The sequence below is a fragment of the Alosa sapidissima genome, chromosome 20, assembly GCF_018492685.1.
Source record: "Alosa sapidissima isolate fAloSap1 chromosome 20, fAloSap1.pri, whole genome shotgun sequence".
In the NCBI taxonomy this organism is placed as follows: domain Eukaryota; kingdom Metazoa; phylum Chordata; class Actinopteri; order Clupeiformes; family Clupeidae; genus Alosa; species Alosa sapidissima.
This window is the reverse complement of record NC_055976.1, coordinates 21,036,591-21,324,108: the sequence shown is the minus strand read 5'-3', so window position 1 is coordinate 21,324,108 and position 287,518 is coordinate 21,036,591. Positions and strand designations below refer to the sequence as shown.

Here is a 287,518-nt window from a genome sequence, read left to right as displayed (position 1 = left end):
TGAACGCTGCAAAAAAATCCCGCATTCAAACCCGTGTTGTGTGCCTTCTGGTTTCTCCACCTACTGGTTTCCTTGCGCGCACTCGCGTTGCTCACCACAGCTGCAGGAGTTGTCAAACATCCACAAACAAGTTGTTGTAGACGGATTTGAAGTCGCATTTCAGATCTACGCCATGAGCACTACACGACAGCCACTCGGACGAAAGTGTAAAATAAATATATTTTTCACACAAACAAATGTAGGCTACTTATAAGCTACCTATCAAACTCTATCTCGCTGAGCTACTCCCACGTCCAGATGTTCCAATCAGTTATTAATTAATCACGTGAGCAACACCATGGCAACGTGGCTGTGTCTGAAACCGCATACTTCGCTCAGTACACTACTAATGTGCACTGAGCGCTTACATCTGTAGTGCCCACTTTTCGATGGTTAGTATTGCCCCAATATCTGCACTATATCCTTAAACTAAGTATTTGAAGTGTGCAAGTGGTTTGAGACACAACCATTTTGTGTTACATTAGGTGACAAATGGTTACTTTACCCTTATCTCATAACTCTGCCCTAGCAACTACTAGGCCTATGGCTTTCAAAAGTTTAATGCTCCCAGACACAGGCATTTGAAAATTAAGAATGTCTCTTGACTTGAAAATATATTATATAATATTATATAATATATAATATTTTTGTAAACTCAATTAATTCGATCCTTGAAGACATCTCGGGCTAAAATGTAAACAATGCCTTCTGTTACCATTGCATTTCTCAGAATTGACTACAGTAAAATAACGTCAGCACCAAAGACATCTTTCATTTTAGTTGATCAATATTAAGGAATGCAACCCCCAATACATAACAATCAACCACAAAAGATACAATAGTAGCCTACTAACGCTGCGCACTGATGACAGCCCAAGGTAACAGCTGTTTTAGATCTAGGGCAACCACTTGTTGGTTAAAAAAATAAATAACTGGTTATGCTTGGTCCTTAATCGCATTGCGATTAACGCGTTAATGTTGACAGCCCTAAAAATAACCTAACGAGAAGAAATATGCGATAAAGTCGTAGCTAGACGTTACTAGCTTCCGTAGCTGGTAAATCGTGCTTGAAGAAATTACACACTGTAGCTTTGAATATTTCATGGCGCTATATGCGCTGGCATTTCACTGTTTGCTCACATCCAAATAAGCCCCGCAGTGTGGTGGCATGCTGCCATCTAGTGGCCTGAAATATATAATGTAGCCCATTATATTTATTAGAAAAGAAGCGGCTCAAATAATCATGTACTTACTAATTATTCTTCTAATCCATTTGATATATTGTGTTTTTCTTTTTAAACTTCGTTCCTTTATAAATTGTAGTGTATCATTAAGGTACGTTTTTGAATGCAATTTTTCTAACATTCAACATTAGTTTACCATAAAGCTTGGTGACCATACACCCATGAGAAATTGGCAGTTTTAGGGGCTGACATTTTTCATAAGATTGCTTGAGCCAATTTCTGTTATTCTTGCTGAATATATCTTGCACCAAAATGTAGTTTATTATCAAAGTGAAATGGTTGGTGGTCAGCAGCGTTAACTTGAGCACATTTTCTAAGTATTGTTTTGATGTGTTGAATATTCTCCGCTGCTCCGGACCGTATTACAACCTCGATCGTGCATTAATTTCTGTTAACAGACCACCATGTCGTATCCCTTACATATTTCTCCGGATAGCGTGACGGTTCTTACATAGCTTATATTTTGTCGGATGCCGCGACACCGGTTGTCTGTGTTCCCCACGTTTTCTTAGTCGTTTGTGGACATCTAGACTACCCAATTCCCTTTAAGGAAGTGACTTACCGACACTGTATCCTTTCACAGACGTGGTGACATGCCCTAGAAAACATAAAAATAATAATGAACACAAAAAACTGTTAGGCAGCAACAAATAAAAAAACAAACCTAGTAATTCTTTCACATAAACATATGGGTATTTGTGGGCGTTTAGGAGATTTTGGGAGGTAACCAGGAGCTGGCTCAAGGGATATAAAAGTATTTTCTCTGTTTAGTTGTAAAATGAAGACACAGTTTTTATAGCCATACATGCGTGTTCACTTCTGGGTCCTTGGCTATCTATTTGGTAACGATAACAGGCTATTTGACGTCTTTAGAACACTAAACATATCGGTGGTGTCAAATGTTGAGTTACTCCAGTCTAGATTTTTTTACGTTAATCACGCCTATGATGTATTGCTATTGTCTATCCAAAGTAAAATGTCTGTTTAGTTAACTGATGGTTAAATAACCAAAAATCCGATTGTTTGCACGCACCTCCATCAGACACACTAGTCCAGTCATCTTAAGCCAAAATAAGGTTCAACGTTGAACAAATTTCAACAGAAGAAAACTTAACTGATTTTGTATCCTCAATATTTCCTGAGTAAGGGGAAAAAAGCCCCGAAGAATCCCAATAGGAGAACGTTTAGAAAAAGACTTAAATAGACCCTATTCATGTGCCTATACAGTATTTTTCTCATGCAAATAGGGGGAAAAAAATAACCTTCACATATAACCATTAAAATTACTGAGTTGATTACTAACATCAATACAAACAAAAAATGTATTATACGTTTTTTGAAACTGTTTCATGGGCAAACAGGGCATAATGTAATTATGTAGCCTAGAGCTAATTTGCATAAATACCACAACGAACTAGTCCAGGCAAAGTAAGGTCTGACCCAAAACTAATAGTATAAGTATATAAACTCTTTTTATCACACAGACAGCTAGCGATTGGTTAGGTGATTTTGCAGTAAGTGACATAAAATGTTTTAGCTTACAAAAAACGCGCAAGCTTGGCATCGCTTAGAGCACCTTTTAAGAGACTAAAAGTAGTCTAGGCCTACTCACCTACAAATAGCAGAGAAAGAATAATAAACAAATCCATTATCCGTCAGCGATCCTTCATCTACATTCTAAGCGGATAATCCTAAAGTAAGCCTACACCACGTCGATCAGTAGAAATCCTCGGGGGCAATATTTAAAATGGATGGAAATAAGATAAATCGCACGCTCGTTTCTATAATTGGTTTGACTGAAATCAGAAGGAAGGAACATCGTCTTCTTCTATTCCCTCTTACAGCAGTTTACAGGCAAAGTGTATTACCGCCATCTACTGGACTGAGATGCAATCAAATAGATTAGGCCGGGAGCCAGGTCCACTCCTCAGGATGTTTTTGCTACCTTTTTTCCCACTATTATAGACCTCTGAAGTTCGCCTACAAAAAAGCAGCCATCTCTGACATCCGGTATCTGGCGATTTTTCCTATGGGAAAATAACATGGGGATTTTGAATTATCGCATCTTTTAAACTCTCGCAGGGATGAAAAAGTCTAAAATGCAGACGTTTTCCTGAACACACCTTTGTCCTCTACCTTCAAGTGGATACTGTGATCTCCGTTACGTGAAGGCGGCACACTTAGATTTTTGCTACCCCAGAGCTAACTTGCAATGCAACTTGCCATAGGTAGTTAGCTTCAATTAACAACCGGATCTCCTTATATGGGCAAAGATGGCTGTTTTTGTTCTTTTTTGTAGGCGAACTTCAAGTCAAGTCAACTTTATTTCTATAGCACATTTAAAAACAACTGAGTTGAACCAAAGTGCTTACAAACAAACATAAAACAATGACAATGGTACAACAACAATAATAACATAACATGGGGGGAAAATAAATACATAATTGAAATAATAAACAAATTGGTCAAAAATAAAATAAAGAATAAAGAGTGTGTGTGTGTGGGGGGGGGAGGGTAGCCTATTAAGGTAGATTAAAAGCTTGGAAGAAAATGAAAGTCTTTAAGTTAGACTTAAAGCAGTCAATGGTTGGAGAGGACTTAAAGGAACACGCCACCCAAAATCAGTAGTAATATCAGAGAGGGTTAGAGCGGAGAGGATCTTTGGTAATATGTTCTTACCTAAACGTTCACGAGTTGAGTCGTAACTCTCCCGTGTCGGTATGTGCACTCAAACGCTCTGGCGCGGGCGCGAATGTGTTAGCATGTTGCTATGCTAGCGGGCTCTGCCGTGGCCGTAGAGAGAGTAAGATGGCATTAATCAAACACATCCACGTTTTCCCTACTTAAATACAGTTGCACAAGTAGTTGATTAAAAATGTTAGGGCACACAACATGAAACGTGACGATTTTCCAAGCGAATAAACAGGAGAACTACAATGTCTGGCGCATTACTTGGGAGTACTTCGACCTAGGTAGTATTATTAATTAACACCTAATTGTAGATCCTATCCACCACAGAGTTTAGAATCCATGCTTGATCGACCCCTCAGCCTCCCCCTCCCCTCTGAGCGAGAGAGGCACACACACTAGAGATGCGCTGATGGGCTATTATTTCAACCATAACTGCATAGCAAAACTTAATCCATCCATCAGCAAAGTTTTTTGACCAATTTTCAAAACCGCACCCGCCCGCCATCTGCTGTGTTTATAATGTATATGGGATGTTTTTAATGTAGCCTATATGGGATGCGGCGCTGCTGACGTGAGGCTAGAAAGCTCTTGCCTGTTCTTTCTAGAAAGACTGATCCAATGCAGCAAATATATTAAAAGGCTAAAGTCCTACATTGGCTATGTTGTAGCCTATATCCCCAGAATATCAGCAGCAAACTCCGTCTCTGTCTCGCAAAACAGTCTCCAAATAAAACGCACATCGGCCTGTTGCCTAGCCTATTCTGTGTGCCAATAGCCTATCGTCCAAAATGCTTGATTGCATTGCATTCTCCACATTTTTAGCTAAATTGTCATGTACCACATCAGCGTTTTTGAATCACTGAACAAAAACGCTGATGTGGTACATGACAATTTAGCTAAAAATTTGGAGAATGCAATGCAATGTTTTTGTATGTTGCAATCAAAAGAGGGGGCAGAGAAAATACACACCGCTGAGTATTATATTTTTTGAGTCACTTATTTGTTCTAAAAAGCCTTTCAAATGCTTCAATGACGTCATTCATTACACTGTAAAAAATGACACTACATCTTGTGTTCTTACTAGAGTAACATTAGTAATGTGCCGAACTTGCAACAATGGGGTCTAAAACTTGAGATACACGAGTAAGCTTCACAACTCAGACCTGAGTAAACTGGACTCACGCAGTGCACACACGCACAGTTAGCAGAGGGAGCATTCTGGATTCCACAGCCAACGGTCGGCAGTGTTACGGTGTGGCTGACTTTTGGGATGGGAGTGTAACTCAGCTTCACCAGTGACTTGCTCTGTCCGGTAAGTTTACAGTATGTATTAATGTGTCAAATGTTTACAGTATAGGTTGAACTAACAGCATTTGTGCAAAACTGTACATTCGGTTTCATTAACAGCTGGGGTAATGTTAAGTTAAACTTGCTAAGTGGCCGATATATGCGCTAGCTGCTAACAGTTTGCAGCTAACTGATAGCAGCTATGCGAGTTAACACCAAAGATCTTTGTTAACACTGCCTCAGACCATGCAGAGCAGAAAACAGATATTCTAGGTATTCAAGCCCTTTGATATTTTTTATGTTATCGAAGTTATGAGGAAGTGGTGGCGCCTGGGGTCTAGAACTAGGCTGTATAAATTTGCCAATAGCAGTTGTCTTCATGAGCTCTCTTAATGAAGTTTAGTTCTAACGTTAGCCATTTCTCATGAGAAACGCTTGCTAGCATGCTAAGTTGATTCAAAACGTGTAAAGATTAAACTGTGTATGGTTTACGTCGATATTCCTACTGTATTGATAAAACAATTAGGATAATTGGACTCATAACCTTACTGACTGAGAAAGCCATGGTCTTTTATCTAAAATCTTTCGTTGTGATTTAGCAAGAGGACTTAGGTTGCAGTGTGTGGAATTTGAACGAATGTGCCATTATTGAGGTGCAAAATGGCATCCATATAATTCCAACGTATGATTGACATTTTAAATTCTATTGTGATAAATGTACTAGGCCTGAAGCAATAGAGAAAATTAAGTTGCCAAATTATAGTATTTTTAGCTTAACAGTAATAATTAGGTCTCTGGAGAAATAATTTAAATTAACATTTAATGTGATAAACTTAATCAGCTGTTAAACATGGCCAATAGATGCATATTGATAATAATTTTGCCCTCTTTTTCTTTTTGCAGTTGGAAAACTGAAAATGCAGAGCAATGAACTGGACATGTAAGTTGTGCTTGTTTGGATGTGAAGTCAGAGGGTGGTGACTACTGAAACATGGAGGTTACACCAGAATACGACCGAAAAAAACTGCAGAGGGTGGTGAAAACTGGCCAACGCATCACCGGTTCCTCACTCCCCTCCATCAAGGCCATCCAGGGCAAGTGATGCTTGCGTAAGGCGCGCAGTACCATCAGAGACTGTTCTCACCCCAACCACAGACTGTTCACCCCACTCCCCTCCGGGAGGCGTTACAGGTCTCTCTGCACCCAAACCAGCAGGTTCAGAGGAAACTTCTTCCCTGCGGCTGTCACCCTACTGAACTCTAGCTCTGCATCCCGGTGACAACCAACCAACTAAGCCCCCGCCCAATGCCTCCTTGCCTGTGCCTGTTGAGGTGTCCACCATGACCATGGAAACCTTGACGGGGGACACCCAACCCCCGCGGACAATTGCACTACCCTATTCCACCCATAGTGTTCTATTTATTTACAAATGTACATACTGTAATTACACTTATACATGGCATTTTCTACTGCTCTTCATACTATTCATCCTGCACATACACGTATTCTTACTACTGTTATAATGTTACTGTTTCTGCACTACAGTACTGTTACCACACTGCACATAGCTGTATACTGTACATATATGTCTATATGGTTCATACCGAATATCCATATTTATTCTGCTAATACACTGCACATATTTATACCTAATTTATATTACTCTAAACCACCTTCTGTAAACCAACTGTATACTACTGTTTACACCGCATATTTCTTATACTGTCTATGCACCACCTGTCTTTGTATATCAGATTGCATTTTTCTGCTTTTTTTGCACTTCTAGTTAGATGCAAACTGCATTTCATTGTCTTTGTACTTGCACTCTGCAAAATGACAATAAAGTTATCTAATCTAATTAAAAATTCACAGACGACATATGTTCACATTCATGGCACAAATCAAACGGGACCAGAAAATAATAATTTTCTCACATTCACTTGCATTGACGATTTTTCAATCTAGAGGTCCAGCGGAAAGGGCGGGACTTACCAGCTCTATTGATCTAAAGCTAAATCATGATCATGGTAGGTGCATTTAATTTGTCGTCACCAGAGCACCACCCACATACATCTCATTAACAATGCAGCTCATTTGCATGTTGTGAACTTGAAAATGAAAATCGAGAAATGGAAAATAAATTGCAAGCAGGTGTCAGTTTTCATTTTATTTATTATTTTGGCATACATTGTGCGCATTGTCAGGAAAAGTCAAAGTGAAGTTTGCATTTCCATTTTCCAACTAACATTTTCATTTTTAGCAGTAATATACCAGGATGGTAATGAAAATGAAATGACAAATAGACGTTTTCAATTTATTTTTATTATTGTCACAAATGTATCGTGTTTATCAGGAAAATTAAAAGCCAAATGTATATATTTCATTTTATTTTTAAATTTGGCAGGATAATTGCACTGACACTTTGAAAATTAAATGGCAAAACGAGTTTTTCATTTTAATTTCACTGTTTTCATTTTAATTTTATTAATGGCAGGAAAAAACCCCATACCTGTCAACACTCCCATTTTTCCCGGGTTCTCCCGTATTTCAAGGTCATCTCCCAGCACCCTCCCGTTTTGTTATTTCTCATTTTTTCTATTAGTCTGACATCTCCCAGGTTGCCAGATTGTGTGAAATACACCCGACACATACACGATCACTTAGTTTCAATTTCAACTGTTTTGTCATAGGCTAAAACCTGGCAACCCAAAACCCAAATAAGGAAGCGGGTGCCGACTGCGCAGCCTAAATCTCATAGTAAGCAAGCGGGCTAGTTGATTGGCCTACTTCAGAACTAGCTGTTGTGAAATTGTTGGGAATTTAATTGATTAACACATCACTCTCAACAACTCTTATTGAGTGTTGTTGATGTACTGAACTTGTGCCCTCGGAACCAAATCAGACAGCAAGCAGCTTTGGAGTTTTGGAAACAGGCTGGTGGATACATAACTGGCATGCGTAAGGTAATGGTAAGGTAAAAGCAACGACCGAAATGCAGTGTTGAAACACGTGTATGAAACGTATTAAATATGCAAACACTGATCGGGTATAAACACTGACCCCCCCCCCCCGAAAAAAAATCTCCCGTTTTTGGAAAGCTAAATGTTGACAGGTATGGACATGGGGCAACTTTTTGAGCAATGTTGCTGGGCAACCACACACCCAGTTCCATTTATTCTGATTGGATGATCATCATGATTTGCCTACTGATGATTAAAGTTCTCCAGAAAAGAAATTGCTGCCCAATATCAATGGGAGCATAGCAGAAGAACCACAATAATGAGGAACATTGCCCAATATCAATGGGAACATGGCAGAACCACAATAATGAGGAACATTGCCACATTGCTCAAAAAGCTGCCCCACGTATCATCAGCTTTAGACTTGCATCCACAGATGCACATTTCAATACTTTGAAGAAAATAAAATGTCACAATTCAGTAGCCTATTTAATGAAGTTCCACATCTACTTCATTCCTCAATATGCACCTCTTGGCAGTCCTTATCTGCCGGCTTCTTTATCTGCCAAAACCTGTCAAACAGGCAAAGGGGTTTAAGTGTAATACAATGATTTAACTAAACAATGAAATAAGCAAAGCATATGATTCAATTACTTACCATCTGAGTTGTTTAACTTGACTGAGGAATTCCGGAAGTTTCTCATCTTTTGTCTCTGGTAATGAAAGGCTTAACACACCAGATACCAAGGAGATACTACCCATAAGAATATAGGGTGCTGTTTTATGATAAGTCCCTTAAAAATGAAATAAAGTATTTAATCAGTTTACCAAGACACATAAAATAAATAAATGATTAAATGTTAAGAATATAATGATGATTACTGATTATAAGTAAAACATTATAAATTAGAAAATAGAAAGTATGATATGTCAGTGAATACTGTATTCCAAGTCATTCACTGATAGTTCATATTTACCTACCAATATAAGCTATATATGGAGAGACTATGCTGCCAATCCGGGCAGCCATTGAGGTGACGCCCAGCCCCATGTTCCTCACTACAGTGGGGAACAGCTCCATGGTGTAGAAGTAAACAAATGCATAGGCCCCGGTCACAACCAGTTTTCCCGTCATCGCCAGAGTGACCGTCAAGGCACTGAGCTCTGAAGCAGAGAAGAAAATGGAGTTTAAAGTGAGAGAGTCAAGTGACTGCTCAGAGCAGTCGATTGTGAATTACGCTACAGCCACAATGTCAGTGTATTTATACTCAATGCTATTCATGGTTGATGTCTTAAAGTAGACATGATTAAGGCCATACAGCTCTCAAATAGGGCATCTGATATGACACACAGAGATAGGATACACATTATACTGTCAAAGCCATGGGTCCAGGCTGATGAAGACTTAACAAACCTTCCGGAACAAATGTGATGAGCAACAACACAGTCCCACCAACAAGAAGAGTGAATGGCAGGGTGAAACGACGTGGAGCGTAGCGCGTGGTGAACCACACGAAGATGTAGCCAGCAAACTCAGTGCTGGCAGCAAAAAGGCAGTTGATATATGGATCTCCATCCAAATTGGAGGTGTTAAAGGACAGTCCATAATAACTCATGGTTAGTGTGATCCTGTAGAATACAGAGATGATCATTAATCTAATCAATATCAACTGAACTGCCTATTTCAGTGGTTGTTATATGACTGTCATACAGTATGATATATGTATGTATATGTATGCATGTATATAAATTTACAAGGAAACCAAATTGCTTGAAATGTTATTTCACCAAATGATGACGTTCATAATTGTGATGTTCCTTAAATTTTCTGTTCTTAGCAGGTCCAACCATGTGTACTTGTTCTGACCGCCTGTGTCATTCTCGGTTGTCTGGGGGAGGGGGGGGTGATGTGCAGTCCATGATAAAGTATCATGAATAGTCATTTCAAGTATCATTTATTGTAGTATACACAAAAGACAATCTCCACAATCCTCCCCTCCTACCTTCTCATCTTGAAGAATTGGACTTATAATGTGACTGGACAGTTTGAAATCACCTTTGCGTCAGCATTGGGCTCCAGCTGGAAGATGTCCGCAGGAGGAGTGATGCCGTTCTTCTTGGCAGCAGCTCGAATGATGGCCTCAGCCTCCTGAAACCGACCCTGAGTGATCAGCCAGCGAGGAGACTCCGGTATAAACCTGAGGTGAGCCACAACATAGTTGGGGATCAAGCATTAAAAAGAGCAGAGGAATGATTTCAATGCTTTTGATTTATTGTAAAGATTTTGATTTTATATTCATCTTGTGTGCCAGCCAGGCAGTTACAGCGCTACACTCTGGGCGCAAGAACATGGGGGCTTATGAACATGCCCCCAGAGTGCTGTAGCTCACGAACATGCCCCCAGAGTGCTGTAGCTCACGAACATGCCCCCAGAGTGTAGTGCTGTAGCTCATGAACATGCCCCCAGAGTGCTGTAGCTCACAAACATGCCCCCAGAGTGTAGTGCTGTAGCTCACGAACATGCCCCCAGAGTTTAGCGCTGTAGCTCACGAACATGCCCCCAGAGTGAAGCGCTGTAGCTCACAAACATGCACCCAGAGTGCTGTAGCTCATGAACATGCCCCCAGAGTGTAGCGCTGTAGCTCACAAAATGCCCCTAGAGTTGGAGCTGTAGCTGCCTGGCTACTTTAGCTGCTGGCTGCAGCAACTCGAGCTAGGTAAAACCGATTGGGTCATTCCACGTCAATTCAACCAGGGCCCACGCACTTAGGTCTCAAAAAATTCTGAAGAAATTACCAGGTGTGCCTATGTTACCCAGGAGACACACTGTAAAATTACTTTTATGTAAGATCAATACTTTCCAAGATACAGCCAGTTTTACAGGGGGGAGGGGGGTGTCGATTTTGTTTGGCCTCTTTTTTTTTGTCAAAGTTCACAAGCCCATAGCGCAAGAACTAAACCATGTAGGAGGCTCAAATTTTGCATGCTGGTACATAAATAGGAATAGTATGTAGCAAAATTGTCACGTTTGGTCTGGATGATCCTGCATGGTCATAGCTGTCCCTCAAATTTGATCAAAATTGTATTGTAGTTTTTGGCTGGGCTCTGGGCCTTCAGAAGACATATTTGTACTCAACATAGGCTCTTGATTTATTTTCCTTACTGAGATAAGTAGAAACACTCTCACAAAAAACAATGAACAGAAAATAAATTCCTTCAGGGTCTGAACAGTAGACCTCACAAGTCTGAAAAATCATTTTGATTCTCATTCTCAGAGCACCCAAACACCTTGTGGGAATATCCACAGTTTTTTTTTATATTTTTTTCTTTATTCTTCACAATCCCTTCTTTTTAAAAACACCAATTTGACTTGTCTTATGCAAATCTTTCTTTTTTACTTTCCACCCTGAACATGGGCAAAATGCACCATTGAGATCAATATGTTTTGTATAGAGTTACCACAGGTTACTCACCACAGGTGGCACTGTGGTAACTCTATATAAAACATATTGATCTCAATGGTGCATTTTGCCCATGTTCAGGGTGGAAAGTAAAAAAGAAAGCATTGATCTTACATAAAAGTAATTTTACAGTGTGTCTCCTGGGTAACATAGGTACACCTGGTAATTTCTTCAGAATTTTTTGAGACCTAAGTGCATGGGCCCTGGTTGAATTGACGTGGAATGACCCGATTGTTTTCATTTTTTTCGTACCGACAGTACTCGGTGACCCTGAGAAATGGAGATCTATGAAAAAAAAACTTTATCTAAACTACTTCCACACACGCTTTGTGTGTATTTGTCCGCGTGTGTGTGTGTGTGTGTGTGTGTGTGAACTTACCACCAGAGAGGAATGTAAAGAAATCCCACCATAGACAACACTAATAGCAGTGTCCTCCAGCTTCGGATGAAGTAAGCGAAGAGTGGCAGAATGGCATAGCCAGCAGCAAAACATGAACAGACTCCCAGAATCCCAAAGCTCATGCGAGCTGACTTACTGAGGAGCTCTGCGCCTAATGGTGAGGAAAAATAACTTATATTTTAAATCTGAGAAGAATTCAATTAAGCTCCATAAAGGAATGATAACATATCCCCATCAGATGTCTTTATAAAAGTCATACACAGGCATTCTCAGAGGAACCTAATATGAAAACATCAGGTGTCATTCAACTCACCAAGCACAAAGGCTGCACAGTAATTGGAGACGTATGCCATCCCAGTCACAAAGTAAAGCACACAGAACATTTCGTAGCTGTTGGAGGTAGACTGCAGCAAACTAGAGAGAGTCTGCAATACCATAGTGACAAGGAAGGTGTGCTTCCGACCATACCTGAGGAGGAAGTAGAATCTTAAGGATAAAAACACTACAGGCTCTACAAAACTTGATGCTTTAAGCCAGAGCTTTTGCCAAGACCCACATTTATTGGACAGGTCATAGATTCATAATTTTGCATCAATTGAAAGACAGGGTATAATGTTAAACACTAATGAGTATGCTATTCATTATTGTAGTATAATTCATGACCATGTAAGTTTACGTTTATCATATTTTAATTTATACCTGTCTGAAATGATTCCGGAACAAAAGGATCCTGCCAGCACTCCGAAGAAGAACACAGTTAAGGTAAAAGGAGCTTTCCAAGCATCATCACACACCAGATTCCACTTTGGAAAATTGGAATAGATGGGTTTTTAAAGACAAATATACGGTAGTTTAAGACAAAACCCCTTGTCCTGGATTAAATGATCAAATAGCACATCCATTTCTTATTTCTTCTTATTTCTGCCTTGTTACTCAGATCATTACAACTGATCAAAATGACCCAGATATAGTCTACACAAGTCATATAAACTTACACACTGCAAAAAATTAATTCTAACCAAGTGTTATTGATCTTATATTAAGATTAAAAATATATTTTTGGTATTGTTTTTAGTATGAAAAGCCTTGCGCCCTCTCAAAAGATCATTTTGACTTAATTTAAGAAGACTTTAACTTATTTTAAGGAGTCTTATCAAGACAAATTTGCTCAACGCACTGGCAGACAAATTTGCTTGTTTTTAGGACAAATTTGCTTAATGCACTAGCAGACAAATTTGCTTGTTTTCAAAATGAGATGTCTTAAAATAAGTAAAACATTTTTTTTTTAATTAAGTCAAATGATTTCACAAGAAAGCGCTAGGTAAGTCTCTTTATACTGAAAACAATACCAACTAGTTTTTTTTATCTTGATATAAGATGCTCATGGCGTAGATCTGAAATGCGACTTCAAATCCATCTACAACAACTTGTTTGTGGATGTTTGACAACTCCTGCAGCTGTGGTGAGCAACGCAAGTGCGCGCAAGGAAACCAGTAGGTGGAGAAACCAGAAGGCACACAACACGGGTTTGAATGCGGGATTTTGTTGCAGCGTTCACGGATGAGGCAGACTCCACACTGTCTTCTTCGCTTTTGCTGCTGTGTATTGACATGTCACACTATGCTCAAGCATACAAACACACTGATGCAGATTTGTATACTGATACGGGTAGGCTATTGGTGAGCACAGCTCAGGGGTAAAGGATATACATCAGGAATACCACAAGAGAATGTTACACTTTTAATTCAATTAATAGGTGCCTCTGGAGCCCAAGATAACCTGGGCGTGATGATCTTGCCATTACATGAACTTGTAACAGCATTGACTCACTCACTCACTCCAATTCAATTAAGTTCAAGAAAGTTTTATTGGCATGAATGTTTCAGTAACATTATTGCCAAAGCTCAATAACAAGTATACATAGGACAAACATGCCTAACAAAATTGGGAAATTAAGTGAGACTTTGAAATAAAGTAAGACAACTATTAAAAATAATAACAATCTCTCTCTCTCTCTCTCTCTCTCTCTCTCCCTCCCTCTCCCTCCCTCTCTACTAGAGGAAGAATTTTATGTGAGACATCAGTATGTATGCCCTGGTCAGTCTGTCACCTTCTCAAAAGCCAAATATTATGATGATTTGTTTTTTCAACCGAGTGGGTCGGACTCTGCGATGCAGGTGGCAAACCGGACTCATGTAAGATATTTGCCTAAGCCTTTCAAGTCAAGTCAATGCTTTAATAACACTTGGTTAGATTTTGTTAGATAAGCAGTTTTTGCAGTGCAAAAGCTATGCATTCCTTAATTAAACTAATCTACAGTGAGTAATAAGCTGCCTGTTATGCTGATGTTTTATCCAGAAGGCAATGTAAAGCTCACCTCAGTCACAATGGTGGACATGTATCTCTCCTTGCTGAACACCCAGCCATCCAGACAGTGCTCTGTGCTTTGGTTAGACCCGGCATCCAAAGCCCCCTGTTCCGCATAGCGTCTGCAGCGACTCAGGGTGACCTCTCCTTTCACCTCCTCGGTCGGGAGGGACAGATTGTAGCCCGGTCCTCCATAGCTGCTACTGTTCAGGAATGGAAGCCTGCAGTGGTGAGGAGGAATATCAGCCAGGAAAACCATGGCCATTCCCACGTATCCATTGGGGATAGCACTGAGACTGAGAAGGACATAAATAAGTCTTTGAAAAGGTCCCCATTCGCCAAGAAATGCAACGATTTCTTCATAGTCCCTCATCATGTAATTTCAACAGATAAAAAAGAACAACAAAAAACTACTTGGACAAATGTCAACATACTAGACTGATGTCTTTGACATCAAGGAACACAATTTGCTTGACACTTGCATGTCATACATCAGCCACTGTAACATAGGAAAGTACACAGCTAGCATATATTAATAGCCACTCTATAAATACAGAGCACATGGTCCTAGTGGTGTTAAAGGGCTATGGCTGTTTTTCTCACTCTGTTACTAAAAGTTACAAAACCACACAAAAAATCCAATTACACAAGCTGTTTCCCTTTAAACCTAACAAAAACACAATGTTATGCATTTAAACAGTAAAAAAATGAAGTAAAAAAAGGCCTTCTTGTGGTGACAATTGCATCATCTGTTACATAAAGAAAGTCCACGGATGTTTTGGTCAAGAATGAAGGCCTACTAGGCTAAATGTCAAAATAAAAGTTCTTTCAGAAAATCATCGTTTGTCACTTGGCTAAATAAATTATTTCATTGTGTGAAGTTCAAAGCGGGGTGAAGAAGATTCCATTCTTCTTTCCGCTTGTCATAAACAGGACACTGTTGTCAACTTAGCAACTTTGCTGCTAGATTTAACAACCTGTCAACCCTTATTTTCCACCCAAAACCTTGACAGACTTTGACAGAAAATACAATAAACAAATTTGTTATTAGGTTGATGATAACATCATCATCACACCATCTAGCAACTTTTAGAAACAAATCAACCTGCCAATACCGACTTGCCCTGAAAATTGGTGAACTAGGTCTGTGAATGTGCAAGGTAAAATGTCATCCGATAATCGATAATTTTGATGATGAAGTTTAGAGGACTTTTAGAGGCAAGATCACAACACATGATTGACACAATGTCTTCACAACACACCACATGTTTGGCTTAATGTATTCACATGTCTACGTTTTGCCGCGGAAGGGGTGGGATATGTGTAGACAACTGCCATATTGCCATTGCAAACTAACTGCATGCATTTCTATGAAGGATTTTTTGAGTGCTGTGTCTCCTCATTAGAAAGTCTCTGACTGGCCCTGGTAACAACTCCACCTTGGTTGTTTTGCTCCCCTATGGTGATCATGGAAACCAAAGAGATAGCTAAATCTGGAGAAGTGTATCAGAATGTAGAGCAATTTGAAAGTATAGGTAGCCTACTGTAATACAACACAGGTTTATATGCATCTAAAGATTCAGAGGCTAAAACAGATATTGCAGCTTATATCCCTGATTACAAAATCTCTATTAAAAAGAGAACATCAGATCATACGTCTATTTGCAGCTGAAATGACAGCCATTATTATTGCATTACAGTGGATAGAAGAAGCTAGGCCCCCTAAAGCATGTATTTGTTCTGATTCTATGTCAGCTCTCACATCCATTCAAAATGGATCATCATCATGCTGACAGGATGTGAATGAAATTAACAATATCATATTTGTTTTAAATAGCAGCTTACGCGTTATACACAAACATCCATCTGGAAAATGTGAGCTTTGTGGAGTGAGAAAGGATGTAGAACATGTTCTTTTAAGGTGCTTAAGATTGGCCAGACAAAGAGAAAAACTGGAGAGTGAAGTGAGTGCAGTCAAGAAAGCCTTTTGTTTAGACACCTTAGTGAGCCTAGATCAGAAAACATCAAGGCTGCCCCGTAGAGAGGTCTAGATAGAGATAGATAGACAGATAGATACTTTATTGATCCCCAAGGGGAAATTCAAGAAACGGGACAGCCTTGTGGTCAGAAGGCAGCCTGGACCTATGTTGGAGTCAGTGTCAGGCTTGGGTGGAAACAGTGCTGAGGGTGGGTGTCTGCATGTTGCCCAGGGCCTAGGAGAGGTCTACAGGGCAGCCTTGTGGTCAGACTCCTGTCTAGGCCTCTCACAAGGCCTCCGGCCCATGCTGAAGTGGTGGGCAGGCTCTTGGTGAGAAGACTGGCTCCTGTGTGAGCATCTGCCGTAGGCCTCACAAAGCCTCAGGGGTCAAGCCAGGGGTCCGACGGCAGCCCAGGCCTCTCGCAGGGCATCCGGCCTATGCAGGAGTGGTGGACAGCCTCGGTGCGGCCTGGTGCGTGTGTGAGCGTCTGCCATCTGCGTCTGCTGTAGGCCTCGAGAAGCCTCAGAGGTCAAGCCAGGGGTCAGGTGGCCTATGCTTCGGATCGGGAGGCGACAAGGGCGCGGGAAGGGGGGTGCTGAGGGTGCTGCAGCACCCCCTGCTGGCAGGAGATAGATTTTTAAAAAATATTATATATATATTTAAATAATTACTAATTCGCTGTCTGACATTATTTATATTTTTGTATGTGAAATGATGAGTCAAATAGCAAAAAAGGGTTATGGATAGGTTCGAATATAGGCTACTAAAAATTAACAGTTATAGAGATCAACGTGAACGGGAGTCAGTTACTGTAAGAACCGTAGCGTTGTTTCAGCTATGTGATAGCGATCAAGTGTGTAGACCTACGGTTGATATAGGCCTACATATTCTATGCGATTTACACGTTCAAAAAAAGCATGGATAAGCTGAAAGAAACTTTAATTGTGTTTTACAGTTTTGCAAAATTAATAAATGTATAGCTAGTGAAATCATTTCACTATCCTAGTCGCTAAGATAGAAATTATTAGGACACATACTTGCTGTGGAGACGACACACCTTAGGCCAGGGGTCGGCAACCTTTTTTGCCTGGAGAGCCACTTTTACCAAATGTATTATTTTTTTAATTTCAGAAGAGCCACATAAAGACAGTTACAAGAAAAAGTTTGGATATTTAACGTACAGTACTTTCATTCAACAGAGTTTAATGATTTTTAAATACATTTTCTACTAGTTGTGCAAGTAACTTGAAATGTAAAGTGGAATGACAGACGTAGGCTTCCCATGTAGGCTAAACACCACCCCCTATTTTTCCAGTGTCCTTGGGTATGCAAAGTAACATCATAGCTAACAACACAAGACTCAATTTTCGTTGACATGTCATTGGCGAAATTGAACATTAGGCCTACCAGAGATTAGATTTGGTGATGGCCTTGGAGTCTGGCTGGCTCATATTCAGTGAGATGAAGTTTCATGCAAGAATTGAGGCTGTCACCATTTAAGGGCAACTCCACGCAAAACTGTCATATCCATAACGCCAACTAAATACCATGGCATTATGTTGGCGTTATGGATGTGACAGTTTTGCGTGGAATTGCCCTTAAACGTGAGCGCAGGTTTGTCTTTATATTTTTCATATTTGAGAAAGATTTCTCACAAGCAAGTGGAACCGAACAGGGTTAACACAGCAATACTAACTCGTTGCAGTGTGCGATATATAACGGGCAGCATTTCGCGTTTTCAGAATCAGTCTTCGGATGGAAACTTTCCCATTTCAGCCTTGTGTTTGCGCTCGCAAGCTGTGGTCGCTGACGTTTCCTTTTTGACATTTTCCTTATCTAGCCTACAGCAAGCGCACACATCAACAATAACAACTAGAAAAGCATTTCCTGAAGGAAATACAGTGCATGAAAATGCAAAAAATATGATGTAAAATATCATACAGAGTAAAAACAAACTATATTGGTTGCTAGGTAGATGAGGTTTAATATAGTTGGAATGATTGAACGGTTAAATAGGTGGATAATTTAAATGGTTAAATTATTTAGGTAGATAATTGACGATAACTGACAGTTGGAATGGCTCTAATGTTTGCTAGTAGTTATGCTAATATGTTATCAAAGATAATAATGTTAACCAAGTTACTTAACTTAGTTAACTTAGCTAATGTTTTCATATTTAGTAGTTATGCTAAATAGCATGTTAGCAATGCTAACATGCTAACTATGTTAACCATGTGACTTAGCTAACCTAGCTAATCATTTTTAGTAGGTATGCTAACTAGCATGCTAACATGTTACGTATGCTAACCATGTGACTTAGCTAACTTAGCTAATCATTTTTAGTAGGTATGCTAACTATTCTAACTAGCATGCTAACTATGTTAACCATGTTACTTAGCTAACTTAGTTAATAATTTTTAGCAGTTATGCTAACTATGCTAACTAGCATGTTGACATGCTAACTATGCTAACCATGTTACTTAGCTAACTTAGCTAATCATTTTTAGTAGTTTTGCTAAAAATGCTAGCTAGCATGCTAACTATGCTAACCATGTTACTTAGCTAATCATTTTTAGCAGTTTTGCTAAAAATGCTAACTAGCATGCTCACATGCTAGCATGCTAACTATGCTAACCATGTTACTTAGCTAACTTAGCTAACTAGCTACAGTGGGTAGGAGTCATAGTTGATGACAAGTAACAGTTACAATGGCTGAACAGTTAAAAAGTTCAGTAGTTTAAAGAGGTATAACGCAGTCCTGGTTACTGGGCCACAACCACACTCAGAACACGGAAGCAACGTGGATTTTACGTGCCTACGTCTACGTGAAATACATTGTGATTGGCCCATAATTGAGCAGAAACGTAAACACGCCGCACCTGCATGTGGAGAAAGGTAGGGAAAGTCAACTTTGTCGCCCGCCAAATAAAATAATAGTTCGAGGTTTTTTTTCGATTAAAATATGCTCATATTGATTAATACCCTTTATTCATGAGTTCAAAGCCTAGATAGGCCAATTTTTGTGTAATTTCAACCCAATTGAAAGCGAAATTAGCCTGCAAGTAAGTTTAAGTAGGCTACCAACAACACTAGTGGTAGCCTATCCTAATTAGCTTAATACATTATTGTTCACTTTCCTGCATTTGAACTGCACATATTCTTCCAAAACTGCAGTGTTGACAGTTGGTTTTATAGTTTTTGTATTGTAATATTTGAATATTTACACACTGTTACACTGTAATTGTGCTTCATCCAGCTAAAACACAATCTGTGGAGCCTGGCCCTGAAGAAGAGGAGCACGAACTGTCTCAAAGTACAAAAGAGGGTTAGTATATACAGTTAGAACAAAATTATTCATACCCCTGGCAAATATTGATTTAATGTTGATTTTTCTCTTGACCAATATAGTTTGTTGACTGAAACGGACACTGCCACATGCCAAAAGGTTGTAAGACAATGTGATGGAATTAAAAAAAAAAGCGTTTGTATCTTTTAACATTTGATTGTGATTTCATCCTGGCACATGGTTTTATTAAGCACACAGAAGGTTGCAATATAGCTTATTATAGCTTAAATCACACCTACACACTGCTAGCATTCCAAAAATATATATTTTAGGCCACCTTCATACATCTATCCTTCTACAATACCCTAAAAAGTACCCGCGCTCAAAATAATGCGTCACTCTGAACCGTGATTTCATCCTGGCACATGGTTTTATTAAGCACACAGAAGGGTGGAATATAGCTTATTATAGCTTAAATCACACCTACATACTGCAAGCATTCCAAAAATATATAATTTAGGCCATCTTCATACATCTATCCTTCTACAATACCCTAAAAAGTACCCACGCTCAAAATAATGTGTCACTCTGAACTGTGATTTCATCCTGGCACATGGTTATATTAAGCACACAGAAGGGTGGAATATAGGTTATTATAGCTTAAATCACACCTACACACTGCAAGCATTCCAAAAATATATAATTTAGGCCACCTTCATACATCTATCCTTCTACAATACCCTAAAAAGTACCCGCGCTCAAAATAATGCGTCACTCTGAACCGTGATTTCATCCTGGCACATGGTTTTATTAAGCACACAGAATGGTGGTGGTGCTGATGGTGCTGCTGGTGATGCTGATGGTGCTACTGCTGCTGATGGTGCTTCTCCTGCTGCTCCTGCCATTGCTGCTGCTGCTGGTGGTGGCCTTACTGATCTTGGTAAAACATTTGTTGTGAAAACAGTCTCACATTGAATCCTGATTTTAATTTTGCTCCAGATTTCCCTCATTCATCACTGCCTGATCTCGATCTGTCTACCTTTTTATCAGGTAGGTTTATTGAAATATCTCCAAAATGTTATCTAGTTATTATGACAGATTTATGATATTTGAAATCCAGGTATATACACATGTGTAATGTACTGTATTTGTTTGTGTTTCTATCCCAAAGTATGGCAGAGAATATAGAAGGTAATCAATACATCAATAAATTATTCAGTTGAATTTGAGTACAGTACAGGACAGGACAGTACAGGAGGTATAATGCAATGCACATTGTCTATAGAAAGATTAGCATTTTTATATTTATATATATATATATATATATATATATATATATATATATATATATATATATTACTATTTTAATTGTTTGATCTGGGTGATTTAATAGGTTAGCTTGTCTGCTAAGAAGGATTGTGCTGTAATCAGTCAGTGATCGGTTGCAACAAATAAATGGTGACTTTCTTAAATGGAGATAGCCACGTTGCCCATTTTATAGTTACATATTTATGTGCTCTTGCATTTGGTGTAGGAGACATTGAGAGAGTGGAGCTACAGGAGGAGGTATTTTCTTATTTTCTGTGTCTCATAATGCTATATCATATTGTCAGCACACATATCATTTCACCTTAACAAAATTAATCTGTTTTGGGTGTTTTGGTGATGGTGTGTATGTGTGTATGCATTCAAGACAAGACCAAAATTCAGGCCTAGGAATATAAGAGAGAAAGAGAGGCGGTTCCATATGGCAAAATGGAAGAGCATAGAGACAAAGGTAGTATTTCACAAACTAAAAAAAAAAATATTTGAAGGAATTACCAGTGCATGAAAATGCAAAAAAATATCAATATCATATAGTTAAAACTGATAATGCAGTGCTATACAGTTGGTTGATAGCATAGTTGTATTGGTTGCTATGGAGGTTGCTAGGTAGTAATTGAACTGGACATGGATGCTGATGGAAGTTGATATATAGGTAGTTTAATTGATGTTGGCAGACAAATAGTTTTCATGGATAAGCTATGTAAAGTGACTGCATTGGTGGTTGCTAGGGTAATCATGTTGGTAATATTGGCAATCATGTTGCTAAGGTGGTTGCTAGGTTGACATTATGGCTTTATAACTGTCTCAAACAGATTTCACAATGGATTAGGGAGAGTGAGGAGAGGTTTGGGCATTCACCCCTGAATGCCACCTGGGTGAATTTCCCCCCTAAAAGTAATGTGCCTGTGTGGAGGATTGCAGGTATTTAACAGGACATGTACATGTGCAAAAGTCTTAGGCCACCTCTACATAAGATGCCTCTGCCAGGCTATAGGGCATGCCTTTAATTGACCAGGATGGGTGCTGTTTTCTCATTACAAGATTTGTAGTAATAGTAGCACTATTCGGCACTGTTGATACATTTTAATGTAGAGCATGACAAATAAATAAACAAAATGTACATCATAGCATTGCCAAAACGCATAAGGCAGCCCAAAACCTTTGCACAGTATTTTTTGTCTTGTACTATAACATGGTATACTGTCAACATAGAATTGTCAAAAGCTGTTTGTTCACAATTCTGTGAACAATGTAGTACAATTCTGGAAATGTTGGGGTATTGTGCAAAATGTAAATAAAAGCAAAATTATACATTTTCAAAACACAGAAACCATTGATTATAATTACATTAACCACCAACATGATTGTGTATTGACAACAGTGTTTTTCTATGCCCCTAATTTGAAGTAGGCCTATCAGACATTGTGACTCCTCTCAATGAAGTTCTTAGTTATTAGCTGAGTATAATAAAAAAGTGTTAGATTTTTACAAAATGGTCAGAATAGCTTATAAAACCTTTAAATGTATAACTTTCATAACACAATTGAATGCTATTATATTTTTATTAAACTGGTCAGTGAGATGTTTTACTTTTCTGTTTACTAAAACACTCTAATGTTGATTAATCAGGACCTGATTACCTAGAAAAATTCTGGAGTGTGGAGAGGAAGACAGAGTTGATTCTGACTTTCAGAAAAGAAAAGGAGCTCCACAGAAATGGTTAGTCCACTTAACTTGACTCGACTGGCAAGATTCCTAACATTTGTACCAATATCATACAAAATTGTTATTCCCTCTGCATATCCACATTCGTTTGTAAGGGAATGACAAACGTTTTTCGACAGGATCCCCAGCAAGTTCATCCAGGACTTTTATTAGTCCAGATGTCGAAATTAACTACCTCAGGCTGATTGTTGGGCAACTTGTAAAGGAACATGGTAATACAGTACACAAAAAAAAACGCTGTGATTCCGATATTTCCAGATAGGTTTCAGGCCTGAAAAACAATTAAGAGACACAGGCCAACAGTTGACACAGTGGACATTATAATTCTCAAAATTCCTTTCACAGTGAATAGTTTGAAATCATTAATAACTGTCTGTTTGCAGTTCGGTCAAAAGGTGTTCAAGGTTGTCAGTACCAGCCTGAGCTGCAGCCTCCTTGGTGGCCCGAAGGTGTGCCATTTACATCACCAAACTGTGGTAAGCATAGGCCCCCTCAACCCCCTCCCCTTCCAATAGATCAGTTTTCTCAGAAATCTAACAGCTTACACAGACTTCATACAGACATGTTAAAACACTACTGTGCATCCACTATTTTGTGGGTGTTTCTATAGTTATACTACTGCTTGGTTAAATTTCCCATTGTGATTCCCATGTGTTCTTTAGAATGTGCATTACATTCAGTATGATCATAGTTATGACATGTATATTGTGTTTTACCTTTTTCAATCTGATCTGTAGGGCCAGACAGAAAACAACTGACAGCAACAGTAATGAGAGGGATTGTTATGGCATACAATGCCTTTTACAACTTGTCTCTAAGTGTTTTCTTCTGTGCTGAGTTGTAGAGAAGGCAAACAGAACTTATTATTTTCCTGTTTTCTTGTCTGCTGTGTTACAGTACAGTGGTGTATTGTTGTCATACCATCAGAGGGAGGTCTGTGGGGTTAATTTAATATTTTCTCTTCACAATGTAACCCCAATATGCACACCTGCACATCTGCAGAGAAACACCACTGAAGAAGAGGACGACTCTGAGGAGGCTTTCATTGTGTAATCATTAAAAAGACATTCCCTTGAAGCATTTTGTTCAGTTATTTTTTTTATTATTGCAACCAACTTTATTGGGAAGAATATGCCTACTGGTCCACAGCCATTGGTATCAGTTGAGGTAAGAAATTGTAGCAAATCCGTTTTTGTTTAGCAGGGGAAGAAGCATTAGTGCCTACAGCATGGGCATCTTTCACATTTGGCTGAATTTTTGGACCAATTGGTTAAGCACCTCAACACATCCATATAGTGCTTTTATCTAATATATGCAAGTGTTTTCACATGATATAAACATGATTTGCTTGACATCACCCTGCTGGTCAGTTTTGACCTATGCAACAACCCTGCAAAGTACCATCCAGACAGCTATTTGGCTGCATTTTCAGACAGTTTTGGATGCACACAAGTTCATGAGCCAAACCGAGCACCTCAAAACATCTATATTGTAGTTTTATCTGATATATGCAAGTGTTTTTGATATGAAATAAACATGATTTGCATGACATCACCCTGCTGGTCAGTTTTGATACGCGACAACCCTGCAAAGTCAGACAGCAACTGTTCTTCTGGTCTAATCTGACAGGACGGATCTTGTGTTCCTATGACCAGACAGCAGAACAATGCATCATTCTCATCCATGACCTCATCCCCATGACTGGACTATTGCAACAGCATTTTCTGGTCTTAAAAGCGCTATGAAAATTAAATTCACCACACAAACCATTGAAACATACACAGTGCCGGCCCGAGCCTTTTGGGGGCCCTAAGCAGAATTTGATTTGGGGCCCCCCTCCCACAACGCAGTCACCTGTGCTTGGCGATAATTGACAACTTCACACTATAATGTCATATTATAAATTAATACAGTGAGGTTATGTATTAATACAGTGACTGATTATGAACTACTGTCCCCCTGGACACAGATGCATAAGGACTTGGTAGGCTCATTCAGTAATCCATCCTTGCTGACATGCCAAAAATGTTTTGGGGCTCCGCTCTAAAATATTGCATAAGTGCATATTTGATCGAGCAGAATGAGTTTATTTTGCTATCATTACTTACACTCATCAACAAGCAATTCCACATGTAACAATTCATTTCTATTGGCAAATGAGGCATAATCAAAAGTAACGCTTAACATGGTGATCTACTGCAGCCTAAATATTAGGGTAGCACCGCTACATCACTTGCCACTATCTTAATCAAATGTAAGTTTATTTCCATCACAGAAGTCTCCCCACCCAACATGGTATATTTTCTCAAACACTACCATCTCTCTCCAAAGATCTTAGAGCAGAGCGCACGTACTGTTCCATCTTTGCCTATGAAGCTGGAACGTTACCGATGCCCAGAGTCGCGCTAGTCAGTGGGTTGGGACTGGGAGCCTGGGCTTAGCCTGCTGTTGCTATCAGACTTACCACTATGTCACATATTATATAACAGTAATAAACTATCAACACTTTCAGGTGCGAAATCAGAAACAATCCCTCTGTGGTAAATTTGTCTTCAGCTCCGTTTTCATGTAGCTACTGTAGTGCTAATGTCCACTTCAGTCAGCTAGCTAGCTTTAATTTACAACATAAGCCCACCTATGGCTAGGGTACATGCTTGATTGAACATCCAAAACAATCCCAATATCCTTGACATCTGAAATACACCTAGATAAATATATATTAATGGGAGACATTTCTCTGTTGATGGCAGGGATTTAGCTCTGGTGATGGCTTATATTAGATCATGACAGCTAGCTAGCTACCTCAAGCACAAAACATACTGTAAATAATCATGCAAACATACCTGTATCTTGCTCGTTTTCTCCTCCTCTGTCATTTTCTTCTTTCTGTTTTCGGCACAGGGGGCCAGGGGGCCCCAAGCAGCCGCTTAGTTCGCTTATGCCTCGGGCCGGCCCTGAACATACATATTTGGATGTGTGTTGTGCTGAAATTAACCCAATTTCACTGATCTTACGTGCTGTGGGAATTTTGACCCACAAGACATCTTCAGAAACTGACGTTTAGAGAGCATATTTTTGACATGCATTGATAAACAAAAGTTCATTAATCATACCCAAACCATAAAAACATCCATATTTTGATTGGTTATGATACAAAGAGGTGTGCTGTACTGAAATATACCGAATTTCACTGATCTTAACTTCTGTGGGAATTTTGATCCACAACACATCTTCAGAAACTGACGTTTAGAGAGCATATTTTTGACATGAATTGATAAACAAAAGTTCATTAATCATACCCAAACCATGAGAACATCCATATTTTGATTGGTTATGATACAAAGAGGTGTGCTGTACTGAAATATACCCAATTTCACTGATCTTAACTTCTGTGGGAATTTTGATCCACAAGACATCTTCAGAAACTGATGTTTAGAGAGCATTTTTGACATGAATTGATAAACAAAAGTTCATTAATCATACCCAAACCATGAAAACATCCATATTTTGATTGGTTATGATACAAAGAGGTGTGCTGTACTGAAATATACTCAATTTCACTGATCTTAACTTCTGTGGGAATTTTGATCCACAAGACATCTTCAGAAACTGACGTTTAGAGAGCATATTTTTGACATGAATTGATAAACAAAAGTTCATTAATCATACCCAAACCATGAAAACATCCATATTTTGATTGGTTATGATACAAAGAGGTGTGCTGTACTGAAATATACCAAATTTCACTGATCTTAACTTCTGTGGGAATTTTGATCCACAAGACATCTTCAGAAACTGACGTTTAGAGAGCATATTTTTGACATGAATTGATAAACAAAAGTTCATTAATCATACCCAAACCATGAAAACATCCATATTTTGATTGATTATGATACAAAGAGGTGTGCTGTACTGAAATATACCCAATTTTACTGATCTTACCTGCCTTGGCAAGTTTGATGTACTGGACATAGTCAAAAACTACAATTCAGACACCCATATGGCCAGATAGGCCTAAGTAAGTGTCACACTCATTATTTCATGAAATGTTGGCATGTGGCACATATTCTGATACAGGGTATGATAACAAACTTGTTTGTCAAATTTGAGACCTCCAGCTGCTTGTGTGTTGACAGGAGGCGGAGCCAAAGATTGGAAAATCTAGATTTCTAGGGGGCGCTATGGAGTCTGTGAATATGTGAGGTGTGATTTTACTTCGCTCATATATTTTATGTCATACATAGATGTCACATGCCAAATTTTGTCTGTCTATTAGGTATGCAAGTTAGAAATGCTAACCCTAGGTTTAGGTGGTTATAATTTGCATAGGTCAGACTGGCCTTGATAGGATTACACCAGTTAATTCAAGACAGTGCCAGCATGTGGCACATATTTTTATATAGGGGTTGATAACAAACTTGTTTGTCAAATTTGACGCCTCCAGCTGCTTGTATGTTGACAGGAGGCGGAGCCAAAGATTGAAAAATCTAGATTTCTAGGGGGCGCTATAGAGTCTGTGAATATGTGATGTGTGATTTTACTACACACTCATATTTTGTGTCATGTACAGATGTCACTTGGCATATTTAATCAGTCTAGGGGGTATATAAGTTACAAATGCTAACCCTAGGTTTAGATGTCCTTGATTTGCAAAGGTTAGACAGGCCTTCATAAGGTTACATCAGCTATTATCAACTAATACCAACATGTGGCCCTTATATTGATAAGGGTGTAAAAACAAAATAGTTTGTGAGATTTGAGACCCCTTGCTTCTTCTGTGTTGCCAGGAGTCTGTGAATATGTGAGGGTTGATTCCATTTCACACACATATTTTGTGTCATCCAATGATGTTACAAGCCAACTTTAATCAGTCCACAATATTATAGTTAGAAATGTGTAATCTTATGCCACCTACAAATCCCATAAACATAACCAACACCCAACATGATCAAAGTGCATTGAGTCACTGTCTGAAATAAAGACATTGAAATTGTATTCATTGAGAAATGTTTTTTACTTTATTATGATGTTTAATAATACTTTATTGCACGGTTCAATCTCTGCACTGTTTACTTTTGCACTACCACCATGATGCTGCTGCTGCTGCTGCTGCTGGTGGTGCTGCTGCTGGTGCTGATGGTGGTGCTGCTGCTGGTGGTGCTGCTGCTGGTGCTGCTGCTGCTGCTGCTGATGGTGGTGCTGCTGGTGGTGGTGCTGTAACCCAGCGTCCTTACCTCACAGGGTGTGTGTGTGTGTGTGTGTGTGTGTGGTGTGAGAGGCACTGTAACCCAGCGTCCTTAACTCACAGGGTGTGTGTGTGTGTGTGTGTGGTGTGAGAGGCACTGTAACCCAGTGTCCTCACCTCACAGGGTGTGTGTGTGTGTGTGTGTGTGTGTGTGTGTGGTGTGAGAGTCACTGTAACCCAGCGTCCTTACCTCACAGGGTGTGTGTGTGTGTGTGTGTGTGGTGTGAGAGGCACTGTAACCCAGCGTCCTTACCTCACAGGGTGTGTGTGTGTGTGTGTGTGGTGTGAGGCACTGTAACCCAGCGTCCTTACCTCACAGGGTGTGTGTGTGTGTGTGGTGTGAGAGGCACTGTAGAGCCTATGTTGAGTACAAATATGTCTTCTGAAGGCTTAAACAGAGCCCAGCCAAAAACTCCAATAAAATTTGTATCAACTTTGAGGGACAGCTATGACCATGCATGATTATCCAGACCAAACGTGACGATTTTGCTACATACTATTCCGATTTATGTACCAGCATGCAAAATTTGAGCCTCCTACATGGTTTAGTTCTTGCGCTGTGGGCTTGTGAACTTTGACAAAAAAAAGAGGCCGAACAAAATCAACACCCCCTCCCCCTGTAAAACTGGCTGTATCTTGGAAAGTATGGATCTTACATAAGAGTAATTTTACAGTGTGTCTCCTAGGTAACATAGGTACACCTGGTAATTTTTTCAGAATTTTTTGAGACCTAAGTGCGTGGGCCCTGGTTGAATTGACGTGGAATGACCCTCATGTTATTTATAATTTTTCGAGACTTGTGCCATAAGAAGAGCCTCAGGTGGCCTATGAAATTGTCTCTGTTCATATAAGACAGTTGGCTTTTCAGTTTTTTCAGCAATGAATTGCTTTGTTCGGCCAACTGAGAATTTATATCCTGGTGCTGGAGGTAAACATCCAGCTGGTATCCAGCGTTGCAGCCTGTAATAACATTAAAAACAAAAAGGAATTATTTTATGTAGGTTACATAGTTTTAAAAATAGTGTGTAGAATAGTGTGAGTGCTGTGTCATCCAATACCTGAATAATTCCTCCAATGGAGGCGATCTACCAAAAACCAGGTTTTATTAAAAAATTGCGGGTCCCTCCTAATGGCGTAAGTGTGGAGCTGACAGGCATTATCATAAATGACTACCTCCGGACCTACAACACAACAGAAGTGAAATGTGATTTTTTGACGAGAACAGTATTTCTGAACCTATAAAACCAACCAAAGCAAAAACAACAAATGACCTGGTAATGTCACACAAGAAAGGTATGCAGAATCCTTACATTTGGTGAATCTGCTCCGTAAAATGGAGAATGCCACGTTCACCGACTCCACCTGCTCCATGATGGAGAAGCCAAGACATACTCCTGTACAGAAACCACACAGACACAATAGATAGACAAGTCACATGCCAAATGTATGATGTTAATACAACATTGCTTATTACCATGTGTAAAGACAATGCTTTCACAAAGCAGATAGACAATCAGGACAAATGAAAATGAAAAATGAACGTACCATGTTTGCAGAACAGTGTGAATATGCCAGGAATTAGGCTTGGGTGCCTGCTCCCCACCTTCCTGCAGTCTGTCAAACAGCCCTGCTCCCTCTCGCCATCTGCATCAAATAAACCCCGGTCCCGGGCAAGGGGGAGACAAGGGAAAAAATCTCCATCCCTCTCCATAGTTGTGAGAGGAGTGTCCAGGGCTGGCTTCATCAGAGCGCCCCTTGCCTTCTGGTGGAGCGCCCGGAAAATGGGCACAGCTACCTCGGGGAATGCTCCCTCCGCCCCAACCATTTGAAAGAACAAGGGGCACTCCTCAGCTAGGGTCTTTAGAAGTTGTGGGTGCCCCTCCACTCCCGTGTAGCCCATGGCTTCAAGGTCCTGAACCATAGCTTCCACCCGTTCACTAGGGTGGAGGAGAGCGCAGGCAGGGGAGTTCTTGGCCACCTCCTGGACTATGCGGCGACATGGTCCAACACAGGTCATCCCCACCTCCAAGCAGGCCTGGAGCAGAGGCAGCAAGAATGCAGAGTGCCGCTCTGCTAGGCCCTCCATTTCAATAGCCTCTGCAGGCGTCAGGCCGTCATCTACAAATTTGGTGAGCAGCTTGCGGAGGGGTGCACTGCTCACCAGCACCCTTTCAGGATGACTGGTGAATAAAGCAAAGACAAAAATGTTACTCTACATGGAGAAGATAAATTAAAACCCATAAACTAAACATAAAAATATTGTAACACTGATTAACAGGTCATGAAGAGAATGGGTAATGACCAAACTCTTAAAGAATACTCATCTTCCAGAATTTGCCACTCGGGTATCATACTGCCCATCCCTTTTCAGGGCATATTTCTGCTGGTAGCCCAGGGATGTGCCATCCATGACCACAGCTCTGAGAAGACAAAATCTAATTTGTATATTGAGTTGTAAAGACCATGTAAGGTATAACCACTGTGTGTGTGTGTGTGTGTGTGTGTGTGTGTGTGTGTAAGATTTAAGATACGTGTACTTGTCTTTGCAGACAGGGCATTTAAACCCGTCTGCAAAGTCTGCCGTCATCAGATCCATGAAGGACAGGACAGCATCTCGGAACTTCCTGTATGTTATTAGGATGCTCTCGGGAACTGCCCTGTCCAACATGTTGGTGTTGTACACTTCCAAGTAGTTGTACATTGTGGAGCTGGAGATGAAAGAGAGGTGTACCATAAGTGCTTTGAACATTGCTGGTCGGCATGTCCAGATAATGATTGCATGTAATGGATGCAGTTAAGGTATTTAATCTGATTTCTGCACAAAACATTATACAAAATTACCATTGTTTTGCTCTTAATGCGAAAAGATATTTTAAATGTATTTCAATTAATTTTCAATGTAATCATAAACATTTAAGTAATAAATTGTACTAAAGATAATTGCTAGACAAATGCAACTAGTAGAAGGAAGAGAGACAGGAAATGATAGGGCAGCAGTAAACACAGGATAATGATGACAGTTCCTCAGTGAATCTTTTCAAGGTCAACTTCAATGTTGTTCCATATGGAAATTTGGTATGCAGCAATAATACATTGTCGGAAAAAACACAGTACACAACACTGGCAGAGTGTGGCTTACAGTATCTTGGCTACATTTCACACGGTAAACTCTGAGAATTATATTGATGATTCTTTTTGGCATGCAGCAACATAGAATACTGTTACATAGAATACATCAACATACTGATGTGACTGATCCATGATCCCTGATATAGTAAATATAGTCCAAATACCCTGACTTGAAAAACATTCCCATACAAAGAATTCTTACACTGCCATGCTTCTGTCTTCAAATTGTACTATGGCCTAAATTTGGTAGTGAGGCTTCACCTGACTTGATGTTAATCACCATTAGCCCCGAAAAAAAGAACATTCCCATAAAGTTTGCAATGCAAGTTGCAAGCAAGTGACATCTTCGCTGAAAACAAAAATGTTTGAGGCTATGGCCAGCTTAATCTTCTAACCTCAACTCCCTTGAAAATTGTAGGGGTGACATTGAAAATGCTGTAAATAAAGCAAAACCCCAAGAAAACCCACAGGAAAGTGGTATGAATATGGTTCATCTTGGGCTGAAACACTTGTTTACAAGTGCCAGAAGTTAGTTGGGCTACTTACTACACAGGTACGCAGCAGTTCTCAAAAACAATGGTTTAATACTGATTCAGTAATATAAAAGCCTCCATGCATTGGAAATGTGCAAATATGCTTTCCACCTTATATGCAGAGTGTGTGGCTCAGTGGTCTAAGGGGTTAGGCTGGCAATCATAAGATGGCTGGTTCGAGTCGCAGATGATAAATTAAAAGTACTAATTAAAAAGGTATATATTGTGTGTGTGTGTGTGTGTGTGTGTGTGTGTGTGTGTGTGTGTGTGTGTGTGTGTGTGTGTGTGTGTGGAGGTTATGGGGTCAAAGGGGTCCTTCTAAAGTATATAAAGGAAGAAATTCATGATTATACATACACACAGAATAACAATCACACAGCAGTCCTCTGAACACCCTGGAAAACATCTTGGACACAAAAGCGAGGCGGTTAAGTCCTGAAATCTTGTTAATATTAGGATAGTATAAAGATAAAGGGAACTAAGAAGTCAAGCGTTTAGTTCCAACCCTACAGGGAAAAAAATCCTACTACCACCACCAACAACAACACCACCACCGACACCAACACCGAAACACCGACACCAACAACAACAACAACACCAACACCAACACCAACAAACACTACCACAACAACAACATATGGAACTCGAACAGTGGCCATTCTGTATATCCAAGGTTGCTTAGTGAAGGACTAGGCCTGAAGAAAAGGAACGTTTCTTGTAAATACCACAGGAGGCAGGATGACAGAATTGATATTGAAACAAAGAATATCAAGAAAGAAATTGATGAATTAACATACACACAGACAAACGGTCACAAACCCATTCTCTCACACACCCAAAACAGTCCTTTGAGAACTTGGAAACAGCCTGGAAAATATCTTGGACAAAGGGGACAGTAAAAAAGCAACAAGTAGCAGTTAACATGATGTAAGTTGTATTTCAAGGAAGGAAGAACAAAACAAGAGTAAAGTTAAATTAATTGGAAATAATTGGTTGTAATTGGAATTACTTAGAATTATTTAAATTAATAAGAATTATATCATGCATTTCTATTGTGTTACTTGCTTTGTTATTTTACTTAACTGTTAGAGAATTTATCATGCGGGATGTGTGGGATAGACAAGGCTTAATGCAAACATAGTTGTGCCTATTGAGTAATGGCGTAATCATTTATTTTAATCTAAGCACCAGCAAAGCACCTATGAACTTTAAGCGATTCTATCAGTTATATTGTATATCAATACTTCTGAAGTAAGGCGTGATAGATTCAGTACAGCTTCATTTTTTTAACTGAGGAGCAGTTACTGGAGTTGAATGAATTAGATTATAAATGGAATTGCATGCTCACCATTAAAAAGCAGTCTTATTTTTTCTCTGTCATAGTTAGTTATACTATATGAAGGGTGTATAAAATAACACATTAAATTTTGTAAAATTCTAAATAAACAAAGGAGCTTAGTATAAGATTTCTTGTATTCGAATCTTAGAAAATTAGGCTAACAACTACACAATAAAAAATAACCAGTACATTACCATCTTCCTGATTCATAGGCACCTCGGGCACATTTAAATTGTGTAGGACTCGTCTCAGGGCCTTGACATGGATGCAGCTGGTCTCTAAATGAGTATCCAAAGACACATTTCAACAGCTGCTAATAGTACCATACTATCCATATTAATACATTAACAATCATATTATGAATTATAATTAATCCATCTAATTACTACAAATTACACTTAAATGTCAAACAGGATATAAATGAATACCATGAAAGGACTGCTCCAAGTGGTCAGAGAGAGCTTCCACAAGCCTCCCATGGTGGAAGTCGCAGGAGCATTTATAAATATAGGAGCTGCTCCCTTCAAACACAACAGCCTTCCTTTCCACGACCATCAATTTCTCGTTCTAGTTAAGAAAAGCATTAAGCAATCAATTATCACATTTTGCAGATTTGGAGGTGTTGAAAATGTTATAAGATTGCAATGCAAAGGAGCACATCCAAATGAGTCAGTGTAGCCTGGCTAGCGCCACCACTTCTCAATGAGACGTGGTCTGGGAACCAAAGGTTTGAAAACAAAGCCCAGATCCGTTTATTGGGTGCCACGGATGTCTATCAAATGCGTCTGTGCATAGCTCATCATCGTCTTGCTTTCCCCCTTGTTCTGTGATTGGTCCCCTATCTCAGGCGAAAATTTGCTCCATGGTCTCCAGGCTGCCTTAGCAGCGTGAATCAAATCGCGCGCAAGGCAGCATGGGAACACCCAGGCTAGAGTCAGTGTACATTTATTTAACAAAAAGAATATAGGTATTTTATGGAGATATAAAATAGATATTAACTACGCTAAACAACAATATCAGTTGTTGTAAATTGAGTTTAGTTTAGCTTTATTTGCAAGAAAATATTAAGCAAATTCAACTCACTGTAGTTTATCTTTATTTGCAAGAAACTATTAAGCAAATTCAACTAAATCTAAATGGCTGGATGTAGCTAAATTAAATTGAGTGCAAATGGTTACCTAAATAAAATTAAGTAATTCTTGCATGTCACATTCTACTCAAAATATTTGATTGGAGTTTGCTTGGCTTGATTTAGTTGTAAGCAAACTCCAATCAAATATTTTGAGTAAAATGTAATATTATTTTCTTGGTACAAATTAAGGTTAGATTTTAAGGTTCAATTTAATTAAAACTCAAAGGTATGATTATAACTTTGCCTTTATTAATGCACATGCAAATTCCAACAAGGAAAACACAATTCCGCATGAGAGACAGATGAACACAGAAGCGATATGCATGTATGAACATTGGTTGCTCACTGGTCTTGTGTGCCTAAAATATCAAGATTGATAAAAAATATTAAAATATAATAACAATAATCCTGCTCTCAATCAAAACTGCAATGAGGACAATGTATTTATAAATAAGGGAGCAACAGCAGTAGAGAATGAGAGAGGTAGAGTGTGATAGAGAGAAAGAAAGAGAATGAAAGAAAAAGGGAAAGAAATAAATAAAAACAGAGCCCAAAAACACAGATACTTTGGCTTGAATTTAAATGTCACTTGGTTCTTAAGGTAGAAACACTTGGGTGAGAGCTTCTCACCATCCATCTGCATGACCACTTTTTGCACGAATTTGTGCCTGATACAAAGCCAAACACCATACAGCAAGATATTGTGTGTGTGTGTGTGTGTGTGTAAAAGTGTGCCGAGAGAGAGAGAGAGGACGAACGATAGAAAGACAGAGAGAGAGAGCAGGGAAGAGAAAGAAGAGGCCCACTTGCCCATCTAATGATTTGGTTCTTAAGATTACGAACCTTGGGTAGGAGCTTATCACCATCCATCTGAATGACAACTTTTTGCATGAATTTGTAATAGTATTGAAGAGTTCAACATTGATTCAATGTGTATATGACCCCTAGCTTCACCAAAGTCCTTTTAGGCAAGTCCCTCCACTCGGCAGCCATAATGCAACGCTTTTTTGCCACTCATCGGGCATCCTATTTGGCAGAAATGCACGTGCGCAAGGCTTCACGACACCAACCTTACTCCAGCGCCGAGTTCACAACACATGATTGGCACGATGTCTGCACAACACATCATATGATTGGCTCAATGTATTCACATGTCAACGTTTTGCCGAGGAAGGGGTGGGATGTGTGTATACAACGGCATTACAAACTAACCCCATGCATTTCTATGGAGGATTTTTTGAGTGCTGTGTCTCCTCATTAGAAAGTCTCTGGCTTCACTGCACAGCCTTGTGCAACAGACCAGGTTCCTCCAAAATGATGCCTCCATCCACAACGATGCCGATGTCCTCATGTTCCAAGGGGTGGTTTTCTCTTGACACCTCCTTGCCATGGATATCCTGTACAAAATTTAAAAAGCTGCTTTAGGTTGACGCTTGAGAAAAGGTACGAGCTGGGAGCTGGCTTAAAGGTTTTTGGCTTAAAAATTGGCATAAAAATAAATGTGACCATTGATGAGTTAACACCCTTTATTGGAATTTCATCATGCACTTTATTAGTGTTACTTACCATGTACATGTATGAGAGAATCATCATCTTCACCAAAATAAAGGCACAGGGTCTTGATGGCTGCCTCCCTCCTCAGATGTACAGTCTCTGTCTGTTCAGATACAGGGATATTAATTATTTTGTGAAAATACAATCAATACTCTAAATAATAATAACCTCTATTTCTAAAGCACTTTTAATACGGAAGATTCAGTTCAGAGTGCTTTACAACAGATAACAGGCATTTGGCAAGCATTTCTTTGGTTGAAACACACCCCATAATCACGTCCCAACTAAGCAGCGTCAGACTTAAATTCTGACAGGAATTGAGTATGACGACATCAGGCTAATAAGTGAGTGTACCAGTTGGGGAAGGAACAATGTAAGCAAAGGGAAAATGAGTGAGTGGGTGAATGTATGACGACTCATGTAGTCGTATCAATCCTGAGGAGTCCAGTTATAGTTCAGGCATGAAAACGGGTCAGGGATGAAAAAGGTGAGAAGGGCGCGCGAAGTGGGAAATGGCCGTTTCATAGCAAAACAGGCGCGAGTGACATTGTTGCCAATAGTGCATAGCTTCCATGGAGTATGGAGTATGAAGTTGCCTAAAACCAGAGATTTATAAAGAAAACAAACTACAAAATGACTAATTTTTACAAAAAAACTTATTATTTCTTCTTTTTGGCTTGGGCCCACTTGTGCTGTTTGGCAACATGCTTCAGCCTGGCCCTCCTCTCCTCCTCAGTGATCTACATGAGTTTTCTTTCTTTCTTTGTGCCTGAAGTTATCAGACATTTCTGAATATTTAGAATAAGTCTGAATATTTGTTGGACCAAACCAGGTAATAAATAAACTTGGGTAGGGTAGACTAGGCTTTAATTTGTAAAATTGGTTTGAAATGTTTTAACCTGCAGCTAGGCTACTTACAGATTGTGGCATTGTGCTAGTGTGTCAGGCCACTGAGCGTTTCGCCATTACCATGTCAAACACTGTGTTTGTCTCTGAACTCGACAAAGCGCACCAGCCCAGTTTAGGAGCATTTAATTAAACTAATTAGTTATTCACATTAGCCTTTGCTGTACTGATAAAGTATGCCTATTTGCTTCACCTTTTGTCGATCTACATGGCTCAAACTGCACATATTCTTCATCAAATGAACTCGTTATGTCTATATTTCTGTCCAATATCGCTAACTTTAACAACAGCCTATGCTACGTTGCTACACCAATCTCAACGTCTTTTTCTGACAGAAGTTGAACGTTTCAACTAGCCCACCTGTGACATCAATAAGCATCTCTCCTCGCCGGGCTCACATTCCAGCTGACATTTCAGACGCATCTGTAGTCACACAGACAGGGAGGCTATTCCAGCGCAAGCGTTCTGTTTGCGTTGCATCCGCGGCAAAATTTAGCTTCCACTGTTGCTGCATTCACATAGTCGTTGCTGGATCAGACAAGTTTTTAATTGGGCTCTTGTCTTACAACGCATCAAGATGCGTTCGCGTCTGCGCGTGATTTGTAAACTCAGTTGTAACCCCATACCCCCCGACCCCACCACAATATTTTCTCATCGGATCTGCGCGAACCACGTAAGTCCCCTATTTTGTATTCAAAACGGCGAATTTCGCCGAAAGGTGAGGAGTTTTCATGCCTAATAGTTAAATTATAATGCCTCTATCTGTCGCTATGTTGTAATAAGGCACATAAGAGCAGTGTGTGAGTAGGGTGACTAAGTAATGGCAGTAGCAGAAACAGATCCAATGTGATCATTGTATGTAATATGTAAGAGAAGTAAACAATAATAGTAATACAAACTTACACCTTGCAAAATCCTCAAATGTTTGGCCATTTTATGTCCTTTAAACCTTCTTCTGGAACTTACGGCCTTCTTCTTCTGGAAAACGGCGGTCACTGGACATCCAAGGTTACGCATCTTTGACCTGTAGCTTGCCTGAATACCGAAGCATCACAGGCATTTCCTGATCCAGTCATCAAGCAAGGACATTTCTCAATACCTGTAACTAAAGAGGATAGAAACACATTTATAATATAAATTAGGGCTGTCAATCGATTAAAAAAAATTAATCTAATTAATTACATACTCTGTGATTAATTAATCGGATATATAATTTTTGCTGTGAAAGTATTTTAAATATTTAAATTAAAATGAATCATTGAATAATCAGCATTAGTGACATTAAAGTTCAAAGACTCTTTTGTTATGCTTTTTATTGTGCTTCGGGAAGAAGTTTTTTTTCACATACAAGGCATTTCAGGCCACAGATATAACCTAGGGGACACAATGAAAATAAATTAACACTCCCCTCAATGTCAACACTTATTTCTTTGCATTGATGTGCGACTATAGAGTTGAACTCCAGTGATATGCTAATTCCTTGCTGCAGACATTGCAGAGGACTTTATTTTCAACACATTATTTTTTTATCAACACCATCAGGCCGTTTTTTAAAAGTAAATGTTCCAATCAATGATTCAGGCAGCACGTTTTCTTCTCTCTCCTTCATTTTACATTCTAATTTTTGCTGACTAGAACAGCTCGGGGTCAAAGGTCATACGGAATCGATTAATCTGCACTAATTTTTTTAATCAGTTATTTTAATTAATTAATCGAAATTAATCAGTTATTTTGACAGCCCTAATATAAAGTATACATTTATGAGATATACTTATTTAATACATACACAAATGGTACTAGTTAATCAAACGATTTTGACACTTAATTTAATTGCCATTTGATTATCTTACAATCTACCAACAATAGCTACACAGCCCTGCTTGATGGTCTGACTGTCCCCTTGGAGGGAACACATTTCGAATTTCAACACCATGGAACAAATAAAATGTTCAACCAAGACCTGCTTAACAGGTGCGTCAGCCTGTCCAGATCTTGCACTGCTGTTGAGTTTGAGAAATGCCACCACCACCACCACCACCACCACACATTCAGCGCTGGCAATGACACTATTGAGAAAATAGTGGTACTCCATTACTGACAGAATAAATCAACACGTGTCTAAACCTAGCGTAAATGTGGCTTTTGCCCAACAATGTCCGAGTTATGACCTGACCTAATCACTCACGATACATGCGTCCAATTTCTTTCCTTTTTACATGTACCTTGGCCTATATTCTGAGTCTCCAAACAAACGTATTTTTGCAAACTCGCCATTGCTAAAGTTAAGTGTCAGTTGACTCCACAGGGGTCGGTGAAAACGTGTTTGGTCTGCTGCATAACGTGTTCGGTTAGCTAACTAGCTAACGTTAAGGTGAACCATATTTCAGGCAAGATCTATGTTCCAATTCAGTTAGCAGCTAATGTTAATTGTACAAACTTTAATGGGTCCACTGAGTTTCAACAACCTATTGACTAACATTAAGGTCTATATTTATTTTGAAGTTATTCAATCAATTACGTCGAGGAGGTAATAAAAGTAAACTTTAAGATGAACTTGTTAGCCAAGTTAACCTTATATTGGAGTAGGTAAAGTTAACGTTAGCTAGTTTGCTAGACGATTTCTTAAATATTCAAGAAAACAGCTCTATCGTGTCAAATAAAGCAATTAAAAAGACACTCCAAATTTCTAATGGTAAACTGACTGTCAAATGAGGTTTAATAATATACCACTTACCGTTAAAAGTCAAAACCGAAGGTTTCAAGTGCAGATCTCTTCAAGCCAACAGAACCGTTTGCAAAATGGAGGACAATCAAATAAACGCATGCGCAGCACCGCGTCTGAAGCAAAACCCCTTTTTCCCTTGCAGATATTACTTAACTGAAATTAGTTTTTTCTAAAAAACAAACAAATCTGAAGCAAACCATTTTTTTCTTGCAAATATTACTTATCTGAAATGAGTTTTTGCAAAACAAACAAATTGAGTATATAAACAGTTTCATTTAGGGAAAAATTACTACATGTCAAAATCATTTTTTTTCAGTGTGGTGGACACCAAAATTTTGACGATTGGTCCTGTCTCGACTTTTCTGACTCGTTTTGAATCGCCTTTGACTCAGAGTGGCTGACTACAGGCATGCACAAACATGTCCTAAAACAACCCGTAACGTTCGTTTTCAAAACTGTGCAACTCACCGAGTGGTTAGTGGTGTTCGTTGATGTTCCAAAACAAGTAGCTAGCGAAATACAGTTTCTGTCGTGTTTTATTTAGCATTTTGTAAAATCCCACTGATTTCTGTTGGAAGACTCATTGCACGTTGATATTACTGCGCCACTGGAAATGTAAACGGGGGCTGCCCCAGCAGTGGCGCGACTGGGGCACCAACCTTAACGGTGTGTTTCCACACAGCGAAACACCTCGCGATTTTCGGCCAGCGAAATTTCGCCTCGGGGGCGTGACGGCGAAACCGCTAACCTTTTGACTGCAGTGTCTAGCCAGTGGTGGCAAGCGAGCTAATTAGGCTAATCAGCTAATTCAAACGTTTAAGTACTTAATGAAGATATCCAGGGGTCTTTATGACTCGACTAAGACTATGTTGCCTATAAACAACAATTCATGTTCATAGAAACAACAAGGTCAATAAGACATAATATATTTCATACCTGTGTTGCAGCATGTAGCCTAGCTGTCTAGCTAGGTTTACAATGCAATCCAATGTCCTAAAATACTAGCATTTCGCCTGTCAGCTAGCTAAAAAGATCGAGTGCTTAAACTAACATATACAGTGGTCTATTTAGTGGTGTATGTGCTCTGACTAAGTTCGTGTGGCATATAAACCACAATTCGTGTTGATACAAGTGCCAATGTTCGTGTAGAAACATTTTAATCACATACAAATGTTTGTGTTACAGCTCAGGTAGTCTCCGCCATCTTGGTCAGACTTTTTTGTAACTCCCGCCTCCAAACACAAAGACGCGGACCTGATTGGTTCTCGAATGGTCCTCATTTAAATAAAGTTAAACTTTGGCCAACTTTGTTTCGCCTGCCTCGGCGATTCGCTTTCATTTCGCCCAACTAGGGCGAATTTCGTCTCCATTCAACCTCAATGAGAGCGACGCGAAATTTCGTTGTGTGGAAACACACCGTAATATTCACATTATTAGACCCATGGGCGGACTGGCCATCAGGCATCCCGGGCTTTTTCCCGGTGGGCCGACGCACCTTTTGGGCCGATAGAATAGGCTATCTATATATATATATATATATATATATATATAATTTAATTATTTTGGCCAACGATCGGCCCAAAGGAAGGAAAATCAGCTGCCCATTGGTTACATTTCAATATTGACGCTGGACTGATCCAATAACAGCTCACGTCAGGCCCCACCCCTTCCATTTTGGCTCAGAGCCAGGATTCTGTGAGCGCTTCAAACGTTAATCGAGTTGCCTACACGAAATTGCGGCGGGTGCCGGTAGTGACAATTGTGCAAAAATACAATATTGCAAGTAGGCTAGCATATGTCAGCAACATGTTGAAGTTCGTTGAGTTTGAACGAGGATGTAAGCAAGCATACAGAGCAAGGGACAGTGAGCAGGTGGAGTGCGAGCCTAGTTGAGGTGATGGAGGCTGTGATGCATGCCATGCTGACTATGATGACGTATTAATTGCGATAATGTTATGATATGGTAGCCTAATGATAACATAAGGCCGTGCTGTGACTTTATATATATATATAAAAAACAACAAATAGCGCAACTTAAATTTTCTAAATGAATGATTTCCCGGACAGCAAAATATAGTGTCAAATCGACGTTAATTGTTGGTCATATTGATCAGTTTCCGTCACACGCCCAAAATTCAACATGGATGGCATGAGTGGTGGCTGGTCTCTCAAAGTAGAGAAAAAGGTTCTATCATGGTAAAAAAGTGCTAAAAGACTGTAGACTGACGGAAATCTAAGTTACAAAACGTCACATCATGCACAAGCCAACTAAGCTACGGTATATATATATATATATATATATATATAGGCTACTGGAAGATAAAGATAATTAGTCCATGTAGCTGTAGGCTACTGTTCCAAAATGTACCAGCAATGTAGGTACAGGAATAAAATATTTCCAGCAACAGCCCTGTTTGTGTTGTTTCAGTTGTCCGACAGTGATAACTGGTATAAATCACATTAATGTCTTAAGACAATCTGGGTAATTTAACTCTTTATGTCGTGCCACTCTTAACAATGCAGATTCGAACCTCTGAGACACAACCACCACACTGAATAAATGTACAGTTATTTATTACAAGGGAGCAGCAGCAAGCATACATGCAGAGCCGGCAGAAGATGTTAAGTGTACAGGGTCAGGCCCGAGCCCACCCTCTGTTAAAGTCCAGGATATCACCCACACAGTGCCCGCAATACCAGTTTAAGCCACTAGAAGCCTAACTCTGAGCAACAAGAAAAACATCACAGGACTCGCTTAAGATAAAATAGCCCACACACACTCAATCACAGCAAAGGGAATAGCATTACCAACACACAGGCTAGCACTAGTAGAAACACAATATTATTCACAGCACTCCAGAATGTACCATTCAGAATTGCATAGCAATAAGTTTAACACCAATAAAGCCACATAGGAATAAGCACACAATAAATCCCTTCAGTCCAGTTTGTTTCTTAATTGCCACACAGGTAGACAATTGTGCAATAGGCCCAAGCAGTTATAAGGAGGGAGGGCTCACCATGACAGTCCACGCCCCCTCCGCTGTCGCGCATTGCGCTGGCCCCGATCAGAGAAATAACATTGGTCGGCGGCACCCTCCTCGCCGACCAAGAAAACAAATCCCACAATGCACTGGGTGGTGTAGCAGCGCTGTCTCAGTGGAGTCCGCCTCCCTGCAGCCAGTGACGTCAGGGCACGCTCAGACTGCTGTCCAAAACGCGCAGAAGATTCTTGTCGGCAGGCGCGATCTTCCACGCAGCAATCGCCCTCGGGGAGAGAACAATGTTTTAATACTTCGTAAACCTTGAGCTGGCCCATCCACACTAAGACAGAATGATGATTGTTTTACTTTCCTTTACCAGACGTACGATCGCGCATATCAGCTGTCTCCTCTCTTCAGTCAGGCTGCACAGCTCCAGGAAGTCGGCACCCCTCGGGAAAAGGACAGTTCTTAAAACTTAGACAGATGACCGATGGCCCACTCACACAGCAAGACAGCAGATAAGCAAAAGTTACTTTTCTTCATGGATCGCTAGTTTGCGTCCTCTTAATCAACCCGTCAGCGGTCAGTCATCCAGCAGTCCACCTCGCATCAGCTGTTGCTTCGGGGTCGCGTCATCAGGCCAGCCCTGGGTTCCCCACGTTGTCTCTACAACCTCCCCTTTCCCTATAAAAAGGATTTACCTCCCAATTCTCCCAATCGCAAACCCTCACACACCCCAGTCCAATTAGTCCATCCACCAATCACAGTGTTCCACAGGGAATTGATTATTGTGCACAAATAAGCATTTTCAACCAGCATCAGACATTTATACATGGAAAACCCCCAAAACCCAACATTCATGACAATAAACCCCTCCTGACTGTGACATTTACACATAGGCTTCAGTAATGTTTGGTGCTGCTGTCAATTGTAGCCTATTGAATTTTGAAATTATACTTTGAATTCAAGCAGAAACTCTTCCTTAATAATTGCTTGTTAGCCTGCCCTACTTGAATATGGAGAGCCTATGCTCCATGCCTACCTCTGATCAGTCAGAGAGATAACCAATGAGGCCTACATCACTTTCAGTGCTCCATGACAGTTGAAAATATATGCATATTTAAGGGCAATGCAAAGATTTTGTATTTAATTAGGTGTGCCCGACCGATTTGAGGGCCGCTTGGGCCAAATATGCCAGGGCCGATTTTTGGTCCCAGTCCGCCCCTGATTAGGCCTACATAATTCCGCCAAAAGCTTTTCCCAAAAAGGGTGTTTTTTGGCCCCTAAGACCAAACGGGGCCGAGTTGGGGGTGGTCATTATCAACTTGTGATGGCCCAAGGTATAATATAATAGGAAATAATAGTGGAAAAAAACCTAGCAAAAACATCCTGAGGAGTGGACCTGGCTCCCGGCCTAATCCATTTGATTGCATCTTAGTCCAGTAGATGGCGGTAATACACTTTGCCTGTAAACTGCTGTAAGAGGTAACAGAAGAAGACGATGTTCTTTCCTTCTGCTCTCTTCTCCAACCAATTATAGAAACAAGAGTGCGATTTATCTTATTTCCATCCATTTTAAATATTGCCCGCGAGGATTTCTACTGATCGACGTGGTGTAGGCTTGCTTTAGGATTCTCCGCTTAGAATGCAGATGAAGGATCGCTGACGGGAAATGGATTTGTTTATTATTATTTCTCTGCTATTTGTAGGTGAGTAGGTAGGTAGGACTAGCCTAAAGTTTTAGTCTCTTAAAGGTGCTCTAAGTTGCTAAGCTTGCGCGTTTTTTTAGGCTAAAACATTTTATGTCACTTAGGCCTACTGCAAACATCACCTAACCAACCTAGCTGTCTGTGTAGTCCAGTCATTTTATGAAAAAAGGTTGAACAAATTGCAACAGAAGAAAACTTAACTGATGTTGTATCCTCAATATGTCCTGAGTAAGGGGAAAAAGCCCCGAAGAATCCCAATAGGGGAAAGTTTCGAAAAAGACCCAATTATATCCTTCTTGCGCCTATTCAGTAGGCCTATTGCTCTCACTCGAAATGGGGGGAGAAAATTACCTTCACATATCACCATGAAAATGACTGAGTTGATTACTTACATGTATCAAGACAAACAAAAAAATGTATTACAAGTTTTTTTTTACTTGTTTGTTAACATGGGCAAACAGGGCATAATGTAATAATAACTCATTTGCATAAATACCACAACGGAGCTAATACAACAAGCAAAGTTATGTCTGACCTAATTGCAACAGAATTTATTTTTACATTTTTATATTTCAATTGGTGATCTAAACACCATATAAAAGTCCATGGAAATCCAGTTGGTGGAAATATGTTAAAATGAGGGTTATTTTATGCATTATTCTTCCGCAAATAGGCTACTGACAAAACTGTAATTAGAATGTTGTAGAATAAACATTCTATATCTGACCCCATCCAGAGCCTTATGTAAGCGATAACGGCCGCCGAGGTGTCCTGTATAACTGGATAACTGGACACACCTCGAAGGCCGTTATCCCGCTTATCACCCGGTTGCTGTAAAGCAAAGAAAACACGCGGTTTCGTTTAAAAAGAAGCTCAAGTCAGAGAATGTCTAATAAGGGGAGAACTGCCACTCTCGGAAAACTTCCGGTTTCTGAACTGGTTGCAGTTCCTTCGGTGGTTCCACATGAGGGCGCTCGTTCACGAGTGCAGAATGCATGGAGGTCTATGGAGCTGTACCCCTCAAAATCCACTTTTCTCGGGTTATAATTTTTTTTCAAGTAATTTGAATATTGTATTCGAAAGGGGAGGCAAAGAAAATACACTTGGTTGAGTATTATATTTTTAAAAGTCACTTAATTGTTCTAAAAAGCCTTTCAAACGGGTTAATGACATCATTCATTAGCACAATGCTAGCGTGTTATGGGCAACAACGACCCAACCTGTAAGAAATCAAAAGGACATAAGTACTCGTTCATTCAACTTTTGACCTATAACCCATGTTGAAGTTATACAAACTACAATCAAATCTGAGATTTGTCAACGACAATCAGGTGAAAGAGACAAATTTAGCCGTCTAGCTCGATTGACTCCCATTCATTCTGCACTCGTGGCGATCGCCCCCAATGCAACTCTGGTGAAACTGCAACCAAAATTCGGTACAATGGGACTTAATACGGAGTGGCCAGGCCAGAGACAGTTGATAAAGCGAGACGATTCATAAGAGGGTAAATTCTGGCACGTTGTGACGTGGGGTTCGAAGCGGTCACGCCCATTTAGGAGTCTAGCGGGAGGTCCAGTGTCTATGTATTCCTATGGGAGAAATTAACATTTTCACGGAATATGACCAATCCCTTAGCCCTACATTCAGCGATGTTAGTTTTGAACCCTTTCTCTAGAAGACACATGTCTCCGACATTGAAATTGTATTTTCCAACTAAACAAATAAAGACAAAAATAGCTTTGTTCGTGATCGGTCACTGTCTCCTCAAAGCTCTGGTGCACAGCCACCTGTTCTCAGAGGCTCTAGACTCAGAGATGGTTGATAAACTAACCTAACATATTTTTTGCTAGAACTAGTAGACTACCACAAAGTTGCTGAACATATGTTATTTCAGGTTTGTTTGCAACAATATATAAGTTTAACCAAAGTTCTTAGCTGATAGCTAGCTAGCGAACATTCCCATTCACTTTCCGTTTACTGTGCTAACGTTAGCTAGCTAGCTAGCTAGCTCGGTTAACGGGGCAAAATGAAATTATTCATTCCGTGTCCGAAATAGTGTTTCATTGGCTTCACACACAAACAATGACTGTAAAATAGTATACAAAATTATATGTATATGTTATTATTGCTTATTCAGAGAAAAGTTTATGTTTTGACACGCCTATTTAGGAGTCCGGAACTAGTGCCATTTCGTTCCATTGGTGAATCGTCTTATGATTCATCTTAGTTAACTATAGAATAGATAGTAGACGGGCTCTGCTCAAGTTCAGCTTGTTGTACAACTTCCGATAGCATGGACAGTTAGCTTGTTTACAGTTGATTCCATTGTTGCGAAGCCTGCCACCGTAGTCCTACTATGGTTGTTATAGTTACCATTCATAAGCATTGATATGGAACGGTGTCCTGTTATTCAGAATTAATAGCCACCCACCAGCCAATCAGAAAAGAGTATTTCTTCTCTCCGGGTGATAAAGATATCTATATAGTCTTATAAGGCTCTGACCCCATCTAACTTATGGAATTTTAGAATTTTGCATTGTTGAGGAACATTCTTTTATTTTCAAAGAGTTAAAGGAGAATTCCGGTGTGATATTGACCTAAAGTGTATTGAAACATGATACCGAGTGTGAATGTACGTCTCATAGCCCATCTCGGCTTGTCCCCTGCACTCCAAAATCTGGCGCTAGTTAGCCGATGCTACCAACAGCTTTTTCAATAGTGGTGCTTCGGCATCGGGCTAGCCATGCAAATAAATCACTGTTTTACACCCATTTACGAGGCTCAATGTATCTCCACACTTCATTGGTAGACTTCCGAGGGCCCTGACATTTAAAACGAGACATTGAGAACTTTGAAAAAGCACTGGTAGTTTACTTACAAGACGATTTATACAGACAGTATCTTCACGAAGTTTAGCGTTTGCAGCCATCTTGAATTTAGTCACGATAAGTCGAGCAACGAGTAAGAATGAACAGGTATGATAAGGGATCAGATTCCAAAAATAATTCAGTGGAAATGCATGGATTCCAGTTGCTGCTACTGGAAGAAACTGGAATCCATGCATTTACACTGAATTATTTTTGGAACAGTATATCACACTAAGTATCAGTCCATCATTTTTCAAGACTTATAGTAATTGACCTCTTGCCCAGGGGTTGACTGATAGACTGTCTGTCCAATCAGAGGGGCCTGTATGATGCCCCTTTACTTTGCACAATTTTGTCTAAAACAGTAATCAGACAGCACAGTATGTTTATGTACTGTAAGCGAATGCAGGAAAATTGTGAAAGCAAAGTTGAAGATGGACATGATGATGTCCAAATTCGACAGAAGGGTGCAGATGGGATAACTGCAGCTAGCCTCCAAAAAGGTGACTCTGTTGTTGTGACATCTGGCAAAAAGGTGCATGCTATACTAATAAATATAGTTTAAGATCAATAATTAACAATGCATGCCTATGCATGGGTCATGGTTTTGCCAAAGTCATAGAAGAGTCAAAACTATACATATTCTAAAAGCATATGCCCTGTACATGAAATATAGCATCAATCAACATATGTCCCATCTTCCTTCATACCATGCATAACACATCCTCTATTCTGTATAGGCGAATCAAGTGAACAGCTGATACATTTTGGCCTGCACTAAAGAAATTAAACACCATAAACTATATATTTTCTAAAAGCATATACCCTCTAGAGGAGATATAACACAATTTAAGACATTTCCAATCTTCCTCTATGCCATGCACAATACATTGCCCTCTATTCTGTAAAGGTGAATCTAGTGTAAAGTGGATACATTTTGGCCTATACTGTCCAGGGAAAACAGATTAAACACCCTAAACTATATATTTTCTAAAAGCATATACCCTCTAGATGAGATATAATACCAGTTAAGACATGTATTAGCTTCCTCCATGCCTTGGACAATTTGTTTGTCAAATGTTGCAATTGGGGCAGCCGTGGCCTACTGGTTAGGGCTTCGGGCTTGTTACCGAAGGGTTGCCGGTTTGATCCCCGACTCACTAAAAAAATGTGGGCAGGGGAAGTGGTTGAGCACTGCTTTCCCATGCCCACATCCAGGCTGAAGTGCCCTTGAGCAAGGCACCTAACCCCTCACTGCTCCCCGAGCGTCGCTGTAGCAGGCAGCTCACTGCTCCGGGTTAGTGTGTGCTTCACCTCACTGTGTGTACACTGTGTGCTGTGTGTGTTTCACTAATTCATGGATTGGGATAAATGCAGAGACCAAATTTCCCCCACGGAATCAAAAGAGTATATATACTTATACTTACTTATTAGTTTTGGGTCAGACCTTACTTTGCCTGGACTATTAGATCCGTTGTGGTATTTATGCAAATTAGCTAGCTATACATAATTACATTATGCCCTGTTTGCCCATGTTAACAAACAATTTCCAAAAACTTATAATACATTTTTTGTTTGTCTTGATGTTAGTAATCAACTCAGTAATTTTCATGGTGATATGTGAAGGTTAATTTTTTTTCCCTATTTGCGTGAGAAAAATACTGTATGCGCTTGAATAGGGTATATTTAAGTCTTTTTCATAACTTTCTCCTATTGGGATTCTTCGGGGCTTTTTTCCCCTTACTCAGGACATACAAAATGTCCAAAAGAGGATACAAAATCAGTTAAGTTTTCTTCTGTTGAAATTTGTTCAACAGTTACCCCTATTTTGGCTTAAGATGACTGGACTAGTGTCTGATGCGCGTTTAGGAGAGTTTCAATTGCACGGGAGCAGTACCAGCGCAGGAGGGAGGGGGAGGAAGTAGCGAGCTAGCTCTCTGTTTTGTTTGAAAGTCAACAGAAGTGACGTTACCCAGCATCGCTTAGAGTACCTTTAATGTTGGGATATGATCCAAATGGTGATGAATAGGCTAATTAGTCTAAAAATGAGTCAAAATTACTACTATTCTTTCACACAAACTCGCGTCACAGACGTATGTCACCGCCCATTTGGAGGTGCAAACAATCGGATTTTTGGTTATTTAACCATCAGTTAACTACAAAATAGACATTTTACTTTGGATAGACTAGACAATAGCAATACATCATAGGAGTGATTAACGTAAAAAAATGAGTAACTCAACATTTGACACCTCCGATATGTTTAGTGTTCAAAAGACGTCAAATAGCCTGTTATCGTTACCAAATTGATAGCCAAGGAGCCAGAAGTGAACACGTATGTAGGCCTATGGCTATAAAAACCGTGTCTTCATTTTACAACTAAACAGAGAAAATACTTTTATATCCCTTGAGCCAGCTCCTGGTTACCTCCCAAAATCTCTTAAACGCCCACAAATACCCGTATGTTTGTGTGAAAGAATTACTAGGTTTGTTGTTTTTTATTTGTTGCTTATTTGTTATTTGTTTTATTTTTATGTTTTTCTAGGGCATGTCACCACGTCTGTGAAAGGATACAGTGTCGGTGAGTCACTTCCTTAAAGGGAATTGGGTAGCCTAGATGTCCACAAACGACTAAGAAAACGTGGGGAACATAGACAACCGGTGTCGCGTCATCCGACAAAATATAAGCTATATAAGAACCGCTGTCACGCTATCCGGAGAAATATGTAAGGGATACGACATGGTGGTCAGTTAACAGAAATTAATGCACGATCGAGGTTGTAATACGGCCCGAAGTGCAGCGGAGAATATTCAACACATCAAAACAATATTTCGAAAATGTGCTCAAGTTAACGCTGCTGACCACCAACCATTTCACTTTGATAATAAACTACATTTTGGTGCAAGATATATTCAGCAAGAATAACAGAAATTGGCTCAAGCAATCTTATGAAAAATGTCAGCCCCTAAAACTGCCAATTTCTCATGGGTGTATGGTCACCAAGCTTTATGGTAAACTAATGTTGAATGTCAGAAAAATTGCATTCAAAAACGTACCTTAATGATACACTATAATTTATAAAGGAACGAAGTTTAAAAAGAAAAACATTCATAAAATGGATTAGAAGAATAATTGGTAAGTAGCCTACATGATAGCCGCTTCTTTTCTAATAAATATAATGGGCTACATTATATATTTCAGGCCACTAGATGGCAGCATGCCACCACACTGTGGGCCTTATTTGGATGTGAGCAAACAGTGAAATGCCAGCGCATATAGCGCCATGAAATATTCAAAGCTACAGTATGTAATTTCTTCAAGCACGATTTACTAGCTACGGAAACTAGTAACTTCTAGCTACGACTTTATCGCATATTTCTTCTCGTAATTAGGTTATTTTTAGGGCTGTCAACATTAACGTGTTAATCGCAATGCGATTAAGGACCAAGCATAACCAGTTATTTATTTTTTTAACCAACAAGTGGTTGCCCTAGATCTAAAACAGCTGTTACCTTGGGCTGTCATCAGTGTGCAGCGTTAGTAGGCTACTATTGTATCTTTTGTGGTTGATTGTTATGTATTGGGGGTTGCATTCCTTAATATTGATCAACTAAAATGAAAGATGTCTTTGGTGCTGACGTTATTTTACTGTAGTCAATTCTGAGAAATGCAATGGTAACAGAAGGCATTGTTTACATTTTAGCCCGAGATGTCTTCAAGGATCGAATTAATTGAGTTTACAAAAATATTATATATTATATAATATAATATAATATATTTTCAAGTCAAGAGACATTCTTAATTTTCAAATGTCTGTGTCTGGGAGCATTAAACTTTTGAAAACCATAGGCCTAGTAGTTGCTAGGAACTTGTAACAGCATCGACTCACTCACTCACTCCAATTCAATTAAGTTCAAGAAAGTTTTATTGGCATGAATGTTTCAGTAACATTATTGCCAAAGCTCAATAACAAGTATACATAGGACAAACATGCCTAACAAAATTGGGAAATGAAGTGAGACTTTGAAATAAAGTAAGACAACTATTAAAAATAATAACAATCTCTCTCTCTCTCTCCCTCACTCCCTCCCTCCCTCCCTCTCTACTAGAGGAAGAAATTTATGTGAGACATCAGTATGTATGCCCTGGTCAGTCTGTCACCTTCTCAAAAGCCAAATATTATGATGATTTGTTTTTTCAACCGAGTGGGTCGGACTCTGCGATGCAGGTAGCAAACCGGACTCATGTAAGATATTTGCCTAAGCCTTTCAAGTCAAGTTCAAGTTTATTGCCAGTGTGATGGAACATCGCCTGGAATTTGGTTTAGTACTGTGCAGATCAGATACTCAGGGATGATGGGTTTTGAGGGCTCTTGCTGTCTGGGGATATGTATGTACTGTTGGTGAATCGTAAAGTTCTGGCTGTGATTCATTTAAACCTTTTCCCTGAAGGAAGAGGGGTGAATAGGGCATTGGCATGATAAGCCTTTGAGCTAAGCATGGCCAGAGTAGTGCATTATGGTCAATTAATAGATTATTAGAATAGATCAGGGGCCGTATTCACAAAGAATTTTAAGAAGAGCAACTCCTAAAAATAATGGGCGTGTCACTCCTAACTTTAGGACTCCTAATTATTTTCACTAAAAGTAATTCACGAAGCATTTTAGACCTAAAAGTAGCACCTAAGTCTGGGACAGCTTATAAGAAGTCGAGAGGACTCCTAACTCACTAAGACCTATTCACAAACAATCCTAAGCCGCTTTTAGTGGCATTTCACGTCGCAATGTTTTGAAATGAACGCGGTTGCAGGAGCACTCAATTGAGAGGGAATAATTGTGCATTGTAGCCTACCGTAATTAAGGGATGCAATAACGCCGCCAACAACCAAAACTATAATTGCATGTTGCATAGATGTAACGTCTCATTGTAGCCTTAATCAAATTAAATTGTTTCTCCTCTTTGCGAATGTATAGGCCTACGTGTCTGCATGCAGATTAATTATGACCGCCGCTAGCGAAGCGGTCATATAGGGATTGTCAACGTTTTTTTTTTGTTTTTTTTTCATCTACTTTCTGAATTTTTGGTCAACGATCCCCTGGACACCGAACCACCGGGGCACATGAAATTTGGTGGGTATGTAGCCCCACTAGACTTTTATGGAAAGATTTCGTTTCGTCCTCGGGGGCCACCCCCCCCCCCCCCCCCATGCTGGGCCCCCCGAACCGTAAAAAAAGCAGTTTTTCCTAAATAACTACCTGAACCGTGGGGCTGAGGATGAAGAATCTGTTATGGTATGTTGGTCTCAAGTTGGTCTCAAGTTGGTCTCAAGTACCAAATTTTGTGTGTATGATTGACCTGGCATTCTCTGGGGGTATGCCAAGTTTCGCAGAATTTCATCCATGGGGGGGTCTAAAAAAAATTAGGTTATGTGTACATTTTATTGACTGTACACTCATTGGCCTGTAGATGGCTGTGCACACATATACACACGCACACACACACAGTTGCTTTTCGCGGACCTAGGCTAGGACCAGCACGGCCTGGCACCGGTTCGCGGATTGCCAATCACACTGCCGTTGCAAAGCCTCTGAATGCAGCCAGCTGTCCCGTTTACCACGGACTTAAGCTGCCACCTCGTGGCGAAAAGTTGCAATACATTCGCAGCTCTGTGAATAACGGGAGGCACGAGTGCCACTTCTAAATGGGACCCACTGGCTAATTCATTCCGCAAACTGCTGACTCACGAAATGTATTTTAGCAGGTTACAAAACTGATTTCGTGATTCTCTTATGCATTTCGTCCACGTAATAAAATTATCGTTTCACATAATTCATTCCGTAAACTGCTGACTCACGAAATGAAGTGTAGCAGGTCACAAAGCTGATTTCGTGATTCTTTTATGCATTTTGTCCACGTAATGAAATTATCCTGACACATAATTCATTTCGTAAACTGCTGACTCACGAAATGTATTGTAGCAGGTCACAAAACTGATTTCGTGATTCTTTTATGCATTTCGTCCACGTAATGAAATTATCCTGACACATAATTAATACCGTAAACTGCTGACTCACAAAATGAATTGTAGCAGGTCACAAAACTTATTTCGTGATTCTTTTATGCATTTCGTCCACAGAATTAAAGCATATGTCACTGAATGCATTTCGTAAGTTGTTAAGTTACTATTGCGTGGACGGAATGCCTTCTGTAACACAACACAATAATTCTGTGGATGAAATTGAAATAGGATGCACAGAATGATGCGTGTAGGTGCATTCCGTATTTACGTAGACAGAATTACTTTGACCAAACATTTCGTCTACGACAGTGAATACTGCATTCAGCATTATGTCCACGAAAGGAAAAGGCCACCAGTCAATTTCGTCCACGAAATGATGTACTCTCTTCAGTGTTTCGTGGACACAATGCAAACCAATTTGTGCATTCCGTGGACAAAAGGCGTTACGATGTAACATGGTTTCGTAATGAATATATGTATTTCGTCACACGAAAGTCATTCTGTCCACGAAATAAGGCATGTTACATTTGGCGCCCCATACGTTAATCTTATATCAATAAGGACCTAGGTAATGTTACCGTTAGCGTTGGTTGAGTGATGGAGGCCAATTCGATTGATTGCATTTGTAGAAAACTATAAATGCGGTTATACCAAGCAAATTGATAGCAGCACTGTAATTGTATCTTTCGACTGTCATTTGTTGCACGTGCTACAAAAATCATTCTGTGCAATGGAAGATTTACTAACGTTACACCGGTCTGATACAGTTTTGCCTATACATGCGTGAGACTGAGACGCCTGTTTATTTAGTTTTAAGTGCGTGCAGGGTGTAAGAGGGGAATTGATGTGCTTTGATTCCAGCTTGGTAGTTGTAGTCTGTGAAATTAAAAAGCACGTGTGTGTGAAGTATCCAAACAATGACACCTTCATTTCATTATGGCTGCTTTAGCAACACACCTTAAGCTACTGTGTAGTGGGTCCCATTTAGAAGTGGCTACTTCATTCGCGCTTTCCTTGACTCTGACTTTCCTTGACTTTCCTTGAGCTGCGTGAATTTTATTACAACTTTTCGCCACGATATGGCAGTTTAAGTCCGCTTGATACTGTAAGGCGTGAGCCATTGGTTTCCAAAGGAGATTTTATTTGTGTCGCCAGCATAGCCTATTGACAATTTATGTTGTAAATAGGCCTTCCTTATAAGCCTACCTGTAGCTTAGGGAAGCTAACAGCTTTCTATTAGGATCTAGTTTGTTAGTTACAGTTTTGTCATAACTCCCTGATGCATTTTTGCATGTAGGGACCGTTCGTTATTTATAAACGGGGCCACCGGAGGAAAATAGGGGAGGGTCATGTCTTTTTATTATTTGTTGAGGGGAAGGTCACCTAACTTTTTTTTGTCTAGCAGGCAGGGTCACCCATCTTTTGTACTAATGAAAACAGCAAAAAGTCCAAGTGGCTTGTTTGATTGTTGATTTCTGTCGCCATATAACGTTCTCTTTCGTTCCATAGCTCTGTCAACATTGAACAATGAAAATAAGGGAGATTTCCCGGGTTTCTCACGCAAAATACGGAAAATGTCAACATTCGTCTCCATTAACTTTGGAAGGGTTGGAGCAACAAAGTAGCCTACTTTATTCACGCCTAACAGCCTATATCCATTTGGTCAACTTTATCCAGCCCTAAAAAAGTTAAATTTAACTTTGGTTTACTTGTAGTTTACCGTGTAGCCTAACTTTAAACAGTGTGCATGCTTAACATAAAGCACACTTGCGCTTCATTCATCCACACATCCAGCTCCTAACGTTTTGACAAGCATTTCTACAAATTGACCTCGTTCCTGCCCATCTCTAGCTTTGCTGTCTCCATCCTTTCTGTTTTTGTTGTTTGCAAAAAAAATATATAGTATTTATTGGTAACCAGCAACAAGTGCAATTTGTTAATCGCTGTCATTCTCTCTCCTGCCAACAAAAATGTGTTACGTTCCAAATAGCAGTGCGTAATTCTGCTTCATAAAGTTGAACAAATACATTTGGTCATATAAATAGCCAGTTTATGGTCTACAGTGTAGTTGGTAAGTTATGGTAGGCCAACTTGGAGTGAATATACAGCGGGAATTCTTTGTCTAGCTGAGTAGCCTGGCAGGTGCGCACGTAGGCATAGCCTACGGCCGAACACTGCAAGCGCTAAGGAATCGTGCTCTCACGACAACCACGTTGTTAACTTAAAATAGGCCTAGGTTAACATCACTCTGAGTTCGCATTCAAGCAAGCAAAACGATGATTTGAATACATCTGTTTCACTGGAGGGGCTAGGGGTAACAACAGGACAACACAGACACAGGCCAGAATGCAGGACTAATGTTATGAGAGTATTACAGTAATATGGGATATTCTATGGGAAAATATTAAAACGGCAAGACAGCGGGGAAACGTTAAAATGATAAACCCGGAAAAAGTTGGCATGTTAGTTATTCTTCGGTCCCTGTGATTATTTGTGAAATTGTGCAAACGGCCTTTTAAAGCCATTTGAGAAGGAAGGAGTGTAGCAAGCTCACAAATTGACGCTCGTCTAAAAAATTGAGCTTTGGATAATGTTCAGCTTCGGCAGCTTTACAATGACTGAGGAAGCCTAGAGACGAGTCCAGACGAGCAACAAGTTCATGTGTTGAATTTGTTATTACCCAGTGTGCTTTGTTGAATGGTCTCAATGCTTTATTGTTTTATTTCATGTGAATACTTACTAGAGGAGTAACTTTTCAAGTAGGCTAATGCAGTTGCAGGAAGTGTGCATTTAGTTTCCATGCTTATTGTGTTTCCACAACAATGTTAGTGAGTAAATCTACTGAAATGGCCACCATCTTGGTGAAGTGTGATGTGTAAGATCAGAAAGCAGAGGTTGGTTACAGGGCGGCAGCATATGTAGATGTGTTTACATAGCGCGTAAAAGCGTGGGCGGAAGACATCAACAATTGTCCGGGGAGGGTCATGTCAGTTTTGAAAATGCTGCTGGAGGGTCGTTGAAAATTATAGCGCAGGCTGGGGAGGGTCATGCAACTCTTGATCGAAGCACTCAAAATCCCTCCGGTGATCCCGTTTATAAATAACGAACGGTCCCTTAGAATAGCCAGAGCGTGGATATCTTAATCGGAAAATTAAACCATATCGGGTGCCTATGGACTAGGCTGGGTGAACCCAGCCTGATCTGCCCGCTATTTATTTTTTGATTTCTTAAAAGATTGAGCTTGGTCTGGTGAAAGCCAGACTAGCCATGTACCTCAGTTACACAATGCAAGGGAACATGAATCAGCCTATATTTGCACGAACAATAACGGACAACAGCTCTTCAACTTTGGCCCGTTAAAATGTGTATGAACAGTCTAGCGACGCATTTCATCAAGGCCCATTTGGACATGTCAGTTATTTGCACCACTGGTTAGATGTAAAACAGCATTTAGTTTCAGACTACTGTTACTTAATTTGTGCATTAACAATAACGTTTCAGACTACTGTTACTTAATTTGTGCATTGACAATAAAGTATCACATGAACTAAAGATGACTAAAATCTTATGTAGAAGAAGAAACATTCACCAAAAATCCATCCATCCAAAAATGACCTTTGTTTTTGATAGTTCCATGCCGTTTTCAACAGCTGACAGAGATGTTTTTGTTTATAAATAAATAAATAAATAACATTATGCTGATACCTTTTGCTTTTCCCAAATACAATGTAGCCTACAGGTGTAAGTGACCTTTCATCAATCCAGTTGCAATGGATGAACTGTGATGAACTACCCTACTTGTGATTGTTCAGAGATTTTAAAGGTTTTATAACAATGCTACATCTTCTTTGGCTATTCTACAATCTATTCACCTTTTCAGCACCAGTAGGCTACTTTCTGTGCAGCCGCACACACACACTCAGGCATGCCAAACAAGCATACAGAAAAGTTTCAAGAGTGGGGGATGGAGTAAAATATGGAGACAAATTGAAGTGTGATTTCTTTTCGAGGAACGGATGTACAGGACTGAGCGGCGGTCATATTTTGTACCGCTATGCGGTACATCTAGTTTAAAACATGTTGCAAAGACACTGCATCAATCCGTAGTGTATTTTTTTATGCTACTAGGCTATTTGCTTTGTCTTACTCTTTATTCATTTAGGGTATTTATTCATCATCTTCCATCCTTCGCGGTACTTGTGTAGCGCACGCATTCTCACCAGCAAAGACCTGTCACCTGTCACTCGTCGTAGGGGAGGTTTTTGGCATAATTCCCGCATTATAATCATCAGCCAATCAAGGTGGTCACTTCAATCAAGCTTGTGCATGAGTAATGACGTCAACCATAGCAACGAAGACTCACTCTTAGTTTAGGAGTTGCCATTTTTCCTTACTAAGAGTAGGTCTGAAAGGCTTTGTGAATAACTTTTTAGACAAAACTCCTAGCTAAAATATTTTAGTGCGATTTAGGAGTACTCCTAGTGGTAAGATAAAATGCTTTGTGAATACGGCCCCAGGCTATCAGGATCAAGCCAGGGTCTATTTTGAAAGATGGTAAAAATTTTAAGTCTTAGGCCAGGTGTGAAATGCATGGACCAAACAGTCCCCTTTCATACTGCCAAATGTGAGCTAGTTCTTTGAAAGACAACCACAATAAATAAAATAAATTGTACAATGTAACTGAAAAATACCCCCCCCCCCCTCCAGATCTTGCTTCCTTCTTATGAGTTCCGAAACAGAGACGTGTTTATTCCTGAGGTCACTAGACAACATGAGGGCGATTATTTCTGGACACATGCCAGAACTGCTGCTACATTTCTGATGAGGTTGGGAACGACCAAATTATTTCTCAAAGGTGAGATAATGTTAATAGTCATTACTTTCCATTCACTTTTTGCTATCAGTTACCATTCTTGATTTCTTGATGCTTGCCTCCGCCTCCGCTCATCATCTCGGAGTTGGGTGGTTTGGGCTGCATATTGTCCATCTTTTTCCTGAGACATGTTTTGCTCTCTCACAGATTGCGGCAGTGAGAAGGAAGTATATTATGGAAATAAGTTCAGTCTGGAGGTGCCACAGGCAGCGTCCGTATTGAAGTTCACCAGAGAGGGGTCGACTGACCACAAGATCCTGTGGAGTCGGAACAACACAGATAACAGTCTGGGAGCCAGCTGGAATGCCTTCAATATCAAGTACGCCGATGCGGGCCGCTATGCTTTCCTAAAGGAGAACGGGGTCGAGATCTCCAGCACTTCTCTTTATGTTCGAGGTAATAATAATAATAATAATGATGATGATAATAATAATAATAATAACTAGAAATGTAATGCCAGAGGAATTACAATAGTGGATGGAAAGCTGCTGGCTTAATGTTGGTGGGGAGATTCGTGGGAAAAAAACATTGAATCACTTAATGTTTGAGTTCATACAAACCCTCGTACCAAAAAACCTTGTGCGTCAAGGCGTTCTTGAGATATAACACTCTAGGTGTTTTTGACCTTGACCTTTGACCTCCAACATCAATTCACTTCATCTTTGAGTCCATACAAACACTCATACCAAATTTCAGGCATGTATGTCAAGGCATTCTTGAGATATCGCGCTCAGAATATTCATGGACTTGACCTTTGACCTCCAACATCAACTCACTTCATCTTTGAGTCCATACAAACACTTGAACCAAATTTGAAGCATATGCGTCAAGCCGTTCTGGAGATAAAATGCGCAAAGCATGAGATGGCTGTGACTTATTTTGACACACGGGTAACACTTAAACAGAATGTGTAGTTTTAGGGAGCGCCACATTGTATGCATTAGAAGCTGAGACGGTTGAATTCACAAGATAGTGGATTCCATCCACTATAATAAGAAGAAGCCAGGAGATTTCAAGATAGTGGATTCCATCCACTATAATAATAATTACGATAAGTATAGCCGCAAGTGGCAATGAACAGCATATCCAATCCTAAGGCCCAAGAAAATTATCCCATTTCATTATCTGGGCGGGCTTTATACGATGATAGACCGGTGAGCAACGGTGCCTAGTCATTCATGTCACATGAGCGGACTTCGCTTGATTTTGTTTACAACAGAAAGGCTGTTGCTAGAGAAGCTAGATTGTGTACAAGATATTGACAGTGTATAAACAAACAGAAAACAGTAATTAAGGCATTTGTTGAGAATAAGGATGTTTTGGCTGTTCTCTTAACAGGATTCACATAGTTTGTCGTTCTGATTGGTTAGGTCTATCCAATTGTGTGCAGAGGTATTTTTTCCCAATTGTTTTATTTCCTTTTTTTTTTTCATTTGAAACACGCCCTATAATCATGTCCCAGTGTTGCAGTACCAGACTCAAATTCTGAGTAGAATTGAGTCTGGCTAAGTCAGGCTACATAGCTTCTATCTGTGGAACGGCTCTTAAAATTTGTGTGTTGATTTACATTTTGGCACCATGTTAAACAGCTTAGAGCTGCCACACTGCCCCAAAACCGCACTGCAACAGCAACCCAGGTAGAGGATAGAATATTGAATATTTTTTTAAATGAAGGATATTATTACATTCTGTCTAAGTCAACATTAGTTGAAAAACAGTAGACCTAGTTTTGCGTGCTGATGTTGGTTGTGGATTTCTAGCCATTATCAAGGACAACCTCTATAGACAGAGAGTAGCAAAGACGACCTCTATAGACCAAGAGTAGCAAAGACAGAGTAGTCGCAGTGCTTCAGGCACACTCCCAGTGTGAGCACACACCAAAAGTGCACCGCGGCAGCAATGTAACGCAGCTGTTCCACAACTGTGACGGAGGCAGTGTGTTCTGCCAATTGCAAACTAAAGAGGGATTTTTTTTCATCCTCCATTTTTGTTTTTACATTTGTCTTGCTCTCTCCCCCTCCAAGAAAACCTGGAATATTACGATGTGAGTAAGAAGTCCTTCCTGGAAAGCAAGTTCCCAGTTCCTATAAACGAGGCTGTGGTTATTTTTATCGATCCATCGCAGAATGAGTATCTGCTCTTTGTACATGGCACAAAGACCGAGGAAGCATTCCAGATGTTTCAGGATCGGTTGCAGCTACAGCCCTCGCAAAGTGGAGAACTGGAACTCCGTATTATGGACCTGAAATCAAGGGATGTGGGACGATATGAAGTCAAAGACAAGGAAGAAGGCCTCGTCTCTGTCATATGGCTTTCTGAGACTGGTAAGGTGTTATTTTTTGTGTGGTTTTTTTATATTTTTCTGAATGTTTCTGTATTATCAGACTGTCAGGCATGCAGAATGCAGCAGGATGATGTGTGGAAAGTTGAGTGTTTAGACAGATTTATTGAGTGAAGAGTGAAATCATGCACCTGCTGTAAATTCAGCATGGTGAAAATCATGATGTATATTCAGTGGTGTTCCATGAACACATCACATTTTCTCAAAAAAGCAGTCACACCATCAAGGATTCCTCACGCAGTCCCCAACATTCTCACTCACTGCCCCCTGGGGGCCGCTACCTATCACTGCATTCTCTTTCCCTGCATTACATCTCTGGAACTCTATGCACAATAGTGTACATAATCTCTGCAATATATGTCAGAATGAACCAAACAATACTATTTTCACTTTTTCAATAATCAAATACTTTTGTTAGATGTGTAAGTCTGTAGAACTAAGTATGCACTGCAGTGCGTCAAGTATGTACATGTTGAATCTGAAGATTATGTTGCTCGTTGGTTGTACAGTATATATAACTAGTGCAGTGCCTGTTCAAACATGCTAGTCCCGTAGAAAACCTGCTAAGCATTCAATAATGAATACTGAATGTTATAATACATTATAATAAATGTGTAGTGAGCAGAATTTAAGCATGGCTGCATGTGACATTTTTTACAGATCAAAATGACATGGGCACGCTATATGTTTTGCCTATTGAATAACCTGATTAGAGAAGACTAATTATTTTGTGGAATGATGCATCTGAAATTTGCAATAATCAAAAACAATCTCTGGTAGCCTATAAGTGACATCACGCTTTGTCTGCCACACATTGCCTGTAGCTGGCTGTGTGTAGAATTGCAGTCCTTGCAGGGGACCTTGCAGTCACAATTGTTGTTTGTTTTTCATGTAAGTTCTACAACCAAGAAGAGTGAATGCTCAAATTTCAAGTAATCATCATCATTCACATCATACCTTACCATGGCATTGTGTTGGCGTTATGGATGTGACAGTTTTACATGGAATTGTCCATTATTGTTATTAAGTCTAAAGACAGACATTTTTATATATACAGTATATATATATATATATATATATATATATATATATATTATTTATTTATTTATTTATGGTCTGTTATATTTATCTGTTTCTCTCTCTCTCCTCTCTCTACCCTGTACACCTGCTCCCCACCTGCGTTTTCAAGTGGACATGACTGGACCCATTGCCGCTGGTTGTGTGATCAGTATATTGATTGTTTTAATGATCACCTGTTGCTGTGTGTGGAGGTCTCGCAAGAAGAGGGATACAGCCCCTGTTTCTTCACCATCACCAGAGTACCACGCGCCCATCCATGTGCATGTAAGTGGAGCGCCATCTACAGGATTGATCCATCTATCATCTCAGTACATACAGTGGTGTACTTAAGTTTAGGCACCCAAAGTTGACTAAAAAGAGGAATAAAAGAAAAATCATCTTTTGGTTTGATCTTAATGTCTTAATTGAAAAAAATGCCATGAGGAAAAATCCAACCTTTAAGGACACCAATTTTATTTGTGAATGAATAATGTATCGTAAATAAATAAATGTTCTTCATTAAAATACAGGGTGCATAAGTATACAATAGGAACCCCTATGTTAAATTCCCATAGAGGCAGGCAGATTTTTATTTTTAAAGGCCAGTTATTTCATGGATCCAGGATACTATGCATCCTGATAAAGTTCCCTTAACTTTTGGAATTAAAATAGCCCCACATCATCACATACCCTTCACTATACCTAGAGATATCGTGGTTTTATTTCAGTTAGCCTAATAGCTGGTTTGATTTTGCATTGAGCTATTAGGCTAACTGAAATAAAACCATGATATCCCTAGGTATGATTCTACGTCGTTGGCAAAATGATCATGATACCCTTTATTTCAGCCCTCTCTATGGTTTAGTCTTGCGTAGGCCTATATAGGCTACTTTGCTAAATGAGCCTCATGCCCAATAGGCTGTACTGTAAGTGTGATTTATTCCATAATGTATGAAATATACTGTATTTATGTCAATTTATCAATTAACAAAATTCACCAGGTCATAATTTAAGGGTTTATTTAAAAAAAATCTTCTTGGGCAGTGATATGGACGCAGTAAGGTATTACAGTAATACGAGTGATTGAAATCGTTATTTAAACAACCAAAGCGGTCATACTTACAGGTCACACAGGGCGCAGCCATCTTGGATTTAAACAACCAAAGCGGTCATACTTCCAGGTCACACAGGGCGCAGCCATCTTGGATTTAAACAACCAAAGCCAAAGATAATGAATGCGTAGCAAGATGGGTCGTCCTAGCTCATGTCTATGAGGGCAAAGTGGAGTTCAGTCAGAGACTGGCTCTGGTTCAGTTCCCGCCTGCACAGGGGCGTGTCACTGACGTATGACTTACGTTTGAACGCCTCTGTTCCACGCCAGACAAGCCAGAGTACAAAACAAACTTGGTGTACACCTTCATTAATGTTGATTTTCTCCCGACTGGAGGGTCATACTGTCACGACATTCTACTGAAATAGGGAGGAGGGTTTGGAGATAATGATACTGTGTCCGAAATGTGCATCCATTGCTCAGAAAAATAAGGCTTTGACAAATTCTGGGAAATTCTTGGATTCTGCCATAGACCTCAATGTTAAAAAGAGAGCCCGATCACTGCATACAGTAAATGTGCGGGGGCGTGTACTGCTACCCTATTTGCATAAATTTCCAGGGACAGGAAATGGCCTCTCATGAAGTATCTTCGTAATCAACCATCTTTGCCAAAGCGGTCATACTTACAGGTTGCACAGGGCGCAGCCATCTTGGATTTCGTATCGAAACTCTTCCTCTGTCCTTTGAGTTTGACTGAGCGAGAAAGTTCGCCGTCTGAGTAAAGGAGGCGTCTTGGTGCATGTTGTTAGGCAATGTCCTGTCTTTCTCGTCGGAACTACGACACGGATAGATAATAGAACGCAGCATTAGCGTTGAGATGTTGTTCATTGAGTGTTAGAGATAACGATCCAAATAGCGGGGAGAACCAGGATGGATGAAACATGTTTTAATAAAACGTAATTTACAAAGAGATTGTGCCACACTGAAAGCTAATATACTGTAGGCCATCTTTATGTAGAGAAACAATTATTTTTTTCAGATCCTCAGAGACTTTTTTTGCCATGTGGTTCCATGTTGAACTTCCAGTGTGAGAGCACAAATAACACCAAATTTAACACACCTGCTCCCCATTTACACCTGAGACCTTATAACACTAATGAGTGTTACACTCAGACAATGGGACCTGGTGAACTTTTCAAAGTAAACGGTAACACTAAAACAAGGGGCTACATTGAGATTTTTGGTGGAAAAGATCAGGCAGTCTGCTGAGAGACCTGCCCCAATGGGCATCATTGGACCATTAAACCACACAATGATCCAAAACATATAGCCAAACAAGGCAAGAAATGGTTAACTGAGAACAATATCAACATTTTAGAGTGGCAGAGCCAGAGTCCAGACCTCAATCCGTCAAAAAAGTGCGCACAAGGCCAGAGTGATGGCAAATAATTGTTCCAGACTGAAAACCCGGATTTCTATTAAAAAGGTGTTGTCTAGATTCATTGTGGAGACATGGAGAGGCTTGGTAGATCTTATAAGAACCATTTTGAAAATGTATTTGTGAACGCAAATAAAGATGTTTCCATAGATTATTTAAAAAGGGTATGAATAATTTTGGACTTGCCATTTTTCATAAAAATGTTAAAAAAGATGAAAACATTTCTTTTTTAAATTCCATGTTGCTCACACATTGTCTTACAAACTTTTGTCATGTGACATTGTCATTTTCAGTCAGAACAAACATATTCTAGTCACCATCAGTGATCAGTTGTTCTTAAAGTTACTGTTCGCTCTGAATAAAATAGAGTAAAGTCAACAGTGTGCTGTAGAGCGATCTTATTATTGCTATTTAAATATGTTCCTGCAATTGACCTGCTCCTAACCAGGCTGTGTGTGGACCTTGGTTTGATTACATCTATCCATCCGTTTCTGTTGCAGGATCCTGTTGTAATATATTCACCAGGCCACCCCCTTCAACCTCGGCCTACGGTGAGAGGCTAGCCCTACACACACACTATTAAATAACATATCATCCTCTTACTGTCTCCCTCAGTCTTCCCTTTTATCCCTCCTTGTCTCCTTATCACTATTTCACAAGGCCCATCAAGGAGCAACGTGTTCATGTTGTTTTCTGTGGATTTAGTTTAGACTGCTTTATATTATGCTAGAGCCACAATATACTTAACAACTACCTATCATGAACAAAGTAAACTGCTGTTGGAATAATACCAGATTGCAATGGTGAAAACGAGCCCATGTTTTTCTGTGTGTTCCTCCACAGGCACCAGTTGTAGAGGAAGGTTCTGCTGCCCCTGTAGAGAGTGCAGATGGGCAATCGGGGCAGCAGTCTCTCCCTTCATCTCAACCCTTGGACAACAATGTCCCACTTGTAAGTTCAGCCATCAACAAACTCTACATCTTCTATTGTATCATATCATATCGTTAAAGGTGTGAAAGCGACAAGAAAAAAATGTTGTGTAGACGTGGTCTTAAATGTCACCTTCACTCGTCACCTCAGAATTGTATTTTCTCATCTCTAATCTCAGTCTGTCTGCATTTCTGTTTCCTTCATTGCTTCTTTTTTGGGGCCTCATTGTGTTTCTACGTTTTCCTATTATTATTATTATTATATGCAATGGGAGTCTATGGCAGCCCATAGAACTGTATGGTAAAAAGTTGGGAAATTTGGCACACTGATTGGGGACGGTCTCATGATTCATGTCACCAAGTTTCATGTCGGCAACTCAAACCCTCTAGCGCCACCAACAGGCCAAAGTTGGACGTGCGTTCATGCACGTAACTTTTGACCTGTTGGTCTGATTTTCAAAAGTCAGGTATAGACCTCTCCAGAATAAGTCCCGCCTCCTAACTTCCGTATCCATCCAACTTCCTGGCGTCGATTGTCTATGGGAAATAACATGGCGTTTTGAAAGATCGTACCTGTCAAACTCTGTAGGTGACATAGTAGAAAAAGCTGCTGGGCAGATTGGCCTACACACTTCTGCCATCTAGTTTCCACTGGATTTTTTGATTTTCGGTGCCGTTTAAGTAGTATAGTCTATAGTATACTACTTAAACGGCACCGACAATCAAAAAATCCAGTGGAAACTAGATGGCAGAAGTGTGTAGGCCAATCTGCCCACCAGCTTTTTCTACTTCGCTACCTACAGATGTTTTACCGGTATGATATTTCGAAACGCCGTGTTATTTCCCATAGACAATCGACGCCAGGAAGTTGGATGGATACGGAAGTTACGGAGGCGGGACTTATTCTGGAGAGGCCATTTTGGATTTCATCAAAAACACTTAAAATGTATCAGGGGTCACATACTTTCTCTGATTCCCACCAAATTTGACACAGATCATCTTCAGACCAAGCCTCACAAAAGTTATCACTTTTTGTCTTCGGAAGTATTACTGTTCGCCCGTAAAAGCCAATCAAAATTTGCGGCGAAGCCGCCAAACAGGAAGTGAGCTCATATCTCAGCAACCCTTGCATGTATCAAAACCTTTGACCTCTAGGGGGCGCTGTAATTCACAAACATGCCTTTTGGCCTGTAGCTGCTGCTGTGCTTAGAATTACATTTTACTAGTGGTGTCTGGTAATACTGTGAAAGGTCCTTAGGTCAACTGAGGGCAACTTGTCACATCAATATAATTTATTCGGCCGCCGTATTTGATTTGATCAAAAACACCAACAATTTCGCACAGGTCACAAATTTCATCTGATCTTCACCAAAATTGGCACAGACCATCTTCAGACCATGCCTTGTCACTTCATTTATTTCTGTAACAATTGATAGAAGCGTTCGCCCGTCACATCCAATCGAAATTTGTGGCGAAGCCGCCAAACAGGAAGTGAGCTCATATCTCAGCAATCGTTGCATGTATCAAAACCAAACTTGGTACATGGACTCATGACCCCATCAGGTGAATGCCGAAGAAATTTTGTGACCTTTGACCTCTAGGGTCACTGCAATTAGCAAAAATGCATTTTGCCTTGTAACTTTTGACGTGCTAGACGTGAAACTCAGGAATCAAGTTTATGGTCTATGGTCTATGTAGGCCTAGCCCAGGCCATGGCACAAGGCCATGGCCTCTGTTGGATCACCCTCTCTCTCTCAGTTCTCCATAGTCTAAGTCCAAGTCTAAATCCAAATCTAACAAACATTGCAGTGTAGTTACTTTTAAATGCTTTAAACAAAGAAGAAAATGGCGCCAAAACAAGCCCACATGGTTGGCTCTCCACTTGGCATCAGACACACCTACTCACACCCACTTCACACCTATCTGAATAGCATGAGGAGAAATATCTTATATATCAGAAATATCACTTATAGAATATTCCAAACATTCTCACAATCAAATCATTACAATCCTTGTACCGAGACTATCACAATGATACCGAACATGAAAACATTTACATTTCATGACACATGGATACATTATATCAAGGTAACATCCTTTGTCCTGTGTACCTGAACCACTACATTAGCATTTGATTGGGGGAGGGAAGGGTGTCTTTGTTTTAAACCAAGAAGGGCCACATGGCAATTAAATTATTAATAATTTTAATCGTAAAATTATTGCTATCAGGCTGTTGTCATTTCCTTTCGAGGCTGTTGTCACTTCCTTTCGAGGCTGTTGTGTTTTTGTTACTCTGATCTGCTATGAGTAGATTTTTATTTATTTATTAATTCATTTCAAGCAATGCATTTTAAATTGTTTAATTCTATACTTAAAAAAGGTGTTTTCATTATCATCTCTACTACAGTCTTACAATGAAGTTATTGGCAGCGGTCCTGAGCCTCTCTATACATACCCTTCTGCTGCTCCTTCTGGGGTACGTAATATACATTCCTAATGCATGTACATTGGCTCAAGAGCACTGCTTGAGATAAAATGTTATGAAGACTTTTAGCCATTTTATGATTTTTACAGAAACTAGGCAGGAAAAATGTCTTTTTGCTTATACCTTATTATACCTTATAACATACTACCTTTACATATGCCATGTTTGTGAATCTTAATGACCGTACTTGATTGTGTGTCTTGACAAGGACCGCATTGACTGCATAACAGACAGACAAACAGTGATGGCAGCAAAACAGTGATAACACAACAGTAACCGTTGTGTAACCGTAGTTACCGTGATGGCACAATATCAATCCAAAACAGTGATAACACAACAGTAACCGTTGTGTAACCGTAGTAACCGCGATGGCCCAATATCAATCCAAAACGGTGATAGCACAACAGTGACCGTTGTGTAACCGTAGTAACCGTGATGGCACAATATCAATCCATCCCTGTCAGGCCTCAGCTGGAGGAGCGGGAGGAGGAGGGGCCGACCCTGACCCTAGTGCCCCACCAGACCCTGGGATTCAGTACCAGCCCCAGGGGTGGTGTGGAAGTATGGGAGACTTCCTCACCAGTTCTCCTCTGAACATGGACACCAACACCGCCACCAGTACCTACAATTCAGACAAACTCAACTTTTGAAAAAAGCATTCATGAAAAAGTTCAAGAAAAGTTTATATTTTATACTTTACACTTTATTTTACACTTTCTTTTCCAGAACTACTTACAGTGCAGTAGAGATGCATAAGGACATGTAGTAGCCTACAGGCATGTCTAGCATTGGCCAGCGGCTAGCATAACACAATGCTCAGACCATAATAAGTTCTGTCTCATTCCTATGGTAACACAATTGGTTTGCCTTAACTGAAAATTGAATAAGCGCGCGTTTCGCTATGAAAGTTGAACCAAGTTCAAAGCTCAGCTTGTTCAACGCTAGCGTTACGCCAGCATTGCCACCGTTCCGTTGCCGAACCATAGAGAACAACAGGAAACCTGCAGCTTGCCGCTGGCTAATGTAATCCATAGACAGTGTTGGGGAGTAACGGAATACATGTACCGGCTTTACGTATTCAGAATACAAATTATGAGTAACTGTATTCCGTTACAGTTACAATTTAGCTGGTATTTAGAATACAGTTACATTGTTGAAATCAATGGATTAGCCTACATGACGATACTTCTCTATTTCATAAGTTTATTCACTCTCTAAATAAATTAAGGCAACTCCATTTCCCAGAAGCTCCTGAAAGCAATCTATGATGAAATTGTTTCCATGTTTAAATCCAAGCCCCGCCGTCTTGCACTAGCCTCACATTGCACCCATCAAAATGCAGCCAGTGTGCATTATGGACGCGTCATCAGAGACCCTGAAATAACTGTTTGCACAGCAAATTAGGAGTAAAGTAAGTGGAGGTAACTCCTGTTCCTCACTGATCGTGGTTCCTGATGTCTGTTCAAAGGATATTTTCCCAAGTATTAATAGCTCAGGCTACTTCGGCCAATCGGTTACAGTTTGCTAATCAATAAACAAAGCCTAGTTCACATGTTGATTTAGACCTACAATAAAAACCCATCTCTAAAATAGGCACTGCACAAGTTTTTTTATTGTAACTTAAAATAGCTTTATGGCTTATTTTATTTCTAATTAGATCTACATTTACGTTCTAAAATAAATTATGATGCAGCCTGTGAATTATTCTTTTGAGTAGCATATTTTAACGTGCGTTTTTTTATTGTCATTACACAATCACGTTAATTTTGAGCACTGATATACAGTAGCCTATAGTGTTTACATTTGCAGGTCATTTGCGTTCCACCTGTCATATGGGCCCCTCATTTGTACTGGGTTGATTCCACCTAAAATCTCACAGGCACACCTTAATTATAATTTCTGGCTACGCCCTGAAAGTAGCCTATTTTTTTTTATTTGTGTTAATTAGCCTAGTCGCCTGCTGTAATTTTAGTGGTCACCTTGCTTTTTTTATAGTTGAATCAGGTAGCTTAGTTGACTTTAAGTTCTCCTATGTGGGCCTAACACTTCAGCCATTTGGAACAGAAGAACACACCAGAATAGGCCTGTTTAGTAAGCAGGATTTGATGGCCGCATTCCTACACTTATAAAATGCAATTCAATGCGGAAGTAATCCAAGTATTCAGAATACGTTACTGAGATTGAATAATGTAACGGAATACGTTACAAATTACATTTTTGGGCATGTATTCTGTATTCTGTAACGGAATATGTTTTGAAAGTAACCTTCCCAACACTGTCCATAGAGAACAATAGGAAACCTGCCGCTTGCCGCTGGCTAATGTGATCCATAGAGAACAATAGGAAACCTGCCACTGGCTAATGTGATCCCTTGTGAGGCCTTGATGAAGTAATTTCCTACCTCACAAATCATGACACAATCTGCAAAGACTCACGGACATGTCAGGGCCCACGGTTTGTTCTCCTGCTGCTGTAGTCATCAGGTTCTCTTCTACACATCTTCATGAGACTTAACATTGACTTTAAATCCCAAGTTAGGACATTTGATGAGAATACTGGTGAACACCTACAGTATACTACAGTTAGCTAACTTTAACCCTAACCCAATCAGGAACAGATCAAATCAATAGAATGGGGATTTAATTACTAAGTATTAAGTATTTTCATTATTTTTAATTGTAGTGATCTTATTTGTAATTGTACTTTAAAATCTGATTAATATAATAGTTAAAAACTGTTTTCTCAGATTGCTCAACTTACCCCTAATGTCGGGCAGGTTAAACCACAAAAACTCTTTTTGACCCAATATTTTGTTGTCTATTCAGGCTCAAAGATAACATGAGTCAAGCACATAGATAATGCACATTGCACAAGTTACTGTACATGCCTTACTTTTGTTCCAGTGTATACTGTACAGTATTCTCTTTAGCCATAGGACAACTCAGGTAAAAAGAGGCTCAACTTAACCTTTATGTATTTGGGGAAAATGCTTTCAAGGTGGAGCCCTAGAGGCCATTTTATCGGTATAAATAAGTGTCTTCTTATTTTGGGATTTTGAAACAGTCGCACCACTTTCATGCCGTGAAGCCCGTATTTCAGCTGAAGTAGCGTGAGTGTTTTCCTACTGTATGCATCCCAACCAATTTTCCTGGCAGTTGAGTAGAAATCTTTGTTGGTCTGTCTGACTTATAGAGTCAATTTAAAGCAACACCAAAGAGTTTTTTGTACCTTAAAATAATGTTTCCAAAATCGTTTCAATGGTTCATCAACTTGTAACAGGGTGAACGGCACTTCTGCATTCGCTTCGCGGCCCTCTATCGGCTATAACCGCACTATGTAAGTTTGCCAGATCGGGTAGCGGATCTGTAGTTCGATTGAATGAGACATAAGAAACTACAAATTTGACTTGCATCTGATGTCGCAATACATCGTACTTTCATAAATCATGCAACATATACATATTCTACTGTGGACATTGTTATTTGCAAAGCCGGTGCTGGATAAACAAATAGCGTGCATGCGACAGAGGGAAAGTTCTTTGGTGTTGCTTTAATGCCATTAACACATGACTCATAACTCGATACTGACTTGGCTTAGTATGCAAGCTACATCTTCGTGTTTAGGGTTTGTCAACTTGTGTGTGTGTGTATGTTATCAGGCCAAACATTCAAGGGTATGTCAACTTTTGATCATAACTATTTGTGTAATTTCAGTTATCGTTATTATTAAAGGTTTTATGCACAATCAGTCATATGTTTCACAAGCTGGCCAGGTTATGTAAACGTATGAGCTCAACTGTAAATATATCCAGTCAATGCCTTATTTAGCCAACTTTGGCATCCTTCTATTCTTTCAGATGTTTTCTATTTTTCTGACTTATGACTGTTACAGCTTTATACTACTTTTTCTGTGTGTGCAAATATGGATACATGGTTTTAAAAGTTTGATTCTGTGGTTATCTTTGAACTACATTTATGTTTTTTTAAATAAAGATTTTTGTGTTTTAGTAAATGTTAAGTAAAAGATGTGATGCCACACATCTTTGTGACGAGGCATTTGTGAATGGCACAAGAGGGGAGTGGAGCTGTCGAACCTGTGTGTTGTGCCACTTTACTCCAACTGCCAATCATAATACATGTACTATGCTGTACTGCCTTTACTATTAAGAACGGGTTAATTAAAGAGCTTCATTTTAATCCACATACATTTGTACCAGTTACATGTATTACTTGTAATGCACATGTAATGCACATATTAGTTAACCACCATTAATCAATGACAAATAGTTGTTCATTAGACCTGAATTTGATGTATGCACCTTATATGTGGGGCAGCTGTGGCCTTCTGGTTAGCTTTAGACTTGTAACCGGAGGGTTGCCGGTTCGAACCCCGACCAGTAGTGAAGTGACCTTGAGCAAGGCACCTAACCCCTCATTGCTCCCCGAGCGCCGCTGTAGCAGGCAGCTCACTGCGACGTGATTAGTGTGTGCTTCACCTCACTGTGTGTTCACTGTGTGCTAAGTGTGTTTCACTAATTCACGGATTGGGATAAATGCAGAGACCAAATTTCCCTCACGTGATCAAAAGAGTATATATACTTATACTTATACTTATACTTATACTTATACTTACTTATACTTCAGACCAGAGCTGATGCTTCAGCAATAGCCGTCACTGAAAAGCTGTGAGTGTCGTTGAACACAGCTGTTCTCACATTAGCTGACTGCAATAAACATAAACCATTGTTGCCTAATTACTAATTATTCATTACACCTGTGTGTAGTATCTACCTTTTTTTTTAGTGTTTTTCACATATAGTATTTTGCAGTATTTTTAAAATACACACCAATAAAGTATTTTGATACAAAATAGAGCCATTTCCTTCAACCCAATAAAATACAAATGACAAAGTACTATTTAGAATGCATGAAAATGCAATCTACTGTTATCCGATTTCTTCCTAGGCTTCTTCTTATTACAGTGCATGTAAATGCACTGTACTGTTCGTCCTAGGCTTCCTCTTATTCTTCTTCTTCTAACGCATTTAATGCAGCTACAACCGTTTAACGTAGAAACTTCATTCAAACTATGTTACGTACTGTAGGTTTTACTTAGGACAAGAGTGCTATGTATTTTTCAGCTTTGTAACTTTTATACTTTTTAAACTATTAACTAGAAAAGCATTGAAATACAGTGCATGAAAATGCAAAAATATGATGAGTTTATTTGGTTAAATTATTTGCTTGGTAGATACGGTTTAATATAGTTGGAATGACTGAACAGTTAAATAGGTTGATCATTTAAATGGTTAAATTATTTAGGTAGATAGTTGACGATAACTAACAGTTGGAATGGCTCCAATGTTTGCTAGCAGTTATGATAACTATGTTAACAAAGACAATAATGTTAACCAAGTTACTATGCTAACTAGCATGCTAACAATATTAAAATGCTAACTATCCTAACCATGTGACTTAGCTAACCTAGCTAATCATTTTTAATAGTTATGCTAACTATGCTAACTAGCATGTTAACTATGCTAACCATGTTACTTAGCTAACCTAACTAATCATTTTAGCAGTTATGCTAACTAGCATGCTAACTATGCTAACCATGTGACTTAGTTAACCTAGCTAATTATTTTTAGCAGTTATGCTAACTATGTTAACCATGTTACTTGGTTAACCTAGTTAATCATTTTTAGCAGTTATGCTAACTATGCTAACTATCATGCTAACAATGCTAACTATGCTAACCATGTGACTTAGCTAACCTAGCTAATCATTTTTAATAGTTATGCTAACTATGCTAACTAGCATGTTAACTATGCTAACCATGTTACTTAGTTAACCTAGCTAATCATTTTTAGCAGTTATGCTAACTATGCTAACCATGTTACTTAGTTGACCTAGTTAATCATTTTTAGCAGTTATGCTAACTATGCTAACTAACATGCTAACTATGCTAACCATGTGACCTTAGCTAACCTAGCTAATCATTTTTAGCAGTTGTGCTAACTATGCTAACATGCTAACCATGTTACTTAGCTAATCATTTTTAGCAGTTTTGCTAAAATGCTAACAATGTTAGGGATGCTAACTATGCTAACCATGCTAACTAGCTACAGTGGGTAGGAGTCATAGTTGATGACAAGTAACAGTTACAATGGCTGAACAGTTAAAAAGTTAAGTAGTTTAAAGGGTTAAATTGTTTAACCGTGAAATGTTGTAGTGAGGACTTTTATTTTGAAACAGTTTTTGGCAGAGGAAGCAGTTGAACAGGATGTGTAGTCTTAGATTCCAAAAATAATTCAGTGGAAATGCAGGGTTCCAGTTTCTTCCAGTAGCAGCAACTGGAATCCATGCATTTCCACTGAATTATTTTTGGAATCTGATCCCTTATCATACCTGTTCATTCTTACTCGTTGCTCGACTTATCGTGACTAAATTCAAGATGGCTGCAAACGCTAAACTTTATACAGACAAGATACTGTCTGTATAAATCGTCTTGTAAGTAAACTACCAGTGCTTTTTCAAAGTTCTCAATGTCTCGTTTTAAATGTCAGGGCCCTCGGAAGTCTACCAATGAAGTGTGGAGATACATTGAGCCTCGTAAATGGGTGTAAAACAGTGATTTATTTGCATGGCTAGCCCGATGCCGAAGCACCACTATTGAAAAAAACTGTTGGTAGCATCGGCTAGCGCCAGATTTTGGAGTGCAGGGGACAAGCCGAGATGGGCTATGAGACATACGTTCACACTCGGTATCATGTTTCAATACACTTTAGGTCAATATCACACCGGAATTCTCCTTTAAAGCCTGAGACTGGCAGTTGATCCAGGTGGCCGGAACACCTGCCATAGGATTCTAATTGCTAACGGCTCTATTGTGATGTCATTAGCCCATGTTAAGTCTATGGGGAAATTTTGAGTAGTTTTTAATTAATAGTTTAAAAAGTATAAAAGTTACAAAGATGAAAAATACAAAGCCCACATGTCCTAATTAAGACCTACGCGTCAATGTTTGAATGAAGTTTCTACGTTAAACGGTTGAAGCTGCATTAGCTGCGTTAGAAGAAGAACTAGAAAAGCATTTCCTGAAGGAAATACAGTGCATGAAAATGCAAAAACATGATGTAAAATATCACACAGAGTAAAAACAAATAATGCAGATATAGTTGCAATAGTGTTGCTATGGTACATATGTTGGTTGTTATGCCAAATTAAGTGGTTGCTTAGGTAATCCTGTTGGGGCACACTAGTGTGCAGTGAGAGATCATCAGGTGTGCCGCAGAAAATTACCCAAATGTCACTCACTGGTCCAGAAAAGCAACTGTTGCAACAAAGAATTTATAACCACATGCTCTCATTACAGTGCATGAAAATGCACTGTACTGTTCTTCCAAGGCTTCTTATTCTTATTATTTTTCTTCTTCTAACGCACTTAATACAGCTTCAACCGTTTAACGTAGAAACTTCATTCAAACTATGTTACGTAGGTCTTACTTAGGACAGGTGTGCTATGTATTTTTCAGCTTTGTAACTTTTATACTTTTTAAACTATTAATTAAAAACTAATCAAAATTTCCCCATTGACTTAACATTATGATTATGACATCACAATACGGCCGTTAAGCAATTAGAATCCTATGGCAGGTGTTCGGGCCACCTGGACCAACTGCCAGTCTCAGGCTTTAAGCATACAAACTGGCCCTATTAAGACTACACATCCTGTTCAACTGCTTCCTCTGCCAAAAACTGTTTCAAAATAAAAGTCCTCACTACAATATTTCACTGTTAAATAATTTAACCCTTTAAACTACTGAACTTTTTAACTGTTCAGCCATTGTAACTGTTACTCGTCATCAACTATGACTCCTACCCACTGTAGCTAGTTAGCTAAGTTAGCTAAGTAATATGGTTAGCATAGTTAGCATGCTAGCATGCTAGTTAGCATTTTTAGCAAAACTGCTTAAAATGATTAGCTAAGTTAGCTAAGACACATGGTTAGCATAGTTAGCATGCTAGCAAGTTAGCATGCTAGTTAGCATTTTTAGCAAAACTGCTTAAAATGATTAGCTAAGTTAGCTAAGTCACATGGTTAGCATAGTTAGCATGCTAGCATGTTAGCATGCTAGTTAGCATTTTTAACAAAACTGCTTAAAATGATTAGCTAAGTTAGCTAAGTCACATGGTTAGCATAGTTAGCATGCTAGCATGTTAGCATGCTAGTTAGCATTTTTAGCAAAACTGCTTAAAATGATTAGCTAAGTCAGCTAAGTAACATGGTTAGCATAGTTAGCATGTTAGCATGCTAGTTAGCATAGTTAGCTAATTATTTTTAGCAGTTATGCTAAGTTAGCTAAGTCACATGGTTAGCATACTTAGCATTTTAACATTGTTAGCATGCTAGTTAGCATAGAAACTTGGTTAACGTTATTATCTTTGTTAACATAGTTAACATAACTGCTAGTAAAAATTAGAGCCATTCCAAGTGTCAGTTATCGTCAACTATCTACCTAAATAATTTAACCATTTAAACTATCCACTTATTTAACCGTTCAATCATTCCAACTATATTAAACCTTATGTTCCAAGCAAATCATTTAACTATATAAACTATCCACTTATTTAACTGTTCAGTAATTCCAACTATATTAAACCTCATCTACCTAGCAACCAATATAGTTTGTTTTTACTCTGTATGATATTTTACATCATATTTTTGCATTTTCATGCACTGTATTTCCTTCAGGAAATGCTTTTCTAGTTGATTGTATGATTGCACTATTTGTGGTATGCAGGCATTGTACAACGGGGCCCCCATATCCAGTATTCACAGAATCATCACATATCCAGTTCATAACAATTAAATTATAGATATAGTCACCTACAAATGAAACAGAGGGCGCTTGTTTTATTGAGCAGGTCTTGCATAGAAGCCATAAAGGCCGTATCTGTGTATTATTTGAAATTTTAGGCTATGGTATGTTTATTTTTCCTTCACACAGGATGTTAGTGTGCCGTGGGACATTTTAAGTGTCAAAAGTGAAAGGTTGAAAAACACTGGTTTAAATGGTTAAATTATTTGCGAGGTAGATGAGGTTTAATGTAGTTGGAATGCCTCAACAGTTAAATAGGTGGATAGTTTAAATGGTTAAATTATTTGCTAGGTAGACAAAGTTTAAAATAGTTGGAATGACTGGACAGTTAAATAGGTGGATAGATTAAATGGTTAAATTATTTGCTAGGTAGATGAGGTTTAATATAGTTGGAATGACTGAACTAGGTATATGAGGTTTAATATAGTTGGAATGACTGAACGGTTAAATAGGTGGATAGTGTAAAAGGTTAAATTATTTGCTAGGTAGATGAGGTTTAATATAGTTGGACTGACTGAACTAGGTAGATGAGGTTTAATATAGTTGGACTGACTGAACAGTCAAATAGGTGGATAGTTTAAAAGGTTAGCCTGAGAAACTGATAGGGTGCAGGTGGCCTGGCCACCTGGCCTAGGATTCTAATTGCTTAACGGCAGTCTTAATAGAGCCATATTGTATGCTTAAAGCCTGAGACAGAGTATATAGTTTAAAAGTTAAATGTAGATAGTGTAATGGATGTTGATAGACAGAAAGTTGAATGGATGTTGATAGGCAGATTGTTTAATGGATGTTGATGGATAGTTTAATGGGTGGATGAGTGAATGGTTTGAAGAGGATGAATGGATAGAAAGTTGGATGAAATGTGTCTTATATCCTTGTAGAATGGAGAGAGACAGAGTTTGTCTAGTTCAGTAGAAAGCAGTTGATACAGGTGCAATCAGTTGAACTGATTCTTTGATGAGGCCTAGATGAGCAGCTGGAAGATGATACAGGTGCAAATCAAGTTAATTAGTCCATTGTGATGTCATCAGCCCATGTTAAGTCTATGGGGAAATTTTGAGTAGTTTTTAATTAATAGTTTAAAAAGTATAAAAGTTACAAAGATGAAAAATACAAACGCACAAATACGTTTAGGGAAAAAATATTTTTGTCACTAAAATTAATTAATAATCGTGATAAATAATCGTGATCTCAATATTGATCAAAATAATCGTGATTATCATTTTGGCCATAATCGTGCAGCCCTATTGGCAGCTTTTAATTTTCTAAGAAGAGGAATGTAGTAGCCTAATTAAACCACCATGGAGTGTTTGGCCTGCAGCACATTCAGTGGTGTCGACTGAATGGATTCTTCTTATGTGGGACTGGAGAATGCTTTTGATGGCCTTGTCTCATCTTCCCATAACATTTAGATATAATGTACCCTTGTGGTGTTAACCTTGTCCATGCAGTCTCTTTTCATTGTCAGTGATAATCAGATCAATGTTTATAGCATAATTTCCAGAAAGTTCAGCTAAACAGAACATAGTGTCTGTTTCTATCACCTCTAAACAAGTAAGACTTTTATATCCTACATGCTTAAAGGAAACTAAGCATTTGCATGTAACATGAGATCTTCTTGCCATTTTACTCCTGTTTTATGTCACTGCATGATTGGTTGTGATTGTTGTAAAAATCACCAGTTCTTTTCAGTTTTTGTTTTTCTCATTTGGATTGCCTGACTGGGATTCTAATTACAAATCAAGACAGGAGCAGTCAAACTGGAGAAACGCTTGTTTTGGTTTGTGTCAAAGGCTATATGTTTACTAGAGAGAGACCAGGACACAGTTAATACCAAACCTACACATGTGGGCAAAGGTCCACATAATGTGACTCTTATTTTCAGGTTGGGGTGTGTTACACTCTCTGCATCAGTACCTACCATGAATTAAAGTCATGGCAAAACATGAATAGCATGTGACAAACAACGTCCCTGTGAGTGCAGGCTGAATAACAAAGTTGTGCTCTTTAATCACATTTTGGCCATTGCCCAGGATACATAAACAATGCATATACAATGTGTGTTTAAAAGCGGTATCAGCATGACACAAGATATGCTAAAATGACATCAGTATTGAGTACAAGGGCAGGTTTATGTCCCTGTGTCTTGTGAAGTTGGGATGACCCACAGCCGCAGATCTGGCCCTGAAACCAGCAATGGCAACAGATAAGGTTTATGCTCTCACAGCCTGACATTGTTGAACCACATTCTTCAAATGAAGACACACAGGCACCATAGATGTACTTGAATACAGATGTACTTGAATAGCCTAAACTATACAAGATTAGACTGCACTGACATTTACCCTATGCATTACCATAAGCATGTGTACTGTGTCCATCTCCAAAGATGTTTGCATGCTCTGCGTGTTGGGGTTCTATATAGGCCCTTTAACGCAGTAGTCATATATTTGTTTCAATAGGTCAGGACATCACCTGTTACTGTCACCTAGTAGCAGTAAGAACACCTGAGACCGGTGAAGCTCCACCCTCACATACTTCCTGTATATCAGGTCCTAGTGAAACAAAAGCTAAAACAAGTGTGAACAGGTTCCAGTCAAGCGGTCACTATCCCTGGACAGACACAATGAGGGATTTTGATGAAGACACTGCATTTTTAGGAGACTGGGGGCCTTATCAAAAATTAATCTTCATTCTCCTGGGTCTCAGCAGCATCCCCAATGGATACGTGGGAATGGCCATGGTTTTCATGGCTGATATTCCTCCTCACCACTGCAGGCTTCCATTCCTGAACAGCAGCAGCTATGGGGGACCGGGCTACAATCTGTCCCTCCCGACCGAGGAGGTAAGAGGAGAGGTCATCCTGAGTCGCTGCAGACGCTATGCGGAACAGGGGGCTTTGGATGCCGGGTCTAACCAAAGCTCAGAGCGCTGTCTGGATGGCTGGGTGTTCAGCAAGGAGAGATACGTGTCCACCATTGTGACTGAGGTAAGGCAGCATACTATCAGCCCATTAACGTACAGTAATTCCTACTACTATTACAGGTAGCTTAGCTCGTCTTTTTTTTCCCCATTTCAATGGCATGTGGTCTTGTGAGGCAGGAACAAACACACCTTTTGTTCCCACCGGCTTCCCAGGCTTTTGATTATGTTGGGTTGATAAAATATTGGAACAGCTTTTGTAGCAATATATTACCTACAGGCATCAATTTATATTAACTATAGTTGTATTAGTAAGCTTGTTACAGCACATGTGAAGCTCCATGATGCCTCTTTAAATATACATGGGCAATGCATACGTACAACACAAGTGTGTATATTTGACCTGTGCAGATGTAGTGAAAGCAATGTTATACAGTTTTTAAATAATTTCTTAGGGTTTATTTGTTGGTAGCTAGGTTGTATAACATCCTCATTTTGATATGGTCACGTGAAAGACAGTATCTGAAAACCATGCCTGGCATCCTCGGCTGGTTTGTCCCTGAAGATGTGAAGTTCGTACCTTCGAGCAACGACTATTTGCTCTGTCTGACTGATGATTAGACGGCAACAGAGAAAAATCTAGAGAGAGAAAGAGAGACTGCATCAGTGGGACATCTCAACTCTCAGTGGTGTTTATTAATTTCCCCTACAGTAAATGCAACAGTGGCATCTCTGCCCGAATTAGGAACAAAGTTTAGAGAGCTAGTTTTCAATCAGTGCCTCCACAGTGTTGCTGATTCACTCTGAATGTTGTTTAATGGCCAGAGTCTGGGTTGTTGAATAGACAGAGAAAGCCTCCATAGTTCTTCTTTATGTAATACTTACTATTCTCATCACACTTTCCACAGTGGGATCTGGTGTGTGATGATGAATGGAAAACTCCTTTTACAGTCACCTTGTTCTTCTTTGGGGTGCTGATGGGGTCGTTTCTGTCAGGAATTATATCAGACAGGTAAAAAATGTTATATTATTATTATTAAATAATAATAATAATAATAATAATAATAATAATACTATTGACGTATCACATTTTTTGATATTTAAAATGTGTTCTAGGTATGGAAGAAAATGTATCTTCTTTGCCACAATGGCAGTCCAAACTGTCTTTAGCTTAATCCAGGCAGCTTCCAACAGCTGGGAGATGTTCTGTGTGTTCTACTTCATTGTCGGCCTGGGACAAATAGCAAATTATTGTGCAGCTTTCGTTCTAGGTGAGTTTGACTGTTTTAGCTCTTTGTGTTCTCCAGTGACCAGCTCTCTGTGTTCTCCAGCTCTCTGTGTTCTCCAGTGGCCCGCTCTCTGTGTTCTAAAGGCCAGCGCTCTGTGTTCTCCAGCTCTCTGTGTTCTAAAGGCCAGCACTCTGTGTTCTCCAGTGGCCCACTCTCTGTGTTCTCCAGTGGCCAGCTCTCTGTGTTCTCCTGTGGCCCGCTCTCTGTGTTCTACAGTGGCCTTCTCTGTGTTCTACAGTTGCCTTCTCTGTGTTCTCCAGTGGCCCGCTGTCTGTGTTCTAAAGGCCAGCTCTCTGTGTTCTACAGTGGCCCGCTCTCTGTGTTCTAAAGGCCAGCTCTCTGCATTGGCCCGCTCTCTGTGTTCTCCAGTGACCAGCTCTCCATGTCCACTCCCAGGCCCCTATAGTCCCTGCCCCAGTTCCATTCCATCACCACCTTCAGTCCTGGCTCCAGTCCCAGCTCCCCCGTGCTCTCTAGTGCGACCTGTCTAGTCCCCGTGCTCTCTAGCGTCATCCTGTCCAGAGTCCCCGTGCTCTCTAGTGTCAGAGTCCCCGTGCTCTCTAGCGTCATCCTGTCCAGAGTCACCGTGCTCTCTAGTGTCATCCTGTCCAGTCCCCGTGCTCTCTAGTGCGACCTACCAGAGTTGCCGTGCTTTCTAATGTCGTTCTGTCAGGAGTCACCGCTTTCACTTGAAGGTTTGGAGTCAAGCGTCATCCTGTCCTGATCCCAGTCCAGAATCCTGTTCAGACCTCAATCCCACTTGATCCTTGCCCACCTGTATCTAATTGCCTTAATCTGCTCCTGTTTTAAAACCAAAGGTGTTGTCAGCCGATTTTGCTGGGGCTTCAGCCCCGAATATTTTGAGTGTAGCTCAATGCCGAATGTATTTTACACTTTGAAGTTAACTGACAAATATGAAACTATTATTCCGATCGTGGATTGAAACCTTGAGATGAGATGGACCTATTTATTATCAGACATACAAGCAGGACAAGGGTGTCCTCTCACTTTCCTTCATGCAGCAGATCTAACTTGAACATTACCTTACCATAAAACATAATTTGGAACGGCTACATAGAGCGAGAGAGAGAGAGAGAGAGACAGTTTCAGGGTTGGGCATGTCATTTCAGGATCATTTCTTTCTGAAAGGAACCTTCCTTAGCAAAAATTACAAACCAGCTGGTTTCACTTGTGTCAATTTACTGGCCTCGTAGTATTTTCTTATTTTAGCAAGGTACCATTAGGCAGATTAGTTCTGTACTTGATGTTCTTTCTTATTATTTTGTTCATCAGGATGTGAGCTTCTGAATAAGTCATGCCGTGTCAGCTTTGCCACTCTGGGTGTCAGCTTATCGTACGCTTTCGGCTATCTGTGCCTCCCTGTCTTTGCCTACTTCATCCGGGACTGGAGAATGCTTAGGGTGGCCTTGTCTGCTCCAGGATTCCTGTACATACCTATGTGGTGGTGAGTGAGGAGGTCCCTGGCTCAAACAACTGACTAAAAACACTTCAGTAATAACACAAATTAATCACCTGGCTGCTCTTTCTGTATATGGTCTGTGATAACAGGCACTGCAAACATCCTGGTTGTTAAGTTTTTCTCTCTCTGTCTCTCTCTCAGGTTTATCCCAGAGTCCCCTCTCTGGCTACTGTCTCAGGGTCGAGTGGAGGAGGCTGAGGCCATCATTAGAGCTGCTGCCAAGAAGAACGGCATCACTCCTCCTGACGTCATCTTCAAGAGAGACGACACTGCACAGCTGATGGTGACCAAATATTTGACTCTCATTTAACTGACAAGAATTACAGGATAACATGGAGGAGGGACTTAAAGACTCTTAAAAATGAATTACGCAAAGACAGGTATTAACTATATATATATATATATCCTGATATTTGCCCTCAGGAAAAGGATGATGGAGATGATCAGAAAAAATATACATGGCTGGATCTCATAAGAACAACAAATATAAGAAATATCACAATCCTGAATGTAATAATTTGGTAAGTAAAATGTTGCTGCTTGCTTGAGTGTGGCATTTGCTGTTATTGTATGTAGGCTACAGTATGTAGAACAGATCATCTTACCAAATGTTCACCTGGTGAGATTTGTGGTCATTCTCTTTAAGTTGTATTGTTTGGGCTCAGAAAGGGGCATCAGCACATCTTTTCATCAGCACGAAGACAGTTAGAGTTACATATTGTATATCACCATGGAGACACAAAGAGAGTTAGAGTTACATGTATATGTAGACCCATCATTCAATTCCGTGTCTGTGTTTCATTTAGTTCTGTTCATGTGTCTGTTCAATAGGTCAATAATATCTCTGACTTACTACGGACTGTCATTAAACACCCCTAATATGGATGGAGATCCTTACCTGAACTGTGTCTTTGCTGCTGGCACTGAGTTTGCCGGGTACACTATGATGTATTTTGTGGGGCGTTATGTTTCACGACGCTTGACGCTGTCATCCTGCATATTTTTCTGTGGGATCATGCTGCTCCTCATCAAGATTGTTCCAGCAGGTTAGTCGTGTGTGTGTGTGTGTCATCTTACTATCAAGCCAAGTCAGGTCAATTTTCCCGCGAGGGAACTTCATGTGTGGATAGACACAAGTATACACATGCATTTCACACTGACACAGTGCGCAAACACACTACTCACACACACAGACCACCTGTCGCTCACTGAGGTGTGTATGTGTGTTTGTACAATGTAATCTTTCTCTTCCACACCCTTAATAACAAATAGGTTGGTCATTTCACACAATAGTTCTACCAGAAAGACTCAGTAGACAGAATAGAATCAGTTAACCATTTGATTAGTAAAGGAACGGCTTGGATACAAGCATGATAAAGAGTCCTGAATAGGTAACAGTCTTTGGCGTAGGCCCCGTCTCGGATCCGTCCAGCGATGAGCGGATCTTGTCTCCTGCCGATGGATGAAGGCAGGGGCGGGGAGCCTACCCCCAAAAGGATGAGTGATGCCCACCAGGGCGGTGACTCAGTAACCTGGTTCTGAGAGGAGCAAAGACATTAGTATACATGCAAGATTATTAAACGGCATGTGGTGATGAGGTTGTGCCAGGACGCCGACAGAATTTTAAAGTGGCTAGGTGTTAACCATTTAACCTTGGGTTGTAATGGGGCCCGCAGCATGCTTTCGCTATAGTGGGATTTAGAAGCTTGACGAGCTGGGAAACCAGCGTCTAGGGCAACCTAGACCAATGTGACGGCCAGGCAACCGGCATCCAGGGCAACCTGAACCATAAGCACTTCACAATCTGGGCACCCAGTGACTAGCAAGCTAGCAAGCTAATACAGTACATTGTGACCTAGACGAGCATCACGAGCCAGGCAACCGGCGAGGAGTGACCTGAACCATAAGCGTCGAACGAGGGCAACATGCCCGTGGCTGAGAGGGCAACATGCCCGTGGCTGAGACTAAATCACCACAAGCTACCAGCATGCTGGGCCCCGATATGTTTCAGCGATTAGTGCAAGGCGAATGCCAGAATTTAACCACCATCACCAGGATTTGTGAAGGTAAAATGAGGTACCTGAGTTAACATGGGAGAGCAACTTCTGAGCATCGAAAACGTCAAGAGGAGTTAGTTTGATGTATCAAGTATAGGCATCGGAAGATCACCTTCCTAGCATTCTGATGGATGGACGTGGATAGCCCTTTTTTGGCGGCAGTCGTGGCTGTGCCAATGCGGAATGAGTGAGAAGTGAACCTCTTTAGAGAGGTTACATTTAAGCAGCACGTTAGCTAGATGGCTGCTGAAAATCAGGTGAAGTGTGAGGCCGTAGTTTAAGGTAGTGAACCATGGAAGTGAACGGGGACCAGGGAAGCAAATGGGAAAAACAAATAGTTTATTTTGTAAGAACAGTAGTACCCTGATCAGAGGTTCAGACTGATACAGAAGGAATATATCCTCATTGCTATTAGATTTATTGAAACACGGGACTACATGAAGTGACGAGACCTTAAAGAAGGTTTAACATGATGTACTCGGCAGGCGAATAGAGCTTGTGGTTGCAGATGCTTGGGACCGGAGCAATGAAGAGTTAGTTGATATGGGTGCTTGAGTATGTTCGAATCGAAGACATGTGGTTTAATATTTAGGATAGATGAGCATTATGATTAGTTTTGTGAAAGACTAGTGCTTGTGAAGCCAAGATGTGTGTTCTGGCTCGATAGCTCACCTGAAGCTGCTAGAGTGAGATGAATGCATTGAGCTGCAGACCCAAAGGCAAGATGGATGCGTGTGAGTTACACCTTAGCAACCTGCTCTTGGAAAGACCCCCAAAATAAGATGAGCAGCATCGGTAATGCGAGGGAAGCAGAAGCATGACCTTGCAACGTAGACAAAGGACTTCTCAGGACAATTCATGCCTGTATGCGACAGGAGGAAAAAACATATAATATGACAAGACAAACGAGAAGATGAGTGCTGGGGGACCATAGGTGCTTATGCATCTCAAGAGTGCAGAGGAGCTCTGAGAATGACTTAACACGAGCTCGCTATACCAGTTGCACCAACTGTGGCAGGATAGAATAGTTTAGAACTGGCTGCTGGAGAGTCAATGAGTAAAGTTAGCAATAAGGAGATAAATAAGCAGTACATATCGCCCAACTGGATGCAAAAATTATATTAGTCATGCGCCAAGCACTGGCCCTTGAGTGATGAGTGGAGGGGTGTGTGTTCACGTGACATTACATTTGGCCAGCACATTTTTAATCAAAGCGACTGACCATGTTCCCTGGGAATCCAGAGTTCCCAGGGAAGCATTTGCTCAGCGAGAGACTCGAGTCTGGTGACGAGTATGATACATGTAACTTATGCCCCTTGCATCGCGGGGAACCAATCATATCTGTGTAGCTGATATAGGCGGGCCAGAGGCGATCTAAATGACAGACGTAGTGTTATCCAATTGCGTGCAGTGAGATTTCAAATGCGTGCTTAGTGCCGCCCCCTCGAGTCGGGACATTATGTTATTCGTGGCCAGACCCTTAATCTTTCAGATTGGGTCAGGTCCTCCAGGCTACTGACAATGCGGTAAACAGGTTAAAGCTAAAACAATTCTCCCACAATGCCAGTGCAATATAAAACACTTTAGAAGGTAGAGCACAATAACGAAAAGTGCATCAGTGAGTGCCGGTTTAACACAGTCAAGAGTCAGTTCTAGACAGGTGATAAGTGCTGGGATTAGGAAGGCTAGTTTTAAACCGTGCTACGAGAGGAGATATTCTCGAAAGCGCTGGGCCTTCGGGAGATTTGTGAAGACAGAGGGATGACCCCACTCCAGTATAAACTGGAAACATGATCCACACGTGTACGTGATTCCGTGAACCGGCACTGCCATCCCTGTAAGAAAGTAGATGTTAGTGTGAGATGTGGAACTGCTTCTCCATTGACGAACTGCATCCCCTCGACGGAAGAGGGGAGGCATGATGCACCTGCAGGGTTTAGCAAATTAAAGATTGGGAGGAGAATGTAAAAGGAACTGGCATGTCCTCCCTGGTGCGATCACTTTGGATGAGCATATCTGCCAAAAACAAAACAGCCAAGGCTATATAGGAGAATGGAAATTAGAGTACACGTTATTTGCAGAGGATCCTGCTAAAACGGCAATTCGAGTCAACAATCAATGAGACGGAAGGCGTGACTAGATAGGCTGAAATCACATGGACACGCAAAGACCTGTTGTGTTTAAACAGAGACTTTTTAATAAGGAGACACAGCACTCAAAAAACCCTCCATAGAAATGCATGGGCTTAGTTTGTAACGCCAATAAGGCAGTTGTCTACGCATATCAGGAGGCGGCAAAACGTTGACATGTGAATACACTGAGCCAATAATGTTGTGTGTTGTGAAGACATCGTGCCAATCATGTGGTTGCCCACAATTGGTTACCTTGGGCTGCTACGGTCGTCAGTGCACTGTGCACAGTAGCCACACTCTCACTCTCACACCATGCTACTCTTTGTGGTTGATCAACTAAAAATAAAAGATGTATTTGGTGATGACGTTATTGTAGGCCTAGTAGACCTAAATTCTGAGAAATTAAATGGTACGAGAAACGATCTGCACGCCCCTGTGCAGGCGGAGACTGAACCAGAGCCCGTCTCTGACTGAACTCCAATTTGCCCTCATAGACATGAACTAGGACGACCCATCTTGCTACCCATTAATTATCTTTGCTACGAGTCTTCCTATTTATACATATTTATACACATATTTGCCACATTCTTGTTCTAACCATTCACTTAATCAGCTGATTGTAATTAGCAACTCTTAAGACCTGTACTAAGCGCACAGGTAGAACCAATACATGGCAGGACTTCTACTTTCTAATGCCGGACTTTTACATTACCACTAATTTAGCTTATTTAAACCCTAATGCCCCCCCCCCCCATCCCCTCTGAGACTTCACTCATATTTTGTATTTTCATGAATAAAATGTATTGATTTCAACCGCTTAATAGTAGGGTTCCTCTACAGTATAGGACACAGCATGATGTACAGTAGCACAGCACAGCAGCACTTTGAATGGTGCCCTCATTTGGATCGATGGTGCCCTCACACACTTGCACACTCTAGCCGTCCGTTCAACTCATTTGAAGCCAAATGTTCCTTCACCTTCTCTGAAGCTGATGATACTTGGGGCAACTTTTTGAGCAATGTTGCTGGGCAATGTTCTCAATCCTCACTGTTGTGGTTCTGCCATGTTCCCATTGATATTGGGCAACAATACCTTTTCTAGACTATTTTAATTATCAAAAGGCAAATAGTCATGATCATCCAATCAAAATAATTGGAACTGGTTTATGTGGTTGTCCAGCAACATTGCTCAAAAAGTTGCCCCATGCATCATCACCTTGAGACTTCACCTGACGCTGTCCTCGGTCACTGTCATCCAACCCCCTCTCTCTCCCTCCCTTTGTTACATTTTATTTTAGGGCCATTCTGCAGAAATGTCCATTTTTCTGTCCCGACACTTTACAGATCTGTTACACTTTGAAAAACACCAAATTGTTGCAATTTCTTTGTATTTCTAGGTAAAACAATATAATCACATGTTTGAGCCATCAAAGTGACAGTGTTGATTTTTAAATTGATTTTATAGGATTCCAAGCACCACAAAAGTGCCAGTCCCAACACTCATGTATACAGACTCAAGGATTAAAGTTCTCCGTCATAGGACGGATTTCCGTCAATTTGATTTTAGAAATGTCATATTTGAGATCGATGCAGATCCGATGAGAAAAAAAATAGGAGGGGGGGGCTCTATCACCTTTGCTTTTCCAAAGAACACATATGGAGGACACATTAGAGACAGCTGATGAGGTTGGCCAATCCGTTTAACTTTTTTGGATATGATATTGTGAGCTCTATGTGCGAATTCGGAGAAGAAGCGTAGGCTGTGTTCTTTCCGTGCATCAATGTAGACAATTTCTTACTATCGCGAACTCTTGTCAGGGGAGGTCATTCATTTTGGGTGTCACCTATGACTTGAACAGATAGCCTTCTATGCCACCCGATGTAGGCTACTATTATTGTTACAGTTTTTAATCAATGCAACTAACATTATGTGTAAAGCGACGCAATATAAACCGTAGCCTATGCAATTTATTATCCCGTCTGTTATGACATGTACAACAATGTTTTTCACAATTTGCGACGGAAGGTTTTGACTGAGCGTGTTAGCATAAAAAAAATAATATCACTGTCATCATCGCGAACTGTTGAGTAAGGGGGTCAGTCTGTTTGTGACGCACAGACAGCCTTGTAGCCTATTTTGCTTAGGCCTCACTTTTAACGACAGTAGGTTGTGAGTGTATGTTGACAAAAAATAACCATACAATTAAAATAGTCAACTTAAAACTTTTCTATAAAATATTATTCATTTATAGCACAAAACCATAACCAGTAGGCCTACCAGAACCTCGCATATTAGCGTCATGATTTGTGTGCGTCTATTTGGCAAGGCCACTAGCTGTCATGGATGCGTTGTTGCTAAAGGAAGGCAGGTGTCAAAAGTTAAAAAAAATAAATGGAGATGGGCAGCTGTTGGAAACGGGGGAGAACTAACAAGCCATGGTGTAAAGAAATTAAAGCGCCAGGGGTTTGCTTTTGCGCGGTTCGCTGCAAGAAAATTGTTTATGGATGCAATAGGAAAACGTTTTAGCACGCCACCAATCAGAAGACCGCCATAAGGTTAACGTTCGTGCACTTCAGGACATCTTCCCTACCTGGTGCAACTAGCCACCACGACAGAGGTAGGCTACGTTTATCTATGGCTGACCGTTTTTACGTTAGAAAGTAGGCTACGCATGTTCTTTCATAGCGCAACACGACCTGTCCCTCACCATATCGCAACCCTTTTGTCAACCTTATACAATCTGTTGCTGAAGACAAAAGCACCATCTCCAGATTGTCGTTATCAAATGCGCAGACCTCCTGCATGAGCACACACAGTATTGCTGCTCATTGGAAAACTGAGTTGTCTGTAAAACTCAAAATTACCATGTTTTCATTAAATGCGGATGAGGCAACAAATGGAAATATGAACAATATCTAGAATGTTCTGATTCGTTACTTTGATGAGGAAATGGGAAGTCTTACAAACTTGATTTTATAGATTGTACTTGGTGTAGAATTGCATATTAACAAGAAAAAAATCTCCCCTTTAAACACTTTTGGCCTGAAGTAATTAAATAAGAGTGTGTTAAAGCCTTTCTACAATATTGCTGCAGTAGAAAAGAACAGCAATGGCTAATCAGCAATGGTCAGGGATGGTACTAAAATATATTTTTGTTCATCAGGAAAACTCAAATCTCAATCAAGAACACTCTCAATTCGCCTTATTCACATGGTGGCCTAAAACGAGGCTACAGGGTACACAAACCATAGGATTGTTATGTTCTATGCATTCACCTGTAGGTGGCATTAATTTTATAGTAAGTGTACCCTGTAGCCTCGTTTTGGTTTAAACAATGGCCGCCGTGTGAATAAGGCGAATACTCCCTTTACTTTGCTGTTTGCATCTTTTTGTACATTAAAAACCAATAGGTCGCGACCGCAAAAGGGTTGCTATCTCTATAGGTAGATATGTATGACTTATGGCCTGAAAAAAGTTCAGTCAAACGATTTTTTTTCACTTTGATCCCTGTATACAGATTGAGGGCCAAATTCTGAGGTCAAAACAAATGTTTTTGAAATAGTTTAACTGCAATAATGCATGCATAACTATCACATTAATTATATAAGCAATATATTAAATACAAAATATCAAATTAATATGATTATTTTATACAAAAATGCCACCTGTGTTACTCCACAACAAAAATCTTATTTTGAAATACAAGCAATCATACAAATGACACCACTGGACTTCCTTTTACTTAATGGGCCCTATTATATCAGCCTAAAACACATGGTCACTGGCGAATGGTTTAAACAAATTTGGGGGTTTCTCCAGTCCATATTGGGTTTGGTTTTGTTATGAAACGTTATGAAACGTCTGGCGCATGGGGCAAGAAGGTGGGCCTTATGTTTCTTAACATCATTTAAATCAATGAGAATGACATCTGTCATTCCCTTTAACAGCGCACAGCATAACTTCAAACAATGTATAGGTATATGGACAGTCAGCGGCGTATTTGAAGGAATCTGCATGCGAGAGCGTATGGAACAGTTATTCCACTAAACCATGCTTTACTAAAACCTACTGTAGTATAGCCTTCACACATTTGCACTCGTCTTTTGAACTCATTGGCAAAGTGAAACTAACTTCACCATGGTGTCAGTCAACGGCAAAACAGTTATACACAGTTAGTTGACTGACAATGGGTTACCATCGAAAACATAGGCTGGAAAAAGCAACACTTAACCTAATAATGTTCAAATGACTGAATAAAACAACATTTATCCTGCAGAGGAGTTGCTTATATCTCATGACGGTGCATCTTCAGCTGTGCGCCATATGTATCTCTTGCCCCTCACCTAATCACTTTTAATCGTCATTACCAATTTACAAATGATGGTGAATAACTACTCATTGTGAGATGTATTTCGTAATATCTTTATTCTAATTATGTTTTCCCATTGTAATCGTGTAATTTGTAATGTTGTGCGTTGTGCACCCACCCATATCACTGTTGATAATGCGCTCTTAAAATAACATATAAACAACTCGCAATGGACTTCTGACCAGGTTTCTCTTGGTCAGTGGCGTAATGCGTTTTAGGGAGTGTACGATAGCGATTTTTAGACAACGGGCCAGATCTCTCCTCAGGTCGTTAATTGCCACACACCTTGCTAAAAAAAGAGACGTGCAAAATAAGAAATAAACTTTGCGCTAGGAAAATAACCCGTTTTCCGCCATGTGCCAGGGTGGAAAATAGGGGCCAATACCTGAAGGTATATGAAGAAAGGCACATGTTAAATCCACAGCCTCCTTTCATTTATTAGAAATCTATCAGAAAGCATTTATATCATGATTTCTTATTGAAGCCCTTAGTCAAAGTCACTGGTATGACCTTCTTAACTCTTAGGGAAATTAAAGAAAATAGAATACAAATGGATTCAGTGACATACTATAGTGAGTCTACAACATATTCTTTTATTCTCTAAAGCAGCCATTTTGTAAAATGCAGTTTTTCAAAAAAATGTCACTGATTACTTTTTTGTAACACCAGTGACAACTTAAACATTGATGAAAACATAAAGTAACACCAGTGACTCATAGAAATGACATGTAAAACTTTAAATAAATGTACAATTCTTTCCCTTATGTTATGTGTATTCTTGCAGCAAATTACTTAAGTAATAATGTGGTCTAAAATATTGAACTAAATCCTTCTGTTCTCCTAACAGAAATACCACCAACATTGTTGTTTGGCAATAAAAGTATCTATCTATCTATCTATGTATCTATGTATCTATCTATCTATCTATCTATCTATCTATCTCTGGCTTCCAACAGAACTGGGCGCTTTGAGTGTCACCTTGGCCATGTTTGGAAAGATGTCCATGACGGGGGCCTTTGCTTTTGTCTATCTCTATGGTACTGAGCTGCTGCCCACTGTGGTGCGGAACATGGGCCTGGGAATGACCACTATGGCCTCTCGAGTGGGCAGCATGTTATCTGCGCAGATAGCCTACATAGGTGAGTATTCACCTTCAATCCCAACATTAGTTTATCGTTTGTTTGTTAGATTGTTTGAACTGGAAAGAAATGCAACAGAAATTAAAGCCGGATTATATAGCAAGGTATAGCATGAGTATGTGATTAATGCACCATAACTGGGTATCATTAAAAAAGTGCAAGTAACATTGTCTAGTGAAATACCACTGTAATTTGGGTGCCTTGCTTGTGACGAGATGTTTAACAATTATTTTTTCTATTATTGATTTTAAAGGGACATATAATAAGGTGTTACCCTATATTCTTATGGGGTGCATGTCCATAATCTGTGGGGTTTTAAGTCTGCTATTACCAGAAACAAAAGATGAGGCGCTTCCGGAGCACATCAGCCAAGTTAAACCTCTCCATTGGTAGGTAACAGAGTTCTGTAACCATTTACGGCGGATTACGATTTATTGTGGTACATCTGTGGTACATATTTACTGATTTTCCTCCATGGTCTTTAAAGGTTTTGTAAGGTGAAGAAATCAGAGGGGAGGAACAGAAAGGAAGAAAATGGCTGTTCAAGCAGCAAAGTGGAGTTGTAACTTGACTAGACAACTAACTAACAAGTCAGCTAACTTAACTCTAATAGTTTGTTTTTTAACAGTGTAGAGTAATTAAGGCTATTTATTTGCAGAAATTAAAGTCCTTGCATTGCCTTCCAGTAAGTCACAGAATTGACTTTTAAGCACTACTGCTAGTTTACAAATGACTTCATGGAATGGGACCTAATCATCTATCAGAAATGCTTCAACAGTACACGCCTCTCACACCTCCCAGGAGAAATACTTGTTGGTAAAACCTGCTGTTAGGACTAAACATGGAGAAGCAGCAACTTCCAGATGACAATAAACATGCCTCAACTGAAGCCAAATGCTTATTTTCCGTTAAAGTCTAGATGGGCTACATGCAGTCATGCACACCAAGTTCGAAATTTGTTCGACATTTGTAATCGTAAACACAGACACAGCTACGCTGAAGCCTGCAGTAATGTTTGTCACTGATGTAATGGCAGTCCACTCGGGTTATTGTTTTTCGAGAATGTTGCACTCCTGTTTGTCATTGTGCACGAAACTTCACGCCAATAAATCATCAGAAATATTGCTGGCTTGCGTCTACAAGCGCCCTCTTTACATTCGTCCTAATGCCTGTTAGTTGTTTGTGGATTGGCCTATATTTGTTGTTGAAAATGGAAACGTCTTTAGACATGAAAAATCGATTTTACAATCGATTCAATGAACACTTATGTCTCAAAAATCGAACAGGATTTTTTCACAAAAGTGACAGCCCTAGAATGTACAGCACTATACAGATTGTACATGAAAAAAGTTGGCATTTTTGGATTCCCAAGAGTCAAAGCTTTCAAATGGTGTATTACATTAATACACAGGATTAGATGTTTCCCTTGTGCCAAAATCTAAGGTAAAAACACATTCGGAAGCCCCTGCTCAAGTTAACTTTAAAAAGCACGCTACCCACAAATCCACCAACAAATGGTCACAAACACAAGACAAATGGCCCATCCAACAGCAGTATATAGTATGCAGCATGTCATTGGGGTTATCAAGTGGGCACCCTCATTCACCGATGTTTCGTTAAGTTAGGCCCACGTCTCCAGTGTCCTGGAGACACTCCCCTCCATGCGGCCACCATATTACCACATTGAAATATCCAATACCCAAAATACTCTTAACCAGCCCAGGCATGGTCAAGGTTGGCTAGGTTGGTCCGTCCCGTTGATGTGGACTGAACCATAACCATAAAAACCCTGGCCAACCAACCATCAACCTAGGCACAGCCCATCACAAACACAAAACAAATTAGCCAGTTAGCTTACGCCCCATGTTCCCACCATATTACCACAATAAACAAATACCCTTAACCAACCTAGGCATGGTCTAGGTTGGCTAGGTTGGTCCGTCCCGTTGATGCGGACTGAACCATAACCATAAAAAACGCTAGCCAACCACCATCAACCCAGGCACAGCCCATCACAACACAAAACAAATGAGCCAGTTAGCTTACCTTAGCTTGCGCCCCAGGAAGGGTAACTTCTCCTTACCCACAACCATTCACTTGCTCGTTCTGCTGCTAAAGACATGTTACTAACCACCTGCCTTAGACTTCGATCACAAATGCCCAATTCAGACAGCAAGCCAATAGCAGATCTGGCCACAAATCCACGTGCACCGATTTCAATAGGCCTTAATCGTGCACTCCAACCTCGCTTGGCTGCTTCCTCTGCTATTTCAGTGTATTTCGCTCTCTTCAGTTCATTGGCCTCTTCCACTCTGTCTTCCCAAGGAACAGTGAGTTCAATGAAGTAAACTATCTTCTCTGAATCCGACCATAGAATTACGTTGGGTCGTAGTTTAGTACTCACTATATGTGGAGGTACCGCCATCTACTGGCCAAGATCAACCTTCATTTCCCAACTGGCCGGTTTTACACCTGGCCTTCGCAGAACAAGGTTTATCCCCCTGACGTACAAAGTTAATTTGCCTTACCCCTTTACTAGCTGCTAATGAATTGACTTCTCTCCTTTTATCCTCTATTGCCGCTGCCACACATTTCAATACCTGGTTATGACGCCACGTACAGTATACCGCCCCTGGGTGAGACTTACCTTGCACCCTGATAGGATATGGTGGAGACTGCCCACACACGAGCAAAGTATGCATTTATCATCCTCACCAAACCATTGACTTAAATTCTTGGGAGATGGGAGCACATCATATGTAGCACCTAACATAAATCTGATCCTACCAGCTTCCATGCCCCATAGATCTTTCCATTTAATCCGTCTTTTTTCCACCCCTTCCCAGTTCACCCGCTGCTCTTGTTTTGCCTGTGACACTGCCTTAGTACATCTTACAAGCTCCTCCTGTCTATGCATTTCCTCCACTATTATGTTCCTCTTTTCTCCTGCAGAAGCCTTACTCCACAAGGGTTTACTTACGCCCACTCCTAGACCCCCCCCGCCCGTGCTGCACATGGCCCATTATATCCCTATGCCTCAATGCTGATTGAGCTTGCTTAACTGCCTGTTCTGGGTTCCACTTCCTCCCTGCATTAACTGTGGGTGCAACTTTCCTCACCACTGGGTCCTTGGACTGAGTAAGAGTCATTTCCAATCTAGCCATAGCACACTTAAATTCCTCTGTCAGACTAGATATTAGCAACTATACAATGCCCTTCCCATACAAGGCTACACTGCTTAAGCAGCGTGGGATTCCGAGCCATTTTCTGACAAAGGAGTTGATCATTTTTTCCAACCTCTCTACCTTTGCCAGAGGAACTTCATAAACTGTCAATGGCCACATTAGCCGAGGCAATAAACCAAACTGCAAACACCACAGCTTGAGCTTACCTGGCAGCCCTGACTTGTCAGTTTTTGCAATACCTTGCCTAGTGACCTGTCTCAAGTCTTCAACCTGTGATTTATCACTAAGGCTTGCATCATACCACCTTCCCAGACTCTTCACTGGTTTCTCCAGAACTGTGGGAATCACCTCTTTATTTATAGCAAACTTCTTATCTATTACCTTCCGTTTAACAATTGAGAGACTCCTAGACGTACTTGGCTTCACCTTCATTCTGGCCCATTGCAGATTGCTATTTAACTTATCAGCAACCTGTTGGTGCATGGAACGGTTGACGTCAAGGTTATCATGTCGTCCATGAAAGCCCTAATCGGGGGGAGGCGTGGCCCTCCCTGCAACTTCTCCCCACCCACTACCCATTTTGAGGCCCTAGTGATGACCTCCATTGCCATTGTAAAAGCAATTGGGGAGATGGTACATCCCGCCATGATTCCTATCTCGAGTTGTTGCCACCCTGTGGTGTAATCAGCTGTAGTAAAACATAATTGAATATCCAGAAAGTATGCTTTTACTAGGCTTTTAATGCTACCTGGGATTCTGAAATAATCAAAGGCCTCCCACAACAGACTATGCGGCACTGACCCAAAAGCATTAGCCAAATCCAAGAACACAACGTGCAGGTCTCTCTTCTCACGCTTTGCTAATGGGTCATTCCACGTCAATTCAACCAGGGCCCATGCACTTAGGTCTCAAACAATTCTGAAAAAATTACCAGGTGTACCTATGTTACCCAGGAGACACACTGTAAAATTACTCTTATGTAAGATCAATACTTTCCAAGATACAGCCAGTTTTACAGGGGGAGGGGGTGTCAATTTTGTTCGGGCTCTTTTTTTTGTCAAAGTTCACAAGCCCACAGCGCAAGAACTAAACCATGTAGGAGGCTCATATTTTGCATGCTGGTACATAAATAGGAATAGTATGTAGCAAAATCGTCACGTTTGGTCTGGATAATCCTGCATGGTCATAGCTGTCCCTCAAAGTTGATACAACTTTTATTGGAGTTTTTGGCTGGGCTCTGTTTAAGCCTTCAGAAGACATATTTGTACTCAACATAGGCTCTTGATTTATTTTCCTTACTGAGATAAGTAGAAACACTCTCACAAAAAACAATGAACAGAAAATAAATTCCTTCAGGGTCTGAACAGCAGACCTTAGAAGTCTAAAAAAACATTTTGGTTCTAATTTTCAGAGCTCCTAAACCTTGTGGGAATAAACAAAGATTTTTTAAATATTTTTTTCTTTATTCTCCATGATCTTTTCTTTTTAAAAACACCAATTTGACTTGTCTTATGCAAATCTTTCTTTTTCACTTTCCACCCTGAACATGGGCAAAATGCACCATTGACATCAATATGTTTTGTATAGAGCTACCACAGGTTACTCTATACAACCACAGGTGGCAGTGTGGTGACTCCTAGTAGTCAGCTCTACTAACACTGAAGCTGATTACGAAAATAATTGTGAGCTAGCTAACCTTTTTATTCTAATTGGACCATGGTTATAATCAATAAATGTGTTTATTTATTTCAGTGTTACAGAAAAGTCCTGAGCCTACTGGTCGATATCTGCAATCGCCTGAAGGAAACACAGCCTGCCTCTTCAGCTGTCCATATTGAGAGGATTTGTCACAGGCATGAAAACTACTCACCTTTCGGCGAAATTCGCCGTTTGGAATCCAAAATAGGGGACTTACGTGGTTCGCGCAGATCCGATGAGAAAATATTGTGTGTGCGGGGGGAGGGGGTATGGCGTTACAACTGAGTTTACAAATCACGCGCAGAGGCGAACGCATCTTGATGCGTTGTAAGACAAGAGCCCAATTAAAAACTTGTCTGATCCAGCAACGATTATGTGAATGGAGCCCCTATACATTTAGCCTATTAAACAGTGGAAGCTCATTTTTTGCTGCGGATGCAACGCGAACAGAACGCTTGCGCTGGAATAGCCTCCCTGTCTGTGTGACTACAGATATGCGTCTGAAATGTCAGCTGGAATGTGAGCCCGGCGAGGAGAGATGCTTATTGATGTCACAGGTGGGCTAGTTGAAACTTTCAACTTCTGTCAGAAAAAGACGTTGAGATTGGTGTAGCAACGTAGCATAGGCTGTTTTGGATAGCGACATTGGACAGAAATATAGACATAACGAGTTCATTTGATGAAGAATACGTGCAGTTTGAGCCATCTAGATCGACAAAAGGTGAAGCAAATTGGCATACTTTATCAGTATAGCAAAGGCTAATGTGAATAGTTGAATTAAATGCTCCTTGTGCGTTTTGTCGAGTTCAGAGACAAAAGCAGTGTTTGACATGGTAATGCTGTCTTTTAAGAAACGTTCAGTGGCCTGATCAGTAGACCTAGTCTACTCTACAGGGTTTAACATGTATTGTGAACACTGTTCACACAACTTTATTGGTTGGTTAAACACACTAGCACAATCCCACAATCTGTAAGTAGCCTAGGCTGCAGGTTAAAACATTTCAAACCAATTTTACAAATTAAAGCCTAGTCTACCCTACCCAGTTTATTTATCACCTGGTTTGGTCCAACAAATATTCAGACTTATCTTATTCAGACTTATTCTAATAGTCTACTATGAAGTGTCCATTAGGCCTATGAAATCTTCAGAAATGTCTGATAACTTCAGGCATAAAGAAAGAAAGAAAACTTGTGTAGATTACTGAGGAGAGGAGGGCCAAGCTGAAGCATGTTGCCAAACAGTGCAAGTGGGCGCCTTCACACTTAGGCCCAAGCAAAAAAGAAATAAAGGTATTTTCTTGTAAAAATGAGTCATTTTGTAGTCTGTTTTCTTTATAAATCTCTGGTTTTAGGCAACTTCATACTCCATGGAAGCTATGCACTATTGGCAACAATGTCACTCTCTCACGCTTGTTTTGCTATGAAACGGCCATTTCCCTCATCGCACGCCCTTCTCACCTTTTTCACCCCTGACCTGTTTTCATGCCTGATTTGAGTTACAGGAGCAACGCCTCTCTGATGCACAGACCTTTGATACCCTAGTAGGTTTTACAAGTCTCGAAGTAATGGATTCCCTAGAATAAAATAATACAGTGCACTCACACACTGTTAGATTCCTCTGTGGAGTGTCAGTCAACTTTATTATGGACTTATTTCAACAGGTGCTGCGAATTTCAAGAATTGGTGGGCGGAACACCAAGGACTGTGCTGGGTTGGACAGGTATCTACATGAGCATGTCAGAATAGGTGACGTTTATACAGTTGTGCTCATTAGTTTACACACCCATGCTAAAGTTGACTAAAAAGAGGAATAAAAAAATAAAATTGTCCCACATACACACATCACATACCCTTCGCCATACCTAGAAATTGACATGGAGTGCTTTCCATAAGATCATCTTTCAATGCAAATCAAACCAGCTATTAGGCTAACCGAAATAAAACCATGTCAATCTCTAGGTATGTTTAAGGGTATGTGATGTGTGCTATTTTAATTCCAAAGGCCGAGGGACCTTTATCAGAATACACAGTATGAAATAACTATACAAATTTGCCTGCCTCTATGGGAATTAAAGATAGGGGTTGTATACGTATGCCCCCTGTATTTTAAGGAAGAACATTTATTTATTTGCTATACATTATTCATTCATAAAGAAAATTGGGGTCCTTGTTGGAAATAGGACAAGTTGGATTTGTCCTATTTTTTTGCTTAAGGCATCAAGATCAATTTACAAAAGATTTTTTTTTTTTTTTTATTCCTCTTTTTAGTTAACTTTAACATGGGTGTGTAAACGTATGAGCTTAACTGTAGACCAGCTGTGGACAAGGAGATAAGTAGAGGGATAAAAGGAGGACCACCCTAGGGGACACTGATCAACTAGTGTAAAGGATTTATTGCATTTGTAATGTTATTCCTACATATATCCTTCACATTCATTTATTGAAATGTATTTTTCTTTAGGCTCTTCACCAACAGCCTCATGGCCAAATTTAATTTGAAGGGCAAGGGGAAAAAGGGGAAACGTCCTTTAGAGGGAACAAAGGTTTATAGAGCAATACAAGGTAAGCCCAAGTTTCATGTGGGTCAGTCTTTATTTAAAAAAGCAATGCATAGTATGTAACATAGTATGATCACATCCTATCACTCCCATTCAAAATGCCATTAGACCTAAAAATGACAATACGTAATATCTTAAGTGGCGCTTCCGTCATAATTGTGCTTTTAAACAAAAGTTTGACCTGAGAACATTCACAAAAAGAACCTAGGTTGCATTTTGGTGAGAGTAACGATTTAAAGGATCTAAGCTTTCTCAAGAAGTACAGTCTGCTTAGTCCCTTCTTGTGGACAGCCTTAGTGTTACAGTTAATAGTTGCTTAGATAGTTTTGTATTAATCCAGTATTGGTAGTGGATACACAGGAAACATATTTTTGCTAACAAATTTGGGGACTTGGTAGCCTGGCGAGCCAGACCCACATTAAAATGTAGGGTCTGGGCACTCACCGTTCGCAGTGCTCAGTCCGAGGGGCGGGATAATCAGTTGTCTTTCAAATTCCCTCAGGACGCAATAGGATATTTGTTTTCAAGTAGCAGGCAGGGTTCCCGCCTTAAAGTCTTAAAAGCCTAAAATTCAGAACTTTAAATTTAAGGCCTTAAAACGTCTTAAAAACGGCCAGATTTTCATTCCGAGGTCTTAAAATTCATTTAGTCAGGTCTAAAAAATATTTTACCATCGTTCATTTCCAGAAACGCTGGCCGCAGAAAGTTATTACAAAGTAGCAAAAAAGTATTGAGTCGTAGCTTGCAAAGCAGAGCTCTAGCGTCTTTGCTACCATTGTAACAAAACCAGCAGAATGTTCAGAACATTGGTTCAGTGTGTTGTAGTTCTTTCTGGGGGATATTGGTGTTGGTACGTAGCCTACGCAGTGATAAATCTACAAATCCTGTGATAAATGCAATACCTGCCCGCAAAATACGTCTGCGTCTCCTCAGAATTTGTTAAAGTTTGGCTACATGTGGAAAATGGGAAAGTGTAGGCCTACTTTCAACGAGACATGGCTAGATCCAGTGATGCCAGTAACGCGTTACTCTATTTTGATCATTTTTTTTTTTCCGGTAACGAGTCTAACGCGCTACTATTTCTAGCAATCAGATTCAAGTTACTTATCCAAGTCACTGTGCGTTAGGCCTACTATTTTTGTCATTTACCTTAGTAAAAGATATATTCTTTGCTTTTTTCTTGTCTCGGGGATTAACACTCACGTTTTCAGCATGATGACTCACGTGTAATACCACGCAGCAACACAAACATAAACAACAATAGAGGGAAGAGAAATGCGCATTTTAGCTATACAGTCATTATTTTGAGTTTGTGTCCGCTAAACATGATAACATTAAGGTACGTTGTACACTCTGTACTGGTGACAAAGTGCTGTCTAGCTAGACATCCCAAGTCTCCCGAAGTTCTGGGAGTCTCCCGATAGCGGCTTCCTGACGCCCGCAAATTAGATAAAATCTCCCGGAATCTAGAATGAACAAAAGCGCACAAGCCAGACCGGGAAGCACCGGGCGCTCTCCCGTTTGTTCTCTTTTTGAAAATGAAAAGCCCAAACTACCAAAATCTACATATTTTATCATCACAATTTCTATCAATAGGCCTTCCTTATTTGGTGTACTGACTAGACAATATTGCACAAACATCTGAATTTCAGTATCTAATTAGGCTAAAGGGCTACCTCCCTAAAATTACTTTTTTTCAGGTTGGGATGTCTGCTATACATTGTTGACATTACTGTTAAAATGCATTTCCAATAAAGTGAGTATTGGCAAAACCAGTTATCATTTTTATGTTGAGGCGGTGGGGGTGTTGTCAGCAGCTGCTGAAAGTAACTAATAAAGTAACTTGTAATCTAACTTAGTTACTTTACTGATTACTTGATTTTAAAAGTAACTAAGTTACTTTTTAAAGGAGTAATCAGATTACTTTTCCAAGATAACTGTGGCAACACTGGCTAGATCACAGTGATGTCTGCTGTTGGTTACAAGTGGTACCCAGCTCCAGGTACGAGGCTCGCTGCAAACTTTGCAAAAAAACTATTCAATTAGGGACTCTGGGTGTGAAGGCGCTGGAGTCACAAGCCAGAGCATGCAGAGAAACATAAGCTAGCCGCAAAATGCAAACTGTTTATCAGCACAAGCCACTAACATCATTTTAAAGCTCCGGTTTCGCTCTTTCAAGTGACATCTGTGCAACTTGTGCGAGATAAGTACTCCGTGAGCAATTCAACAGAGAATAATGGAAGTGAATTTGGACGCATATTAATACTATATATTTTTAGGAGGGCTTTTGATCATCTTTGGGTGGTTTCAGCTCCCCCAAAATACTGAGCCTAAGCCTAACAACGTCTTTGACAAGGCTCATACACATACCCCACCCACACACATTCTAATGCAAACGCACACACGCACACAAGTGCAGTGTCCAACCAAAACATACTTTCACACCCAGTTTCAACTCCAGTCTCATTTTTGACTTCGTTTATGAAATCTATTCTATTTGAGGGCTAGTTTGTTTTAGATTATTTTCATTTTGGGCTGAAGGTTTAGGGCATTTGGTACGTGAGGATATTTTTCCTTCAGTATACTACAAGTGAGCAATGTAAAAATCAGTTGGGTTGTAGACGTTGGGTGTGGAAGGTTACTAGTTTGATTTGCTTTATCTGTAAATTAAATTAATGCTTTTTCAACGACTTTTCAATGATTTTTTCAGAATTTCTTTGATTTGAATATTTTTTGGTAATGCATCGTGTAGGTCTTAAATTTCAATCTTTATGGTCTTAAAATGTCTTAAAAAGGTCTTAAATTTGACTTACTGAAACCTGCAAGAACCCTGAGCAGGGAATTCAAGCCAAACCGTTGCAACTCTGCCATCAATCATTATGTTAAGCCCACCAAACGACTCTATACACGATTTCAAAGGCCTGATTAAGTTTCGATTTCTGGAGCTCACAAGCCAACGGAGAGTTGCTAGACTAGCCTTGGCAGCAAATGTAATTTGCTGCCTCTAGGGGTGCGTCTAGATTTCTAGGCTAGGGACTTGGGTGTATGACTGCAGATTGCCTTTGCATAATCATTTGTCTTTTTCTGCTTGTGCAGAAGGGCTCATGAAATTCGATCCCACAGCCACCAAGGAGAACATCAAAGCGAATGTGTCCGAGCACCTGAAGCACGCGCCGCAGACGTGGAGGATTTACAACGCCCTGATAAGCCAGCCCCCTCACTCCGAGACGGCCCTAAATGATATCGGCCTCCACCTCACCAGTGTTGTGGCGACAGAGGCGTGGACATTTAGTCAAGATTGTGTTTCCCTTTTGAAAAGTTTTTTTTATAACACTGGAGCTACAATAAGTCACTGGATGGCTCACATACATACACACACACACACACACACTCACTTACACAGGATTTTTAAAGAGTTAAATTTAAAGAGTTCAATTCAATTAAAATCTTATTCAGATAGATAGATAGATAGATAGATACTTTATTGATCCCCAGGGGAAATTCAAGAAATTCATTCATAATTCTGCTTCAACTGTATTATGCTTGATATGTCTGGTGCCCTGATGCCATTCAGGGCCATTTGTTTTTGAATAAAGATGGAAATGGGTATTGAATTGTGATTTATTTGTGTGTGTATCTTTATATCTTTAGTCTTATGTTTCCAGAGGGTGGAGGACATGTTTTCTGTGACAGTTAATTTTCTTTTAGCTTTGGCTCAGCAGCTAGTTTGAACTGGAATGTATTACACCTTTGTATGCTTCTCTTATCTGCTGCTGAGACAATCAAATGGAGTTTCTGGAAAATTATCTAGTCCCATTTCAGAAGGTGGCATACTGTTACAGATAATTGTCCAAAGAATTGTCTCAGCATTAGGTGTTAATTGGAGATGCACACAAAGGTGTAATCCATTCCCTGTTCAAACTAGCTGCTGAGTTAAACAAAGCTACAGGAAAATTAACTGGTACAGAAAACATGTCCCCCACCCTCTTGAAAGTGATAGAAGTAGTATAAAACAACGTCTAAATTTAGTCTAAATTTGATGTTGAAAAGACGTCTAAAACGAACACTTTTGGACTATAAATAGACCTTATATAGAGGTCTCACCGACGTGAACGTTAGATGTGCAGTGGACGTCAAAAAAAAAGACGTCACCTGGCGTTACAAAACAACCCCTTCAGTGGACCAAAATTGGACGTCCAAAAATGACAGAAAAGACGTCACATTGCGCAGTGGGATAGGTCAAATCTGGACTCATTCACGCATATAACAATTGAACGGTGTGTTCGATTTTCACAAATCTAGAATTGTAATGGAGTCTAACTTGTGCAATGGGCTCAGGTGCAGTGGCTGCAGGACTAAAGCGAGCGAGAGATTCAAGAGTGGAGAACAGCTCATGCGCTTGCTAGAGATTACATTTTTTTTTTTTAAAGGGCCAGTGCAAATGACCTTGCGGGCCGCCAATTAAAGGGCCCTGCTGTAGTCACTTCATGAGATGTCTCGTAGTTGGGCAAATTAAGTCAGTACTAGAAGCTATATTCATTTTTTAGCACTTGTGATGTCATCACATCACCAAAAGTATTGGTTTTACCAAAACGTATTTGACAGTATTTTTAAACTACAAAAATACACACCTATAAAGTTTTTTGATACAACATATGCAGCCATTTTCTTCAACCAACAAAGTACAAATTACAAAATACTATTTTGTATTTGAAATAAGCATTTTAGACACAACATGTATTATTAACACTGCCCAAACCTGCACATAGTACCAATCCAGACCCTCCAGACTGCAGTGTGAAGATTTCCCTTATCTCATGAATTCAGGCCTGACACCATGAGATAAAGGAACGCCTCAGCCATAACTGATAAGCCATAATTGGCTTGCCTTTTCAGCAGCCTCAGACAAAAAATACGCTCTAACATTAGTTTATTTACCCAACAAAACCCGGACACAGTATAGCCTGAAAACCTTACTGTCTGGGTCAACAACATGGTGGACCAGGTGCATACTGCATATGTAGCGGGTTGAAATAGCGCACATGTGCCTTTAAGGCTGTTCATTAGTAAATCAGTGGATACAGCTGGTTGGTTTCTTTATAATTTGACTTGCACCATGGGTCAGGTATGCAGTAGAGGTGAGGCTGAATTTGTCGTTTGAATGGCTAGCCACGGCCTTATTGTGTGAATGTCTTGCCTGTCTGATTTAGTTTCTATTTGTGTTCATTGTGGTAACGGGAAAGTCAGCCAGATCTAGGCTATAAGGGTCAGCCTGTGTCATCCGGGCATACTGGTGTGATTACTGTTGTTGTCTGTACTTTTCGTTGTCTGTTGTGGTTGTGGTTTGTGTTGCAGGAGTAGGGGGTGCTGCAGGGGAGGCTGGTCACCTGGTGTTGGTGGGAGTCTTTAGTTTGTAGTGCATGTGTGGCTTCACTGTGTGTGTTTCCAGTACTGTTCACCTGTGTGGGTTGCGGTGGTTGCGGTCTCCTATATCCACGTGTGATTCTGACATCCCTCTCTTCAGGATAGCCTGCCTCCCTATGGTAAGCCTGGTTCCCGTCTAATTAATTGTCCTGTCTTATGTTTTGTTACCTTCCCACTCTATGGGGCACAAAATTGTTGTACATTTTTTTTTTTTTAATAATAAATTAATATTTTCTTAGTCTTGTTACAGCTCTTTCCTTCCAGTCTAGGTTTCTCTTAATAGAGTGTCCCAGTCTTTACTTCCATTTGCCTCCATGGGACCTATCTTTCAAAAAAATTTGAACCCATCAGTCGCGCTAGTGAAGTTAGCTCATTCACAGACACACTAGATTGTACAAGCATACCAGCAACAGGTCTTAATTGGGCTTTCCTTGCCGATGAAAATACCATGAGTCAGAGGATTAAACGCATCAGGTAAGTTGTATTCGTCCATAGACTGTACACTGATAAGTGACAGCAGGCAGCAAGATGCAACTGTTAACTAGCATAACGGCTAATCTTATCGTTAATTACGTTGGTGACGTACATCGTTCGAGACGAGAGATGTAGTCCACTGAGCGGATTTGCACAAAACCAACATAACTTTTGAAGTCTATCGAACAACAGTACTTTCTTGACGTGAAAAATTATCTTTTAAATTCACACACATCATATGTGAAATTCGTGGCACAATTCAAACTGGACCAAAAAATAATTGTTATCTCTCCATTAACTCCTCTATGATTAACTCCCGTTCATATTTTTTTGAAAGATGGGTCCCTTGTAGCGGAAGTAAAACGGAAGTCACTGGGACACTCTATAGAGTGGTGAAGTCCCGCCCCTTCTACTTCCGGTCAATGGGACCTATCTTTCAAAAAATTATGAACGGGAGTTAATGGAGAGATAACAATTATTTTTTGGTCCAGTTTGAATTGTGCCACAAATTTCACATATGATGTGTGTGAATTTTTAAAAGATAATTTTTCACGTCAAGAAAGTACTGTTGTTCGATAGACTTCAAAAGTTATGTTGGTTTTGTCCGAATCCACTCAGTGGACTACATCTCTCGTCTCGAACGATGTACGTCACCAACGTAATGAAACGATAAGAGCCGTTATGCTAGTTAACGGTTGCATCTTGCTGCCTGCTATGTCACTTAACAGTATGTAATGTACAGTCTATGGACGAATACAACTTACCTGATGTGTTTAATCCTCTGACTCATGGTATTTTCTTCGGCAAGGAAAGCCCAATTAAGACCTGTTGCTGGTATGCTTGTACAATCTAGTGTGGCTGTGAATGAGCTAACGTCACTAGCGCGACTGATGGGTTTGTAGTCGTTGGAATTACGATCTTTCACAATGTTGTAATTCAATAGTTACGAAACAAACTGCAAATGTCTTTACATGAAAAATTGTCTTTAAAATTGACAAACATCATATGGGTAATTCAAGGCACAAGTCGACCGGGACCAGAAAATAATTTCTTTTTCGCCATAGACTGCCGTTCAAATTTTTTTGAAAGATAGGTCCCATGGAGGCAAACGGAAGGGGCGGGACTTCACCACTCTATTTGTTCCCCATCCTATGTGCTTAAAACCAGAGACGGTTGATAAAGCGAGACCATAAATTCTGGCACGTTGTGACGTGGGGTTCGAAGCTGTCACGCCCATTTAGGAGTCTAGCGGGAGGTCCAGTGTCTATGTATTCCTATGGGAGAAATGAACATTTTCACGCAATATGACCAATCCCTTAGAACCAACATTCAGCGATGTAAGTTTTGAAACAATTTTCTAGAAGCCACATGTCCCTAACATTCCGACATTGAAATGGTATTTTCCAACGAAACAAATAAAGACAAAAATAGCTTTGTTCGTGATCTGTCACTGTCTTCTCAAAGCTGTGGTGCACAGCCACCTGTTCTCAGAGGCTCTAGACTCAGAGATGGTTGATAAACTAACCTAACATATTTTTGCTAGAACTAGTAGACTACCACAAAGTTGCTGAACATATGTTATTTCAGGTTTGTTTGCAACAATATATAAGTTTAACCAAAGTTCTTAGCTGCTAGCTAGCTAGCGAACATTCCCATTCACTTTCCGTTTACTGTGTTCGCTAGCTAGAACGCATAGATATATATACTGACAGTCAGTATATATATCTATGGCTAGAACGTAGCTAGAGCTAGCTCGGTTAACGGGCAAAATGAAATTATTCATTCCGTGTCCGAAAGAGTGTTTCATTGGCATCACACACAATGACTGTAAAATAGTATACAAAATGATATGTATATGTTATTATTGCTTATTCAGAGAAAAGTTTATGTTTTGACACGCGGAACTAGTGCCATTTCGTTCCATTTGTGAATTGTCTTATGATTCATAGTTAACTATAGAATCTTTGTTAAAACCCGTTCTAATTTCGTTACAAAAGTAACAATGGCCAATCGTCTATCTCAGCTGTCCAATGACTGATTTTATTTCTGAAATCTTCCCCGTAATGCTGATTTTACACAACTGATGGCCGAAGAATCATATAATATACTGTCAAACTCGTAACATGAGAAATTATATTAAAAATTCACAGACAACATATGTTCACATTCATGGCACAATTCAAACGGGACCAGAAAATAATTATTTTCTCACATTCACTTGCATTGACTATTTTTCAATCTAGAGGTCCACTGGGGGTTTAGCGGATGGGCGGGACTTACCAGCTCTATAAGCTTCAATTTGATATGATTGGTTAAGGGGTTTATGGCGCGAAATGTTTTGGATACTTGAAGATGAGTCTTGAAAAAATATTTTGACTTGAGTCGGTGCATTTGACGTGGACAGCCGGATGCCACCTGCACTTAAGTTGGAGTTTACCTCGACTGGAAACCACACAGCTGGATAAGCTGAGGTAATATTGTTTTTACATCGGTTCTAGTTATGGTTTATCTTAATTTGAAGTCCTTAAATCATGTTATTTGACAGTAATATGCTTTCTCATCAGCGTCAACATTATGGCTTAGCGGGGGGGGGGGCTAGTGCATCGTCACAACTTTAGCTAACTGTATAATTCTGAACTGCTTGCAATATTATCGTTTGCTTTTGATGTGAGTTATTTTCATTTGACAGTTTCATTTAAAAAACCTGTTAGTATATAACCTGTAGGTAAGTTTGTTTTCTAGTACCAATTTGCTTGTTAGATAAGCATTATATTGGCAAGACAGTATAGCAAACCAAAGCTGAATAAATCGTTTCTAAGTTGCGTTCTCTTACATGAAATAAGTTAAGCGATATTTTTACTCCTCTCAATATGTAACGTTAATTGTAGAAAATAAGATGTGAAATCACATATTCTGTCAGAAATGTAATTAACTTATTGCCTTTCCTCCGGTTGTTGTCTGTAGTGAACTAGCCTGGGTGTTCCCATGCTGCCTTGCGCGCGATTTGATTCACGCTGCAAAGGCAGTCTGGAGACCATGGAGCAAATTTTCGCCTGAGATAGGGAACCAATCACAGAACAGGGGGGAAAGCAAGACGATGATGAGCTATGCACAGACGCATTTGATAGACATCCGTGGCACCCAATAAACGGATCTGGGCATTTTTTTCAAATACGAGAAAATGAACGTTTGGTTCCCAGACCACGTCTCATTGAGAAGTGGTGGCGCTAGCCAGACTAGTAGTGAACTATTTTAGCTTGCTAACTTCTAAATGACAAACATCAGGCGTGCTTGTCTCAACATTTTCTAAGATGGCATGATTTGAAATAGATGAAGCTCAACTCCTCAATATTTAGTTATAGAAAACATGATGTGAAATCACATATTCTGTCAGAAATGTCATTATGGCATTTCAGCAGTTTGTTACTAGGCGAAATGTAATTTGTCTTTATCTTGATGCCAGCCAGGCAATCAGATTTAGGGTAGCTAAACCCATGTGTAATACAATGACTTTTCATAGGCCTATTTAGAAATATTTCGAGTATATTCTGAGGATGCTTCAATAGTTTAGGCTACCTCTTCTTTTGCGTGCATACATGCACAAATCTGTAGTTTTGTGATTTTATTTTTTACATTAATAAAGATATTTGTATGATTTCGCTCTTGTTTCAGATGGAGGATGACAAGACCTACACAGACCTTCTCGCAAGCCTGAAGAGGTAGCTGACTGCTCATGAGCTTGCGCTCACAATGCTGAAGACCATGAGGGGATGGAGGAAGAAGGTATAGATTTATGGGCCGTGCGTAGGATGGTGCAGACTAAAAAACTGTGTGAAATAGACTTGTTATGTTCTTTTTTACTCCCATTGTTGTCCCAGGCATATGTGGTTTTACCAACCGGAAGGAATGGGAGCTTGTGCTTAGTAGGCAATTGTATGCAAACAGTGCAGGGGCATGGGACAAAGACCCCAGAAGATTTTGTCACAGGTTTCTGGGATTGATCATTTACATGGGGTTCACTTCCCTCCCTAATATCCATTGCTACTGGGGAACCAAGTCTTGGCAGGGATCAGGGGACATTGACCAAATGATGAATACATATTGTGTACTCCAAAAAACGCAGAATACCAGAAAGCACTTTTTCTCCATTGACATTGCCGTTGTCAGTAGCTTCTTGTTATTTCAAGTTTGACAATGCATTGCAGAATCTGGTGTTGAACCTAGGTTTGGTAGCTACAACCAGAAAGATTTTCTCCAAATTCTATCACTACAGCTGGTAGGCATTTCCGTTGAAATTGCTGTCAGATTTGGCATTCTGCAAAAAGGGGATGCGTTTAGTAATGAGTCATAGCTCTTCTGTGTTCAACCTTCAGGTTCCCCACCCCACCTTTCCCTATCCTCCTCTGTAAGTGTGTGTGTGTGTGTGTGTGTGTGTGTGTGTGGTATGAGTTTGTGTGTATATGTGTTTATTCTCCACAGGCTTGTTCTAAGTATGTAATCTACTTTCAAATGTTTAGAACACATTGAGTTTTGAGTGATGTTGATTGTATTCCTAGCTTTTCATGAATAATAATACATTTTATATATGTATATAATTTTCATATTATACTGATTTATATAAGGAAGTTGTATTTGTATAAGGAAGTTGTATTTGTTGAATCAAATGTATTTTATGTCTCTTTTCCGAGATGGTCTTCAATGAATACAGTATACTTACTTTACCTTACCAGTAATACAGGAAGTATGTTTTTATTTTTTAAATGTCATTCTTATTGATTGTAGCATTTGCTTATATACAAATAAATGGTTTATTCTTATAGACCAAATACATCTAAACCATTGTTTCTGACTTGATTATTAGTTTTTATGCATACTTTTATGTTGTTGGTGAGAAAGTGAATGTGAATTCTGTCAACATTCTAAATCCCGTTTTTTTACACTGATCACTAAAATTATCATAACTTTTGAAAGGTTAATGATATTCCTCTTACAGTCTTTTTTGTTTAATAGCCCACAACTTGCTGAACATTTCATACACTCTATATTTTACTCTATCTTGTAGAGAAATATGATGAAAATTTAATTCACATAAAAATGAATTTTGACAAATTCCGGATATGGAGAGGATTTTCAAATACTGTTCATTACTAGATCAACATTACCATATGTATTTTACATAATTTTATAGAACTGATCCTTCTGATTACAATGGTATGTATATCCCATTGATGGTATGTATTATACTCAAGAAATAAGGTTTTTTTGTGTGAGGAGGTCATCCAGCACCAAAAATGGAATGTTCGGCACGGTCACGAAAGGGTTAGTTCAAAGTTCAAAGTCTGCTTTATTGTCAATTTCTTCACATGTCAAGACATTCAAAGAGATCGAAATTGCGTTTCCTACTATCCCACGGTGGAGACAAGACATATTTTACCAATTAGGTCCACAGACAAACATAACATTCAAGTAAACAATATAAAAAGTAAAAATAAGAAGGCACATACAATGAAGAAATAAGAGCAGTAAAATTTGGTAGAAATTGTGCATACAGTAGACAGTCAATATAATAGTGCAAAAGTCAGGCCAATAAATGGCTGAGGTAGTTTTGTTTGACCTAAGTATGCAAGTGGCATAGTGGTGCAAGTTATGTAAGAGCAGCAGAAGTGTGTTCAGAAGTGTACAGGACAACAACAAGTTGCAAGTGGACAAGTGGTTAAATAAAAACATTTAATTGTCCCAGGCATATGTGGTTTTACCTGTTTAACCTGTGAGCCTCTTGATTCTTTTGATTGACAGAAACATGTTCCCTGGTTATGATACTAGGGTGGCGTAGTCAGCTACTTCTTGCCAGTTCTTGGTAACGCCACACATAGACAATGCAGGATACAGTTGGCGGATGGCATCAAATGCAAGGGGATTAAGGGAGCAGAAGCAGCCATTGAAAACACATTCCCACTGTTGCATAGTACAGAGCTATAACACACATACACACCCCCCCCCCCCCCGCCCCCGAGTACTCCACCCCAGTTATCTCTCTGGTAATTGCTGGCTCTCTTCCTCCTGGCACTTTTCTTTCTTGTCCCGCCCCTTGCCCCACTGAACCCACCCCCACTACCAACACACAGTGCACAGTGGAGTGGAGATTTATTTTCCTGCTGATATGCACCTGGCATGACTAGAGAGAGTCACTATCCACGAGAGTTTGGCCATCTGTCCTCGTTAGCCTCCTCTCACCCATGACCTTCGACCTCGTTGGGCCCCTTCCAACCTGCTGCACTGTTGCCGTGCCACCATGGACTATGACGAGGTCACCTCCTTTCTTGGAGAATGGGGAGCATTCCAGAAAGCCATGTTCCTACTGCTAAGTCTGAGCACGGTGCCCAACGGCTATGCCGGCATGGCAATGGTCTTCCTGGCCGACACACCGGACCATCACTGCCAGCTGCCACACCTCGACACCAGCTGGCAACAGCACAATCTGAGTTTGAGTCCGTCACTGCCCCTGGAGGAGCGGGCAGGGGGACAATGGGCTCTCAGCAGGTGCCAGCGATACAGGCGGGCAAACAGCACGGGGACAGGGTTCAGCAATAGCACGGAGGGCTGTCTGGACGGATGGCACTTTGACAGAAAGCAGTATCAGTCCACCATCGTGACTGAGGTGAGAGGAACAGGGTCTGTTTACTTTGAAATGTACTCTCCCTGTCCTGGGATCACATCATCCTGTTTATTGGCAAATGAACAACTGCTGAGATTGATTGTAAACTGGTACATTGCAACAACTTAGTGAATTACTCATAGACTGCCAGGAGTATTGCCAGATGATTTATTAAAGCTAGGCAACAATTAGTTGATTTAGCTGCAAGGTGCTGTGTGTGGTAATAATTAACCCAGCCACTGTTCACACATCACACAAAGCTTACAGCTTTCAGTCTTTTTCACTTTGTCAAATATTTTACATTTACATCTAAATGTTAAGAGAAATATATACATTTTATCAAAACATCTTTGGTTTGGCATGGAACAACTGAACATAACTGTCACGTTTTCATGCTCAACATCATGATGTTATGTTTTCTCCCTGTGAGGAGTGGAGCTTTTATGCTTGTGTTTTGATGTGTCATGTAACTTAATGTTTGGCCACAAACAGTAGTCTTCAGTCGTAGCTGAAAAGGCAAGTCTTTTTTAGCATGTCCCAGTTTTTAATTGGATAATCGATCAGACTCAAAAATGTGTATGCTTCTGTTCATGACACTCAGAGAGAGAGAGAGATGTCTATGTGTGTTATGGTGCTTTGTGGGTGTGTGGTGTTTTTGTGAAATGTAAAACATGAGGTTACTTCATGTGGCCTCTGTTCCTGATTTACAGTGGAGCCTTGTGTGTGGGGATTCCTGGAAGGTTCCATTCAGCCTGTCTGTGTTTTTCATGGGTGTTCTGAGCGGCTCCTTTGTGTCTGGTCAGATCTCCGACAGGTACAGAGGAAGAGATTTTCTCTCAAATGTTTTTTTTAATCTGGTTAAATTTAGGAATCAATATCAGAATATTGTGTTGCCAGGGCACAGATGAGGGGCTTTTCCAACATGTATTTGCGGATTTTTTTTTTTTACTATTTCACAATCCAGATTGTCATCAGTCAACCAACTCCTGGCTTAACAGGTATTTCTGCTTAGAATGAATTAAGTACATTTCACAACCCCTTTGAAAACTGGCGTGACTTTAAAAATGCAGTTTCTGAAGCAAAACAGGAACTGTGGAATGTAGTTTGTTCATTCTAGGCAAAAATACCTGTTCATAGGTCCCAGAATTTAGTTGACTATAGCCAAAGTCCCTCCCCTCGGCGGTCATATAGCAATGCTTTTTGGGCACTCATCGGGCATCCTATTCAGCAGAAATGCGCGTGTGCAAGGCTTCACGACACCAATCTTGCTCCAGCAGCGGGTTCACAACACATGATTGGGAAGATGTCTTCACAACACACCATATGATTGGCTCAATGTATTCACATGTCAACGTTTTGCCGAGAAAGGGGTGGGATATGTGTAGACAACGGCCATATTGGCGTTACAAATTAACCCCATGCATTTCTATCGAGGATTTTTTGAGTGCTGTGTCTCCTCATTAGAAAGTCTCTGCTATAGCGCAGATGTGCAGCACTTAAAAAAAACAATGGTTCAGCAACTAAATATTAGTTCAATGATTTAAAGTGAGGTTAAAATTGGGGGAAAAAGCAGTTTATAACTGTTTGAGTTCGAAGAGAAAAGTTGCAACACTGCTATTTTTTAACCTAACAGACTAAATTCCTTTTCTTTGTACTCTATTCCTGTAAAAATAATGCAGACTTACATTTGAAATATGGAAATTGAAAACAATTTTGCACTTTCTTTACTTTTTTTAACACACTGTTATTTATGTGAACACTGAACTGTGGGCTAAACGTTTGGCAATTAGGAATTGGTTTATAAAACATGTATCCACACCCTAACTTACCATAAGTACATGTGTATGTAACAACAGTTAAATAATGGAAATATTACTTCACTAACAAAATATTATTGCATAATTTATTAAGTATTAACAACAATTTATGAACATATTTTAGATATATCTTATTTACTATGAACAAACCATTTATAACTGTGTACAAATGCTTTACTAATGAGAAATGTATGAGTAATACTTTACAAATGATGAACAAACCATTTGCTAATAGTTTACTAATGCTTAACAAATGATGAATTGTGTGTTGTTATTATAGTTCCAAATTACTTTAACTGTAGCCTATGTTATAGAGCTCTCTCACCAATCTGAGTTTAAAAATGGTCAATAATGGGAACCGCATAACCTCGCAAATCACAACCTCCTGTAGCCTCGTCTTTGTTGCTTTCATGATTTCCTTTTAAAAGTTTATTAAAAGGAGATGGCCTCTATGCACGCTCATCCCGCATGACTCTATTGCTGAAGAAAAACATGTCAAAGCTCGTTGAAAGTTGGCTACACAACATTTGAACAATCCTATGAAATACTGAGAAAATGTATTTTGGTCAGGCAAGAGCAAAATGTAACTTTTTGGATGTCATACTACACCCCATATTTGGAGGAGAAATGGCACTGTGCATCACCCTAAAAATACCTTACCAACAGTGAGGTTTGGAGGTGGTGGCATCATGGTGTGGGCTGTTTGTCATCTCATATTACTAGCAGACTTGTTGAAGGAATGATGAATGTTGTCATTTTGTTCTGGGAGAATCTTTACATCCACCAGGATGATGAGGATGAGACATGGCTAGACCTTCCAGCAGGACAATGATCCAAACCATTCAGCAAAGGAAACTCTCAAATGGTTTCAGAGAAAGGAAATCAAGCCCCTGACTTCAATTCAATTGAACAGTTTTGGAAGTTAACTATCTGTTTAAAAGAATGGGCCAAACTCACACCAGAATACTGTGACTGATTAGTTTAGTCATACAGGAAATGCCTTGAAACTGTCATTACAAATAAAGGCTTTTCCACAAAGTATTTAAGAAACTTCAGCAGGCGTGTTCAATACTTTTTTCCTGCGTCATTCCACTTTATTACACATAACTCTACCTATGGACTTTAATGTTTGGATTTTTTATATGGGTGGATTATCTGAGTTAATACTAATGCCTGGTGAAAATTTCATGCAAATAGCCTCATTGGAAGTCTACTTACTGAAAAAAATGTTGACGTGTTCAATACTTATTTTCCCCGCTGTATATCTAAGTATTTAAGGGCACTGATTAAAAATGCCTGATTATTACACAGATGTCTCTTGGACTGGTTTACTTTGACTCCTGAAAAATGGGAGCAAAATTGTTGTGTGTATATTTGTGTCCAGGACAGAAATAAAAGCAACACACTTTCCTAGTTACCAACACTGACAAGAGGTGAGATGATATGCCACTAGGTACATCATGAAGTCAACTCTTAGTTTGATCCATGCATCATTATACATTTGAAAAACCATGAATTCCTCCCATGGTGTGAGTTCTTTTTCCTGTGTGTGCAGATTTGGACGAAAGGTGACCCTGTTCATTACCATGGCGGTGCAGACAGTCTTCAGTCTCGTGCAGGTGTTCTCTGTCAGCTGGGTGATGTTCTGCATCCTCTTCTACCTCGTTGGTCTTGGCCAGATCTCCAACTACGTCGCTGCCTTCGTCTTAGGTGCAGACTCAAAGTATATCACTGTTTCTGTTATATCAGTAGGGCTCTCGGTTATGTCTGGAGAGATCATGTGAATGACCAAAAGCACATGTTTTAGCATGCAGGCATGCCAAGCATGGGGATTCAGTCCCTTTTAAGTATTGACTGTTCCCTGCTATCTGACCTTGTGGATGAAAATAGCACACAGGCAAAAATGGCACACAGTGACTACATGTACTTTTAACCCTCCAATACAAAAAAAGATCCTTTTGTGTGTAATTCACATTTCCACATTGTATCCTCAATGGTGGTTTTCAGTATAAGTACCATTATAACGCTGGATTACAACTGACCTCAAACAGCTCTCAGGTGGATGTGATAGAGACTAGCTACTAGACTAATATACTGACTGTTGTTTGCTTTGGGTCTAACAATGCTACCCCATAAACCTCTGCTGCTCTAATGAACCCGTAGGCTCAGAGTTGCTGGGGAAGTCATCACGGGTGACCTTCTCCACTCTGGGGGTGTGTGTGTTTTATGCATTGGGGTACGCTGTGCTCCCACTCTGTGCATACTTCATCAGAAGCTGGAGAGTGCTACTGGCTGTTCTCTCATTACCTGGGCTGCTGTACATCCCCCTCTGGTGGTAAGACAGTGTCATTGCATGCATGGATAGGAATGTGAACGGTGTCAGAGGCTAGATTGAGAAGAAAGCAAGGATGAGGCGAAAAACTCAAATGTTTGTAACTGCAAAACCTGAGTGTGGAAATGCTAGATACATATCACATGACGGTGTTATTCTATAATTTATCTGCAAGACAAAGGGTATTATTGATTCACATAATTTTTAGTCTTCTAAAAGAAGTTGGATGGCATGGTAGACTATAACACAAAAATACACACACACACACACACACACACACACACACACACACACACACACACACACACACACACTCTCTCTCTTCCCATGCCTTGCTTTGTGACAGGCTGATTCCTGAGTCCCCGCGTTGGTTGCTGGCTCAAGGTCGCATTGAAGAGGCAGAGGCCATTGTCCGAGCTGCAGCCAGGAAGAATAGAGTGACCGCACCAGCACTCATATTCAAAGATCATGAGCTGCAAGGGGTGAGAAATGTCTATTCCCTTTACATCACACCTACTGGCACTCATTGCTATTATTGAAAACTTGCAGTACACGTAAGGCACACATTTTATCAGTAGGTACACTGCCAGACAATAACATACAATAACTTTGTTGTCAGAGTGAAAATAATAAAATGAAAAGTAGCTGCTCTCCCAAGAATGGACATAAAATGTTTTAGGTAATTGTGTGTCACGTGTATGGTGTGCATTATAGCTACTTATGGGAAACTAATTTGTAAATGCTTAATCCCACAGACTAATGACCATTCACATGATGTACAATACACATACATGGACCTGGTCAGAACCTCCAAGATGAGGAATGTAACATTCCTGCATGCTGTCGTTTGGTATGCCTGAAAAGAATGGCTCAAATGTTGCATAGTTGAGTGGCTAGAATGTACCATGTAATGTTCCTTATATAAAATGGCTTAAATGTTTCAATGCTTAGTTGAAAGACCATAATGATGGTTTGTCCTAGAATCTGAACTGACAGTTTTGGGCTGGTATAGCAGACTGTTGGTTACAGTAAATGTGCCAGACTTAGGCTCACCAAAAAATGCTTTGATGCAGGTTATGGAATTTTTTTGGGGGTGTCGATACCACTTTCATTACATTCTCCATTTTGTTATTTGTAAATAGGAAAGTGTTATTTTCTTATTTTTTTAAATCAATCCTTTAATTAAATTTACACAGCCATCATTATCATGTTTTTTTCCGCTCTAATTACATTCAGGTTCATCATCACCATCAGCTACTTTGGCCTGTCCTTGAATACCCCGAACATGAATGGAGACCCCTACCTTAACTGCTTCCTGTCCGCACTGGTGGAGATTGTGGCCTACGTCGTAGCATGGCTCCTCCTTAAGCTGGTGCCCCGGAGAGCCGTCGTCACAGTCCCGATGCTCATGGGAGGCCTGGTGCTGTGTCTTATCCACTTTGTGCCTCAGGGTAAGTTGGTGGCTGACAGTGAGTTACAGTGGAAGTATTACAGACAGTATCTGCATCTATGTACAAAATATACTAGTCTGTTTTAACGCTGGTGCACCTCTGTCCTCCCACAGATTACACAGGGAGGGAATTCTCCCATTTGTGCGTAAATCGCGTGCACTTCAGTTACGCACCTCTGTGTAACGCGTATTCTCCCATCCTTGCTTCTGTCACACCCACAGCGCATAAGTTTGAAATCAAGGCGGCCTTATGAAAGAGGCGTGATTTATTTAAAATAGAGCCAGATCCACCACCTTGTTAATTTAGGCTGATATGAAAACGTGGAACGTGGACTTTCTCATTGACCTTCTGAATGACATTTAAATCCAGAAAGAACACAAACCAGTCTTTGATTTTGAAAACGTAACCATGGTGAACTGAATAGCAAAGGCCAACAGTAAAATAGTGTGTCATCACATAGCCTAAACAAAAATTGACTTTACAAAATGTTACTTTTGCTTTGAGGTTTGTTGAGTCAAGATGTGCCTGAGGTGTGTAGATCCATAATTTAAAAACTCACTGTTGAGAAAGAAAGTTTCAATGGCAGCCCGACGCTTCTCATAATGCGTTCCACAAGCACAGTTAAGCTAGCTGGTATAGCCTAGCTTCTACATGTGCAAATGTATGGATGACTTCGGTCAAATTGGAAAGAAATGGACAGATCCGAACAGTCAGGCTCTGGGATTATGACTTCACATCAAGTTTAAACTAAAGATGCACAGTTGGTAAACTCTAATATCCAAAGTGGGTGATTATAACGGGATTTTCACTATTTAACAATGTAGCCTCATGGATAAGGTAATGTCACCGTGCCACCGTGTGACACTGTAATGGGGGAAAACATGAAGCTGTATTAGCATATTAAAGGCACACTATGCAGGTTTTTTAGCTTAATATGCAAGTTTTTTAGCTTAATTTACCTTCATTTACCAGCTTCAGAGTCATTGGAATGGTTATATGACTTTTTCTGGTTGAATGGTGGCCGTCTCGCTTCCCCCTAGCGCCTGTGAGCGGAAAAACCACCCTTGCAACTGTGGGCCAGCGGACCAACGGCCTCAGTGTCAGGAAGTATAGACTAACGAGTGTAACGAATTTCTTTACTGCATTTAAATACACATACACGCCAGGCACAGCTAGAAAAAGGTAGCGATGGAGTTTCTCAGCCATTCGTCGTGACAGAGCAAGCGAAAAATAAGCAAAAACTGAAAAAAAAAAACAGTAAGGAAATTGCCAATACCGCATAGTTTACCTTTAAGCATCAAAATTGTAATGTTAATTTGTAACATTCTGTGTAAACTACATGTATTTAGAACTAGGTCTACTGCCAACATTGAGCAATATGCTGTTTCACCTTGTAGTGGCGCTCGACTATACAGTCCCCCGGAGCACCTACCTGGAAAAGTGCTTAAGCCATTGCAGAATCAAGAGTTGTATACATAAGAAGCGCGCAGAGTGAAATGTGTGTATAGTTACAAACTTTCTTTGACTTACACACATGGGAGAATTCCCCCCAAAATGTTTATTATGGTCTGGAGAGACTCTCTGTTTAAGCTTGGTATGTTGAAAATGAGCTTTGAACTACTTAATCAGCCATTTTCAAATCTGCATCAAAAACTCTGCAGACTTTCCTAGGCCTACTGCATAAAAAAAATAATGCATGACACCTTTTCTGACTTCTAATATGGCCATAGAAAACCACAGAAAGACTGATAACCAATCTGCACCTCATAATCTACTAATCAGTCAATTGTTTCCATTAATTGCAATAGAGAACATTTACTGTGGTGTCTTTGTTTCTGACCTTCATTTGTCCTGTCAACTCTACTCTCCGTAGATTACAGTGTGTTAAGTGTGGTTCTGGCCATGGCTGCTAAGTTTGGCGTCACGGCTTCCTTGTCAGTGCTGTACATTTCGGCTGCGGAGACGTTCCCCACAGTGGTGCGGGCGATGGGCATAGGGATCTGCTCTATGGCCTCCAAGATTGGGAGCACCGCTGCTCCCTTTTTCCCTTTCTTAGGTGAGTAGTGCCCAGGGCAGAGCTCACCTCACGTCACCTCCGTCATGGTATAAAGCTCTGATCGCTATCAAATTCCGGCAGCCATCTTGGCCAGCTATTTGCCTATTCAAGTGAATTGGGAGACATACAGGAAGGAGCAGGATATGTGTATTGACGTTAGAAACCAACCCCATGCATTTCTATGGAGGATTGTTTGAGTGCTGTGTCTCCTCATTAGAAAGTCTCTGGTCTCCATCCTCTCTCTATGTGTTGTCATGTGGTCTGTTTCTTTAGGAGGCAAAGGTGCATTAAGTGGAGCCTCTATGAAGGAAACACTGGGTACTGGGTACCCATTTTCAACATAGCCTACTGGGTATACCAAATTTGTCTAAATCTGACAAGAAGGGGTCATGCACCTATTCATGACAACAGCGTTACATAATGCAATACCAGATTCCCTTCTTCCTATTGTCATCTCCCATAAGTCAGTGTGGCATCAACATGAGTTTGAAGCCGTTATTGTGTTTCTACATTTTGTTTCTTCAGGTCAGTGCCGGCCCGAGCCTTTTGGGGGCCCTAAGTAGAATTTGATTTGGGGGCCCCCTCCCACAACGCAGAGTCACCTGTGCTTGGCGTTAATTGACAACTTCACACTATAATGTCATATTATAAATTAATACAGTGAGGTTATGTATTAATACAGTGACTGATTATGAACTACTGTCCCCCTGGACACAGATGCATAAGGACTCGGTAGGCTCATTCAGTAATCCATCCTTGCTCACATGCCAAAAATGTTTTGGGGCTCCGCTCTAGACTTCTGGCCCCATGTGCTTGGTAAACCAATGTATTAGTTGTTATTTACACCAACCCTGTCACCTTTTAGAGGGTACTAAAATCACAGATTCATATTCAGAAACATTCATATTCAAAGTGAAGCACTAAGGGTGGTTTACTGAAGTTGAATTGACAAATAACAAAATACAACAGCATTTGTATTTGTTGTAAACAAGTACATCCGTTTAATGACTTGTTTTTCAACAGATTTGCAGAACAAATCCGCAAATGTGCATTAAATGAGCAATCTTCAACTACAAAATAAAACCAAAATAGACAAACATTAATAATCAAAAATAAAATGTCCCAAAAAATAGATACTTATTCCTACTTCGTTTCTGGCTTTCAGGTATCTGCAACTCTGCAGTGGACAAACCTGCAATGATTAAATAAATACATAAATAAATAAAACAAAAACTATGTTAAATGTGTCATGTCATATTAACAGGCTATGTAACCATTTGCCATCAAGAAAACCTCACCTTCTGTGTCATCAGCCATGGAGGCAGACACTTGATGAGGTAGAGTTAGGTAGCCTAGTGGTAGAGATGTGCTCCAAAGTACTTCAACAGTGTCTCTGAAAAAAAAAATATATATTGCATAACTGCATATTTGATCGAGCAGAATGAGTTTATTTTGCTATCACTACTTACTCATCAACAAGCAATTCCACATGTAACAATTAATATTCTATTGGCAAATGAGGCATAATCAAAAGTAACGCTTAACATGGTGATCTACTGCAGCCTAAATATTAGGGTAGCACTGCTACATCACTTGCCACTCACTTGCCACATAATCAAATGTAAGTTTATTTCCATCACAGAAGTCTCCCCACCCAACATGGTATATTTTCTCAAACACTACCATCTCTCTCCAAAGATCTTAGAGCAGAGCGCACGTACTGTTCCATCTTTGCCTATGAAGCTGGAACGTTACCGATGCCCAGAGTCGCGCTAGTCAGTGGGTTGGGACTGGGAGCCTGGGCTTAGCCTGCTGTTGCTATCAGACTTACCACTATGTCACATATTATAGAACAGTAATAAACTATCAACACTTTCAGGTGCGAAATCAGAAACAATCCCTCTGTGGTAAATTTGCCTTCAGCTACGTTTTCATGTAGCTACTGTAGTGCTAATGTCCACTTCAGTCAGTCAGCTAGCTAACTTTAATTTACAACATAAGCCCACCTATGGCTAGGGTACATGCTTGATTGAACATCCAAAACAATCCCAATATCTTTGACATCTGAAATACACCTAGATAAATATATATTAATGGGAGACATTTCTCTGTTGATGGCGGGGATTTAGCTCTGGTGATGGCTTATATTAGATCAAAACATACTGTAAATAAAACATACTGTAAATAATCATGCAAACATACCTGTATCTTGCTCGTTTTTCTCCTCCTCTGTCATTTTCTTCTTACTGTTTTCGGCACCAGAGGGATACGTCCTTTTTTTGTGACTTTTCTTAACATTACCGTCTCTTCCGATTTTTGAACTTGATGCAGTGTCTGCACGAATTGTCTATGCACCCGAGGTGTCTAGTTTATGCGCGTGACTCAAAGGCTGGCAGACACAGTAGAGGTAGGCAGGCATATTGATCATGAAATCAGAATTTTCTTGTTTTGAATTATTAATTGTTTCATTTATTCATTCATTGATGTCACTTGTTTACGTTATTTATTATGTAAAAAAAAAGAAAGAAAGAAACTCGATTGGGGCAGGGGGCCCCAAGCAGCCGCTTAGTTCGCTTATGCCTCGGGCCGGCCCTGCTTCAGGTGCTATTCACATTGCAAGAGACTACGCGACAAAAGAATGTTCATATAATTCAGCGTTTACAGGCGAAAGAGCCAATGGCGACACAAAATGACAAAGTTAAAATAATTGTAACTTTTGAGATGACAAACGATGAACAGTGAGCGAAGCGCTGGCCAATTTAACGTTTAAAGGTGTTGGTCTTACAGGTCCACCCTCATGACTCAAGGCACAAATAGCTGGGCTAACCACAGGGTTAAAAGTGATGGACACCTCCTACTAGCAGCATGTCTGCATGAGGCGTTAGAAGGAAAGTTTTCAACACACAACACTTAAAAATGCAGTTAGCAAGTCTGACAGATTGAGGGGACTTAGCCAAAATTTTTGCAACTCTGTTTACAAAATGCAACTCTCATTTACAAAAATGTTTACAACTTTCATGCCCCTCCCCCACTACCACCGAGCACTCTCTCATCGAGTTTGTGCTCTTCAGTGCACCAGACTGTGATTGACGGTCAGATCTCACACACCCCTGCTCTGATTGGACCAGAAGAACCAGGAGCTGTGGATTTTTGCAAAACAAAAAACAGGCTCTAGGTGGAGGTAGAAGTGCGGATTTTTTTCTAAAACCGGCTGATATATGTTCTGTCGGAGCATAGTGTAGGTTTCAGTGAATATGATCAAAAAAATCTGGCCAACTGCAGCTTTAACTGCTGGTAAATATGGTATGTGTGTGTGTATGTGTGTTTGTGAATATAGCATTTTAGAGCAAAAGGTCAGCTGTTTCCATCTCTTAGTCTCTCATTCTGTAAACGAGCTGGGTTTGCACAAACCCAGGTGTTAAAACTTGTTCTCGCTGTCCAGGGTGAAATGCAATATTTCCGTTTGTTACAGTTCCCTCTCAGGGATATGACCTAAGACAAACTCAGACGGTAACCTGATCCGTGCAAAAGACATAAACCAGGTGCATATTTTACCTGTAGTCAGAAGTACTGAATTGGCCCCATGCCTAGTGCCTGGGAAGTATCCGTTTTTATGGCCTGTTTCAATTAACTCACGCACATATTTCAGATTTATAGATGATATATACATCTGACGGATTTACTAGATATTGTTTCCAAATCAGGAGGTACTCCTTTAACTTTTATCACTGTCTACATCATTGCACACCATCTGTCTTAACAAGACTTATCTGAAAGTACCAAGTGTCACATTTTAACCCAGTATTGTTACCTAAAGTGACAAGAGATGAAAGATGAGAGCCTTACGTTGGTTCACATATTATTGCCTCTGGGTAGTGTCCAAAATTGAAGCACGCGATAGAGGCTACCCTCTCGAGTTACTGTCTGACCTCTCGACTTGCACACATCAGAGTGCTGTGGTGTTGACTGAGGACACCTGAGACACCTCTGGAGTGGGCAAAGGAATTCCTCTGTGTGTGTGTGTGTTTGTGTGTGTGTGTGTGGGCGAAGGAGTTCCTCTGTGTGTGTGTGTGGGTGAAGGAGTTCTTCCATGTTGGGGTTCAGTGCTGTATAAGTCAGTCAGAAGACAGGGAGTTATGCTGTGTGTAAACTCCTGTCTCTACTGCCCGGGCAAAAGTACAGGAAACAGACATATACACTGTTACGGCCGGCTCGTTCACAGACCGCAACATACAGAGAGACGGACAACATATTCAAATAGATTTTTTATTAAGGTTAAGCAAAAAATGTGTAACAATAGCCTACGAAACATAAAGGGAAAACGAGTGTTGTGTGAAAGCAGTGTCAGCATCAGCATGTAAGATGGCTAGATGGAAGACAAAGAAAGCTAGAGATAAAAGCGTCCACACTGAACAACGATAAACAAAGTCTGTTTAATAGAATAACAATAGTTATCGTTATCGTTGAATGACCCTTACAGCTTTAGGTTTGAGCCAATTGCAAGACTCTGCCTCAGAAAGGTCATATACAGGGTCAAGGGTCAATACAGTCATGGCCAAATCTGTCGGGACCCCTACAGCTCATTGAAAAATTTGCTTAATGCTTAATTAGTGATAAAGTTAAAAGCAATTATCTCACATATAGCTACATGCCTTTGGTATGTAAAGCAAAAAAAGTTTTGAAAAAAGTTTGAAATTGTTTATTTTACAAATACTCTAATATGGCAAAAACAGTGTAAGACAAAAACATAGGAATAAGTGGTCTTGTATGAGCCCTGATTTAAAGGGACACCAGGCAACGTTTTCGTGTAAATTAATCATCTTCATAAGTCGGTATATGGTTAAATGACTCATTACGGGGCGAATGAAGGCTCTCTCGCCCGCCCCTACTGCCTGTAGGAAGAATATCCCACTTGCAAGTTCGGTGTATCCTACCCGCCGACCGAAGCAGGATCAGTTTACAGCACAGAGGCAGGCTAACGAAACGCTAGAGATTGTTGCAAACGTGTGTATAATAGCAGAGCCAGCGAAGAAGCAGCGAAAACCCTTGACGGAAGACGCAAAGAAAAGGAAAAGAGCTTCAGACCGAGCGAGGGGGAGTTTCGTAGAGAAAAAGCATCAGGCTTGCCTGGTGTCCCTTTAAAAGCTGAAACATGTGGTCTTCAGAAAGCATCCTTCAAACCAGAGACAGCTGGAGCAGTTTGCTCAGGAAAAGTAACGCTTCGGACTTGTAACCGGAGGGTTGCTGGTTAGCGCTTCGGACTTGTAACCGGAGGGTTCGAACCCCGACCAGTAGGCGCGGCTGAAGTGCCCTTGAGCAAGGCACCTAACCCCTCACTGCTCCCCGAGCGCCGCTATTGTTGCAGGCAGCTCACTGAGCTGGGATTAGTGTGTGCTTCACCTCACTGTGTGTTCACTAATTCACGGATTGGGATAAATGCAGAGACCAAATTTCCCTCACGGGATCAAAAGAGTATATATACTGCGTACTGCGTCCTGCGTCTATCACATGTGGCGCGTGATGAAAATTGCATCATCAACATGGCATTCAGGTGGTGACCGTGTGATCAATTGTGACCGTGCATCAATGACACACGTCTTCGACACACGGTAAATGGCCCATTGACTCTTCTCTAGACTACTGATGAGCTTTGGGTTAGCAGCAGATCAAATCTTGAACATGAAATGGTGACATGAAGAATATCTTGCCTTGTCATTGAATGATTAGAGAAGAAGGGACTGTATTGGCTGTGTTGTTCTGCCTTGTAATGTATAATTTATAGCCTTTCTGAATGGTCTTTTCTCAGGTGTCTATGACAAAACGCTTCCATACATTGTAATGGGACTGATGACACTGGTGGCAGGTCTGTTGAGCATCCTCTTACCTGAGACAGGAGGAATGCCCCTCCCACAGCAAGTATCAGAAGTGCAGACTTTAAACTGGTGAGTGTGAAACACACACACACACCCTTGTGTGCCCTTTCAATTTAAAAAAAATATATATTTTTAATTTTTTTTACTTATTTTCTAGGTTTTGTACAAAATGTAAACCACCTGCTGAAAAGAAACTCCCTGAAGAAGATGGACATCTTTGATGGAGATACACTCTGTATCTATAAATGTGACTAGATGGAGCCTATCTAGCAAGATCAGATCATCGAACTGTCAAACTCCAGAGCAATTCGATATAGGAACTGAAAATGGCAGTTGCAACAGAGTTATGTCTTATGGGAGAACATTGCGTGTTGTAAACTATTTTCTTGCATAGCCTACCAGACACCTCAAGAGCTAGAGGTTATAAATATATTTCTTAGTTTTCAGGTGAGTTCAGCTATAGATTTGTATGGTAACACGTTATAAACAGACATGATATCCATGTTTACAATTTTTTTTTTCATGTGCTGTTTATGTTCAAGTAATTTTCTTTCAGCATTTTTCTGGAATCTAAATGCAACTGTTGTCCTGGCCTTCTGTGAAATTCTTAAATCATTCATGACATGACGCGCATGGACACACGACTCTTTTTTGATACGTAAAATGCTGGTAACATTGACAGCTCTGACAAACTGATAGCCGTCTTCTTCAGACTCACTGAAATACAATACAATTATGTGACTACATTAAAACAAAACAAACAACGTGTCATTACTAAACAACAATTGTAGCCTGTTCAGCTGAACCTGTTGCTGAGCTGAGCCTGCCGATGTAGTCGTAGTGAATGCTACCTACCTGTAGGTGGTGTTATGATAAACACGGAGGCGGGCTTTGTGGAAACATGTAAACCACACACTAGCACTCGACAGCGAGGAGGGGCGACCTGGAGGGGACAGTTACGAGGCCATTGCAGCAGCAGCGTAGGGAGCGGAGAAACGAAGCAGCGATGCTTTACTTCGCTCAGGTAGGCTAACCTTCCAGCGACACATTTTAAAAGCAAGGTCACGGAATTCTTTGTCTTTGTGCTGACATTCGAGGGGCATTTACTCAACAAGACTGAAGACCACCGAAGATTCGATCATTTGAAGACATTGGCTGTTTTGCCTCGGTGGACACCCAGGGTCTGTCGAGGATGCCATTGTCAATGCGCGGAGATGGTGTGCCCAATAGGTGAATAACGCGGGGGAGTTTTACCTCAGAAAGGTGACTTTTCAATTCAGTGCAGTTGTTTACCTCTGTCAAGAAATATATTTTCCACTATATTGGTCATTGACGGCATAATAGAAAGATGTTCGTGTCAAATGTATTGAATAGCACTGTTGAGTCAATGGTCAAGTCAAATGATTAGCTTAGTTTCCGACGCTAATCCTCACCGATACCATGTCTTCATTACGGAACAAAGGATTGTGGTAAAGGACTCGACGGTGCTGTCTTTCTCCGAATATTTCCCTAGGCTACCAACAAAACACGAGAATGGAGCCGTTTTTACAGATCGCGCCCCATTCTCTTGCCATTGTGCTCGCGCGGACAGGAGGGGATGACTCGCCAGGTGTTACCGAGAGCGACGCCCCGCCGCATCATCACACAGGTTACGAGATATTCGCGGATTTCAAATCAGAAAACATGCAACATTTTTGGAATAAAATGGTATCAGATGCCATAGCTGAGACGTTTTTCCTTGGCTGGATTGACGAACACGTGCTGTTGATCCAAGGCAAAGAGGATCACCTGGAGGTTCTAAGAGAAGGCTGGATGAGGCGAACTCTGAAACCGCCGCAAGGCTTCGATATAAAGTACTTGGGTAAGCCTTGCGTAAGCCACGATTGTTGTGACAGCTAGGTGCTGCTGTACAGTGTTCACGTAGCTTGAATTTTTTTATTCGTCATATTTCCCTCTCATTTTAGCTTTTGCAGTAGTATACCGCCACGTATTTTAATATGCAAATTAGCCTTTGCATTTGCCCCACACTACAAACCGCTTTATTTGACTGTATTGGTCTCTCTATTGGAGACCTCTGTGTTTATTTTGTAGGCTATTTTACTGGAATTAATTATTTTGATTTTCTGTAAAGTAGACCTCAGTCATTAACATTCATTTTTTAGGCTACATTTTCTTAAAGATTAATTGGCAAAAATAATATTTGCACAACAATTTTCTGTGAAGTATAGCTTGTAGCCTATCTGTAGCCTACTGAACATTTGGACACAACAATTTATCCTCATGTTTGGTGACAGTGTCTCTAAGATGGCTGAGAGATCTAATGGAACAGAAAGTAAAACATTGTGTGCTTGCTCTGCTATGTCACTAAAGTTTTTTGTCATTCATGATTGGGGTTTCAACACCACCTCATCAGAATAAAACACAACACTCACATAACTCCTCTCTCCTCAACATCTGCTTGTGAACAGCCAATAGACTTTGCCATTCACAGCTTCATCCAGGGCACTGCTGTTAGTATATCAACTTTATTACAGGTTCTAGGCCCAACAGTAAGACCATACAAAAAAAGTGCTAGGCTTACATCATAAAACTCTAACTCAGTGGTTCTTCTCAACCTTTTTTCAGTCCCGACCCCCAGAGTGATCAGGTTGGTGTTTGGAAACAAAAATGCTGTCTTTATAGCTGTGTGTGTTTGTAATAGCCTACTAATGGAATGCAAAATGGGTGTAAAGTCTTGCGACCCCCAAGTTGAGACTCTTAAGTAATGCAGGACGGAGGTGGCCCGAGCCCTGCTATGTGGGATGATAGCTCCGTTCTTTATGTGCACCAATCAGAGCAGAAGACGCCATGAGTCATACACTTTCTCTCCTACTGTACACAGCGTTGTGGCTTGGTCCCTACAGACATGTCCCTTAAAATAGCGGTATTGTCCGTTTGTATGAGGCCGGTGTTTATTTTGCTCATTTGAGATCAGTCAGCTGGTGCTGCTGAGCCTCTTTGTATGCTGTGGGAAGGAGGGAACAGAGAGGAGGAGAGAGGACAGAGGGAGGGATATGAAGATGTGAGTGAAAGAGAGAGTGAGGGATATGAAGATGTGAGTGAAAGAGAGAGTGAGGGATATGAAGATGTGAGTGAAAGAGAGAGGGAGGGAAATGAGATGCTCTCTTCTCTTGAGCTATTTTGTGTGTGTACGTGTGTGTTTCTTGTGTGCTGTATTTTGCCTGTGAGAGCTGCCTTCCGCTGCAGCAGGGTCCGGGATTCAGCGGCGACCATGGGCAGAGAGGTGGAATTGCCTGTGTCTTCCACCATTGTGTTTGCCTCATCTTGTGGAACGGAACTGACCTCAATATAAGGTTGTGTGTGTGTCTGTGCGTGTGTGTGTGTGTGTGTGTGTGTGTGTGTGTTGGGGGGGGGGGGGGGGGACTTGCCCCTGCTGTTGAGGCATGACATTCTCAGCGTGTTTGCTTTGAAGGCCACACAATCCTCCCTTTCTTCATTTAATTACCAGCCGGAGAGTGTTTCGGTGAGAGCCCCCCTGTAATGAGTTTATGACGATCTTTTAATCTCCATTCGAATCTAGTCAGGAGCAAGTAATCTGCTCTGCGGAGCACTGGGGAACTTTGCCCTCCCTTTATAAACTCATTCAATTGCTTACTTCAGTTTTGGTAGTTGCGGCTCTTGCCCTGACCTATTGACAGTGCTATGACTTGGGCTCTTCTGCTTTCTGTTCCTGGGTTTGGGAATGTGGAACCCTAGTGGAGTCGGCTTCACCCATCACATTGCTTCTGTGTCACTGTATTATTTGTCGTATTATATGCCGGCCATGGGTTATGGTTGAAGGACTACGTCACGATGACCCCTTTCCTTTAGAGATCATCCATGTGGACCACATTAGTCTTGTGTTTGACCCCTTGTTTCGGTTTGTTTGCGTTGGTCAGAATGTAAGTCACACTCAGGTGCGTACCAAATTCATCGGTCTGAGACCTTCAAAAAGAGGTGAAGCAAATACTGGTGTGGTCCCACTGGTGAGAAAGCAACCTGAAACAAATACGTCCAACAATAGGCGCATTCGAGATGAACTGCGGCTGCCTGCGGCTGACTTCATACTACAACGTGAACTACCTGTGTTGGCCAGGAGGAGCAAGAAAAGATGGCAGCCTGGTTTGAAATTACGTCATGAAGGCGGGTTCTAGCTTGTGCGGTTTGTGTAGAGCAACAACACAAACTGAATGAAGGCACAGGCTCCCGCAAAATTTTAAGGTCATGTGACATGGTGACATCATGGTAAGTTTCTGTCCGGCAGGATGAAGTCGAACAGTGTTTCTAACCAGTATGCATTGCGTTCAACCCAGCATGCATTACATCAAGTCAGATCTGTGCAGCGCTGCATGAAGTTCAAATTAACCTATTGTTTAGTTGTAATGAATTATGGGAGTTAAGATCAATGAATTGTGGATAAAATTAGGTCAATTTAATTTTGTTTCTTTCGGCTGATGAGCACATCTCTATTCAGGAGGATAGTGTGCGTTCTGGTCCTGAATCGCCTATATGCTACGCACTTCCTGAAAGCACTTCCTTTTCAGCCAGCACAAACAATTCCGATGGACAATCACCTGCATCGTTTTAGCGTGCCTGTTTACAAGGACCCAGCTGGGTGTTACACCTAGTGGAGGAGCATGTCAAAATGCTGAAGGGTTTATGCATGTGTCATATTTGAATAGAGTTGCCCTGTTCGGCTTAAACAAGACATTTAGTGTTTAGTGTGAACACAAAAGGAGCAGAATGTAGCAGAAGATGCCGTTGCTGATGCTCCACCAGAAATAAATGTGCTGGCTGAAGAGCCTTTCGTGGCATATAGTCCGTTGACGTGCTTAGCGTCTTCAGTGATTCTAACCTGGCAGCCATGATGGCCGTCCTACATTTAATCCCACTCACAAAATTTGAGGTCGGGAAATTCGGTCTGGACTTGGTCCATTGTCAAATATTTTGTTGCTCTGATTGGTTCTATCCAATTGTGTGCTCTAATTGGTTAGGTCTATCCAATTGTGTGCAGAGACATTTCTCCCCTGTATCAGTTGAAATACGCCAATACGATTATTTTCTAGTATGTCGCAGTCGTGACTCGCTCTCAAACTCAAACAATTTGCCAAAAGTGACATGCAAGCAATGTAATTTGAGAAGATCAGAGCCAAGATCAACCCACGAAGCTGTCGCTCCATTGTGTAACTCCAAAGTTGCTCTTATGACCGGAAGATAAACATCAAGGGACCTGAGAGAGCGGTCTGCTCAGTTAGTACACATTTTGGTCTGTCTAGAAACAATTCATGAAACTGAACCGGACCTAAGTCCATATACTGTACAACACTGTAACAATTTATTGCTTACTGTCGGGCAAACAATCAAACTATAGGTGTGAAAACGCCTTTACCCATCCTCTCTCTATCTATCCACTGAACCAATGTCAGAGCCCCCACACCTGTTTGAACCCCTTAAGCCTTTGAGAAACTGGATGCTCTGGGCTGATAGTTTTCCAGAGTAAGGGGAGAGCAGTTTTAAACTAGAAAAGCATTTCCTGAAGGAAATACAGTGCATGAAAATGCAAAAATATGATGTAAAATATCATACAGAGTAAAAACAAACTATATTGGTTGCTAGGTAGATGAGGTTTAATATAGTTGGAATGACTGAACAGTTAAATAGGTGGATAGTTTAAATGGTTAAATTATTTAGGTAGATAGTTGATGATAACTGACAGTTGGAATGGAGTTATGGAGTTATGTTAGCTATGTTAACAAAGATAACAATGCTAACCAAGTTACTTAACTTAGTTAATTTAGCTAATGTTTTCTAGCAGTTTTTTTAAAAATGTTAATAATGTTAATGCTGTTAACTATGTTAACAATGTTAACTATGTGACTTAGTTAACTTAGCTATTCATTTTTAGCAGTTATGTTAACAATGCTAACTATGTTAAACATGTTACTAACATTACTAACTTAGCTAATGTTTTCTATTATGTTTGTCAAAAATGATAACCATGCTAACAATGTTAATTAGCACGTTAACTATGCTAACCATGTGACTTAGCTAACTTAGCTTATAATTTTTAGTATTTATACTAACTATGCTAACTAACATGCTAACAATGTTAAAATGATAACTATGCTAACCATGTGACTTAGCTAACTTAGCTAATCATTTTTAGTAGTTATGCTAACATGCTAACTATGTTAACCATGTGACTTGGCTAACTTAGCTAATCATTTTTAGCAGTTATGCTAACTATGCTAACTAGCTTGATAACAATGTTAACTATGCTAACCATGTGACTTAGCTAACCTAGCTAACTAGCTACAGTGGGTAGGAGTCATAGTTGATGATAAGTAACAGTTACAATGGCTGAACAATTAAAAAGTTCAGTAGTTTAAAGGGTTAAATTGTTTAACAGTGAAATATTGTAGTGAGGACTTTTATTTTGAAACAGTTTTTGGCACAGTAAGCAGTTGAACAGGGTGTGTAGTCAAAGATGGTTGTTTACGAAGATACTTCATGAGAGGCCATTTCCTGTCCCCGGAAATTTATGCAAATAGGGTAGCAGTACACGCCCCCGCACATTTATGCAGTGATCGGGCTCTCTTTTTAACGTTGAGGTCTATGGCAGAATCCAAGAATTTCCCAGAATTTGTCAAAGCCTTATTTTTCTGAGCAATGGATGCACATTTCGGACACGGTATCATGATCTCCAAACCCTCCTCCCTATTTCAGTAGAATGTCGTGATAGTATGACCCTCCAGTCAGGAGAAAATTAGGTTTACACCAAGTTTAATTTGTACTCCGGCTTGTCTGAACCGAGGCGTTCAAACGTAAGTCATACGTCAGTGACACGCCCCTGTGCAGGCGGGAACTGAACCAGAGCCCGTCTCTGACTGAACTCCACTTTGCCCTCATAGACATGAACTAGGACGACCCATCTTGCTACGCATTCATTATCTTTGGTGTAGTCTTAATAGAGCCAGTTTGCTTAAAGCCTGAGACTGGCAGTTGAGCCAGGTGGCCTGACCACCTGGCATAGGATTCTAATTGCTTAACCCTTAGAACCCGATTGACGCAAAGTGCGTCAAAAAACACACCCTTTCTTCTCTGTTACATTGCTCCGGACCTGTTCATCGCAGCGAGATGAAACCTTTATTGCATGACAGAGCAGAAGTGGGGCTTTCCAAAGAGACTACACACTTGTCTGTACAATCAAGCATGAAAATAAAAAAGAAATCATAAAATTAAATCAAATTGCATCATATTTACAGTCTATACTTCTCTGCGTTCACCTGCGCACCCATTTCTCTCGTTTGAATTACTCGCGGACCCGTGATCGGATAGATATGCCACGCATGTCAGATGAAAGAGGAGACTCAGAGCTATCGTTTGATACCAAGTACATCTTTCTGGGTTATAAAACAGACGAAGTGACCGCAAAATAATAACTTCATATAGCTGGACTTACCCCACGTTTTTGTCTGTTCTTGTGGCAAAGCATGTTTATAATCCAACGCTATCATCATCATCATCAACCGTTTTTTATTCAGGGAGAAATTGACTGAGCATCAAGCTCTTTTACAATAATCAAAACAACAAAACAAGAACAATAAAAGATACAAAAGGCAAATAATAATAATAGTAATAATAACAAAAATCAAATAAAAATAATAATAATAAATAGAAAGAAAAGGGGAATGTATAAATAATAATAATGATATAAAAGGTCTAAAATATCAGTCAAAGCAAGAACATTGTGCAAAAGCCATATCATCAATCATACCCTTGAATTGGTCTAGTGACACAAACCTATCTAATTTCAATAACTCTTGCAATTTGTTCCATTTATTTGATGCAAAAAATGTAAAAGCTAATTTACCAAATTCAGATTTAATTTAAGGAGTTTGAAGAGATATAAAACCCTGTGAGCGTGTATTGTGGCAGATTGATTTTATGTTCAGAAGAGAAGTTAGGTATAAAGGTAACTTTCCCAGTAATGTCTTATAAACAAAAAGGAGGCAGTGCCTTTCCCTCCTATCATAGAGGGAAGACCATCCTACATTTTGGTATAATTTACAGTGATGAGTTTTAAACCCATCTCCAGTTATAAAACGTAGTGAACTGTGATCAACTGCATCAAGTGATTTCAGAGTGGAAGGGGCTGCATGCATATACACAATGTCACCATAGTCTAGGACTGACATTATAGTTGCTTGAATAATGGTCATTTTGTTTTCTAAAGAGAAGCAAGACCTAATCCTGTAAAGTGCACCTAATTTAATTTTTACCTTTTTTGTGAGATCAAGCACATGTGTTCTAAATGTTAGTTTGTTATCTAGCCAAATGCCCAGATATTTGTATTGAGAAACTTGCTCAATTTGTGCCCCAATTAGGGAACACATGTTATAGGCATCAAGGTCACACTTTCTCTGTCTAGTAAAGATCATATATTTTGTTTTTGCTTCATTTAGAACAAGTTTAAGATCTTTCAAGGATTTCTGCACACAAACAAATGCACATTGAAAATGTGACACGGCTTGCTCTACAGATGGTGCATAGGCATAAAGGATTGTGTCATCTGCATAGAAATGCACTTTACAATTTTCTATTGAAGCACAGATGTCATTGATATACAATGTAAACAACAGTGGTCCCAAAATTGAGCCCTGTGGAACACCATTTTTTAGTCTCAATGGCTCTGAAGTTGATCCTGTCACATCTACCCACTGTGTTCTATTAGAGAGGTAGTTTTTAAACCATTTAAAGGAAACTTCATCTAGACCAAAAGAGGTTAGTTTTTCAAGAAGTAACCTGTGATTTACAGTGTCAAAAGCCTTTGACAAGTCAATAAACAAAGCTGCACACTGTTTCTTATTGTCAACAACAGTAGCTATATCATTTACTACAGCAGTTGCTGCTGTAATTGTGCTGTGGCCAGCTCTGAAACCAGATTGATAAGGACTTAACATAGAATATGATGACAAAAAGGAACGAAACTGTTCATTTACAAAGGATTCTAACATCTTAGCTAAACATGGAAGCTTGGAGGTTGGCCTATAGTTATTCAAATCACTTGGGTCTCCTCCTTTATGTAGAGGGGTCACTAGGGCTGATTTCCAGACTTCTGGAATAGAACCAGAGCAGAATGTTAAATTAAAAATGTGAGTTAAAGGTTCAGCAATGACAGGGGCTGCAATCTTTAAGAGATGTGAGTCTAACTGATCTGCACCCAGAGAGCTTTTCATACACTTGGAATTACACAGTCCATAGAGAACCTCAGATTGGTTTACTGGTCTAAATGAGAAGGAAGGGTCATTAGGCCTATTTGAAAATAAAAACCTCTCTTCTTCAGGCCTAGTGACACTGAAATGGACTTGTGTCTCTGGTGCCATATCCACATTATTCAATTGATCAAATAGAGTACCACATTTGATAAAGTGATCATTAAAAGCATTACAAATCTCCATTTTCTCATTTACCACTTTAGAATCCAACATAATTTGTTGAGGAAGAGTGGTAGAAGAAACACCTTTAAGTGACTTAATCACTTTCCAGAATTTCGCTGGATTGCTACCACAGTCAGACAGATTGTTCAAATAATAGGTACATTTAGCCCTTTCCCCAAGGTAAGTACATGTATTTCTAAGATGTCTGAATGTTTGCCAATCTCCATCACTACCAGTGGATCTTGCCAATGCCCAAGCTTTGTTTCTTTGGGAAATAATCTCACCTAGATCATGACTAAACCAAGGGTTACATCTATTTTTGTTATCCTAAATCTCTTAAAAGGGGCATGTTTATCTGCTAAGGTGTTAAAAATAGTTTGGAAGTATTCCAATGCAAGTTCAGCATCTGGAATAAGATTTAAAGAAGTAAGGTCACTGGCATGTAGATCTTGTAAAAATGCCTGCTCATCAAATCTTTTAAAAGATCTCTTATTTATATACAAAGGCCCTGACCTTTGTCTTCTGCCATCTCTAATGCAGCCCACGGGACAATGATCACTGAAATCCATTGGGAATACACAGCTATGCATATAATTATGAGGCTTATTTGTAAGAATGAGATCTAACAGGGATGAACGACTGGGAATTTTCATATTAGGTCGTGTAGGGTTCTGTGACTATTTGGGTAAGATTTAACTCATTACACACATATTTTAAGTCATCAGCTGCTGGAGACATCCAATCTAGGTTAAGGTTTTCTTGTATGCTGTGTGGTATCGTGTGTTTCTCTATGGCAAAGCATGTTCATAATCCGGTTTTGAGATCCTAGCAAATTCCTGCATGGCATCCAATTCAAGGCTCACATTGCATCCCAATTTGTTCAACAAATAAACACCTTTTTGCCTTTACTTTGTTCATGGCAATCCAGTAAAAAGTTGAGATTCATTATGAGTGCTTACACCATAGGCACGCAGGCTAACACGCAACCTCGGGTCAAGTCAGGTCAGATCAGTTCGTGTCAAAAATATTTGAGCGCAGAAAGGTCATTTTTCCTCACTGAATAAAAAATGTAATTTATTTCCGTAAATCACACACCACATATTTCTGTAAATTGCTCAGCCCCAGAGTATCCCTCCAACATGGCAATCATATTGCCCGCAGGGCTCTACACTAAACAAATTTTTTCAGGAGCACTTGTGCGCCCAAGTTAAAAAATTTAGGAGCACAGACAAAAATTTGGGCGCACAGTCAGTTCTATACTTAACTTACACATAATCTAACATTATACTGCAGCTAACAGTTAAACATGCCAGTGCACCAATTGCGAATATTAAGAATGACTGACAACATTTAGGCTACAGGAAACAGGATTTTAAATCAGATCAATGCCTACTTTATTTTCAGTCTGTTCTATTTTCCTACATTTTGTTAATGTAAAATAATATAATACATTGCCATATTTGATTTAGCCTGTTTATTAAGTATCCTGCCAAATGTAGGCTAATTTATTTATTTGTGAATCAATCTATAGCTAATCCAAATATGCCCATGGTGACCTATCTGACAGCATACTGCCTAATACTACTACTAAAACAGTCCATTTTCTCTTCCACAAAAGCCAACATAGGCTAATCAAGGATATATGTTTTATACTTTTAGTTTTTATTTGAAATATCTGCATTGATGGGGGCAGTAGGCAAACGTTAGGCCTACTTTCGTTTTGCACTCCAGCTTGTATTCGGTGTAAACAAACAAGCATGCGTGGAAGCCTGGAGTTGTCAGTAGCGTTCTACCTTTGAATAAAATGGGAGTATTACGGGAGGCTACTTTTGTGCCGGTTCGCTACAGCTATATTTTGCATATTGCAGCCAATACATCAACTTAGCTAAAAGGCATGTTAGGTTACCTTTCCTTCTCTCACTGCATTCTCAGAATCTCATCCTGTTCCTCCTATATCCAATGAATTCAGTGGATAGAAGAACTAATTTCTTCAATCTTTGCATCTTGGCTGGCTAGTCTAACTTTCCGCTTTTTCTGCGCGCTCTTGGATTTGATAGAAGCGACTACTAGCGAATTACAACGCGAAACTGCTAACGTTGATGGGAGGTGTAGTTCTTATGCTGCATTCGCGACGTGATTCTATGTTTTGACCGGTAATGTTTCTCGATGTTGCGGTGTATTTTATAGACAAACCTTGACATGGTTAGAAGTCATTCGCACCAGTGCGCCTAAATATTTTTTTGCACTCGCACGGCATCATTTTTACTCGCATGTGCGAGTGAAATGGGCGCACTGTAGAGCCCTGTATTGCCCGATTCAAGACAGTCTGCCCTACACACACATGAAATGCATGTAGAGCTAGGAGCTTGCTGTGCTGAGGTACATGTCGAAATATAAGAATTTTTATAATACACTTTTTATATTTTAATTCTTTAAAAATCAAAATAAAATCAATGCTAGTACTAATACATGAAATAATGGATCTGGAAATAATCAGATCTGGATAGCCTAGACTCTGCTGAAAAAAAACAATATATAATATGTGTGTGTGGCACTTACAATGACCAGAATAAATCCTTATGAATAAAGGTAGTGAAAATGCCCTAAAAACAGCTTAGGGTTCTAAGGGTTAACGGCTCTATTGTGATGTCATCAGCCCATGTTAAGTCTATGGGGACATTTTGATTAGTTTTTAATTAATAGTTTAAAAAGTATAAAAGTTACAAAGATGAAAAATACAAAGCCTGGGTGTCACAAGTAAGACCTACGTAACAAAGTTTGAATGAAGTTTCTACGTTAAACGGTTGAAGCTGCATTAACTGCGTTAGAAGGAAGAATAAGAAGCCTAGGAAGAACAGTACAGTGCATTTTCATGCGCTGTAACTAACAGACAGCTCAGCAAGTAAGAGGCTGTGTCTAGCTCAGACAATGTCTTGAAATTAAATCCAGAAGAAATGATGGCCTAGGGAAAGTGTGGCCATGTGGGTTTGGCAGAGTGCATGTAATTGTTATGTGAAGTAGCCTGTCTGGGTGTGCATTCATGCATGTGTATTACTGTATGTGAAGGTGAGGGAGTTTATGTTTTATAGTGTATGTGTGTAAACTTCTGAACATGAGCATTAGTGTGGGTGTGTGGGGTGGGGTGGGGGGGGGGGGGGGGTTGCGTCAGGCTCTCGCTTTCCCTTAGGTGAGACACGTATGTGTGGTCTCCTGTGCTGTGAGCATCTCCAGCAATCCTGTGGTTCATTGTCCTCTGCCTCTACAAGTCAGAGGAGTGGCCCTGCCTACCCATAAATCACAGGGGCAGGTTGTTTCCTGACTTCAACTCTGTCTCTCTGTTCACTTCATCTCTCTGTTCACATGAAGTGCCATTAACACAGAAATCATAAACCTAAAGTTGTGTGAGAAGCAAGGATTTTTGATGCCAATTAAGTTGGTGTTTTTTCTTGCTCCCTCATGGTGCCAATAGACAAAGGCATTCTTTTCTTGTATGCTGTGTGGCATGGCTGCAATACAATGATGCAGGAGCTCCCTTGGCTATGAAATACAGTTGAACAAACATGAACAGTGTTTTCATAGAGTGGTGACTGGTGGTACTTGCTGATCTGTGTTTGCATGTCTTCAAGTTAATCCGTTCCAAGCAATCTTCAGAGTAAGCATGACACGAGAGTTGTTGACACATTTGGTGAGCTTTGTTACTTAGATCCCTGATATGTTTAGAGATAGAACCCATACCATAGGAGATTAAACATTTCTTAACATTTCATAACTTTGACATTGAGGTCATTAAAGACATTCTTTCATCCATTCTCTACACACAAAAAAATCATTCACCTTAAATACAGCAAGACTGTAAGCATAGACTATTGATTTTACTTTCTTAACTAAACCCATCTCTCTAATGTTTATAGATTGTTATGGACCAGAATACTGAGACCACACAGCAGTCTAACTCATACTGCAGTTACAGTAGTCTAAGGGCTAACCTACACCAGCCACGTAACTGAAGCGTTCCGTTCACGTTGTGTCTGCTGCAACAATTAGCTTCCATTATAATCAATGGAAGTAGCTACACCAGACATGATGGCGGCGCGTATGTAAAAAAATAGACCATTCGTCTAAAATGGATGTTACGCGTCGCGAACGGAGCGCTTCAGTTTGGCGCCTGGTGTAGCTTCCCTCTAACTCATACTGCAGTTACGGTGATGACTTCTTTGTGGGCTGACAATCCCTGCAGCCTGCCTTTACAAATGGTCACCCTCTTCGTGGCACGGGCTGACACAAAGCCTTGGCCATTGTTTGCACACAGTGGCTTTTCTCTGTGCGTCGTGCTGCCAGGGACGAGTCATCTGACTCAGTCTGGACAGATGGGGCGTCGCCTCGGCCCAACGAGCATCTCGCCTCATCCCGTCTGACTCATCCGCTTCACGTGCAGTCATCGATCGCCCCCCACCCCCCTCTCCTGCCCCTCCACCCCCCTCTCCTGCCCCCCTCCTTCCCTTAAGCTGGGGGATTCCATAGCTGCTCATTGTGATCTCATTGGCGATGAGGTTCCCTCCAATCCACTTAAGAGGGATCATCTCTCCCCCTGACACACACACACCCACCTTCCACATCTCAAAACAGTACAGGGCTTCTGGACAGCCTTCTTTTGGCATTGAACTGCTGTGCCAGGCGTTGTTGATGTTGGCCATCACGAGGACTCGTAACATGTATATCTCAGTTGTGCTACTATGCCTTAAAGATCAAATAAGCAGTTATTATTGTCAGACAAAGACAATGCTTGTGGACTCAATGATATAACTGATAAATGACTCATGATAAATAAACCTAACCCACCATTACTATTACTATTACATATTACCGTACACGTCCTTTTCAGTGTTGGCCTTATTTATGCATTTGAGGACATGTATGAGTAAAATGATGGAAATTGTCATCAAGTGCATAAAACCACCTCAAGGTGTCAGACACTGATTCAAGGAGCAACTCTTAGCCTATCAGTCAGATATACTATATGTCGTTTTGTAAGTCTGGACGCAATTTTATCAAAACCAAAGTAATGACTGCATCTTTGGATTACCCAGATCCCACCCCACTCAGACATGTGGGCTATACTACAAATCTCGATTAGTGGGTTAGCGAGGTATGCTGCACTCAAAGCCAGGGTATGCTGTGACACGAAAGTGGCTCTGTTTTAGCATCGCTGTATCACCATGGTGTCTTATGCTCAACCAAGCCTGGTCGGGAGCAGGTTATAGCTCAAATCGTGTAAAACTACCACCCACTGACCAATCAATTATCTTGAAAAACTAAGTGTCTCACGTGTAGGATTCTGTCATCAGTGTTTCCCACAGAATTGAATTATATTTGTGGTGGTAGGTTTGCAGAATTAACTTGAATGCAACAGTTTTTAACAAATTAGCGCAGCGTGGTTATGATGCTAACCAGCTTTAAGCACAATTTAGTACAATCTGGAAAATCATTGTGTGGTGGTCAATGTTGATATTGGGCCGCCACAAATAAGTCAATGTATGGGGAAACACTGGTCATATATATTACAGGTGGAGCTCCGCCTCCACAAACATTTTGGATGTCACAAATATGCTACTATAGACGTGCATACCGTACAACATCTGATGACAATCGATTTATTTGATGTTATAGGCTAGACACTAAAAATGACCGCAGTGTAGATTACACTATCGCTCATAAATGCGGAAGTAATTGCTTTTTTATATAGGCGGCCTTGTGCGTCTCCAAGTTTCACGATTGGCCAACCTCATCCCAACACCGAGAACGCACACAGATCTGAGCTGAAAGGCAGTTTGACAAATATATCACATAACTATCGTAGTATCATTTAACTTATACCCCTGAGTCAAGGCTTTGTGTAGCCTCGATATGTCTAGATAGCCTATATATGTCTAACGTGCTTCGTAGTATACCCCAATGGTCTCCTGTCGTGTGTGTTTGGGTAACAGTAGGATTTGACTGATACAAACTATATTGGTTTGGATGGAATGTAGTTGAATTGAAGGAGCATGACAACCAACACCTTCACTGGCTCCACACAATGTGAATACTGTAACTCCCTCTCTGTTACAGCAACCAACCAAAACAATACCCTTGGTGTGTCTTTAGACTTTTTTCAGCTGTGGGGACACGCTGTCATTGTGACATTGAGATTCTGTATGACAAGGGCATTTGTGACCATGCCAGTGGTGTGAGTCCACATTTCTCCCACTAGAGGCCAGAGTGAGATCAGGAATCATGGTATGCTTCACTGCAGTGATCTTAGAGTTTACGGTTTTATGAAGCAAACCCCAGAGCTGATCTGGTTTTATTAAACTTTGACTTATCATGGGAGAGATACACAACAATGAATGGAATGTTTATTATCTTACTTATCAGGGGATGTTTGTACAACCAAGGAAGTTGCCGTAACATGCACTACCTCATGGAATTGATATTGCATGACTATGCCAACAAATTCTTATCTGAATGTTCTATTTCACCAGAATCATTATCAGCTGTGTATTCGCCCATAAAACAAGAATGAAGATAAACATTCATTTTTCCTTAAGTGATACATTTGCAGGATGTAGTTAATTCAGTGCAGATTTAGTTCAGCTACATATTGTGTGAACCACTGAGCTTATTTCTAATCAGATCAGATCAGATCTGATTTCTTGCATTTAACTGTAGATAACATCTCCAATATATGCTCAGGTCACAGATGGATCAACGAATAGATCATGTCTAGTTCTGTATTCCAAAATTGGCATTTTATTGTCAAGAACTATTTTCTTTTTTTAAAATCAATATATAACCTGTAGAGTCAGCACTTTCACTGTTAGAAGTACCATCCAATCCATTTCAAATTAATTTTGACGACGATGCATGGCAAATGCAGCAAATAGCAAGCGTTGACCAACAATTCTCTTTATCAGCTCAAGACCCATACAGCGCACCACGCCACGGACCAATCATAAAACGCTTTCCCAGAAAGAATTATTGTGTAATCTTCCCATGCAATAGGAACTTAATCTCTTTTGTTTACTAAAAAACAGTAGATATCCATAGAACTACAGGAAGTGACCCATTTCCTTTAGAGGGAGCCAGCACCTCTACCACCTATTTGATGGGTAGTTGACTAAATATTTAAATGGCCATGCCGGAGCACAAAGGCAAAAATACGCTCTTCCAGGGGATTAATCGACTAATGTCAAACAATGTCACAGAGTTTGTCGACATGCAAGTCGGAACATTCCCAGCAGTGCCCCAGGACGCATTGAATCCCCAACACAAAGAAGCTCCACAGTGTTTTCCGGAAACTATTCAAAACAGACCCCCCCCCCCCCCCCCCCCCCATTTTCTTCCTCTTCTTCTTTTTCTTTTCTTGACATGTTGGCAAGAGAGCATTCATTTAAGAGGGAGGAAGTTTTGGCAGATACACTCGTGTTTGGACAGTTCTGTGTGACTGAAATTATGAATGGCTCTGCCCAGCAGCCCCGTCAAGCTGTAGCGCTAAGTGACATTCAGGATGAAGTGGATGGAGAACAGTTTGGTCTCTGTCCCTTTCACTTGGCTGTCCCTTTCTCTTGCACCATTGTTTGATTCCTCTGTGGTGGTCCCAAATTGGTATACATTTGCATTACTGCCTCATCCCAAACCTTCAAAAGGGGGCTGCTCAGAGAAACACTGAAAAGAGGTTGACTTGCCGCAATTGCAAGTATGTGTTGTGGTTTTCAATTACATTGTCACAACAGCTAAACAATACAGACGTACTGCAGCACAGAGAATGGTTTTGAACACCCACAATGTCTGATATGAGACCTCACTAAGCAGTGACAAGAAAGTCAGCAGTAACGCAGACAACTTAGAAATGGCATTTTGCAGCCTCTGGCCAAGGTCTTGGTCTATGACGCCATGTTTGGCATCAGGAAAAACAAATCATTTTCCTAAACTAGTGGACCCTTGATCATTTGGCTTTTTGAAACACAATTCTTCTTGGCTGTGGCTTCATTTTTTTCCCTCTGGGAGAACAAAGCTCTTGCACTCAACACCACGCCACATCACATCAGGCTTTCACAGGCCATGCTGGGACTTATTGGCTATTGATCAGTATTAATTGAAACCAAAAATAACCACTATGTGGCCATTGGATGATCATTTACAAAACAACTGATGTAGGCTACAGCTATGATCACGCCCAAAATAATCAGAGTGCAATTCATTTCCAATTCTTCAGTTCACCGCTATTGAAGTTGGAAGAATACATGTTATGTTAGTTGCGTAAAGGCTTTGTCTCTTTGTTGCAGTGGTTTGAACTTGTGTAATTTAGAATCCGAAGGAGTTGAGCATATACTTTATGGAGGCAGTAACCTTTCAACCAATCAGCACTGGAATTTGGAATGTGTGTTTTCCTAACTAATCAGAAAACCGTATCGGCCCAGCGATCTCCTTATCTGAGCATCACTGATCTAAAGATGAAGGCCGGAGGAGTTTGTGTTGACACGCTTCACACAGTTTCACAGCTAGCATGAACAGTGTCCTTTTTCTCACAACACTCCCACACGAGGCACTGCGTTGTTGTTGGCAGTTGTCCAGCATGTATCACTGAAGCAGACCCTCCTTTTCCATAATATGATCCATTTGACAAGGCTTAAATCTAGTGGAACTAATTAGTTGTGTCATTCGATTGATATTAAGACTTGGGGAGTAGTCATCAGTTTTCCATTAGAGCCATACTCTCATAGTTAGGTCCCACCCACCGATGATGATGATGATGATGATGATTACGACAGTGTTAATGGTAATGTTCTCTTAATATAGTTCCAGTAGTGTGTCCTTATGCCTCTTTTTGCCCATCAGATATTTCATATCTGTGGACACTGGACTGGCGCTTTCCAATTCCAATTCCAACTTAGTATATTTAGTATATTCTTTATCTTCTACTGTCCTTATTGCTTAGTTGTGTTTTTATATGATATACTTTTAATTACTTTTTCTGCTGTTAGTGAATGTGTGTGTGTTGTCTGTATGCTACTGAGACCTTGAATTTCCCCTGGGGATCAATAAAGTATCTATCTATCTATCTATCTATCTATCAATTCACCCACATACCCTTTCAATAAAAGGTCACTGTTTAGTGTGATGTGTTGTTTTAGTTGATTAGCACACAATTACTTTGCTTTCCGGAACTTTGTCAGTGCCAAGTTGCTGCTGGGGAATTGGCCCAGATCTTCGGAATCTTGACCGCATCCGTCGACAGGCCAACTCAGGAATTTGAATTCCATCATTTTCCCGCAGGAACGCCTCTGAAGGTTTTTAGCATGTCGAACAGCTAATTAGGACATCAGTCCTTGCAAATGTGTTGTTGCTGGGAGCCAGCGTCACCGCTACAAATGAATGAGGATGAATTTTCATTTTCATTTGGGGGAGGGGCGGTGGGGGGGCCTGGAGGTTAAGCGCTTGCACATGTGTAAGCCACATTTCCATAAAAACCCCAGCCCTGTTATTTTAAATCCTGGCTGACTGCGACTGTGCTAAATTGAGTTTGTTATTTCATACTCGGCTTCGTACAGCACCCACCGTGGTACCTTAGTCTCCGCTCTACAGGCCCTCACCTCTCGAAATGCCCACATCTCCCGTGTCTGGGAGTGAGTTACTGCGAATAAGGGACTCTTAAATTTGAATGGGAGATGCGAGTTCAGACCCTCTGTGCAAAAGAATATATTGCTGTCTCAAATCATGATGAAGTTTCCTCTCTGGGATTGATGTCAGTGCCCGTGCAAAAGTACGGCAGGGGGGAAATTTAATAACGGTAGAGATATCAAAATATTAGGAAACGTGGACCGAAAGAGAGGAAGTGGTGGGAGGAAGGGAAAAGAAGAGACAAACATTTCATCTGTTCATTCATGGCTGGATGGTTTTAACAGGTTCACCACTTTATGTAGGTGGTGAACAACATGGAGGCCTTTGAAGGTTTTTACGAGGATGACAATTCAATATCAATAATTCTATTAGTTTTATTTTCCATCTCCAGTTTGTAGTTTTAATGCTCTGAAGACTTAGTTGGATTCTGTATGTCGGAGACATGTCATGCTGACAAATAGAATGGTAACACAAAATAGTCCAGTGTTTCCCCTAGAAATTTTTCCAGCAGCGGTGCTGTTGATCCCCCCCCCCCCCCCCCCCCCAAAAGAAATTGAAAAAAATACTCCTTAAATAGTGACTTATGGTGGATTTTGTGAAAGAAATGGACTGATTGAGTTACGAATTATGACATAACTATCAACACAAGCATTTACAAAGCATGATTATTGCAGTACTTGAACAGGATTATTCATGTTTTTCTTTCACCTTTTTCATTTACATTATTAGTAATTAGCCACTGTACAACTGTACACTGTAGGCCACTGTACAAACTATTACTATTTAGAATATACAGTGCTGTGCATAAGTTAATACATTAATTTATATAATAACATTTATTTATTTACGATACATGATAATTAAAAAAAAAAATAGGACATCAATTATTTTTTAATGTAAGACAAAAGGCAAAACATGTTTTTTATTCCTCCCTTTAGTCAATTTCAGCATGGGTGTCTTAACTTTGGCACAGCACTGTATAAACTATATAGACTTCTCTTTCATGTCATTACACTGTATTGGTGCTGTGCAAGTCGAATTGAGTGCCTGTCACTTTAATGCCGTGACTGCCCGAGAGGCTTGCTTGATTCACGGTTTTAAGCTAACTTAGTAGCGTTGTTGTGCATGGTGCAGAAGAATATGTGGATGAAATGAATTATGTTTTCCATGTCATTTGGTAAAATAAATGCTCAAAAACTTGAGGAAATTCTATCTTGGATTATAGGAGATAAGTGTCTTGTATCATTTCTATAATTTTGGTGAGCTCTACAGGAATTACAAACTATCTCCAGATGTAAATGGTTGCGTATCCTATTACTGAAATTCAATTAAACCCACCAATAGGCTAGCTAGACCTTAGTTTCACAGCCTAGGTATGTTAGCAACACAGGGCTTGAAAGCATTGCCTGTATCACAAACAAAATTGAAACAATGCGTGGAATTTATCTGGGAATAGGCTACTTGGGCGACCTATCTCGCTGGCGTGTTTAATTTGGTTCCTTGGTTAACATAATGTAGGCTACGTTTTTTTGCACAAAATTGCATCTGCTAATAAACTTAAACATAAACACAAACAAGCGTGATCTCCTGTGGAATCCCTGACTGTGCCTTCAACGTTAGCCTACTATTATTTGTTGACATCAAACCTGAACAAACGGCAGCTGTTCCTGAAGTTCACTTAAGAGTTATTTGTTTTTTTGTTTTTTTTAATTAGGCAACTGTTTTTGCAGTGGCGCTTGAATTCCAGGAGCGCCGCTGCGCCGCTGATGAATACATTGTAGGGGAAACCCTGTAGTCTCTCCTAATGTTTGTCGTATAGTGTATAGTTTGTCATAATTGATTTAGCATCTGTTTTTCTGTCTTGTTTTGCACTTGTTTCTTGAACTTCAGCCCAAAGTTACTAAAATTGAAGTACTTTCTGATGATGGATGATGAAACTGTTCATTTCACTCATTTTTTTTTATTATTATTGAGCTAAGCATGTTTCACTTCAAAGAAGAAGAAGTAGAAAAAAAACGGAATTGAAAATCAAAAACGCCAGTTAGCTGAGAGCCATCTCTTTGTATCTCTCCCCTTTTGGATTCTCTTTGAAATGCCTGCACAGACTGCTCTAATGAAGCTGTTGAGTGGAGAGGACATGCTCCTGAAACAGCAGGCATCTGCTTTTCAACTCGTCAGGCCCAGACGACCTACTTGCATATATATACATATGTGCATTATAGATGCTGCATTGGGGTTCAGGGGGAGTTTATAGGCGCTCAGGCCTGCATTGATCCTTCTATTCGATAATGGGATTTCTGAATAAAGCTTCTTTTGTCAATTGCAATGTCAATGCAATACTGGCCTATCAATAAGGATTTATAAAGGAAAGGATTTAGTCTATTTAATTTAATACATTTGAATCAGAAGACATATTTTTATTAAATCAAAAATGTTTGGGTATTAGACATGGTATTGTAGTGGCATGTTTTTTCACAGTCTTATGGTATAGATCCATATGTAGTAGCATATGGATGATAATAGCTTTTGTTACAAATTTGTTGGTCAACAAGTGACTTTGTGTCGGACTTTGTGTCCTACTTTTTTGACCATCTTGCTCCGCATGAAACAGCTTTGCAAGACTATTCACTGATATAGAATCTGACTTTGACATACATGTTTAGCTCCATACATATCGTCAACATTGATGAAAACCATCTGTTGGCAAGGAATAAATGCTGACTATCAATTTCACTGTAAAATGCCCTCTGATATTTATCTTTATACAAATGTATTTATTTATGTATGTTTTCCCATACCAACCCTAATGACAGTTCAAGATAAAAAACGAATCAGCATGCATCTCAGCCAGCTGTTTCCCTTTTGTGTTTGCATATGCAGTGTCCCATGAGTTTGGCTAGGACGATGATGGATATGAAATGGGTAGGTAAGCCAATAGGCCGCCGAAAGACCAAACTGGGACTCTCGGAAGGAAAATGGCAATTTTCCAACGGCAGATCATCAAATGTCTCTGAGGACTAGCGAAAGTTTTTAGATTTCCCCTGGAACAGTGTAGAAAATGGCATCCTGATGTGCGGGGGTGAATTTTGGATAAACCGCATATTGACTTGACCCTCCCCCCTCATTAAAACTAGATAAATGGATAGAACTCGTGTGTGTGTGTGTGTGTGTGTGTGTGTTGGGACATTTTCTTGGCTTGTACCTTTGTGATTTTACAGGTTCACGTGATACTGAAAATACTGAAGTGTGAACAGTATCTTTTAATCATGTGCTAATAGATTCTGGCTTGCCAGGTGGAGAAGCTGATTATGATATTTTTTTTCAGGAATTATATGTTCATTATAAAGTAGTAATTATTCCACATGTGTTTTGGAAATCCGTTGAGCTTGACCTATCTGCAAAGTGATGATTTTCTGGAAACTGTCTGAATATTTCAAATTCTGCGTGCACCCTGACTCCATATAATCAGGAAACTCTCTTGCATATTGAGTTCTACTTTGGACTGCTGCCACTGAACTGTGGTTTCACAGCCATTTAAACATACTGTATATTTATTTCTTTAAGAACTGTAATTACTGTTTTGTTTCCAAAAAACTATAACGGAAGGGGAAAAAACGTTTTTTGGCATGCATGCTGTGTTGAAATCACAGTGTGACTGTGTCTCCATGGGACCTAGCCCTAGGGCCTCCACACATGCCTGTCTCTGTTTTGACTGACATACCCACCTCTCCACAAAGTTAAGTGTCCCTCCAGAAACAAGTTGCCAGAGAGAGAGAGAAAGAGTCATTTTCAGCTTTCAGACCCTGGAGCACCACAGCAGCTTGGACTGTGTGCTAACACGCGTGGAGCATAAGGGTATGAGATCATTTCACAGCCCAATAAGAGCTAAACTAAGATTGTGTCTGGTTTTGGGGTTGGGGAATGGGACTGGGCGTTTTTTTCTTTTTTTTTTTCTTGGAGGGGTTATGAGGAAGGATGAAGGCTGTTTGAGGGGGCTGTTTTCTCTTTTAGAACACTCCCCGGCACATTGGAGTGGAAACCCGTCCGATATGGACTCCCAGCATGCAGCTGCTCTTGGGCACTGCGTGTGCTTTGAGGGGTTGGGGTGGGAGGTTGGAGGTTTTGGTGATAGGGGTTGAAGAGCAAGTGGGTGAGAGAGGTGGGTGGGGGCAGGGGGAAAGGTTTTGGCTGATAATTCAGAACACGTTTAGCAAAAGCCCTCTGGGAAATGTGCCGTCTGTACGGGTCCCTGTCACAAGATTCTGTGATAAAAAGGACAACCCTGAAAGGGCTGAAGGCACGAGGGAAACAGTCTTGCCATGGGCTCCATACGATCTCTCCTTGGGTGGGTCATTTATGTGCTTACTTTATAGGGGTTCAGGCTCGGAGTTCTGTGGAACACCTTCAGACTATAAACTATTAATAAAGTGATATAAATGAATAAAGAAGAATTGAATTGAGTTAGAACCAGGGGAAATGTGTGGCATTGTTGGAGATTGCGAGGAAGTGTGTGTGTGTGTGTGGGGGGGGGGGGGGTGTTGGGGGAACAGGAACATCCCTAACACCTCGTCCAAGCCGCTCCCAGTCGAGGTTACTCGGCCAGTCAGCTCTGTGCGTGAGGAGAAGCATGTGTGCCGCCCGCATTCCTGTCATCGCTGACGGCCCTGACATAACACGGGCAGAAATATGAGCCATAACTGGGACAGGAAATACGAGCCTGAGCCCAACGAGGAGGCACAAGGGGGTACGACGGGGGGGGGGGTACCTCACTCTGGGGAGGAAACGCAGGAGAAGAGGAGCATGAGGAATATGAACCGTTCGGAGAGTGCAAGGCATGAAGTTACTGCTGGAATATATGGGGTGTGTTCCAGTGAAAGCACCCAACAGAGAATACCAGTCTGGGCTGTGGAAAGCAGTCAGCGGCTGGATGGATGTGTGTGTGTGTGTGGTGGTGGTGGGGTGCTATGGGGGGTTATAGGCAGCTGCTGAAGCCTTAGAGTCAGTTGTATCTGGGGCCTTAGACCGTGTTTACACTTGGTTTTTAGAATGTGTCTTGGGTGATCTGCGCACAAATGGACAGCATTAAATAAGTGTAAACGACCACCAACATGTATTGTGAATCAGGCACTCAACTTGTACAGTTTGGGACATACTTTACCACATGTTTCTGTAGTGTAAACGCTAATGGCGTCCTAATGTGTCCCCCAAAAGGGTCATACTTTACCACACGTTTCTGTAGTGTAAACACTAGTGGCGTCCTGATGTGTCCCCCAAAAGGAGACATTAGCAAATCAGACAATACATGATAAGCAAGCTGTACAACTTGATTACAGGTGTAAACAGCACTGTGAAACCACTGAACTGAACATTCCATACACATTTTAAAACCAAGTGTAGGTCATGAATGGTTGTGCTGGAACTTTGGGGGGTTTAGAAATGTATCTTAACACAATTGAGGGGTTGTAGAGACAGTGTTTGACCAGCATATAATGGCTAAAACGTCACAGAGCTATAAGAACGTTTTTCAGAAATCTTAAGTTTTTTCACACAGCGAATGCAGTCTGCTGTCATGCCAGTTTTCCTTTTTCAAGCCATAGCTCTTGGTGCAGTTACCCCAATGCCACTGGAGCTTAGCCAAATGACATTGACCCACAACAGGTTCCGCTTCCCTGAAGTTCAGCAGGGTCTCATTACAAAGGATTGTAATTCAAAACTGCATGTCTGCATAGCCTCAGCTTCGACCCATGACTTAGAAAACATACGTGATACAAATTGACGTTGTCTTGCACCAGTATAATCAAAAAGAAAACTTTTCTGTTGGGGATCTGGTGTGTGTCACTTGTTTTCGCTTCCCTCTTCAAGGCCTCCACTAATATTGCCATCAGCGATTACTGCAGCTAGTGGGAAAGGAAGGGAGTACATCTCTTTCATTGCTATCTGTCTCTCAGAGGGGGTTTGTAACTGCCCTCCACTCCTTGACAAAATGCTTAGTAATTTGTTCTCACTTGGAGTAGATAGAAATGACATTAGTATGTAAAGGTGTGTGTAGGCTGATGATACGGTGAACCACTATTTCAACCAAGTAAAATAATAAATTATTGTTACCAGTAATTTGTCACTCTGAAAACAGTCCGTTTAAATTTTTGAAAAACTTAAGTAACTTAGTAAACTATGCTTACTAGTAATTATATTTATTTCATTTGAGTTGGTAATTCTCAAGAATGTTGCTTGGTGTACCATCAGCATTAGTTGAAGTGGTCACAGAGGAGGAAATTATGTGAAAAACTGTGGAGGGGAGGGTTTGGGTCGGGGGGGGGGGGGGGGGTGCTCCATTATTATGGCACACTGACCTTTGACGTTTCCCTCATTGGAAAAACATTACTTTCTGGCTGTTCACTCAGCTGGATAGAACGGAAAAAAAGCCCTCCCACCATGATAAATGATCAGTCCGAGAAGACTTCAAATAAGTTCAGTAATATTCAGCAGAAGATATGTACCCCCTCACCCCCCAAAACAAGTCCATCACTCTCAAAGTGTCCAATAATTAATGTCCAACATACATGAATAGCTTGCACACGCACACACTTATCCATCAATAATGAATGTTTGCGAAAAGTGTGTGTGTGTGGATTGTGGGTGTGTGTACATGTTGGTCTAGAGGCTCCATTGATTGCACCCTACGTCACTCAAATGGATTCAGGTCAGCAGTCGCACAACTTCCCCCCAGTCTAATTTGAAACATTTCCAAGTGCCTCTCGGGCTGTGTTCATAGACAGCGCACACACACACATTTGTGAGCACATTTGAGGCTTATCTTAAACCAGTTCACTTGGCTGCTAAATCGATGTGGCAAATATCTCTTCCACAGCCATTTCCCTTTCTAAGCATATTCCCCAAATGTGGCGCTGGGTAAATAATTCAGTGTTTCAGCAACGGGGAGTGAAAAACAGCCATGCATCCCTCCCTCCCTCCCCCCAGCACCCCACACCATGAGCTGAGAGGCTGCACTCAGCTGTCTGCAAGGTGTGGAGCAGCTGCACATATCGACTCTCGCCTGCAGAGGGCGAGCTTTTGCAAACGTGCCCAGAGTAGGAGCACAGAGGATAGCAGAGAGAGAGAGAGAAAGGAAGAGAGAGAGAAATAAACAAGAGGGAGTAAGAGTGGCGGTACTCCGTAGGTTTTTGCTCAGTGGTTTCCGCTCCCGCTGTTATGGAGGGGGCACTTTTAATTGCATTCCAGTGGAATTTCTAATGCAGCTGGCTAGCGGACAACTGCATCGAAAGAGAGAGGGGGGATCTGCTGTGATTTTGGCGGATGACACTCGGACCGGGGAGAATGAGGGATTTCGTAAACTGCCCTCCTGCCCTCTGCAAAGGAAAAACGTGCCAAATGACCGACAAGGCGCCTGCAGTCCATTTTGAAGGCTGATAAAAGGATCTGGCTCTTGTTCCAGCTTTTCAGCTTTCGGGCAAGTGAAGAGGTTGTCAGTAACTAGATACCACAACTTTTGTATTTAAAGGGACTGCCTCTTTCCTATAGGTCGGGCTTTCAGCCAGAGATAGAGAGGGTAAGCCCTCAGGTTGTTTTGCACTGAGAGATCTTGACAGAAGACAGAATCAGCAAGTCTAACACGAGACAGCATCTCCGTCTCGTTCTGTTCCCTTCCTTCTCTCTCTCCTTCTCCCTCTCTACCTTTCTTGCCTGTCTGCTTTTCTGACCGTGTGCTGGATCACAAGAGGAGGAGACGTGGAAGACAAAAAAAAAATCTACACTAACAGTTAAGCAGTAGAATCTGACAACAACTAGAAAAGGAAGACTGATTTCACTCCTTGACTCCCAGCATGGAGCCTTGACTTTTTGGGTGTCCTCAGCCTGGAGAATACTTGCAGATGCACTTTTCCTGAAGCTGTGTTAGAAAGCCACCATATGCAGTCTGCTGCCTACAAAGACTTTTACTTTTTCCGTCAGAGCCTTGCGTGTCTTTCGTCAGAGCCTTGCGTGATTTGTTTTTCATCACAGCCTTGCGTGATTTGTTTGGGAAACATGCAAGGTGGGAATATCTCTGTTTGTTTGCTTTCGTGCTCTCGTATTCCCCTCCCTCAGCACACCATGACCGGGACTCTCGGACATCTTCCGATTCGCAAGCTGTGACATCACCACTCTCTTCAACAGTGCTTGGGAGTTTAAAATCCAATTTTTTTTTGTTGGGGAGACGGGGGGGGGGGTTCTTTTGTGTCTGTGAATCGTGGTTAGTGGAGCGATCTGGAGCTCAATAGAGCTATTGTTTGAATTCGGGGGTCTCTCACGCTGCAAAATCTCATCTTGCTCCAACACACAACCAACCCCCAGCCGCCCCCCCACCCTTTTGCTTTCCCTTGGCCCCCATCAGCTACCCACCCCACCCAACCCCCAACCAAGCCAAACCAAGCCCCCCACCCCCACCCCCACCCCCTCCTCCTCCAAGCCCGCTCACCCGAACATCCCTCCCTCATTTCCCGCTTGCTTCCACCACCCCTTCTCACGTTCCCGAGCCTGGGAAGCCACTTTCTGTGCGGAAGCCGGAGTGCTCTCATGTGGATCTGGAAGACCGTAAGCCTGGATTAACTGCACGGGGTAATGGGTCGCCGGGCACATCTGCCGTGGGATCACTTTCGGGAAATCGAGAGGATCTAGCAGGGCTGTCGCTGTCAGGAGCTTAGGCGGTACTCCTGCTTTTTTTCACCCATCTACGTGGGTGGGTTTTTCAGGGTTTTTTTTTTTGATAACGTGGAGATTTGCCAATCCTCACGTGAGCGTAAAGGTTTGTGCTTGTGTGGGTGTTGTGTGGGTGTTTTGTCTGCGTGGACAGAAGAGCCAGTGGAGGTGACAGTTTGTGTTTGTGTTCACCATGCTTCAGGGTCTGAGGTAGAGGAGTGCTCTTAGTGGGAAGGAGGCGGGGGGGGGGCGGTTGTGGACGGAAGTCCTGAGAGGTGGCTAGACAGTCTGCCTCTGTCGGACATCGGCATGAAGAAAACGCGCAGCACCACACTGCGCCGAGCCTGGCCGAGCTCTGACTTTTCCGATCGGGGCTCTGAACGTGTCCGTTCGCGAAGCGAGAAAGACTACCGGCTCCACAAGCGATACCCCCCAGCATTCATCGCCCATTCGCCACGAGGATACATGGCAACAGGTGAGTCCGATTCTCCTCATCATCAGCATCTGAAGGTCCCAAAAACAGATGCACCATTCAGAATGTAAGCCAGCCCAGGCTTGGTCCTCTATTCTGCAGATGATTTGCCACAGCTTAAGCAGACTATAGGACGCTTGCTCAGCTGAGTCTGAAACAATTCAAACTCAGCTGAGGCTGAAACAAACCTTTTTAATCCACCCGTCCAACTTTTCTACTTCTCAACACAGACCTGCACGGGCATTTCTAAGGATTTGCTTTAGACTGCCTGGTAGCTTAATATTCATGACAATCAAGTCAACAGAATGCAAAGAAATCAGATTTACTACCTATCGTTAAGGTGGAAAGTTTCTATGGTGATGATCTGGTGAACGAAACCCACTGATGGATGGTAGGACGTTTATGTCTATGTGGCGATGAAATTTGTAAGAGCTGCTTCCACACGGCGAGAGTTGTAGAGTGCTGAGATGTGTGAGCACTGCGGAGGAGGACCTGGTCTGTTGGAGCGAGGTCTGCTTCTCATCATACTAGCGCGGTTCATTAACGCGTGGCACACTCCTCCTCCACAGCAACATTAGTTAATGAGCGATGGTGTGCAGGGGGAGTGAGGACTGATCTGTCAGTGAGGGATTAGTGACCAGCAGCAACCCTCATAAGTGGCCAGTAATGAGGGACAGGCTACCTCCTCGAATGTACAGTACTTTTTTTAACAAAAAAAAAAAAAAACTGAGGTAGATTGCTGTGTAAATCCCAGAGAATGCCTGAACCCCCAGATAGATAGATAGATAGATAGATAGATAGATACTTTATTGATCCCCAGGGGAAATTCAGCTTTTCAGTCTTTTTTTAAATACTTTTTTTTCACTTTGACTTCAGTTAAAAGTGTGCAGAGAATCAACGACGATTGAATTGTGGCTCATTTACGGATGGGCACACTGGACACCCAACCAGCTCCAAATGTATGCAAGGCCGCTTGACAACGGTCATTGTGCGCCTACTTAGGCCCCTCCCCCTTAAGGATAAAAAGGGAGAAAGGCTGAATGGCCTCACAGTGTGTGGTGCCAAGTCCTGCAATGGTTCGAGGGTCTTTTACGTCTCCTAGCAACCTGCGGGGTCAGAGGTTAAATGATGTGGCCATTATGGTAAATGAATATAGTTTCAAAGAATGACAAAGGGTTGGCATTGGTTAAAGCTGACTGGTGGTGTAGAGTTGTGCCAAGGTTTTTTCACTCCGTGTATTATCGAGTGGTTTTGTCTCTCCAAGTCTGTAAAAATCCTTCATGAGCTTGCATTTGTTTAAAGACGTCATTAACGCAATGTTTACAATACTGTTTACAGACTTAAAAAAAAAACTGTGCCCAATGAAAGGAGATGTGAAGGACCTTATAAACCTGAAGCACAAAAACAGATTGTGTTTGAATTAAAGTGTCATGGCGCTCTCCTGTTTTTTTGTTGGACTCCCATACATCTTTGCAGATGGATTCAGTTTCAAGTTGGTCCTTTTTGGTTTATGTTAAACTGAGTCATCTGTTAATTCGCCCTCCCAGAAGGAGTTTACAAATCCAAGTCCCGTCAATGAGCGGTGCTCGTAAACAGCAGCACACACAACTTCACCCACCACACACTCGGACACACACACTCACTTCCATTCACATAACCCCTGGAGTCTAACCCACAACTAGCAAAAGGGGCAAAACCTGCTCAGTACGTTCACAACAAATGCTTGCAATGCTGCAGGAGCCGACAAAGCATCATGTGGCCATGTTATTTCTAGAGCCAGAGAGAGGAGTGGAGAGTTTTACATGAGGTAGAGCATAAGCCTGCAGGATTTGGGGGAAAGCACAGCGCCTGACTTCTGCCCCGTGCCCCCTCATGAGGGGTCCCTTCAGAGCGTTCTAGTGAGGCTGTGTGGGTGTGTGTGTGTAGGGTGGGTGAGGGTGGTGGGTTGACTTATGTAGGGGTCACAATCAAAGGCATTGTTTAGAGATAAACACCTCAGGACTTGAGGGAGGGAGACCCACAGAGGAGCCGAGAGGCTAAGCTGGACCCTGTGCTAGGTCTTATCAGTGTGATTATGCTTCTGGATGGATGGAGGGAGGGAGGGATGGAGATATGGATGTAAGGATGGAGGGATATAGGGAGAAATGGAGGGAGCAATAGTCTCAGGCTGGGGCTGTTGAGTCTCTCTTCAGAGGATTAAGCTCATTTTCACTATTTTAGCCATCGTTTATGCACACAGCTGTATATACAGATACGCAGACACACAAACACTCTCACACGCACATAGACACACTCTCACACACACGCACACAGATACACACACAACATGCACACACATACACACACTCTCACACGCATATAAACACACTCACACACACGCACATACACACACTCTCACACACACATGCACACACTCTCTCACACATTCTTATACACACACACGCGCACGCACACACATGCTCAGTCACACCAATTGTGAGTCTTTACAGCGCTTTACAATGTACAAAACAAGTACAATGATTTAGTATAACATTAACTCGGAAATGGGAAATTAAGCTTAGTCACTCAGGATCAACTGCCTTTTAGCTTAGTTGTAGTTTAGCTGGATTAGTCAGACATGGTTTTCTGCAGGAAGGTAGAGGAATTATGTCCTACTCGATTCTCAAGAATACTTTCACACAGATGAGGTATCACTGTCCACAACACCATTTTAGTTTGAATATGTAGCATGCATCCAGTATGAATCGGCCATTATGGTTCATTCAGAATGCACCATTTGGTACGGATCGTCTTGTCTGCATCTTGTAAATTAGCATGGGCCATTTGGTATACATTATGTAGTCAGAACAATCTAGGATGGGTCATCTAAAGATCATTCAGTATCTGCCCAGAGCAACAATATGTTTGGGTCTCTTCAGCTGAATCCAGTCTGACAAAGGAAGGCCATTTAAATCTCCTAGAAAACCCCCTGAAATCCTCTTTTCAGTGAAGCAGGGCTGAGGTTTTTGTGTACGCACTTATCACACCTGGCCATCTTTCAGCTAGAAATTATGCAGTCTGACTGCAGCCTGGCTTTTGGATCAAGTCCCAGAGCCATTAGAACAAGTTTGTGTGTGGTGTGGGTGTGTGAAAGTGTTTGTATTTTTGTTTGTCTTTTTGTACGTATATTTGTGTCTGATGGTGTGGTTGAATGTTTTAGTGTTTGTGGTGTACACTTATGGTATGTATGTGTGTTTTACTCATGTTTCATGTAAACATCTTGTAGCTGTGTCTGCAAGGACCACTTCTCAGTCATAAAGATTGCCAAGGAAATTCCTTTGGAGAGTCGGAGGAAAAATGTGGGTGATCTCAAGTTTGAAGAGGTTATGCTTAAGGCTAGCTGCTACACTCCACTTCATGAATGTTGATGCATATAACATATAACAGGCCAGTATTTAACAATGTGACAATATTGCATTACATTACATAAAATACACACACACACGCACACACACACACACACACACACACACACACTCCACATTATTCCTCTCTCTATTCACAAATGGGGTCAGTTGAGTGTAGAAGCTGATACCATAGTCATCCCTAACCCACTTTCACTGGCATTGTGTGTGTGTTTGTTTGTGTGTGTTTGGTGTGTGTGTGTGTGGTTGTATTTGTGTGTGTGTGTGTTCGTGTGTGCTGGATTGAGTGAAGGGGATTGTAACATTGTGCTGTATTAGTAGACACGTAGCAATCTCTCAGTCTTATCCTAGTGGATATTGGACAGTGTGCAGTATATGCTGCTTATGACCCAGTTAGTAGGTCAAAACCATTATTTGTTGCATACTCATCCTCCGTATAGGACGTAACTCAAGCTGCATGTATGGGAAATGCAAAGCCGCACACAAAAGTCCTTGAAAATACCACATTGTTCACTCTTTGTGAAAAGAAGTCCTTTTAAATGCAGTTGCTTGTCTGAACTTAATGCTGTCCTGCATTACAGGACGTATGCATTCGCCTGATGGCTTCTACATTCTCACTACTCTTGAATTTCCCCAAAGGCTCGGCCATTTAGGCCTTGCTGCTGAGGCGGGCGGTATTGTAAACCGGACTCGTGTTGTGTATCACACACGTCCACCAATCTTTGCCACTGGAGTATTTTACCTGATGGTGCGGGGACTGACCCAACACAGCACACAAGGACGCGGAGTGTCAGTGTGAGTGATGCGCTTGTGTACCGTGGCGGTTGGGAGAGGGGACGAGTTGGCGTGTGGCCACAGAGACGATTCCCCCAGGCCTGTGACTCCCCCGATGGAGTTAGCGCTGAAATCCCAGCCGGCTCAGTCTGGCCCCTCACTGACAGCCTGACTGACCCCTCATTACTTGGCACCATTCCTCCACCTCTCCCCCTCTGTCTCTCTCTCTCTTTCTATTTCTCTCCACCTTTCTATTAGTCTATCTATCTCTCTTTGCACAGAGAGAGAGAGAGAACAGCTGACTTTTATTCAGTTCACTGAAATGTTGTTTATTGACTTCAGCTTGCTGTGTAGTGTACACTATTGCAAATGGCATTTATAGAAAGAAAATATATAAACAAAACAAGGATAAATACATGAAAATAAGCTAAACAAAAGGACAATTGGTTGTTGGGTCATTTGTGTGTGTGTGTCCCATCCTTTGTCTTTAACTCTCTTTCTCTCTCTCTCTCTCTCAATTCAATTCAATTCAATTCAATTCAATTCAATTCAAGGTAGCTTTATTGGCATGACAAATATTTCTTTGCATTGCCAAAGCAGGACATCAAACAATACAATACAGAACATACGATAGATAAGACTCTCTCTCTCTCGCGCTCTCTCTCTCTCTCTCTCTCTCTCTTTCTCTCTTTTTCTCTCTCTCTCTTTCTCCCCCCCCTCTCTCTCTCTCTTTCTCTCTGCTTCTCTCTCTTTCTCTATCTCTCCCTCTCTCTCTCTCTCTCTCTCTCTCTCTCTCTCTCTCTCTTTCTCTCTGCCTCTCTCTCTCTCTCTCTCTCTCTCTCTCTCTCTCTCTCTCTCTCTCTCTCTCTTTCTCCCCCCCCCCCTCTCTCTCTCTCTATCTCTCCCTCTCCCTCCCTCTCGCTCGCTCTTTCCTCTCTCTCTCTCTCTTTCTCTCTGCCTCTCTCTCTCTCTTTCTCTTTCTCTCCCTCTCCCTCCCTCTCGCTCGCTCTTTCCTCTCTCTCTGTCTTTTCTTTCCATCGTTTCCCCCTGCTCCCGCTGACACACGGTTTGGGTAAAAACCGCTGCATCTTGGCCCTTCCCCAACATCTCCATCATGTTCTCCAGTCGGCTATAAGTCATTTTAAACGTCCTCTATGTTTGCATCAGACTTTTTATTAGTTTCTCCTTTTTAAGCTTTTTTTTTTTATCTTACCAGATCAAGGATGCATGTAGCGCTGCAGATGTCACAGCGCCTGTGAGCTCAAAGGCCCCTTTTTGAAGGTCTCGCTCGTATCCTTTTATTTCTTCTCTTTGGGCTTGCTATGCATGCAGGTCATCTTTATTCCTCCGTCTCATCATCGGTGCAGCTCTCGGAAGATTGCGAGTGCTAAATCATGCCCTAGAGGTAGAGTTGGGATATAAAGCTTTTTATGCCCTCTTTGGTATTTCTTTAATATTTTTTGTAAGACAACAGTTAGTATCACGCATTCTTTCCATAAGATGTCTTATGCTGTACGAGCCTGTGACCCTTTTTGATTTATTCTCCTCATTTCATTTCATTGGATGACGTAATATAATTGTGTGAACGTCTCTTTAAGAATAGTTGTAAGAAAAGACGTGGGAAAGACCCAGGAGAGCAACCATTTTTGGTATTTCATAAATTTCCAACATGGCTTTGCTCAGTCTGTCAGTCTACACATTACAGATCATGCAACGACAACGAATAAAATGTGTGTGGAATTCGTTCGAATAGCTTTGTACTACCCTCGAAACGCCCAAACATGCCTAGTCTGAAAATAGCCTTCACTATGTCCTCATCCTCTGGTCAATGCCAGCTTCACTAGGCGGCGGGCTCTGAGTCAGCCTCGTCTGTAGAAACGGTGGTGCCTTTTGGAAGGTTCAAAGGTTGGAAGATAAAGTGAAGTCGGCTGCTCTGACTAATCAGCGTTACGTCATGGAACTGGGAATGGAACTCGTTACCCAGCAGCTCCAATGCCCAGCTAAACACCCCACACCACCCCACCCACCCCACACCACCCCACGCTCTTCCTGTAAACCTCGAGGCCCCTCCACGCCCCCCCCCCCCCCCCCCCCCCCCCTACTGCCGCTGATTAACTGTGCGGGGGTGCGGGGGCCTCTCACTCCGGTGACCTCTGCAGCGGCCGGCCGTGTTGCCCCAGACTCCATCCATCACACCTCCAGTATGCAGCTCTGCAGCGCGGCTGCTGTGTGGCTCTTCAGTGGGGCTCTCCTCCTGTTTCACAGTGCTGACGCAGGCAGAAGGAACACAACATGGAGTATATAACGATGGCTCATCTTCAACAGAGAGAAGTGTGTGTGTGTGTGTGTGTGTGTGTGTGTGTGTTTGTCATGTGAGGCTGCAGAGACCTCTGACTAGTCACCATAGCAGTGGCGCTCAGAGATGTCATCACTCATTCTGTTATGTTCACACACACACACACACAAATACACACACACACACACACACACACACACACACACACACACACACACACACACACACACACACACACACACACACACACACACACACAAATGGGCTGGTGGAAGAGTCAGGAGACTGATCAGGCCACAGTGGCAGTTTGTCACAGTCACATATGAGTAAGTGCAAGGAATGACCTGTAGGATGTTTGTGTCTCTCTGTGTCTTATTTTCTGCTTCGTTTTTTTTCATATGTCTTGATTTTTCTTTTTGTGGTTTTATTTTTTTTCTGGTGATATAAGGAAACTTAAAATTCTCACTTTCTTTTCTCTTTCTCTCTCTCTCTATCTATCTATCTATCTATCTATCTTTCTCTATCTCTGTATCTCTCTCTCTATCCCTATCTATCTATCTATCTATCTATCTATCTATCCCTCTCTGTCTCACTATATTCTAAATGGTGGCATCAATACATGCATCCTCTATGGATTCCCCGTCCATCCCAATGTCACCGCCCCACTACAGTCTCATTTCCGCTCTAGTTCTAGGGCAAATAGTAAAGATGCAACCGACTTCACACAGTATGCTATAGGTCCAAGTGTAATCAATTGAATATACTGTACAGCACAAGGTCAGTGAACTTAGTTACAGGACTGACCAAATACAGTTGTGTTGTGTGTGTGGAACACATACATATGCCGTGTCAGTGCTTTGTTGCTGATGAAAATATGCTTCCAGAAAATCTGCTGACAAAACAGTCCAATACACCATACTGACAGCACTTGTGAGTGGAGTGTGAGCCGTGTGTGAGTGTGTGTGGCTTGGCTCCTCCCCCTTCCCCACTCCTCTCTCTCCTGTGTGCAGAGCATCCCCCTGCCACTAGCATGTTTGCTCACGCGCACAGTGTGGAGCATTAGAGGGAGCAGTGCATGATGGGATGGCATGAACTCGTTTACCCTGCCGCTGCACGGCTGCTGATGCCGTTGCCGTCGGCAAGCAGGGATGCCCTGTGGCTGCCTGACGCAACCTCGCCGCCCGCTTGGAAACGCTACGTCTGTGCCGGGCTCTAGTCGTCCCCTGCTGTGACACTGTGCACACTGCCATTCTCATCTCTCGCCCCCTTTCTCTCTCTCCCTCTCTTTCTCTCTCTCTCTCTTTTTCTCTCTCTTGCTCTCTCTCTCTCACATTCATGCACACACACTCACACACCGACATACTCTTACACACATCTCTCTCTCTCTCCCTTTCTCTCTCTCTCTCTTTCTCTCTTTTTCTCTCTCTTGCTCTCTCTCTCTCTCTCACATTCACATTCACACACACACACTCACACTCACACACACACACACACACACTCTCACATACACACACACATCTCTCTCTCTCTTTCTCTTTTTTTCTCTCTCTTGCTCTCTCTCTCTCTCACATTCACGCACACACACTCACACACACACACTCTCACACACACACACACACATCTCTCTCTCTCTCTCTCTGTTTGTCTAGCTTTCTCTCTGCATCTTCATCCTTTCACCCCTCCTCTCCCTCTCCCTCTCTCTCCTTCTGTCATCCTTCTCTCAGTCTTTCCCCTCTCTCCTCCCTTTCTTTCTCTCTGTCACACAAAGCCTCATTTTCCACAGTGTTTCAATCTTCCCATCCTCTCTTCCTCTCTTTCCTCTTTCTCTCCTGTGAGCTTCATCTTAGTCTCTTCTCTCTCTTCTCTCTCTTCTCTCTCTCTCTCTCTCTCTCTATCTGTCTCTCTTGCTCTCCTCTGCTCCACCTCTTGGCAGGGGTCCAGAGAGGTTCCCTAGCTCCTGTTCCATCCCTCCCATTCTTGCGTTTCATGCTATTTTTATGGCTTTGTGTATCTTCATCCCAGGAGAGGACGGATGAGTTAATGAACACAGAGTCAGTGCCTTCATCTCAGCTACACACACACACACACACACACACACACACACACACACACAGCTGTTTTTTGTTCTAGTGGCTGCAGTTAAAGTCAAACGCTCATTATAAAGAGAGGGGGAAAATGAGAAGCTAAATAGCGTAGTTTCTGTATTTCAACTCAAAGCCAAAACACACATAGCGACCTCTGCCAGTAATGTTAGCTGCTCTTTTTTGCACACTTTAAGTTTTAGGGATTCTTTGGCTGTGCTAGTCTCTCTGTGGCATGGGGTGTGAGTGTTGTGTAATAGCAATCATCTCCAGTGTGGCATTCATAGATGTTTTGGTCATGGTGCTCTGAATGTTACACCAAGCAAACACATTGCCCTATATGTGCTATGGCTATTTTTATCCTGCTGTACTTTGCTGTGTTTAATGATGAATGAAAAGCCTCAGCAGCTGTGTGTGTCTATGTCTTTGCATATGCGTGTGTGTTTGTGTATGTGTGTGCGTGTGTGCGCGCGTGTGTGCGTGTGTGTGTTTCTGTTTTTTTAGTGTGCAGAGGGACTACTTGCATGTGTGCCAGCTTGTGTGCACAGTGCACCTTAAATAGACTAGTGTTTGTGCCAATTGTTTCTTTGCATTTCAAACACACAGCGTTCAACAGACTCTCATTTGCATGTGTTCCTGTGGATAATGTACTGTATCTTGGAAGACACAGTCGAAGCTGCGAGGAGCTGGTTCTGCTTCTTGGGCTTGGCGTAGGCAGCTCTGAAAAACCAGGAACCCAAGGCAGGGTTCATCTGAACCAGCAAGCTTTGGCAGGATTAGAGCATTTCCTAATCCAAAAGAATCAGTGCGTATACAAAGCAATAAAATCTCTGGCTTATTAAAAATGGATGTTGTGGGGAGGGGTGGGGTGAGGGGCCGGGGGGTGGGGGCCAGTCAGATGGTCTGGACTGCCTTCGGATGACCGGCTGTTTGAGAGTGGATCCAGGAGCCCCCGGTCGACTGTGAGAGGCCATGCAGTAAACCATAGTGGATTTTTAGGAGAACTGGACAAATATGGAAATAATCAACCTGTGCATTCATCAGTGTCTCTTTTTCCAAAATTCCTCAGGTTGAGAGACCGAGGGAAGGGTTAGGGGGATGTGTGTGTGTGTGTGTCTGTGGTGTGTGTGTGTGTGTCTGTGGTGTGTGTGTGTGTGCGTGGGGGGGTAAATTGGAGAAATAGGGGGAGATGGAAAGCAGGGTAATGAGAGAGAAAGAGAAAGATAGAGTGAGAGAGGAGTTGTAGAGGTAAGATGGAACACGGCTGTGGTGTCAGCATTCAGGTTGATGAATGAGCAGAGGAGAGAGGGACAGACAAGAGAGAGGAGGGGTGAGAGAGGAGAGGAGAGGAGAGAGGAACAGACAAGAGAGAGGAGGGGTGAGAGAGGAGAGGAGAGGAGAGAGGAACAGACAAGAGAGAGGAGGGGTGAGAAAGGAGGAGAGGAGAGGCGGAGAGATGGACATATTTGAGGTAAAGGGGAAAAAAAACAGCAGTCCCTGGAGTTCCATATGTCTTTTGCCATACCATGAACACTCCGAGGTCACTCTGGGTTTGACAGGATGAATCATCTCTCTCTCTCTCTCTCTCTCTGTCTCTCTCTCTCTCTCTCTCTCTCTCCCCTTATGTGCTTCTCTATCTGCCCCTCTCTTTGTCTTCTCTATCTCCTTTTCACTCTGGAGCGTCGTCTGTCTGCACTTGTGTTTATTCTTGTACTACTTGCACAGTTAGTCAGAAGGACTGGGAAAATGCACTCATACTGACTAATGATGTCTCATTTACACACACACACACACACACACACACACACGTACAACTGTGACGCACACAATAACTATGTTTTTGTTCCTGGATAAGAATTTAAGTCATTATTTGGTTATCAACTCACTGACGGCTTCCCAGTAGTAGTTTACATTTTGAAAAGAAAAGCTGACGCCTCCATTTAATCATATATAATGAGTGCTAATGTGACTGCTTTTGTTATGGGAAAGTGTGTTAAAGTTGTTAGCACATGGCGCTTATGGACCGAGAGCATCTGGTCAGTAGGTCAGCTCCTTCACTGTGAATCGTAGCCCAGAGAATAACGCCCATGTAAACCCAGGAGAGAATGGCCTCGGCCCAGGCAGACGGAGAGCCACGAGGCTCGGCCAAACAACAGCTGGGCCCGGAGGATCTCGCCGAAATCTCCCTTCCCACAAGACATGGAAGCTTTATCTTGAAGATTTCCTATCGTGTTTGTGTGTTTAGGTGTGTATGTGGGTGTGAGGGTGTGTGTGTGTGGTCAGACTGGCGTAGAATACTGTGCCAGATGCCAGCTCTCAGCCCCACAGACCTTGCGAGATTAGACATGCGATTACTCAAATTTCATTCCAGCATCGAATCTTTGGCTGGACCTTTTCCCACAACTCTCTGCACTGTTTCCATGCTGTCATTTCCTGTCGTTTTCTCCTTCTCTAGCTTAAGAAGATGGACTATTGTGGTGATGTTTTTGAGCTGTGTTATGGCCATTTTAAGTCACAGTGAAGTGGAGTAGTGATGGCCCATGGCTAAGAGTGTGGCAGTAGACCTGGCAATTGGCTGAGAGACAACACAGGCCTGAATTTTCTTAGTGGGCTTCAGTCTAAACGTTGGGTCTTTAGCCTGTCGCCGGTGGGATAATGTGGCTTTTGGGACTCTTCCACTGGTGTTCAATGTAGCAGACGAGTTCAGTCAAGCTCAGGGGGAAAAAAGGCCCCGACAGAAAGCAAACACATTTGTTTCACAGTCTACTACAGTGACGGCCGGGTGTGTGGATACGCAGCTTATGTGTATTTGATGTTGTTTTAGTGGCCCTCTTACTCTGTGACTACAATCCAGTAGCCTAACTTGAGTCAGGAGGCTCCCAGGGATTCTGTTGCGATCTGTGTGGAAAGAAGACAAATTACATTACATGTGCCTACGGTTTTGGCATTGGCTGCAAGCATTATTCATGTGTGTTCTTCTTCACCCATGCCGCAGAGACTTTCATTCAACTGTGTCCTATTGCTTATATTGAACAAAGTATGTCAATGTCCACTGTTTTGACCTGCAGTGCCCTGAATGAATATTGTTTATAATGTTGAGAGGACCCAGAAGTGAGTCACACACATCACTGTTGTGTATTGCTGTGTGGCGTGCAGCGCGTAGTGTTGTTTTCAAGTTTGTGCAAGTCTCCTCTTTCATCAGCTTTGGGTTGGATAGCATTTTAAGGAGTGCGGTCGACAGAGAGCAAACATTATTCTGCCGGGATTGTTCTGAACTCGGCTCCAGCTCGCTAGGGCTCTTTTGTGTGCACACGAGGAAAAATACGGTGTGGTTTGGTGGATGTGAAACTTTTGTGGTGCCAGGAGGCCTACTACAGGGCTAAAAGGAGCTAGGTTATTGGAAGGGTACGAGAGAAGCTGAGCAGGATTGCACTGGACATGCTAGAGTCGACAAATACATTGCCACCAGTAGTAGCAGCAGGAGTGATAAAAAATGTCCGCCCTGCTGTTGTTGTTGTTGTTGTTGTTGTTGTTGTTTCTTTTGTTATTATTTTATCTGATGTGTGGAATGCAGAGCCCTCACCTGAAGGAACTTTCTCTCATCTCTTTCAAGTCTAAATCAAGCTGCACTTGCTGGTGCATAAGGAGATAATGCACCAGCAGGACGTGCCTGAACTTGCTGCAGGATTTAGCGGTGATCCAAAAGCACAGTAGAGTGGTTACATCTCATACATGTTTTGATCTCCCTGAGAGATGAAACAAAGGGTGGTTACAGTGGAGGACACACACACACACACACACACACACACACACACACACACACACACACACACACACACACACACACACACACACACACACAGACGCGTGCAGAGTGCCAGTTCATGGCTCTTTCATGTGATGTCATGCTCCTTTCCTCCAATTGGTTCACGGCTGTTGTTGGCTTCTTACCACCATCTAGTGTTTGAGCAGGTGAAGCTTCTCCTCAGCAAGCCTCTGAAGGCCACCTCAGAGACACCCAGCTCTTTTAATTCTCTGCTAGATATTGATCAACATTTTTACCCTCATGCCAAATTAGTTTATTTCATTGAATTGTAGGTTTTTTTTCCATTACACACGTATTTTAATATAAACATAATATGCACTTCCATCCAGACATGTGGGTATGTATTTTCAACTGATTTGCATAGTTCTCACAGCTATGCTGGCAATATATGCAAACATTTATATTCAAAGATGAATCTTGCTGCAGGGTTGGTGGTGGTTGGTTAGTTAGTTATATTCCCCCGTTATGTATATTTCCTCGTACCTCAAAATGTGTATTTTATGAAATATTAACAGAGCACATAACTGAACCTTTTACACACAGACTTGCCTTATGAACTCCAGAAGAAAGTTAAATGTGCAAATCCCCTGCTCTCATCAGGAATGGTTCTGATTAGGACCGGTCAGTGTGTTATGTATGGATTACGAGGCCACTTTGTGTGTAAACGCCAGGTGAGGCACTGTACTTCATGTTGGTCCTAAAGGGAGATTTATGGGGACACGTTTCTGGGGTCTCGTTAAACAAAATACTGAATTCCTTGCCAGATACACAGACAGCCATTTTTGCAAGAGAAATACTTGGTTTTGATTGGCACCTCTGCAGTCTCTTTATAATAATATAGCTGCAAGCAGCAATGCGGGGGCCAAGCAGTGCGCTATAGCAGGAATGGCGTTGCCATGGCATGAGCAAGTTTGATGGCAATTGGATAAAGAACGGCTGAGAAATAAGCTCATTTACTTTGTTACAGCGCCCCTAGAGGCCAAATTACACCAATGTCCTTGTGCGTTCTTACAATCAGCTCCCATGTCCGTCTACCAAGTTTGGATTTCATACACCAAAGTTTTGCTGAGATGTGAGCTCACTTTCTTTATTGCAACACCCCTAGAGGCCAAATGAGACCACTTTCCTTGCATGTCCTCACAATCAGCTAATATGTCCATGTATCAAGTTTGGACTTCATACAACGAAGCGTTGCTGAGATATGAGCCCACTTCCTGTATTACAGCGCCCCCTATAGAGGCCAAATGATGCCAATTTCCTACTGTGTCCTCACAATCAGATACCAAGTCCCTGTAACAAGTTTGAACTTCATACATCAAAGCGTTGCTGAGATACAAGCTCACTTCCTGTATTGCAGTGCCCCCTATAGAGGCTAAATAATGCCAATTTCCTAGTGTGTCCTCACAATCAGATACCAAGTCCCTGTACCAAGTTTGGACTTCATACATTAAAGCGTAGCCGAGATGTTAGCCCACTTCCTGTTAGGCGGCATCGTCGCCATGTGTGATTGGATGTCCCGGGCAAACAAACTTGAAAATAAAAAATCTGACAAGTATCGTTTGTGCGGCTCGGTCTGAAGATCATCTCCGCCAAGTTCTGTGAAAATCGGATGAAATTTGTAACCGCTGAAACTTTTCGTAGAGTTTGGACTAAATCCAATATGGCAGAGGTCCAATATGGCGGAAAGTGACGGGATAGGGGTAGATGAACTCAGGATGGTCCAAGGATTCAGACGCTACCTCAATTGTGAAAATCAGACAAAAGAGTCAAGGATCACGCGCATGAACGCATGTCCAGCATTGAACTGGTGGTGGCGCTAGAGCGTTCAATGTATATGCATAAAAATTGCTGTGAGTGATTGGGACATTGTCCTGACTAATGGTATCAAGTTTTGTTATGTTAACTCAAAGCGTCACGGAGATGTTAGTCCACTTCCTGTTTGGCGGCTTCGTCGCCTTATTTGATTGGCTGTCACGGGCAAACAAATTTGAAATTGAAAAATCTGGCAAGTATCGTTTTTGCGGCTCGGGCAGAAGATCATCTCCGTCAAGTTCCGTGAAAATCGGATGAAATTTCTGACCGCTGAAACTTTTCGTAGGGTTTGGACTAAATCCAATATGGCGGAGGTCCAATATGGCGGAAAGTGACGTAATAGGGGTCATTGAACTTAGGTCGGTCCAGGGATTCCAACGGTGCCTGATATGTGAAAATCGGAGTGTTGGGCATAGAGTTCTGGAAATTGGTGAGAGTGATCATGGGACAGTGCTGAATCAGTGTGCCAAATTTCATAACTTTAGACCCAGCGGTTCAATTTTCAGCCAGATTTTGACCTGTTGGTGGCGCTAGATGGCTGGGTTTAGAGGTCCGTAAATGAGTGTGAGTGGTCAGTGTAGTGTCCCGAAACTTTCTGCCAAAAATCTGCACTTTTTAGCTAGGCGTTCTATGGGCTGCCATAGACTCCAATGGCGGAAGTGTAATAATAATAGGAAAAGCTAGTAACTCAATACTACTAGCCCCCAATTATACCTTATCTAGTTTTTTTTTCCCAATCTAAGTGATAATATAATATCACTACATTTAAAGTTTCGTTTTGCACCCTGGGTACTGTGTGAGCACATCATTTCTGTTGGGTTTGCAGGAGGCACCCGTGTCTATTAATTGCTAGGAGCAGCACCTGGTCTCCGGTTTCAGATTGCAGGAAGTTCAGGCCATCTTGGCGCTTGCTCGGCGAAACGCATACAATTAGTCCCGAGACTCGAGTTTGACAGGCAGGTCCGGAGCTTTAGTATCCGTGAGACAGTAGTGTTAACTTCCAGCTCCCCGAGGCACTTGCCTCCTCCTCCCCACCAGAGCCAGGAGCCAGCTGGCTTAGGCCTGGTCCTGTCACTCTTCCCCTGGCTACTGGTGTCCACCCCAAACCCCACGGCCTTGCGGATCCAGGGCTGCAGTGCAGTTTTTGCATGTTGCCTCTGGTTCTTATTTGGTTGGAGTGCAGTTTATTTAAAGTCACTGTCTAGCAGTCAATGTTAATCCCTTCTTTTGTGGCCAGGAGAGGAGGCCATACTGCCCTTCCCCCATGCTACTTACACACACACATTCACACTGTCTCCCCATGCTACTTACACACACACACACACACACACACACACACACACACACACAGACATTCACACTGTCTCCCCATGCTACTTACACACACACACACACACACACACACACACACACACACATTCACACTGTTTCCTATTTCTCATCACACCCTCTTGTCACGTTAACAGATTTTGCCAGAAGCTACTACCAGCACTGATACCAACAATTAATAACTTGACCCACCAGTTCTGAATGTGCAACTGAAATTGTCAAGCCCCAGCAAACAGTTTTCCATATGGCTCCGTCTGTCTGTTCTCTTGTGACATGGCCCAAGTATGCATTCATTCCCTATAGTGTGGAGCCTTATTTGCATTCTTTTGCCACTGAATAAAAACTTGGCCCTGCGGATCTGAATGTTGAGCCACAAACATTGGCCCAAGTAAACCGCTGTCCGTGTTGCTTAGACTGGTACTTCTTGGTGGTCTTCATGCATTCAAACCCTTTTCCTAATGTGGGGGTATTTTGAATACTTTTTTTGTGATTAATCACAGATTTCATTCAAAAGCTTACTCGGAGCACAGGGGGATGTTTCACAGATTTATCATTATGAGTGGTCCTTGTTGCTCCACCATTTTAAGTTCGAGGATGTTGTGTAATGATAAATAATGGCAAATAAGTCTTCTCCCTTTCCTTAAATAGCCACTGGTGGTTGAGTCTGTTCCTAATTGGATAACAAAAGACATTCACCTTCCCCCACCTCTCTTGCCAGCCCCGAGAGAGAGAGAGAGAGAGAGAGAGAGAGAGAGAGAGAGAAGCAAGAGTCTCACCTGCTTTTTGCCACACCACAGAGCACAGTGGCCCTGAGTCGGCCCTGTTGCACTGGCCCCTTAATTTGTAATTAGCTGGTTCAATCACACGGGGCTTGCAAAGGCAAGAGAGAGCGGGCGAGAGAGAGATAGAGAGACACGTAGGGGAAATTAATGGGAGCCTCTCTAGGCAGCAAATCGTTGGGCAACTGCTGGGAAGCGTTGCCATGGCGACGTGTTCTGGGGTGGGGGGAGGGGGGAGGGCTTGTGTGTCAGCAGGCACTCACTGGGAGAGAAGGGGAGGGAGCAGCACGGCAAACGGAGCACAGCCGAGCCACGATGTGATTGGTCACACCTCCCTTGTCTTTGTGTGGAGAGGAGCATTCTGGGTAAGACCCTGGAGTGAATGCTCATTTGTCTGAAGACAGCAGCCAAAAGAGCTGCCTTTGACTCGCACTTGGATTACGGAGCGACCCAGAAGCAGGAGAGGGGGAATAAAAAAAGCCAAGGTACTGAATATCTATCCTTCGTTTAATTTTTTCCCTGCTCTAGCGAGCGCCTCGCTCTTTTCCCCCCTTGTCTCGGTGGCGTATGTGTGTGTGTGCATTAATTAGGTTGTGTTACGTAGCAGGGCTGGACTGAGTCACAATAGAAGGGGGTGGGGTCGAGCAGGAGGTGCATGGACAAAGAGCGGCTGGCTATGAGGGGGAATCGTCTACCACTGAATTGTCAGGCGCAGAATTTTCCTCTTATGCCTCTACCATAACCCCCCCCCCCCCTTCCCAACACACACACATACACATACACACACACATTCCCTTCCCTTCCCTTATTGCCCATCCCACAACTCAAACGTTTATGCGCCATCACCGGACAGCAGAGAGGGCCTCTGGAGAGCGAGATGTTAGTGTGTGTACGTTGAGGGAGCGTGATACCTGCGTTTTTTTTTACCCCTCCCTCCACCCCCCCCCCCCCCCCCCCCCCCCCCCCGCCATCCCCTTCTCTCAGTCATAAGCTTGGTGTTTTGAAGAGGTCCCCTCGGACTCTCTCCTCCTCACGTCATGCCCTGACCTCCATGGTCTCTCGTCTCCGGTGAAGGACCCCTCCTCTCCTGCTTGCTCCGTAAGGAGATAGATAGAAAGGGAGAGAGAGAGAGGACGAGAGGGAGGAGGATGGGAATTTAAAGATGGCCCGTGTGGTGAGATTTTTTTGGGGGGAGGGCTTGGGATTGCTTGTGCAGTTGTTGGCCAGGGAAGAATGAGAATGGAGGGTTTGATGTGTGTGTGTATGTGTGTGTGTGAGAGAGAGAGAGAGAGAGAGGTTTTGTCACTTTAAGACCCCCCTCCCTCCTCCTCCACTATGACTCCACCACTCCGCAGCTGTGCTCAGCGTCGTGCTTGAGGGACCCCAGTCGGCCATGCTGGAGTGGGGGGTGGGTGAAACCAGGAGGGGTTAGTGTGTGTGTGTGTCTGGGGGTGGGGGGGGGTGATAACTGAAGTTTGAGAAAGAGAGAGAGAGAGAGAGAGAGAGAGAGCCCGCAGAGTAGCATCACATGTTTTCTATCAGGCCCCTCTGCGCTGAGCGTATTGTTGACACGTCTGAATGAATGAGGTCACTTCCTGGGCCAACCTCTCTCTGCTATCACCACAGCCATCGGGATCGGATAAGTCAAGTTTTTATATCGGCTTTTGTTCACTTTGATTGCACCTCTCTGTGCATGGGGAAGGTGTGAATGACCTTGTTTTGGTGTGGAGATGTTTAAGGGTAGGAATGAAATATGTCAGTTGTGGTACCACCTTTGTATTGTTGTTTTGTAATATAGTTTTTTCCCTATATTTGTCTCAGTGTTTCCCATACATTTACTTATTTGTGGCGGCCCACCACAATATCAACATTGACCACCACACAATGATTTTCCAGGTTGTACTAAATTGTGCTTAAATCTGGTTAGCATCATAACCACGCTGTGCTAATTGGTTAAAAACTGTTGCACTCAAGTTAATTCTGCAAACCAACCACCACAAATGGAATTCAATTCTCTGGGAAACACCGTTTGTCTCCAAAGTCCAAGTATCCTTGTAGAATCTTACAACATTATGTTTTATATTAAGTTGAGATTTGATAAGAAAACCAACAAAAGGAAAACGGATTAATATTTTTGTTTATGAATGTGTCATCTTGGTAAGTCAGTAGGTGGATTCTTTTCTGCCAAAACAATGACTAAGCTGAGAGCCTGTGTCGGAGCCAACAGAGACCGAGTATGTTGTTACTGCTTCAGATCAGTCTTCAGCTTTCTCCCGTGCCATTGTGATTCAGAAGAGGCCCTGACGTCCTGCAGTTTGATTCCTATCAGCCCTTTTCATTCAGCCCAGAGCTGTTGACCTGTCACACAGATCAAAGGCCTGGAAAACCACCCATATCAATGTCCACACTGCTGCAGAGTGAAACAGCTGTTCCGTGGAGGACTTTGGCGATTTTCTGCGGGACGAAAAAAAAAATATATTATATATCTAAAAACATTTTAAACGGCATTGGACTTAGGCTGATACCTGATAAAGTGCCATATCCAAGCCACGAGAAAGCTGATACACATCATCTGTGTGTTCATTTTTCCAAAACAAACTAGGCCAGGATTCAACTTGACAGTTCAGAGGATTATACACAGCGTATGGCTGTATCTGTGTATCATTACGGATTTTTAAATGGCACATTGGTAATAAATTAGTTCTTCTCAAGTTTACTACATAGACAGGGATCTCATAGGATACTTAGTTAAGAGTATTTATCAGAGTGTAGTAACCTTACCAGTGCTTTACCTATAACCTTACCAATGCTTTACCCATAACCTTACCAATGCTTTAACCAGCTATGTTGTTCCTCATTTTGCTTGTTTCAATAACTTGCTGTCATGTTTCAGTTGGGGCTGATAACAGTGTTTGCTCACAAAACAGTTTCTTAGTTGTCAAGAAGAACCAGCATTATCTTCTTCAAACATAGACTCCAACTGCTGCAGGTGTGTTCTTGAAACTGTCTGCAGCAGTAGCCTAGATGCCACTCGGCCAGTTCCGCTGGCTAGAACTCACTCTTGACTGACTTGTCTTCTGTCTTTCACCCAGTTTATTATGATGCATATTTACCAATGATATGGAGCCCAGTTAACCTTAGCATCAGACATAGCCCTGCATGGTCACCCAACACTCTGCAGCGGTGTCACCTCCATCTCTCTTGGGCAGACTAGAGATAGAGTGTCCTCTCCGTCTTACACGCTGGAGCTCAGGCGTTTCATCACATTGGTGCTAGTGTAGGGTGCCCTGTCTTTCACATGGGCAAGTGAGGCTAATCAGTTTACTTTCTGCTCCTGGTGCCAGGCCCCTGCATTAACCATGTGTGTGTTTACTTCCTGCTCCCGGTACCAGGCCCCTGCGTTAACCATGTGTGTGTTTACTTCCTGCTCCCGGTGCCAGGCCCCTGCGTTAACCATGTGTGTGTTTTTTGTCCCCGAACCAAGCCGAGTGCTGGCTTTGCTTGCCCCAAGCATTGCCAGCCCTTTGGTGCTTAGACTAGGCACCCTTTGGTGCTTAGACATTCTCCCCAAACCTCCACACACACATGCAAAATCTCCCCACCTGCTAGTGATCGCCCTCCAGTTAATAGGTCGCCATTTGGCTGCCGGGGGAACGCGTCTTGTGCCAACACGGGTGGTGGTCACGATCGTGGCTGTGGAATGGAAGGGAGCACCAATTTTACTCTCACTCAGCCGTCGGGCTGTACGTCAGCCAAGTGTGATCTGAGCTCTTGGTTTCGGTTGTTGTGCTTGTAAGAGTTCCAGAGAGGCAATCACACAAAGTCAGAATCCTTAATGCAAAAGTCAGCTTGCTTTCGCCGCACAAAATGATTGTTGTATATGAAACGTTTTGACTTAAGTGAACAATTAACAGAGATATGATCTTCCCATTCAGGAAACTATTTGCAAAGTATGTCATATGTTTCATGTAAGGCATCTGTCAAGCCATCAATTAGTTATCAAATGATCAGGCACTATATTAGACTTCAACAGCTGTGAGGCAGCTGGAGGTTCTGCCAGTTCAACTTTTGGCAAGCAAAAGACAAAGAAATGTTTTCCCAAGTCTTTTCAATGATTTACTACAAGTACATCCATCAATTGATTCAGTAAACACACATGGTTAATCTCAATTTGCTGCCTATTTGTAATCGGTTCTGTCACATCAACGTTATAAATCTGTTGCAAACAGATTCTCCTGGGGAAAAAGTCCAGACATGCGAAGTTTCCAAGTCTGATATTTTTATGAGGGAAATATTGAATGTGATATGAAGGTAATTCATTTTTTTCATACTAACTTTGTGTTACCGCACACATTAATAGTGGGACAGAGCTAAACCTCTCACATGTTCACAAGTACAGCTAACAATCCAGGTATCATAATACCTTTTTCACTCTGGAGACAAAACATCCATTTCAGGCTGATGTGTTGTTCTTGTGATTGATTCTGGTGTGTACAGTTGCTTTTTAATATCAGTAGTATTCCACAGTAGCCGTCCAACTTAACATAGCGCACACAAAATGCTGTGGAGGGCCGCAAGACAAAATGTGTGATTGGTGCAAAGTCCAAACATCACTTGGAGAAATGTAGTCCAGTCCATCTGTCTGTCGGTCTTTTTGGGGGTCGGTTTGTTCATTTTGCATTTATTAAGAAAGACTTTTTGATTCTTTGATTGGAACCACACAAAATTCACCATTGCTCCTCAGCCACACTCTCTCACACTCTCTTCACACTCTCTCTCTCTCTCATACACACACTCTCTCTCTCCCTCTCTCTCATACACACTCTCTCTCTCTCTCTCATACACTCACACTCTCTCTCTCTTTCGCATACTCACACACAGTCTCTCTCTCTCTCTCTCTCTCTCTCTCTCTCTCTCTCTCTCTCTCTCTCTCACGCACACTCACACACAGTCTCTCTCTCTCTCTCTCTCTCTTATGCACACTCACACAGTCTCTCTCTCTCTCTCTCACTCTCTCTCTCTCTTTCGCACACTCACACTCACACACAGTCTCTCTCCCCCTCTCTGACTCTCTGCCCTGTTGCTCTGTGCCCCTCTGCAGGTGATGTGTCTCTCTAACTCTCTGCCCTGTTGCTCTGTGCCCCTCTGCAGGTGATGTGTCTCCCATCAGCATGTCGCCCATCAGTCAGTCCCAGTTTATTCCGCTGGGAGAGATCCTGTGCCTGGCCATCTCGGCCATGAACGCCGCCCGCACGCCCGTCACGCAGGAGAGCCTTGTCGAGCATCTGGCGGCATGCTTCCCAGGTAACGCTGGTCTGTCCCCCTTTATTACCTAATACTCTATGTGTCATCATGGTTTGTTTATGATGCATTCAGTATGTGTCTCCATGGTACGTTTCTGGTTTGTTTCACATTGTCCTTTTCCACTTGTTTGTGTACAGTAGGTTTCACAATGTGCCATTCAGTTTTTGCTTTTTTCTTCTTCTTGTGTTTATGAGATATAACTTTTCACAGTGTGTCATTTTCTTTATCTGATTTCTTTGATGTCCTATTTTCTTTCTCTTAGATGTTTTACTATGTGACCGTCTGACATCTTTTGTTTACGTGACCGATGCTGTCATCTCAGAGATGATCTCACACGCACATCTATGCAAGTGTACAAGGGACAGAGTAAGCGAGAGACCATAGCGCTTGAATAAATGTACATTAGAGATGGAGAGTGGATTATGATATCAGCCACTGGCATCAGTCCCTGTTCCCACTGTACTGTACTGTACAACTGGCTGTGATGCGTCACAGTTGTATAAAATGAGAGATGTGATGTGGGTTATGTGGGAATATTCCACTCTTAACCTTCCACCTTTCCCAGCTATTGCTACTGTTAGTAAAAATATATCTATTCATGTAGTGTGAGTGGTAGTTTGCTTTTAAAGTCAGCTCTGTTAACCTAAGCTGCATCCTTCATGATTGATAGAACATAGTGTTGGCTCCATGTTAAATTCCCTAACCGGACTGGAAAAGTGGTTTGTGAGGAAAGTCCCAGATTTGCAGGAGATGAAAGTTACAAGAATAACAGACAGGTACCTGGACGGGTTTAGTGTCAGTGTGAGCCTGGGACCCTCCAATGGGACGTGGTTTGGCAAGATGTTTGAGTGCTGACAAACAAATACCCTAACAGATACCTTTCTTTAGGCATGCTGTATGGAAAGCTGATCAGATGCTTTGTGTGTGTGTGTGTGTGTGTGTGTGTGTGTGTGTGTGTGTGTGTGTGTGTTTCTGCCATCTTGCTGGTGTGACATCATCACAGTGATTTCCATAGTTATCTAAATCTTTTCAGCATCCATTCAGGAGATTTTTGTATTCTGCCTGAAGCCATTTTTTTTTCTTCTTTCATACCAAAAGACTGAAATAAGCATAAAGGAGGAAAAAATGCATCAAGTGAGAGGAAACAACGTAATCAGGAGAACAAATCTGCCCTGGGATTTTCTACCAGATGCTAGATTAATGCCTGAACCTCAGAATGAATGAATCCCTTGCTGAGAGTAACTGGAAGAGTGAGGTTCGCCGTGAGCGGCAGGCTCTTGGTCAGCCCGGTGTCGGAGTGATTTTCTCCAGATGTGGTCATTACAGACCTCAGTGAAATATGCATTTCAAGTATGAGGTGCGTTTTAACGGTGAATAACGAGTATCTCAGAACAATTTACTGCAGGCAGGAAGGTTTTCAACTTCGCTCAAGGTGGTAGTTAAAATGAGTGAAATTCATGTTTGTCCCCAGGTACGCCTCACCGCCCCCACCACATGCTGCCGTGCTCTCCCCCAAGCATGGGAAATCTGCCAGCAGCTCACACTCATGCCTCCTCACTGAGGGTCCACCTCTCTGTGTGGCACTATTGAGAGCTTAATGATATATAGATTATTGATTTACCTTCACATTCACATGAATTCCTTTAGCAGACTTGACTTACTGCACAATTAAAGTATTAGCACTGTGAGGACAGGCTTACAGGAATGTAGAGAATAATGAATGGGACCCCATTGTATCTCTTGGCTTTGTATGTCCCCTAAAACTATTCATATTGCCTCTGCAGTTGTACTTCTGGTGTGCAACAATAATGTTACATTTTAATGTTAAATATTGAAGTAAAACTGTTATGAACCATTCATATTGAGTGGCCATAAGAACTTTTGAAGTGGCAATTAATTATTTTGAGATATGTATGAGCAATCTCAGCCATGGCTTCTTGGACCTTCTTCTTTTCAAAGGGTCCACGTTTCTAAATATAACAAGACCCCAGCCTATTTAGCAGTAATAATGTAAAGCTAGTTTGAACTGTTTCAGGCCTTTATGGCACGCAGGTCTGTGCATCCCTCCAGAACATGTGATACAGATCAAGCTAATTTAATCAGCCAAACTGAATCCTTGCACAGGACTGCAGGCTAGCTATGTAACCATAACACAGAGACCCTCTTCTGTTAGCAGTCTACTGCTAATCTTTGCAGGCTAGCTATGTAACCATAACACAGAGACCCTCTTCTGTTATCAGTCTACTGCTAATCTGCACATCTCTCATTAATATATATTATTTTCTAACGTTGTCTGGCAGTCCACTTGTCCACTGCATAATTTGTTCAAAAGTAAAACTCTCAGATTTCAAATTACCTAGATAGACGTATGTTTATTTACTAAGTTGTTCTGTAGAGTCGAGTAGCTGTGGCATCCTTAGCAAGCACAGTCATTAGCCGACAGCTAACACCATCTTATAAGTTTTGAGCTCAGTCCATGTCTTAATTGGATGACTGACCACGCTGCATGGAGGAGAATGCTGTCTCTGACTCATCCTCTGAGGGGTCAAGGCCAGTCCGTCTGTCAGATTAGGATGAGGATGATCCAGGTTACTGATCCCCCAACCCCATCCCTCCTCACACACACCCTACCAACCTACACACCCAGTCCCTGGAGAAAAATAATGAACTTGTTGAAGTCAGTCATGGGTCTGTCATGGAGCAGTTGGAATAGATTACTTCAGTAGTGGTGTTGTGGGGTTAAACTGCTAATCCGTGTCCGATCATGTAGAAACTAAATTGGGGTCTGAATCTAATCTGTTTGTATGTCATCTCTGCACACTTTTCACGTGAGAGATGATGAGAGGCCAACAAGGATGTTTATTGTGCTCAGCATTGCCAGCATTGTGTATAATGTGATTGTTTTGATTCATATGATTCCGTTTATTTGCAGTACCATGTTCCTTACATGACATGATCCAGTGTCATGGTAACATGCATGCAAGTCTATCTAGCACAGCTAGCTAATATTAATATCAGTGAATCACACTCACCTCCTGTCTAAGTTTGTCAGTAAGTTTGATATGAATTTTTATACATGTGTCTCCATGTCATACTGTCTTTCGACGGATTTTAAATGAAATAAAGTCCGTGGCTCTCTAAAAGAGCCTCTTGGGCTGTAACTTTTACAGACAGTCTTACAGCTACCATTGAAGTTCTAGTCAACTCTGGTCTGAGTTTGACAGACATAGCAACAATAACTAAGGGACCGAACTTTTGTGATCGGTCAATTATGGCAGATTGTCAAACAAGAAATTGATCCTCATTCTGAATGTAAAAACATAGTATTTGTAATATCCATAGACACATACATTTACATCTTGCACTGAATATAACATGGTGGAAAGGTCTATACATTCAGAAATAAAATAGTAGAAACAGTATAGCTCTGAACCCGGTCCCGATTCTGGCCCAGATCCCCCCGATCGGCAGGCTCTGCGCCCGACCAGGGCTGACTCCATTTCAGTGTCTGTTCCTTTCTGGAAGTATTTCTCCATTTTAAATTCCCGAAGGAGGAAGAAAAGAGAAGCCGTAGTACTCTACCAGGCTGACAGAGTGGCATGATGTAATGGTAGGCAACCCCCCAACAAGTTCAAGCTCTACTATACAGAGCGGGAGCCTGCCGGTTTGATCTTTTGTCTACATGCGTGTGTGTGTGTGTGTGTGTGTGTGTGTGTATGTGTGTGAGTGTGTTTTCAGGAGAGCATATATTTGCAATCAACCCGGCTTTATTACTCTCTTTAGGTCGAGGTTATGCAGATCTCACACAAAGATTAGAACACAACAAATATATTAACCCAGGAAAATCCCCCTCCAATCCAGCGTCTCTCACACGCACACAATCTGCGTGTGGGACACGAATCACGTAGTGTCACTCTGACTTGCCGGCTCTGTGAGAGAAAGAGAGAGAGAGAAAAGGGGAGAGAGAGAGAAACAGACAGAGAGAGAGAGAACACTGAGGTGCCATGCTTGGCACTTTTAATCAGCCTCCTGATATTGCAGGCGGGAACTTAATGGGGCTTTACCGGATGGCAGGAGGCTTTTCTCTTTTTTTGTTGTTGTTGCTGCAGTGTGTGTAGTCGCAGTCGGGGGGGGGGGGGGGGTTGCATCACATGGGACTGGCGGAAAGGGCACCATGATGAAACAGGGAGAAATACTACTTTATATGCAGCGGAGTGACAGTGCACTCTGGCGTAGGCCAATAACGGCTTAGGTTGGGAGACGGTTTTTAAGCCCTGCGTCAAAGATATTCCCATGCCCCAGAGACCAGGAGTGGAATCCATATATAAATAATTGATGACTAATGATAAGAGTTACACTGTGAATCTTATCCACATTGGAGGATTGTGTGTTGTTTTTCCCAAATCTTTTTCCCCTTTTGAATGATTTTCCATTTTCCATTTTCAATCTATACCTAAATAAAGAAAGCACAAATAACATGATTCATTAATTGAAAATTGTAAAAAAAAAATGTAGATGGTGACTCCATTTTTGTGAAGTGGTTTGTTAAACTGATTTAATGGCTTTAAGCCCTTTTCATGGAAAAGATATGACTTGTGTCTAGTAAATCTGACCACTGAGCTCACCAATGGCCCAATCCCATTCTGTGTCGTACGCAGGTGTGCCCACGCCTAGCCCGGAGATCCTGCGGCATACGCTGAACGTGTTGGTGCGCGAGCGCAAGATCTACCCCAGTCCCGAGGGCTACTTCATCGTGACGCCGCAGACCTACTTCATCACGCCGTCCCTCATCCGCAGCAGCAGCAAGTGGTACCACCTGGACGAGCGGATACCTGAGCACCTGCAGCAGCAGCATCAGCATCAGCAGCAGCAGCATCAGCATCAGCAGCATCAGCAGCAGCCTCAGCCGATGCAGACGCTGCAGTCGCCGCAGCAGTGCACGTCCCCTTACTCTGGCACCATGACCCCTTCCTCCTCGGGGTGCGTGAGGGAGAGGTCCCACCACAAGAACCACGGCGAGCCGTACGTCGTCGGCTACCGGGAGGAGGCTCCCGTCCACCATCACCAGCAGCACCACTCGTCCTCCACCTTGCAAAGGAGGGCGGCGAAGGAGCACCGGGACCTCCACCCGTCGCCTCCGACGCAACACCACCAGGCTCTGCCGGCGCCCACCGAGAAGAGCAAGAGCACCCTTAGCTTTCCGTTCAAGAACGACACTCTGGGCAAACACAAGGACAGCGGCAGCAGCAGTGCCGGTTGCGGCGGTGGCGGTGGCAGCGAGAAACAGTCCAAGAAGTTCGGCCTCAAGCTCTTCCGCCTGAGCTTCAAGAAGGACAAGACCAAGCAGCTGGCCACCTTCTCCGGCCAGTTCCCGCCCGAGGAGTGGCCGCTCCGGGACGAGGAGACGCCCACGACGGTTCCGCGTGATGTGGAGATGGAGATCATCCGGCGGATCAACCCGGACCTGACGGTGGAGAACCTGGCGAGGCACACGGCCGTGATGAAGAGGCTGGAGGAGGAGAAGGCGCAGCGCAGCAAGGCCAGCTCCTCGGCCCAGCAGAGCGGCCGCAGCAAGCGCAGTCGCAGCCACCGCAAGGCGCTGCAGCAGCAGGGCAAGACCTCGCGCTCCCAGAGCAAGACGCGGGCGTCCCGGGGCAACCCGTCCGAGGGATCCAACCTCGACCTGGCGACGGGGGAGCGAGAGTATCGGGATTACCGGGACTACCGCTTCTACAGCTCGTCGCTGGTGCGGTCGCCGCGCGAGGCCATGTACTCGATGGAGCGCAACCGCGGGAAGCACATGGTGCACAGCAACCCCAACATCGTGGAGTCGCACTTCACCACGGCGCCCGAGTGGGACGTGTCGGGCGAGCTGGCCAAGCGCCGGACGGAGGTGCCCTTCCCCGAGCCGTCCAGGGCCGCCTCCAACCACCACTCCAAGGTCCATCGCAGCCACAGCCACACACAGGAGAGGAAGTCGCGCAACGAGCGCTCGGAGAAGGCCAAAGAGAGGTCCCGCTCCATGGACAACTCCAAAGGCCCACTGGGGGGCCCCTTTCTGGACATGCCGGAGGATTTTGAGTGCAGCCCCGAAGATGGGAGCCGGTACTACACCGACGACGGGACGCTGCGGGCCTCGGCCCAGGTCGCCCACTTCTCCCGGGGCCTGCTCTCTGCTGCTAATTTGAGTCCGGACATTTTTGTGCCTGACATGGGCAGGGCTGCGCTGGAGAGCGCTGGCTTTTGCCAGCCCATGCAAAAGAGCAAGAGCAGAGACAGTTTGCCGGTCTACAACACAGACCTGAAGACCGGTTCCCCGAAGCCATCTGGCACCGACGAGAACTACTTCCAGTGCAGTGCACTGAGCGAAGGGGTCCTGTCCTGCGGACCTTCCCCACACGACTTTGCAATGGACTCCCTGCGAATGAGCATGCACTCTGAACGACAGACGCCTCTCCTCACCTCCCACCATCCTGTGGATTATAAAGACGACACTGCAAAGGGACAGGGGGCCTTGTCCCTACAGGTGCCTGGTCAGACACTCGAACCCTTGCCAAATGGCAGATTTTCACACCAGCCCCCCTCCGACTCGAGCAAGGCGGACAAAATGGCGGACGTCTTCAACCAGGATATGCTGCTCAAACCCCCCGACTTCGTGGACAGTGGGTACCCGGAGCTTGGCACGCTTTGCACGAACGCCACGACACACACCAAGGCCCCGGACGTTGCCCCTGGCGACGGACAGGAGCGGTTTGAGAAGCCCCGCTCCCTGCCTCCTTCGCCAGGTCGGGGGGAGCAGCAACAGCAGCAGCAGCAGCAGCAGCAAGCGGCATGTGCAGACCCCGGCGCTAACAACACCTTCGACTACTACAACGTGTCGGACGACGACTCGGAGGAGACGTCGCGGAAGGCGGCGCGCGAGGAGAAGACGCATGAGGGGGGCGGCACCATGCAGTGGCTCCTGGAGAGGGAGCGCGAGCGTGACCTCCAGCGCAAATTCGAGAAGAACCTGACCTTCCCGAGCCCTAAGGAGAGCGACAACGGCAGCAGCCAGAAGTCGGCCCACTCCACGCGGCTCGACAGCATGGACAGCAGCAGTGTGACTGTGGACAGTGGATTTAACTCACCACGGTAAGACGCAGTCCACCCTAGAGGGACGGGCCTGTTAACGTGCGCTACACACTAAAGGCAGGGTAGAGGTTTTGTTTTTTATTCTGTGAATATACAAATCTGTAAGTATGAGGTGTGATGCTGTATTTGCTCAACCCAAGACTTTCCCTATGACATAGAATTCTGCAGAATTCATGTGAAAAATGACCCATGTATTTTATTGGGGATAAAGGCCTGAAAAAAAGACTTATTCACTGATTAAATATACCTTTTCAGACATCATGATGTTGTTTAAAACCAATCATGATCGATTTTCTAAGTGAACCACTACCTGTTTTTGTTTTTTTGAATTGGAACATTTGTTTACAAAGTCTCTTTTTGTTTATATTTGGTTTTGTTTGTTGTGTATGTGTGTGGTTTTGTTGTTTTGTTGCAATCTCTCATGTCTATGCCCTGTGTTTATACTATGACCTGACTCAGAGTTGCATGGTGTGGTCTAAAACATATGGATATCAATCGACAACTTTAGCTGTTACATTTTCTCTCCGTTTACAAAGTTCAGACTGAAAGCTGCATTGCCATTGTGCTCTACTGTAAGGTGACTGTTTGCAGTCCTCCACTAAAGGGCTCAAGGACTCTTCCCTGCGCTGCCTTCATTGGCCAGCAGGTTCAGTGTTTAATGTTGGTGCTCATGCCACACCATGCCACCTGAGCTACGTCTCCCTCCTCCATCCCCCTCCCACTTCCCTGATGCCCTCGTGATGCCACTGAGTTGTCTGTGATGGGGACCCCATCCATCGCCTGTCTGTGATCCTCCCTAGTCCCTCCCAGCTGTCTCCCAAGAGGCTAGTGACATACTGGGCAACACCCAGAACTAGTTTTAATGGACAATATTGCTGAGAAGCATTGACTGAATGCCTTTTACAAATAATAGCAATAAATTCTTAATTTGTCTTCATCTGATGTCATTAACTGTGAAGGCTCATCCCCTTCTGTAGGTTTGTCAGAATGTGTACATGTTTTAGATGGTGTGAGCCAAAATGTTATCCAGCATGTCTAAGGCTATCAAGACACTCATTTTTTAACATATGAGTTAACCAATTTAAATTGGAACTGGCCCTCCAATGCATTTGGGTTTGGCATCTCTGTTTACATATTGGAACATGCTAAGAGGAAGTGGTATTGTAGGTCAGATGATTCAAAGCACTGGGCCGTCTAGTCTCTCGTCTCTCTCTCAGGTTAAATTAACTACAGCTGGGAGTGAATGTCTGCACACACACAGACAGCCTGCATAACAAGTGCCAATACATTTTCTAACTTGATCAGTATCAAGCAGTTCTTCTCACAACCTCAGAAGAAAAAGATGTTCTGTTTGTCGTTACATTTTTTGCAAGTGTTTAACTGTATTTTTTAAGTTGCAAATTAAAGTATGTTTTGTTTTCGTCGTATTTATGTTTATCCGTGTTGGTCCCTGTGTTGTTTTGTCTTGAGTTCATTGCTTTCCCCCAGCCTCCCTTTCATTCATTCTGCCCTTGCTATTTATTTTTCTGTAAAAATGAAACTCCTCATGACGTAATTGAAAATTGCACTCATATTGAGGTCAAATCTTCTCCCTCGCAAATCTAATTACACGGAAACTGTGATGATATTTCGCCATTTATTCGGGTGGGATTCTCATATGCTGCTAACAGTTCACACATTCCCTGTTTGCTGCATTGTACCATGTTTGTCTCATTCAGACGATTACTGTCAACAGCAAAACACACGTCATCTGCACAATTAATCCATCACGCTTTCTTACAGTTTACGAGGATTTGCTCTCCCAGTCTCAGTCGATCAAAAGTTGACATTTAGCCAATTTGAACAAGTCTGGTTGGGATTTCACACAAGATGTGGAAACATCACTAGCTGTAATATTTCAGGGAATTACTTTATACACTGCCTTTCAGCACCTCTGTCACTGGTAAGATCCGTGTCTCCAGTTTAAATTGTCTGGCTAACATTGGGCTTTCTTCTTTTCGACTCGGAACAAAATACAGTGACTAAACTGAATATCCAGATGTGCACTTGAATATACAGTATGTTTCACATGTGATGGCTGTCACTATAACTGCCATTTCCCTTAAAAAATGCTGAGATTACCTGGGTCTTTACCAGACAAAGGAGTGTGGTGAGTCTGCTCCTTTCAGTGTCACATGGGCTAAATACAGATACAAACTCTAACTACCCTGTTTATTCAGACATGTGTCTATCAGTCTCCATAATGCAAAGACGTCGACACTCAACTTCATATTAGTTGATAAAATCATATTAGATTATACTAGTTGATCAAAAGTTTACACTTTGGACGTTTTAAAGATGGTTCATGTGATTTTCACAAGATGTGCAGACATTACTGGCTGTAATATTTAAGTAAATTATGATAAATCAGAGCTTGTCATCTGTTTGGATTGAGAATTGCTGATCCTCCCTAACTCTTTCATGGGTGGCTTGCCCCATCACCAATGATCGATGGCAGCTCTGTCGATCATTCCCCTTTCCAAAAATGTCTAAGAGCACATTAGTAAACCACTGAACCGTATTAGTTCAATCAACAACACATATGGCAGTGAACACAATCAAGCCCACATCTGTTTTAATGGTGGGGGATTTTGTGAGAATGACGCATCACATTGGTGCAGGCCTGAATCTGATTTAAACTCCTAACGGGATTTTCTTTCATTATTGCACTAGTAGTGTGTTAAAGAAGTGTACATCTCTGGTGCGTTTTTTTTTTTTTTTTTTTTTTCCAATTAGGGCGGAGACAGTAGTAAGACCAGTTTAGTAGTTTATAATATGATCGCAGACAAGGTCTTCAAATATGTCCAAGCAAAAATTCATATTTGTATAGAATCCAAATGCTATTCACACCTCGTATTTCTCCCTCTAATCTTCACGTAGTCCCTCTTCTTTTCCCTCATTTTCATTTCCATTTCCCTCCTTTGTACTTGCACAGAAGTCTGTCTGCTAGTGTATGGCAAGCCTGGACGGCGTCCTAATTGTAGTTTGCATGCAGAGACCCCCCTGAACCCAGACCTGTTAACCACTGATGGGAGCAGAGCTGCCCAAACGCCATATGAGAGCAATCAGCCTCGCTCTCTGTAATTTGCTGTTGACACTGCTTTGTAAACACAGGAAGGTCATTTGCAATCTATCATCTTTTCTAGTCTGTCCAGCCTGCTTCTTTCTTCTGTTTCATTCCTTCTCTTTCTCTTTGTTTCTCTGTCTCTCTCTCTCTCTCCTTCCCGTAGCACGCGGGAGAGCCTGGCCTCCAACACGTCCAGCAACGTGGAGAGTAACAGGCGACAGAATCTCGCCTTGAGCCCTCGGCACACCAGCGGCAACCCCCCGCCCTACCCTTATCGACACCCCCCTGACGCACCCAACACTCGAACTGAGAGGACTCAAAAAGCATCCATCACAAGTGTATAATTTTCACTGAACTCCAAAAAAAACAGGGAGGAACTGGGTGGGAGGGACTCCATTAGACATGAACACTATCCAAAACAACACCTCTCAAGATGCCACATGTCAAAGAAACAAAACTAAATACCAGCAAAAGCCAGTGAAATGGCTTTTTTGTGGGTGCTCTGAATGCCATGTAACATTGTATACACTGACATTTCAAAACGAAATACAACATAACATTTGTATTGAAATCATCTGACTTCTTAAGAGCCCTGTTTGAGCCACCGTGCACGGCCTATTGTAATCTACGGGTAAACCCTCACTGACTTAACCACCTTTATTTCAACCGCTTTCTGTATTTGGCATTAACCGTCTCAAGTCTCACTGTTTTTCTGTTTTGTTTTTTTGTTCATCTTTCAATGGGTTGAGTCCGAAAATGATCCTCTCAGGTCAGATGTAGTCCCACTCCGGCACACTCGTCACATGTCAGGTGTGCAGCGCCACAAAACCAACTCACTCATCGCCACAGATGCTGGACGTTTTTCTCCCCTTGACTGCTGTCTGATGTGTGGCCATACAAATGTGTTGGGGGGGGGGGGGGGGGGTGTTCAGGCTGTATTGCTGAGAACAGTACTGCTGCTGTGGTCTATGTGGATGAACTCTTTTCTGAGGACTTACAGTATGTTTACATTTTTATTTATTTATTTTGTAGACACATCCCATGTCTCAGTAGCTGTATGTAAATATATTTCATCAAGTCCCATGGTGACTTAAAGGCCCAAATGCATTTAACACAAGGTCTTTTGTGTCTCTAAATTGATAATCATTTCTCGGGAACGGACATTATTGTTTTTTGAATCACCTTGTGTATACTGTCCGTTTTGTTCCCTCCTGTCACCAGTACCAGTTTCATTCCACATTTACAAAGAAAATAAGTTGATTCACTTGAATGATTCACTTTCAAACAGAGGTAAAGGTCTGTACTCAATCAGAGGTCCTTCTCCATCAGCTGTGATGTCTTTTTGAACAGCGTCATGTGGATAGACCATCTCATTTAGAAGCATGGAGAATTTTTTTGACTATTAAGTGCACCAAGTATTTACCTCATCAGACCAAGTAAACAGACTTGAAATGTTTTGATACAACGCCCTCCTGGTGCTAAATTCATTAAACACCTTCCTCTCTCCAAACTAAACCCAGCTTAATCCTGATACGTGCTCTTTTTTAATTTGACATTTGAATTTGCATGTTTGGATCTGATCTCAGATACCTTGCTGAACTACACGACGGACCTACACTGATTATTGCACACAAGTCTACCTCCTCCATGTGTACGATGGCAAAGAGAAGCCAAGAGTGTTGGTTTTTCCCGGTCAAACGAATTCACTTGTCAGCCTGTATCCTCTGAATGTGACTGATTCACAAATGGACCTTTATTTTAAAAAAGAAAACAGCTCACTAGTCATGTAAAGTGCTATTGTTTCCTGTTAATCCTCACAGTCGTAGTGATCTAGTGGTGAACTATCAGACCAAGGTATGGCACCCTTTAATGGTCATGTTAGGGCTGAACACACTCTCTCTCTCTACATGCATAGGGATCCATGCTCAGTTCTTCTTGGATGGATATTTCTTTAAAAAAAAAAAATAATAATAATAATAAAACACATTTTTAAACGTATTATTAAGAATGGACAAATTCCCATTTGCAACAATATTTCTGTCCGCTGTGGATTTTCCTGCCATAAGACTTAAATTTTAGGAGTGCAAATATAGCTTTCTGTGTTGTTCACTACAGTCCACTGTACTCACTGCATTTATAGTGACTCCTTCAAATAAAATTGTTTTGTTGCCAGGAATGCCTTGTAACACATTTGCACTAAACAACCTGGCCTCTGGTAAGCATACAAATCCATCCAAGAAGGATGTCCTGTTTTTAATGAAAATGTTTCATATGAAATAGCCTACAGATTGTCCATGGAACGTCTTCCCTTAACGTTACGGATTTCTAATACTGCTCAGCAAACATGGTGTCATGATGTTTCTCTGTCATGGTTAGTATATTAAAGTAAAAAAGGGATTTTTGTAATGTCTATAATATTCAAGTCCCTATCTGTGTAGTTTTGGTGGTTACTGTAATAGTGTAAACAGTATGATCTACCCTCAGGGGTCTCGTGTTACTTTTTAAATCAATAAAAATAACATGTTTGGTTACACCATAAGACTGTGGCTCAACGAAGCATTTACTTATTAATGCAAGGCTACTTGTTTATTTTTGGAGATTTTATTAAGCCTATCATTTTGCATTTTTATTGAGAGTTCCACTTCAGCATTCTTATTTCCACTAGAGGGCGCCGCCGTACTACGCAAACCAGAGCTCTGACGCAAACAATACTGGGGATCTTTGAATATCGCATAATAAAGTATAGCCTACATAACCATTTCTGGATGAATACCATTCGCCATAAAGTGTTCCCCCTAATTACTATGTATTATTGTTCACACACAAATCAAGTATAGCCTACACCCAAAACAGAAGGAGGAAAAAATGTACGTTCTGCAGGGGTCTGAAAGAATATCAAATCAAGGATTTCATAAAATGTGATTAATTGCGTCGACCTGGAACATTTTACTATTTAATTGACTTTGACCTTCAGTTCAAAGAACATAAAAGTGAATGAACATTGATATGTGTGTGCAGTGATGAACGACACAGAGAACTAACCAATGACAAGTCTTCTGTCAGTTACCGCGCATCTGATTGGGTACGAGCCCGGCGTGAGCGCATAATATGCTACTTATTCTGTGTCATTGAGCACCACATGGTCAACTTGGAGATCACTCACAGGTTAGTGATAATAATAAACGTGTTTTTTTTTTCCCACAAAGGTATTTTCACACTCATTATTCCGTTTCAATTGTGTTGTTCATATTAGCTCACGGAAGCAATCGGCCAATGAAATATGGTCGCATATGGAACTGCACATATGTTAATAGTTCTAACGTTACAGCTTCAAGTGAAACTTTCTGGCTCTCTTAAGGGGAAGTGTGTATTAAAATGTTAAAGGTTGGCGTTGTACATTGAAATTGTGTAAGGTATTGTGTTGTACAATGCACGCTACCTGTCAGATCGTCTTTGTTCATATTACTCCCCGGTGGTCAATAGGTCAATAGTGTCAGTTGATAGTAGTAGCCTATGCAGAGTTGGCGTCCATAACTTAAAGCGTGTCTGTTTCCTCTTTGACTGCAAAAGCACTTGCTTGCTACTGCTAGCAAATTCAATTCAGCTAAAGTAACTTGGGTGGAGCTTTCAGTTCAGTTGTTGTATCTAGCAAACCGTTAACCGTTTGTCTTTGTTACTGTTGAAAATAGAAATGCAAACCTTACAGTGGTAACGAATGTGTAATCAGGTTAATGATGTGACTTGAAACTACTGGACTGACAAAGGTGTTCAAAGCTGTTATATCAGAAGTCCTTTTAAATGTAAGGTGAGTGAGAGGGATTGGTTGACTCTTTTTCTGTAAAGTGATAGGGAATCTTGACCGATCGTTTGCGGGGTTACACGTTCTTGTGTGAGTAAGGGCTTGTCTTGTCAAGGTGACACAGGTAGTAGCCTGTGTGAATAGGCCTACAGAAACGATGATTCAAGGGAAAATTCAGCTGACACTTGACTTGAGGCTTTAATATTGACTGAAACAACCTGCTGTTTCGTGCCATAACAAGGCCAGGTCTCACTTTCTCTTTAAAACTAAAAAGTTCCTCATCCTCTTTTATATGATGATGATGATGATGATGACAGCAGGTTGATCTTGAGATTGAGAAATCAAGATGAATGTTTGAATTTAGTGAAATATGCAAATTTAGTGCAGTACTTACTAAAAAAAAGTCTGATCCACTACATAATGTCCTATAGTGAATAAACACTGTGTGGTGCATAGTGGGTGAATGGATGTTTCAAGCACAGGCTGAAACTCCTTAAAATCTCCAATGACATCCTGGAGTCAGTCCTTAAGTAGGCTAAATCTTGGTTAATTTCTGTTTCAACAGTGAAGTTGTGCAAGGACCTACAATCACATTCATCATCATTGCTGGGGGGGGGGGGTGGGGGAGTGACCAAAGTCTGTCTTTGTCCTTGCTCCTCAGACCCTTGTTGCTCAAGTTGTCTTCATTACTTAACATTGAATTCCCTCCAGCGTATGGAGGACACATGTTGGTCCTATTTGCACAACTCCTGTTACCGATTTCTTTGAGGCTTGATGTGTTAACTTGTCCAAAGGTGAACTGGACCTAGTTTTATGATGTTGAGTGGGTCATAGTTCAAGATTTTGGTGTCAGATCTGGGTGAAGGGTTGTGAGTGGACAGTACTCTCTTACATTTATACTTATACAAATAATTGCTTTACACTAATAGATTTTTATAGATCAATTCAGGGCTAGACAAGTCTCTAAATGCCCACCAATAACTTGCAAGCTTAAATTGATAACTTGATGAATGATTGTCAGACTATTTTCTTCATACAGCCCCGTCTTGCATGGCTCAAACTTTACATTATTGTTCTAATTGCATGCAAAGATTTTTCAACTTGTAGTTAGTTTATTGTTGTAGATATTAGAGTATTAGACAATATGAAAGTATGCTACAAAAGTAAGATTAAAAGTAATCTAATCTATTAATCTCTGATACATCCATGCATAGCTGCAGTTCAAAATCCGATAACGGGTTGCGTTTGAAGTACAACTAATGCTGTATACGAAGTGACCTTCAAACCACCTCAGTGAAGTTGATGTGTGCTTTTAGTGTTAATGTGACGCAACGTTGACTGCTGCAGGAGCTGTAGAATTTACAGTGTAAACACACACTGACTGAAAAAAGCCAGGTATGCAGTGGTGAGTCAGTTCGGTCGCGTTTTGGCAAACGCAGAGAGAGGAAGACAAAAAGGGAAGGCCAGCGCTCTGGGAACATGACTTTGGCTGCTGCGTCCACGTCTGACGGAGACAGGGTTGTCTTGTCTGCAGGACAGCTGTCCTTGTTACGCCTTTACTGGATAGACTTAGATTGTGAGTGCAGGGGGAACAGGGTGCGCAGACAGACAAGGCCGGTGTCAGCTAGCCGGCCCCACCATTACAAACTCTCACACACACATGTGTGCCCCTTTCTCCCCTGAGACATATGCCCCGCATGAATTGTGCTATGTGTCAGCCACCAGCTGGAGATTTGACCCAATCACCCTCCCTCCCCCGCACACACACACACACTCACACACACACTCACACACACACACACACACACACACACACACACACTTTCCCTCCTGCTTCACCGTGCTTTCCACTGGCACGTCACTCGGTTTTAAATAGTGTCCCTAGACAAGCCCCCTGTCCATGCTTCCTGTTAGGCTGGTGCTCTGTGGGGTGATTTGCTACCCCCTTGGCCCTCCCCGTCCTGTAGTCCATGTTTAGGTGGCGCTGGGCTGGGCTGAGTGGTTACCTTTGCCCTGGAAGCCTCTGAGGACATGGGGGACTGTGTGGAGAGGGATAGTGACAGTGTGATGGGATTCACTGGATGAAATGGCCCAAGGTGACTTCATGATGAAACTTGATCCAATCAGTGATCAGTGTGCAGTCAGTCTGCCTGTTGCCCTACTGTTTTAATGAACACACACACACACACACAAAGTGATAAGTCTGTGTCGATCCTTTGGATAGTGGGACAAAAAGTCTGATAATACTTGAGGGAGAGCCTGTATCACACATCCTCTCTTGTTTCAGTGCTTTGATTGGTCAACTTGCTCTCTCTTGTCCAATCAGAGCCGCAGAGGGGCGGGACGGGGTCTGACCTTTGAGTAGCCTGTCACCCCGGGGGGGTGGGGGGGGTATAGTGTCCCATCATCTACTATAACTTGACTGCTCAGTCTAGGAGCACAATTGCTGATTGATTTCAGTGGACCGGCAGACCAGTAGGAAGACAACAGGGTTCCCTTTCTTTAAACCTTCCCTTTTGGTTCAGGTGAGGTTCCTATGTGTGGTCTGGTCTGTGAACACAAGTGTGTATGTGTGTGTGTATGTGTGTGTGTGTGTGTGTATGTGTATTTCAGTTTCAGTGTGTATGCACGTGTGTAGTGTAAGGTCAGTGAGTCTGCCCATGAGAGTGTTATGGTCCAGTGCTGAAGCCGGTGGGCTGCCTGGGGTGCTGTTGTGATCGACCACATGGGGTGTCCACACTGCAGCAGCCACAGGTTATCTGTTGCTGTTCACATTTCCTTCCTGTGTAAAAGTGTAGCCTAGTTGTGCACATGCACTGTTTGCACATGTTTCAGGGGTTTGAGTGAACTCAAAGATCAGATTTGTGTGTGTGTGTGTGTGTGTGTGTGTGTGTGTGTGTGTCGTATGTAGATTAAATGCATCCAGCTACTGCAGATGCTGCTCACACTAGGAAAGGTGAATTGAGGAAGATGGTATGGTGAAGATGGTATAGCATTTGTTTCCCATTGTAAGCATTACTAGATATTTGGTCATGAGGTCACGCTTTTTGCTTTCTATAAAGTCATGTTCAGGGTTAGCCTAGAACATTTTGCATTTCATGTTGTTTTATTGCAGTCTCCTCTGTTGCTCTATAACACACACTTTGGAGATTGTTCAACCACACTTTCCATATTGACAGTCTAGATGGTTTTATCCATCAATGGACGTTTAACAGAGACGGGCCATTTCTTTCATACATTGCTGTCTTCTTATATGTGGCCTACACATTTTTTTATGTCAAAGGCTAATATTTAAAATGCCAAATATTTTTTCATGTCAACATGATATGAAATGCGTAGCAAGTGGATATGATATAATGGGAATGAATTAGCACAATAGTGCATGGAGGAGCAATGTGCTTTCCAGGCCTGCATAGACTAAGGGCCTGTCCACACGGAGACGCTTTTTAGGTTAAACGCAGAGGTTTTGCTTCGTCTTGGCCGAGCGTCCAAACGAATCCTGTAAACGAACTGCCCGAAACCGCACTTTTCTGAAACCTGGTCCCAGAGTGGAAAAATCTGAAACCGTAGCCCGCTTTTTAGGTTAAACACAGAGGTTTTGCTTCGTCTTGGCCGAGCGTCCAAACGAATCCTGTAAACGCACTGCCCGAAACCGCACTTTTCTGAAACCTGGTCCCAGAGTGGAAAAATCTGAAACCGTAGCCCGTTTGAATTCGTTTAGACAGCGAAACCGCACATCCTGCTTGCGTATCTATGATGTCATCGCCACACCTCAGCTGCCCTGGACTTGCACTTATAGTATTGCCTAACAATACTAGTTTTCATACATGACATTACCTACGATTACACTCCGTAAGATAAATATCACAACTGGTGCTGCGCAGCGCCGATAGCTTATGACTTGGTGGACTGAACACTGTTTTTCCCGGTGTTTTTTAATGCATTCTAGCTACTGTCAGTAACGCGAGAGAACTTAAGTTATTAGGATAGTGCGGTGTAAGTTTAGGCTACATTAATTTGTGCATAGTGCCAGTGTCATTCATTTATTTTACATGTCTTTCAACATATATACATGCATTCACAGTCGAGTGAAATCAGATATAAGCATACAAAGACGCTTAAAACTCACGTTAAGCCGATGGTAGCACACTGAATGCAAATGCGCGATTTGATGCAGGCAAACGTATTGACTGTTACTAACGAAGGTTTTATAGCAATATTATAAATGTGGCGACAGAATAGCCTAGAACTTGGGTAAGCCTTGCGTTTAGTAGCTTAATTGCGGTGATAGCCAAGACTAATGTGAATCACGGACTATCCTACAACCAAGAAAGTAAAGGTGATTAGTAGGCCTACCTGCGTTAGCCAAATAAAGGACGGGACTGCACCCTTCACAAACCGTAAAATAAAAGTTTATTAGTTTTACAGTTGACTACAGTTGACAGTTCACCATCAGTCCACACAAACAATTCTGGTTTCCTTGCACTAGCCATTTCGTCGTAGTCTATTCTGTCTGTTTGTAAAGCGCAAGTTTTGGTCAATTTCTGTAAAGAGACAGTGCCACCTATAGGCCTGGGGTATGAAGTAACGTGTTGAGTCGTGTTGAGTTGGATCCGTTTGGATGCAAATATTCTTGATACGGTTCCAGGGAAGACGGAGGAAAAAAAGATCGGTTTGGTACGTGTGGACTAGGCCTTAGACAGATGTACGGGAAATGTCACCGGGGCAATGTCACCCCTGCTCTTGCTGGGTTATAACAGTGCTGGTGTTACTGTGAGTCAGAGACCTTTGCCCCAGTCAGGAGAGACTTGCAGCTGACTAAGCAAGCTCATCAAATAGTATTGTCCTTGTACCGTAGGGTAATTCTTTTGTTTTTTCTGTCTTTCTTTTTGAGGTATGTGTGTGTGTGGAGGAGAGGTCATAGTCCAAAAGGTTGTAATCCAATGGTATTATTCTCTATAAAAAGACACTTTTACTGTAACTCATGTAGGCTCAAAGCCAGAATTGTATTATTGCTTGTGTTTCTTATTGTTCTCATGACAACACATAATCAACATTCCACTGTCACAATGAGCAGTACTAGACTTGATTCATCTTTACTTTTCCATACTGTGCAACTTCACTCAGACCGTAGTGTGTGTTGTGTGCTGTAACAGGCTGTGCGCAGTGTTGCCACACAATACAATTTAGGTAAGTGTTGAATGTTTAATTTTTTGGGAGTTCCCTTTGGCGTAATTAGAGGTGCGATGCTTCAGGTTTTGTGCTACCGCAGGAAATGTGTTAGTCAAGGTGGTTGGTCGGGGGTCTGGTATCGGTTGCCGTCCACCTGGGGTGGGGGGTTATGGTGTCGGTCAGACCGGTGGGGGTGGGGGGGTGTGGGTGCTGGCGTCTTGTTTGTGAGATACACTACAGACTCTGTACATTTAACAATTATTTATTAAACACTACATATTAAAGAAATAACCAGCTTCTCAAAATAACAGTTAACAAAGTAATAACACCTAACACACTATACAACAGTATTCAAATATTTCAAAATATTTGTGTAACTTGTGCAATTTAAACAAAGACTATTACAAACTATAGAAGAAAGTGCAAAACAACAAAATGTGCAAATGTGATCAGTCACTACTTCTGGCAGAGCTGACAACTATAGCATCGTTACAAGCCATCCTCCTTGGCTTTAAAAAGATAATTTCAAGGGCCCTTTGGTAATTGCACTGTTTTACTATTGGACCATTAATGCTTATCTTCATGCAGGCTGTCAGACTGTTGCCCTGCAGCCTGTTCCTCAAGTCTGTCCTAATCTATACACCGAGAGTGAATGAAGTTTAGATTATTTTATAGTTTTGTGTAATATGGATGGAATTTGAGCGCAGAGCGCTTTTTAATTTGGAGGCCGCTCTGTTCCGCTCCGATACTGCTCACACCACGAGACTGAGGCATGCCCAACTGTCTTCCTAATAAAACCAAGACTGTTAAATTTCAAAGATATTGGCCATATAGCCTAAGTTCGTTGATGGGGATGGAGTTAGCTAAATAATTTAGAAAGCATACGCGTAGGCACGGATGGGCCTGGACGGGCCTAGGCCCGTCTATTGTCAGTCTTGCCCGTCTGATTAGAGGGCTTTCCTTCGTTTACGCTCACCATCTTAAAAAGACGCGCAAGTCAACACTGTGCTGAGAACAGGTGGCTGTTTACTCAGCCGCTCCTCCGGTCAAATTCACGTCAGGTCAATTTCGCTCCCCGGTCCCAAAGAACTAAGAGCAACGGCAATATATTTCACTCAGAACATTTATTTTAAAAGACTGTAACACTGTGCAACAACAAACAAGCTTGGCAACGTTAATACATACATTGCTAAAAGAATACAGGCTTATCATCCACGTTTTACTTTAGCCTTCTACTTGATATGAAGCATATTCAAATTGCTCACGTTTTTCTTTGCTCTCCGTAGCACACCCTCATGTTTCTGCGAAATGTGTCCTCTTAGATTCCAAAATGAATCTTTACTCACTGGAACAGTGTCACCACCACATGGTTATTCTTGCTCTACAGTGTTAGTATCTAGTTGTTTTGTACGAATAGCACACTGACTTATCAGTTTCCTTTCTAACAGTAGCGTAGCCATAAATGTTCAAATGGGTGGGCACAGAAAAAACGGGTGGGCAAAGCAATTTTTATTGAGCATAAGAGAGGCCTAAATTAGATACACCATAGAAGAATTAATCATAGGCATGTTATATTTATGACATAAAACAGGAATTTATTGAACGCATTTGATCACAGCTGACAAATTATGCAGAAGCATTTTGAACTGGATCAAAACAATGCATGAATGTAGCTTCTGCGCCACTGCGCGTCATATGAAACCCAATTGAGACAATATATTGACCATGTTGGACAACTGCAAAGCCTTATTATAGGCATTCATGACATGAAAAGTGTAACTTTTCACCTGACAGTCAGGTGCCAGTCGCATCACAGCTGCCTGAGCCAGTCGCATCACAGCTCCTCTGCCTCAGGACAGTAGCAAAAGAGAGCGCGCGGCAAGACTACGAGACACGCAGTTAACAGCGTCGCCACAAAAGTACATGTGAATAGACAATAACAAAAGTACATAAAACAAACATGGCATACCTGAAATATAGGACAAAACAAACACATTAGACAGGGAGTGATCCAGTCGCATCACAGCTCCTGCCAATCAAACAGGTAAACCACGTTTAAATACATTCAGTCAATTCACCAGTATGAAGGTCTATAAGCTAACCTGACAATCACAACTGACAATTAAACGGAGCTGTGGCTGTTGCACAGGAAAAGAGGCTGACTTTGGTTTTCTGATAGGACCTTTGTGCTTGTGTGTTTTAAGGAATGTCTTCATAGACATTCCAGGTTTATTTCTAAAAGGTTGTTATTGGAAAGACATACTGTCGTTTCAAAATGCTGATTCAGAATAAGGGGAAGGGCTATCCTTTACTTTGTTTAGCCATCTTCACAGTGACCAGTAAAAATTTTGGAACCTGGAATGTAACATGTTGAATCTCACTGCTGCAAAAAATCTCACTTTTGCAGCAGTGGAAAACCTTTGGGAGTGTTCATTGTAGGAGAATTCCAGCGAATATTTTTCCCCCCACATAGATCTCATCAAGTACTGTTGGAGTTTTTCCTTTAAGTAGGAAAAAAGTAAATGTATTTTAAAAAGCATACTCTTAATTTCCCATCTCATCATTGATTAATTCACTATGGAAATCTTAACAGGTTTCTATCCAACTTTAACACGATATGGGGGTTGTTGGAGCAAGAAGTTAAGCTTCTTGTTGAGATGGTTTGGGTTTCACGTCAACAAGCTGTTGTTGGTGTTGAACAATACAATACAGATCACAAGATATCCATTACCGTGTTAGCAGTGGCACTTTGACAGAGTGGGGTATATTAAAAATGCAGTGTGTGTGTGTGTGTGTGTGTGTGTGTGTGTGTACAGACACAGACGCTGAGCGGCAGACACCATGCAGATGCCAGAGTTCATGAAGCAGTTTCGGCTGCCGGAGATGAATGAGTTGCGGGACTATCTGCACACTCTGTCCCCCAACACCATCGTGGGCATGAGTGCCTTCGCAGCTCTCTCCACCTTCTGGTACGCCACGCGGCCCAAGGCTCTGGAGCCTCCCTGCCATCTCTGGCAGCAGTCTGTGGAAATTGAGGTCAGTGTCCTTCCACAGGTTCATTATCATTATTGTGCATTATCTGTAGATGTGATCTCTCGCTCTGTTTTATTCAGGTCTATGTTTAGACCTACCAGACGGACTAATGGAAATTGTCAAAAGCTGGTTGTACTAAAGTAATTGACCTTTGTAATGGATTTGTTGTACAGTCAATAGAGAATAGTGTATAACTGCAAAGTAAACACTACAAGGTGATCTTGACCCTAACGGTACGTGGGTGTTGTAAAAATGATGACTGGGCCAATGCTGTTCCCCATCATGCTTAGCCTATGCAGCTAGCGAACAAATCATATCATAGTAGTCAACCGTAGTTAGAGAAGCTGTTGTGGGTATAGTGTAGCAATGTAGCAAATGCATGATAGTAATAATAGTGTCTTTGATATTAATGACACAGTTTGGCGGCAAGACATCTCAGACCTGACATGATGAAGCAATCCCATTTCATGGAAACGATGCAATTCAGCAGTATTCAGCAACATCACTGTGTTGAAAGGACCAGATATCCTATGCTGAGGCCCAGACATTAGTGTTTATTTCAGACATATCAAATGGCCACTTGGAAAATAATAACAATGCCAGACATATGAACTGGTCATAAATCCAGTCCTGCAAATGTGGAAGGTGATCATGCGTGCTGAGCAGACAGGTTTTTGTTCATCATTAGAATGGTGGACCACAAGAACCAATATGTCTAGTGCCGCCTGGGTCACTTTGCCATTGTACTCCTCTGTCTGGCTCCAAGGGGCTGAGGTTTGGAAGTTTTATTTTTCTGTTTTTCTCTTTGTCTTTCTTTCTTTCTTTCTTTCTTTCTTTCTTTCTTTCTTTCTTGCGTTTTCTTTCTTTCTTTCTTTCTTTCTTTCTTGCGGTTTCTCTCTTTCTTGCTCGCTTTAATGCATCTGTCAGGGCGGCGAGTATATCAGACGGTCAGTCCTTGTAGAGGGTGACAAGCTACTGACCTACTACTATGAGGACGCCAAGACCATGTATGAATTCTTGCTGAGGGGAGAGCGCGTGTCCAGTGAGTATACAGAAACCCAAACACACTCCCAGGCATTAGTAAAGAGTTTTGTGTTTACGTTTGTATAAAAACATAAGGATCATGTTTTATGCTAAATGCTCAAAGCAAACAAAGACAAATGCTCTACATTAAGAAATAGCCATGTTGAAACTGAATACAATGACCTTTGGGATAACAAACGTTTTGTTTGTTTGTTTTCTCCAGACAATGGACAATGTTTGGGAGCAAGGAAGCCCAAGCAGCCATATGAATGGCTGTCATACAAAGAGGTAAGACCACCAGCTAACATGTCAAAAGCAACATTTACCTTAAAGGCACACTATGCAAGATTTCCATCTTTACAAAGCAATTTGATGGTAAACAAACTTGTAATAGGCGAATCGTTCACCTAGCATAGCTGTACAGCATAGACGTAGCGAGTCACTACTGAGAAAACCAACCAACAGCAGAGTAAAATATAAATATATCACGACTCTAGAGGGAGATCTACAGTCGCCAAAAATACCTAAACCTGCATAGTGTACCTTTTGAAATAACAGCTTGAAAGTAATTTAGTGCCACACTGACTTAACATGGATTGGAGTCTTGGACATTATTGATGTATGCCAGGAATATGTAATGTTGTAGCAAGTACGAGTATGACCCATTTTGTCGCTTTAAGCAGCTAAGTTAACAACATTTGAGTCATTCATTCATTCATTCATTCATTCATTCATTCATTCATTCATTGTCCTGTATGTCATATTAAACCTGGGCTCTCTGTCTTGTGATGTGCTAGAGGGTAGAGGCAGATCCCTGGCCTGCATCACTATATTGTGTTGTTAAGTCTGAGTGCCTTTGTGGGTTCCTCTCTCCCTGTGTTGGCGGTCAGGTGGTGGACATGGCCGAGTGCTTGGGCTCCGCACTGCTCCACAGAGGTCACTCCAAGTCCAAGAACCCATACATTGGCATCTTCTCCCAGAACCGGCCAGAGGTAAGCACCCTTGTCCGTCAGCCGCTGCTAAATTTAGACCCTTTGTTGTCTGGCTTAAGCCCCCCCAGCGGCCTCCTACAGACCAGCAATGTTCCCTTGCAAACTGTTGGGTTTTGCGTAGAGATATCCCCATATTTATACCACACAATATTCACCAGCACGTTCATCCCACTCCCAGCTGGAACTCTCGCTACATGCATTTCCCTATCTGCTTGTCAGCATGTGTGTTAGGACAGTGGGAATTGGCCTGTAAAGTGGTGTATTGAATAGTATTTGAAGTCCTATGACCCCTTGTGTCCACAGTGGACCATGTCTGAGCTGGCCTGCTACACGTACTCTCTGGTGTCCGTCCCCCTCTACGACACACTGGGCACAGAAGCCATCGAGTACATCATTGACAAAGGTGAGTTAGTGACTGGCAAAGGCCAGTGTATTAGGAATCCTTGTATTTTAAAACTTGTATACATTTTTTCTTGTTAAGTAAAGGGCTACATGAGCATGCCCTTGTAATGTGACATTTTGCTTTCGGCCAACGAAGAGATGGGGGAACAAAAATGCAACAGCAAGTTAATGATTTCTTTATGGAAATCTAGACCACAAGAACAGACCTGAAAAACAACTCTAAACACTAACTAAAGCTTTCCTTGTGCTGAGCCAGCGGAATGATAGTGTGACCACCATAGATATATATGCAGTATATATATCTATGTGACCACCCCGTTGGTGGTTGTTTCTCTCATCAATAATAAAGCAGTTGCTATTAGCAGAGAGGTTAGCATCCGCTGGAAAAGCTTCTCAGAAAGGGAGAGATCCGTTTGCGCGCCATCTGTAAAGTAGATGATAAAGGGGGAGATGGACAGGATGCAGAGGTCCGAACATGGACATGGGAGAATCTCCTCATGCGTCCACTGCAAGCCCTTCTGATCCACGTGAGGTGTGTGATGGCCTCAGTGTGTCCTCTGGTTAATAATGTCCACTGGTGTGGACTGTGAGCACGGTGTTACAGTGCTCAATGGACCATTAAAGGTGCAGTCAGAGATATCGCAGGAAGTTTGTTTGTGTTTATGCTTATATTTAAATTTATTAGACGCTTTTGTGCAAAGATTTTTGTGCATTACTGTATGTTTTAACCAAGAACCAAAGGAAGCGTGCCAGAGAGGTAGCTTACCCCTGCCTTCTGTATTCCCCAAAAAAACTCAACGCAGGGTTTTGTTTTTGTTTGGGGGCAGGCTGCCCCCACTTTGTTTTCAGTTTCCTGAGCCTAAACAATCCCGTAAAAATCACTGACTGTACCTTTTAAAGCGTCTCCAGATATTGTCAAGCAGTATTGACATTTTTAGTTACTACTTTTAATGTATTCTTTAAAGTTGAGCTGGGTCTTGAGCACAAGGAATGTTATTACTTATAATTCCTTTTATGAGTACATGATGGCACTAAACCAGAGAGGGTAAAAGCGGAGCTAGTAATCAAGGATCTTTGGGTAAACTACTGAAACATGCTGGCGGTTTTCCATATTTCAGCATAGCCCCACATAGTGAAGCTACACTGCTTTACATGTTCATTTTTGAATTCATCTCCCCCGTGTCTTTCAGCCTCTATCTCTACGGTGGTGTGTGACGTAGCGGCCAAGGTGACGCTGCTGCTGGACAGCTTGGTGGGCAGGAAGCACTGTGTCAGCACCGTCATCATGATGGAGGATGTGGAGGCCGAGCTGCTGGAGAGGGGCAAGAAGAACAGCATAGAGATCCTCAGTCTCAAAGACGTCCTGGTGTGTGTTTGTGTTTGTGGTGTGCGCGTGTGTGTGTGTGCGCGCGCGCGTGTGTGTGCGCGCGCGCGTGTGTGTGCGTGTGCGTGTGTGTTTGTGTGTGTTTGCTCTTTTATCTCTACACACAATGTACTTTGTCACTTGCATACAGGATGGCAATTATAGATGACTAGGATGTTAGATCAATGTGTCTGTCCACACATTAACATCAGTTTGATGTGCAGCGGTTATGGGTGGTTGACCTTGACTGACCTTTCCAATGACCTGTCCTCTCTCCATCCCCTTCCTCTTCCCCACAAACCTACCAGGCTCTAGGCAAAGAAAAACGCAAACCCCCAGTGGTAAGTGTTTTTGTTATTCTGTCTGATTTGATGTTTTCATTGTAATTGATGGTGGGATGGTGTTGTGTTAGACTGACTTTTGTTAACTCTGACTTTAGCCCCCTATGCCTGATGATCTGGCAGTTATTTGCTTCACCAGTGGAACAACAGGTAGGACCTGATGACTTAGTAAAACACACAAGGGGTGTGTGTGTGTGTCTATCTGTCTATCTATCTGTCTGTCTGTCTGTCTGTGTTTCAGAGTAATTGTGTCAGGAAGGAAACTTACTTAAGTGTGTGTGTTTGAGAGTTATTGTGTCAGGGAGGAAAGTTACTCATGTGTGTGTCAATGTGTATGACTAAATTCTTTTGAAATAATTTTGGCATCAGCTGTGAGATCATAAATGTGTGGTTATCTAGATCCTCAAATATGTTTTGCTCAGGTGGTGCCTTTGCCATGTTTTGTGTGTCTGAGAAGCTTCATGTCTCTTTGGTTTGTAAATCTGCCTTTGAAATTCTAAGTGAGCCAAATACAATGCGCCACCTCTCATTGGCTTAGATCCTGGTGCCATATCCACTTCTTCACTGCCATTGGTTAAAGCTGAAATCTACTTCCTTGTTCTCTCTTTCTGCCCTTCAGGGAACCCAAAAGGAGCAATGCTCACTCACAAGAACGTTGTGTCTGATTGCTCTTCATTCATGAAGATTATAGAGGTAAACAAATATCAGTTAACTAGATTTAAGTTACTTGAAATATAAGCTAGTGTCCACTGTCTATAAATCAGAAGGGAGTTTCAATGCAAATTAGAAGTGAGTTCAGAAAAGGCTTCAGGTAAATGACCTGGTCACCTGTGTTTTTACCCTGCAGTGTGTTGTTTAGTATCAACACATTTTAGAGGATGTCCTTGCATATAAATGCAGGACATAGCCTTTAACCCACTTAACTTCTATTGCCCTGATGAATTTCCAAATCTGTCTTGTGAAATTTGAGTTTACACCACAGTGCCCTTCACACAGATAAAGAGATGATGAGTTATAAATAAAAAAATGAAAATGGTCATTCCAGTACAAACACACACACACACCTTTTCACTACTTCCTTGTGTCAAACCACACAATGCTAGATAGTTTTCAGTTACCAAAGTCAGTTTTAGTTCCTGGTTCCATCTGGTTCCTCCTTCTCTTTATAAAGGCTGTGATATCTCTCTGTAAGGGGCCCTGACATTTTGCCCTCCCTCGAAGTGGTGTGATTATTTCCTGAGATTCTTCAGTACATGTGCCTGGCCCCTCTCTGTAATGTCGGCAATATCACCCTAAATCAATATCCCAATACTGTCATTTTAGATATTTACATCCGTATGTGTACATTTAAAGGAAATAAACATAATACTCCTTTATTGCACGTTTTCATCATGAGTACATCAGTATGTGTACATTTAAAAGAAATAAACACTACTCCTTTATTGCACATTTTCATCTAAAAATCAACTCTGTGTTATGGAGAAATAGTCAGTAAGAGACTATTATTTGTATGTTCTGCAGTGTTTTTATTTTTTTATTATTTATTTATTTATTTTCAGAAAAGCTGCCCGATATCCAGCAGCGACGTCCACGTCTCTTACCTGCCCCTGGCCCACATGTTTGAGAGAGTCGTACAGGTTTGTAACCGCACATTCTCCTCAGTCCAGCTCTCTGCTCCTGAACCACGCTCGGCCCTTTCTGACCCGTGCTCTGCTCCTGAGCCACGCTCGGCCCTTTCTGACCCGTGCTCTTCTTCATGTGCCCCCAGGGGGTGATGTTGGCCCACGGGGCCAGCATTGGGTTCTTCCAGGGGGACATCCGGCTCCTGATGGACGACCTGGCTGCCCTGAGGCCCACTGTCTTCCCCACTGTCCCCCGGCTGCTCAACCGCATTTACGACAGGGTGAGTACGCCACGCCAGCTGCAGCTGTAGCTGTAGGCATTGATATTTGTGTGAGTTTTATGAGCATTTTGTCAGTTTGTGTGTGCCTTGGCTCATCACAGAGGTCTAGTTTAGAAACCTCATTGTAACTCAGTAATGAAATCTTAGCCCTATGCTTTATGTAAGGGATAATGTATAGAATGCCGGTCATTTTTGGGAATATTTAAAATATAATAATGGTGTTTAAATATTAAAATGTATTCACATCAAGGACCTGCATTTGGATGTTCAGTGCCTTTGTTTAGTCTTTTCTTTGGTGTTTGATTAACATTGATCTGTCTCTGTCCGACAAGTAGACCACAGTTCTGTTTAAAATTCATGTAGATATTTCATTATTTGTTCCACATTGGGTTAGTTTGGGCACAAGTACTTACTTAAAACCATGGTTGAGAGAGTGAGTAATAGACAGTATACAATTGAGAAATTCACACATATTAATGTGCTTAAGCAATATGGCATGAGTGAGCGTGGCGTTGAGTGATGACAAGCTGTTAAACGCTCGTCATGACTTATGGAATGCCTCTTGTAGATGAATAAATAGTTCGACCGGATCTGTTTATATATGACAAGTTGATTCATAAACACGAACTGTTCCTGTGCTGTACTGTAGGTCCACGGACAGGCTAGCTCGCCGGTCAAGAAGTGGCTGCTGGGCTTTGCCTCCCGCAGGAAGGAGGCGGAGATGAACAGCGGCATCATGAGGAACAACAGCATATGGGACAAGATCATCTTCAAGAAAGTGCAGGTACTGTACGCCCTGCTCTGTTCCGCAGCAGCACCCTGGCACATGCTTGATACCCTACTTCTGTGTAAAGGAAACAGTTGGGTGGTGAAACTGGTTCGACTTCAGTGGTTGAAATTCCTGACGAGTCACCTTCCGTCTGTGGCCTTGGCGAGCTAAGCTAAGCCACTCCACCTAGCTGATTTGGCTTTCAGGGTATTGTGCTCTTGGCTTTTGTTCTGCTTTGACATCAGTGTCGGCCCATTTCATATAAACCCAAAACACGAAAGTCCAGTTAAGTAGCTCTGTGTCGTTCTACGGGGAGATGGATGGCATGCATGCAGAGGAAGAGCTCATCGAGCATCCCAGACTGGTTTGGAGACCAGGGTTCCCACGGCTCATGACATTTCTGGAATATCATGGAATTTTGGAAAGTCTATTACAGGAAAGTCAGGGAATTTTATTCATTTTTGGGGTAAAGTCATGGAATATCAGGGAATTTTGTTGTAACAGTTTAAAATGTACTTGCCAAAATACATTAATAATTATAGTTCCATGCAGAACTGGTGCATATCTTTATTTGCTTTACTGCTTCCTTGAGTATCCCAACTTTGTTTATTCATCTCTCACTTTAAAAAGTCAAATATTCTTGAACGCTATACATTAGTAAATAGTATAGTAAGTCATGGAAATTCAGTTTTTGTCAGGGAAAAGTCATGGAATTTTACATTTGACTTAGAGTGGGAACCCTGGTAGACTCATCTGCACCCCCCACACCCACCTTTAAACACACACACACACACACACACACACACACACACACACACACACACACACACACACTCTGCCCGCAGACCACACTGTCCAGAGTCTGACTCCAGACCTGCACGCCGGGCTCACTCTGGACTTCCAGGTGGACTCTGACCCCACTCTCACCACCTAACGCCTCATCAGTCCAGCCCAGTCATTCTTTCTTTCTCTTTCTCTCTCCCTCCCTCTCTCTTTCTCTCTCTCCCTCCCTCTCTCTCTCTCTCATTTGGATGCATGGCTGCCTGTTTGTGTGTCATGTGACCCAGGGTAACGAGACCATTTGTTTCCATGGCACCAGGCCAGAACAAAACTTCTAAACGTCTGTCCATTTTAAAGGAACTTGTGAAATCTGATGACACCTGAAGTAGTGTGGTGACTCGTGAAGCACTTTATGATCTCAGCCCTCAGGTGAATTATTGACTAGGTGTAAAGGTATGAGGATAAGCCTTGGTTTGTGTTTAAAGCCTCCAGGGTGATATTGTCATTTGCATTACCAGTTTGTGATCCACATCAGCTGAGCGAGCGTCCCAGCTCAGTCATTTGCATTAGGTGTCATTTTCACCTGTAGGAAGATGTCTTTCTCCAATACAGAGCAGTGCTAAAGGCCTAGATTCACAAATGCTTTTACAGCACTTGAGACTGCCGTAACTTGGTCAGTCGTATGTCAGTAATGGCAGCAGTGGCATTGCACAAGGACAATGCAATATAAAATTCCCATGGATAAATCACTTGGACTATTCATGCTTTAGGGTTTAGTTAGTGTAGTTACTGTGCCTCCTTTGATTGTGTGTACTGTGTGTGTTTGCTGCCCCCTGCAGGCCAACCTGGGCGGCCGCGTGAGGTTGATGCTGACTGGTGCTGCTCCCGTGTCTGGCACTGTACTCACCTTCATCCGAGGTGCTCTGGGCTGCCAGGTGAGTCCCTTGTCCAATGACCACACAATATGCCAGACTTTTCTAATAGACTCCCATGGACGTTCACATGTCGGACTCATTCCTCGCATTCCTGTATCTTATACTGTAGATGACCACAGTGGCTAAGGTTGTTTCTCACAGCTGTTATCACAGGGCCTCACAGGAACTTTATGGAGTGGGCGCAAAGTCTGTGATAAGGCGCCTTCACTTGTGATGCTGTGCAGGTTGCAGCCTTTCATGTTGAACATGTGAGACACGGTTGTTTTTGTGTGTGACCTGGTGCTGCCCATGCATGGTGTGTTGACTGATTTCCTCTTGCTCACAGTTTTATGAGGGCTATGGACAGACAGAGTGCACAGCAGGGTGTACTATCACACTCCCAGGAGACTGGACAGCAGGTACACACACACACACACACACACACACACACACGTATGCTCAGATGTGTGTGCATAAACACACACCTCAGAGGGCTGTATGCATCTGCCTTTCCTTCCACTGATGCAACACACAATTTGCAGATTGGCATCAGCTCCCTGTGTATGCTTGCCTGTGTCTAATGTTCATGTTTTTTTTTTCCCTCAACACACAGGGCATGTTGGAGCACCCCTTCCTTGTAACGACATAAAACTGGTGGATGTTGCTGAGATGAATTACTTAGCTGCAAACGGAGAGGGAGAGGTCTGTGTCTGTGTGTGTGTGTGTGTGTGTTTGTGTGCATGCGTGCCTGTGGGCGCTTTTAGGCTCATGGGTGCATTTATTAAAATGGTTTTGCTCTGTTGCTGCCTTTTTTTGTATATTATTATTAAGTATGGTTCTCTCTGGCCCCACAGGTGTGTGTGAAGGGACCAAACGTGTTCCAGGGCTACCTGAAGGACCCAGAGAAGACTGCGGAGGCCATCGATGAAGACGGCTGGCTCCACACAGGAGACATCGGCAAATGGTTACCGGTGAGTGAGCCCCAACACTCACACTTGTTTTGTTTTGTTTTGTTTGGTTTGGTTTGGTTTGTTTTTTTATAAAACACGGCCTAATTGTAATGTAAAAAACATGGCTAATGTGAACACAGATTCAGATAATTCATCCTTTCAGTCTAGCCTGTTGGGGGTTGGGGTTGGGGGTTGGGGTTGGGGTTGGGGGGGGGGGGGGGGGGGCGTTGGTGGTTAATGGTAATGGCAGTAAAAGGGGCAGCCGTGGCCTACTGGTTAGGGCTTCGGGCTTGTAACCGAAGGGTTGCTGGTTCGATCTCCGACCCAGTAGGAAAAACGTGGGCGGGGGAAGTGGTTGAGCACTGCTCTCCCATGCCCACATCCACGGCTGAAGTGCCCTTGAGCAAGGCACCTAACCCCTCACTGCTCTCCCATGCCCACATCCACAGCTGAAGTGCCCTTGAGCAAGGCACCTAACCCCTCACTGCTCTCCCATGCCCACATCCACAGCTGAAGTGCCCTTGAGCAAGGCACCTAACCCCTCACTGCTCTCCCATGCCCACATCCACAGCTGAAGTGCCCTTGAGCAAGGCACCTAACCCCTCACTGCTCTCCCATGCCCACATCCACAGCTGAAGTGCCCTTGAGCAAGGCACCTAACCCCTCACTGCTCTCCCATGCCCACATCCACAGCTGAAGTGCCCTTGAGCAAGGCACCTAACCCCTCACTGCTCTCCCATGCCCACATCCACAGCTGAAGTGCCCTTGAGCAAGGCACCTAACCCCTCACTGCTCTCCCATGCCCACATCCACAGCTGAAGTGCCCTTGAGCAAGGCACCTAACCCCTCACTGCTCTCCCATGCCCACATGCACTGCTGAAGTGCCCTTGAGCAAGGCACCTAACCCCTCACTGCTCTCCCATGCCCACATCCACAGCTGAAGTGCCCTTGAGCAAGGCACCTAACCCCTCACTGCTCTCCCATGCCCACATCCACGGCTGAAGTGCCCTTGAGCAAGGCACCTAACCCCTCACTGCTCTCCCATGCCCACATCCACAGCTGAAGTGCCCTTGAGCAAGGCACCTAACCCCTCACTGCTCTCCCATGCCCACATCCACAGCTGAAGTGCCCTTGAGCAAGGCACCTAACCCCTCACTGCTCTCCCATGCCCACATGCACTGCTGAAGTGCCCTTGAGCAAGGCACCTAACCCCTCACTGCTCTCCCATGCCCACATCCACAGCTGAAGTGCCCTTGAGCAAGGCACCTAACCCCTCACTGCTCTCCCATGCCCACATCCACGGCTGAAGTGCCCTTGAGCAAGGCACCTAACCCCTCACTGCTCTCCCATGCCCACATCCACGGCTGAAGTGCCCTTGAGCAAGGCACCTAACCCCTCACTGCTCCCCGAGCGCCGCTCTAGCAGGCAGCTCACTGCTCCGGGTTAGTGTGTGCTTCACCTCACTGTGTGTTCACTGTGTGCTGTGTATGTTTCACTAATTCACGGATTGAGATAAATGCAGAGACCAAATTTCCCTTACGGGATCAAAAGAGTATATATACTTATAACAGATAGTGATTAGGCTATGAAAATTGCTGTGAAAATTATATTTATTGAAAGTAAAAAATGATATGTTTTTGTGTGTGTGCACAGAATGGAACGTTGAAAATTGTGGACCGAAAAAAGCACATCTTCAAGCTGGCCCAAGGAGAGTACATCGCCCCGGAGAAGATCGAAAACGTCTACATCAGGGCCGACGCTGTCGCACAGGCCTTCGTTCACGGAGACAGTCTACAGGTGGGAGCCACAGCAGTGTCTTGTCATAGCAGTAGTCTCATGGGTATCCCCTTTACATGTCTAACGATTAGGAATTGGATCTAAAGCACTATACATTTCTGTGTTGCTCAAGTGCCTAATATGTGCTACCAATAACACACATTATCTTAGCACATCATTTTTAAATGAATATACAGTACAATTAATATACGATCATTTGATCTGGATGCACCCTGCACTTTTAACTGCAGCTTAATATCACATACATGTCTGCCTCGCTAGTTTTGTCCTCTGCTTCGTCCATTGTCCATGTACCTGTGTGTGTTTTTTTTCTGTTTATGTAACCATGTTTTTTGTATTTATGTATCTATGTGAAAGCTGTAAAGTGTCTTTGAGTGTCTTGAAAAGTGCTATACAAATTAAATGTATTATTATTATTATTATTATTATTATTATTATTATTATTATTATTATTATTATTATTACAATTAGCAAGGCACTGACCAGGCTTTGGTTATTGTTGTCTGTTTAGTGATGTTTACCTCCTTTTGTAAGTATTATCTGTGTATGTAAACCCAACAGTCCTGCCTTGTGGCTATCATCGTGCCAGACCCTGAAATCTTACCCAAATGGGCTCAGAAGAGAGGCCATAATGGATCATATGATGAGCTTTGCAAAAACAAGGTCTGTTGTTATTTCATCTTGAACACCCAAGCCGATTAGTCCTAGTACACTTGAAGCATTGCTTTATGAGAAATGTCAAGTTCTGAAATTCTGATGATCAGACATTTTTGTTTGCGTGTTCTTTGCCATGTAGGAAGTAAAGAAAGCTATTTTGGAGGATATCTTAAAGCTAGGCAAAGAAGGAGGTCTAAAGTCTTTCGAGCAGGTGAGTGTCCTTGATGATACAAGTCTAGAATTTTAATTCATTTCTTTTCAGTTGTAAAACGTTAAGGATTCAAGTGTGTTTATGCTGTGGAACAAAGCTGTGTTGGGCTGCTTTTGGCTATTCTCCTGACCTTTCTAGTTTTTTAAGGTCAGGTCCCACACATTGATTATGCATTAGTGGAGATGGAGACTTAAAAAAAAAAGTTTAGTCTACGACCAGACTTAATCCATGTATGGGAATCCTATCCATAATTTCACTAAATTAAGATCTTAATATGGTATAGTATTTGGCCTTTTAAAGGATCGTTATGAGCTTTTAAAGCTGAATGTTTGAATCTTATCCATACCATATGTTGTCTAACACACATGCTTTTGCTGGTCAGGTGAAAGACATTAGCCTGCACAATGAGATGTTCTCTGTGGAAAATGGCCTCCTCACTCCAACCTTCAAAGCCAAGCGGACCGACCTCAAGAACCACTTTCGAGACCAGATTGACGAGCTCTACTCCAAGATCAACATGTAGATGATAGTGGGGAACCAGAACAAAAGGCAAAGCAGGAACTTTTTAAAAGGGAGCCTCCTCAGGGAACACTTTATCGTTTTGTCTGGTCTCTGGACACACAGTGACCACAGGACTGTGTCTCTCATGAACGAATAAAATTAAATGAAGATCCAAAAGGAGCAGGGACAAGTCGGCTATTTATGAATCCTCTGCCCTTAAACCGAAAGTCATATGTTTTTTTTTTGTTTGTTTTTTAAAAAAAAACAAATGTATTTATTTTTTCATATAATATGACATACACATAAACTGTAAGACACATAGACATGTGTGGTAAGGCACATAGACATGTTTGCACCAAAGTGCTTTCAGCTTCAGGTAGACCACTCCTATGAATGAGAACAACTACCTGTCTGATAACTCCAAAAATACATATGAAAATGTATTCTAATGGTTTAACTAAAAATGCACTCACCATCATTCAAAACCAAATATGTGGCAAGGGAGAAGATTTCCCTTTTACCTCTAATGTAATGTAATGTTGAACTTAATCTCCTCTTCTCTCCTGATGGATCATTGTCCAGGTCAGTTGAATAATGTCCAGTCATTAATTCCACATTAAGTGGAAGGTCTGGTGAGTAGGTAGTTAAACAGGGTGCAAAAGTTAATAATACTGGACTGTATCTGTTTGTGGTTTGTACTTTGACTTTTCGGAAAGTCCTACATTGTTTGTTTCCCTGATTTAAGTCCTCACACCATGCGCCCTACTACGCTGTTTTGTTAGGATCTATCAATATTTGATATCAATGCCGTCTCTTTCCAGGAATGAATTAGGTGCATGTCAAATTTGTGCCACGTGTTGTCTTTGCGTTTCATGCCACACTAGGCTATCTTTGACAAACAGCATTGTCAGCCATATTTGTTATTAGCCTGTCTTTCTGGAAATCCAAATTCCCTGTTAATTGATTTCAATTGAAACATTCCTCAGTTCTTAACCAACACAAGTGGTATGTCCGAGGGGAGCAACCGACATGCGCCCAGAGCTGTGTAACTCACTATTGCAACAGCAGGCCTGGCCATTTGAAGCTCTCTCTGGTTTGGTGGCTACAGCAGTCATGAGCAAAGTATTCAATGCCTTTTTTATTATTATTATTATTATTATTATTATTATTATTATTGTGACCACAACAAAGTAGATGATTAATCCTTACATATATCTATTGGAGTATCTGTGGAGAGAGATTTAGCAACTTGTAAAACATTGTTTCTGCACAGGTACACAGTATACCTGTCCATTATAGACATTCATAATGATGTATTGCCTTAGTTACCTCAACAGTGGTCACCAGTTTTTGCTTCTGACTGACAGATATGCACATTTTCAGTGCTGTTGTATTGAGATTGTATTATTGAGGACAGCAGTGTTGAACCATATGCCTCATGATTTGTGAGAGAGGAAAGGCTGCATGTTTGTAAGATATGCTAGTGTGGTTTTATCCATGGAAATTGAAGGGTTTTTTTCATTTGTTGATGGAGTCTGTAACTAAAACTCTTGTCATAGTGAAGTTCAGTGAAATCTCTCTTTGGAGATATTTTAAAGCAACAGGGAAATACTAAATATGTTGGGCCGTCCATTTTGTAACGGACACTTTTATGAAGGGAATTTAGGTGTAAAATTACCAACACTTGATAATATGATAACTGTCAATGGTTGAAATACAACAACTGATCTTTAGGTATGAATTCTGTTAGTTCTGTTTCTGTGTGTATTAAACATATGTGCACTGTTAATAGTGCATACAATTTTGTGATTGACACAGCTAATAAATACCATTCAGATGTCATGGGTGTCTGTTGTAATCTATATGAACTCTGATATTTTCAGTTATGGAAATAGTTGTACAACCTCTTTTCAGAAAACTCACTGCATGTAAAAAAAAAAGCTCATTAGTTTTAATGCAGAAAATGTCAAAGGTAAACACAAACTTTGGTGGATTACATTTAAAATATTTAATGAAAACATTCTCCTATCCTAAAGACAACTCACATCAATGGTTTACCCTTGCCATGTTCTATAGCACAGATGGTATGAAATAAGTAATTTTAGAATAGATTTTAAGCCTCAACTTATAAGGCTTTACATGTTCTATCACCTGAATATATTATTGAATTGTTTATCCCCTACTCATGGGTGGACATTTCATTTCACCTTTGTGGGGGACAATAAACAGAAACCGTTTTTGACAGGCAACCAGAGGTGAAACCATCCAATCCAGTAGGTGGCAGCAAGCCTCTTGTAGAGGAGAGACTCCTCTCTTCTTTTTCAACGTCATGGAGTAAACCATTTTATTTCTGGGACACATCTCATGATCACTACATAATTCGCATCCCTACAAGGACAAACTTTGAGACGTACCAGACGGCATTTAGTATGCTATGTGCCATATAATGATAGTACAAATAAAACAATATTGAATCACCAGTCTCTTAAGTGTGTCAGTGCGATACCTTCTTGACACGCTATCCCTGTGTCGTCGGTTCGTTGATTCCAGGCTCGTCTGCATTTTTCCGCGGGAGTTTTATGTTGACGACGTCCAAGTAAGCTAAGCTCTCAAGGTATGTAGCTAGTAGCAATCTTATTCATTTCATTTCGTGACATTTAATATTTTTCTGACCTGCAACCTAAGCACATAACGTAGACGTTACATCTTGTTCAGCTGGATGGAAATGTAAGTCAACTCGTCTAGGCTTTATTTGGCACTTTGGTACTCGTTTTTTTCGTTTTCAGGACATCTCCGAGGATGAGTCGAATGACCAAAACATTGCGAAGTGTCAAAGAGGACTGGAAGGTAAATTTAGGTTAGATGCACCTTTTCCCAACATCAGGCTACACCAAGACATATTTCGTGACGACTTTTTTTGATTTTGTAATTTTGTAATTCTCGAACTTTACGTAACTTTATAACGTTATGTTGTTTTTATCGCCTCATATTATTAGCACCAAATGGATATGGAAGAAGCATCTCCTGACTTATCTGCCATTGAGAAGGACAGCATTTTCCAGGATGACCAGTTCAATAACGACGGTAAAATTAATATTAGGTTTGCTGGTGGTGACAGTTTGAAAATGTTGTTGCCTGCTCTTTGCTCTCATTGTAAAGTTACTCTGTCTCTAATACATCTGTGTGCATAGACAGCACTGGCTCTTAAAATTAGAAACAAACGAAGCACAGACCGAGTCATACACTAATCCAGTTTCCTTTAACTTCTTTAACAAAGCGACTTTAAGTGTTGTGAAGCTATACGTTTTATCTGCATACTGGTAGTCTTATGTGTGAGCTAGTGGACCAGCATTATACACACAGGATATTTATTCAACTTCATTTACATTTGATGTTCCACAAGTCATCAGCTGTTTATTTTTACAGGTAGCAACCCACTTCACAGTACTGCGATGGAGGATGACTTCAGTCCAGTGCTGACCCATCAGAAGGCGACGCCAGCTAGAAGAGTGGGGAGGCAGTCCGTGGCGGAAAGAACAGAGACACCACGCCGGGTCTTGGGAACGCACAGAAGGTCGAGCGCTGCCAAACAGGAGAAGGCCAAGGAGAAAGGCTCACAGAGTACAAACTCTGCCTTCAAAACTCCGTCCGTGCCCCCCTTGTTGGAAAGGGTGCCCTCCAAACCCAAAGCCATGTAGGTTTTTCTGCCTGCAGTTTGTAGATGGAACCATTCCCATGTCGTTGCAGTACCGCAGGCTTTCATGGGCCTGAATGTGGTATGGATGCTGCAGACCCTTGTGGCACAAAAGCTCAGTGTTTGAGTAATTCCCCTCACAGGCATAAAATGGTCTTCTTCTCGTCAGGCCACTGCGGAAGATCTCTGAGGAGACAGAAGAGACGTCAGCATCCGCTTCACAGGGTACAACAGAGGCGTCAGCATCTGCTTCACAGGGTCCATCTACTACAGGAGGAGACTCATCAGAGGTATCGTCAGAGCTCTCAGGTTACTCATGATCGAGAGAGATGAAGCTAATATATAAATGAAGCCATACATTTCTCATCTCCTCCAATCTCATTTGACTGTATGTTCAGTTTGTCAATTACATGTCCTGTCTGAGATTTTCTTCTTTGAAATTCCTATGGATAGATCGATGTTGATAATTGATCGATAATGTTGCTTTCATGAACTGATGAGTTCTTCCCCTGCAGGAGTCAGACAGCGAGGGGCCGTCTGATGAAGGTGACGGTCATTCTTCACCTGTCAGAGGAAAGAATCAGCGTGCCCGGCGCTCGCAGGGGGAGGTGGGGGGCTCTGGCACAGTAAGTCATGGGCACTGTGAGCTTTGCCCACGTGGGTATGATGAAATAAGGGGCACAGTAATTACTTTTCTCGACTGTGTTTATCCATCAAGTCTGACAGATTTTTTTTTGTTCAATTCAGATATACAAGTTACACCAGAATGGGTATTGCGCAACAAATCATAGCCTGGTGTGTGTGTGTGTGTGTGTGTGTGTGTGTGTGTGTGTGTGTGTGTCAATGTTGAGTTTGGTGCAAATATACACACTTTCAATTCATCAAAATATAAAATAAACTGCTGCAGAGTGCTACCCAGGGAATAAATGACACAGGTCTTCGACGTGCGGTAAATGTGCACGGAGGAGCGTTCCACCTCCTTCAGTTCTGTGCAATGGACGTGTGTACTTGGTACTAACTTTTATGGCTGAACATGCCCAGTTTTGTGTAGAACCTATTTTGTATGGTACCTACTTTCCTTGATCGTTTAATTCTTCCACTCATTGTTCGGCCGTGTGACATGTTCAGTTCAGTTCAAAGAGATTTATTTGTCACATACATAGTTCTATTAGTTATAACAAGCAGTGAAATGTAAGTCTGGTTAGCATCATGACTGTGTAAAGTAGAAATAATCTAAGTAAACAGATAAGATTAAAAGCAGAAGGTAATAATAAATAATTCAAAATAATAGTAATTCAACATGTCTACGTTTTTCTCTCCCCAACAGAAGTCCGGAGGGCAGAGGATGTCACAAGGGTCGTCTGTAGCGGAAACACAGAAAAAGAACAGGAAGTCCAGCGGCAGAGTGTAAGTTTGTTCTCAAATGAATGTGTTAGGCTTCCAAAATGATTTCTGTAAGTATAATACTGAGGCGATGATGTCATACTCCTCATGTTGGGAACATTTGTAAATGAAGGAAAAGTGTGTTCTCTGAGTGCCTCTTCCTAGCTGGACTAAATGCGTCCTCTTTTTAATCAGACCACTGCAGAAGATCCCTGAGGAGAATGAGCTGCAACAAGGGACATCCGCATCAGCTGAAGACCCAGACGTATGACCCAATCTTTGTCTCTTTCACTTCCATGTGTAGCTGATCTGGCACTGTGAGTGCTACCAACTGCCAAGGTCATGGGTTCAAGTTCTAAAGTTGTAAGGGAGCCCACATACTGATAAAAATATATTCCAAGTTGGAAAAGCAATTTATGGACATTTTTTACAGGGTGCAAAGGTCTCAGCCCGTCATCAGCCAGTGTTATCTAACATTAGCAAACATTACAGTTGAGAAGCACAATAATAAACAAACTAAATATGCGTCTTTTGCAACAAAGTATGAACATTACTCCGATACAAAAATAGAGGGCATGCACCGACAGCAGCCTGTAAAAAGAGATCTCAGAACTCCTGTAGCATAGCAGCTTTTTTCCATTTTGATTTCGGAGGGGGGCCAGTGTTCCTACTCGAACAGCAGCTTCATATGGCTGTGTTGCAATCGATAAGACAGAGTGCGGCAGAAGTGTCATTAGCCCTATTAAGTGTTTATGTGCCATCGACCTGATTTTGGAAACGTTATTTTAAGACTCTTTAGGGGGCCTTTAAGTAACTAAGATGAATTATGAATGGGTTAATTATGGCTGGGGTGCATCTTTTAAAATACTCATTAGTAATGCTGAAAACATAAGAGCAAGGCTGACTCTTCTGTGATGTGGAAGAACTGATAAGATTTTTCCCCTCTGTAGACAGACAGTGACATCCTCTCGGATGAGAACAGTGTGTACGTCCCGCCCAGAAAGAAGAAGAGCCGACTCATCCAGTGCTCTCAGGAACAGGAGGAGGGAGAGTCCAGCGTGGTGAGTGGACGGCTAGTGATGCGCTATATCAAACAGGACTGACTATTTTAGTTACTGTTACATTTTTGGTCACAGTTGTGACTTCCTTTAATTTAAGTATAATTTAACTTTCATCCGTGAGAGTGTGGCTATCAAAATGTTTTCTCTCTTTTTGTGGTGATGAGTAAACTTATTATGAATGTGTGTGTGTGGAATGTGGAAGGGTTTTGCCTTCTCTGGGGTCAGTCCATCTGTTGCTGTTGCTTTGAAACTTCAAATTCCCTGTGTGGGGATCAATAACTGTTATCTTAAACCTTAAAAAACAAAAAACACAGCCAGAACCAGCCTTTTAAACTGCCATGTTGTGATGTAGTTTTGTAAACCCCTTTTCTGCTGCTGTACACGAGGAGGTCTGAATATGCTTTTTTCCATTTCAAATTCCTACACCAAGTGACGTAAACTCTCAGGTAATTTGTGACAGTGCTGTAAATAAGACCTTATGCTCCTTGACAGCCACCAAAGAAGAATGCAAGAGGGCAGAAGAAGTCCCGCTCATCCTCCGGCAGCAGAACAAAGCAAAGCAGGAAGTCTTCATCTGGCTCCTCAGGTACGGGTCACATGGAGTGGAAGGATGGTTTAGGTACTGCTGTCCACCTTAGTATCCGTGGATGACTGTCTAGTGGGTGCTTAATGGAACACGCAGACTTTTTGGAACTTTAGCTTATTCACCGTATTCCCCAGAGTTTGATAAGTCGATACATACTCTTCTCAACTCCGTGCACGTAGTTACTCGGTCTGACCCACCCACCGGTAGCCTAGCTTAGCACAAGTGCCTCGAAGTGGCCGGCTTCATTAGCCTACACCTCCCAATAGTGACAAAAGAATTCCAACATTTTCCTATTTACATGCGGTGATTTGTATAGTGGTCACAATGTGTACAGATAACAATGTCAAATGAGACACAGTCCTTTTGTAAGCTTACACATACTTGGTACTATGTTCACATTCCGGCGAAGCACAGCTACTTGGGCGAAGTGATTTGCAGGCAGCACCTGAAAAGCTCCAGTGTTAGGCCTAAGTCATCAAACCCCAAGAAGCATTGATTTCCCTGAATGAAAACATAGTTCCAACCAAGTATGTATAGTATATGCTTACAAAAGGGCTGTGTCTCATTTGACATTGTTATTTGTACACATTGTAACCACTATACAAATCACAGCATGTAAATAGGAAATGTTGGAATTCTTTTGTCACTATTGGGAGGTGTAGGCTAATGAAGCCGGCCACTTGTGCTAAGCTAGGCTAGCGGTGGGTGCGTCACACCGAGTAACGACACGCACGGATATGAGAAGGGTATGTATCGACTTATCGAACTGGGGAACACGAAGAATGAGCTAGTCCCAAAAAGCCGGAGTGTTCCTTTAAGATGATGACGATATGCTGACTACCATGCTAGTTCTTTGGGAAAGGCAAGTTGCATCATGTTGGTGGAAAAAGACTTGGAGTCTTGATTATGTCTGATCTGTCTGATTGTGGTGTGTTTTTTTTGTTTCTTTATAACTGAATAAAACACCCAGTGACGAACACCCAGAGACGCTTCAGTGATCAGTAATGAGCTCCACTAGAGGACTTTTCTCTCTCTTCCTGCTGTGCCCACTCAAAATAAGGAAGATAGGAAGTTGTTTTTTTGCTGTTAAAGGTTCAGTCCTTGATTATCACAAAACATTGTTGATATTTGAGCTCGACTGCTTTTCTATCAAATGACACCGCCCCTTCTGTACTCCTCAAGCAATGTGTTGATTGGCCGGAATAGCACATAGCTCCATATCAATGTGTTGATTGGCCGGAATAGCACATAGCTCCATATCAATGTGTTGATTGGCCGGAATAGCACATAGCTCCATATCAATGTGTTGATTGGCCGGAATAGCACATAGCTCCATATCAATGTGTTGATTGGCAGGAATAGCGTATAGCTCCATATCAATAGCCGAACTGAACTTATGAGTTAATTAACATAGACAAGCGTCCCACTAAATTTTTCCTGCCAGTGTGTTTTATGCTATTGATAGTGTGGAATAGCCTAGGCTCCTTTAAGAACTATCATAAAAGCTCCAATTTCAGTTTCAGCCCCTTTCGTTCAGAAATTCTAAAATAAAGATGTTTTTTTAATACTTCAAAATATAACATTTGGTAAATGAACCTTACATTTTCCAGTAGCCATAGATGTGTAGATTTGAACAAAGTCTGGTTTGGTTCTTACCCATCCACTGCCTTCAGAATCTTATTTTCTCACGCGGCACATCTTCGTGAAATCAAAATTCCACTGGAGCTCCAAGCGGATTTGTACACACAGCCGTACAACACTGTTTACAGCTCTTCGAGTCACGGTAAAATGTAATTTATGGGACATAGTTCATTTACATACACGTATGTTGTGTGTGCTTGCGTTTTTAGGAATTCGCCGTCTTGGTTTGTATAGAAATGAATAGGCTATTAAGTGACATACATGTAAAAGGACAGAAATAGGTGACTGACTTCGATAGCATAGGCTACAGTATAGGAAAGAGTTACGCAACTTTCTGCTTCTCCTGTTTGAAAACGGGTCGTACTGGTGACGTTTTCACAAGCGAGGGCGTGTCTAGGTGTAATGCGGAGAGGCTGATAGATAGAATCTATCTATCTATCTATCTATCTTTCTTTCTTTCGGATCATGAGGCTTGTAGCCTGACCTACTATCACCAGGTGGCCCCTCAAATTATCCTAGCCTGGCCTATGATGTGTTGATAGGCCGAAATAGCGTATAGCTCCATATAGGCCTCTTTGTTTTCCTCTTGCAGAGCACGGACTGCTCGAGGGCCATGAGGAGCAGTTTGAAGGATTTAACAAAGCGTATATTGAACTAGAATTATGGACTGTTCCTTTAAATTGGCTGGTGTTTGTAAGTCACATTTTTGTCTTTCAGACGCTGCCGCTGGAGTGAAGCGGAGGAGACCGAAGGTGCGATACCCCATTGACCTTGAGGTGGTGCTGGAGGCCTTTCAGGATTTTGTTGAGGAGTACAAGTAAGTGGCAGCGAGGAGGACTTGTCTACTGAAGGTGCAATTATAATGGGACCTATGGGTTTTAACGGTGCAGTCTGACAGTCGGACAAAGCATGATCAAACACTTGGTTTGATAACTCTACTCACCTCAGCTGTGGGTTGAGGTACTTAATATCCTTTGATGAGTGTAATAATGTTGTGTAGTAAGGTTATGATTTGATATACCTTAGCTTCTTTTTTCCGGGATAACAGGATATGGTGCAACTCTTCTTTGCAGGGAAACGGTGGATTCTAATGCGGTTCAGAAGGCAATAGATCATATGGCAGAGTCTTTTGTGGATCAGTTGACCGAGGTGGTAGGTTGGACCTTGGACTTTGATCTGTAGTGGTAGTTCTAAAGTACAGCACTTCATTTTCCACTGATACTGATGATGTAAGTTTATGTGTTCCAGATCACTGCAACCAAAGAACTAACTACTGTCAAAAAGAAAAATGTGAAGGTATTAATAGATACATCTTTAACTGTATGTTTTTTAGATTATCAAGCAGTATTGTCGTGAGGTTTGGTATGCCATATTTCATTTAACAGTTCTTTTTTGCTCCCTGGCAGCTGAACACCGCCATTAACAGTAAGCGGGCAAAGTTGGTCGACGCCAAAAACGAGCTCATACAGTGAGTCTCCTAAACAGACATAAATATTTCAACTGGATCTAAGACCTATGACAACCATAACAGAATGATGACTTAGCACAATACTAGTTTCCAGGGTAATCGGTATCTGATTCCCCACAGTAGCAGTTAAAATCCCCATCAGAAACCATATAGAGAAATTTTGAGATGCACCGCCTTTTGATTATTCCAAATGCTAGCCATCCTTTGTGAATACATCAAGGATACAAGGATACAAGGAAGTTTATTGTCACATGCATATAGTTACTGGAAGTAAGAAATGCAGTGAAATTATGTCTGGTGACATCCAGTGCTCTCCTCCCATATCTACTCCGGTGTAAAATCATTCAAAATCAAATTTCCTTGAATTTCCCCTCGGGGATCAATACAGTATCTATCTATCTATCTAGAACCATTCCTCTCATATCTACTCCTGTGAAAAATCAGAACCATTCCTCCCATATCTACTCCTGTGTAAAATCAGAACAATTCCTCCCATCTCTACTCCTGTGTAAAATCAGACCCATTCCTCCCATATCTCCTGTGTAAAATCAGACCCATTCCCCCATTAGGAATGAGGCCAAGCTGAGGGCATTGGAGAAGGAGCACCAGCAGCTGGAGCAGAGGCTAACAGACCTCACCAAGGGCATGTCCCTCCTCAACGGCCTGACCGACCTTCACACCAAGTACCTGGACTACTGCCAGGCCCATCCTAAAAAGACAGAATCGGTGAGAGAGCATGCATTTACACGATTGGAAAACTAGTAAATACATTCGAACGTTTTGTCAGTTTATCAACGTCTGACGGCATACTCAAACATCTGACCCAGAGCAGAGCGGACCTCACAATACTATACGCGTCGGTATACATGGGTCACGATACAAGTCATCACAATATATTGCGATGTGATATATATATGTTGCAATACTTTTTACCAAATATGTAAAACTAGAGCTGGAAACACACCTTGCTGTGTACCACCTGCCAGTAGAATATGTAGATCACATGACCCTGATAATTACCACCTGGGCAGTAGAAAATGTAGATCACATGACACTGATAATTACCACCTGGGCAGTGGAAAATGTAGATCACATGATACTGATAATTCAGCAGACAAATAATAAACAAATATCACAATAGTCAGCTATATAGACATTTTTGCAGTCTAATGCTTTCAAAAAAAAAATATATATATATAGATATTTGAAAATATATATATATATAGATATTTGGCAGCAGTGGCGATACGATATATTGCGCTAGTTGCATTACATTACATTACATTTGGCTGACGCATTTTTATCCAAAGCGACTTACAACATGGTAAACAGTTTAAGTTTTAAAGCAATTCTCAACAATTTTAGGACAATTTAAAAAACGGTAGAGAGTAGAGCTAGACGTCGTTCGTCTGAGGAGCGCAGCGGTCTGGAGGTAGCGTATGTCTGTATGAGGGCATTCAAGTAGGTGGGAGCAGAACCGGAGACTACTTTGTAGGCAAGGGTTAGAGCCTTGAATTTGATGCGGGCCGCCATAGGTAGCCAGTGTAGCTGGATGAGCAGCGGGGTAACATGTGCCCTTTTGGGTTGGTTGTAGACCAGGCGCGCCGCCGCATTCTGGATCATCTGAAGGGGTTTCACTGCGCAGGCTGGGAGACCTGTCAGGAGGGCGTTGTAGTAGTCGAGTCGTGAGATTATTGCCTGAACCAGAAGTTGGGTAGCGTCTTGAGTCAAGTAAGTCCTGATTTTCCGTATGTTGTAGAGTGCGAAACGGCATGACCGAGCAACTGAGGCAACATGATCTGAGAAGTTTAGTTGGTTGTCGAGAACAACACCTAGATTTCTTGCAGTCCTGGTAGGTGAAACAGACAGGGAGTCAAATTTGATGTTGATGTAGTGGTGTATGGTAGGTTTAGCTGGGAGGACCAGCAGTTCAGTCTTTGAGAGGTTCAGCTGGAGGTGGTGTGCCTTCATCCATGTAGCTATATCTGAGAGCAATCCGAGATCCGTGCTGAAACCAAGGGGTCATCAGGTGGAAAGGACAGAGCTGTGTGTCGTCTGCATAGCAGTGGTATGAGAAGCCATGCGAACGGATAATCTGTCCCAAGGAGGTGGTTGCGATACGATATCGGAAAAAAGCACAGAGCATCCTCAGACACACATGACCCTGCTCATCCTCATAGACACACATGACAGAAGACAGAACAGCAGGCAATGTCACCTGAACGAACACGTGCAATATCCTCAACTGTGAAATGGACTTCTCTCTCATATGCTTTTATGTATTCTCTATTTATTATTTACTTTATCTCTTCTCTAAATGTTGATCTTTTGAGCTTTGCACAAAACTTCCTATGTACCGTACTGTCTCTGCGTGTACAAATGGCAAATACATATCTCTTATCTCTTTCTTATTTCTCTTTCGGTTCCAGTACGGGCCTACCAGTTTGCCTGCTCTGCTCATGGAGACCAGATGCATGCTGGGAGCTGAGCACCAACTAAAGACCGTCAACGCTAAGCTTCAGCAAGTGTTAGATAATGTGGACCAAAAGTGAGGTATTGGAGCAATCCAGGGTCAATCGCCTCTACTACACAAATGTACCACAGGCTTCAGAGCTTCCCATGCTAGAAGTGTTGCATAGTATCAGGAGTTGATATGTGATATTGCATAGTATCAGGAGTTGATATGATGTGATATTGCATAGTATCAGGTGTTGATATAATGTGATATTGCATAGTATCGACGATGGTCATGTGTTGATCTGGTGTGTTGTTTATCAGATTAACAGATTATTTATGTTTATCTGTTTGTGAAAATTCTCTCTTTTGTATATAGGTCTGTACTCCTTGGTAACTCTGTGTTCAGTATGTACCCTCTAAAAAGAAGTCCAATAATAAACATAGTTGTGTCTATATATGTCAAGATTTCAATAGTGAGATTTGTAACATTGTAGGTTTGAAGATATTTTAAAATTGTTTCTCAACTCTTACTCGTTGAACAAGAAGACCATAACCCCACACCTTTTAAGGTGAACACCTTTTGATCCATCACTTTTCTTGGGACAATCTGCCACATTCTCCATCATGGCCCTCCAGGTGTCTGTCCACTGTGTGTACTCTGCATCAAAAATTACACATTCGACACAACTAACCTTAATTGTGAAAGCATTTACAGACTATGGACATTTGTTATCAAAACAGAATAGTCAACATTTGTTTTATCTAACACAATACATTCTGGATTCTCAGGACTGTCTGAAATGAAATAGATATAATAAGGCTGTAGCTATCAATCAATTCATCAATTAGTTTAATTAGTCAACCAATTCTATTGCCAACTATTTCGGTAATTGGCATTTTATATTTTCTACTATACTTACTCCTCTATGACTAAACTAAATATATCTGGTGTATGGACTACACAAGGCATTTGATGGGGTTTGGGAAACACTGAGTTGTTTCTCAATATTTGCATTTTATCAATTAAACAACCATTCCACTAATTGAGAAAATGATCAACAGCTTAATTGACTATGAAATTGATTGTTAGTTGCAGCCCTAGTTCATAGTGTTCATGTAGCCTCACAGTGACATTAGAGGTACATTTTGAAACAATGAAAGCCTAAATGATTGATATTTCACATTGTGTCCTTCATTTAGATGACACTCCAGCTTTTACCATCTGTTCTGACAGACTTTAAAACAAGGCCCCCCCACACACACACACACAATATTCAACAATGCTCAAAATTATTTACACTTCAAACTCAATTGTTAGCTAGAATATAATCTTTATGAAACTATCGAAGTCCATCGCTTAAGGTTAGGATCTGTTAATGTCCCATTCAGCTGTTGATGGGACAATTAATTATGTAACACCTCATACTAACACTTCACTTCTGCAAGAACCTGTTTGAAACGGTAATATTAAAGTCTACAGTCATTTTACACTGGAACTGTAATTGTGGAGACAAATAATATTTTGATAGATCCGTCTGTAATCGAATTAATTAATAATGAATTACTCATTTAGAAAACAACGAATTTATCTAGCTAGAAAGTGTCATAGCGTAGTCTAGGGTGCAGCTATGTTGGTTTGAATATTGTTTACATGATCACATGGAGCCATGGTAAAATAGCCACACAAAGGCATACTCAGAAAGCAGACCAGACATGTAAATGTTGCACACCTAAGTTTTTGAAAAAAAGCTTTGGCCACAATATTTGGATTGTGTGTGTAATATATATATATATATATATATATAATATATAATGTGAAAACATAGAACACAGAAAATATAAATAAACTCAATCTCCATCTATGTGTTCATGAATGTGTAAATAGAATACCATTCTCAATCGGTGCCTTAAAACCATTTGGGGGAGAAGTGTGCAATTGTCTTGACTTACAGGTTCAGTGACCGCGACAGCGTACCCTTGCAGAACCAGTTGTGTGAGTGTGTTATGCATTCTCATTTCATAGCCCATGACTGACTTCCTGTTTCCGGTCGGAACATGCTCAGAACGCTATCAGTAAAGTAACTGCCATTCAGGTCTCTTCTCTGACTGAATATTGTCTGAATATCTGCATGCATGTTTCCTCTATCTGGAACAGTCTATTGAAGAGTTTATGCTAAGTGCTTGTCTGGCTGGCTGTTTAATTCATGTCTTGAGCTCTTAGTTGGTCACTGACTTGGGTCAGTAAAGACTGCCGAATGGGTTTTAGTTGTATCAGTTGCGGCACATATAATGCAAAGTGCACTAGAATCTTTGGTTGATGGATAATTCAATATTACCACATTGTGGAATAACATTGAGAAGTTCTCCAAAATGGTTAAGTACAGGCTCAATATTTCAGAATTTGTTGAGTATACAGGGGAGGAGACCTATCCGAAATTCAAAAAACAAATATATCTATACCGCTGCATTACATTTTGGACGTGTTTTTAGTTTGGGTAGAGTATTCTCCAAAAACCGTTTAGAGGGCCAATGTGGTTGAAATCTGTAACACTAAATTGATGGGAAATGAAACCATTGGTGGAGCAATGACCTAAATAGAAGCACAGTGCTGAATTGGGAAATGTACACAGGACTACACCCCACACTTATCTTTGTTCCTGCACACATGGACTTAAATAGATTAATGCATCAGGACCTTTTTACAGTTTGATTCAGTCACTAAAGTCCTAATCAAATGTGAGCTAGGCCTACATCAGTTTGTTAGGTCAAGTGGTGCCATGGTAAAGCACATAGTGGTGCCTGACAGGACATGTGCCTTTATGACAGTTTAAAGCTGATCAGCTGACACTCAAGAAAAAATGTAACTTTATGGGCAGCTAACTGAGTCACACAGAATGTTTTATTCTAATAAACTGGCGTTTACATTGAGCAATATATGGCATAAAGCAAACAGTATAAAATGGTTTACTTTTTGGCATTCTAAAGTCAAGGTGGCCATTATAAACACCTTTAAAGAAAAAGTGATTTGAAGAGGCTGGCTTAGTTTGCTTTGGGGGACTGAAGGCCAATCTTTTTACAGCCATACCAAACTTTGCATTGACTGAATCGCTGTTAGATGCAAATATGGTTTGGTTAATGGAAAATAGGCTAGGAATGAGTAAATCCTGCATGAGAGTGAACTTCTGTAGGTTACAGTCAGGTTACGGCCGACCATGTGGGCGCCTGACAGTTGTTGGGAAACCTACGGTAGCCTACTTTTCCCAAGAAGTGGAAACGTCAAAATTGTGGGCGTGTTCAAACACTTCCTCGTCAGTGTGAAGAAACCAACTCCAACTAGCCTACTTTTCCTCCACTTTTCAGTGATTCAAGGTAAGTTGTTTCTGTTTATTTATGATGGACTCACAAGTAAGCTAGCCTAACCCTAAGGACAGTGCAGCAGAAATTCCTTATGACACTGGAAGTTGAAATGGATATTCCGTATAAAAACACGTGTTAAGTTTCATCTTGTGTTTTGAGGTTGGAAATATTAGGGAGTAACTTTCGGGATAAGAAATCATGTATTTTGTCCACTAAATATTGGTGTATTAAAAGTGTTGACGTGAAATGCATTATGTGGAATTGACATCACATTTGTCCTTTGTAGATGTCAGGCACGGTGGACGGTGATTCTGTGGACGCCAAGTCAATTCAAAGGTAGAGAAGTTATGAATCCATTGCACACCGACTTATGAAAGAGACAATGCTTTGCGATTTATTTCACGAGTAGGCTATCATGATTAACTCGACCGAAATTAATCTTATTTACTTTTATGTCTCAGTGAAGTAAACAGATGTGGTAATCAAATGACCGCAAAAACAGTAATGTTTTGTTGTCAAAACTCATATTTGAGGCTTATACTCTTGCGTGGGGCAGGTCATTATCGGGTTTTTTTTATTCACGCGCCAGCAAGCATGAACTTGTAGTAACCTACTTTGAAATGTGACTGACTCAAAAGCAATCTTTGGCTGGCATGCCGTCCAAGTTTGAATGACAGTGGATTGCATGGAGTCATATTAGTTTTAAAGGAAGCCTGAAGTATGTGCATCAAAGTCAAAGTCAGCTTTATTGTCAATTTCTTCACATGTTCCAGACATACAAAGAGATCGAAATTACGTTTCTCACTATCCCACGGTGAAGACAAGACATATTTTACCAATTTAAGTCCACAGACAAACATAACATTCAAGTAAACAAAAAAGTAAGTAAATAAGAGGGCACATATAATAATAAAAAAAATAAGAGCAGCAAAATTTGGTTGAAATTGTGCATAGACAGTCAATAAAATACTAGTGCAAAGTCAGGCCAATAAAAGGCTTGTGTAGTTCTGTTTGACCTAAGTAAGAAAGAAAGTGACATAGTGGTGCAAGTTATGTAAGAGCAGCAGATGTGTTGTGTTTTCAGTGACAACAACAACAAGTTGTAAAGTGTACAAGTGTGCAAGTGTGCAAGTGGAGTAGTGCACGCGGCCATTGTGGGTCCAATGTCCAGGATGTTATGTAGCTGAGGGTGGAGGGGGGAGAGGAGGGAGAGAGTTCAGCATCCTTACAGCTTGGTGTATGAAGCTGTTGGTGAGTCTGGTAGTGCGGGAGCGCAGGCTTCTGTACCTCTTCCCAGAGGGCAGTAGATCGAACAGATTGTGAGCGGGGTGACTTGCATCACTCACAATTTTGGTCGCCTTGCGGGTGAGGTGGGTGGTGTAAATGTCCTTCAGGGAGGGGAGTGAAGCACCAATAATCCTTCCAGCTGTGTTCACTATGCGCTGCAGGGCTTTCCTGTTGTATTCAGTGCAGCTTCCGCCCCACACAGCGATACAGCTGGAGAGGATGCTCTCAATGGTGCCTCGGTAGAATGTGGTCATGATGGCTGGTGGAGCACTTGCTCGCCTGAGTTTCCGCAGGAAGTACAGGCGGCGCTGAGCTCTCTTCGCCAGTGATGCAGTGTTGGTGGTCCAGGAGAGGTCTTCGCTGATGTGCACCCCCAGGAATTTGGTGCTGCTCGCTCTCTCCACCACAGCACCGTCAATGGTCAGTGGCAGGTGTTGGGTGTGACCTCTCCGGAAGTCAACAACAATCTCTTTGGTCTTGCTGACGTTCAGCAGGAGGTTGTTGTCCCTGCACCACGTGGTCAGATGGTCGACCTCCAACCTGTATTGGGTCTCGTCGCCCTTGGTGATGAGACCCACCAGAGTTGTGTCGTCAGCAAATTTCACTATGTGATTGTTGCTGTAGGTTGCAGTGCAGTCATGCGTCAGCAGGGTGAAGAGCAGCGGACTGAGCACACAGCCTTGGGGGGCCCCTGTGCTCAGTGTGATGCTGCTTGAGGTATTGTTGCCAACACGTACTACTTGAGGCCTCTGACAGAGGAAGTCCAGTAGCCAGTTGCAGAGGTAGGTACTGAGTCCCAGTTTGTCAAGTTTGCTGATGAGTTGTTGTGGTATTATGGTGTTGAATGCAGAACTGAAGTCTATAAACAGCAATCTCACATATGAGTCTCTTTTTTCCAGGTGGGTGAGGGCTGGGTGGAGGGCAGAGCAGATTGCATCCTCTGTAGACCGCTTGGCTCGGTATGCAAACTGGAAGGGGTCCAGGGTGGGGGGGAGAATGGATTTGATATGTGACATGACAAGCCGCTCAAAGCACTTCATGATGATGGGTGTCAGTGCCACAGGGCGGTAGTCATTGAAGCAGGATGGAGCAGTTTTCTTCGGCACAGGTATGATGGTGGCAGCTTTGAAACATGATGGGACGATGGCTTGCTTCAGGGAAGTGTTAAAGATGTCTGTGAAGACATCCTTAAGCTCCCCTGCGCAGTCCTTCAGCGCACGACCTGGAATGTTGTCTGGACCTGTTGCCTTACGGGTGTTGATAGCAGCAAGTGTCCTCTTCACGCTGTCGGCAGAGAGGCACAGGGGCTGCTCATGTAGAGGGGGATGGGTCTTCTGTGGGCAGGTGCTGTTTTGTGCTTCAAAGCGAGCAAAGAAGCGGTTCAGGTTGTTGAGCAGAGGGATGTTGCTCTCACAGCTCTGTGGCGCGGGCTTGTAGTCCGTGAGGGCCTGAATGCCCTGCCATAGGCTTTGTGCGTTCCTGCTGTCTTTGAAGTGGGTGGTTATCTTGTGAGTGTATTCCTTTTTTGCTTCCTTGATGCCACGGGACAGGTTGGCTCTCGCTGTTCTCATGCCAGCTTCATCCCCAGCTCTGTAGGCTTTGTCTCTGGCCCTCAGCAGCCTGAGGACATCCCCTGTCAGCCATGGCTTCCAGTTAGCCCGAGTGATGATGTCTTTTGTGTGGGTCACATCATCAATGCACAAAGTGCATATAATCAGTGCATATAATCAGATGTGTGCATAATTTAAAAAAAAAAATGAATAAAGTTCAAAATCCTTATAATAGCTGTTAATTCCATAATATCAATGCATTGGGAACACTGCACATTCAATTTCAAATCAAAACATAGCTTTCACTCACTTATCACATCTGTGTTGCATGGAGTCGACCAACTACTGGCAGCTGTGAACAGGTATTCCAGCCCAGGACGATTGAACTACATTCCACAATTCCTCTGCATTTCTGGGTTTTGCCTCAGAAACAGCATTTCTGATGTCACCCCACAGCTTTTCTATAGGATTGAGGTCTGGGGATCGGGCTGGCCAAGATCCATAACGTCAATCTTGTTAGTCTGGAACCAAGACTTTGCTCGCTTACTGGTGTGTTTTGGGTCATTGTCTTGTTGAAACACCCATTTCAAAGGCATTTCCTCTTCAACATAATACAACATGACCTCTTCAAATATTTTGATGTATTGAAAATGATCCATGACCTCTGGGGTGCGATAAATAGGTCCAACACCACAATATGAGAAACATCCCCGTAACATGAATTATGCACCACCATGCTTTACTGTCTTCACAGTGTACTGTGGCTTGAATTCAGTGCATGGGGGCCGCAGACAGTTTGTCCAACAACCCACATGCATTGAATTCAAGCCACAGTACACTGAAGACAGTAACACAAGCTTGATCAATTTTGGTCATGTTTTGATTTTGAATTTGAATGTGCCGTGTTCCCAATGCATTGATATTATGGAATTAACAACTATTCTAAGGATGTTGAGCTTTATTCAAATTTCTAAAACACACTGCTATTATTCTGCACACAACTGTAAATTAAGTCCACCCACAGTGACCCATATTTGGTTAAATCTTCTCCATCCTGTAACTCCTGATTTGATTTCACTTTTCACTATATTCATGCATTTTACTGTCATGTCATTGTACTCCATTGTCCATCTTGTAGCCCAGGGAAGCCCTCAGGCCCTACAGGGAAGTCACAGGTTGCTGCTAAGCCTCCAGCTGATGTCTACCGTTACAACATGAATTACCCGTCCATGGGCCAGTGTGTCATCATCAACAACAAGAACTTTGACAAAAAGACGGGTAAGATGTTGTTTATAAGTTGAAACATTCAGTTAGTCAGATGTGAATCGGCATTTTGATTAGCCCTAAATTACCATTCAACAACGTACAAATCTGACCAATTAAATTTACAACATTTGTTTTTATATTTTCTGTTATTGTGCTACCACTGACAGTCATATTTTATCTGCTTTCCTTACAAGGCATGAACATGCGGAATGGGACTGATGTGGATGCAGGAAATATGATGAAGGTCTTTAAACAGCTTGGCTATGAAGTCATCTTCAAAAATGACCTCTCCGTAAGAGACATCAAGACATTATTATACAATGGTAAATTCTATTTCATAACACTGAGTTTATCTAATCTGAAAATCTAATGAGGTATCACGTACCTTCACTACTCTTCTAGTCAATAACTAATTTAAGCTATAGCCTACAATGTCTCCTTGATGTTGCGTAAACTTGTGTAGATGTACAAAGGTTGCTATTACGCATGTGATCTTTCAATCTGCTTTCGGTATGAAACTCGCTTACTTACTCAAGACTTATTAATGTACACCTGAGGTTAAGGTTTGTAGTGAGCATAATGAAACAGAAACGGCTATGAATTCACCGTGCGTGCAATAGTGCTGCACTTTTCAGAATAGCATGTGGTTGTTTTTTGTCTTCTGTAGCTTTAAAGATAATATTATTATTGTGTTAGAATGCCTAAAATGAGTTCAGCTGTGTCATACTACGCAAAACCTGCTCTTCATCATCATGCTCCTCTTCGTCATGATCTTCATCATGCTCCTCTTCCTCTTCTCCTTCCTCCTTATGTTCTCCTAGTTCCTACCTCAGAATTAAAGAAAGAAGGTTTTAAAATACAATCCTTGATGCTGGCTAAACAAACAATTGAACTGCCCTATAGTCTTTGCACCTGAAAGGTTGTCTTAAATTATTTTTTATATATATATATATATATATTATTTTTTTCTTTTAGCATGCACCGAACAAACTAGAACAGCTAAGAGCAATTTGCTGAATTTGACAAAAGAACCCGAACCCTAACAGTGTATTTAGTTAAAATTGCTAATTTTACTTTCAGTAATTGCAATAAGGTGTGTCAGAGGGCGGGAGAGCCCACACCTCAATGATTTCTTGTTGTAGTCATTATTGCTGACTCCAAAATCTGGACCCTGACAGTGTCCCAGGAGGACCACAGCAAGTCCGCCTCCCTTGTGTGTGTCCTGCTGAGCCATGGGGATGATGGGGTGCTGTACGGGACCGATGGCCCCGTGCCCCTCAAGGACCTCACCAGCCTCTTCAGGGGAGACCGGTGCCGCTCACTGGCTGGGAAGCCAAAGCTCTTCTTCATCCAGGTACAGCAGGCCATTAGCAGGGCTTAGAGTTCTCAGGTTCTGTACTGGAATTGAGCATGAGCTGGGTCTCTTGAAGAATTAGAAATAGATCATATACATTAGCTTTGAAAATATAGTCATACAGTCAGTTGGCAGCTTTTTTTATGAGGGACAATGGATAAATCCGCAGTACATTATGAGATACAACAAGGATAAGTACCAACATTTTTAATTTTAAGTACAATACAGCCGACTATACCCATACAGATTGTCAGATCAACTCTGTCCCTGGGTTTTCGTCTGTAAAATCACATTAAATGTTTGTAGTTGTGTTTCTCCTCTAATTGTAAGTGTCAAGAAGAACCTTGGTCAGCAGTGCTGTTGTTTTTTACTTCCCAGGCATGTCGGGGCACAGACCTGGATAGTGGCATTGAGACAGACAGTGTGGCCGAAGAAGGATCCACAGAGAGGATACCAGTGGAGGCAGACTTCCTCTATGCATACTCCACTGCACCCGGTAGGATATGCCAGTGCATGCATCAGTTTCATTTTTACTCACACTTCCAATTTCACAGTGCTTGCTTAATCAGTTTCTTGTTCAGTACAATTTCATTTTCAGTTTTTTAAACACTTACTTGCCAGTGCTTACTCAAGCAATTTACTCAAAGTGTATTTTTGCCAACATTTGGGTGCTCAGCAGCCTTTTGTGGTACACTTAGAAATTCAATACTCCTATTTACTTTGTCAGTTGGCAGATATTTTATACAGAGTGACTAAGTGAAATAAAAAAGACACTTGGGAAACACATACACATCGTCAGATCAACTATATCCCTGGATTTCCATCTGTATGTTTGTATTTCTCCTGTAATTAATTTGTTCTCATTCATAATTTTGGCAGGCTATTACTCCTGGAGAAACACCTCAAATGGCTCATGGTTCATTCAGTCTGTGTGTGACATGCTGGCCAGATTTGGCCGAGAGCTGGAACTCATGCAGGTCTTGACACGGGTGAACCGCAAGGTGGCGCTGGAGTTCGAGTCATGTTCCAATCTCCCGGGATACAATGCCAAGAAACAGATTCCTTGCATTGTGTCCATGCTGACCAAAGAACTGTACTTCCCCTAGCGATGTGACCAAAGATTAGGCAGATTACCATGGGACTTGGCTGCATGACATAGTGGACCACATAGTGGAAGAAATGTTTACTGACATGCTGAGTAATGCTTGCTTTAGTGCCCACAGGATACAGGTCACAATGATTTTTTAAATAATTAAAAACAATTTAAATAATTAATTTTGCGCAATGGTATACAACTGTTTCAATTCAGAACAGTTAGACAATTCAGCTGGAAATGATATAAAAATAAGAATTGGAAGACTATACTTGAATTAAGTCAAGCAGGGAGTTTATCAGTTTTTTAATTGTGTTAGTTATGGCACTGTTGTGACCATATTTTAGTTATGTGCAGATCTCTACATGTTGGCATTAGCTATTTGTTATTTATGGGTGGAATGAATGATATAATATTCAGGGGTGACATATCTTGACATCAGTGGGCGGAGCAGCATGGTGTGCTCTGTAAGATAACACAGTGCAGGGCAGAGCTGCAGGGGAAAGACAAGCTGTAAAAGGGACCAAACTGACACCAACATAACTGGTTATACTCATCTTGCACACAAACACTAAACAGAAATGAATGTGTACTTTCAGTTGACTACTACAAACTGGGAATGTGCCAAGTTCCATTAAAAATGAACAATTTCATTTTGAACATAATTTTGTGACAGTTTTATTAAAATTGCTAATAGACAAGCTGTGGACTACTGTACTTGGGGGCAGCCGCGGCCTACTGGTTAGCGCTTCGGACTTGTAACCAGAGGGTTGCCGGATCGAACCCCGACCAGTAGGCACGGCTGAAGTGCCCTTGAGCAAGGCACCTAACCCCTCACTGCTCCCCGAGCGCCGCTGTTGTTGCAGGCAGCTCACTGCGCCGGGAATAGTGTGTGCTTCACCTCACTGTGTGCTGAGTGTGTTTCACTAATTCACGGATTGGGATAAATGCAGAGACCAAATTTCCCTCACGGGATCAATAGAGTATATATACTTACTTGATGGTTACAATTGGTTGTTTACTGATTTGTGTCTAGTTGTGATTAAAGAACTGCATCATTGCCATGCCATAGCATTCCTGAAAATACCCATGGTGCATTTGGTCTCTAACCTTTCCAGTGCTCTCACAGGGATGGTGACCTTGAAATAGAAAGCATGCAAGTTTTCATAGTGCACTTTTTTGGATGTATGAAGTTCATACATGTAGCCTATTCTGCAGGTTAATCTTCGTTGGGAGCATGATTGTAAAGAGGAATGTGTTTATTTGTATGTATTAGTCCAGTGACACCGTATTTCAGTTGTACAACTTTCAAGGTAATATTCCTTCCTTGTAAGCAGACTTATGTGTGGTGAGGAAAAATTGTGATATATTGTAGGTTTGAAGATATTTTTAAAATTATAATCTCAACCCTTACTTATTGAACAAGTAAACCATAACCATAACCACACACATTTTAAGTTGTAGACCTTTTAATACAGGGGTGTCAAACATAAGGCAGGATTCATGCGGCCCCCAAATGTTTTGAGTAGGAAGAGAAAATTAGAGGAAAAAATAGATATTCACATCCAGTTGTCTTCAACAATGTATAATAAGCAATATCTCTGATACATTGATTAAGTAAGGGATAATGTATAGCCTAGAACGCCGGTCATTATGGGGAAAATAAGTCCCGACAGGGCGAACCGGATCCCGACGCGCCAGCGGAGGGGTCTTGTTTCGCCCTGAAGGGACTTATTTTCCCATGATGACCGGCGTTCTATACATTATCCCGCTTATTATACGGCTACTTGCCAAAACGAAAAAATAAACTCCATGATATGTCTCTTTACATTTATTTGTTACCGTTTCGTCGTGGCTTTTGCTGAGAAACAAATAGTTCGCAACACACGCTGAACTTGATTCAAACATTCTTTAGAACACAGTTGATCAACCGTCTGCTTTCACTTTTGAATGAAGTTCCAAGCACAAACTCAGTTGCCATTGACAGCGGTCATTCTTGTTTTCAGAGGTCCTTTCCCAAGAAATAATGACCGCTAGAACTTTCGGAAATCCCATTCAAGTCAATGGAGCATTCTACTTGCATTGTGAAGAGCCGTATAATAAGTAAGGGATAATGTATAGAACGCCGGTCATTATGGGGAAAATAAGTCCCGACAGGGCAAACCGGACCCCGACGCGCCAGCGGAGGGGTCTTGTTTCGCCCTGAAGGGACTTATTTTATCCACGATATGTCTCTTTACACTTATTTGTTACCGTTTCGTCATGGCTTTTGCTGAGAAACAAATAGGCCTAGTTCGCAACACACGCTGAACTTGAATCAAACATTCTTTAGTACTCAGCTGATCAACCGTCTTTTACATTTGAATGAAGTTCCAATGCAAGAAGTGACCGGAATACTTGCAGAGTGATATGATCAGCAGCACAAAACCAGTTGCCATTGACAGCGGCAATTATATGTTTGCAGCGAATTTATTTTACCGTAGAACGTTGGGAAATCCCATTCAAGTCAATGGAGCGTTCTACTAGCATTGTGAAGAGCCGTATAATAACTGGTTTTATTATACGGCTCTTCACAATGCAAGTAGAATGCTCCATTGACTTGAATGGGATTTCCGAAAGTTCTAGCGGTCATTATTTCTTGGGAAAGGACCTCTGAAAACAAGAATGACCGCTGTCAATGGCAACGGAGTTTGTGCTTGGAACTTCATTCAAAAGTGAAAGCAGACGGTTGATCAGCTGTGTTCTAAAGAATGTTTGATTCAAGTTCAGCGTGTTGCGAACTATTTGTTTCTCAGCAAAAGCCACGACGAAACGGTAACAAATAAGTGTAAAGAGACATATCATGGAGTTAATTTTTTCGTTTCACTGCAGCCAGAGGTGCTACGCTGACCTCTGGCTGCAGTGTAGCTGCAGCACAATAAGTAGATGCAACATATTGGGTACTGAAATATTCACAAGAATCCATAGAAATTGAATCTTCATGTTGTATTATCCAACATTAGTTGTACAGATGTGAACCAACAATGAATGTGTATAAGATAGAATGAACCAACAAGTAAATGCAAAAATAGACACATTTTTGTCATTATTCCATATTTTGTGTAGTTAGTCTATATCAGAACACCTGACATACAATCTAAATAGTCCACCTTTTTATTGTCAGTATGCATTTTGGGAACCCAAAAGTCCTATGGGGAGTTTCCATAGGGCATTTTACAAAATGCATGAGCATACCTTGGCAAATAATGGTCCAAAGCAGTCATTTTTTTATTCTATATTGATCTACTTTTGCACACAGCTTCACAAGACCTGGTGCTAGGGCTCAGTTGTGTTTCTAAGTAATTTCAAGTGACCTAGAGGGCTGAAATGTGATCAGTTTAGAGATATTTGTTATCCGGCAGAAATATAAAACAGTATTCTAGCCTCTGTACCAGTACTTCCCACAGCTATTCTGATTGTTCCCTAAGAAACTACAAGGTCTCAGCTTTTTAAAGAGACCAAGCATTTGATGGTAGGCCATACTAGGTGGGAACAGTGGCCTCTGAAGTAGGCACAGTGCAATTTCAAGGGGGAAAAGCCTAAAAATGCCTATCCCATATGAAGTTATGGTCAGGTCAGTTTGCTGGCCAATTAAAAACAGGGATACTTTGGTCCTTAAGGTACTGGAAGCTTTGGCACTGTGTGCAGGTACCAAGTCCTGTTGGAAAGGAAATCTGCATCTCCATAAAGTTGGTCAGCAGCAGGAAGCATGAAGTGCTCTAAAACTTCCTGGTAGACAGCTGCATTGACCTTGGACCTCAGAAAACACAGTGGACCAACACCAGCAGATGACATGGCACCCCAAACCATCACCGACTGTGGAAACTTTACACTGGACTTAAAGCAACGTGGATTCTATGCCTCTCCTCTCTTCCTCCAGACTCTGGGACCTTGATTTCCAAAGGAAATGCAAAATTTACTTTCACCAGAGAACATAACTGGACCACTCAGCAGCCGTCCAGTCCTTTATGTCTTTAGCCCAGACGAGATGCTTTTGACGCCGTCTCTTGTTCAAGAGTGGCACAAGGAATGCGACAGCTGAAACCCATGTCTTGCATACGTCTGTGCGTGGTGGTTCTTGAAGCACTGACTCCAGCTGCAGTCCACTCTTTATGAATCTCTCCCACATTTTTGAACGGGTTTTGTTTCACAATCCTCTCCAGGGTGCTGTTATCCACTTTTTTCTACCACTTCTTTTCCTTCCCTTCGACTCTCTATTAACCCTTAAAGGTGTAGGTTTTTGAACGTTCTAAGTTCCGCAACAATTGAAGTTTCTAAAATTCTATGTTGAATTCAATGAACCCAGATATTCTTTAGAACGTTCATTTCTCAAACATTCCTGTCACACCAGTGTGACGGTACTCCTTTAAGGGTTAATGTGCTTGGATGCAGAGCTCTGTGAACAGCCAGTCTCTTTAGCAATGACCTTTTGTGTCTTGCCCTCTTTGTGCAAGGTGTTAATGGTCATCTTTTGACCTGTCAAGTCAGCAGTCTTCCCCATGATTGTATGGCCTGCAGAACTAGACAGAGACCATTTAAAGGCCTTTGCAGGTGTTTTGAGTTAATTAGCTGATTAGAGTGTGGCACCAGGTGTCTTCAATATCGAACCTTTTCACAATATTCTAAATTAATTTGGGGTTTTCATTAGTTGTCAGTTATAATCATTAAAATTAAAAGAAATAAACACTTCAAATATATCAGTCTGTGTGGAATGAATGTATAAATTATACAAGTTTCACTTTTTGAATGGAATTACTGAAATAAATCAACTTCTTTATGATATTCTAATTACCAGCACCTGTATATATATTGCTATTACGTTTTAAACGTGTTAGGTTGTTTAGTTTGGGTAGAGTATTTTCCATAAACCTTGTATAGGGCCAATGTGGTTGAAATCCATTTACTAAATTGATGGGAAATGAAACCATTGGTGGAGCAATGACCTAAATGTAGTAGAAGCATAGTGCTGAAGTGGGAATGTAGCCTACACAGGCCTACACCCCACACTACTGCTTGTTCCTGCACACATGGACTTAAATAGATTAATGCATCAGGACCTTTTTACAGTTTGATTCAGTCACTGTAGTCCTAATCAAATGTGAGCTAGGTCTACTTCAGTTTGTTAGGTCAAGTGGTGCCATGGTAAAGCAGATCAGTAGTGGTGCCTAACAAGACCATGTGCCTTTCTGACAGTTTAAAGCTGATCAGCTGACACTCAAGAAGAAATTTAACTTTTAACTTTATGGGCAGCAAACTCAGTCACACAGTTTTTGACGTTGACATTGAGCAATATATGGCATAAAGCAAACAGTAAAATAAAATGGTTTCCTTTTTGGCGTTTTAAAGTCAAGGTGGCCCTTAAAGGAGAATTCCGGTGTGATATTGACCTAAAGTGTATTGAAACATGATACCGAGTGTGAACGTATGTCTCATAGCCCATCTCGACTTGTCCCCTGCACTCCAAAATCTGGCGCTAGTTAGCCGATGCTACCAACAACTTTTTCAGTAGTGGTGCTTCGGCATCGGGCTAGCCATGCAAATAAATCACTGTTTTACACCCATTTAAGAGGCTCAATGTATCTCCACACTTCATTGGTAGACTTCCGAGGGCCCTGACATTTAAAACGAGACATTGAGAACTTTGAAAAAGCACTGGTAGTTTACTTACAAGACGATTTATACAGACAGTATCTTCACGAAGTTTAACGTTTGCAGCCATCTTGAATTTAGTCACGATAAGTCGAGCAACGAGTAAGAATGAACAGGTATGATAAGGGATCAGATTCCAAAAATAATTCAGTGGAAATGCATGGATTCCAGTTTCTTCCAGTAGCAGCAACTGGAATCCATGCATTTCCACTGAATTATTTTTGGAATCTGATCCCTTATCATAGCTGTTCATTCTTACTCGTTGCTCAACTTATCGTGACTAAATTCAAGATGGCTGCAAACGCTAAACTTCGTGAAGATACTGTCTGTATAAATCGTCTTGTAAGTAAACTACCAGTGCTTTTTCAAAGTTCTCAATGTCTCGTTTTAAATGTCAGGGCCCTCGGAAGTCTACCAATGAAGTGTGGAGATACATTGAGCCTCGTAAATGGGTGTAAAACAGTGATTTATTTGCATGGCTAGCCCGATGCCGAAGCACCACTATTGAAAAAGATGTTGGTAGCATCGGCTAACTAGCGCCAGATTTTGGAGTGCAGGGGACAAGCCGAGATGGGCTATGAGACATACGTTCACACTCGGTATCATGTTTCGATACACTTTAGGTCAATATCACACCGGAATTCTCCTTTAAACACCTATAAAGAAAACCAAGTGATTTAAAGAGGCTGGCTTATTTTGCTTTGGGGGACAGAGACAAATGCCAATATTTTTACAGCCATACCAAACTTTTGCTTAGCCTAATTTTAAACATTGACTGAATCGCTGTTAGATGCAAACATGGTTTGGTTAATGGAAAATAGGCTAGGAATAAGTAGCCTAGTCTAAATCCTGCATGAGAGTAAACTTCTGTAGGTTACAGACGACTACCTGGCGCAGGGCGCCTGATACAGTAGCAGCTAGTCTACTTTTTCCGAGAAGTCGAAACGTCAAAAAATGTGGGCGTGTTCAACAACAATTAGTTATATGTTGCTGGCGGTCATAACTTCCTCGTCGGTGTGAAGAAATCAACTCCAACTACTTTTCCTCCACTTTTCAGTGATTTAAGGTTTGTTTATTTATGATGGGCTCACAAGTAGGCCTAGGCTATCCTATCCTAACCCTAGGGACAGTGCAGCAGAAATTCCTTTTGACACTGGAAGGTGGAATCGATATTCCGTATAAAACCACGTTTAGTTTCTTCATCTTGTAGTTTGAGGTTGGAACGGTTAGGGAGTGACTTTTGGGTTAAGAAATCATGTATTTTGTCCACTAAATATTGGTGTATTAAAAGTGTTGACGTGAAATGCATTACATGGAACTGACATCACTTGTCCTTTCTAGATGTCAGGCACGGTGGACGGTGATTCTGTGGACGCAAAGTCAACTCAAAGGTATCAATAGAGAAATATGTTATGGATTCATTGCACATGTTATGAAAGAGACAATGCTTAGCGATTTATTTCACGAGTAGGCTATCATAACTCGACTGAAATTAGTCTTATTTACTTGTAGTTCCTCGTAAAACATATTGCTTAATAGAATGACAGTGGATGGATGGCATGGAGTCATATTATTTGTAAAGCCTGATAAGTCTACCCAGAGTGACCCATATTTGGTTAAATCTTCTCCATCCTGTAACTCCTGATTTGATTTCACTTTTCACTATATTCATGCATTTTACTGTCATGTCATTGTACTCCATTGTCCATCTTGTAGCCCAGGGAAGCCCTCAGGCCCTACAGGGAAGTCACAGGTTGCTGCTAAGCCTCCAGCTGATGTCTACCGTTACAACATGAATTATCCGTCCGTGGGCCAGTGTGTCATCATCAACAACAAGAACTTTGACAAAAAGACGGGTAAGATGTTGTTTATAGGTTGAAACATTCAGTTAGTCAGATGTGAATCGGCATTTTGATTAGCCCTAAATTACCATTCAACAACGTACAAATCTGACCAATTAAATTTACAACATTTGTTTTTATATTTTCTGTTATTGTGCTACCACTGACAGTCATATTTTATCTGCTTTCCTTACAAGGCATGAACATGCGGAATGGGACTGATGTGGATGCAGGAAATATGATGAAGGTCTTTAAACAGCTTGGCTATGAAGTCATCTTCAAAAATGACCTCTCCGTAAGAGACATCAAGACATTATTATACAATGGTAAATTCTATTTCATAACACTGAGTTTATCTAATCTGAAAATCTAATCTGAAGTCATCACTTCACATACATACAGCACACTGCTTGCTACAGTAAGCCTCCTCTACATACTTGCTGCACACTGCCCCCCCCCCCCCCTCTCCCCTACATACACAGCACATTGTCTTCAGGATCTTCTCCAACACACATCCTCTACATACTTACAGCACACTGCCCCCACCTACACACTACACACACACACACACACAGTCACTGCGCCACTCCCCTCCCGCCCACACACACATCTTCACTGTCATCACTCACATACATCATACATACAGTACTCTGCTTGCAATAGTAAGTCCCTGTCCCCCCCCCCCCCCCCCCCACATACACAGCACATTATTTCATCAGGAAGCTTCTCCAACACACATCCCCAACATACTTACTGTACAGCACACTGCCCCCCCCCCCCCCCCCCCCCAATACACAGCACATTGTCTCATGAGGAAGCTTCCCCAACACACATATTGCACACTGCCCTCTCCCCACATACACTGCACACTATCCCATCTCCCCTGTCATCCCCCCAACACACACACCAAGACCCCTGGCAGTTGGGTTAGCCCCTTGAGCCGTGGATCTGCCCAAGGTTTCTTCCTTGGTAAGGGAGTTTTTCCTTGCCCCTGTTGCTCTTGGGTGCTCCTTGTTGGTGCCCCCCACCCAATCCCAATCCTCCCCCACCTTTTTTATGCAGCCCTTGCCACTTAATCTACTAAACCCCTCTTCTACTGCACTTTTTACCCCCCCCCCCATTAATGCACAAATAGGCTGACACCAGACATAATTCCACTGCATTTCTTACTTCCAGTAACTATATGCATGTGACAATAAACTTCCTTGTATCCTTGTATCCTTGTATCCTTGTAATGAGGTATCACGTACCTTCACTACTCTTCTAGTCAATAACTAATTTAAGCTATAGCCTACAATGTCTCCTTGATGTTGCGTAAACTTGTGTAGATGTACAGAGGTTGCTATTGCGCATGATCTTTCAATCTGCTTTCGGTATGAAACCCGCTTACTTACTCAAGACTTATTAATGTACACCTGAGGTTAAGGTTTATAGTGAGCATAATGAAACAGAAATGGCTATGAATTCTGATCACCGTGCGTGTAATAGTGCTGCACTCTTCAGAATAGCATGTAGTTGTTTTTTTTGTTATTTTTTTTGTCTTCTGTAGCTTTAAATATATTATTGTGTTAGAATGCCTAAAATGAGCAGCTGTGTCATACTACGCAAAACCTGCTCTTCATCATCATGCTCCTCTTCGTCATGATCTTCATCATGCTCCTCTTCCTCTTCTCCTTCCTCCTTATGTTCTCCTAGTTCCTACCTCAGAATTAAAGAAAGAAGGTTTTAAAATACAATCCTTGATGCTGGCTAAACAATCAATTGAACTGCCCTATAGTCTTTGCACCTGAAAGGTTGTCTTAAATTATTTAAACTTAGCCTAGAAATCTAGACGCGCCCCTAGCGGCAGCAAATTACATTTGCTGCCAGGGCTAGTCTAGCAACTCTCCGTTGGCTTGTGAGCTCCAGAAATCGAAACTTAATCAGGCATTGAAATCGTGTATAGAGTCGTTTGGTGGGCATAACATAATGATTGATGGCAGAGTTGCAACGGTTTGGCTTGAATTCCCTGCTACTTGAAAACAAATATCCTATTGCGTCCTATTGCGTGCAGAGGGAATTTAAAAATTCAACTGATTATCCCGCCCCTCGGACTGAGCACTGCGAACGGTAAGTGCCCAGACCCTACATTTTAATGTGGGTCTGGCTCGCCAGGCTAATTTAAACCTTTACGTTTGTTGAATTATGCCTAGCCAGTGTTAATATGAACACCAGAGTCCCCCCCCCCTTTTTCTTTTAGCATGCTTCGAACAAACAGCTAGAACAGCTAAGAGCAATTTGCTGAATTTGACAAAAGAACCCGAACCCTAACAGTGTATTGAGTTAAAACTATTAATTTTACTTTCAGTAATTGCAATAAGGTGTGTCAGAGGGCGGGAGAGCCCACACCTCAATGATTTCTTATTTTAGTCATTATTGCTGACTCCAAAATCTGGACCCTGACAGTGTCCCAGGAGGACCACAGCAAGTCCGCCTCCCTTGTGTGTGTCCTGCTGAGCCATGGGGATGATGGGGTGCTGTACGGGACCGATGGCCCCGTGCCCCTCAAGGACCTCACCAGCCTCTTCAGGGGAGACCGGTGCCGCTCGCTGGCTGGGAAGCCAAAGCTCTTCTTCATCCAGGTACAGCAGGCCATTAGCAGGGCTTAGAGTTCTCAGGTTCTGTACTGGAATTGAGCGTGAGCTGGGTCTCTTAATAGATAATAATATATAATAGCTTTAAAAATGTCTGATAACTTCAGGCACATACAGTCAGTTGGCAGATTTCTTTTTTATGAGGGATAATAGATAAAGCAGCAGTACATTATGAGATACAATAAGGATAAGTACTAATTTTTTTTTAATTTTAAGTACAATATAGCCAACTATACCCATACAGATTGTCAGATCAACTCTGTCCCTGAGTTTTCGTCTGTAAAATCACATTAAAGGTTTGTAGTTGTGTTTCTCCTCTAATTGTAAGTGTCAAGATCAAGAAGAGCCTTGGTCAGCAGTACTGTTGTTTTGTACTTCCCAGGCATGTCGGGGCACAGACCTGGATAGTGGCATTGAGACAGACAGTGTGGCCGAAGAAGGATCCACAGAGAGGATACCCGTGGAGGCAGACTTCCTCTACGCATACTCCACTGTACCAGGTAGGATACGCCAGTGCATGCCCTATAAGTTTCATTTTTACTTTTTTTTCAAAACACTTACTCAATCAGTTTCTTGTTCAGTACAATTTAATTTTCAGTTTTTCAAACACTTGTCACTCACCAGTGCTTACTCAAGCAATTTCTTTTTTAGCTCAATTTAATTTTCACTTTTGTATATTATATTTGTATATGTATACTGTACCTGCCGCTTAGTAGTGCATGCATGCCCAATCAATTTCATTTTCACTTTTTATTTTAACACTTGTCACATAGCAGGCCTTCTGCCACTATACTTGCTTAGATTTGTGCCAGTTTATGTCTGATTACATGTCATTTCAGAAATACAGAATATCTGCAGTGTACAGATACACAAAGTGTCTCAGTTAGGGATTTTCTGATGTGCATTTGCGCAAATTGTTACATGATTGTATTGTTGCCAACATTTGGGTGCTCAGCAGCCTTTTGTGGTACACTTAGAAATTCAATACTCCTATTTACTTTCAGTAAGTTGGCAGATGTTGGCAGATATTTTATACAGAGTGACTACTGTAAGTGAAATGAAACAGACACTTGGGAAAGTTGGGAAGTCCAACAAGGACAGGCACCAAAAAATACATTTTCTTTGCAATACAACCAAGCATATCCATACACATCGTCAGATCAACTATATCCCTGGATTTCCATCTGTATGTTTGTATTTCTCCTGTAATTAATTTGTTCTCATTCATATGTGTGGCAGGCTATTACTCCTGGAGAAACACCTCAAATGGGTCATGGTTCATTCAGTCTGTGTGTGACATGCTTGCCAGGTTTGGCCGAGAGCTGGAACTCATGCAGGTCATGACACGGGTGAACCACAAAGTGGCGCTGGAGTTCGAGTCATGTTCCAATCTCCCGGAATACAATGCCAAGAAACAGATTCCTTGCCTTGTGTCCATGCTGACCAAAGAACTGTACTTCCCCTAGCGATGTGACCGAGGCAGATTACCATGGGATTACCATGGGGCTACTCTTTATTGACATGCTGAAGAATGTGTTCACAGGATACAGGTGTTAAACAAATGAACAATGACTGTTAAAACAATGAATATAAGAATTAATGTTGCACAATGGTATACAACTGTTTCAAATCAAAACAGTTAGACAATTCAGCTGGAAATGATATAAAAATAAGAATTGGAAGACTATACTTGAAATAAGTCAAGCAGGGAGTTTATCAGTTTTTATGACCGCCACGCAGCGACGCGTATGACACATACTCACACAGTAGACATATATACGCATGCATGCACATGCACACACACACAGGCACATAAACAGGCAAACACACATGCACACACACACACCCACCCACACACTCACACACACATAAACATAAACATGTACACGCACACATGCACACAATTCAAGAATTTCTCAGAATTATGAACAGGCAAGATGGGGGTGGGGTTGTATAAAATGTATATTACATGTGAAATCTATGAACTAATCATGTTTTGGTACTTGTTGTCTAGCAGATACCAGTGAGAATTGAGTGTGCATAATGCAATTCAGTGAGACAGTTAGAATCATATATGCCTTTCAGCGTGACTTATTTTTGTGGAAAACGTGCTGGACTGGGCGGTGGTCATATTTTGTACCGCTCTGCGGTACATCTAGTTTTTCATTGTGTTAGTTATGGCACTGTTGTCTGACCATATGTTAGTTAGTTAGTTATGTGCAGATCTACATGTTGGCATTAGCTATTTGTTAATTTATGGGTGGAATGAATGATATAATATTCAGGGGTGACATAAGTCTTGACATCAGTGGGCGGAGCAGCATGGTGTGCTCTGTAAGATAACACAGTGCAGGGCAGAGCTGCAGGGTAAAGACAAGTCGTAAAAGGGACCAAACTGACACCAACAGAACTGGTTATACTCATCTTGCACACAAACACTAAACAGAAATGAATGTGTACTTTCAGTTGACTACTACAAACTGTGAATGTGCCAAGTTCCATTAAAAATGAACCATTTCAATTTGAACATAATAATTGTGTGACTGTTTTATTAAAATGTGTTAATAGACAAGCTGTGGACTACTTGATGGTTACAATTGGTTGGTTACTGATTTGTGTCTAGGTGTGATTAAAGAACTGCATCATTATCATGCCATAGCATTCCTGAACATATATGATGCATATGGTCCCTAACTTTTCCAGTGCTCTCACAGGAATGGGGCTTGAAATAGAATGCATGCAAGTTTGCTAAGTGCACTTTTTGGTTGTATGTAGTTCATGCAGCCTATTCTGCAGATCAATCTTCATTGGGAGCATGATTATGATGAGGTAGCCTACTGTAGCCTATGTGAAAAACACATATGAATGCGAATGCCTCTAAATTGGCAAAAGATATCAGTAAAATTGCAAGGAATATTGAACTGTTTTAAGAGGATGCCTCTGCCTTTAAGGCAGCATCCTGAGAAACAAGGAAGCGAAAATGAAATTGAGTTTCGCATTACAGTGAAGACCATGAGCAGACTTCCGTGATCCTCATACAACGCCCTCTAGGTCCTCAGACGTCAAACAAACATTTTCGGGAGGGGATTTCCACAGACCAGTTTCCTTTACTTGTTTTGCTTTCGATCTGAAGAACAGAAATAGGCTCATTTAAGTTTTCGTTTTGCTATTGGAATTCACATATTTAACGAAAACTTCTGAGGACTAACGAGACCAACGGTGCCTTATCGGGGATATTTCATAAGGTAACGACATTTCCGCATGTCTTTATTTCTAGGAGCAACAATTATATTTTTTAGCCTAGTGTGCATCGGTCTAAGCGCAATCGAAAGTAAGGGAATGTTTTGATAGGATACACATCGGGAATTGTTATTTTCACTTTTGAATTGACTTGTTAGTTGTCACCCAGTTTATTCGTGAACTTCATTTTGGCCACAGACTGTCAGCTTGTCGACAGCGTGACTTGTAGAGAGAAGTTGTCAAAGCTATCGAGGCCAGACAATGGCGATAATGTTACAGTTTACTATTGTAGGTTCTGGAATAGGGTTTGCAGAATTCTGTTATGCTGAAATACAGTGTTTGCAAGCCATGCTTTTATTGAACAAGTGCAGTTTGCTCGTTCGCTCTCCAACTCCGTCTGTGTGAATACGTGCGTGTGTTAAAATAGTCCCGTTGCGCCTTTTGGATTGCTATTAGCAGCCTAACGTGAGATAATCTATTTCAGATCAGTAGGCTACAGAATAACTGGGAAACACTAAATCAACATTTACGACTGTAGAATTAAATACCTTGTATTGTTCATTCTTCATGATCTGTCTAACAGGTCTGTTGGCTAGGCGGCCGTACTATCACACTCATTTTCTTTGTGGTTCTCCACATTGTTGCATGATTGCTTGTCAACAATTGTTCAGATTATTCTCAGAAATGTAGATTTAGCCTCGGGTTCTTCAAAGGCCTCCAACAGATCAGTGTGTCTGTACAAATCTACAAAGCCTTCCGATTAATTGCACTCTGAAAAAAATATTTACATAGTTTGTGTGTGTTTTAAAATGTTTGGCACAAGAGCCACAGCGAGTAGGCCTACATGCATTTTTATGTGCATTGACAAGCTTTTGCATTAAGAGTCTTTTGAGGAGACTAATCTGTGCTCGCTTCCTCCTATCTTGGATCTCTTAATGGACTGTAGAAATATGCACTGTTGTGGAAGCTGTCTCTGAACATGACATACCCCAGATCCTTATTCTCTCTCTCTCTCTCTCTCTTTCTCCCTCCCTTGCTCTCTGTCTTTCTAACCCTCATTCCTCATAGACCAAAATGCCAGTGGAAAGAATGCGGATGAGACCATGGCTCGAAGAACAAATCAACTCATGCAAAATCCCAGGGCTCAGATGGGTTAACAAAGTGAGTGCCCTATCTGTGACACCTGAAAGCAAAGCACTAGATTTTAGCCAATCATGCCTTCAAAATCTGCATCCCCTGTCAGTAGGCCTTGTGCACTGGCAGTGTCTCCCTCCAAAAAGAAAACTTAAAAAGACTGTTTGCAATACTCAGTTTTGCAATTGTTTTTTGGTACAGTCTGTTTTTGTATCGTTTTATGTTTTACTCTGGGATGGTGCACCGAACCTGCATGTCTAAACTGGTCATTCTGGCTCGATATGTGTTAATTATTGTTGGGTGTGTGCAGGTAGCGCTGTCACTAAGCTCTCCTCTTCTCTCCTGTTTCACCCATTGCTGCGTGTTGTTGTCTTGTGGTGTGGACGCAGGAAAAGAGGATATTTCAGATCCCCTGGATGCATGCAGCACGCCATGGCTGGGACGTGGAGAAAGACGCTCCGCTCTTCAAGAACTGGGCTATTCACACAGGTAGCCTACTGACACTGAGTGCCAGGGCACGCATGCTCTCAGAGCACTTCATAGCAACATGGCTGTTTCTCTCTCAGCTGGCCACTCTACACATACTGTAGCCCCTCCTCCTTCCTCTCTCTCTGATACACATTCTCTCCATCTCTCCATTCTATATGCATACAGTACACAACATATGGGTATAATGTATACATTTGCACTGCATGCATCCTGCTCAGACTCATGCGGCTTTGCTTTAAAGGTAGAAGTGGTGCATATTAATTGAATATTAGATTATGTATGATAGATTTCAAAATACAAACAAAATTCAGGGGAAATGTGGCCAGGTAATAACAGATGTCATCTTATAAATGCTACTTTATGTTTGCTTACAAATGTAATATTTGTAGCTATTCTGCAAATGTGTAGAATTAACCTGCCTGAACATTTTCAGGCAGGTTAATTCAGGTTTCACAATTTACACAAAAGACATTCCAACTCTCTAACATTGTAATAATACAGTCATCACATGAGTTGAATCTTTCTTCTTTACTTATTTTTTTCTCTGTCACTCAGGGAAATATCAACCAGGGTTGGACAAGCCGGACCCAAAGACATGGAAGGCGAACTTTCGCTGTGCCATGAACTCTCTGCCCGATATCGAGGAGGTGAAGGATAAGAGCATCAAGAAAGGAACAAACGCCTTCAGGGTTTATAAAATGCTCTCCCCGTCAGAGCGACAATCAAAGAGAGGTCAGTAGTCTGCCATCCCTATCCCGCTATTATAGAAATAGAGCTTTTCACAGCAGTGAGAGGCTCCTCTGTAATACTCTATATAGCTCTAATCTACTGTACGATTTATAGCACACAAGTGATAAGAGATACTGTCAAAACAGCCGTAAACATAGTTGGTGATTAAACAGTGGTGGTGTTTATTGAGGTGGATTTTAGAGTTTCACAATGTCTGAGTTGGACTTCTGCTTGTATAAAGAAATTAAATTGCGAACATTGTAGCATAGGTCTACCTAATTCAGCCATCTTTCTTAAAAAATTTTTTTTCACTTTTTTGCAGGCAAAAAAAGAAGTGAAAAAGAAGAGAAGGTAAAGGTAATGCAATCATGCACAGTGCCTTTGCTGTGCGCCATATAATGCAATCATGCACAGTGCCTTTGCTGTGCGCCATATAATGCAATCATGCACAGTGCCTTTGCTGTGCGCCATATAATGCAATCATGCACAGTCATGCACAGTGCCTTTGCTGTGCGCCATATAATGCAATCATGCACAGTGCCTTTGCTGTGCGCCATATAATGCAATCATGCACAGTGCCTTTGCTGTGCGCCATATAATACAATCATGCACAGTGCCTTTGCTGTGCGCCATATAATGCAATCATGCACAGTGCCTTTGCTGTGCGCCATATAATGCAATCATGCACAGTGCCTTTGCTGTGCGCCATATTGTGCTGCTCCATCTATGACCCTTCTGTAAGGTGTTGCGTAGCAATGGTCAACCTTTCTACTGCTATTGTGATGGTGCAACGCGTTTTTTAACTCTGTTGGCACTTGGCCCCTCTGTAACGCTGTTACTATAGCTACAGGGTGGGAAGCACACTATTCAACGTGTGAATGCCTCTCCACTGCTCTGGCACCGTAGTTGTAAAGTTGTAACAAATCATTTTGTTCCATAATTGTTTCATAATCAATATGTGATTTTTGTTTTTGATGCTAGGCAGAGATTTTGTGTCCATCACTCTGAAATGCAAACCCTTCGTTTATGATGGTGTGTATAGGGGTCACAGTCTAGACTTTCATGTTAATTCATGGATAATGAAGCAGCTACCTGCCATATATCTGAAGATTAATGAGAAATTAAAAAAAGCTTTTGAAACATTACTGGCAGGAGCTCAAAGACAGTGATATATATAATTTATACAATATGAATATATATGTATGACCACATTACACTTCTGTTCACCAAGTTCTTGCTCTGTGGAATCACAAATGTTTACATATTAACAGACTGAGAGAAAAACAACCTGTGGGACGCTCTTGCATAGTAGCCCTGTCCCTCATGACCAACCTGTGGGACACTCTTTCATAGTAGCCCTGTCCCTGATGCTCAGCTGTTTGTGACCCTCTCAGATGGAGCCCTGTTCACCTGCCTGGGACAGCAGCAACAGCTTCTCCTACAGGCCAATGCACGTAAAAGAAGAAGTGCCACAAGATTATGCGACCCCACCAAGTGAGTACCATTAGCGACTACCTCTTTTTTCAGTGTTCTGCATTGGTTATGTTTGTTTAGGCCTGGTAAATATGACAGTGTTTCCTCAGGAGAACTATGAAATTATGTATTTAGAATAGCATCAAGGTGCAGTGCCAGTGTCCCAGTTTTATTCATACTACTGAGCCATATGTAGTTGGATATACTGTAACACTTAGTGTAAATATGCTCATGCCTCTTTTCTGTTTATATAATGTATTATTCAGATGTGAAAGAAAATTATTTTCTCTTGTAAGTTTGCTGGTGACTTTTTCAGGGAGTGTTTGGATAGTTCCTTTTATCACTCTCACACACACACACACACACACACACACACACACAGTCACACACACCCAGTCTAGATTTCTTCCCACTTTTAACTGAGGCATGTCTTCAGCAGCTCTTACTGTAATGTTTGGGTGATATGAGGTTAAGGCCAAATCCCTGGCTCCCATACTCCCAAAAGATGAAGAATCCCATCCGCTTTAGCAATATGTGATATTTAGCAATATGTGAAGGAAGTAACTGTTTTTTTTTTTTTTCTCAATCCCCCCCCAGAAAGTGGAATCATGCTTTACTGAAAACCACTTGTTCCTCTTCCTGTTTTTTTTTCCATAGTCCCACAATTAGGCTGTTATCTGTGCCAAATAAGAAGAGGTTATCTGCAACCCTGCAATTCTGGTGCAGCCACTAGTTAATGTGTAGCAGGAGTGTCCACTAGCCAGTGTAATAACGCGCTGGATTATGCACCACCGGCAGATGGTGACGTTGCTGGATCAAGCTGTATGCTTTAATGCTGGCTGCGGGTACAGTGTGTGTGTGTGTGTGTGTGTGAGGGTGATTGGGCGCTGGGCTGGTGGTCATCTTGTGTCAGGGTCTACTTTAGAATTAAAAATTAAAAGTGGGAATGGCCTTTGTATCTGATCTAGTGTGACACAGGTCCAAAGGCTGCAAAGTCTTATCAGCAAAACAACCGATAGCAAAGAGCTTGTATGCATCTTTGTGTGTGTGTGTGTGTTTAAGAGAGAGAGCATGTGTGTGTTCTTATTTGTGGGAAGTGTTTTGTGTGTTTGGGCATGTTTGTGAGTGTGGTGCTTTGTGTGCTTATGTTTGTGTGTTTACACATGTCTGTGGTGTGTGTATGTGTCTGTGTGTCTGTGTGTGTGTGTGTGTGTGTGTGTGTGTGTGTGTGTGTGTGTGTGTGTGTGTGTGTGTGTGTATGTGTGTGTGTGTGTGTGTGTGTGTATGTACTTTCCTGTGTTGATTAGCCTCTTCTCCAAGAACATTTCCTCCTAATAATAGCCCTGACCACTTCCGGCGCCAAGGTCAAAACATGTTCAAGCCCCCCAGGTAGCCCAGCATTCATTCTGAGCGTTGATGACCCCCCACCCCCCATACCAGAGTTGGGGGGGAGGGCTCTTGGAAAGCATAGCGCCACCAATCACTTCACTCTGGAGGAAGTTGAATTACTACTACTACTCCTCATGAGACAAATCCAGTTTGGTTTACTAAAGCTACTTAGAAAAGGAAGTTCAAACTACTTTAAATAGTGACACCAATATATTCAAGTTTAGTTTTATTAATTTGCATCAGTAAGGATGAAAGAAAAACAGAGCGGGGCTTGTCAAAGGGGGTTTTCATTACAGAAGAGAAGCAACGGTAACATTAAAATAATTACTTCCCTTTATGGAAAAATTGTTTTTGTATCAGTGACTACTGTAATTTCCCAACTATTATCAATTACATTGATTTTGCAAAATGTCTTCAGCTAAAAATGTAGCTATTTGAATCAGTATGCAAACATGAATGTAGTTGAACTGCTAGCAAGCTACTGCAAATGTAATTAACTGTAGTTTGTTACTCCCCAGTTCTGCCTAATACCCAGAATGCTCTCTGTTTGTTACTCCACAATTCTGCCTAATACCCAGAATGCTCTCTGTTTTAGTGAGCCACAGTCCTGAGGAGGACCACCTGATCATCAGCGACTTGCCAGACGTGTGTCAGACCATCGAGGTCATCACGGAGAACGAGGAGCAGTCGGTCACCTCCAGCCACCCCTACCCACTGCAGATCTCCCCTGTCTCCACCTACGGAGGTTTGGGCTCTAAACTCTATAAACTTTTGTTTTGTCTGAGCGCTGTTTTGTTTTGTTTTTTGTCAGAGAGTTTCAATCTGAAATGAGAATGTTTATGAAGTGCAACTGTGTTAATGTGTTGCCACAGACTGTGTGGGAGCAGTTTGTTGCCTAGGATGGAGGTCTTGGCCGTAGTTTACTGTTGCTCTGGCCTTTTAGAGCAGATGTCTTTGCACAGGGGTGTAGCTTCGCAAAAAAAAAGAATGCCATTAGTCAGAGAGTTGTCGGTTTCTAAGAGCTTTTTCCTGAACACATTAACTCTATATATCTTTCTCTCTCTCTCCCTCTCTCTCTCTCTCTCACTCTCTCTCTCTCTTTTTCTCTGTCTACGAACACACATTTGCCATCTAGTGAGATTGGCATTAGCTACAAGCAAACATTGGCATACAGTTTTAAGGAGATTACCATGAGCTACATTCCTATACTTAATAATTCCACAAGTCCACACGCTGTCTGAAATAGAGTGGTAAGTCAGACTCACTCTAGACCAAACATGGCCTCTTTCCGACCTCTTGCCACCACATCTCACAGGTCAGGACATAATTGCATCAACTTCCTGTTGTTCAGCACGGTGATGGCCACAAGGGTTAATGACTGTTCCTTTTAGGTGTTTTCAAGGTCACTGCGTGCTTACTGTTGTTAAAAAAAATAAATGGCGGAATGGATCCTTTACTCTGCAGCCACCGTGATTGAAGAGAGTTAATGTACAATCAGGGAGTGGCTTCCGCGCCACCAGGACTGCAGACTTTAATCCCAAAGCCATTTGATGTCAGACAATACATGACTCACTGATGGCTGTCAACTCCAGAGGATCGGAAAGTACATTTCTGAGAGGCTGTTAAGCTGAAAAGAGTTGAAAAGTAGGCAGCAACCTCTGGCCACTTTGCCCATTTCTTGTTTTCATGTCGGAAATAGGAACTTCACTTTCTGTTTTCTAATTGATTTGGACACATTTAGCCAGAGGAACAGTACAAAACAAAAGATGAGCACCCGCAGATCACCACACCGACCGACACAGTAAGCTCTGTGCATGGAGTCTCATCTCAATACAAATAGAAATCCCGTAACAGTTAGAACAAGAATGCTTTCGGGATTTCCCAAAGCTGAGACGTGTGCGATGGAGCGTGCTCTGACATTTGACATACGCATGCATCAGATATGGCCTCAGTGTTGGATATCACAGCAGTGTGTGGACAAGGTGTAAAGCAGCAACACAGACACACAGACAGACACACAGTGTTACTGCTCTCTCGGGTTACTCCTCTGTCTCTCTCTCCTTGACTGCAACGCAGCAGTGGTAGAGTTCAAGTCTGGCTGCCGTTCTGAAACAGATCTCCACAGACACGCGCAGCTCTTCTGGCAGCTGTTAATGGGGGAATCTGTTGGGGGGGGGCACAGCAAGTCATTCCTCACTGTGCTATGGCATGATGGAACGTGCCTGGTCATTTTGCCGAGAGATTGTTTTGCTCATGGTGGCTAAAATCTTTAGATCCTCTTATATGAGATACGCCAAAAATGGAGCAGAATTTGTTTTTTTTGTTTGCCCCACCCTTGTACCTCCACACACACACACACACACACACACACACACACACACACACACACACACACACACACATGCATGCATTCGCATACACACTCACACACGCATGCACACACACACACACACAAACACGCAAACACACACACACACATACACACACACACACACAAACCTGTTTGTCAGGTAATCCTTGGAGGCTTGTTTTCATTCTTTGTCTCTGTTTCTCTTCTTCCTCATAGACAGCGACACAGACAGTGTGCACAGTGAGGAGGACAGTAAAGAGGTATGCACGATAACAAGATATTATCTCTCACCAAGTGAACAAAGCATACACTTGTACAAAGCTGCTAAAGCGCACAGAATCCACGTAGCCATGTAAAGGGGAACTTGGTATTTAGTATCCTATTCACTGCTCCCTATAGCCTAGACATTATATCTATCTATCTATCTATCTATCTATCTATCTATCCTTCATTTCAATCCAGTGTCCAGCTCACTTCCACTAAAGCGTACATATGAATGCCGCACTACAAATGTGTGTATTGTTGAATACTACCATTGAGTACTATGTTGTATTTATCACCAGGTCCTCCACATGCAAAAGCTGTTAAAGTAACTATCTACTCACTAACACAATCATGTCAGAGACATGAAATAGGTCTAGACTCATATAAATATGTTGTAGTCTCAGTTTCCTGTCACAGATCTGTTGATTTACAGGTTTATTGTTGGGTTTGATGTTTGAGCCAACCTGTGAGGAACCGATAACAGATTATTTACTGCTCAGAATGAGTTTTAGTACTTGACCCTTCAGGTCTTGGATTCCAAAAATGTAAATGTCCTCTTGTTTCGGAGTCTAACGTTATGCAGGTTGATATATGCACACGTGTGCATAAATGTGCCACTGAGGAACTTCTGAGTTAAGCTTCAAGTTTCGAACCCTGCAGTAACTACTAGCAACAGCAGCATCTGCAACCTCAGCCACTATTCTCAGTTCCTGTGCTGCCTCCACACTACTGACACAAAACACAAAAAAACAAACGTAACAGACCAAGCCACTTTGTCTCACTTTCTAAGGCAAATGTGTTGCAGCATGTTTTAGAATGATTACGCCTCACACACACTGATTCATCTCTACCAAACAGAGCTAGCCAGTACCAGGAAAATAGAAACGGTTACCAGAAATTTCTCTCTCTATCATTTTTTTTTGTGTTTTGGCTATTGTTCTGTTACGGTAGGGCCACTCAAGCACAGTTTCCGTGACTCACCGCATGTCAAGAGCATAATTTTTGCTGGTAGTTTTGGCAAAAAAAAGTAACAGTTGACAGAATGAACAATGGACACCATAAATAACCTGCGAGATTAGGGAAAGAGCTACTTAGTCAGAGGTCTAGCATGTGGTGATTTCAGGTTCAGGCCCAAATGCAGCAGGCCTTCCTGGGAGCAAAACAGGGAAAACAGCCACTGTAGACATGAGTAGCCTTACAAATTTGGCAAGAGTAATTGTGTGTGTGTGTGTGTGTGTGTGTGTGTGTGTGTGTGTGTGTGTGTGTGTGGATGTGTGTCTCTGTGTGTGTGTGTGTGTGTGTGTGTGTGTGTGTGTGTGTGTGTGTGTGTGCGTGTGTGTGTGTACAGTACATGTGGGGGTGGCTCTGCAGGTTTAAGTTCCTCCACATTCCTCAGAGTAGATTAATCACTTTGGACTCAAGTGGAGGAAGAATGTCTTAACCCGATGCTAAGGGCACCACATGTTCACAGGCACACGCAAAACAAATGCATTTAGCTGTTTATTCAAATGTCACAACATTTATCTAGCAGTGAAAGCTTGCTGGACTCAAGTGTGTGTGCATCCCATAAGCAGCTGGTAGAGGCATAATAGCCAAAGTGCCGAATCTTGCAACTTCACTTCCACAAAACATTTGAGAGATTTTTTTAAGAAATATTTTTTGAATGATTTCTGGCTCAATACCTAGAGTTAAAGATAAATAAACAAGTATATATTTTATATTTTATAATCAGCTCAGCTGAGATCTCTGTTGCTTAAGTATCTTCTAACATCATCCCTATAATTTATGAATTAGTTTTTTTTTATGTTTTTAGGTTCTGTACACACCCTTAGCCAATTGCCCAGCCTTCATTCTGATGGATACTTATCTTTGTTTGACAGGCGTTATGGCACCCTCTCCACAAGGTTCCGATGAGGAAGCCCACCATCTCTCTGCCTGGCATGGCTACGTTCGTCTCATCGAGCAAGACGCCCTTCTCAGTGACCATTAGCCAAGATCCGTTGCCACTGGTCTCAACAGGGGTGGGCCCCTGGCTCATCCCCGCCTCCCAGCCCAGCGCCATGCCAGGCCCCTCGGGGCTGGCGTCCACATCCGTCCACGAGACACGTGCCAGCGTCATCATGAAGACCTCCGACGTGTCCAAATCCGTCAAGAGCTGCTGAAGAAACCTTTGCTCTTTTTTTTAAAAACAAACAAACAAAAATAACATTACATAGGACCAGAGGGGCAGTTATGACCACCCACCCACCCCACTCTCCCAGGAGCACAGGACATGTGGTGGGGTGCTGGTTTCCTTAGGAAATTATGATCTAATGAACTCCCTGAGTTGGGCAGACTTTGCCAGGTCATATATGATCACAAGCACTGGCTGTATATGAGACTATAGAAGATGGTGATGAAATGCAAGAATGGGGGAATATGGGTGTGTGACTCTACTGCAGAGAGGAATGCTGTGCCTCAAAAGCAGCCAGACTCAGGTGAGGTTTCTGGTTGGATTGTGAATATGTACATAACCTATGTGACGTCTGCATAATTGTGAGCAGCTTCTGCACCTTATATACGAGCATTTAAACGGGTGAATCTGTGGCCTATCTGGGGATTGTGCAAAACGTTATCCTCTCGATGGGGATACCCCTCTGATGACAGTCACAAAAACAAAAAAACAATTAGTGATTGCCTCAGTGTGGGTGTCAAAGAAAAAAAAAACTAAATGCACTCAATCTAAATTAATTTATCTTGGAAGTTTAGGTTAAGCCATTATATTTTTGTATTAAAGGGAATATTCTGCTTTGTATTGCTTCATTCCCACAGCCCCCAGTGGTTAAATACTGTTATATTTTTTGTTATTATTTTATAAAATGATACCTGGCAATTTAAGTTCTCTACTGTTTGTATGTGTGTGTGAGAATGTGGCTATTGCTTATTTGTGCCAATATGTTTTTGTTTGTTCATTTGTGTTGTTTGTGTCTATATATTTGTTAAATGATGTGAAGACATGTCTGTACATGTAGCCATGTGCGTTCATGAGCCACTTTAAATCCTGTGGATCACCTGTTCTACAAATCTTAATGGAAGATTTCTTTTAAATTTTGGATGTACCATGTTATTCTCTTTGTAATAAATGTCAAACACTGCTTTTTGTGTCCGTTTGTGTATCTACATCAATAAATTTATTTTGCCAAATGCACTGGATTCAAAATGCATTGAGCTGGATTTGTTTTTAGAGACAGGGTTTTCTCCTGAGAATATAATAACTAACAGTTCCGTTGGTTTCTTAAAAGACTTTCTTTCCAGGCCAAATACCATAGCTTGCTACTACTATCTTGAAGTAGTAACTGAGAATACTCTGTGGCCCTTGGCAATAGCTCCACAGCCATTGCCTCTGTACCAGAATTTATGTGCAGTGCATGTGCTATCTTTTTTTCCAGCTACAGGCCAACAGGAAGGACCAGTCTTGTACCAGCTGCAGGGATACACAATTGCTGCATACTTACACAGTGCATGACCTGGTTAGGAAATCGAAGCACTTGCTTATTTGAAAATTGTGTAAAATTAACTTGTAAACCAAATATTGTTTGCTAAATATTCAAGTGTGTGTGAGTACATGTAGAATTGCATAATAATAACCATAACAGTCTAAACAAACATGCTTCTGTTTGTGTTGTTTATGTTGCAACATGTCTGTTTATGTTGCTTTTTGTTTTTGAAACACTTATTAATCGTCAAAGGTCTTTGTGGGTTCATAGTTGCAAACTCATTAAGGGGCGCTGTGAATTTTAGTTCACCCTAGCCTAGGACACGGGTAACAGTTCAGATGTAATTTGATGCGGTTGTGTTGGCTGGGGTGCAGAAGGGGGATGGGGGGTGTTCGCGCCTTTTGGTTTCGGTTGCGCTTCTGCAACGTAGGCCTACGACGTGGATATGCACACACTCGCAGCTGAATGGAAAGTGGGAGGGAACAGATCTTTTTGGTGAACAACAGCTTATGGTCTCTCTAGGTCTAGGCTATATATAGAACATAGAGAGGTGCACAAGTTTTTGTTTTATACGTGTTCATTTCCCATTCCACATGGTAACAATCACCACGTTGTTTAAACTAGCTTCGACCTTCGCCTTAAAACACCAAGCTGGCGCGGTAGGCTATTTGTTGGAGTAGTTGTTAACAATATTGTGAGTGATTGACTGCTAGATATATCGCTTTACACATTTAAAATTCTATTTGGATAGCTGCGTATTTTCCCGAGTTCAGTGGAGAAGGATTAGAGAAGACCCTTTACATGTTCTCAGGCAGTCTGGATAACCGAAATAACAGAGTATTTACATCTGCACACACGATGGCAAAACACTCAGACAGAATCGCAGAACTCAGAACACATGGCACAGACTAGTGGCTGAAGAGGAAACTGTTTGCAACGCATACTGTGCATGTACACGTAGGCCTACAAGTGACGTGCGCAAGAGGGCAGCAGAGTATTGTTTTGGCGAAAATAAGTGAAATGGAGGAGAGGTGTCTTGCGCTCATTGGCTTTGCCTCCGTCAAATTTCCACTACTAGGCCTTATTTCATGTATGTCTATTTTGCCCCCCAAATATCACCTAATAGCCATTTGGTCCAAAGGGACAGTATATTTTAAAGTCTTTATATTGTGTTCATTGAACATTTTAATTATTATTTTTTAATTATTATTCTTTGAAACTGAGATATTGAATGGTAGCCTATAGGCTACTCCCAACCACATTTTTCATAGTTTAACATTTCAGATATACACAGGAGAGGGGTTGAATTCCTTATACTGGTTCACACTGTGGCCAGTCAAACAACCAAGCCTACTATCAAAAACAAAATCAATAACAAATCAACATTTGTGGGCAAAAACATCACCAACAGAACAGCCTTCAAGAGCATTTCACTGGGGTTATCAAGCAGGCGCCTTCCTTCATGGGTATTTCATTGATTAAACCCATAACACCTCCAGAAGGCTCTACAGTGGTATGCTATGGGTAGCATACCCCCCCCCCCCCCCCCCCCCACACACACACACACTCATGATGGGTTCTCTGCCAACAAATACCGACAAATTCTTTGGTCACAATGTAAAAGTACATGTCATTACTGTAATTATGACCGCCGCGCAGCGAAGCAACAGCACGTAGACTAGCCTACAGGAAAGCTGTTGCGCGTGAACTCATTCGGAATATTTTGAAAACGTAACAGCTAGATATTCTGTCTTCTCATTTTGTTGACGAAAATGAAAGAGATTTTATCTTAGTTTTTATTTCATGCAAAACATTTTAGTCTTGTCTTTTTCGTCAACAATGATGGATATTAAGATAGTCTTAGTCAGTGTTACAGTACATTAGTGCTGTCTCGTCATCGTCTCGTCTTAGTCATGAAAAAAAAGGTCGTTGACGAACATATTTCCTCTCGTCTTGTCTGACGAAATTAACACTATAAGGGGGCATGTCAACCCATCCCATTACCACTTATTTCATGTATAGCGCCACCTAGTTAAAAATTAAAAAGCAAAAAATTAGGTGTTTTCATCACAATATCTCTGGCTGACAAGGTCAAAACTGCACGAAATTAAAAGTGTAGGATCATTATGAAACCCTCCGAATGCATGCCAAGTTTTGTGTACTTTCGTTCATGGGGGGCCTTACAATAAAATAATTTATGAGTACATTTAGTGACGTACACCAACAAGGATTCCCGGGACACTGAAAGACCGGGGTACACAAAACTTGGGGGGCATGTACCCCCACATGGATAGCATGGAACCGTCATTTTTTGTTTTGATCTGTAGCCCCCCCGCTGAACTGGACCCCCCGAAAGGAGGGTAGGGCAGACACAGTTCTCTGTGAATATCTTGAGAACTGTAGGGCCTAGGATGACCATTTTTTTCCGTATGTTTGCCTCCAGGGGTCATGTTAACCCATTTCATGTGCACACATGTGCACAAACAGATACACACACACACACACATACATTCACAGTAATCATACGTATGACACATACTCACCAGTAGACATATGTACGCTTGCATGCACAGGCACATACGCAGGCACACACACAAGCACGCACACACACACACACACACACACACACACACACTCACACACACACACACACACACACCCACACACATAACATAAACATAACACAAACAATCAAGAATTTCTCAGAATTATGAACAGGCAAGATGGAGGTGGGGTTGTATAAAATGAATTTTACATGTGAAATCTATGAACTAATCATGTTTTGGTACTTGTTGTCTAGCAGATACCAGTGAGAGTGTGGATAATGCAATTTAGTGAGACAGTTAGAATCATATAGGCCTTTCAGCGTGATTTCTTTTTGTGGAAAAAATGTGCTGGACTGGGCGGCGGTCATATTTTGTACCGCTCTGCGGTACATCTAGTTACTTTATTGTGTCTATACAAAGCAGGGCTTCAAAGAATTAAGGGTTAAAGGATATATTTATTATCCTTGAGGGCAATTTGTCGTACAGACTCAACAAAATTCACACAAACATCAGAAGAGCAAAACTAAATGGTCAATATGTACATTACGCTTATTTAAAAGATCAACACCAGCCAGGATGAAAGAGTTCTTGAATCTGTGTGTCCTGCATCTTTGGAAACAATTTGAACTCCTTGAAGGGTAACTAAAAACAGTGGGATGAACTCCTTGAAGGTTAACTAAAAACAGTGGGATGTGCCTTCTTCAAAGACCTGAGTCCAGTCAGCAGTTCTCAAAGTGTGGGGCAGGCTCCACCAGTGGAGAATCAAGGCATGAAAAATTAAAAATTCATGACTGGGTGTATAAATAAGACTTGTGTTGCGCTTTGCGCCACGTTGCGCCGGGTGTACAATAGGCCCAAAATGTTTAAGAACCACTGAGTTAAGTCACATTTTTTCAGCACACTACACAACACGCGAACAAAACCAATATATGTTTGTGGTTAAGTACACCAGTTGACTGGTGAAGAGGATTGTGAGGACTGATTCAATACAGTAAAACATTTTGTACAACTGATAAAAAAGAAATCCATTGCTAAACAAATCACATTACGGAGCCCCTGAAGGGAAATAGGAACTTATTGAGGCTAAATAATTATTTCCACTATGTCCCCTCTGGGGTTCCATAGGTCTACAGCAGGGGTCTCAAACACCCGGCCCGCGTCCTGCCCAATTCCGGCCCGCGACGTATGACAAAATAATAATGTAATCCGGCCCTTGAGGCTATTAATTGCGACAAACAACGATACTGATTAAAATAGACGATAGATCCAGGTACGGTGACAAATCTCATTTGTAGGCCTACTCTGCTCCACTATGTGCAAGACATCCAGAGCTTGATTCAAACCCAAAATCGCTGCGCAAAGTTTTCAGGAAATACTTGTATTACACGCGAGAAACACAAAGACGTGCATTTGTAATGACGCGGAAGCGATGCAGGCCATAGTGTTGCAGAAATTAAGCAGAAATAGGCCTACACCAAATGTTGAAAAACGTTCACGTGTGATGAAGTCTTAGGTAAGCTATGTTATTCACCTATTCTTATTCTGAAGGAGATATATCCTTTTGGAGATTATGATCGATCGTCTATGCAGTGATAGTCACGGTGCGTCTGTGAATGGAGGTGCGTGTATACAACGGTGTCCACTAAGCATACCATGCTTGTTTCGACCCTCTGCCCAACATAGCTTGGAGGTTGCAGTGGTAATCGTGATGATAGTGTCCGTAATGGATGTGGTACAGACAGCAGGGCTAGTAGAAATAGGGCTCTAAAGAACTACAGTCACCCGCAATATGATGCGAACTTCTGGGTACTGCAGATTACCCGCGATAGGAACTGTTTGACCAGAATACTTTATTGTAGGCCTATATTGTAGTAATCTATTACTAAACCACAACATCTTAGGTGTTGGTATACATCTTAGGTGTTTTCCTGTTAATTTGTTATGTGGGTAATATGAAAAAAGGAAAGTAAACCTGCTTAAATATGTTCATCCAGTATTTACTGAAAGGTGCATAATTTGAGGTGCTTGCCATCCAGTGACAAATTAGATGGGTAAATTTACCCCCTTCATAAACTTTTGTTTTACTCAAAGATTTTTACATTTACAGTAGGATTTTTACATTTACAGTCTGACCACTTTCAAGCCATGGCCTTTTGAAAATTTGATATAAAAATCCAATGGTGTTGCTTTCTTAACCCTGATGCCTAGTTTGCCAGGTTTAAAAAAGTTATGAGAGGAAATATTTTTATTTGGTGTGAAACACACACACATACCTGTTTTTATGTTTTTCATTTATTTTATAATTTGTATTAATATTTATTTTATCATTATTTTATTTATAAGCTAAGGTTGCTAGCACAGGTGTCTAAAACTAGATAAAAACACTTGTACTTTCTGTTTGCAGTTTTGTGTGGTATTTGAAAAAAAGAACATTGCATTTTCAGAAATAGCCGGCCCTCCACTCAGATAACGTTGGCAGAATTGGCCCCCAGCTCATTTGAGTTTGAGACCCCTGGTCTACAGACAGTATCCCCAGGAGGCCTATGGAATGTGATGTCAAAGCACTGAACCTCAACATCATTGATAATTAATCAGTTGCTCTATGAATCTGAGAAAGTTGAGTTCACATGCAACCATCAAACAAAAGTATTGTCGAACATGTGTTCTTGAACTCATCTGGTTAAACCTGCCACAAGCACAATATTTAAGAAAGGTGATGTCAGATAGATAGATAGATAGATAGATGAATAGGCCTAGATCAGGGGTGTCAAACTCATATTAGGCAGTGGGCCAGATTTGTTGGAATGAGACCTCATGGGGGCCGTCATTGTCATGGTCATTTTCATTTCTCTGCATGGTATCAGAGTGTTGTTAAATTATATACTCCTTTACTATACCCTCTCATGAGCAAACAAGTACAAATCATTTACTCGTCATATCTGCTCTTTCTCTCTTGAAACACCCTACTTCCATGTCAGTTTTTTGGCCTCTTCTTTCCTGAGGATGGTCTGTAGTGCTGGGTTTAATCAGTTTATCACAGAAATTGCGTATTAGAAATTGTTGAAGACAGCTGGATGTGAATATATTTTCTTTCTAATTCTTCCTACCCAAAACATCTTGGGGGCCGCCGTATGAAACCTGCTGGTGGGCCTGATCTGGCCCCTGGGCCTTATGTTTGACACCCCTGGCATAGATAGATAGATAGATAGATAGATAGATAGATAGATAGGTCTAACTAATTTTAGTCGTTGTGATTACTATCAAGGCCCATCTGCGTCACCGTTTGCCCAGTGCATGGGTCTCTGAGTCACTCCTCTAGTCTCCGCCTCTAAATCTGAGGGTTCAAGCGGCTCCGCGCATCACAAGCAGATGCTCTCGTAACGCTGCGATCTAGTAGCGTGTGTCGGTTGACAATCGGTTGACTTCTTTGTGACCGTTAATCATGACAAAACTCACCACGGTATCTTGTGCAATAATTGCCGTCGTTCTCGTTATCTCAAAGTCCTGCGACGCGAGTCACAAACTTTTAGTGTTTCTCATTGATGGATTCCGCTATGACTACATGGACGACTTGCAGAAACTACCAGGATTTAGGGAGATCGTGGAAAACGGCGTCAAGGTGGATTATATGACGCCAGATTTTCCAAGCCTCTCCTACCCCAACTACTACTCGCTCATGACAGGTATGTCTCAGTTCCACGTTTTAGCCTCAGTAACCAGTAGTAGGCTATTGAGTTTAGGGCATGTTTAGCCTACGCATTTTGGGAAAGGAAGTGTTTCTTTTGCACTTGACTTGACGTGTGCATGGAAAGAGTAATAGACCCAAATTTACACAGTACCAGATTGTCCCTTTCCCCCCCAGAGATCGCACTTGTCATCAAGACTTAATGGTCATGGTCGTAAACTACCGAGGGACAACGAGGTCATATCCATTGGTATTTCTTTTTCACGTTTCGTTTAATTTATTAAGTGAAAATAACCGACGAGACAATTATCCTTGCATCGACACACCGTTACGTGACACGCAGTTGCAGATACCTCTGAAATGTCAACACGAAAGTAGTTGGCTATCGTGGACAAGGCTACTTAACAAACGCAACGCAGTGTCACGCGCAGCTCACATAAACTTCAATTCCCACAAGTCCATTGTCCAAAATAATAATAAAAAAATGGATGCCTTGTTACTGCAATTTCTACCTTCTGCCTTCTTCATTCACCTGACCTGAATAAGGGTGCAATGAACAACATTAAGAAAAGCCAGCAGAAGCTGAGCAGACAAAGAGAAGGTAAGGTGAGAAAGTTAATGTTTACATACAATAAAGATACAATAGGGCTACCATGAGATGCTAGCCTGTACTGAAAATGTTATGCTGAAATTCAGTGGAGATGCAGCTATCTAATTTGCACTGACAATTAAGATCTCTATTAATGTAGGCCTAGGCTAATATAGGATGGATAATTCATGTGGTGATGGATACTATCTTTTAATAAGCATGGTATATCCAATATATTATCATAAATATAATATATATATAATATATCCAAACATATTGTCAAATTATATCAATTATTGGTCATTGGTCACTAATAATTGAGTCACTAATAATTGAGGTGGCGCCAACATGATCTTCTAGGGTCGGCATTTGTGACGGCATATGGCCTTGTTCATGGTATATGGTTCATGGCTATTCTTGTGCTGCTCAGAATTACAGAAGTACTCCAAGTACGCAGCACACACACGCACACACACACACACACACGCACATGCAATATGCTTGCACACAGATGCACAAACACAGCTGCACACATGTATTCTCACACCTTCATGCACATACCCTCATAGTCATGCACATACCCTCACATTATTGGAAGAGTCCTTAGTAAAGACCCAACGTTAGCAAACTGATCAAGATAGCTTGTGCGTTTCCCCCCCAACAACTTACCACTAGAAACAATCATCAAATCTGCTTGGCTTGTGCGCAGCATGAAGTCAACACCAGGAGCCTTGCTGGTTATAACGGATGCTACGCTGCACCGCAAGGCAAGGGCATCATTGTGTGGTGCACCCCAAAGCTTCCCTGCAGGGGACAAAGGGCTTCCCTGGCTAAGCTCTAAGATAAACGGCCTGTGTGCAGTCGCTCCGCGTCACTAGATCGCCCCCGTGGTCGGGATCTGCTGATGGTGGTTGTTTTGGTGGGGGTGCATTCTCCCCGCCACAATGCATCAATTGGGTCAGAAGTGAATTGGCGGTGGCAATTGTGCACAGGCATTATCAACGTAACCAAACAGACGAGAGGGACAAAGCCCCAGGCCTTGCGTGCCCCAGGGGTTGTTTCAGGCCCAAAGTGCCAGACTGTAGGTGGGCAGAGGTCAAAGGCCAGGTCTGGACTGCAGGCTAGTGCTGGGCGGTATACCGGTTCACACCGTATACCGGTGTATATTTTCGTTATGATATGAATTTTTAATATACTGCCATACCGGTGTATTTGATTACACAACGTTTGGAACGCTGCGCCGCGCGACAGTGTTTCAGACGGGACTTTTTTCAGACGCACGCATGGTGCCACTGCGAGGCATAGTGAGGGTAAACACAAAACACCATACGTTTTTCCCATAAGTATACCGTGATATACATTTTTGGTCATAACACCCAGCACTATTGCAGGCAACTCAGCATTGCAGGTGGAAAACTTTGGCTTCAGAGCGTAAAAAGCCCCACCATACATTTGTTCCACCCATTCACTAAACCTGCTGATTCTAATTAGCGTAACTCTTCAATCACGTTGATCAGCAGGTTAGTGAAAGCACCTGTGTTAGTGCCTTAGACTGTATTGACCAGTTGAACGAAAGGCTCTTGGTGAGCTCGTTTGTTTCCTGTGGAGCCAGGTGTGTTTGAACCTGCTGCTATTCTGAATGTAATTAGTGTCTATACGTCCTTCTTTATCGTTACCACTGCTTCACCACTCCTGCTCTCGTTAGTGTGTCAGTGACGTTACCGCTGCTTCACCACTCCTGCTCTCGTTAGTGTGTCAGTGACGTTACCGCTGCTTCACCACTCCTGCTCTCGTTAGTGTGTCAGTGACGTTACCGCTGCTTCACCACTGCTGCTCTGGTTAGTGTGTCAGTGACGTTACCGCTGCTTCACCACTGCTGCTCTGGTTAGTGTGTCAGTGACGTTACCACTGCTTCACCACTGCTGCTCTCGTTAGTGTGTCAATGTGTCAGTGACGTTACCACTGCTTCACCACTCCTGCTCTCGTTAGTGTGTCAGTGACGGTACCGCTGCTTCACCACTTCTGCTCTCGTCAAAGTAGTGTGTCAGAGGAGTTGAATCTAAAAATCAGAGGAATGTTTCCAGATGAATGAATGATTAGTGCATGGCACCCTTGCTATTCCCCAGATGAATGTTTAGAGTCCCGCACACTGACCATTCCGCAAGCAATTATTTTTTATTAGAAATTACAACGTTTCGGTCTTAGACCGTCATCAGGTAAATTCTAATTCTAATTCTAATACAATGTTTCGGTCTTAGACCTTCATCAGGTAAATTAGAATTCCTAAATTAGAATTTACCTGACGAAGGTCTAAGACCGAAACATTGTAATGTGTCATACCGGAACTAAGATTCCGGAAGTAGGCACATAATAAGGGAGGCCATTGTGGTTGGAGAATATGATAGTGACGTCAGGATACCTCGGGGCACAAGACCTCCGCACGAGTCTCCGAGCAAAAAATCCGGCCTGACTGCGTTCAAGTTATTTTTGCCAGTGAACCAGTTTGCAAACGGAGTGAATTGCCACCATCTGCTGGACTGAAGTGTGATGGCAAGTGTACCCTGTAGCCTCGTTCTGGCTGCCGGGTGAATAAGGCGAATTGCCCTTTTTTCTTTTTGTGCCCTTTATTTGGTTGGATGGTGGTTAGATGGTGGCAAGGCATAGTTGACCTTTCACTGTGGACACCTCTCTTATGTAAGCTCACATTCCAGGCATTCATTCTAGTGAAAGAAGATAAAGAGCTGTTGTCATTGTGTAATATTAACACTGAATAAATATAATCATTGCATACAACATCATTTTATGTCTATATATCAATCTAATATTTCAGTGCTATGTAGCATTTGGATATACATACATAATGAATATATTGAGTATGTTACATTTGAATATTTGGGACATGAGCTGGTTTAATGCTGGAGATACAAACATCAGCTTTATCTGCCTCCTCCCTTACACTCTGATATCTGATATCTCCTGTTTTACTCCTGGGCTTAAAGCAGCACTATGAACCAATTTGCCACTTGGTATTATTATCCTCAGGTGAATTTGGATGGGTAATGGTTAGGGTTGCAAAATTCTGGGAATTTTCAAAGTTGGAAACTTTCCATGGGAATTAACGGGTATATACGGGAATTAACGGGAATAAACGGAATTAATGAGAATAAACTGGGAATTTTTAATACGGCAAGTTAGTCTATAACAGGGAAGTTAAATGTAGTGGACAAAACCCCATCTTGCAGCATAAAGGCCTATTCACACCAAGAACGATAACGATAACAAAAACCATAACGATAAAAGCGTTCACACTGAACAACGATAAACAAAGTCTCTGCTTGTGTTAATGAATGTGACGGTTAAAAATTGATGGGTCTGATTGGCTATTAGCTTTTTATCGTTCTGAAAATCGCTCTGAAAGTGATCCCCAACGATATCATTCTTCATGTCGTTATCGTTATAGTTTATGTGTGAACGTTGTCATTCATATTAACGAGAACGATATTTAGGCCTATTTATACTAGTTATCATTATCGCTCTTGGTGTGAATGGGCCTTAAGGCCTATTCACACCAAAAACTAGAACGATAACGATAACTAGGCCTATAACCATAACGATAAAAACGTTCACACTGACCAACGATAAACAAAGTCTCTCCTTGTGTTAATGAATGAGACGGTTAAAATTTGATGAGTTCTGATTGGCTATTATCGTTTTATCGTTCTGAAAATCGCTCTGAAAGTGATCCCCAACGATATCATTCTTCATGTCTTTATCGTTATAGTTTATGTGTGAACGTCGTCATTCATATTAATGAGAACGATCTATATAGTTATCGTTATCGTTCTTGGTGTGAATGGGTCTTTAATACTAGTTAAAACAACCTGATTTAATGCAATTTCAGTCATTTTCAGTCAAATTTCTACCCTGCACACAGCAATCAGCAGAGGCTACTAGACGTAAAGGAAACCTATGGTGCGTTCATGTGCATGGGGAAAATAAATTCCAAATGAAAACGTCATCTCTTGTGGGAATAACTGGTGTGAAACTGGGAGAAGTTTACGAACAGAGTTGCCCAGTTATGGACTTGTCGTCACTTTTCTCCTCATTCAAATTGGTGAACGTCATTTTGCACTGTAATTAAACTGTAATGGGACGATTAATCTGTCTGATTAAGCTTGACAACTTATATATAACTTACATAATCTATAAGGTTTGGTTGGGGTGGTATGTTGTCTTTTTTACTTGTTTTACCATTTTCTGGGATTCTAACTGAACAAACTGATAGTCAGTTAATGTTCCAACCAATCGGATTTTGTTGTTGAGTGGCGTGGTGTATCTTGGGCAGTTTAGTGGTTTCAGTGTTGCTAGCACGCTAGTAAACCATAGGCAGAGAATGGGATTCCCTGTTAGGGTTGTGCAGGAGGACCCAAGTGCAAGACTCAACCAGGCAGAATTACAGACAAAAAGGAATTTATTTTTAACACAAACTTTACATTTAAAGACTTTCTTTCTTACTTACATACAGGACTTTGACTAGACAAACAGAGAGACGATCCGACAAAGGACAAAGAGACAGGGGGGTAGAAATACACAGACCAATTAACAGAGAGACAGAGGACTGGACGAGACCAACAAGACAATAACAGGGAACAGGTGTGGAAGCAGAAAGTAGGAAAAACTAACAAGACAGGAAGCACAGACCAAATAAGAAGATGGGGCGGAGACAAAGACAGGGGACAGGCAGGTAAACACAAAAGCACATGGGGAACAGGCAAAAACAAACACAGGACAATACACAAAATGGCCACCAGGGTGGCACAAACTCCAACAGTCTGGGCCAGATCCTGACATTCCCGCTAGCATGGTAGCTAGCTTTGTATGCTAAGCTAAGCAAAAATATGAACAAACAAATCATATTGGTTATTATGAAACAAAATGTTAATGTTTGTATATGAAAAAGTTTAAGTTAATTCCCATAAATTCCCATTAATTCCCATAATTTCCTTAATTCCCATAGTTTCCAATTTGGAATATTTCCAAAATTCCCCAGCTTAACTTACCATGGTAAGTTTCCGGAAATTTACCAGAAATTTTCCGCCCCTTTGCAACCCTAGTCAGAGGCTGCATTCATTGTTCTGTACTTTTATGAAGTACAACTACAAAAATACACACCTGTAAAGTATTTTGATACAAAATACAAAGCCATTTTCTTCAACGAAATACTGTAAAATACAAATGACAACATACTATTTTGTATTTGAAATACTTATCTTAAAAATGTATCAGAAATACAACCCCAAAACAGAAAAAGTTGGGACATTGTGTAAAACATGAATAAAAACAGAATGTAATAATCTGCAAATCTCTTAAACTCATATTTAGTTGCAAAAAGTATTAATTTAGTTTAACTCATATTTAGTTGCAATAGTATTTCTCCACAGAGGAAGAGTTCAGGTGCTAAGATGGCCTGTCTGTATTATGGAATGAAAAACATGACTAAGAATACCCCATACTGTCGAGCAGCTGAAATCCTATATTGGGGATTAATGGGACAAAATGTCATTCTCAGAACTGTAGCCAATGGTCTCCACGGTTCCTAACCATTTACAGAATTTTGTTAAATGAAGAGGTAAAGCAGCACAGTGGTAAACATGCTCCCGTCCCAACTTTTTTTGAAACATGTTACTGGCATTAAATTCAAAAGTAACATATATTTCCATGAAATAGTCCAAATTTTCATTTTTTTAACATTTGATATGTTGTCTATGTCCTTGTTGCTGCTAAATATGGGTTTACGAGACTTGTATATTATCACATTCTGATTTTATTTGCATTTTACACAACGTCCCAACTTTTTCTGTTTTGGGGTTGTATTGCCTATCCCTGGCTGTTGGCTTCACCAACTCAAACTTCGCCAACCCAAACTAAATGGATTTTTGTGTGCTTGTGTTTTGTGTTTATGTCAATTTTGATCCAATTTGACTGCTTTGCTATGTTGCCCACCCAAACTTTCTACCAGCCCACCCAAATGTAGTAGGCTAAAACCAGCCCTGAACGTAATCGTTGTTTAATATTAACAGTAGGCCTAGGCTATATTGAGTTCAAACTGTGATTTAACCCAAATTCAGCACAATTTCTGTCACTTTAGAAAGCATGCTCAGCTCAGCCAGGTTCGCTTGTCCAGTCAAGACATAATGTCAACTTCTCCATTAGGCCACCTGTTAGAATGAACCAGAATTAAGGAAATCTGCTTAGTTAAAAACAAACCAGGGGGAGAGAACCCCAAGACTTCCCCGCCACTTTGTCCCTCCTAAGTTTGAACTGCCTCCGACGTCCTTGAGTATCCCTCAATAACAGATTGTTAACTTGAACCATTTCTCTGATAAAACAATTACACTGCTGTTGTCCCTGAGGTGATGAGAATGCCTGATTTTATCACAGCAATCACTGCAGATTAGTGCACCACTACAGATGTGTTTTCTGTTGTGCCCTGAATTGAGGTTCTGTCTTAACTAGCGGCGGCTGACTCTTGATTTTCAGTCATTTTAGTCCGGCATGAGACAGGACAATACATTTCTTGTGCTGGATTTGGAGCCTCACAGAATGGCCTGATCTCCCATTTTGACATGCATATATACAAACCAGAAGTAGGGAAAGAGTTCCCTGTGTGTCCCAGTGTGTTCTCATCACTGTACCCTCTATCCTATAGCCTGGCCCCGCCTGCCTACTGTACATCTTTCAGGGAGATCTAGTGCGGAACACCATAGTTCATAACCGTTTCCCTCAGACAAGAAAAATGTCAGGCCAATCCGTGATGAGAGGGGAAGACAAAACCTTAAGACGAAAACTTATTGTGATAAACAGTAGCAGCTACACCTGCAAACTTATTTTACAGCTAAGGTACTGTTTAGACCCACATACATTGTTGGCAAAGTAGGAAGTAACGTCAAGAATCTCTGATCAATGTGATCGGTAAGGCTGGACCAATGATTTCAAAGTTAGTGCCTGTTGCGATGCAAGTGTTGGAAACAAATCCCAATCATGAGTCACCAGACTTTATTCACTTTGTGAATGAGTTTGGATTTTCCCAGACTATTTATCCCATACTGACTCCGGTTCCATTAGTCATAATGTTGGCGGGGGTGGAGCGACTTCACACAATGTTTCTCAATGAGCATAATGTCTACTCTGACAACTACTGACTTTAAGTGGAATTTTTCCATCTTATACTCCATCCCCCACTCTTGAAACTTTTGTGTATGCTTGTTTGGCATGCGTGTGTGTGTGGCTGCACAGAAAGTAGCCTAATGGCGCTGAAAAGGTGAATAGATTGTAGAAGAAGTTGTAGCATTGTTATAAAACCTTTAAAATCTCTAAACAATCACAAGTAGGGCAGTTCATCACAGTTCATCCATTGCAACTGGATTGATGAAAGGTCACTTACACCTGTAGGCTACATTGTATTTGGGAAAAGCAAAAGGTATCAGCATAATGTTATATTTTTATTTATTTATTTATTTATGTATTTATTTATTTATTAATAAACAAAAACATCTCTGTCAGTTCCATGCCGTTTTCAACAGCTATCAAAAACAAAGGTAATTTTTGGATGGATGGATTTTTTGTGAATGTTTCTTCTTCTACATAAGATTTTAGTCATCTTTAGTTCATGTGATACTTTATTGTCAATGCACAAATTAAGTAACAGTAGTCTGAAACGTTATTGTTAATGCACAAATGAAGTAACAGTAGTCTGAAATGAAATGCTGTTTTACATCTAACCAGAAGAGGTTGAAGAGCTGTTGTCCGTTATTGTTCGTGCAAATATAGGCTGATTCATGTTCCCTTGCATTGTGTAACTGAGGTCCATGGCTAGTCTGACTTTCACCAGACCAAGCTCAATCTTTTAAGAAATCAAAAAATAAATAGCGGGCAGATCAGTCCATAGTCCATAGGCGCCCGATATTGTTTAATTTTCCGATTGAGATATCCACGCTCTGGCTATTCTAAATGCAAAAATGCATCAGGGAGTTATGACAAAACTGTAACTAACAAACTAGATCCTAATAGAAAGCTGTTAGCTTCCCTAAGCTACAGGTAAGCCTATAAGGTAGGCCTATTTACAACATAAATTGTCAATAGGCTATGCTGACGACACAAATAAAATCTCCTTTGGAAACCAATGGCTTACGCCTTACAGTATCAAGCGGACTTAAACTGCCATATCGTGGCGAAAAGTTGTAATAAAATTCACGCAGCTCCATGAGTCAAGGAAAGCGCGAATGAAGTAGCCACTTCTAAATGGGACCCACTACACAGTAGCTTATGGTGTGTTGCTAAAGCAGCTATAATGAAATGAAGGTGTCATTGTTTGGATACTTCACACACATGTGCTTTTTAATCTCACAGACTACAACTACCAAGCTGGAATCAAAGCACATCGATTCCCCTCTCACACCCTGCACGCACTTAAAACAAATAAACAGGCGTCTCAGTCTCACGCATGTATAGGCAAAACTGTATCAGACCGGTGTAACGTTGTAAGGGTCCTGTCGTTGTTTTGTTTTCCCTGTTTAGTGTTTTCCTTCATGTCTTCATCTCTTGTTTACTTCCTGTGTCCTGTTCCATGTGTTTCTTTGTTTGTTTTGCCATGTGTTTCTGTTCCCTGTGCCCGTGTCTCCGCCCCTCACCTGATCCGCGTTAGTCTGTTAATTATGGTTTCCACCTGTCTTGTTTTACCTTGTTCCTTGTCCACCTGTGCCCTGTTACCCCTGTGTATTTAAACCCTCTGTCTCCCCTCAGTCTTTGTCGGTTATTAGTCTATGTGGTTTATGTTTAAAATAAAGATTCTTGCAACTCTGAAGATTGCCTTGCCGTACTTTGCCCTACGTTTGGGTCAAGCCCTTGCAATATTATAATGAAAAATTATATGTAATTTTACATATAATCATTATATGATCGCTTCGCTTTGCTAGCTTCGCTAGCGGCGGTCATAATAAAAGACAGCTGCCTGCTAGCATCTCCACAAATTATTGCCACCTGCTGCCATATGCACTCTTAAAAGGAATGTGTTAGAAACAACACAAACTGTGTTGTCCCTATTTGGATATAGAGTGTCCACTTGGTGTAAGACTGTACACCGTATAACAACAGTTAGAATCAACACATTCGTTTTAGGAGTGTGGGTGAAACTTTCCTTCGCATAAAACCCTAAGCCATACATGTATACACAGACAATTTCTTCAATTTTTTTTTCTCTGACTTTCCGGACTCTGAAGGGCGATACTGTGAAGTGCACCACATGACGGGGAACTACATGTGGGACAGGAACACCAATAAGGAATTCCTAATCGGCCTTAACAAGGATAGCCGCTTGCCTCTGTGGTGGGATGGATCAGAGCCCCTGTGGGTGACCATGCAGAGACTGCAGAAGAGAGCCTACATGTACTACTGGCCAGGTAGTGTTTTGAACCAAGTAGTTATTTGGGTGATTCAGTACTCTTAACAAACTGTTAAATTAATAGAGCACAAGCTGTAGGAGGATAACCAAAAAGTGTTGGTTGTCTTTGAGCTTAAAACAGACTGTGAATGTTAAGCTTGTTTACACATAACACCATTACGACGTCCTCTCTCAATTCTTTAATAATGTTATCTTAATCTGAACTGATGTTTTTTGCAATTCCCTTTTTGCGAATAAAGGTGATGAATTGAAATGTGATAAAACTGACAGTGTGTATTAGTCATTAGTCATTAATAACCCACTGAGTATGGGTGATAATAACCCACAGATGTCTTTAAGCATGCACATTCAAATTTAGATTCAAGGATATTCATCACATTCATTCTTGTATGGTTCAATTTTACTAATAAATGACACATTACAAAACTCGCAGGGCTAAGTTTCAGGTATTGTATAAGTGGATAATACTCTATGTTTTGGTTTGTTGTGGTTGCAGAGGATTGCATGCTGTTTTGTTTCTTCAAAGAATGATGAACTAAAAATAAAAAAATTAAATTGGATATGAGTTGTACATCATCTCCATTAACATTTTAGCAAAGCAGACATTTCTGACAATGACCACTGCTGCCCAGAGTTTGGCAGTAGTTCAAGACACAAAAGACAACTTAAAGCTCATGACATTTTTCATCAGGTTGTGAAGTGGAGATTCTTGGAGTTAGATCAGAATTCTGCGAGGAGTACGTCTACGATCCTTCTGAGAAGAACTTCATAGAGTCAATTGAGAAGGCTCTCAATGTATTAAAGTAAGGTGCACTTTGCTTTATCTGTAGTTACCCTTGCTGAGTAATCATCCCTGTGTCATTGGCTTTATAAATACATACAGTGATAAGTCAATACGCTTACACACCTCAAATATACCTCCCAGAGGTGATGTTGGCCTTCAAAACAAAACATTTTGACTTAAAAAACTGTGCCCTGGGAGTGAATATCTGTCTTGACCTCACAGATCTCATTTGAACATGGACCCATTATTACAGTAGTTTAGAAGAGCTTTTCTCCAGACATCTCTCTTAGTCACTTACCTGTGATAAGACATGAAGAGCTATTGATCAACTCTTTCTCTCCCCCTCTGTTTCTCTCTCTCTCTGTTTCTCTGGCTTTACCCAGAGATGGCAAAGCAGACATGGCCGGCGTCTACTATGAGAGAATTGATGTGGAGGGCCATCACTACGGTCCCCGCTCCTCCCAGGTGCAGCATGCTGTGAACAGGCTGGACGTGGCCTTTCAGACCCTCAACCAAAAAATCAAGGTCAGTTTTTTTTTTTTTTTTTTCACAATTTACGTCATATTTCATTACTTATAATCATGTCATGAGTCACTTGGATGAGGGAATATTTTGAAACACTAGATATTGAAGCTGAGTGTTGATCCTGTCTCGTTCGCTGTCATAAGGTTCACCCTGTGCAGCGTGTTACATTATCTATTGTTTGTGCTGTTAAGAAATGTGTGATACAATAAAAAAAAAAAAATAATAATATTAAAGTCACCTCTTATCAGAATAGACTGTTTGTCATTGAGCTAGAGTACATGGAAATTAATTCACAGTAATACATTGAAATTCTTACAAGTGATATGTATAAAATTGTTATACATACATTGTATTTCAGGACAAGGGCATGGCCGGAAACCTAAACGTCATCATGTTCTCTGACCATGGAATGACCGACATCAAGTGGATGGAGAAAGTTATCGAGCTGGATCATTTCATAAACATGTCTGATGTCATCAAGATGATGGACAGGGGCCCTGTTGTGAGCCTCTGGCCAAAGCAAGACAAGTTTGAGGAGGTGAGGTGCTTCCTGCCTACCAGTCACTTCCTGTCTGCCTACGAGTTGTTTTTGAGCTTAACTGGTGATTTACTGAGGAAAAATATGTTTCTTTCCAAAATACGATTTTCTTTTTACTTTTGGCATCATCAAACACAAGCAAACACATCATGTTTGCAAATGTTTTGATTCAAAGGATGCTCTTGTGCTCTCCTGTGGGGAAACAGCCATTTCAGGGGGAATTTTCTGGCCTTCAGACTGCAAAGTTGTTGTGCCATTATAGACTTTTAAAGCCTGTATGCCATTGATTACCTGCTGTAAAGAGTTCACAGACTTCAGACTTTGCTGAGAAACCATAAGAGCCTGTCTTTTTCACAGAGTACATCTGTCCATTGTAATGCAACATATATTCATGACATTTGTGCATGATGATCTCAGAAACTATATTATCTCTCCCTGCCTCTGACCTCTTTGGTCAATCAGGGTTACGTCTGTAACAAAATCCAGTATTTCTTTGTATTTTGTTACAGAAGTAACTATACTCAGTATTTCTATTTAAAAAAAATGCTGGTTTTAAATAGTATCTGCTACAAATTCTTGGAAACATTTTTTGTGAACATTTTATCTTAGTGACCATTATGAGAATTTCACTAGACATTTCACTGGAAACTAATCTTGAACTGTCATGTCTGTCTCCAGATATACCGACTCCTCAGTGCTGTGGAGAACATGAGTGTTTACCGCAGAGATGAGTTCCCTGATCGCTTCCACTACAAAGGGGGCAAGTTTGTCTCAACTCTCACCCTTGTGGCTGAGCCTGGCTGGTTTATCACAGAGGTGAGTTCTCTGAGTCAAATTAAACTAAAAATAAATAAATAAAGCAACTTAATGTAATAAAACCATGATAAAAAAACATAAACAAATTAAAAATCTAAACATAAATAGGTTACATTTTAATATGTTTGCGCACTACTTTGTGGTTCCCTCTGGAACCCAGTGAAGGGAAGGCTGAGGCGCACAGTCAGATACACTTTAGTTACACTGTAACAAGGTCGTGGTGTGCCTGGCAGCATTTATACAAGCTTAAGAAGCTGTGAGCTCTGACTTTCGAACTCCTGGCCAAGCACTGTGAATGCCCATTTCACTAGATGTAATCATTCTCAGAGTAAATGTTGCCTTAGAGAATCAGTCCGTCTGTAGCATTTGACAGTGTAGCCATTAACTTTCCTTACGTGACAAGACAAACTCTTACAGAGCCACAGCAGCGTCTACTGCATCCCAGGCAGCCTTTGGGTTGGTCAGCACTGCACAGCACAGCAGCACTGGTGCCATGACACCTGCAGGCTCACAGAGTAAAGTGCGATGATCTAGTGTACATAACACCCTCGGCCTACTTTGCTGCTTAGATACTAAATCCAGTAGTGGGGTCTGATGATCCCGACGAGACCTTATTCCTCAAATTTACAATACACACACGAGACCTACCTTATTCCTCAGATTTACAATACACACACGAGACCTTATTCCTCAGATTTACAATACACAGTCTCTACTGTGCTCTTGTTTTCAATCATTTTTTTTAATATACATAACTCTTCAACTCCTTTTTTTAATATACATTGCTCTTCAACTTCTTTTTTAACATACATAACTCAACTCCTTTTATTGTTCATTGCTTCTTCTATTGGAAACAGATGAGTGAGGGTTCAGTTTGTTCCTCTCTTCCCCCTACCCTTCTCTCTGTTCCTCTCTTCCCCTTGCCCTTCACTGTGGGGGGCTTATCCTGTTCGCCTGTCCTGGTCTCTTCATCTTTACTCTGTAATCTCTATCTCAATGCTACTACAAGCCCTGGAATTGGCAATTTGTTAGCATGTGTGAATATCTGCTGCCTCATAAGGCTTAGGTACGTCTGGACCTTACCAGCATTCCTAAATGACACCCATTCAACACAGAATGCTGAGTGCGTCACAAGAGGCCAAGGCAAAGCCGGCCAATTCCGAAGCTCCTGGGAGCCGTGGGCTTAGAAAAGGTTCCTCAGCTCAGGGCAACGTGCTGACCCTGCTCTCTTTGTTGACAGAACAAATCCAAGCTGCCATACTGGAAGAATGACACTGAAGTGGCACAGGCTTGGCAGCACGGCTGGCACGGCTACGACAATGAGTTTGTGGACATGAGGGGCTTTTTCATGGCACAGGGACCTGGTAAGCTGCTGACCCTGATGTCAACAACATTTTGAGAGAGTGTCATGGTGACATGTCATGGCTGAATTTGTTGGTACCTCTACAGATTATCGAAAAAATGCTTCATGTCTTCCTTGAAATCATGAAATTCAAAGCAATATTCTCATGTATAACTGCATGCCTTTGTCATGTATGCAGTATGTTTAGTAAAAGCATTATTAATGAAGATTGTGAAAGGAAAACAAATATTTATCTCTTATCTCTTTACTTTGATATTTGATATTTATAAGAATATTGAGACATGATTGATTACCTCCTCTTCACCACAGACTTCAAGAAAGACTACCGCGCTGCACCAATCCGATCAGTCGACGTGTATAACCTCATGTGCCACACCCTGGGCATCAAGCCCCTCCCCAACAACGGCTCATGGTCGCGCGTGGAGTCCATGCTGGTCGGGGCAGCCAGTTCGGTCCAGCCCAGTTTCCTGAACAGCTGTTTTCTGATCCTACTGGCCTTCCTGTGTTATCTACAGGCCTAGAACCTCTCAGAACTTTATCTCCGCCTCCTCCTCTTCCTGTACAGTAATCCCTCAAACTGTATGCTCCCCATCCACACAGACCTGTGTGTTTCATGTGTTTCACTCTTCTCAACACGTACCATGACACACTACTGTAGATTATGCCCCCCCCCCCATTTAGCAGCTAAAAGCATATCTACAATATTTAGTCATTGCACTCCTCTATACACATAGGGCCCTATTATCGTAGTCTAAAACACATGGTCACTGGCGAAAAGCTTATTTACATTAAATGGGATGTCCAGTTCACATTGGAAGTGTTTTCGTTATCATTTCGTTATTTCGTTTCGTCGGGCGGATGGCGCAACAAGGATTTCCTAAGTCATGAGTGTGTTTTGGGCGTAACATCATTTAAACCAATGAGAATGACATCTGTTATTCCCTTTAACAGCAAGCAGCGCAACTTCAAACAGCGCATCAGTATTTTGATAGTCAGTGGCGTATTTGAAGGAATCTGCACGCGAGACTGTATGGAACAGTTATTCCACTAAACCATGCTTTACTAAAACCTAGCAGAGTATAGCCTACACGCATTTGCACTCGTCTATTATTTGAACTCATTGGCAAAGTGAAACTAACTTCACCTTGGTGTCAGTCAACGACAAAACAGATAATTACTTTCACTATTGACTGACAATGGGTTACCATCAAAAACATAGGCTGGAAAAAGCAACACTTACCCCAATAATGTTCGAATGACTGAATAAAAAATGTTTATACTCCAGAGGAGTTGATTGCATTTCGTGACGGTGCATCTTCAGCTGTGCTTCATATTTACCTCTCGCCTCTCGCCTAATCACTTTTATCCGTCATCACCAATTTGCAAATGATGGTGAATAACTATTCATTGTGAGATGTATGTCATAATATCTTTATTCTAATTATGTTTCCCATTGTAATCGTGTAATTTGTTTTGCATGGATGTGTGCTGGTGCACGTTCGTTGATAAGAAAAGCACGGTGTGTTGTGCACCTGCCCATATCACTGTTGATAATGCAAATAACATATAAACAACTCGCCATGGATTTCTGACCAGGTTTCTCTTGGTCAGTGGCGTAATGCGTTTTATGTACAATAGCGATTTTTAGACAATGCGCCAGACCCCTCCGTAGGTCGTTTATTGCCACACCCCTTGGGGCGTTGCTCAAAAAAAAGAGACGGGCATGGTGAAAAACTCGAGTCTATGATGAATAAGCTTTGCGTCGTGATGATTATAGATTTTTAACTGCGCTTTAGACCATCATGATAGAGCCCATAGTTTCAGTATTCTGAAAGGCTCTTTGAGCTAAAGCAAACATGTTATTTTGTAGCTCAGTAACCATACTTTGGCAGTTTGTAACTAGATTTTCTGGGACAGGGCTGTCAGGGTACTGAATGGGGGAAAAACTCACGCTGGGAAACAGCTGTTTTGTGTGTAGTTTTGTGAAATGTGCATGTGGAAGATCACAAAACACCCCAAAACTCAGGTGCATAATTTTTGATGCTTAATTATTTGTAGCACTTTAAAATGTGCTCTAAATTTAAGTTGAATTTGTTGCAGATTGTAAACAATTGACAGGTCTACCTGTAATTACTACAAATACACTGAAATTAGGTAATATTAAATGTGTATTAAATGTCCATTTAATATTAAAAGTAATATGACATCAAGAGGATTTTGCCAAAAAAAACCAACAACATGTTTGATCGACCTTGAGCCTCTACCTTATTGTATTCATTGTTGATGTATGTATTCTGTGAATGTATGAAAAAAAATCAGCTTTTGCTACTTTTTGTTTAAATATGCCAAGGAACCATGTTTTGAATGTAAGAATACTGTATTCACATTGCAATTGATACTGTTTGATTCTGAATGATGGATTTCCCTTACTTTTGTACTTTCAAACCATGTAAGTAATCTGTCTGCACCCAACACTGTAATGTGCACCCATCACTAACACTGTGATGTGCATTGATGAACTCAAAATAATAGCTCATGTGACTGTATTTGAAAAATATTGACCCTGAACTTAGCACTTTCTGATTTGAAAGATGTTGACACGAAGTTTGTGTTTTAGAATTATGTGGTGGTACAGTCGCACTAGACTTTTGCCCATTCAACTCTCGATTGTCTTCTGGTAACATGCATACACACACAAGATAAAATGTAACTACCTTTTGATAAGACTGGTTCAATTACCCCCTTTTACACAGTTATACACTCTTTTACACATCTGCTGTGTTGAATATTAGCTGGTCTTGCAGTTTTACACACAGTGTGAGAGAGGTGTGATTATTCAGTAATCTTCTTTGTGGTAAGAAACAAGTAGAAAGACAAGATGTAGCAGTGCTAAACCATATCGGAATGTTATTGTTCATTTCTGTGCATGGGTATTATCTTCCTGGACAGAGGGATCAGTCTGTGCGGATTATAAAATTGGTGTCAGAACTTTTGAACTGTGATTGGTGTGAGAATAAGTGTGTATGTGTGTGAATGATAGAGAGAGTGTGTGTGTGTGTGTGTGTGTGTGATTTACGGGCAGCCGTGGCTTCGGACTTGTAACCGGAGGGTTGCCGGTTCGAACCCTGACCAGTAGACACGTAACCCCTCACTGCTCCCCGAGCGCCGCTGTTGTTGCAGGCAGCTCACTGCGCCGGGATTAGTGTGTGCTTCACTTCACTGTGTTCACTGTGTGCTGAGTGTGTTTCTCTAATTCACGGATTGGGATAAAGGCAGAGACCAAATTTCCCTCACGGGATCAAGAGAGTATATACTTATACTTACTTTAAAAAAAGGAGACTTGGCTTGACATGAACATGCTCTGAACATACGCTTCAGAATTTCTATTTTGAGTGAAAGAGTGAGATCATACCCTCATACTCCAGTATACAATCATACTTCATGTCTTCAAAACTCCAACTCTATCTGCCCAATGTTTCATGAATGTGTGCTCTATGTGATTGCAGTCTGGTTATCCAAGTATAGGCTCAGCAAATAACACAGACGTCTAATCTTATCACTATTATTGTCTAGGCAACACATGAAAAACACAAACTTTCCTCCCAGACAAAAAGATCTTTGTTGAACAATAGACACACACATTTGTCTGAGTCATCAATTCACAGAGCTCGCTGTCTGCGCTGGACCCAGACACCACGGGGCTCGTTGCATGAGTTTTTAGCGCCACTGAATGTGTGTACGGTTGCTTAGTGGCTTTTTCCTCCATGTTTTTCTTTAGGCCATGCTCAGAAGACAAAAACTGCTCTTCAAAGACATTTGTTGTTATTTTTACTCTGAACTGGCCTGTGCCACATCCAGTCTGACACAAGTGTGGGAAAGGTAGAGGGGCACAGCATTACCCAGCATTTGCACTCTAACAGTGACACCTGCTAGTCTGGCAAGAATTGTGGAGATGACCAGACAGGTATGCTATTACAAAACCTTGGCAGATGGAGGGCACATTCATTCATTAAAACACGGAATCCTATAGACTACAAGACACTTCTATTTCTTTGACATGCTCTTGTTGTGATCGTTTGTTGTTGTTTTGAGTTTTAACATGGCCTACAAACCAAATTTGGCGTATCTGTAGTATTTTCATCACCTGTTCTTTGTGGTAAAATGGAAAATAAAGGATTTCTGTTAAATATAGGCTATTGCCAATTTACCACATGCCATTTTAGTTTTTTCTGAAGTTCTATTTGAATGTCAGTGAATGATCAGTGTTTTTTGGTTAAAGATCTTATTCATAAAGTCTGTGATATGTGCTGTTGTTTGCCTTGTCTACATAAACATGGCAAATTTGGTCTGAGGCAACACCCCTCTCATTCCTTTAGCCATAATTAAACTTTAGCGCCCCCCCGCCCCCCCTCTTAGCACCTCCAAAGGCATCCTCTTCTCGTAGGGTGGCTCCACAAGGGCTCATATCAGAAGGGGACAGCCATGGAGTAAACAAGCAGACACGGTCTGTCCTGTGCTTAGATTAGAAGTCCAGGAGTAATCGCCATAGCGTCTGTAGATACAGTTCACAGAGTCATCGCCGTGGACACGTCATTCTTCTCAGCCACTGTCTACATCATGATTTACTGATTTATGCTGACCGTACCACCTACCTGCTATATATGCTATGCCTTTTTGACAGTCAGGGAGTCGCGTCTTGATCCTCCCTGCAGGGTTTACTTTGTGCTGAAATAAAACGTCAGCTCCAAGACTTTCTTTTCTTGATCTTCTTTCCTCGTTTGCATCAGAATCATCTAGAGGACCCACATTTACATGTATTTCCCTCATCAGATAGACTGAACTTCTGAGCCACCTGTTGCTGTAATTAGCATTTAGTCATCCTGGTGGAGTCATGACATATACCGGCACTGCTTTTATGTTACTGAGCATCTTAAGCTCCTACAATGCCAGTGGCAAACTTTTAGTTTTTCTAATTGATGGACTCCGTTATGACTACCTCAATAATCTGGACAATTTTCCTGGGTTCCGACAGATTGTGGAAAACGGAGTGAAAGTGGATTACATGACTCCAGAGTTCCCCAGTCTGTCTTATCCAAACTACTACTCACTCATGACAGGTAAGGATTCTAAAGCGCAGAGGCAAAGACTTATACAAATAGTAAAAAAAAATCCAGTCTTGCCTGGGGATTTCATATTTTCCCTTTCATCAGGCCGGAACACTGAAGTGCACCAGATGACTGGGAACTACATGTGGGACATGGACTCGGATACGGAATTCCTGCTGGGCACCAACGCAGACAGCCGCTTGCCTCTGTGGTGGGACGGAGCAGAGCCGATCTGGGTGACCATGGAGAAACTGGGCAAGAGGGTCTACATGTACTACTGGCCAGGTCAGTGCACTGAGCTCTGCTGGGCAAGAGGGTCTACATCATGTACTACTGGCCAGGTCAGTGCACTGAGCTCTGCTGGGCAAGAGGGTCTACATGTGTTACTGGCCAGGTCAGTGCACTGAGCTCTGCTGGGCAAGAGGGTCTACATGTGTTACTGGCCAGGTCAGTGCACTGAGCTCTGCTGGGCAAAAGGGTCTACATGTACTACTGGCCAGGTCAGTGCACTGAGCTGTGCTGGGCAAGAGGGTCTACATGTACTACTGGCCAGGTCAGTGCACTGAGCTCTGCTGGTGGAGACATGATTCATCACGGCTGAGATTAGAGTACAGGCAAAGTGTCCCATCATAATTAAGTTGTAATAAGTATTGTTATAAACATTCCCAGTGTAATCACATCTCTTTAACAAATCCTTAGCACTTGCATGTCTTTATGTGGGGTATGAAAATTATGTTTCAGGGTGTGAAGGCGAGATTCTAGGAGTGAGACCATCTCTCTGTGAACCGTACCAACCAAACGCAAATGAAGGGAACTTGACAGATGCCATGGAACGTGCCCTTGACGCGTTAAAGTACTGTGTTCTATCCTGGTTTATCTGATCCAATCTTTAATGTGACAATATGCTGAATATTATTTTTTACATTCCACTTATTCCACATTCCATGCAAAACAAAAAAGGCATTCTTAAACTTATTGTCATTATACTTTTGGGTATGATAGCTCAACGAAACACATATGTTGATATTTTCTTCATGGCTAGCACATCGCAAAACATGATAAAAGTATGATCTTATCAGTGTCCACATGATTTCACATGGCAGGCTGGCAGACAGAGTTTGCTACTATGTAGCATGCAGTAATTCCTATCAGCCTGAAAATGTTGCTGAACTGGCTCGTGTGTTTGCTTTAGTGATGGCCAAACTGACATGGCTGCTGTGTATTATGAGAGGGTGGACGCAGTGGGTCATTTCTTTGGGCCCCAGTCAGTTGAGACCACAGGAATAGTTCTTGGTCTGGATGGCGCCATGCAATTTCTCAACCAAAGGGTCATGGTGAGAATCCCATATTGTGTATCCCAGTTATGAATGCACAGTATTATTGGTACAATATCAGCATCAGCAGATACATTAATTGGCTATCAAATATATCTTGAGTAGAATTAAAGGCAACGTGCCTGCAGCAACAAACAGACCATCACAATAAGAGCAAATATTTAATTCTAGAAAAGGAAAGAAATAAGGAAATAAAAAAGAGATTTGTAACACACATGTATCGACATTGGCAATTGGCCAAAATGAGTTTGGAAATATCAGCAGAAATCCAATATCGTGCATCCTTAATTCCAGTCACATATCCTTGTATTCTGACACATCTGCACAACAATACTGAAGTGATCTCAGATTAATACAGATTTAAGCAAGATGCAAAAATGAAAGAAGCTAAACTGACTCATGCACTAACGCATATTGGGGGTCGTGTTGCAGGCAAAAAACATGAGCAAAGTCTTGAACATCGTCATGTTCTCTGATCACGGCATGTCTGAGATCACAAACCTCATTGAGCTGGACAAACACATCAACCTGTCCGATGTCATCAAGGTGCTGGACATTGGTCCTGTCGTGAGCCTGTGGCCCAAACAAGAAAAGTTTGAAGAGGTGAGATCCTCTTTTTGGCTGTATTCTCATTTACAACTAATGATGACAGAAAGGTGTGAACAATGAATATTTGTTTTTCTGTTTCCTACAACCATTTAACCATCAACCATCTATCTGCTATTTTTATGTCCATAAAATTCATATGGATACTGACCTCCCCTCACCCCAGATATTTACTGCTCTTAGTGCTGTGGAAAATATGACAACCTACCGCATAAGTGACATCCCTGATCGATTCCATTACAAGGAGGGGAGGTTTGTTTCAACTCTGACCCTTGTAGCCAAACCAGGCTGGATCATTACTCCTGTAAGTTATGTACCGTTGTCAGAGTGTTCATTTAAAGGGGAACTTGGCAACTATTTCAACGTAATAAACCCGTTTAGAAATCATTTGGATGGTTAAATGACCTGTTCCGGTGAAAATGGTGACTTTCCCCGCTGCGCCTAGCGTCCCCAGGCGGAAAACCAACCTTGCAACATTGAGACTACCATCCCGGAAAGAGAAGTGAGAAACAAGAAACTCGTTTTAAATCGTGTTTCTTACCTTGTAACATCCACAGAGTTGTGCCAAACTTATGCTAACCGTTCGCTAGCTTGTAAAAAAATCCATGTGCTTTATCGTTACTTTTTCCCACATTGAAATAGCATAATGCACAACTTCTTCAGCAGAGGGGGAAATCCTGCCAAGTTTCCCTTTAATGTAATTTAACTAATTAGTTAACTGTCCTGATTTCTGTCCTCATACTTCACTACTTATCAAAGTGGAGAAACAGGCTCAACTCAGCACTGTTCTAACTGTGTGTGTGTGTGTGTCTGTGTGTGTGTGTGCGTGTGTGTGTGTGTGTGTGTGTGTGTGTGTGTGTGTGTAAATGAATAATAAGGAAATACATTATGCGAAGACAAAGGTGGGAATGTGGGGAACTCCAGGAATGAGGAAACTATAGGCATCTACAGTATACGCCCAGTTATGTTAATCAAAACTATTTAACCATGATAATTAGGTTAGGTGCAAAACTGCTTTTGATTGCAAGTTAAAGTTGCTTGTTTGTTTGCATATGCTGTAGCATCGTCATGGTTGGGACTCTCTCTATTCACACATTTACGTGTAGTCAAAATGATACAATAGAGTTAGCATTTTACAACACTTTTCTGTCTTCTTACTTGAATTCAGTATATTTTTGCTCATTAAGTTACTTTTTTTCAGACCATATCAGCCCTGCCTTTCCAGCCAAATGCCACTGGAGACAGGAAATATGGAGCACATGGCTACGACAATGAACTTGTTGAGATGAGAGGGTTCTTTGTAGCAAAAGGGCCAGGTAAGGGACTGGAGTCTGAAACCCATGTTGACATTGCTTTTCTAAAAAGTTCACTTCTCTTCACAGCACTTCACTTCACAAGATTAGTTACATTCCTTTTTGTCACTCTCTCAGCATAAACCCATATCATAATAAGGAAGATATACAGTTCTCTTTTGATGCTCTTTAGTAAAGTACAAAGCCAACAGCAAAGTTGGTGAAAACCAATGCAAAGAATGTTGTGCAAGCACAAGGGTTTTCAACTAGTGGTACGCGGCCCACTGGTGATCTATGAAAGCATTGCTGGTGGCCCCTAACCATGCATTAACTAATGTAACCTTCTTCCACTGCGGGGATCACTACAGTATGTTCTAATCAGGTCCTTAGGTTGCCTCCTTAGTCAGAGTAATGGTTAAGGGGTCACAGTAATCTTAAAAATGTGATCCCATAAAACCATAAAATGAACCATGAAGTTAGCACCTTTTTTAGCTTGCAAAATGAAAAATAAGACCAATAGTTGTGTTTGCCAAGCTGATAATTCAGTTTTTTTGTTCAACAGATTTCAAAAGCAACTTCAGTGCTGGACCAATCAGATCCGTAGATGCCTATAACGTCATGTGTCATACCCTGGGGATTGATCCGCTTCCCAATAGCGGCTCATTGGACCGCGTGAGGGCCATGCTGAGAGAGCCGTCCAGTACAGCGGTCCTAGTAACCCAGCACAGCTGTCTCCTGGTCTTGATAGGACTGTTTATATGTGTACATGTGTCACCTTACTGAAATCCATCCCCATTACGTTTTACCTGCATTTACCTCAATGCCACACTGACAATAGTAAACGAGCCTGAAAAGAATGCAATGTGCATCTACTTCCTGAATTTTAGGTCAACGATACACGGGACACCGAAACACCGGGGCACATGAAATTTGGTGGCTATGTAGCCCCACTAGACTTTTACAGAAAAATTTCGTTTAGTCCCCGGGGGCCTCTCCCCCCCCCCCCCCATGCTGGGCCCCCCGAACCGCAAAAAAAGCAGTTTTTCCTAAATAACTACCTGAACCGTGGCACTGAGGATGAAGAATCTTTTATGGTATGTTGGTCTCAAGGGCCCACATCAAACTGGCCCATAATCACTCATTTGTGATTTGCACCCCCCCCCCCCGGTAAAAAATTAAAATGCAATATCATTCTGCTTTAATCGCCCCTATCTTCAGTTAAGATGTTCAGAACTGCACCAAATTTTATGTGTATGATTGACCTGGCATTCTCTGGGGGTATGCCAAGTTTCGTAGAATTTCATCCATGGGGTGGGGGGGGGGGGGGGTCTAAAAAATTTAGGTTATGTGTACATTTAGTGACTGTACACTCATTGGCCTGTAGATGGCAGTGCACACATATACACATGCACACACACACAGGTACGCACATACTATTGGTATTAGAACGGCCGATACATATTCAGTAGGATTAAAAGAAAGCCAAATATTCATCATCATCATCATGGCTGCATTTCCAGTACTGGCGATAAGTAGTCGTTTGTCCACTAGATGGCGCATCGTTGCAGTGAGACGTAATTTTGTTGGAAGTTAAAAGTGGGTTGGAAAAACAATGGAAGCTTCCTACAAGGACTGTAGTTTACCGCAGAGAACGTCTAATAAGGATAGGACGATGTTCACATGAAATGTAATTCCCATTTCTTCTTGAAGCCGAAATAAATCTGAGAATGTTTATCGGACATGCTTGGTTTTTACTGCAGGTACGTTAATCTTATAATATCAATAAGGACGGTACAATAATGTTACCGTTAGCGTTGGTTGAGTGATGGAGGCCAATTTGATTGTATTTGTAGAAAACTATAAATGCGGTTATACCAAGCAAATTGATAGCAGCACTGTAATTGTATCTTTCGACTGTCATTTGTTGCACGTGCTAGACAAGAATCATTCTGTGCAATGGAAGATTTACCAACGTTACACCAGTCTGATACAGTTTTGCCTATACATGCGTGAGACTGAGATGCCTGTTTATTTGTTTGAAGTGCGTGCAGGGTGTGAGAGGGGAATCGATGTGCTTCCAGCTTGGTAGTTGTAGTCTGTGAGATTAAAAAGCACGTGTGTGTGTGAAGTATCCAAACAATGACACCTTCTTTTCATTATGGCTGCTTTAGTAACACACCTTAAGCTACTGTGTAGTGGGTCCCATTTAGAAGTGGCTACTTCATTCGCGCTTTCCTTGACTCATGGAGCTGCGTGAATTTTATTACAACTTTTCGCACTATATGGCAGTTTAAGTCCGCTTGATACTGTAAGGCGTAAGCCATTGGTTTCCAAAGGAGAT

At 41.6% G+C, this 287,518-nt stretch overlaps 14 protein-coding genes and 1 long non-coding RNA gene across 55 annotated transcripts in view; 11 read left to right on the top strand and 4 right to left on the bottom strand.

Moving 5' to 3' along the window:
- Positions 1 to 3,133, bottom strand: part of LOC121694971 — a 23,821-nt gene extending 20,688 nt beyond the window's left edge. The window contains exons 1-2 of the mRNA XM_042075422.1: positions 2,896 to 3,133; positions 1,846 to 1,881 (exon numbers count right to left, since the gene is read on the bottom strand). Coding sequence (XP_041931356.1) covers positions 1,846 to 1,881; positions 2,896 to 2,932 — 73 coding nt within the window. The 5' untranslated portion in view covers positions 2,933 to 3,133. The remainder of the gene's footprint in view (positions 1 to 1,845; positions 1,882 to 2,895) is intronic.
- Positions 3,134 to 8,407: 5,274 nt separating this feature from the next.
- On the bottom strand, positions 8,408 to 14,946 carry LOC121694967 (solute carrier family 22 member 5-like). 2 transcript variants are annotated; one of them, XM_042075411.1, is made up of 11 exons: positions 14,884 to 14,938; positions 14,460 to 14,745; positions 12,782 to 12,885; positions 12,396 to 12,550; positions 12,062 to 12,233; positions 10,278 to 10,419; positions 10,010 to 10,110; positions 9,636 to 9,850; positions 9,203 to 9,385; positions 8,880 to 9,015; positions 8,408 to 8,793 (listed from the first exon to the last, which is right to left on the bottom strand). In XM_042075411.1, exons 1-11 carry the CDS (start codon positions 14,931 to 14,933, stop codon positions 8,733 to 8,735), a joined length of 1,605 nt encoding a protein of 534 aa, XP_041931345.1. In that variant the 5' UTR covers positions 14,934 to 14,938; the 3' UTR covers positions 8,408 to 8,732. The 2 variants fall into 2 exon arrangements, with proteins under 2 accessions (XP_041931345.1, XP_041931344.1); XM_042075410.1 differs by having other exon boundaries at positions 14,460 to 14,946.
- On the top strand, positions 13,806 to 69,038 carry LOC121694970. 4 transcript variants are annotated; one of them, XM_042075417.1, is made up of 11 exons: positions 43,717 to 44,021; positions 49,435 to 49,470; positions 51,000 to 51,136; positions 57,616 to 57,763; positions 57,929 to 58,177; positions 59,806 to 60,105; positions 61,312 to 61,466; positions 64,171 to 64,221; positions 64,514 to 64,621; positions 67,007 to 67,075; positions 67,549 to 69,038. In XM_042075417.1, the coding sequence occupies exons 1-11, from the start codon at positions 43,985 to 43,987 to the stop codon at positions 67,732 to 67,734; spliced, it is 1,476 nt and encodes a 491-aa protein (XP_041931351.1). In that variant the 5' UTR covers positions 43,717 to 43,984; the 3' UTR covers positions 67,735 to 69,038. The 4 variants fall into 4 exon arrangements, with proteins under 4 accessions (XP_041931353.1, XP_041931351.1, XP_041931352.1 ...); XM_042075418.1 differs by having other exon boundaries at positions 43,763 to 44,021; positions 49,435 to 49,466; positions 50,999 to 51,136; XM_042075421.1 differs by lacking the exon at positions 51,000 to 51,136 and having other exon boundaries at positions 43,766 to 44,021.
- LOC121694974 lies at positions 28,668 to 39,446 on the bottom strand. 6 transcript variants are annotated; one of them, XM_042075425.1, is made up of 11 exons: positions 39,338 to 39,446; positions 37,507 to 37,708; positions 35,710 to 35,800; positions 35,356 to 35,540; positions 33,440 to 33,578; positions 33,206 to 33,289; positions 30,335 to 30,718; positions 29,556 to 30,193; positions 29,321 to 29,404; positions 29,069 to 29,191; positions 28,668 to 28,970 (listed from the first exon to the last, which is right to left on the bottom strand). In XM_042075425.1, the coding sequence occupies exons 7-11, from the start codon at positions 30,709 to 30,711 to the stop codon at positions 28,741 to 28,743; spliced, it is 1,452 nt and encodes a 483-aa protein (XP_041931359.1). In that variant the 5' UTR covers positions 30,712 to 30,718; positions 33,206 to 33,289; positions 33,440 to 33,578; positions 35,356 to 35,540; positions 35,710 to 35,800; positions 37,507 to 37,708; positions 39,338 to 39,446; the 3' UTR covers positions 28,668 to 28,740. The 6 variants fall into 6 exon arrangements, with proteins under 6 accessions (XP_041931359.1, XP_041931364.1, XP_041931361.1 ...); XM_042075430.1 differs by lacking the exon at positions 39,338 to 39,446 and having other exon boundaries at positions 30,335 to 30,430; positions 30,542 to 30,718; positions 37,507 to 37,750; XM_042075427.1 differs by lacking the exon at positions 39,338 to 39,446 and having other exon boundaries at positions 37,503 to 37,750.
- Positions 69,039 to 77,951: 8,913 nt separating the features above from the next.
- Positions 77,952 to 82,690, bottom strand: LOC121694986. Of its 5 annotated transcripts, none has more exons than XR_006025968.1 (5): positions 82,555 to 82,690; positions 82,262 to 82,339; positions 81,710 to 81,933; positions 79,773 to 79,876; positions 77,952 to 79,526 (listed from the first exon to the last, which is right to left on the bottom strand). It is a non-coding gene; the product is annotated as an uncharacterized LOC121694986 (long non-coding RNA). The 5 variants fall into 5 exon arrangements; XR_006025969.1 differs by lacking the exon at positions 82,555 to 82,690 and having other exon boundaries at positions 77,952 to 78,149; positions 78,441 to 79,526; positions 82,262 to 82,494; XR_006025966.1 differs by lacking the exon at positions 82,555 to 82,690 and having other exon boundaries at positions 82,262 to 82,494.
- Positions 78,592 to 102,415, top strand: LOC121694963 (solute carrier family 22 member 5-like). Of its 4 annotated transcripts, none has more exons than XR_006025955.1 (12): positions 78,592 to 78,954; positions 79,796 to 79,899; positions 80,004 to 80,158; positions 81,470 to 81,641; positions 81,798 to 81,939; positions 82,080 to 82,177; positions 82,488 to 82,702; positions 91,172 to 91,354; positions 91,608 to 91,743; positions 97,899 to 97,957; positions 98,699 to 98,799; positions 101,892 to 102,415. XR_006025955.1 is itself a non-coding variant. In XM_042075406.1 (10 exons), the coding sequence occupies exons 1-10, from the start codon at positions 78,592 to 78,594 to the stop codon at positions 96,308 to 96,310; spliced, it is 1,587 nt and encodes a 528-aa protein (XP_041931340.1). In that variant the 3' UTR covers positions 96,311 to 96,913. The 4 variants fall into 4 exon arrangements, 2 of the variants coding, with proteins under 2 accessions (XP_041931340.1, XP_041931339.1); XR_006025956.1 differs by lacking the exon at positions 101,892 to 102,415 and adding an exon at positions 96,292 to 96,794 and having other exon boundaries at positions 98,699 to 98,780; XM_042075406.1 differs by lacking the exons at positions 97,899 to 97,957; positions 98,699 to 98,799; positions 101,892 to 102,415 and adding an exon at positions 96,292 to 96,913.
- A 1,271-nt stretch (positions 102,416 to 103,686) lies between these two features.
- Positions 103,687 to 125,504, top strand: LOC121694969 (solute carrier family 22 member 5-like). Of its 5 annotated transcripts, none has more exons than XM_042075414.1 (12): positions 103,689 to 103,920; positions 104,245 to 104,338; positions 110,490 to 111,351; positions 112,059 to 112,162; positions 114,721 to 114,875; positions 115,329 to 115,500; positions 115,844 to 115,979; positions 116,253 to 116,347; positions 116,734 to 116,948; positions 118,822 to 119,004; positions 124,811 to 124,946; positions 125,035 to 125,504. In XM_042075414.1, exons 3-12 carry the CDS (start codon positions 110,986 to 110,988, stop codon positions 125,096 to 125,098), a joined length of 1,626 nt encoding a protein of 541 aa, XP_041931348.1. In that variant the 5' UTR covers positions 103,689 to 103,920; positions 104,245 to 104,338; positions 110,490 to 110,985; the 3' UTR covers positions 125,099 to 125,504. The 5 variants fall into 5 exon arrangements, with proteins under 5 accessions (XP_041931350.1, XP_041931348.1, XP_041931346.1 ...); XM_042075412.1 differs by having other exon boundaries at positions 103,689 to 103,933; XM_042075413.1 differs by having other exon boundaries at positions 103,689 to 103,933; positions 104,151 to 104,338.
- A 151-nt stretch (positions 125,505 to 125,655) lies between these two features.
- Positions 125,656 to 187,552, top strand: stox2b (storkhead box 2b). 8 transcript variants are annotated; one of them, XM_042075363.1, is made up of 5 exons: positions 125,656 to 126,140; positions 126,391 to 126,738; positions 174,635 to 174,796; positions 179,446 to 181,918; positions 185,188 to 187,552. In XM_042075363.1, the coding sequence occupies exons 2-5, from the start codon at positions 126,411 to 126,413 to the stop codon at positions 185,366 to 185,368; spliced, it is 3,144 nt and encodes a 1,047-aa protein (XP_041931297.1). In that variant the 5' UTR covers positions 125,656 to 126,140; positions 126,391 to 126,410; the 3' UTR covers positions 185,369 to 187,552. The 8 variants fall into 8 exon arrangements, with proteins under 8 accessions (XP_041931297.1, XP_041931303.1, XP_041931298.1 ...); XM_042075369.1 differs by lacking the exon at positions 126,391 to 126,738; XM_042075364.1 differs by having other exon boundaries at positions 125,656 to 126,738; positions 174,635 to 174,787.
- A 534-nt stretch (positions 187,553 to 188,086) lies between these two features.
- On the top strand, positions 188,087 to 211,473 carry LOC121694375 (long-chain-fatty-acid--CoA ligase 1-like). 3 transcript variants are annotated; one of them, XM_042074522.1, is made up of 21 exons: positions 188,087 to 188,189; positions 196,812 to 197,031; positions 197,956 to 198,070; positions 198,275 to 198,339; positions 198,942 to 199,043; positions 199,347 to 199,446; positions 200,636 to 200,811; positions 201,117 to 201,149; positions 201,248 to 201,299; positions 201,769 to 201,842; positions 202,709 to 202,786; positions 202,918 to 203,052; positions 203,702 to 203,836; positions 205,441 to 205,536; positions 205,862 to 205,934; positions 206,129 to 206,217; positions 206,370 to 206,486; positions 208,119 to 208,262; positions 208,824 to 208,925; positions 209,059 to 209,130; positions 209,513 to 211,473. In XM_042074522.1, the coding sequence occupies exons 2-21, from the start codon at positions 196,837 to 196,839 to the stop codon at positions 209,651 to 209,653; spliced, it is 2,094 nt and encodes a 697-aa protein (XP_041930456.1). In that variant the 5' UTR covers positions 188,087 to 188,189; positions 196,812 to 196,836; the 3' UTR covers positions 209,654 to 211,473. The 3 variants fall into 3 exon arrangements, with proteins under 3 accessions (XP_041930456.1, XP_041930457.1, XP_041930455.1); XM_042074523.1 differs by lacking the exon at positions 188,087 to 188,189 and adding an exon at positions 191,253 to 191,348; XM_042074521.1 differs by lacking the exon at positions 188,087 to 188,189 and adding an exon at positions 193,870 to 194,013.
- A 498-nt stretch (positions 211,474 to 211,971) lies between these two features.
- Positions 211,972 to 222,380, top strand: cenpu (centromere protein U). Of its 4 annotated transcripts, none has more exons than XM_042075021.1 (16): positions 211,972 to 212,245; positions 212,418 to 212,478; positions 212,628 to 212,715; positions 213,058 to 213,319; positions 213,495 to 213,615; positions 213,841 to 213,951; positions 214,653 to 214,732; positions 214,904 to 214,973; positions 215,659 to 215,769; positions 216,262 to 216,355; positions 218,714 to 218,813; positions 219,070 to 219,148; positions 219,245 to 219,292; positions 219,403 to 219,464; positions 220,034 to 220,190; positions 221,894 to 222,380. In XM_042075021.1, exons 2-16 carry the CDS (start codon positions 212,431 to 212,433, stop codon positions 222,014 to 222,016), a joined length of 1,554 nt encoding a protein of 517 aa, XP_041930955.1. In that variant the 5' UTR covers positions 211,972 to 212,245; positions 212,418 to 212,430; the 3' UTR covers positions 222,017 to 222,380. The 4 variants fall into 4 exon arrangements, with proteins under 4 accessions (XP_041930955.1, XP_041930953.1, XP_041930956.1 ...); XM_042075019.1 differs by having other exon boundaries at positions 211,973 to 212,245; positions 213,058 to 213,325; XM_042075022.1 differs by having other exon boundaries at positions 211,973 to 212,245; positions 212,418 to 212,488; positions 213,058 to 213,325.
- A 2,803-nt stretch (positions 222,381 to 225,183) lies between these two features.
- LOC121693887 (caspase-3-like) lies at positions 225,184 to 243,710 on the top strand. Of its 3 annotated transcripts, XM_042073607.1 has the most exons (8): positions 225,184 to 225,290; positions 225,565 to 225,614; positions 229,254 to 229,393; positions 229,576 to 229,704; positions 230,560 to 230,735; positions 231,114 to 231,231; positions 231,615 to 231,860; positions 243,470 to 243,710. In XM_042073607.1, exons 2-7 carry the CDS (start codon positions 225,565 to 225,567, stop codon positions 231,839 to 231,841), a joined length of 840 nt encoding a protein of 279 aa, XP_041929541.1. In that variant the 5' UTR covers positions 225,184 to 225,290; the 3' UTR covers positions 231,842 to 231,860; positions 243,470 to 243,710. The 3 variants fall into 3 exon arrangements, with proteins under 3 accessions (XP_041929541.1, XP_041929538.1, XP_041929539.1); XM_042073604.1 differs by lacking the exon at positions 243,470 to 243,710 and having other exon boundaries at positions 231,615 to 232,493; XM_042073605.1 differs by lacking the exons at positions 225,184 to 225,290; positions 243,470 to 243,710 and adding an exon at positions 225,363 to 225,437 and having other exon boundaries at positions 231,615 to 232,493.
- On the top strand, positions 238,502 to 243,463 carry LOC121693888 (caspase-3-like). Its single transcript, XM_042073608.1, has 7 exons — positions 238,502 to 238,582; positions 238,858 to 238,907; positions 239,233 to 239,372; positions 239,555 to 239,683; positions 241,803 to 241,978; positions 242,373 to 242,490; positions 243,230 to 243,463. Exons 2-7 carry the CDS (start codon positions 238,858 to 238,860, stop codon positions 243,454 to 243,456), a joined length of 840 nt encoding a protein of 279 aa, XP_041929542.1. The 5' UTR covers positions 238,502 to 238,582; the 3' UTR covers positions 243,457 to 243,463.
- Positions 243,711 to 244,936: 1,226 nt separating the features above from the next.
- irf2 (interferon regulatory factor 2) lies at positions 244,937 to 256,192 on the top strand. 6 transcript variants are annotated; one of them, XM_042073600.1, is made up of 9 exons: positions 244,937 to 245,235; positions 246,299 to 246,391; positions 246,754 to 246,853; positions 247,409 to 247,585; positions 247,905 to 247,939; positions 248,977 to 249,076; positions 251,040 to 251,189; positions 253,011 to 253,054; positions 254,939 to 256,192. In XM_042073600.1, exons 2-9 carry the CDS (start codon positions 246,305 to 246,307, stop codon positions 255,218 to 255,220), a joined length of 975 nt encoding a protein of 324 aa, XP_041929534.1. In that variant the 5' UTR covers positions 244,937 to 245,235; positions 246,299 to 246,304; the 3' UTR covers positions 255,221 to 256,192. The 6 variants fall into 6 exon arrangements, with proteins under 6 accessions (XP_041929534.1, XP_041929537.1, XP_041929536.1 ...); XM_042073598.1 differs by lacking the exon at positions 244,937 to 245,235 and adding an exon at positions 245,430 to 245,518; XM_042073599.1 differs by lacking the exon at positions 244,937 to 245,235 and adding an exon at positions 245,431 to 245,518 and having other exon boundaries at positions 247,905 to 247,933.
- Positions 256,193 to 262,414: 6,222 nt separating this feature from the next.
- Positions 262,415 to 277,548, top strand: LOC121694637 (glycerophosphocholine cholinephosphodiesterase ENPP6-like). Its single transcript, XM_042074845.1, has 8 exons — positions 262,415 to 262,763; positions 272,633 to 272,812; positions 273,506 to 273,617; positions 273,982 to 274,123; positions 274,482 to 274,661; positions 275,340 to 275,477; positions 276,718 to 276,841; positions 277,150 to 277,548. Exons 1-8 carry the CDS (start codon positions 262,523 to 262,525, stop codon positions 277,359 to 277,361), a joined length of 1,329 nt encoding a protein of 442 aa, XP_041930779.1. The 5' UTR covers positions 262,415 to 262,522; the 3' UTR covers positions 277,362 to 277,548.
- Positions 277,549 to 281,199: 3,651 nt separating this feature from the next.
- LOC121694438 (glycerophosphocholine cholinephosphodiesterase ENPP6-like) lies at positions 281,200 to 286,078 on the top strand. 2 transcript variants are annotated; one of them, XM_042074609.1, is made up of 8 exons: positions 281,200 to 281,957; positions 282,051 to 282,230; positions 282,687 to 282,798; positions 283,138 to 283,279; positions 283,712 to 283,935; positions 284,069 to 284,189; positions 285,087 to 285,201; positions 285,740 to 286,078. In XM_042074609.1, exons 1-8 carry the CDS (start codon positions 281,732 to 281,734, stop codon positions 285,958 to 285,960), a joined length of 1,341 nt encoding a protein of 446 aa, XP_041930543.1. In that variant the 5' UTR covers positions 281,200 to 281,731; the 3' UTR covers positions 285,961 to 286,078. The 2 variants fall into 2 exon arrangements, with proteins under 2 accessions (XP_041930543.1, XP_041930544.1); XM_042074610.1 differs by having other exon boundaries at positions 281,239 to 281,957; positions 283,712 to 283,882; positions 284,052 to 284,189; positions 285,740 to 286,077.
- Positions 286,079 to 287,518: the final 1,440 nt, after the last annotated feature.

Coding starts and splice junctions, on each gene's coding strand:
- LOC121694967 (XM_042075410.1), bottom strand. CDS start 14,825: ATGATGAGGGACTATGAAGAAATCGTTGCATTTCTTGGCGAATGGGGA. Junction 12,234..12,395: donor CTGTGCAGCCTTTGTGCTTG/GTGAGTTGAATG, acceptor CCTCACCATTAG/GCGCAGAGCTCCTCAGTAAG. Junction 10,111..10,277: donor AGCCCAATGCTGACGCAAAG/GTGATTTCAAAC, acceptor CCCCTCCCCCAG/ACAACCGAGAATGACACAGG.
- LOC121694974 (XM_042075425.1), bottom strand. CDS start 30,711: ATGTACAACTACTTGGAAGTGTACAACACCAACATGTTGGACAGGGCA. Junction 30,194..30,334: donor CGAGTGGCAAATTCTGGAAG/ATGAGTATTCTT, acceptor TGCTTTATTCAC/CAGTCATCCTGAAAGGGTGC. Junction 29,192..29,320: donor ACGGAGCAGATTCACCAAAT/GTAAGGATTCTG, acceptor GTTGTGTTGTAG/GTCCGGAGGTAGTCATTTAT.
- LOC121694970 (XM_042075417.1), top strand. CDS start 43,985: ATGGATTTGTTTATTATTATTTCTCTGCTATTTGTAG. Junction 57,764..57,928: donor GACCAAATTATTTCTCAAAG/GTGAGATAATGT, acceptor GCTCTCTCACAG/ATTGCGGCAGTGAGAAGGAA. Junction 58,178..59,805: donor CACTTCTCTTTATGTTCGAG/GTAATAATAATA, acceptor TCCCCCTCCAAG/AAAACCTGGAATATTACGAT.
- LOC121694963 (XM_042075405.1), top strand. CDS start 78,592: ATGAGGGATTTTGATGAAGACACTGCATTTTTAGGAGACTGGGGGCCT. Junction 81,642..81,797: donor CTGTACATACCTATGTGGTG/GTGAGTGAGGAG, acceptor TCTCTCTCTCAG/GTTTATCCCAGAGTCCCCTC. Junction 82,703..91,171: donor CATCAAGATTGTTCCAGCAG/GTTAGTCGTGTG, acceptor GGCTTCCAACAG/AACTGGGCGCTTTGAGTGTC.
- LOC121694969 (XM_042075414.1), top strand. CDS start 110,986: ATGGACTATGACGAGGTCACCTCCTTTCTTGGAGAATGGGGAGCATTC. Junction 114,876..115,328: donor CGTCGCTGCCTTCGTCTTAG/GTGCAGACTCAA, acceptor ATGAACCCGTAG/GCTCAGAGTTGCTGGGGAAG. Junction 116,949..118,821: donor TATCCACTTTGTGCCTCAGG/GTAAGTTGGTGG, acceptor TACTCTCCGTAG/ATTACAGTGTGTTAAGTGTG.
- stox2b (XM_042075363.1), top strand. CDS start 126,411: ATGGAGCCGTTTTTACAGATCGCGCCCCATTCTCTTGCCATTGTGCTC. Junction 126,739..174,634: donor CTTCGATATAAAGTACTTGG/GTAAGCCTTGCG, acceptor GCCCCTCTGCAG/GTGATGTGTCTCCCATCAGC. Junction 181,919..185,187: donor AGTGGATTTAACTCACCACG/GTAAGACGCAGT, acceptor TCCTTCCCGTAG/CACGCGGGAGAGCCTGGCCT.
- LOC121694375 (XM_042074522.1), top strand. CDS start 196,837: ATGCAGATGCCAGAGTTCATGAAGCAGTTTCGGCTGCCGGAGATGAAT. Junction 197,032..197,955: donor AGCAGTCTGTGGAAATTGAG/GTCAGTGTCCTT, acceptor TGCATCTGTCAG/GGCGGCGAGTATATCAGACG. Junction 208,926..209,058: donor ATGAGCTTTGCAAAAACAAG/GTCTGTTGTTAT, acceptor TTTGCCATGTAG/GAAGTAAAGAAAGCTATTTT.
- cenpu (XM_042075019.1), top strand. CDS start 212,431: ATGAGTCGAATGACCAAAACATTGCGAAGTGTCAAAGAGGACTGGAAG. Junction 212,479..212,627: donor GTGTCAAAGAGGACTGGAAG/GTAAATTTAGGT, acceptor TCATATTATTAG/CACCAAATGGATATGGAAGA. Junction 213,952..214,652: donor AGGTGGGGGGCTCTGGCACA/GTAAGTCATGGG, acceptor TCTCCCCAACAG/AAGTCCGGAGGGCAGAGGAT.
- LOC121693887 (XM_042073607.1), top strand. CDS start 225,565: ATGTCAGGCACGGTGGACGGTGATTCTGTGGACGCCAAGTCAATTCAA. Junction 229,394..229,575: donor GAACTTTGACAAAAAGACGG/GTAAGATGTTGT, acceptor TTTCCTTACAAG/GCATGAACATGCGGAATGGG. Junction 230,736..231,113: donor CAAAGCTCTTCTTCATCCAG/GTACAGCAGGCC, acceptor TTTACTTCCCAG/GCATGTCGGGGCACAGACCT.
- LOC121693888 (XM_042073608.1), top strand. CDS start 238,858: ATGTCAGGCACGGTGGACGGTGATTCTGTGGACGCAAAGTCAACTCAA. Junction 241,979..242,372: donor CAAAGCTCTTCTTCATCCAG/GTACAGCAGGCC, acceptor TGTACTTCCCAG/GCATGTCGGGGCACAGACCT. Junction 242,491..243,229: donor CGCATACTCCACTGTACCAG/GTAGGATACGCC, acceptor TATGTGTGGCAG/GCTATTACTCCTGGAGAAAC.
- irf2 (XM_042073598.1), top strand. CDS start 245,492: ATGGCGATAATGTTACAGTTTACTATT. Junction 247,940..248,976: donor AAAAAGAAGAGAAGGTAAAG/GTAATGCAATCA, acceptor TGACCCTCTCAG/ATGGAGCCCTGTTCACCTGC. Junction 253,055..254,938: donor GTGAGGAGGACAGTAAAGAG/GTATGCACGATA, acceptor TTTGTTTGACAG/GCGTTATGGCACCCTCTCCA.
- LOC121694637 (XM_042074845.1), top strand. CDS start 262,523: ATGACAAAACTCACCACGGTATCTTGTGCAATAATTGCCGTCGTTCTC. Junction 262,764..272,632: donor CTACTACTCGCTCATGACAG/GTATGTCTCAGT, acceptor CGGACTCTGAAG/GGCGATACTGTGAAGTGCAC. Junction 276,842..277,149: donor TTTCATGGCACAGGGACCTG/GTAAGCTGCTGA, acceptor TCTTCACCACAG/ACTTCAAGAAAGACTACCGC.
- LOC121694438 (XM_042074609.1), top strand. CDS start 281,732: ATGACATATACCGGCACTGCTTTTATGTTACTGAGCATCTTAAGCTCC. Junction 284,190..285,086: donor CAGGCTGGATCATTACTCCT/GTAAGTTATGTA, acceptor ACTTTTTTTCAG/ACCATATCAGCCCTGCCTTT. Junction 285,202..285,739: donor CTTTGTAGCAAAAGGGCCAG/GTAAGGGACTGG, acceptor TTTGTTCAACAG/ATTTCAAAAGCAACTTCAGT.